The sequence below is a fragment of the Lithobates pipiens genome, unplaced genomic scaffold (assembly GCF_037356315.1).
Source record: "Lithobates pipiens isolate NorthernLeopardFrog02 unplaced genomic scaffold, aLitPip1_a1.2 Scaffold_4, whole genome shotgun sequence".
Taxonomy (NCBI): Eukaryota; Metazoa; Chordata; class Amphibia; order Anura; family Ranidae; genus Lithobates; species Lithobates pipiens.
This window is the reverse complement of record NW_027507852.1, coordinates 1,071,603-1,279,369: the sequence shown is the minus strand read 5'-3', so window position 1 is coordinate 1,279,369 and position 207,767 is coordinate 1,071,603. Positions and strand designations below refer to the sequence as shown.

The window sequence follows — 207,767 nt, the reverse complement described above, 5'->3', positions numbered from 1 at the left end:
ATATAATCATAAACAGAAATATGACAAACAAATATATGTATATATCCCACTGTGTAAAACAGAGGTGGATGTGCAAAAGCAAGTTCAAACAGTATATATTTAGTCCAATGATACAATAATGAATCAATAAAGTGACTTTTGCTCACAAACAGTGTCCAGTGCCTTATCAGAACAATGCTGTTTATATCCTTTTAAGTGACAGTGGTGCCAGTGATCTTAGCCATGCTGGCAGTATAATTGCACTCACCAGATGACCTTACCCCCCCCCCCCCAGAGGTACTACGCATTCACAGTATAAGCCACTGTGTAGCACTCTGGAACCAGCTGGGCAATCTATGAATCACTACTGGCGTTCCACCGAGTTGTCACATAAAGAAGGGAGGAGTGCCCATAGCGTGACACTGCTTTTACATTATTTGTAGGTAAAGTGTAAAAATATACTCACAATTTGATTAAAATGAACATGCACAAAGTAAAAATGGAGCAGGTGCCGGATAAACAAACAATCGTGGCCCTGACCTGAAGTGATGCAAAGACATACTATAACTCCACCCTACACGTTTTGTCGCTCAAGACGTCATCTGGAATGCATAGTTCAGAGTATGTTTAGAGTGTAATGCAGATTGCAGTGGTCATGACTGAGTCCTTAGCACAGAGTGCAGAGCTTTAGAAGTATGTAACTTTCAGCACAAGGGTCAGGAGAAAGCGTAACATACTACTGTCGTGACCTCTGTACACTACCCTGCACACTACTGACCCCTGTACACTGCCTTGAACACTACTGACTCCTGTACACTTCCCTACCTACTACTGACCTCTGTACACTGCCCTACATACTAGTGACTTCTGTACACTGCCCTACCTACTACTGACCTCTGTATACTGCTCTACATCCTATTGAACTCTGTACACTGCTCTGCATCCTACTGAACTCTGCACACTGCCCTGCACACTACTAAACCCTTTACACTGTCCTACATACTACTGACCCCTGTACACTGCCCTTCATACTACCAACCTCTGTATACTGCCCTACCTACTACTGACCTTTGTACACTACTCTACATCCTACTGAATGCTGTACACTGCCTTACATACTACTGACCTACCTACTAGTGACCTCTGTACACTGCCCTTCATACTAATGGCATCTGTACACTGCCCTTCATACTACCACCCCTGTATATTCAGGGCTGGCACTAGCATAAGGCGGGTGCCAGGAGAGGGGGGTGTCAAAGCCAGGGGCTCAGTCCCCAATAGATGATTATTCTAGAACCGGCAGCCGGCCCTGCTCGCACCTGTACTCAGCACACTGCAAGTTGCCCACAGCAGCCTTAACTGAGTGCTGTTAATGTCACCCGCTCAAGTCCTGGCTCTACCTCCATCACTCCTCCTTTGCCAGATGCAGGGCAGAGATCCCTCGGCTAGAAGACGCCGCCACCTCTCCCTTCCGCCGTCAAGGCTGGATCCTGGAAAAAAAATCCCTCCTCCCACCTGGGCGGTAGTGGAGAGAAGGTCACAAACACCTCCAGTTCAGCAGTACAGAGACTATCGCTGCTGAACTGGAGGACATGTGAGATGAAGGGAGCCTGGGGAGGAGCCAGGAGCCGAGGAGACCAGGGGGAGAAGCCTGGAGCCGAGGAGACAAGGGGAGGAGCCTGGAGCTGAGGAGACCGGGGGGAGCCTGGAGCTGAGGAGACAAGGGGGAGGAGCCTGAAACTAAGGAGACCAGGGGAGGAGCCTGGGGCTGAGGAGACCCGGGGGTGCCACTGCCAGCAGAGGACCCAGGAGGATTGCAAGTGGTGCTGGTACCAGCACAGATGAAGATTTATTTCTCCTATCTCTTTGGAAGGTATGGCAAGCAAGCTGCTTCTAGCTTGATGAATTCAGAGTTTAGCTGGCTGTCATTATTGTATCAGCCCTGCCCTTGTGCCATGCCCCGCAGTTTCTTACCATTCTGTGCGCCATGCCCGCAGCTTCTGACCATTCTGTGCGCCATGCCCACAGCCTCTGACCATTCTGTGTGCCATGCCCGCGGCCTCTGACCATTCTGTGTGCTATGCCCGCAGCCTCTGACCATTCTGTGCACCATGCCCGCAGCCTCTGACCATTCTGTGCGCCATGCCCGCAGTCTCTGACCATTCTGTGTGGTCATGAGAACGGTTGGTGGGGGGGGCACCAAAATGCACCTTTGCCTAAGTAGACAAAAATACTTGAACCGGGCCTGTGTACACTGCCCTACCTACTACTGACCTCTGTACACTGACCTACCTACTACTGACCCTTGCCCACTGACCTATATCTTACTGCCCACCGTACACTGGCCTACATCTTACTGCCCACCATACAATGGTCTACATCTTACTGCCCACCGTACACTGCCCTACATCTTACTTCCCACCGTACACTGGCCTACATCCTAAGGCTAGGTTCACACTTGAGCAAGCTTCTGTTTGCGTGGGCATGGCAACACCTTTTTAAAAATGGAACTGCTTTGGCGCAATGGGATGCCTTTGATTCCCGCACCCACAACCACCCTCTACAGTGTAAACCTAGCCTAATGCCCATAAATTTGCCTACGCTCTTGTGCAATACAAGCCACTATGAGTAGTTTCTCTGCTACTTTTTCTGCCAGAGTGTCTGGCATTTTGTCTGCTCCTAGTCTGCATGTGCCCTTAAGGTAGGCTACGTCTGTTTTTTTACATTGATATTTGTGTTATTATATTTTACAAACTTTTCTTACTTTTTATTGGGAAGTGGAAAAAATAGCACCAGTCCCATAGTGTTATTTTATTGATAACTTTATTTTAACATATTGATCTAAATGATCTGGTTCCCAAGCAGGCGGCTTCTTCAACCCAGTAGATCTCCACGGTCTCCTTGGCTTGTTGTATAATGTAACAAAATTAAAAATTGAAGCGCCACACCACTGCTAAGAGGCCCAGATATAACTTTTTTGCTATGTTTTTGATTGTATCCCTGACATTTATTGGAAAAAGTTGTATCTTGCAGTGATGTGGGGCTTCATTTTAATTTTTGTTACATTAATTTTTAGTTAGGCCTTGCTAGTTAATTGCTTTTTTAAAAAACACCCAGGTGATTCTTGTTGCTTAGGAAGATCTTTACCTCCCAAAGATTGCCTATAGTACCATTGCCTTAGAGTAAACAGTTTATCACAGTCATATATAGTGATGGCCGAACAGTTCACCCGGCGGTCGTTTCGCGGAGAATTTCGGCTGTTCGCGGTCCGCCCGTTCGGCGGACTATTGGCGCCGTTCGCCCGGCAGACTTACGCGTTTACTGTGTAAAAGAACTTTGACCTATGATGACACATCCATCATGGGGTACAGGACAGCCAATTGAGACATTACAGCACATGGACACTTGGACATTCCCCCTAACCTATAAATACACCCGATCCGGTGGCCATTTTACATTCTTTCTTCTGTCACTATAGGGAGAGGTTGTTGTGTGGAGCAGGGAGAGATTACAGTGACCCAAATCGCTAGCTATTTGGTACACAAAAGTTCTTTTCAGGACTGGTATAGGTGTTAGGTGTAGTTCAGGATAGGCAGTGCTGTGCTAGTGATTGTTGCAGCAGTCTGAGTGTCTTTTGTCAGTTTAGAGAAAGGGACAGGACGGTGTGTGCTGCAGGGAGAGTGAGTTTAATCATTAGCTGTTACTATCAGGTCCACAAAAGTGCTATTCCAGTAACCAGTTATTGTTCCAGCAGCCTCTGTTTTGTCAGTTTATATAGGGACAGGCAGGAAGCAGTGTGTCAGGCAGTGAGGGTCAGTTTAATCAGTAGCTGTTACTATTATTTCCACAAAGGTTCTTTTCAGGACTTTTATCAGTGGTATGGTAATAGGCTTGTACACGTATAATATTCTTTCTTCCAAATATAGAAAGAATATTATACTTGACTGCTGCCCTTCTGCTGCAGTCTGCTAATCATTCACAACTCACTTGGTCCACAAAGCTCTTTATCAGGACTGGTAACTTGGTCTGTCTAGGGTGCTACAGTACATAGGGTTGAGTGAGGTACAGTCTGCTATTCTATAAGGACTGGTATCGGTCCACAATACATAGGGTTGAGGTGCACTACTGCTGACCGCTGCCCTATACTGCAGCAGTCCTTCATCGGTATAGGGACTGACGTACAGTCTGCTAATCACTCACACACAACCTACTTGGTCCACAAAGCTCTTTATCAGGACTGGTAACTTGGTCTGTCTAGGGTGCTACAGTACATAGGATTGAGTGAGGTACAGTCTGCTATTCTATAAGGACTGGTATCGGTCCACAATACATAGGGTTGAGGTGCACTACTGCTGACCGCTGCCCTATACTGCAGCAGTCCTTCATCTGTATAGGGACTGACGTACAGTCTGCTAATCACTCACACACAACCTACTTGGTCCACAAAGCTCTTTATCAGGACTGGTAACTTGGTCTGTCTTGGGTGCTACAGTACATAGGGTTGAGTGAGGTACAGTCTGCTATTCTATAAGGACTGGTATCGGTCCACAATACATAGGGTTGAGGTGCACTACTGCTGACCGCTGCCCTATACTGCAGCAGTCCTTCATCGGTATAGGGACTGAGAGTTTTGTCACAGCGTCATTTAAAAAATGACAGGCAGAGGAAGAGGCAGGCCCTTCTGCAGGGGTGGTATACAGGGGTGGGTCATATTTCTACTGGGGCTGCTTATTATGAGGGGCTCACACCATCCCTGTGCTATGCTGACATCCTCCTGGGGCTGCTTATTATGAGGTGCTCCCACCATCCCTGTGCTATGCTCATTATGAGGGGCTCCCACCATCCCTGTGCTGTGCTGACTTCCTCCTGGGGCTGTACCTCTGCTGTGCATATTTTGAGGTGCTCCCACCATCCCTGTGCTGTGCTGACTTACTCCTGGGGCTGCTTATTATGAGGGGCTCCCACCATCCCTGTGCTATGCTGACATCCTCCTGGGGCTGCTTATTATGAGGGGCTCCCACCATCCCTGTGCTATGCTCATTATGAGGGGCTCCCACCATCCCTGTGCTATGCTGACTTCCTCCTGGGGCTGCTTACGGTGCAGGTGTCAGTGCTGTATATCACGGTGCTGATGTCAGTGCTCTCTGTCACGGTGCTGCTGTCAGTGCTGTATATCACGGTGCTGGTGTGAGTGCTTTATGTCACGGTGCTGATGTCAGTGCTTTCTATCACGGTGCTGCTGTCAGTGCGGTATATCACAGTGCTGGTGTGAGTGCTTTATGTCACGGTGCTGATGTCAGTGCTCTCTATCACGGTGCTGCTGTCAGTGCTGTATATCACGGTGCTGGTGTGAGTGCTTTATGTCATGGTGCTGATGTCAGTGCTCTCTATCACGGTGCTGCTGTCAGTGCTTTATATCATGGTGCTGGTGTGAGTGCTTTATGTCACGCTGCTGATGTCAGTGCTCTCTATCACGGTGCTGCTGTCAGTGCTGTATATCACGGTGCTGGTGTGAGTGCTTTATGTCACGCTGCTGATGTCAGTGCTCTCTATCACGGTGCTGTTGTCAGATCGCTCTATCAGGGTGCAGGTGTCATTGCTGTATGTCACGCTGCTGATGTCAGTGCTCTGTATCACGGTGCTGCTGTCAGATGACTCTATCACGGTGCAGGTGTCATTGCTGTATGTCACGCTGCTGGTGATCATCTCCTGCACCCTCTTCTTTGCCTACCCTGGTCCCTGACCTTCCCTCTCCTCCATTGCCTTCATGCTCTCCACAGTCCTGAATTGTCACAACAATTTCCCATATAAAAAAAGAATGCTTGTAGTTGTCGATCCCAGATTCACCTCATACATGTGTTATGTCATTGGCCATGTGGTGGGACTATGTTTGCACAGCTATTAATTATTTTGTGGCTGCAAATTTGACCTATAGGTTTGCGAAGTTCGCCTCCCATTGAAGTCAATGGGGCCCGCCGTGAACGTTCCGGTTCGAGAACTATCGGCCGTGTTCGCGGTCCGCGTTCACGCAACGTCCCGTCGGAAGTTCGTCCATCACTAGTCATATACAGTATATACAGTGGGGAGTACAAGTATTTGATACACTAACGATTTTGCAGGTTTTCCTACGTACAAAGCATGTTGAGGTCTGTAATTGTTATCACAGGTACTCTTCAAATGTGAGAGACCGAATCTAAAACAAAAATCCAGAAAATCACATTTTATGATTTTTAAGTAATTAATTTGCATTGTATTGCATGACATAAGTATTTGATACATCAGAAAAGCAGAACCTAATATTTGGTACAGAAACCTTTGTTTGCAAATACAGAGATCATACATATCCTGTAGTTCTGACCAGGTTTGCACACACTACAGGAGGGATTTTGGCCCACTCCTCCATACAGACCTTCTCCAGATCCTTCAGGTTTCAGGGCTGTCCCTGGGCAATACATACTTTTAGCTCCCTCCAAAGATTTTCTATTGGGTTCAGGTCTGGAGACTTGCTAGGCCACTCCAGGACTTTGAGATGCTTCTTACAGAGCCACACCTTAGTTGCCCTGGCTGTGTGTTTTGGTTCGTTGTCATGCTGAAAAACCCAGACATAACTCATCTTCATTGCTCTTACTGAGGGAAGGAGGTTGTTGGCCAAGATCTCGTGATACATGGCCCCATCCATCCTCCCCTCAATATGGTGCAGTCGTCCTGTCCCATTTGCAGAAAAGCAGCCCCAAAGAATGATGTTTCCACTCCATGCTTCACGGTTGGGATGGTGTTCTTGGGGTTGTACTCATCCTTCTTCTTCCTCCAAACACAGCGAATGGAATTTAGACCAAAAAGCTCTATTTTTGTCTCATCAGACCACATGATCTTCTCTCATTCCTCCTCTGGATCATCCAGATGGTCATTGACAAACTTCAGACGGGCCTGGACATGCGCTGGCTTGAGCAGGGGGACCTTGCGTACGATTCATGATTTTAATCCATGATGGCGTAGTGTAATACTAATAGTTTTCTTTGAGACTGTGGTCCCAGCTCTCTTCAGGTCATTGACCAGGTCCTGCCATGTAGTTCTGGGCTGTTCCCTTACCTTCCTCATGATCATTGATGCCCCATGAGGTGAGATCTTGCATGGACCCCCAGACCGAGGGAGATTGACCGTCATCTTGAACTCCTTCCATTTTCTAATTGCACCAATAGTTGTTGCCTTTTCACCAAGCTGCTTGCCTATTGTCCTATAGCCCATCCCAGCCTTGTGCAGGTCTACAATTTTATCCCTGATGTCCTTACACAGCTCTCTGGTCTTGGCCATTGTGGAGGGGTTGGAATCTGTTTGAATGTGTGGACAGGTGTCTTTTATACAGATAACGAGTTCAACAGGTGCAGTTAATACAGGTAATGAGTGGAGAACAGGAGGGCTTCTTAAAGAAAAAATAACAGGTCTGTGAGAGCCAGAATTCTTACTGGTTGGTAGGTGATCAAATAGTTATGTCAATAAATAAAATGCAAATTAATTAAAAAAAAAAAAAATTCAATGTGATTTTCTGGATTTTTGTTTTAGATTCCGTCTCTCACAGTTGAAGAGTACCTATGATAAAAAATTACAGACCTCTACATGCTTTGTAAGTAGGAAAACCTAAAAATCTGCAGTGTATCAAATACCTGTTCTACCCCTGTATAATGATGTGCAGTAACCTCTAGCAAACGGTCAGTGAGCCTGTACCAATCAACAAGTGTGGGCCAGTTTTTAATGTTTGCCCAATCAATATTAAAGGGGTTGTAAAGGTTCATTTTTTATTTTCTAAATAGGTTCCTTTAAGCTAGTGCATTGTTGGTTCACTTACCTTTTCCTTCGATTTTCCTTCTAAATGTTTTTTTTCTTTGTTTTCTTTGTCTGGATTTCAGTAAGCTGTTCAGTAAGCTGTTCTGGCTGACTAAATACCACTCAGATGATGGTGTGAAGTTTACTGAGGATAAACAGGAAGTGAGAAATTCAGACAAAGAAAAAAAAATTTAGAAGGGAAATCGAAGGAAAAGGTAAGTGAACCAACAATGCACTAGCTTAAAGGAACCTATTTAGGAAATAAAAAACAAAGCTTTACAACCCCTTTAAAGACAGCCCTGCACTGACTAAATAATATACACTTATGGGAAATTTGCTGTAACAATTTTGAAAATGTCTGTTACACTCGCCACATTACCCAGAAGACAGGAATGTAAAGAGTTTAAAATAGTGTAGCCCTCATAACTTTTAAATATTATTTTAATAAAAGAAAAGAAATTGGCATGAGAAAAATGTTATAGAAAAATATAAAAAAAAAAAAAACAGAAAAAGTAAAATAAATGGGATTAAAAGTGAAAAGTACTTGCAAAGTTTGCATGATCTTTGGTTTCATGCAGAATAAGTCAAATCAGAGATACTGGCTCTTACGAATGACTTTTGTCTTCAAAGTTGAATAGGAGACAAGAGCTGCTATCTTGAAATTGCTGCAGCTTTTTTTTGTCCCTTCAGAGGTTTTCAGTGAGTCAATTTCCACCCAAAGGAAAGAGCTGAGCGTTGTGATGTAGAAGTACTGGAGTGTTAGATTATACCTTAGCTGACACTCCCTTAAAGTCACTTTTCAAACTGTATCATTATTTTCAGACGATGTGGTTTTATAATGTGACATTGAAGCTTTAGGGCCCCTTCACACCAGAACTTGGTGCAGGAAACCAAAATGCATTACAGTTGTGATCTGCAGCAGGTGTAAATATTAAGTTAATAACACCTCAAACACAGGTCACAAACACAGTAGACAGGAACACACAACTCATTCCTGTGTGAAATGGCTCTTAAAGTGGAACTAAAATCTAATATTAAAAAACTGCGAGCTAGGCTCTTTATTGCAATGTATCTTCTGCGATAGAATAAACATAACTGCCTGCTCACAGTCTTCTTTGGCATGTACACTGAGTTACACAAGCACAGCTCAGTGTACATTACAGCACAGATCCTTTGTGCCGTAATGACTGAGCTCCTGCATTAGTCAATGATGACAGGCACAGCCCGATACCAGAAAGAAGCCAGGTAGAAGATACAGGCAAGGGATGTCAGAACGTTTAAGGAAAAGTAAGTATTACAGACTGGTTTTACTTTAAATCTTTACGATTTGATGCAGAATTGCTAATTTTGGAGAAATGGGAATGCCTCTGTGTGCAACATGACTCCTGTTTTTTTCCCACTCAGTTTGGGGTCATCAGACCTCATAATTGATACAACCAACATTCTTAATTCTCGTCTGAAAATTACTAGGTAAAAGAGATCAACACACACTGAAAATTAAAAAAAAAAATGGTATTGAACCATTCTCAATTTTCCATATTGCAAATATCAAGGATAGAAGTGAATGAATAATTTCACGTATTGGGTTAATCTCAGGGTTTGGTCAAATTACTTATAAATTAAATAAAAATTATTTTACCCTGCACATAACAGTAATGTAAGTCTGTCAGAATGACAATAGTATTAAACTGTTCAATTGAACGGCTCCTATAGGTTGACTGCAGGTCCTTACAGTTTTGGTTCTTAGGGCCCAAGGAGCCCAAACTCCTGAGGTCATACAGGCATACTTTCTATGTTTGTAATGCCTGCTTGTCTGAAGAATACAAAGCAGGTACACTGCAAACCTACTTCATTATCCAGCACAATGTGAATGCAATGCAAAGAACCTGCACTCAGGCCTGTATTCACAACTCCTTAGGCAAGTTTCTCAGCAAATACCCCCCCCCCCCCAGCTTTAGCATAACTAGGACCTTGTTGACTTCCTAGTAATTGTCAGCTGGGCTGCCTGAGAGGGAAGAAGTACTCCAGGCTGGGAACTCCTCCTCCTGAAAAAGAACAGGGCTGCCTCAGGCTCCAAACCATTTATGCACACCCCCAACCACCTCTCCAGGGATTGGCTGGAACCACAAAAATATTCAGGCTGCCTATTTTACCCTCCCAACCCACTGCATTTTGGAAGCCTGCAGAAGACAGGGGGAAGCAATCAAACCTGCAGGCTGCAGAGCCCAGAACATCCCAAAGCAATCACAAGCTGCTCAACTGATCAAAGGAAAGCCACAAGTACTAAATTTACCTAAACTAGCTAACAAACTATCTAGGAGGGTGCTACAGTGCTATCAAAGATTTTATGATTAGCATGGGTGTGGGACCAGAGAGCGCTCTTTTCAGCACTCATCCTAAGACCTCAGATTCCCATCATTATATTATATTTTTGAACACAACAAACACTGGCATCTTCATAACCTTTCCCACAATCACATAGCCTCTTCACCACCCTCCTTCAAGCCACAAAACCTCCTCACCAACCCTCATTCTCCTCTTAATTCTCATACACCCCATACCTGTTTGCACATACAGAAGACTTAATATTGTACCTATGGGGTGAGAAAACACTTCATGTAATTTAGCTTCATGATATTTCTTGTATGTGTATATACCCAACTGTGTCAACTATAGATATTGGTGTGTTCACTTCTCTACACTAATGAGCTATCTTCCATCCTGAAAATGTCAGCACAGTAAAGAGCAGATTTAACAGTACTGCATGTATCCAGTCAGCGCCTATCACACTGTAATGAGCCCCTAAGCTAATTGGAGCAAATCAGGAGTGGTTTCGACCCTTGTGTATACTGGAAACAGTTTTCCCCTATCTATAAAAAGTTAGATGTTTTTGAGAGTATGGCAAGTTTGGAAAGATCCTGGAATGCCTGTTTTTTTCTGGTAATTTCTGAATGCCAGAGACTGTGAGATATATAGTAATTTCTGTTGACATAGAGGTTGGCACCAGTTCTTTAGACCTAACCTAACTTTAACATTTAATAATAATTATTTAGAGTCATAGTGAAAGAGACACCAAGTTAACAAAACCAGTCATACATTTCCTGGACACCCCTGGGTTTCCTGTGTTAGTCTATTATATTTTTTTTTACCTACCTAACAACAGCTAACTATGCACATACCTTTGTCACAGTCTTCCTTTGGTTCTTCCACGTTGTTTACCTGCTCTTTGTTTTCTCATGGTGGGTTATTTTGGATCTATCATTATCTAGGTGAAAGAGGATGATGACAAGCATAATTGTAATACAATTTGGTAAGTAATTATACATTTTTAGTTAAGCCATTTCTCCATGATGTTTAAAAGGGGTTGTTTGGTGTGTTAAAGGTTTTTTGGTGAGTTAGGTTAATTGTTAATTCCATATTTTGGTTTTCTGTGGATGCTCTATCAACGCCTTATTCTTTTACTCTAGCAGCATGATTCATTGCTCTGGCTACCCATTGCTGCAGTTATGATGTTTTTTCTACTTTTTTATTCACTTTAGATCATGAAGCAAAAAGCATGGTGTGTGACACCCTGCCACTTTGCATTATCATAGACAAGGCAGGGGTTAGGGAATTCAAGCAGTGACATATCACCAGTGAGTTAGGAAAAAAAACTACAAAAATCGGTGGGTGATTCAACCCACTGGTGATAATCAAATCAAATAATTTCTGCATGGTAATGCGTATTAGGCATATTAGAGGAGGAGTGTTGACAGGCTGAAAAAAAAATAACAAGACTAAAGATGTGTTGTTGAGAGTAGCTTAAGGCCCTTTTCACACTGAGGCGGGAGCAGCATCGGCAGTAAAGCGGTGCTAAAAATAGCGCCGCTTTACCGTCGTTTAAGCTGCAGTATTCAGCTGCTAGCTAGGTGGTTTTAACCCCCGCTAGTAGCCAAAAAAGGGTTAAAACCGCCTGCAAAGCTTTGCCGGCGGTATAGCCACGCTGCCCCATTGATTTCAAAGGGTAGGAACGGTTTAGGAGTGGTGAATACACTGTTCCAAAGATGCTGCTAGCAGGACTTTTTTTTACCGCTCCAGTGTGATAGCCTTCCGGCTTTCACACTGGAGTGAAAGGGGCCAGATTTTTTCAGGCGCTAACAAGCGCTATTTTTAGCACTGTAGCGGCTGAAAAACGCCCCAGTGTGAAAGGGGCCTTAAAGCAGAAAAAGCACAAAATACATCTAAATGCATCTAAACACATATACATTTTCATAAACACTAGGTGTGTTTAGCGTTTGAACATAAATGCATTTAAATGGCCAGAATAACATAACATTTTGGCCAATAGAATGAATTAATGCTCAAACACTAGATACACTTAAAAGGGGCTAAACTAGTGAGTAATATGTGGCTTTTGCTTAGCCTTTTCCTGCCAGCAGTTCTGGCGTTCAGAGGTGTTTTTACAGATGCCCTGTGTGCATGAGGACTATAACTGTATATTATTGGATCAAATTAGTATGTTTCATAAGCCCTTGCACACACGGTCGGACATTCCAACGGAAAATGTCCGATCGGACCGTGTTGTCGGATAATCCGACTGTGTGTGGGCTCTATCGGACTGTTTCCGTCAGAATATCTGATGGACAAAGTTTTAGAGCTGGGCTATAAATCTTTCTGAAAACATGATCCAATCGGACTTTGTCCAATTGTGTGTAGAGAATTCCGATCGGACAAAGTGCCACGCATGCTCTGATCAAATTCCTAGACCAAAGCTATTGGCTACTAGCCTGAACGTAGTCCCGTCGTAATGAAATAACGTCATCACGTTACGTACGCTCGGATTTTCCGACAACTTTGTCCGACCGTGTGTGTGCAACACAAGTTTCGGACAAAATCCGATGGATTTTGTTGTTGGAATGTCCGACCGTGTGTACTAGGGCTAACAGTAGCTTCTTCGGGTCCTGGTTTCAAATAAAAGAGCCTCTCTTTTTGATTTTATTAACCTTTCTCAGTAATAAGGAAGCAGAAAATTCTGCAGACAATAGCTTTATGTCTGTTCTATACTGGCTGTACATTTTCTCCTCCTACAACCCTTGCTGGTTCTACTCTATAACGTTTATCTTCTTATTTCAGGGCTGATTTTCTTTGTCCCATGCTCCTTGGCAACAGGTAAATATTTTATTATACCTGGCAAATTTAAAGTTATCTGTTCTATAAATTTAGTTACGTACTATGTGCATTCTACTAAAAGGTGGGAAAAATGGCCTATATATATATATATATATATATATATATATATATATATATATATATACCGTATATATATATATATATATATACATATATATATACACACCAAAATGCCAGTGGCAAGCACACCATCTCAACTCCACAGTGAACAATACATTAAAGTTCATCAAATTACACACTTTAGGACAGGGTAGTGTGATCAGGATCCCAGTGCTGCAAGCAACCTACAGTATCTCACAAAAGTGAGCACACCCCTCTCATTTTTGTAAATATTTTATTCTATCTTCTCATGTGACAACACTGAAGAAATTACACTTTGTACAATGTAAAGTAGTGAGTGTACAGCTTGTATAACAGTGTGAATTTGCTGTCCCCTCAAAATAACTCAACACACTGAACAAAAGTGAGTACACCCCTAAGTGAAAATGTCCATATTGGGCATAATTTGCCATTTTCTGTCACGTGACTCGTTAGTGTTACAAGGTCTCAGGTGTGAATGGGGAGCAGGTGTGTTAAATTTGGTGTTATCACTCTCATTCTCTCATACTGGTCACTGGAATTTCGACATAGCACCTCATGGCAAAGAACTCTCTAAGGATCTGAAAAAAAAAATTGTTTCTCTACATAAAGACGGCCTAGGCTATAAGAAGATTGCCAAGACCCTGAAACTGAGCTGCAGCATGGTGGCCAAGACCATACAGCAGTTTAACAGGACGAGTTTCACTCAGAACCGGCCTCGCCATGGTCGACCAAAGAAGTTGCGTGCACGTGCTCAGCGTCATATCCAGAGGTTGTCTTTGGGAAATAGACATATGAGTTCTGCCAGCATTGCTGCAGAGGTTGAATGGGTGGGGAGTCAGTCTGTCAGTGCTCAAACCATACACTGCATGGCTGTCGTCCCAGAAGGAAGCCTCTTCTAAAGATGATGCACAAGAAAGCCCACAAACAGTTTTGCTAAAGACAAGCAGACTGAGGACATGGATTACTGGAACCATGACCTGTGGTCTGATGAGGCCAAGACAAACTTATTTGGTTCAGATGGTGTCAAGCGTGTGTGGCGGCAACCAGGTGAAGAGTACAAAGACAAATACTGAGAATGGGGAGGACTGTGCAGACTGAGGATGGTGGGGGACTTTGCTGACTGAGGATTGGGGGTACTGTGCAGACTGAGGAGGGGGGTCTGTGAAGGCTGACGATGGGGGGGGCTGTGAAGACTGAGAATGGGGGGTTGTAAAGACTGAGGATGGGGGGCTGGGAAGACTGAGGATGGGGGGCTGTGAAGACTGAGCATGGGGGAACTGTGAAGACTGAGCATGGGGGAACTGTGAAGACTGAGGATGGGGAGGACTGTGCAGACTGAGGATGGAGGGGGGGGGACTGTGCAGACTGAGGATGGGGAGGACTGTGCAGACTGAGGAAGGGTGGGGGGGCTGTGCAGACTGAGGATGGGGAGGACTGTGCAGACTGAGGATGGGGGGGGGACTGTGCAGACTGAGGATGGGGGAGGGACTGTGCAGACTGAGGATGGGGAGGACTGTGCAGACTGAGGATGGGGAGGACTGTGCAGACTGATGATGGGGTGGGGGACTGTGCAGACTGAGGATGGGGGAGGGACTGTGCAGACTGAGGATGGGGAGGAGTGTGCAGACTGAGGATGGGGAGGAGTGTGCAGACTGAGGATGGGGGGGCTGTGCAGACTGAGGATGGTGGGGGATTGTGCAGGCTGAGAATGGGGGCACTGTGAAGACTGATAAATAATAAACAAATAACAAAAATCATTATAATTTCCCATAAAACTGACCTTGCCAGGTTGCAAAATCATATGCATTTATTACTATTTAATTTTAGTAAAGGTGAACTTAGCCTTTAAAAACCTAATTCACTGTTGAATCCAGTCAAGGGTGGCACTAGGTTGGGTCTGCCTGGATCACACACATTGCTTTGTTAAACTGTATCAATCCACCTTAGATCAATACAAACTTGCAAAACAATGTGAGTGGGCAGGCACTTGCTTTGCAGGGATACAGCAGCTCAGAGCTGCAGGCCCTGATGATCTTCTTCTCATTCTGGCTGCACAGGCTCTCTCAGGGAGGTGGAGTAATATTCTCTGAGGCACAGAACCCTCCTTGCTCTGCACATCTCTAACACAGCAGAGGAGGAGGGGGACAGGAGATGCGCACAGTTACTGTAGTCTGGCAGCAGCTTGTACACATGAATTCTGGAGAGTGAGGAGGCTCACATTCTTCTAGAATTCCCCAATTTACAGAGCTGAATTGAGGTAAATGGTTCCTCCTCCTGCAACTTAGAATTTTTGTTTGATCAGCAATGATTTCAATTTCATACCACAGGCAGTACTCTTCATAGTTTCCACAGTGTGGCCTCAACAACCAAGGGGGTTGTCAGAGAATGTATTACTGCTGTTGGATGCTGAGCATTACATGTACACTATACACCCCTGAACTCTGCACTTTGTACTTCTGAAGTGTGCATTCTGTACACAGCACTCTCCTGAACTCTGCATTCTGTATGCAGTGCACCCCTGAAATCTGCACTTTGTGCATAACACATTCTGGAACTCTGCACTCTATATGTAGCACACTTCTAAACCCTACATTCTGTATGCAGCACACTGCTGAGCTCTGCATCTGTCCACAGTGCATTTCTGATCTCTGCACGCTATACATTTCACACCCCTGAACTCTGCACTTTGTGTGTAATGCACTCCTGAAGCTTCAGTTCTGTACGTATCTCTCTCCTGATCTCTGCACTTTGTGTGTAATGCACTCTTGCACTCTGTACGTAACACACGCCTGAACTCTGCACTTGTGTGTAACGTACTCCTGAACTCTGCACTCAGTATGTAGCACACCCCTGAACACTGCACTCTGTATGTAATGCACTTCTGAACTCTGCACTCTGTACATAGCACACTCCTAAACCCTGCAATCTGTACATAGTGCACCCCTGAACTCCGCACTTTGTACATATCGCACCCCTAAACCCTGCACTCTGTGCGTAACTCACTCCTGAACCCTGCACTCTGTACAAAGTGCTCTCCTAAACTCTGCACTCTGTATGTAGCATACTTTTTAACCTGCACTCTGTATGTCATAGTGCACTTCTGAACCCTGCATTCTGTATGCAGCACACTCCTGAACTCTGCACCCTGTATGCAGCACACTCCTGAACTCTGCACTCTGTACATAGTGCACTCCTGAACCCTGCATTCTGTGAGCAGTGCACTCCTGAACTCTGCATCCTCTACATAGCACACTCCTGAACCCTGCACTCTGTACATAGTCATATAAAAACATTGCAGCGCTAGGAGATGAGATGACCAATAAGTGATTAGAAACGTCAGTCATATGAGCCTATAAATGATCACCAAAATATTTTTTGTTTAAATAAATGATAAATATCAATCACACTACCCAGACAGTCAGTACAAAGGCATGCAGTTAAAATATGTAAACTGTAGAAGGATGTCCATAAAAGCAAATGAGATAGAAAAAAAGTCCTCATCTGTGTTCCTATCCCCAGACGACGTTCTTTTTGATGAAACGCATAGGGTGAAGCCTACAATGGTGATGTCATCACGTGATTCTTTTCTGATTGGTCAATGTATGGGAGAGCCCTGAGGGAACAATTGTCTGTCCATTTAGATTGTACTACATGCTGTTCTTATCCAGATTCCTTGTAAATGCAATCATTTGTTTTGCCAATAAATCGGTCATTTATATATTGCACTATGAAAGCGGTTTGTTTGTTTTTATCTCTGAGTTACACTGGAGCAGTGTAAGTGAGGAGAGCCTATATGGTTTGATGGAGACCTATTTCCTCGTGCCCTGCTTGACCACCTAAAATTCAGTGGTCATTTATGTCTGGTAAGCAGTTTGTGCAAACTCACATTGAGTGTGGAGCACAATTCTCTCTGGTTTATATTACACCTATCTTCTCTTCACTTGTCTTGTGCCTGTCACATGGAACAAGGATGAGGACTTCATTCCATCGCATTTGCTTTTATGGACATTCTTCTACAGTCTACATATTTTAACTGCATGCCATATTTTAACTGCCCTCCTGAGGCCTGTATTTTGTACGCAGTGCATGCCTGAACTATGCATTCGGTATGTAGCGCACCCTTGAACTTGGCACTTTGTGCATTACACACTCATAAGGTCTGCACTCTTTAGGCAGCACACTCCTGAACTCTGCATTCTATACGCAGTGTGTACCCTGGGGTGTCAGCAGATTCTTCAGGGAGTCCGAGGAGGAGTATTCTATCCAAATGAGCCATTGGACCTTAAATTTATTGAAAGTATCATTTTCAAGGGCCAGCATCTCCTCCATACGCATTATGTCATTGCCTTTAGAGACCCATAGGGCAAGGGGGGGGTTGGTGGTGGATTTCCAAAATAGGGGAATAATTTGTCTGGCAGCTGACAGGAAGAAGCGCAGTAAGGTGCGTTTCTGGGAGGTTATAGAGCCAGGTAGCATAGACAGCAATGTTATTTCTGGGGAAGGTTGTAGAGGTTGATCGTAGAGGCTGCTGCAAATAGAGAAGACCTGTGACTATAGAAGCTGAATAGACTAACACTCCCATCATATATGCAAGTAGCTTCCATCTGCCGATCTGCACCTCCAACACGAAGGGGGCATGGATGGGAAGATTTTGTGGAGAGACTGAGGGTCCCTGTACCATCGAGATAAGAGCTTGAAGTTTTTCTCCTGCGTGTAACAGGACGTTGAAGATTTTTTAATGCGTGAAATAGTATGATTTCTGCCAATCAACTGAGGTGAGTTCCTTTCCCAGATCCATGGACCACTTCCTGGTATAAGAGGGGGATTGGTCATGTAATAATGCATGTTGTAATGTATACATGGTAGAGAGTAAGTGTTTTGGGGTTTTGGAAAGAGAGCACAGCTGTTCGTATCCTTTGAGGGGTCTATATATTTGGGAGGAGGAAAAGAGGTTAGAACAAAAGGAGGTTATGCGAAGGGCTGTGAGCCAGTTGCCATGAGTATCCGGCACCACTGGTTTACCTGAGGCGTGGTCTACAAATGAACTTGCCACAGGACAGGCGGAGTGGGAATAGGGGCCTATTGTGTTAGAACCCTCCCCTTGGGGTACTGCATGGTGGTCGAATAAGGATGTGAGGGGTGAGGTATCTGAGGACAACAATGATTACATGAATTTTTTATACCATAGGTGTAGGGCCGCAGTGGTCAGTGGGGAAGTTGAAGAGAGTAAATGTAGGTGTTGTCCGTGTCCCCAGAGTAGAGCTCGGAGGTCATAAGTGGATAGGTCTTGTTCTACCATGGTGGACGCTTTGGTGAAGGGGCGAGGGAACCATTCCAGAATCCTGGACAGTAGCGCCGCTCTATGGTATAGTTCAAAGTCAGGGAGGTCTACCCCGCCCTGGGTTTTTGGATATGTAAGTAAAGTATATCTAATGTGGAACATGCCTTGGTGCCATAAGAATCGTATGGACATAGAGCTTTGTGAGGTAAAAAAGCGTTGGGGACGGTAATAGGTACGGTTTGAAATATGTAAAGTAGTTTGGCTAGAGTGTCCATTTTCAGGGTATTTATGCGCCCAAACCATGGTAATGGGGACAAGTTCCAAGCGTCTAGTTCCTTCTGGAGTCTAGTTAACAGGGGGAGATAGTTTAGGGCATATAGCTCTGACAGGTCAGAGGGAATCATTATCCCCAGGTAGGAGATGCTCTTGGGGCTCCATTGAAATGGGAAGTTAGCCTGTACCTGGGCAGGAGTTGTTCATGACAGGGATACATTAAGGGCTACTGTCTTGGACATATTCAATTTGAAGTCACTAAATTTCCCAAACCTACGAAATTCTAGCATCAGCAAGGGCAGGGACGTGTGTGGCTGTTGTACATAGACCAGAAGGTCATCCGCGTACAGAGATATTTTATGGTCAGAGGAGGGTGTCTGTATCCCCACTATAGATGTGTTATGTCTAATTGCTTGGGCCAGGTGTTCTATCACCAACACAAAGAGTAACGGTTATAGGGGGCCGCCCTGGTGAGTGCCATTGGATATCTGGAATGGTGCGGAGGGAGAGCCATTGACCAGGACCGATGTAGAGGGATTGGAATAAAGTGTCATGACTTTGGACACAAAGGTAGGTTCAAGGCCTATCTGTTCGAGGGAGAGACGTAAGAAATCCCATTTGACTCGGTGAAAGGCCTTCTCCGCATCGAACGATAGCAGGCAGGCCTTTAGATTATGCCTTTGCACGTAGGAAATAAGATGTATAGTTTTTTGTGGTATTGTCCGTGGCTTCACGGCCGGGGACAAAGCCCACCAGGTCCTTATGGATAATTGAGGGTAGGAGGGGGGAGAGGCAGTTTGCCAGGACCTTAGCGTAGAGTTTGATGTTGAGGTTGAGGAGCGATATTGGCTGGTAGCTACCACATTGCGAGGGGTCCTTATCCGGTTTTGGGGTGACTGAGATATTAGCGGATAATACGGTTTTGGAAGGTGGATGGGAATCATCTATAGAGTTAAATGCAGTGGACATCAATGGGGTTAGGAGTTGGGCAAATGACTTGTAAAATCTAGGGGATAACCCGTCAGGGCCCAGGCATTTACCAGATTTCAAGTCTTTAATAGCGGTGAGAAATTCCGCTATCGTTAGGGGTTATCTATGTCGGTTGCCTGTGGTAGGGCAGTCTCTAATATGTAGTACCGCATATCCGAAAGGTGTGAGTTATCCCTACTGGTTGTCATGGTCGGTGGGTGTAGGTTGTAGAGGTCGGAGTAATAGCATTTAAAGGCATCCGAGATACCTCGTGGGTTACTTATCTTTTGCTGGTCTGTGGTGCAGATGTGTTTGATCGGTCGACGTTGGGGACAAGGGTGCAAGACCCTTGCCAGGTGTTGTCCGCATTTGTTAGCTAAAGCATAGTGTCGGTTGCGGCCCCAGTCTCTGGCAATGAGGGAGTTTGTGTCCAAAAGACTAAGCAATTCTCTGCGCACATTAGGTCGACGTATGTTTCTGGGTCTGGGTCACGTTTATGCGATAGTTCAAGTGTTTTTATAGTTGTCAGTAGTTGTGAGATGTCTGCCGTTCTAGCTTTTTTGAGGCGGGAGCCATGTTGAGTCGAGCAGGAATTGGGAGATTAAGAAATAGTCGATGCGGCTGTAGGAGTTGTGTGCTACGGAATAACAGCTGTTAGTCTCTTTCGAATGGGTGTTGCACTCGCCACACATCTACCAGTTGTGCAGAGTGTAGGAGTGTTTTTATGTGTGCGAGAGCAGTGTGGGACATGGTGGACTTACCCGAGGAAGAGTCCATGGCTGGAGAAACGGACACATTGAGGTCGCCACCTAGGATAAAACAGGGACCACCAAAGGAAAGCAACTTGCTCACAACTTTAGATAGGAAGTTTGCCTGGTCCTGGTTTGGTCCATATACATTAGCCACTGTCAAAATAGAAGAGTTAGATTTTAGTTTGAGAAACAAATAACGTCCTAGCGGATCAATAAGGGAATCTGAGGCCGCGTACACACGCAGGGACTGTTCGCTGAAACTGTCCGCTGAAACCAAGTTTCAGCGGACAGTCCGCTCGTGTGTGGGCTTTCAGCGGACAGTTTCAGCGAACAGTCCGCTGAACAAGGTTTTTCGGAAATTCCGAAAAACTGTCCACTGAAACCTTGTTTCAGCGGACAGTCCCCGCGTGTGTAGGCTTGTTCGTCAAACAAAGTTGCGCGCATGCTCAGAAAGGATTTTCACGCCGAAAGTTATAATGCAGTGTATAGGACGTCGTATTTTTCGTCCCGTCGTACAAGCCGTTCACGTCATCGCGCACGGTTTCAGCAAACTGTTCGTCCGTCGTGTGTGGCCATGTCCGTCCATGCTAATTTTGAGCGGACTGTTTGCCGAAACTGTTTGACGGACAAAGTGGGGCGAACAGTCCCCGCGTGTGTACGCGGCCTAAGACTTCTGGGTGAAACGATTTGTGGAAGGCTATAGACACTCCCTTGGACTTCGCCTGTGGATTTGTACTGTGGTACCACTGGTGGTAATGGGGGTTTTTAAGAGTCGGGACAGCTGAGCTCCTAAAATGTGTTTCCTGCAAGAGTAGGATTTTAGTTTTGGCTTTGTGAAAGTGGTACAGCACCTGGCTTAGTTTTTTTAGGGGTATTGAGGCCTCTGCAGTTAAAAGACGTTAGAGTTATGTGATCAAGTGGCGGCATGGTCATAACAAAAGGGGAGGATATTAAATCTTACCTGTATCAGTGCAGAGACCTGCCCAGACCAGACATAAGGGAGGGAGGGGAAGTAGGGAACAGAGTGAGGGAGGAGAGAAGAATGGAAGAGGGGGAAGAAACTGAAAAAAACCATCAAGCCACTGGGTGGCAACATTGAGTAACCAAGTAAGCGTTGTAACATATCTAGGGTTCTAGAACAAACTAATGAGAACATAGTGCATTATTAGGCACTATCGGTCCTAATGGGGGTAACTGCACACAACACACTTCTCAGCCCTTCACTCTGTACATAGTGCACTCCTGAACCAGTCACTTGATGCATAGCGCACTCCTGAATTCTGCACCCTGTCTGGAATGCACTCCTGGAATTTAACAATGCCCCTATAGGACCCTCCCATTGGTAGTGCAATTTGGCCAAAACCACCATTTGATCTCCCCCTCGAATGAGAGAGCTGTTTGCATTGTAGAGGGGGTGTGGTGGAGTTCCTGTCCCTGTTCTTTGAGAAAAAAAACCTGACCACCAGTATACAGCATCAACAGTATACAGGGGCACACTGACCACCAGCATGCAATGCCACTGGCAATGAGGTACACAGAGTATACAGAGGGCATACTGATCACCATTGTACACAGGGTACACTAACCACCAATGTAAGGGGGCGCGCTGAATATTGACTACCAATATAACAGGTCACACTGAGAAAGTAGAAACTAATGTTGTACATAGTCTTGACCCCCACATTCTATACGCTATATAGTGCTGACCTCTTCACTCTGTTTGCTATCTTTTACGTTGTACAAGGAAGGGCACACTGATTGCTGTGTTGCTGGGGGTCTATTGTTGTGCAATGTTGGGGGTTAATTATTGTGTGTGGTTGGAGGTACTGTGCTATGCTCAAGATTTATTATTGTGTACTTTTGAAGGTTTATTAAGGTGTTATGCCAGGTGTTTATTTTTGTGTTGTGCTAGGGGTTTATTACTGTGCAATGCTGGTGGCTAATTGTTGTGGCATACTGATTATTGTGTTGAGTTTATTTATTGTGCAATTCTGAGGGTTAATTGTTGTGCACTGTGGGGGTTAATTGTCATGCAGTGTTTGGGGTTAATTGTTCTGCATTGTTGGGGGTTAATTAATGTGCAATGTTGAGGGTTAAGTATTGAATTATGCCCTGGATAATTACTGTACTGTGTTAGAAGTAAATTACTGTGTCGTGCTGAGGGTTAAGTATTATATAGTAACCGGTCCTCCTGTACTTGGCCCACCCCTATCGGCTTCACAGGGGCCCCGGGCAGCTTTATTATTCATCTAAATATACAATACAGCAGTTTAAAACAGATCATCAGATCAAGCCAAGTTCCTAGGCTTGCAAGGGGTTAAATTACATTTTCCTGGGCCCCATCAGCCTAACAGAAAGGCCCAGAAGGCAGGAGCAGAGAGTGGACTAATTTGACATTTTCGGGGCGCAGGGATATAAAGCCGGTGCTCTGTCCTGATTAGGCGTGTTCGCAACCCGCACGTGCAGAGCCCGCCAGGAAGTCAGCACTGCACAGCGCTAATCACAGACAGTGAGACATTTACCCTATCTGCGGCTGCAGAAATCAAGAAATGTCTCACTGCCTGTGATTAGCGCTGTGCAGTGCTGACTTCCTGGCGGGCTCTACACATGCAGGTTGCGAACACCTTAGTCCTGATGTTAAAATGAAAGTACCGGCCATCCACTCACTGCCTTTACCTGGCGGAGTGATCTACTTGCCTCCTTTAGTAAGTGCTGAGGTCCTGAGGAAGGACTCAGAGGTTGCAAACGCCTGGTGCGAGGTGACAGAGAAGGGATGTCTCTGAGGGCACAGTACAGGGATCTCAATGCACAGGCAGACAGCACAACTGAACTTCAAAAATCTTCTGTATTGAATGTACCGACAGATACAACACCTGTAAACTACTAGTATTACAAGTAGCAAGTCAGTGCAGACAGCCATGGGACAGACAGTTATACAGCACTTGCTGTGATATGATCATCATCATATTGTTAATAAGCACAGTGACATGCTTAGTCTAGGTCTTGTTTACTTTTGTGTTTGTGGGGCAGTAAAACTGTGTACATGAGCTGCATTTCTCCCTTATGCTGCAAAGCACTGCCACCATCATAGGTAGTACTGTATACAGTTTTACTGCTCTGCAAACACAAGAATAAACAACCTAAAAGTAAGTGTCTCACTGTGTGTGTGAATCTGACAAGCTGTCAGATGGAAACAATTCAGCAGCAGAGCAGCCTCCAGATCACATTCACTCAACCCCCTTAGTGTCGTCCCCCACACCAAACGCACACACTTCTCAGTGTGTGGCTTGACGCACCTATCAATGGACCCACTCAGGACTGCCATAGCAGGTAATGCCAAGTTGAAGGGAGGGAGATCAGCAAACATCTGTTTTCTAATCTCCCCTTTCTGTCTGAAGCGGTCTGCACGCCATTAGCTTCCGTGGAGGTCATTTGAGACATCAGGGTCTTTTAGACCTCTGATATCTCATGAACCACTTAAGGACTGGAAGGATTTGCCACCTTAATGACCAGAGCACTTTTTGCAATTTGTCACTGCCCCGTTTTAAATGGTAATTGCGCGGTCATGCAATGCTGTACACAAACAAAATTTGAGTCCCTTTTTTCCCATAAATAGAGCTTACTTTTAGGTGGTATTTGATCACCTCTGGGATTTTTATTTTTTTGCGATATAAATGGAAAAAAGATCAAAAATTTTGAAAAAATTATTATATTTTCTACTTTTTGTTATTAAAAAAATCCAATAAACTCAATTTTAGTCATACTTTTTTGTCCAAAATGTTTTCAGCCACATGTCTTGGGTAAAAAAAAATGTAATAAGCGTATAGTTATTGGTTTGCGCAAAAGTTATAGCGTCTACAAACTATGGTACATTTTCTGGAATGTACACAGATTTTAGTTTATGACTACCTATCTCATTTCTTGAAGTGCTAAAATGACAGGGCAATACAAACCACCCCCCATTGACCCCCTTTTGTAAAGTAAACACCCCAAGGAAATTGCTGGCATAGGCATGTTGAGCCCATTGGATATTTAATTGGATTTTATTTAGTATTTTAGTTTTTCAAAAAATGACAAACAAAATGTACACAAAGTTGTCACTGAAATGATATATTGCTCAAACATGCCATGGGTATATGTGGTATTACTCCCCAAAATACATTCTGCTGCTTCTTCTGAGTCCAGGGATACCATATGTGTGAGACTTTTTGGGAGCCTAGCCGTGTACAGGACCCCGAAACCCTGGATTTCTGGATTTCTAAGGGTGTAAAATGGTGATTTTACTCCTCACTAACTATCACAGTTTCAGAGGTCATGAGATGCCAAGATAGCACAACCCCCCACAAGTGACCCCATTTTGGTATTTGCTGAGAGGCACGTTGAGTATTTTGCAGATCTTGCTTTTCGTCACAAAGTTTTGAAAAAAAAAAATATTACTTTCTTAATTTTAAAAAACAAATGAGAGCTGCAAAATACTAACCATACCTCTTAGCAAATACCTTTCCAAAATTGGGTCATTCGTGGGGGTTTTGTGCTATCTTGACATTTCAGGGCCTGCGAAACTGTGATAGGTAGTGAGACGTAAACTCACCATATTACGCCTTTAGAAAGCCTGAAGGCAGTGATTGGTTTTCGTGGTCCTGTACGCAGCAAGGCTCCCAAAAAATCTCACACATGTGGTATCCCTGTACTCAGGAGAAGCAGCAGAATGTATCTTGGGGTGGAATTTCATATATACCCATGCCATGTTTGATATACCCATGCCATGTTTTGTGTAAACACAGAGATCCCGGGTCTCTGGGTGGAGATGTGACAGATCGTCTGTTCATACAGGGAATGAACAGCGATCTGTTATCTCTCCTAGTCAGTCCCCTCCCCCTTTCAGTTAGAACACACATTAGGGAACACAGTTAACGTCTTGATTGCCCCCTAGTGTTAATCCCTTCACAGCCAGTGAAATTTTTACAATAATCAATGCATTTTTATAGCATTGATCGCTGTAATTATGGCAATGGTCCCAAAAATGTGTCAAAATTGTCTGATGTGTCCACCATATTGTCCGAGTCACAATAAAAATCGCAGTTTGCCAACATTACTAGTAAAAAAGAAAAAATAAGAATAAAAATGCTATAAAATATCCCCTATTTTGTAGACACTATAACTTTTGTGCAAACCAATCAATATATGCTTATTGTGATTGTTTTTTACCAAAAAATATGTAGAAGAATAGTGATGGCTGAACGGTTCGCCCGGCGGTCGTTTCGCTGCGAATTTCGGCTGTTCGCGGTCCGCCCGATTCCGTGTTTTCTGTGTAAAAGAACTTTGACCTATGATGACACATCCATCATGGGGTACAGGACAGCCAATTGAGACATTACAGCACATGGACACTTGGACATTCCCCCTAACTTATAAATACACCCGATCCGGCGGCCATTTTACATTCTTACTTCTGTCACTATAGGGAGAGGTTGCTGTGTGGAGCAGAGAGACATTGCAGTGACCCAAATCGCTAGCTATTTGGTACACAAAAGTTCTTTTCAGGACTGGTATAGGTGTTAGGTGTAGTTCAGGATATAGGTTTGAGGCAGTGCTGTGCTAGTGATTGTTGCAGCAGCCTGAGTGTCTTTTGTCAGTTTAGAGAAAGGGACAGGACGGTGTGTGCTGCAGGGACAGTCAGTTTAGTCATTAGCTGTTACTATCAGGTCCACAAAAGTGCTATTCCAGTTATTGTTCCAGCAGCGTCTGTTGTGTCAGTTTATATAGGGACAGGCAGGAAGCTGTGTGTGAGGCAGTGAGGGTCAGTTTAATCAGTAGCTGTTACTATATTAGGTCCACAAAGGTTCTTTTCAGGACTGGTATCAGTGGTATGGTAATAGGCTTGTACACGTATAATATTCTTTCTTCCAAATATAGAAAGAATATTATACTTGACTGCTGCCCTTCTGCTGCAGTCTGCTAATCAGTCACAACCTACTTGTTCCACAAAGGTCATTATAAGGACTGGTAACCTGGTGTAGGGTGCTACAGTACATAGGGTTGAGTGAGGTACAGTCTGCTATTCCGTAAGGACTGGTATAGGTCCACAATACATAGGGTTGAGGTGCACAACTGCTGACTGCTGCCCTATACTGCAGCAGTCCTTCATCAGTATAGGGACTGGCGTACAGTCTGCTAATCAGTCACACACAACCTACTTGTTCCAAAAAGGTCCTTATAAGGACTGGTAACCTGGTGTAGGGTGCTACAGTACATAGGGTTGAGTGAGGTACAGTCTGCTATTCTATAAAGACTGGTATAGGTCCACAATACATAGGGTTGAGGTGCACTACTGCTGACCGCTGCCCTATACTGCAGCAGTCCTTCATCAGTATAGGGACTGACGTACAGTCTGCTAATCAGTCACACACAACCTACTTGTTTCACAAAGGTCCTTATAAGGACTGGTAACCTGGTGTAGGGTGCTACAGTACATAAGGTTGAGTGAGGTACAGTCTGCTATTCTATAAGGACTGGTATAGGTCCACAATACATAGGGTTGAGGTGCACTACTGCTGACTGCTGCCCTATACTGCAGCAGTCCTTCATCAGTATAGGGACTGACGTACAGTCTGCTAATCAGTCACACACAACCTACTTGTTCCACAAAGGTCCTTATAAGGACTGGTAACCTGGTGTAGGGTGCTACAGTACATAGGGTTGAGTGAGGTACAGTCTGCTATTCTGTAAGGACTGGTATAGGTCCACAATACATAGGGTTGAGGTGCACTACTGCTGACTGCTGCCCTATACTGCAGCAGTCCTTCATCAGTATAGGGACTGACGTACAGTCTGCTAATCAGTCACACAAAACCTACTTGTTCCATAAAGGTCCTTATAAGGACTGGTAACTTGGTCTAGGGTGCTACAGTACATAGGGATGAGTGAGGTACAGTCTGCTAATCCATAAGGACTGGTATAGGTCCACAATACATAGGGTTGAGATGCACTACTGCTGACCGCTGCCCTATCCTGCAGCAGTCCTTCATCAGTATAGGGACTGACGTACAGTCTGCTAATCAGTCACACACAACCTACTTGTTCCACAAAGGTCCTTATAAGGACTGGTAACCTGGTGTAGGGTGCTATAGAACATAGGGTTGAGTGAGGTACAGTCTGCTATTCTATAAGGACTGGTAAAGGTCCACAATACATAGGGTTGAGGTGCACTACTTCTGACCGCTGCCCTATACTGCAGCAGTCCTTTATCAGTATAGGGACTGACGTACAGTCTGCTAATCAGTCACAACCTACTTGTTCCACAAAGGTCCTTATAAGGACTGGTAAGGTATAGGGTACTACAGTACATAGGGTTGAGTGAGGTACAGTCTGCTATTCCATAAGGACTGGTATAGGTCCACAATACATAGGGTTGAGGTGCACTACTGCTGACCACTGCCCTATACTGCAGCAGTCCTTCATCAGTATAGGGACTGAGAGTTTTGTCACAGGGTCATTTAAAAAATGACAGGCAGAGGAAGAGGCAGGCCCTTCCGCAGGGGTGGTAGGGGTAGGGCAGGAGCAACAGGCTTGAGCCAAAGTGGGAAGTTGCAGAAGGTGCGTTCAATTACTTTAAAGGATGCACCAGATTTGGTTGAGTGGCTCACTCAGCCTTACTCTTCTGCATCCTCCTCATCCTCTCGATCTGCACCCTCTTCTTCACTCTCTGCTATGTGCACCCCCAAAGACACTACCACCAACAACACCACCACCACCACATACCTTCCGCTTGAGTCACAGGATATATTTTCCGATCCATATCAAGACATTTCTGATGCGCAGCCACTCTTGGTATTGGATCAGGAAGAGGAGGTAGCAACAACCGCTACTCAGCAGTCTGACGACAGTACTCAGATCAGCCCAAGGAGGAGGTTGGTCCCCGGTGTTGCTGCCTACTCCGAGATCTCTACTTATAGCGGTGGGGAAGGTGACGTCGATGATGACGTGTCTAGTGATGTCACATGTGTGCCCACAAGAGAGGAAGAGGAGGGGAGTTCAGAGGGAGATATGGACCAGCAGATAGGGAGGAGAAGCAGGAATAACTTACATTGCACAGGAGGGACAAAGCAGACTGCTAATGTATCAGGAGCGAGTCATTGACCATGTACGGTCACATCTGGCGCTCCCAGGACACCGGCACATGGCAGTGTGGGCTTTTTTTAACGTGTCCGCTGCTGACAATAGCGTTGCCATCTGCAATCTTTGAAGTCAACGCATTAGTCGCGGTAAGCCCAACACTCACCTAGGGACAACCACCTTAAGAAGGCACATGAGCAGCCATCACCGAGCCCAGTGGGAGCAACGGAACACACAAAGCCACACTCCAGGCTCTCACCGTCCAGCCTCGTCTTCTACTTCTCCTTCTCCTCTCTCCTCACAATTGTCCTCCACTCCACCTTCCATCACGCCAAGCTCACGTTTTTCTGCAAAAAGGCAGGCTTCCGTGGGCCTAATGTTCGAGCGTAAAAAAATGATGACGCCGGATAACCCTCTTGCCCAACGGTTGACGGCTGGCTTGTCAGAACTCGGAGGCCTTTCGCAAATTTGTGGCCATTGGAACACCACAATGGAAGGTCCCAGGAAGGAAGTATTTCTCACAGAAGGGCATCCCAGAGCTATATGGCCATGTTCAGCGGCAAGTGAATGTATCTCTGGCACACAGTGTCGGTGCCAAGATACATCTGACCACAGACACGTGGTCTAGCAAACACGGGCAGGGAAGGTATATCACTTTTACTGCCCACTGGGTGAACCTTCTGACGGCCATCAAGCATGTAACCCGTGGCACCCGTGTAGATTTGGTTTTACCGCCACGGATTGCATGCAGGCCTGGCTCTTCTTCTCCTCCTCCTCCTACTCCATCCTCCTCAGCTGACTCCTCCTTTCCCGCTGCTAGCGTCTCTTCCGCTGCGCCACCCAAGCTCCCCAGAACCTATTCGACATGCCAGGTGAGACGTTGCCATGCCGTGCTGCGTCTGTTGTGCCTGGAAGCCAAGAGCCACACTGGCCCGGCAGTCCTTTCAGCTTTGCGTTCACAGGCAGATCAGTGGCTAACACCGCTCAATTCGACAGATGGTAAAGTGGTGTGTGACAACGGTGCCAATCTGCTTAGCGCATTGAAACAGGGCAAAATCACGCACGTGCCATTCATGGCACACGTCTTAAACTTGGTCGTGCAGCGATTTAGTTGTCAAATACCCTGGGGTCCAGGACATCTTGCGGCAGGCAAGGAAAATCTCGACCCATTTCAGAAGATCTTACACGGCCATGGCTCGCCTTGCTGACAATCAGCGGAGACACAATCTGCCGGTCAGACGTCTTATTTGCGATTGCCCGACGTGATGGAACTCAACCTTCTATATGCTTGATAGGCTGCTCTAACAGAAACGTGCAGTTAACGTCTACCTGTATGAACTCTGCGGCAGAAAAGGTTCTGGGGAGCTGGGTTTTTTTTCACCGCGCCAGTGGCTACTCTATCTGAGACAAGTCAACAACAGGAGTCTGAAGAGGAGTCAGAGGAGGATGGTGCCGGGGCGGATGAAGAGGAGCAAGAAGAGCATGCTTTAAACCTTTCTGGGACCCCTGTTGTTGTGCGTGGATGGGGAGAGGAGAATGAAGAGGACGACATTATCCTGGATGATGAGCAGGAGCCAGGTCACCACACCGCTTCCACTTTAGTGCAAATGGGGGCCTTCATGCTCCAGTGTTTTAATAGGGACCCCCATATAATAAGCATAAGGGTCAAGGACCAGTACTGGGTGGCAACGTACTTAGACCCCGGTACAAACACAAAATGGCGGAAATGCTACTGCCGTCACAGAGGGCTGTCAGAATGCAGCACTTCCAGGCCTTGCTTCGAGAAATGCTGCATTCTGCTTTTGCGTACGCTGGCAGAGGAGAAATTCCCACTCCCAGAGAAGGAGTTGTGGGTACCAATCCAACAGCGCCTGCAAGAAGAGGCCGGTTTGAAGATGTGTTGGTGACTTCGGATATGAGGTCATTCTTTCAGCCGACCCATCGACAGGTGTCATCCAGATCCAGCATCAGGGAACGCCTAGACCGTCAGGTGTCCGACTACATCGGGTTAACGGCCGATGTGGACGTTCTGAGGAGTGATGAACCCCTGGACTACTGGGTGGGCAGGCTTGACCTCTGGCCAGAGCTTGCCCAATTTGCAATCGAACTGTTGGCTTGCCCCTCGTCCAGTGTCCTGTCCGAAAGGACGTTCAGCGCAGCAGGGGGGATCGTGACAGATAAGCGTACTCGCCTAGCTCACGACAGTGTTAACTACCTCTCATTTCTAAAAATGAATGAGGCATGGATCTCGGAGGAATTCAACACATGTGACCAGTAGACCATGTATATGTCTATAGACAATTTTTTAAATCGAGCACACAGACCTTCTTTCTTCATTTGGCTCACTTCCTTGTCCAAAAAAAGCACACTGTACTATATGCCCATACCCTCCTCTTTGAAGAGGTTGAGCGGTGTCATATTTCTACTGGGGCTGCTTATTATGAGGGGCTCCCACCATCCCTGTGCTGTGCTGACTTCCTCCTGGGGCTGTACCTCTGCTGTGCATATTACGAGGGGCTCCCACCATCCCTGTGCTATGCTTATTATGAGGGGCTCCCACCATCCCTGTGCTGTGCTGACTTCCTCCTGGGGCTGCTTATTATGAGGGGCTCCCACCATCCCTGTGCTGTGCTGACTTCCTCCTGGGGCTGTACCTCTGCTGTGCATATTATGAGGGGCTCCCACCATCCCTGTGCTATGCTTATTATGAGGGGCTCCCACCATCCATGTGCTGTGCTGACTTCCTCCTGGGGCTGCTTATTATGAGGGGCTCCCACCATCCCTGTGCTGTTGTGACTTCCTCCTGGGGCTGCTTATTATGAGGGGCTCCCACAATCCCTGTGCTATGCTGACATCCTCCTGGGGCTGCTTATTATGAGGGGCTCCCACCATCCCTGTGCTGTGCTGACTTCCTCCTGGGGCTGTACCTCTGCTGTGCATATTATGAGGGGCTCCCACCATCCCTGTGCTATGCTCATTATGAGGGGCTCCCACCATCCCTGTGCTATGCTCATTATGAGGGGCTCCCACCATCCCTGTGCTATGCTCATTATGAGGGGCTCCCACCATCCCTGTGCTATGCTGACTTTCTCCTGGGGCTGCTTACGGTGCTGGTGTCAGTGCTGTATATCACGGTGCTGATGTCAGTACTCTCTATCACGGTGCTGCTGTCAGTGCTGTATATCACGGTGCTGGTGTTAGTGCTTTATGTCACGCTGCTGATGTCAGTGCTCTCTATCATGGTGCTGGTGTCAGATGACTCTATCACGGTGCAGGTGTGATTGCTGTATGTCACGCTGCTGATGTCAGTGCTCTCTATCACGGTGCTGCTGTCAGTGCTGTATATCACGGTGCTGGTGTTAGTGCTTTATGTCACACTGCTGATGTCAGTGCTCTCTATCATGGTGCTGGTGTCAGATGACTCTATCACGGTGCATGTGTCATTGCTGTATGTCACGCTGGTGATGTCAGTGCTCTCTATCACGGTGCTGCTGTCAGTGCTGTATATCACGGTGCTGGTGTTAGTGCTTTATGTCACGCTGCTGATGTCAGTGCTCTCTATCACGGTGCTGTTGTCAGATGACTCTATCACAGTGCAGGTGTCATTGCTGTATGTCACGCTGCTGATGTCAGTGCTCTCTATCACGGTGCTGCTGTCAGTGCTGTATATCACGGTGCTGGTGTTAGTGCTTTATGTCACGCTGCTGATGTCAGTGCTCTCTATCATGGTGCTGTTGTCAGATCACTCTATCACGGTGCAGGTGTCATTGCTGTATGTCACGCTGCTGATGTCAGTGCTCTCTATCACGGTGCTGGTGTCAGATGACTCTATCACAGTGCGGGTGTCATTGCTGTATATCACGCTGCTGGTGATCATCTCCTGCACCCTCTTCTTTGCCTACCCTGACCTTCCCTCTCCTCCATTGCCTTCATGCACTCTACAGTCCTGAATTGTCACAACAATTTCCCATATAAAAAAAGAATGCTTGTAGTTGTTGATCCCAGATTCACCTCATACATGTGTTATGTCATTGGCCATGTGGTGGGACTATGTTTGCACAGCTATTAATTATTTTGTGGCTGCAAATTTGACCTGTAGGTTTGCAAAGTTCACCTCCCATGGAAGTCAATGGGGCCCGCCGCGAACATTCCAGTTCGCGAACTATCGGCCGCGTTCGCGAAACGTCCCGTCGGAAGTTCGTCCATCACTATAGAAGAATACATATTGGCCTAAACTGACAAAAAAAATGCTTTTTAAAAAAAAATGGGGATATATATTTATTATGGCAAAAAGTACAAAATATTGTGTTTTTCTTTTTTCAAGAGATGATCAAATACCACCAAAAGAAAGCACTATTTGTGGGGAAAAAAAGGACGTCAATTTTGTTTACGTACAACGTCGCACGACCGTGCAATTTTCAGTTAAAACTACGCAGTGCCGAATCGCAAAAAGTGCTCTGGACAGGAAGGGGTAAAATCTTCTGGGGCTGAAGCTGTTAAAAGCCTTTACAGGTTACCACGTTAGATTTACAGAGGAGGCCTACGCTAAAATGACTGCCCTCGATCTGACATTTGTGGTGATACCTCACATGCATGGTGCAATTGCTATTGACATACAACACGAGACCAACGCTTGCGTTCACCTTTGCACGCGAGCATAGGGGGACAGGGGTGCTTTATTTATTTAATTATTTACTTTGCTTTTTTATTTTATTTTTACACTGTTCCTTTCATTTTTTTTCTTTTTTTATAATTTTTATTGTTATCACAGGGAATGTAAATATCCCCTATGATAGCAATAGGTAGTGACAGGTACTCTTTTTTAAACATTTGGGGGTCTATTAGACTCTAGATCTCTCTTCTGCCCTCAAAGCATCTGATCACACCAAGATTGGTGTGATAAGATGCTTTCCAAATGGCGCTGTTTATATGAGGCAAAACCGAAGTCATGAAATGCTCGTCACTTCCAGTATCTTAGTCCATAGAGATGATTAGGGCCATTCTGGTCTCCGATCAGCTCTATGGTCAGCTGGGGGAACCACCGGCTGCATTTTTGGGTTACCCGGTGGGACAGGAGAGCCCAAGAAAACCATGTACAACAGCAGGAGGGGGGATGTTCCCTCCCACTGCTTATAAAAGCAGTCTAGTGGCTAATTAGCTACTAGGATTGCTTTTACATGAAAAGCAGACTCCCGGCTGAAAAATTATGAGGATGATACCTAAACCTGAAGACATTATATTGGTATAACCACTCAAAGTCCAGCAACATAACAGTACATCGCTGGTCCTTGTTGGCCATATACAGTGCTGTGAAAAAGTATTGCCCCCCTTCCTGATTTTTAAAATTTTTGTACATATTTCTCACACTTGACTCCGATCATCAAATACATTTTATTATTAGACAAAGATAACACGAGTAAATACAAAATGCAGTTTTTTTTTTTTTTTTGTAAAATCTTTTTTATTGAGTTTTTCAATAGCATAGAAAATTGCCCACACCTGGGCCAACAGTACCCACGCAGGGGCAAACTCTCCACTACGGCTACAACCGCAGCAGGGCATAACAGGTAACACAACATGATCGGTCTGCCTCTGAGGCAACAACAGGCCTCAACCAGGCAGACCGATAAAAAAACAAAACTAAACGTATCTAAGCCCCCATGGAGGGGAGGGTTAGCAGCAGGAGAATCCGTGCTCAAAAGCAAAAGTACACAATGTCAAAGCATAGACGTACAAGTAATACCTGGGTCAGTCTATTACCATATCAGGACCTTAATGGTTAGTTACTGCATCAGTCGCCGTAGTGCTATCAGCTAACCAACAAGTCCACACCTTTTCAAATTTTTTTGGGCATCCCCTACCCTCGTAGGTGGCTCTATAAAGGGGCAAACTAGCATTCACTAGACCCTTCCAGAACGTGACAGAGGGGGGAGATGATTTCTTCCAATTCATCGTGATGGCCTTACGTGCATAGTATAGTAGTAAGGATATGAGTAGTTTCCTAGCTCTGTGGATTATCAACTGCTCCACCAGCCCCAGCAGACAACATTTAGGATCAAAAGGAATACTAATCTTAGTAATGTTAGCTATCACCTGGAGAACTTCCTTCCAGTAATGCCCAATTGCTGGACAAGCCCAGAAAATGTGAAAAAACTCCCCTGGCTGATACGAGCATCTCCAGCACGCCGGGGAATGTGTCGGCGACATCTGGTGCAGTCTATGGGGTGTGTAGTGCGCTCTGTGTATAATTTTATACTGAACAAGTTTGTCCCTGGCCGAGACCAGTGGAGAGAACGGGAACACCCAGATTTCCCCCCAATCATCATCGTCCAGTTCCGGTATGTCCCCCACCCACTTCCTGCGTAGGGAGGACAGTTCGGGGATGGCAGCAACCAACAGGGACCTATAAATCTGAGAAGTGGGTTTCTCCAAATCCTTCACCCGAAGGGTGGACTCAAGCTCCGAGTATTCCATTATGACTGGTTGACCTAAGAACTGACATCTATGAGCATGGGCGATCTGGAGATACCTGAAATGAGCCCGTGCAGGCACGTTAAACTTCGTACACAACACATGAAAGGGAGCAAGCTCCCCATTGGTGATAACATGCTCCAGAGTCAGTATTTTGTATCTGGCCCAGGCCTGAGGATCCGGGATAGTGGTGAACTGTGGTAGGTTGGGATTCAGCCACAGGGGGGTGTGAGGAGACCAGGTGTTCGGCGGGGACTCTCTCAGCGCCTCCCCCACCCTCCATGCCCTCATAGTGGTGCGCATGGAAGGGGTGAGGCAATGAGGTGTTTTGGGTCCCCTGAATACCAACCCTTTCAAGGCCTCCAGAGACCCCACTATAGCTGCCTCCAACACCGTAGCAGAGTTGGTCAGATCTGGCAGCAACCACCAGTGGACAGTCACAAGCTGAGTAGCCAAGAAGTATTTGTGGCAGTCCGGGAGAGCCAAGCCCCCATCGTCCACCGGCCTGGTCAGAGTGGTATACTTGAATCTAGGCGTTCCAGATCCCCAAATAAATGAAAGGAAGAGTTGTTTAAGTGAATTAAAGAAAGTTTTATTTAGCCATTGTGGGGAATTCCTAAATATGTACATTAGTTTGGGGAGGACTTTCATTTTTAGAAGGTTAATGCGCCCCATGAGGGAGAGGGGAAGATTACCCCATGCCCTTAGTTTGGATTTAATCCCTATCAGGACAGGTTCAAGATTAAGCCGGACAAAATCCTCGCTCTCCCTTGAAATAATGATACCTAAATAGGTGAACCTATCCACCCATTGAAGCGGGGTAGAGGGGGACGAGGAGGACCTGGCCCCCGCATCCACTGGGAAAAGCTGAGACTTATGCCAGTTAACCCTCAACCCGGTGAAGGCGGAAAAATCATCCATAATTCCGAGTGCTCCCCGCAAAGAGTCACCAGCATCGTTTAAAAAAAGCAGTAAATCATCCGCATAGAGTGCCACTCTCTCCTCCAGCCAGCCCACCCTAAGGCCACGGATGTCGGCCGAGCACCTGAGGGCCTCCGCAATAGGTTCCATTGCCAGGGCGAACAGGGATGGGGAGAGAGGGCATCCCTGCCTGGTGCCCCTCCGCAGGGGGAACTGAGGAGACAAGGAGCCATTCAGTTTAATGCATGCTAGAGGATCGGTGTACAATGTGCGTAACCAGGCAATAAACTTCAGTGGAAAACCCATTCTTCTGAGCACCTCCCACAGATACACCCACTCTACCGTGTCAAATGCCTTCTCCATATCAAGGGAGGCAATAGTCCTAGTGCCTTGATTAGTATGGGGGGCATGGATATTAGAAAATAGTCTACGGATGTTGATGTCTGTGGATCTACCCGGCATAAAGCCTGTTTGGTCCGGGTCAATCAAAGATTTAATCACCTTGTTGAGTCTGGTGGCCAGTATTTTGGTTAGTATTTTTAAGTCACAATTTAGGAGTGCTATTGGCCTGTAGGAGGCGCACAACCTGGGGTCCTTATTAGGTTTTGGGATGAGGACAACATGGGCCTCCCTCATAGAGGACGGCAGGGAACCCTATTGAAGGCACTCACGATACAGCTGAGCTAACCTAGGGGCAAGCAGTTCTACGTGTGCTCTGTAATATTCTATGGGTAGCCCATCTGGCCCCGGGGTCCTCTCAGCCGGGAAAGACCCGATGGCCATCGCCACCTCCTCTGGAGTGATCTCTGAGACAAGGAGTAGTCTCTCTGCATCAGAGAGCCACCCCAGGGCTAACGTGTCCAACCTGGCGATCATAGGAGTGGGATCAAAATCATCGGGGAGTGAGGAAGCATATAGGGAGGTGTAAAACCCTGTGAAGGTAAGTAGAATGTCCTCCGGAGAGGTAACCAACGCCCCATCAGCCGTGAGTATTTCTGAAATAACCACTAAAGACCTATCCTGCCGTGCTAACATCGCTAGTAGCTTACTGTTCTTATCCCCATGTTCAAAGTAATTCTGTCTACTATGCTGTATACCAAGCCTGGTAGTGTCCGAAACATGGAGATGTAATTCTCGCCGAAGCGATGAAAGGTGTTCAAAGTTAGATACCGTAGCTGAGGCTGAGTATTGCCTGAGAGCCTCTTCCACCTTGTGCTGAAGGTCAGAGACCTTATCCCCGAGTTCCGCCCTAACCGCCGCCACGGCCGAGATGTACTGACCCCTGCCGTGGGCTTTGGAAGCATCCCATGTTGTCTCCAGGGAGGCTGACTCCGCATTATGCACCCAATAGTCCCGCAAGAAGGGAGAAACCCTATTGTGTACTATGTCATTGTTGATCCAGTAGGGCTGTAACCTCCAGAGGGCTTTGCTCCTTGTCCTAGAGGTCCCAATGACAAGCTTAAGAGGGTGATGGTCAGATAGGCCAGAGGGAAGATAACTAGCCTCCCGGATACTAGCCAGGAGGGTATCATTGGCAAAAGCCAAATCAATGCGGGAGGACGTTTTAAATGTAGATGAGAAGCAGGAGTACGTTCGTTCTTGGGGATGCAACCACCTCCATTCCTCTTGGAATTCTGTTGCCTGGGCCCACACACCAAGACAAAATGCAGTTTTTAAATTATGGTTTCATTTATTAAGGCAAAAAATCTGTCCAAACCTACCTGGCTTTATGTGAAAATGTAATTGCCCCCTAAACCTAATAACTGGTTGTGCCACCCTTGGCGGCAACAACTGCAATCAAGCATTTGCGATAACTGGCAATGAGTCTTTCACATTGCTGTAGCGCAATTTTGGCCCACTCTTCTTTGCAGAATTGTTTTAATTCAGCCACATTGAAGGGTTTTCCAGCTTGAACAGCCTGTATAAGGTCATGATACAGCATCTCAATTTAATTTAAGTCCAGGCTTTGACAAACCCACTCCAAAACCTAAATTTTGCTTTGTTTGAACCATTTGGAGGTAGACTTGCTGTTGTGTTTTGGATCATTGTCCTTGAGGTCACAAACTGATGGCCAGACATTCTCCTTTAGGATTTTCTGGTAGAGCTCAGAATTCATGGTTCCATCAATTATGGTAAGTCATCCAGGTCCTGAAGCTGCAAAGCAGCCCCAGACCATCACACTACCACCACCATGTCTGAATGTTGGAATGATGTTCTTGTTGTGAAATGCTGTATTCGTTTTATGTCAGATGTAACGGGACGCACACCTTCCAAAAAGTATAATTTTTGTCTCATCAGTCCTCAAGTTAAGGATGTGAGCCAGACAGGGCACCTGTCAGAGGGCGGAGAGGAGGTTGGTGTCAATGTCGCAAACCACCATTCCTGGCTTAAGCTGGCAGGGTGTCAACCACCCCTCAGCCTGCCCCTGCAGGGCAGACAGAATCTCTGCCCCAGTGTGGCTCCTGTCCACCAAGCACAGCAGCACAAGCACCGCATGGCATCTTTTTGTCTGCATACTTGCATAGCCCCTTGAATGCCTACGGAGCACCGCTGGTTCCGAGGACAAAGCACAGGAAGAGGCCATGGAGGAAGAAGAAGAGCAGGGGGTGGAGGAGAGAGGTGTGTGAGAATCACCAGTAGTAACATTTTGGATGCGTGGTGGTAGAACAACCTCCATCACTACTGCACCTTGTCCTGCATCCTTCCCAGCTGCCAGAAGAGTCACCCAATGCGCCATGAAAGATAGGTAACGTCCCTGTCCATGCCTGCTGGACCATGAGTCAGCGGTAATATGCACCTTACTGCTGACATTACCTTGCACATGCCGGTAGAGAGCCGGAATCGCCTTCCATGAGAAAAAGTGGCATTTGGGAACCTGCCACTGAGGAACCGCACATTCCACAAACTCACGGAGGGGGGCAGAGTCTACCAACTGAAAAGGCAGCAGTTGAAGTCCTAGCAATTTAGCCAAGCTAGCATTCAACTGCTGGGCATGTGGATGGCTGAGAGTAAACTTCTTTTGATGGTGCAGCAGCTGGAGCAGGAAAATTTGCCTGGTACAATCGGAACGACAGTGTACCGATAGCAGATTGCCCGCAAGTACTTGGCTGTGACACACCTAATTCTACACCTTCATTCCACTCAGTACAGATTTCAGAGAGGACTGAAGGTATAGTGGGGTTGGAGATCCCAGCTGATGAGGAGCAAGGAGAGGTCCGCTTTGTTCTTTGGTGTGGGTCTTTGAGGTAAGCTTTCCAACAAGCTGCATGGCAGGTCAACATATGTCTGGTCAAGCATGTGGTGCCCAAGCGGCTGATGTTTTGGCCATGCTAGATACGCTTGAGACATATGTTGCAAATAGCAGTGGTGCGATCTGATGCAGCGGTGCAATCTCGTCTCAAAAAAGGCCCACACCAAGGAACTTTTGGAATAACCCGCAGAGGCAATGCCCTGCACATGCGGAGCTCTGCAGTGTGATGCAGTCGCTGTGCTGCCTTTAAGCTGGCCCCTGGAGGGCATCCTGCCTCATTGGAGATATGCTTCCTCCTCCTCCTCTCTCCTATCAGGCACCCACGTGGAGTCAGTGACCTCATCATCCCCTCCCTCCTCATCACTGGAGCAAACCTGACAGTATGCTGCAGCTGATGGAACATGACTGCCAGATTGCTGTCCTTCTTGGGCATCCCCTCTCTCTGGGCTCACGTTACTGCCTTCTTCTAGCTGGGTATCATCATCAGAGCCTTCAAAATGCTGGGCATCCTCATGGAGGGAGCATGTACCCAACACTGTGCTCAAACTGTTCGGGGAACTCCTCAGTAGGACATGGTGGGGCTAGGGAAGGAGTGACTGATGCCATTGAGCCGAGGGAAGAGGCTGCATTGGCAGCTGCTTTGTCAGTACCCTGAGCCTGGGTGAGAAAAGATGAGGAGGATGAGGACGGCTTGGTCATCCACTCTACCAAGTCTTCGGCATGTTGCAGCTCAACACGTTCAGCTGCTGAAAATGAGGACAAGGATGTTCCATGGCCACGTGCTGATGAGGATGCACCGTGTCCCTGACCAGCACTGTTGCCTCTTGCATCAGAGCCTGCTTGCCCTCTTTTATTGGCTCATAACTATCTGCCTCTCCTTGTTGGCCTTCCAGACATACTAATGGCCTGTAGGGAGATGTAGCTGCACAAAGCTGGGATGTATATACTGATATACTGCAGCTAGCAGAATCAACTGCCTGCCTGTAGTATTATTAGTATGATAACGCCAGCAATTGGGGTAGCTTTATGTGCACACTGTGCAGATTACACAGTACACCAATGGTAATTACTGCAGATGGCTGCCTGCAGTATAGGATCAGCAGAACACTAGCAATTGGGGTATCTTTAGGCGCACACTGTGCAGATGACACAATACACCGACTGTAATTACTGCAGATGGCTGCCTGTAGTATAGGATCAGAAAAACACCAGCAATTGGGGTAGCTTTATGTGCACACTGTGCAGATGACACAATACACCGACTGTAAATACTGCAGCTGCCTGCCTGTGGTATAGGATCAGAAGAACATCAGCAATTGGGGTAGCTTTATGTGCACACTGTGCAAATGACACAATACACCGACTGTAATTACTGCAGCTGCCTGCGGTATAGGATCAGCAGAACACCAGCAATTTGGGTAGCTTTAGGTGTACACTGTGCAGATGGCACAATACACTGACTGTAATTTCTACAGCTGCCCGTGGATAGGATCAGCAGAACACCAGCAATTGGGGTGGCTTTGGGTGTACACTTTGCAGATGGCACAATATACCGACTGTAATTGCTACAGCTGCCTTGATCAGCAGAACACCAGCAATTGGGGTAGCTTTAGGTGTACACGGTGTAGATGGCACAATACACCGACTGTAATTGCAACAGCTGCATGCGGATAGGATCAGCAGAACACCAGCAATTGGGGTGGTTTTAGGCGTACACTGTGCAGATGGCAAAATACATTGACTGTAATTGCTACAGCTGCCTGCGCATAGGATCAGCAGAACACCAGCAATTGGGGTAGCTTTAGGTGTACACGGTGCAGATGGCACAATACACCGACTGTAATTGCTACAGCTGCCTGCGGATAGGATCAGCAGAACACCAACAATTGGGGTGGCTTTAGGCGTACACTGTGCAGATGGCAAAATACATAGACTGTAATTGCTACAGCTGCCTGCGCATAGAATCAGCAGAACACCAGCAATTGGGGTAGCTTTAGGTGTACACGGTGCAGATGGCACAATACACCGACTGTAATTGCTACAGCTGCCTGCGGATAGGATCAGCAGAACACCAGCAATTGAGGTAGCTTTAGGTGTACATTATGCAGATGGCACAATACACCAACTGTAATTGCTACAGCTGCCTGCGGATAGGATCAGCAGAACACCAGCAATTGGGGTAGCTTTAGGCGCACACTGTGCAGATGACACAATACACCGACTGCAATTACTGCAGCTGCCTGCCTGTGGTATAGGATCAGAAGAACACCAGCAATTGGGGTAGCTTTATGTGCACACTGTGCAGATGACACAATATACCGACTGTAATTACTGCAGCTGCCTGCGGTATAGGATCAGCAGAACACCAGCAATTGGGGTAGCTTTAAGTGCACACTGTGCAGATGGCACAATACACCGACTGTAATGGCTACAGCTGCTTGCGGATAGGATCAGCAGAACACCAGCAATTGAGGTGGCTTTAGGTGTACACTGTGCAAATGACACAATATACCGACTGGATTTGCTACAGCTGCCTGTGGATAGGATCAGCAGAACACCAGCAATTGAGGTAGCTTTAGGTTTACACTGTGCAGATGGCACAATACACCGACTGTAATTGCTACAGCTACCTGCGGATAGGCAGAAAAGGAGGGGGTGTGATCCAACAGAATCGGATCACAAAGAGGTTACTATTGACAACAATAAATAGTTCAATTTTTAAATATTTTAAACAATTTGAATACGTTTAGGGTTGGTATAAATAGAAAAAAGTGCAGGTCATAAAAGGAAAACAACCCACAAGGTCAAGTTTAGCTTAAATAGCTATAGACAAATAAGACTCACAGGACGTACATAAAACATATACATAAAACCAACATATACCACAGGTCCGGACCTATTGCTGCAATCTAATGGAACCACCATCAATTACTGCACAAATGCCATGTAAATACTAAAGAAACAATCGTTCTATAGCCAAATCAGTCACTAGGTGGTTAGCAGAAGATTACAGCAAGCTGGGTGGGTGGGAGACGGTGATGAAATTGATGGCAATTAAATAGTTCATAGTCTCAGAATAGTATTATTGCTAGCAATATATATAAGCAAAGAAAAAAAGTCAACTTCAGCATGGAGAGAGGGTACAATGCCTATTCAGCCAACTTATTCCTTAAGCGCCAGCAAAAAATCTAACGAACATGAATCCAGTCTATATTGCAATTAAAGGATTAATCCATACATGCACGGCACCTTTTAGGGGATGTCAGCTGGTGTTATGTAGATTGTATTGCACTTAGTATCAGCACATCTATTAGGTAAGCCAGATAGCAGCCGAAATCCTTTTCCAGAGCATACCAGTAATATGGGGCTATAATGCACTGCAGCGATATCAGTCAAGGCAGTTTTTATGCAGTTTTAGGAAGTAATCCATACGTTACCGCTCACGCAGTGCTCTGCCCAGGTGCTCTCTCTATTAGTCCTTTGGGTCAATCTGTGTTCAGCGCTGTCCAGATCCAGCTGTCCCTGTCTTGTTTGCACCGCCTGTATGCTGCTGTTCTGAGTATATAGGGCCTGGGGGTCGCACGCCTTTCCTTTTTTTAATATGGGTACGGGGTTCCCCTTAATATCCATACAAGACCCAAAGGGGCTGGTAATGGGCATTTTTCTCAATGATTTTCATCCATATTGCCGGAATCAGATATTACATTAAAACCGCAAGCAGTTTTAAATTACTTTTTTTCAGTTAAATGTCAATTTGTGCAGGGACTGTTCTAAACACGGGAAACACGTGCCACTTCACAGGCATCCCACAGACACCCCCCAGGCACAATATTTAAAGGAATATTTAACTTTTTTTTTCACTTTAATCATCATTAAAATCAGTGCTCCTGAAAAAACTGCTGTTTTTAAAAAAAAAATTGGGATCGACCCATGTCCCCTGGGGCAGGAGCCAGGTCCCCAACGCCTTTTTAGGACAATATCTTGCATATTAGCCATTAAAATTAGCACTTTTTATTTCCCATAGACTTCAATGGGGTTCTAAAGTTCACACAAATTTTTGGTCCGTTCGAAAGTTCTGCTGCAAACCAAACCAGGGGTGTTCGGCTCATCCATAATCAGCACATCTATTAGGTAAGCCAGATAGCAGCTGAAATCCTTTTCCAGAGCATACCAGTAATATGGGGCTATAATGCACTGCAGCGATATCAGTCAAGGCAGTTTTTATGCAGTTTTAGGAAGTAATCCATACGTTACCCTCACGCAGTGCTCGGCCCAGGTGCTCTCTCTATTAGTTCTTTGAGTCAGTCTGTGTTCAGCGCTGTCCAGATCCAACTGAATATTGCTAAGTATCAATTTTCCACAGTGTTGCCAATACAATGTAAGTAAGCAGCTGATGTAAACTCAGGCCCAGCAGCCTCAGTATACCTCTCATAATGGCTGAATCATCCACTGCTACAATGAGACTTTGCTACATCCCAATCGCCGCTACCTCCTCGCTCAGCAAGGTGAGCGTCCTGCGTGAAGGTGTGACGTCAACGTGTTTCGCTGGCTCAGTTAGCGTAGCTTCTTCTCGGACGATCATTAGCACCCAGTCATACGTCCTTTTATCATTAGTATGCCGGTGTTTGTAATCAATGGAAATTCATTCACCAGAGAAATATTGTCCCGTTTCTTGAGTAATCCGTCTAGTAGACTAGCCACTATAGCGTATCTCTTAACAAATCTAAAATTAAGGGTTATTTTAGCAGCACACAGTGGTGACTTAACGGGGCTGTGGAGGATAAGTCACATACACAGAGAGACCGACATAGCACATAGACAGACCAACCCACATAAAAAACACAGTCAAACAAACCAATCATAGACAAACACCGACAGGCAAACCACATAATTCACATAATCAACAATCGGGGAAAGAGAATTTTTACACAAAATTAGTAAATGTATGTTTTTTTAAAAGAAAATTTTCAATCAATTACAAGAAAAAACAGGCTTATACTTCCCCCCGGGTGTATTATGTTTTAATAGGCAACAGTATGAGTAAAATAAACTTATAGCTAATAGCTCAAATGTCAGGGCTGACAACCGGGGGTCCTTTGGTATCAAGTTTTCCTGTTATTGTACCATTTTTTTTTTTTTTAATCTTTATTTAAATTTTTTCCATACAAAAAGTATAAAACATAGTATACATATACATATGCATCCTACTACCCCCCCCCCCCCCCCCCCCTATAGCCCTACTACCTCTTCATATTTCTTCGTTGATTTAAACAGTTTCCATTGCTTCCATTTCTTTCGAAATTTGTTATTGTACCATTTTAAGTGTTCACAATCAGAAATAGTAACTGGTTACGCTTCCAAGAAGACTTGTAAATTCATTTCTGTGTTTAACCCCATAGGGACGAGTGACCTCAGTCTATATACCCACCACTTCTCTTTCTGTAGTAAGACACGGTCAAAGTCACCCAGCCAGTGGGCAATTTAAGGGCATTTAACTGGGGACGAGTGACCTCAGTCTGCTCAGTATGCTTGCCTCCACCTGGGCCTATGGAAGGAGGAGGTGGTTTATCTCTCGTCGATGTACCGTGACCATGCCCTTCTGTGGTTGCGGTACATCGATGATGTCCTGATGATTTGGAGGGGCCCCCTTGTCACTTTACACCAATTCATGTGTGAGCTGAATGAGAATCAAAGCAACATACGGCTAACATTTGATCAAAAAACTCTGCCATTTCTTGATCTTTGTATCTCCCTAGATAAGGGCCTACTTAGTACATGCACCTTTTGAAAGGATACAGCAGCAAATACATTCCTGAATGCAACTAGCCATCATCCACACTGGATTCTGCGTATTAAGCAGAACTGCACTGATCCTGATAAATACAGACGTGAAAGTAAAGAGATGTATGCAAGATTTCACGAATGCGGCTATTCTCATAGGCAAATTAAAAAAGCCAAGAAAAAGGGAGCACAGCGAAAATGTGAGAGATTATTGGACAATACAGTGGCACCCGACACATCCTCACAGAAAACGAATGAAACAGTAAGGATTATAACTACCTTCAGCTCACAGTGGGATAAGGTCCGCTTAATATTGTAAAAGCATTGGGGTATCCTGACTAGTTCACCTGGTTTGTCCAAAATAGTTGGCGACTCCCCCAAGCTTGTGGCCCGATGAGCCAGGAGCTTGGGTGACACACTGATTCATTCAGAATTTGTAAAGGAACCTGATCAGACATGAATGTATGAGTATCCGTGTTCGAAGGGAATGTTCCCCTGCACAAGGTGCCAGATTTGTCCCTATGTCCATAGAACATCTAGCTTTATGTATGCTCTGGGCAGGGAAATATTTGAAATTTGTGATTTGATTAATTATTCTACCTCATGAGTAATCGATCTAATAACCCGTCCCTGTCCTAAAATATATGTAGGAAAAACAAAAAAGGTCATTAAGGATTGGTGAACACTTACGTGAGATTAATGTCAAAAGTAAGCCACCTGAGAATCCATTAGCTAAACATTTTGCTGCGTGTCATGGTGGGAACTCCATTGGCATGACAGTTAAAGGGATCTATGCCCTTAAATTGCCCACTAGGCGGGGTGACTTTGACCGTGTCTTACTACAGAAAGAGAAGGGGTGGGTATATAGACTGAGGTCACTCGTCCCTATGGGGTTAAACACAGAAATGAATTTACAAGTCTTCTTGCAAGCGTAACCAGTTACTATTTCTGATTGTGAACACTTAAAATGGTACAATAACAGGAAAACTTGATACCAAAGGAACCCCCGGTTGTCAGCCCTGACATTTAAGCTATTAGCTATAAGTTTATTTTACTCATACTGTTGCCTATTAAAACATAATACAACCGGGGGGGAAGTATAAGCCTGTTTTTTCTTGTAATTGATTGAAAAATTTCTTTTAAAAAAATGTACATTTACTAATTTCTTGTAAAAATTCTCTTTCCCCAATAGATGGTTATGTGAATTATGTGGTTTGCCTGTCGGTGTGTGTCTATGATTGGTTTGTTTGACTGTGTTTTTTATGTGGGTTGGTCTATCTATGTGCTATGTCGGTCTGTCTGTGTATGTGCCTTATCCTCCACAGCCCCATTAAGTCACCACTGTGTGCTGCTAAAATAACCCTTAATTTTAGATTTGTTAAGAGATACACTATAGTGGCTAGTATACTAGACGGATTACTCGGGACAATATTAAACGGGACAATATTTCTCTGGTGAATGAATTTACTTTGATTACAAACACCGGCATACTAATGATAAAAGGATGTGTGACTGGGTGCTAATGATCTTCTGAGAAGAAGCTATGCTAACTGAGCCAGCGAAACGCGTTGACGTCACACCTTCACGCAGACCGCTCACCTTGCTGAGCGAGGAGGTAGCGGCGATCGGGATGTAGCAAAGTCTCTTTGCAACATTGTAGCAGTGGATGATTCAGCCATTTTGAGAGGTGCACTGAGGCTGCTGGGACTGAGTTTACATCAGCTGCTTACTTAAATTGTATTGGCAACACTGCGGGAAAATTGATACTTAGCAATATTCAGCTGGATCTGGACCGCGTGAACACAGACTGACTTAAAGAACTAATAGAGAGAACACCTGGGCCGAGCACTGTGTGAGCAGTAGCGTATGGATTACTTGCTAAAACTGCATAAAAACTGCCTTGACTGATATCGCTGCAGTGAATTATAGCCCCATGTTACTGGTATGCTATGGATTTCAGCTGCTATCTGGCTTACCTAATAGATGTGCTAATACTAAGTGCAATACAATCTACATAACACCAGCTGACATCCCCTAAAAGGCACCGTGCATGTATGGATTAATCCTTTAATTGCAATATAGACTGGATTCATGTTCGTTAGATATTTTGCTGGTGCTTAAGGAATAAGTCGGCTGAATAGGAATTGCACCCTCTCTCAATGCTGAAGACTTTTTTCTTTGCTTATATATATTGCTAGCAATGATACTATTCTGAGACTATGAACTATTTAATTGCCATCAATTTCATCCCCGTCTCCCACCCTCACTGCTTGCTGTAATCTTCTGCTAACCACCTAGTGACTGATTGGGCTATAGAACGATTGTTTCTTTAGTTTTTACATGGAATTTGTGCATTAATTGATGGTGGATCCATTAGATTGCAGCAATAGGTCTGGACCTGTGTTATATGTTGGTTTTATGTATATGTTTTATGTACGTCCTGTGAGTCTTATTTGTCTATAGCTATTTAAGCTAAACTTGACCTTGTGGGTTGTTTTCCTTTTATGAACTGCAATTTTTTTCTATTTATACCAACTCTAAACTTATTAAAACTGTTTAAAATATTTAAAAATTGAACTATTTATTGTTGTCAATAGTAACCTCTTTGTGATCCGATTCTGTTGGATCACACCCCCTCCTTTTCTGTCTATATGCTATTTTGTTACGGCAACAACGCCCGACACGGCGAATTATTCAATATTAGTCATAGTGTGTGTCTTTATTAAATGGGCAATCTTGCATTTCCATCTTCCCCCTTCCCTAATTTTCCCTAATTTTTTATGCCTGCGTATAGGATCAGCAGAACACCAGCAATTGGGGTAGCTTTAGGTATACACTTTGCAGATGGTACAATAAACCAACTGTATTTGAAATGAAATCACACTGTCTCTCTGTCTCTCTCCGCCACCGCAGCACACTACACAAGGCCGCCATATAGATAAATATATAATAATATTGACCAACGTATAAATTACTTTGGTCCACAATAGATCTGTAGAGATCTTCTGTGAAAAACAGCGAATAAAAGTCAAGGGAAGTTAAATCCCCTGTTTGCACCTGAATTCCAGGTTGGCCAGTGAATTTGGGAAGTACGGGCACTGCAAGTGGTGGGCTGGGCTCCCAATTAGGATTGGAAAACACAGCAGGAAGGACACTATGGTCCTGTGTTCAAACTCATTGTGGCTGCGGGGCACTACTTGTGCTAGCCACGGCACCAGCTTGAACTGCACTTATGAGACTCACCACATCACCAAGTGTCACGGTAGTGCTGTTTTTTTTTATGAACAGGATGTACTAGGCCGTTGGTGCTTGACAGTTCGCCAGAAGGTTGAGCAGCACTAGTACTGGCTCTCTACTCCATATGAGAACCCAGCGTTTGTTGCACCACAGCAACAGTAGAATGGGGTCGGGTACACCTGACCTTAGCGGGGACCACTACTTTCTTCGGTAGATCTATCTGTCAGGGTGCCACTGCTCTCTGCTGACTCGTAAACTGAGCCTGAATCTGATAGCGAGGCTTCCCCTGCGCTCTCATCTGTCATGCTCAGCAACTGGTAGGCCTCTTCACTAGTGCACCTCTGTTTGGACATTTTGGCCACTAAATTTATAGGTACAACTAGTGCCTTCGGCGGCGAGATTGACACGTCACTGGCCCCATCACCTGGTATGGACTTAAAGGGGAAGCCCTACGCCGAAAAAATGGCATGGGGGTCCCCCCAAGGTCCATATAAGACCCTTATCCAAGCACGCAACCCGGCTGGCCAGGAAAGGGGTACCGTACCAGGCCGCATGCCCTCAACATGGGGGGGTGCTCATGTTGATAAAGACAAGGGCCTCTTCCCGACAACCCTGGCTGCTGTTCATCGGGGTCTGCGGGCGGGGGTCTTATCGGAATCCAGGAGCCCCCTTTAATAAGGGGGCCCCCAGATACTGGCCCCCGATCCTATGTGAATGAGTATGGGGTACAATGTACCCTTACCCATTCACCTGGTAAAAAAAAATGTAAAAAAAGACACCACACAAGGGTTTAAAATAATGTATTGCACAGCTCCGTGGGTCTTCTTCCGTCTTGGGGGGTCTTCTCGCCGGACTCCTCCGATATCTTCTGCTAGCTCTTTGACTAGCGGAGGAGCCCAGCTTTCTTCTTTGTCGCTGCCCGGGGGTCTTCTTCTGACTTCAGGGGTCTTGTCCCCCTCTTCGGGGGTCATGTCCCCCTCTTCGGTTCTTCTTGCCGGGCCACCGCTTTCTTCTTCCAGCTCTTTTACTAGCGGTGGCCTGGTCTTCTGTCACCGCCTTCTCTTCTTCTTCCTTGAGATGTTGACTCAATGCTGTCTCTGGCTGCAATGACAGGAACGTGTTGCTGGGACTGTGACATCATAAGGAGCGAGGACATCACCCCATTGTCCCTATATAAGTCCCTCTCATTGCGGCCAGAGACAGCTTTCGAGTCAACATCTCAAGGAAGAAGAAGAGAAGGTGGCGGCGACAGCGGCGACAGCGGCGACAGCGGTGACAGAAGACCGGGCCACCGCTAGTAAAGGAGCTGGAAGAAGAAAGCGAAGGCCCGGCAAGAAGAACCGAAGAGGGGGACAAGACCGCCGAAGTCGGAAGAAGAGGCGGCGGCGTCAGAAGACTGGGCCACCGCTAGTAAAAGAGCTGGAAGAAGAAAGCGGTAGCCCGGCAAGAAGAACTGAAGAGGGGGACAAGACCCCCGAAGAGGGGGACAAGACCCCCGAAGTCAGAAGAAGACCCCCGGGCGGTGACGAAGAAGGAAGCCGGGCTCCTCCGCTAGTAAAAGAGCTAGCAGAAGATAGCAGAGAAGTCCGACGAGAAGACCCCCCAAGACGGAAGAAGACCCCCGTAGCTGTACAATAAATTATTTTAAACCCTTGTGTGGTGTTCTTTTTTTTACTTTTTTTTTCACCAGGTGAATGGGTACATTGTACCCCATATTCATTCAAATAGGGTGGGGGGCCGGTATCCGGGGGCCCCCTTATTAAAGGGGGCTCTTGGATTCTGATAAGCCCCCCGCCCGCAGACCCCGACAACCAACGGCCATGGTTTTTAGGAAGAGGCCCTTGTCCTCATCAACATAGGGACAAGGTGATTTGGGGTGGGGGGCCGCAGGGCCCCTCTTCCCCAAAGCACCCCCCCATGTTGAGGGCATGCGGCCTGGTACGGCTCAGGAGGGGGGCACTCGCTCATCCCCACCCCCTTTCCTGACCTGCCGGGTTGCGTGCTCAGATAAGGGTTTTATATGGACCTGGGGGGGACTCTCACGCCGTTTTTGCGGTGTAGGGCTTCTGCTTTAAGTCCATACCAGGTGACGGGGCCAGCCACACGTCAATCTCGCCGCCGAAGGCGGTGACATTGACCTCCTGCGCTAGTCTCGTCTACCTGGAGCCGCGTTCAAAATTAACGGACTTTTCTCCGTGTGCTGGAAAGTCCGTACATTTCAAAAGTCCGGTGGACTAGCACACAGACGGCTGGATTGTCCGCCGGACTCGCAGTCCGGCCGCCAGAGCCCACACACGGGCGGATTGTCCGGCGGACTCTGGTCTGATCGTGTGTACGCGGCATTAACGTTTGCAGGGATCAGGTGTGACTCTTCTAATGCTGCAGTTATGTGTGCCGTGTTTTGTAAGTGACACTGAACTATTGATATTTAGACATGTGCAGAGTAAAATATTTCATTTCGGAATTTCGTTTTCGTCCGAAAACTTAATTTATTTAGTTACTCACAAAATTTGTTTTTATTTATTTCGTTTTTCGTTCAAAAATTGCATTTGTCTGAAAATCCACATGAATTACGATCGAATCTGTCTTTGAAGGCTTATGGTGTCTGTCGAATGTATAAAGAAGATTCGACGGAGCTAGTATATAGCATAATTTAGAACCCTATTAAAGTCTATGGGACTCCAACGTTCAAAATCTAAAGTGCTAATTGTAAAGACTAATTTGCAAGTTACTGTCCTAAAAAGTGTTTGGGGACCTGGGTCCTGCCCCAGGGGACATGTATCAATGCAAAAAAAAGTTTTAAAAACTGCCGTTTTTTCGGGAGCAGTGATTTTAATAATGATTAAAGTGAAACAATAAAAGTGTAATATTCCTTTAAATTTCGTAGGGGGGGGGGGGGTTGTCTATAGTATGCCTGTGAAGGGGCTCATGTTTCTGGTGCTTAGAACTGTCCCTGCACAAAGTGTCATTTATGCAGGAAAAAAAGTCCTTTAACCACTTCAGATCCGCGCAAATGACGGCATTAGCGCGGACCTACATTTCCGGGACTACGTCTATTGACGTCGTCCCGGTTACGAGCGGCCTGCGCGCCCCCTGAGGGGCGCGCGCGGCGCGCTCTGTGATCGGCGAGTCTATGAGACTCGCCTGATCACCGATCCGTGCAAGGGGTCGATCCCGACCCCTTATCACGTGATCAGCTGTCAGCCAATGACAGCTGATCATGTGATAGAACGGAGCCGGTAATCGGCTATTATTCCTCCTCGCGCTGACAGCGCGAGGAGAGAAAAAAAAAGCCGATCACCGGCGGCCGTGATCGGGACATCAGTCCCGATCACGGCCATCAATACAAGGGACCACCTGCCACCTGCCTGTGCCCACCTGCCTCCCGCAGTGCCATCCTGAAGTAAAATAAAAGCAAAAGTAAGTGCCCCCCGTCAGTGCCCCCCGTCAGTGCCCATAGTGCCCACAGTGCCACCCACAGTGCCACCCACAGTACCACCCCACAGTGCCACCCAATCTGCCTCAAAGGTGCTGCACCCCAGTGCCGCCCATCAGTGCCCAGCAGTGCCGCCCATCAGTGCCCAGCAGTGCCACCTATCAGAGCCACCTATCAGTGCCACCTATCAGTGCCCATCAGTCCCATCTATCTGTGGTACCTATCAGTGCCCATCCGTGCCACCCATCCGTGCCACTTATCCGTGCCACCCATCCGTGCCATCTTATCTGTGCCCATCTTTGCCCATCAGTGCCGCCTTATCTGTGCCCATCGGTGCCGCCTTATCTGCGCCTTAACTATGCCTATCAGTGCCCACCAGTGCAGCCTATCAGTGCCCACCAATGCAGCCCATCAGTGCCCACCAATGCAGCCCATCAGTGCCCACCAATGCAGCCTATCAGTGCCGCCTAATCAGCGCACTTCAATGAAGGAGAAAAATGACCCGTTTGCAAAATTTTATAACAAACTATTAAAACATGATTTTTTTTTTTTTTTTTTTGCATCTTTTTTTGTTTGTTTAGCAAAAAATAAAACTCCGAGCTGTAACTAAATACCACCAAAAGAAAGCTCTATTTGTGGGAAAAAAATGATAAAAATTTCATTTGGGTACAGTGTTGTATGACCGCGCAATTGTCATTCAAAGTGCATCAGCGCTGAAAGCTGAAAATTGGTCTGGGACTGAGGGGGGTTTAAGTGCCCAGTAAGCAAGTGGTTAAAATCACTCGCAGCTATTATGAATTGTCGGCTCCGTAATACAGAGAACACTCATTGAAAGTCATTGATAAAAAAAAAAAAAAAAAAAAAAGCGTGGGGGTCCCCCAAATTCAATTACCAGGCCCTTCAGGTCTGGTATGGATATTAAGGGGAACCCTGCTTCAAATTTAAGAAAAAATTTGATGTGGGGTTCCCCCTAAATATCCATAACCAGACCCTTCAAACCCGGGGTTCCCCGTGACGTATGGGTGACCCCGCCCCCCTCTGATGTAACGGAAACCTGCCTGTGTTACATCAGAGGGGTGCGGGGTCACCCATACGTCACAGGGAACCCCGGGTTTCCCCTTGCGTCAGAGGGGGGCGGGGTCAGGTGACGGGTGGCCCCGCCCTCCGTATATAAGAAACGTCAGGCCGCCGGAATCCCTGCAGTGTCTCCTCCGCGGAGACAGAAGAAGGATGGATTCGCTGCGCTGGATGAGATGAGCCATCGCTGGAGAGATGACCGTCCGTCGCTGGATAGCAAGAGTGGATTAGCACCGCTGGAATCTTTTTTTTATTTTTTTTTATTTTTAATAAAGGAATTTTTCAAAAGTGTGTTTGTCTTATTTAACTATTTTTTACACTTTCTTTGTGAAATGGTAGGGGTACTTTTGTACCCCCTTACCATTTCAAACAGGGGGGGGCGGGATCTGGGGGTCCCCTTGTTAAAGGGGGCTTCCAGATTCTGATAAGCCCCCCGCCCGCAGACCCGCACAACCACCGGCCAGGGTTGTGAGGATGAGGCCCTTGTCCTCATCAACATGGGGACAAGGTGCTTTGAGGGGTCACAGACCCCCAAAGCATCTTCCCAATGTTGAGGGCATGTGGCCTGGTATGGTTCAGGAGGGAGGGGGGGGCCGCTCTCTCGTCCCCCCCTCTTTTCTTGCAGCCTGCCAGGTTGCGTGCTCGGATAAAGGGTCTGGTATGGATTTTTAGGGGGACCCCCACGTCAATTTTTTTTTACATTTGACACGGGGTTCCCCTTAATATCCATACCAGACCTGAAGGGTCTGGTTATGGATATTTAGGGGGAACCCCACGTCAAATTTTTTCTTAAATTTGAGGCAGGGTTCCCCTTAATATCCATACCAGACCTGAAGGGCCTGGTAATTGAATTTGGGGGACCCCCACACTTTTTTATTTATTTATTTATTTATCAATGACTTTCAATGAGTGTTCTCTGTATTACGGAGCCGACAATTCATAATAGCTGCGAGTGATTTTAAAGGACTTTTTTTCCTGCATAAATGACACTTTGTGCAGGGGCAGTTCTAAGCACCAGAAACATGTGCCCCTTCACAGGCATACTATAGACAGTTAGACCCCCCCCCCCCCCCCCTACGAAATTTAAAGGAATATTATACTTTTATTGTTTCACTTTAATCATTATTAAAATCACTGCTCCCGAAAAAACGGCCGTTTTTAAAACTTTTTTTTGCATTGATACATGTCCCCTGGGGCAGGACCCGGGTCCCCAAACACTTTTTAGGACAGTAACTTGCAGAATCTTTTCTCTCTGTCAAATCTTTTTTCTCTGTCGAATATTTTCTCTATATAATCTTGGACTAATAGAGGTAAGGTTAGGCACATTCAACCACAGGTTCTATAGACACAGATTATTGTCAGAGTCACGTCGAATCTCCTATTCTATATCGAACTGTTGTAACAATGAAAACGAAAATAAAGCATTTATTTATGTCGGATCTTTCGTTTTTCGGATTCTGTGCTTTCGTTATCGTTTGTCAAAACTAAAATAGCTGAAATTCGGACGAAAATGCATTCGGACGAAAACGAATGCACATGTCTATTGATATTGCACCTGGGTGGGCTGGGGAGAAGGGCTAAATGCAGGTGCTAGCAGGTGTCTGGGCTAACACCGCATTTTTGGAAACACTATACTACTGGGGACACTAATATAGTTCTGATCAGATCATAGATATTGATCCGTTTAAACACTATATTAGTAAGGGAGGTGTATGGTGTGTGCGTGTGTGTTAGTGCTACCGGCACTAATCTGATGCTGCCTGGGATTGATGCTGACCCTAACTGACACTAAAACCTAACTGATGTTACCCATGACACTAATACGGTGATCAGAAATAATATCTGTACGCTATACTAGTGACACTGTAACAGGGGGATGAAAGTGTTAACTGGGGAGGCGATCAAGGGGTTAACACTTTATTAGGTAATATATGGCGGGTACCCTGGCGCTATAAAAAACTGACGATGACATGACACTAACTAGCTAACTAGCTTCACCCATGACACTGAATACAGTGATCAGAAAAGAGATCTGTACACTATACTAGTGACACTGGTGACAGGGGGTGAAAGGGCTAACTGGGGGGGGGGTGATCAGAGGGTTAATCAGGGGATGATCGGAGGTGAAAAGTGTGCCTATATGTACTGGCGTTAGTGTAGTATTGGTGTACTCACATTAAGATGTCTTCTTCTCTCTCACTGGACCTGGAGACTGATCGGTTCTGGAATGAATCCAATGGTCGCGGCAGTATGACGTGCATTCGATTCCTGCAGCGAGCCAACCTGCCGCAGTACAACTGCGGCAGCTGGTCCGTAACTAGTTAAAGGAAAGCTGTCACTAAAAAAAGCATCACATTGGGGACTTTGTCCCACATAAAAAAGTTTATCAAAAAATAAGTCTAAAACGTTAAAGTTACACCAAAGCACTTAAAAACCCCATACATGCACACATGTATAAATGTAAATGCACAAATTGAGGGTGCCTATGCACAAAATCATCAATTACATGTTACATGTCTCTGTGCACAATCCATTATTTATGGTGAAAGCTCTACACTATTAACCTGCAGTGGCTTCTAAAGCATTGCCTATGGAACGTACAGTGTATTGCAGTTTGCACGCAATTTTAACAATTGATATGTTGGTTATCTATTCACTTGGCACAATCTCATCTTTTATATTTTACTAAAATATATAATATTTTTGGGTTTTATGTAATCTTCAGGCCCAAAATGATTTCATAAAAACGTGCAAAAGGGCATAATAGACCTTAAAGTGATTCTAAAGTCAAAAGGTGTTTTACCTTAATGCTCCTCTCACAATCCAGCACTGTCCCAGCTACAACAGTGCTACGCTCTCTTCCTGACACTGTCAGTCAAATCAAGTGAGGAGAGAGCAGGGGTCATGGCCAAGCCACTGTGGACTCACACACAACCCAGCTTGAAGCAGGAGGGAACAGTGACAGCAGGGGACTCCTAAAGCGGAGGTAAGGGATCGATTTTTTTATTTTTTATTTATGAAATTTTTTTGCCTGCGCAATTAAGGCTGAAGAAATATCTATTAGGCCTTAAAGTCAGTTTCAGCATTCTCCTTAGCGGGGTTGAGCTCAAGTGTGTTTATCCTAGTCTGAATGCACCTGAGCTGTCCTGCCATAAGCGGTGAAGGTATTTCCTGCTCCACAGCCACCTCTTGTATGCATGTGGCTGCGGAAAGGGGAAAGCCTCAAACGCTTCTAATTAGTGATGGTTGAGGGGGAGGGCTGTCAGGTAGTCTGTATGGGGCCTCATGATTTCTAACAGCAGCCCTGTATGCCCTGGTTAATTACTGTGATTTGCTGGGGGTTCATTTCCATGTCCTATGATGGGTTAAATATGTGGAGTTCTGGGAGTTGATTATTTTGCTGTGCTGGGGGTTTATTGCTGAACTTGACACAAGCTGGGGGTTACCATTTCTGGCCCCAACTTGTGGCGGGGCTTAGGCATCCGTGTGTTTACTTGCTAATGCCTTAACATCAGATTGGGAGCTGCAGTCATGTAAATGTCAACATTAGGGCAGGTGTCCCATGCTTAGAAGAGAGCTACAATGACACTATTACCTCCTTGATCTCTGTGGTGTCTGTTACTTGATGACACGTGTACACTGCAGACACTCTCATGCATAGTGGACACCACTCCCAGGTGTACAGAATTTTAGGCCGGTACTGCTGAGCCTGTACCAGGCTCCACCAATCCATGTCATGTCTGGGCTCCATCAATCTAGCAGTTCATGTCACCTCTCTCCCAGTGACCCATCCAATGGTTGCTGTGGGATACAGGAAACACTCTCTCTCCTTCTCCAACCACTGCGCTTGGTTTAATTCTCCCGAGGTACCTCATACACACTCAATCTGTGACTCCCGGCTGGGTCTCTATTCACTTTAAGCTGCAGGTCCGATCCCAGAATGCAGGGAGCCAGTTGCTAGTGGACAAGCATGCCACCCCTTCATTACTAGAGGAACCATCACCCCTGCCAATCACCCCTTTCCTGGCTTGTATTAAACAATGATACAAACACTGTAGTCTTTAGCAACGATACATTAACTTCTCCTGGACAGTATTAGACCCATGTATTGCATCTTCCTCTAGCTCAATGCCCTTGGTGTGTTGCAAGCCCTGTACTTAAGATTCTCTGTGCATGCAGATTACAGACCAGGCAATTAGCAGTTACATCAACTTGCCAAGTTCTCTATGTGCCCCATAAAGTGACTGTACCTTAGGCATATTAAAAGTGTCCATTAAAGCAAATAATTCAAAGGAAGTAGCAAAGAGTCCAAGATCAGCAGCTACAAGACCAAGAGGGTCTTCAGGCTCCAGGCCTTTAACAAGAACCCCCTGATTGGGGGGGAGGGGGTTTGACCACTGTGGCAGAGGAACAGATACATTTTTGGTAGCATTCTATCAGGCAACTTTAGAGGCAGGACACAGGGCATTTCAGTGAGCCCTTTTTATGTGGATCTCCAGAAAATTGGTGGGAAAATCTAGTCAATCAATTTCTCAGCATAGTTTAAGATTTTATTCCCACAGTACAATAGTCTATATAAAAGTTGTAAACTGCAAGACATATACCATGAAGATAAAAATACATTCTAACCACACCCACTTGTTGGCCACACCCACATGTGCACGGGAGGCATCGCTCTTCCAGTGCCACATTAACACCCCATCCATACTTACAGCACCAGCACAACACCCCCAAAAACATTGTCTGGAGCTGCCCCTGAGTCCCGTCCCATGGGGTATCTACCACATTTGGGAATTCCAAATGCTGAAGGGACAGGGAGAGGCTGCAGTGCTAGAATAAGAGGAAGGAAGGAGACGCAGAATGTCAGAGAGGTGAGTGTAAGAGCTTTTCTATTATAGGGATCTTTAATGCAATATTTTATAAACTGACAAGCTTGCTTAAAGAAAATTTTAGAAAAAGTAAGGTAATCATAGAATAAAATGTATACAGATAAAATACACAAAGCAAAATCCTTATTCTCCAAAAACAATCTATACACATCCACTACTTAATGGTCCTGTAATATACAGTGCCTTGCGAAAGTATTCGGCCCCCTTGAACTTTTCAACCTTTTGCCACATTTCAGGCTTCAAACATAAAGATATCAAATTTTAATTTTTTGTGAAGAATCACCAACAAGTGGGACACAATTGTGAAGTGGAACGAAATCTATTGGATAATTTAAACTTTTTTAGCAAATAAAAAACTGAAAAGTGGTGCGTGCAAAATTATTCGGCCCCTTTTACTTTCAGTGCAGCAAACTCACTCCAGAAGTTCAGCGAGGATCTCTGAATGATCCAATGTTGTCCTAAATGACTGATGGTGATAAATAGAATCCACCTGTGTGTAATCAAGTCTCTGTATAAATGCACCTGCTCTGTGATAGTCTCAGGGTTCTGTTGAAAGCGCAGAGAGCATCATGAAGACCAAGGAACACACCAGGCAGGTCCGTAATACTGCTGTGGAGAAGTTTAAAGCCGGATTTGGATACAAAAAGATTTCCCAAGCTTTAAACATCCCAAGGAGCAATGTGCAAGTGATCATTTTGAAATGGAAGGAGTATCAGACCACTGCAAATCTACCAAGACCTGGCTGTCCCTCTAAACTTTCAGCTCAGACAAGGAGAAGATTGATCAGAGATGCAGCCAAGAGGCCCATGACCACTCTGGATGAACTGCAGAGAACTACAGCTGAGGTGGGAGAGTCTGTCCATAGGACAACAATCAGTCGTACACTGCACAAATCTGGCCTTTATGGAAGAGTGGCAAGAAGAAAGCCATTTCTCAAAGATATCCATAAAAAGTCTCGTCTAAAGTTTGCCACAAGCCACCTGGGAGACACACCAAACATGTGGAAGAAGGTGCTCTGGTCAGATGAAACCAAAATCGAACTTTTTGCCCGCAATGCAAAACGATATGTTTGGCGTAAAAGCAACACAGCTCATCACCCTCAACACACCACCCCCACTGTCAAACATGGTGGTGGCAGCATCATGGTTTGGGCCTGCTTTTCTTCAGCAGGGACAAGGAAGATGGTTAAAATTGAGGGGAAGATGGATGCTGCCAAATACAGGACCATTCTAGATGAAAGCCTGTTGGAGTCTGCAAAAGACCTGAAACTGGGACGGAGATTTATCTTCCAACAAGACAATGATCCCAAACATACAGAAAAATCTACAAAGGAATGGTTCACAAATAAACGTATCCAGGTGTTAGAATGGCCAAGTCAAAGTCCAGACCTGAATCCAATCGAGAATCTGTGGAAAGAGCTGAAAACTGCTGTTCACAAACGCTCTCTATCCAACCTCACTGAGCTCGAGCTGTTTTGCAAGGAAGAATGGGAAAGAATTTCAGTCTCTCGATGTGCAAAACTGATAGAGACATACCCCAAGCAACTTTCAGCTGTAATCGCAGCAAAAGGTGGCTCTACAAAGTATTAACGCAAGGAGGCCGAATAATTTTGCATGCCCCACTTTTCATTTTTTTATTAGTTAAAAAAGTTTAAAAAATCCAATAGATTTCGTTCCATTTCACAATTGTGTCCCACTTGTTGGTGATTCTTCACAAAAAATAAAAATGTTATATCTTTATTTTTGAAGCCTGAAATGTGGCAAAAGGTTGAAAAGTTCCAGGCGGCCAAATACTTTCGCAAGGCACTGTATGTAGTCATGCCCCCATAGGGGTTGCTGAATGTAGTGGTTCACCTGTCACCCTGCCCAGCCAGACATCCATCTTTCAGTCACTCAGAAACATACAGTAGACCAGTCCATAGCTTTGTTTTGTTTTTTATTTGAGGGGATTAAACTTGGATGTGAAATTGGGAATTATGGGATGCTCAGGAATATTCAGTGCAAACTTGCTTGGGACTTCTTTATACACTCCAGTATATACACTTCAACCTTCTCTCCAGCACAAACACTTGCTGCACACCATTTCTCCTTGAGCACTTCACTTGCTGCAGACTGTTACTCCACCAGCACTTCCCTTGCTGCAGATTGTTAGTCCTCCAGACTAGCTAGCACTGCATAAATAGGCCTAACACTACTTCAGCCAGGCCTCAATGAACCACCTTTTGTGGGCAGGGACCTTGGGCCCCTGTGGTGTAGTGTAGTTCAGGTTCTAGCTGCCCTTTATTCAGTTACAACTCCCAGATATCACTCTTCAGGCCCTGACAACCAGCCTGGCTGCATAGACCTCCTTCCACTGCCCTTCCCACAGTCCTCTCTTCTGGTTCTGCACCCATCTCAAACTGCAATCTCCCAGTCTCCAGTCCTCCTTAGTGTGCTCACTCACCAGCCCTCCCGACTGCGATCAATAGTCTTCCCTTAGAAGTGTTCTCCCCCGCTGTCTACTTGCTCTCTCATGTGCCTCTCTTTCCAGGATCTCGTCACTCCTCCTGGATGCACCCGAGGCCCAGCCAAGGGTCACCCCCCCCCAGACTGGGGAGCTCCTGTGGGCCCCGACAGCCACCACACTCTCTCACTCCAGCTCTTCCATCTGACAACTCCTCCCCAGCTGGGCTGACCCAAGGTATTTAAGGAGGCCTGCACCCTGCCAATCTTAGTTGGGGATTGGTCAAGGCACCCCAGAATACCCCAGGCAGCACGACCTCTCCTCTCCTCCTCTCCTTCTAGGACCTTCTAGAAAGAAAAAGGAGGGGACAGTGATGCTGCCTGTGAGTCACCAGCTGCTGCCCTGAGCCACTCCCAGCCCAGAATGAAAACAAACAGGCCTAGCCACCACCTGCCTAAATTTTCCTACTCTGCCAGAAAATCCTCACTCTAGCACCTCCCTAACTAGAGGGTGCTACATATATTTTTCGGGAAATCATTTCTTACTGTGTTTTTCTGCCTCCTCCACATCCTCCTTAAATTCCAGCACCTCTTTTTTTCTTCCTCACTTTGTTTGCAATAAGTAATGCATGTTATTGCAGCCATCGATATGGCCAGGACAATGGGTCGTGCTGCACAAACACAAGTATAAGGATCAGACACTACAGCTGAGGGATAACAGCAGGCTACTCTCAACCCTGTCAACGCACAAGACACCCTGGGAACAAGTTTTCAGAGAAACTTCCCTTTGTCAGCTATGTATGCATGATCCAACTTCCTGCCCATATTGGCTGCTGCACAGTCTTTATCCTGGACACATGGCAGGACTCTGATGCTGAGTTTTCTAATATGTGTGCCCTCTATAACCACACCTGTGAGTGCAATACTTATCATTTGTTTTATGTGTACTATTTTAATATCCATTTTAATATATAGATATCACTGTACCATGTAGCTCTTTTACACAATTGTTTACCCTCCTCAGTTACAGAATAACTCATTATCAACTACTCAATTATAAAACTAGGTGTGCCTCCGGGTGAAAAAGTATGGATCTGGAATATGATTGTTCACAAAATGTGTATGCCCTGGAAACAAATAACAAGAAACTTTTTTTTTGGCCATTTAGCACATACGTATTGTTAATTTGTTTCAAACTATTTACCAGTGCTTTTGAGGTTGTTAAAATGTTTGCACTTTTTTCACATTTTGCAAACTTGGCCAGTAGGTAAAATAATCTGAATTGAAGTATATCAAATAGTACGGCCTTTGCACAAAAATCCTAGTACTAATAAATAAAAAACCTGAATGAATCACACATCAACATAAACTGTTTAAACATGTGTTTACTGTAAAACAAAACAAGTCATTGCTTAGTCATGGAAAACAACTAGTATGTAGCGTGCAGATATAAAAACATACATATCATGGATGATAAAAGTGACCAAAAAAAAGAAATTTAAAATGCTTTATTTAAAAAATATTGGAGCCTTGGGTCAAATATTATGTACCTCCTAATTTATATGCTCCCCTTCTTACTCTGTGATAGTATAGATGCGGTTGATTACTTGTTGAGAACAGTAAATGTACAGTTGCAGATTTCCCCCTTCCATTAAATTCCCCCTTATTTATGTTAATATATTTTTGAGACAGAAATCCACATTGAAAGATGTACCAGCAAATTATTGCATGTAACATAATTGCTGGTAGCACCTGTAAACTGCATTGTTTGTTCTTCTACCCTGTATCCACATGTTTTAAATAATAGGCAATATTAGAGGTAGTTATGTCATAATGCTATGTCTTGCTAATTGGCTAACATGAAGGTGTTATTTGTATACAGTTTAATAAGGATATGCTGGCAGCCAATCTGTATACTAACTGTGTGTTAAATAGTTGTAATCTGTTCCTCTCTTTTTATCTTCTTCAAGCAGATATTGTTCAACTTGATGTATTACCAAACCATCAAATTTATGAGCTGGGAGAAGATGTCAGTTTTACTTGTTGCAGTGCTGATTCGATGAATAGCAAAGTATTTGAGTTCTACAAGGAAGGGTCAAAAATACATTCTACAGAACAAAGTACAAATTGTACCAACTTTGAGATTAAAATCAAGACAAAGCAAGATGCTGGCTCATTTCAGTGTCTATACCAGGAACTTGAAAATGGAACTAATATAGAGTCTAATATGAGCAGGTCCATCACTATTAATGTGGCAGGTAATATAACATATTAAATGACTTATATATCTAAAACCAAAAAAAAGATGGACAAACTATAATACAATAATGAAAACAACATGGTAAAAACGAAATACATTCTAGGATGTCAAACAAGGATATAAATTCAAAACATAGATGTAAAAAAAAAAAATTCTATTAATCATATAATACAAGTTTAAAAACATTCTATAAATTTGTTTATTATTTGAATTTATATCCCTGGTTGCCATCCTAGAAAGACCCAGGTTTTTACCTTGTAGTCATTTTTGTTGGAAAAGAACAACAGCATGTAATGTAATGTTGTTAATAAACAGACAATACTGTATGCATTATACCTATCTACGCAGCAGGTGGTGCTGTAGTAGTATAGTGTATAGTTTGTGTATTCTATAATATGAGAGAAAGTACCCTCTGTATCTAAGTATGCACTTGTTTGTGTTCTCTTCCTGTCTGTCCCCATGATGATAAAAGGCATGTCATGTATTTCTCCATGGAAGTAAAGAAAATTGCTGAAACAAGAAGCTTCCAACTCCTAATTATTCCATAACCTGCTAGCAATGTTTTGGTTTATGACTATGGGACTCTAGGTATTTTGCCCAGTGTAATTTTGCCTCTCTCCCCACTCTTTCTTATGAATCTATTGTTTCATTTAATAATATATAAAAGGATATATATATATATATATATATATATATATATATATATATATATATATATAAATATAAGTTTTCTTACATTTAGAAGTGAAACGTCATAAGAGGTAGCTGTTTCCAGAGCCAGATTAAAGAAGAGGATATATATGTATATGAGTGTTGTCACCAAAGGATGGTACTGTGAACAGCACAAAGAAGAACAGGGTCCTAGACAGAATTAATTTAAAAATAAAGTTCTTCAAGGATACGCTGAGATTTACTAAATCTGGAGCACTCAGAATCTGGTGCAGCTGTGAATGGTAGTCTGGACTGGGACAAGGGATGGGCAGGAGAGGAAGGGTTCAAAGAATAGATGCAGAATGATACACCCATTCTACAGCATGTATAAACAGTGGAGGAGGGGTGCAGTTTTGGATCTTTGCCATGTTCACTGGTTGACCCTGACTTGGTACTGATGGTAGCCAATCACCTTCTAACTTCAGCTTGTTCAAGTAGGCTTTGACAATAAAACCTGGAAGCTAATTGGTTTCTCTGCAGAGCTGCACCAAATTCTGCAGTCTCCAGTTTTAGTAACTAACCACCACTGTGAGCAAGCAGCCATTTTATTGCACAAGAGACTTGCAATGTCTTTTCTGCAATAAATCTTACCTGCCTGCCTGCTCACAGCTATCCCCAGACTGTAAGAGTATGCCAGCTCATCGTACAGCTCATCGTACAGTGGCCGGTGCAATCCTGTGTGCTGGGATGACTAGCGATTGTGCATGTGCAGGTTTGAGATCATACTGTGCCGGCTAATAAAGATGGTCAAAACCTAGCCCACGGGAAAAGATGCCAGCGCTGGGAAGGGAGCATTGGGAAGGTGAATATCCTTCCTTTAGTTTTGCTTTTAAACTGTAAATATATGGCCAAACCCAGCAGTACATGTGTGTGTACAGTTGTTAATGGAACTGTCCCTATTGGATAATTCCCCCTATATTCCTGTTCTGGCGGCAAATCAAAATTTTAGATTTACCTCATTATTTTGCCTGGTGACATTCACGATGAGGACAATTAGACAGGTAGAAAGTCTCCCTAAATGAGAAATATAAAATAAATTTAAAAAATCCTAACAGTGGTCCTTACTCCTCACCACTATTTCCAAAGTCAGAAATAATGTTTTGCTTTTAGTTACACGTTAGGGTGCCCTAGTCATGTTATTGTTGGGCAAGGCTCATCAAGAGTTACAGTTGGCAGACAAATGTAACAAGCTTCTTTGATTGATAATGTTTTTCCTCTGGTTAGCTAGATGTTTGCAGAGTGCCTCCCCATAGGCATAAACACAAACGGTTACATAATATAACTGTTCATAGCTGCCCCCCCTACAATCAGCACAAATGAAAACTCAAATGTGTTTCTTCAATGCTACGTTTGTGCTGTTTTGTGCTATAAAAATTGACATTTCTGCTGCTTTTATTTTATAAGATATTAGCAATATTTTTTTTTACAGACTATGACATCACTTAGCCCCCCCCCCCACAACAGCCAAATGACAAAAAACCTGGCTGGTTGGTTAGTGCTGCATTTGTGCTGGTTTGTGACGGTTAAAATTTCCGTTCTATCTTTTATCGTTTTTATATTATTAATGATTTATTAAAGGTCACCAAAGCTCACTTACCACCCTACAACACCCAAAAGGCACAAAACTGGTCTTTTTTATTTGTGCTGTTATGGTTTTTAAGTTATAAGTTTTTTTTTATTAACCCTTTCATGACTAAGCCTATTTTTGGCATTTGGTGTTTACAACTAAGGCCGCGTACACACGCGGGGACTGTTCGCTGAAACTTTGTTCGTCAAACAGTTGCCGCAACAGTCCGCTCAAAATTTGCATGAGCGGACTTGCCCACACACGAGCGGACTGTTTCAGCGAACTGTTTGGCAAACAGTTCGCTCAACTTTTGAAATGAACGGACTCGCCCACGTAAGGCGGAGGCAAGTCCGCCCATTTCGAGCGCGTGTACAGGTAGGCGGGGCCCGCGAAGGAGACGTCGCGGGCACCGCCGCCTGGAATGGACTTAAAGGGACACCCAACGCCGAAAAAAATCGGCGTGGGGGTTCCCCCAAAGTCCACAACAGACCCTTGTTCGAGCACGCTACCCGGCCGGCCAGGAAAGGAGGGGCGAGCGAGCGCGCCCCCCCCTGAGCCGTACCAGGCCGCGTGCCCTCAACATGGGGGGTGCCTTGGGGAAGGGGGGGCCGCGCGGCCCCCCCACCCCAAAGCACCTTGTCCCCATGTTGATGAGGACAAGGGCCTCTTCCCGACAACCCTGGCCGTTGGTTGTCGGGGTCTGTGGGCGGGGGGCTTATCGGAATCCGGGAGCCACCTTTAATAAGGGGGCCCCGGATACCGGCCCCCCACCCTATGTGAATGAGTATGGGGTACAATGTACCCCTACCCATTCACCTGTGAAAAAAAGTACAAAAAAAAAACACAACACAGGGTTAAAATATTTTATTGCACAGCTCCAGGGGTCTTCCGTCTTCGGGGGTCTTCTCCGGACTCCTCCGCTATCTTCTTGTAGCTCTTTTGCTAGCGGAGGAGTCCGGCTTTCTTCCTCCCCGCCGCCGGCCTCTTCTTCCGACTTCGGGGGTCTTGTCCCCCTCTTCGGTTCTTCTGCCGGGCCACCGCGCCTTCTTCTAGCTCTTTTAGAGGCGGTGGCCCGGTCTTCTGTCGCCGCCTTCCGTTCTTCTTCTTCTTCTTCTTCTTCTTCTTCTTCTCCAGGAGATGTTGACACGTCGCTCTCTCCAGCCGGAATGCCAGAGCCGCGCTGTGCTGCCACTTATATAGTGCCAATGGGGCGGTGTCACATGGTATATGTCACATGGGTTGGTCACATGGGTTGATGTCACATGGGGACTATGACATCGTAAGGGGGCGGGGTCACCATGTGACATCAACCCATGTGACCAACCCATGTGACATATACCATGTGACACCGCCCCATTGTCACTATATAAGTGGCAGCGCAGGGCGGCTCTGGCATTCCGGCCGGAGAGAGCGTCGTGTCAACATCTCCTGGAGAAGAAGAACAAGAAGAAGAAGAAGAACGGAAGGCGGCGACGGCGACAGCGGCGACAGAAGACCGGGCCACCGCCTGCAAAAGAGCTACAAGAAGGCGCGGTGGCCCGGCAGAAGAACCGAAGAGGGGGACAAGACCCCCGAAGTCGGGAGAAGAGGCCGGCGGCGGGGAGGAAGAAAGCCGGACTCCTCCGCTAGCAAAAGAGCTACACGAAGATAGCGGAGGAGTCCGGCGAGAAGACCCCCGAAGACGGAAGACCCCCAGAGCTGTGCAATAAAATATTTTTTCTCGTGTGTTGTGGTTTTTTTTTGGGTACTTTTATTTTACAGGTGAATGGGTAGGGGTACATTGTACCCCATACTCATTCACATAGGGTGGGGGGCCGGTATCCGGGGGCCCCCTTATTAAAGGGGGCTCCCGGATTCCGATAAGCCCCCCGCCCGCAGACCCCGACAACCAACGGCCAGGGTTGTCGGGAAGAGGCCCTTGTCCTCATCAACATGGGGACAAGGTGCTTTGGGGTGGGGGGGCCGCGCGGCCCCCCCTTCCCCAAGGCACCCCCCATGTTGAGGGCACGCGGCCTGGTACGGCTCAGGAGGGGGGGCGCGCTCGCTCGCCCCCCTTTCCTGGCCGGTCGGGTAGCGTGCTCGGACAAGGGTCTGTTGTGGACTTTGGGGGGACCCCCACGCCGATTTTTTTCGGCGTTGGGGTTCCCCTTTAAGTCCATTCCAGGCGGCGGAGCCCGCGACGTCTCCGTCGTGGGCCCCGCCTACCTTGACACGCGCTCGAAATGAGCAGACTTTCCTCCGAGCGGGAACAGTTTGCTCATTTCGAAAGTAGCCTACACACGGGCGGACTGTTCGCTCAAACAAAGTTTCAGCGGACAGTTTTTCGGAATTTCCGAAAGACTTTGTCCGTCAAACTGTCCGCTGAAACTGTCCGCTGAAAGCCCACACACGGGCGGACTGTCCGCTGAAACACTGTTCAGCGGACAAAGTTGAGCGAACAGTCCGCCCGTGTGTACGCGGCCTTAAAATCCATATTTTTTGCTAGAAAATTACTTGGAACCCTCAAACATTATATATATTTTTTTAGCAGAGACTCTAGAGAATAAAACGGCGATTGTTGCAATATTTTATGTCACACGGTATTTGCGCAGAGGTGTTTTAAACGCAACTTTTTTTTGAAAAGGGACACTTTCATGAATTAAAAAAAAACGAAACAGTAAAATTAGCCCAATTGCATAATGTGAAAGATAATGTTACGCCGAGTAAATAGATACCAAACATGTCACACTTTATAATCGCATGCACTCGTGGAATGACAACAAAGTACGGTACCTAAAAATCTCAATAGGCGATGCTTTAAAAATGTTTTACGGTTACCAGGTTAGCGTTACAGAGGAGTTCTAGTGCTAGAATTATTGCTCTCACTCTGACGATCGCGGCGATACCTCACATGTGTGATTTGAACACCGTTTACATATGCGGACGCGACTTCCATATGCGTTTTCTTTGCTTCGCGAGCTCGCGGGGACGGCGGGCGCTTTAAAAAAATGTTTTTTTATTTATTTATCTAATTTATTTTTAAATTAATAAATTGTTCTTAAAAAAAAATTTGATCACTTTTATTGCTGTCACAAGGAATGTAAACATCCCTTGTGACAGTAATAGGTGGTGACAGGTACTCTTTATGGAGGGATCGGGGGTCTAAAAGACCCCCCACCCCTCCTTTACACTGTATTCAGATCGCCAAAAACTGGACTGGATTACGGCATCATTCCAGTTCCTCCCCAGCAGCCGGAGGCATCCAATCGTGAATCGGTGCTCCCGATCGAGTGGGAGCAACGGTAACAGCGGCCGAAGGGGGGGCGTCCCCTCCTGCTCCTCCAGCATAACAGCCGAGCGGCTTTTAGCCGCTTCGGTTGTTATGGCTGGATAGCCAATCGGCCGCTGTAAAAAAAAAGTACCAGGATGATGCCTGCAGGTGCGGGCATTATCCCGGTATACCCCCCGGAAGCCGAGTACGCAGATCTGCGTACGCTCGGTGGGAAGGGGTTAAACTCAACCCACTTTGCCCCCCTACAATCAGCACAAATAAAAAAAGTGCTGCGTTTGTGCTGTTTTGTGCCGTAAAAAATGTACATATGTGCTGCTTTTATTTCTAAGATATTAGCAATTGTTTTTTCCAGACTATCACCTCACCCATCCCCCCTAAAACAGCCAAATGTCATGAAACAAAAACGATAAAAGATAGAACAGAGATTTAAATGGCATAAACCAGCACAAACACAGCACTAACCATCCAGCCCAGTTTTGTGTCATTTGGCTGATGTAGGGAGGCTGGGTGATGTCAGAGTCTGGAAAAAACAATTGCTAATATTGTAAAAATAAAAGCAGCACAAATGTAAATTTTAACACACCTGAGTTTTTATTTGCAAAGTGGGTGGGGTTTGATTTAAAAAGAAACTGTTCTAACTAAAAAACCATAACAGCACAAATAAAAATTTTAGCAGCACAAACGTAGCACTAACCAACAAGACCAGTTTCGTATATCTTTTGGGTGTTATAGGGGGCTGAGTGACCTTTGGAGACCTTTAACCACTTCACACAAAACTACATACCCATTCGTCGGTACTTTGACACTAAATACCAGGGTTATGGCAGCAGCTAGCTGCCATAACCCCAGTATTTTTGGGAATGCTGTGGATAAAAGTGGTCTCCGGTGGATTCACTACGAGATCACTTTTATCAGCTGCGGGAGAGGTGCCAACCCCCCCCCCCTCCCGCTGCACTCCAGTCATCTAGCAGTAGTGATGGAGACGATCGCGTCCTTTGCCGTGGATGCCTGGCTGCCAACTGAAGAGCAGATGACCCCCTGCTCAGCTCCATAGCATGGGAGGACGGAAGAGCTCTTAAAGAAGACTTTTTTTTTTCAAGTAACATTTTTATTTATTTTTTTCATTGCATTTTAGTGTAAATATGAGATCTGAGGTCTTTTTGACCCCAGATCTCATATTTAAAAGGTCCTGTTGTGCTTTTTCAATATTACATGGGATGTTTACATTCCTTGTATAGGAAAAAAAGTGACCCAATTTTTATTTTATTTTTAAAAGACAGTGTCAAAATAAATAATGAAAAGTAGGGGCGTGGCTTAGCGGTGCAAGTGAATGGCTGCTTGACCTCGCTGCTCCGCAGGAAACCTGGCTCTAGCGACCACCCAGCTACCCAAAACAGGGTCACAATTGTTCCCCCTCACTCCTGAAGCACACCAGCACCATCCAACCATGATGTCCAAATGGAGGAAGGAGTTCAAATCTCCTCAGAAGCTCAAAGCGTTCTTCTCCCCTCCTGGCCTGAACAGCAGACAAGATAGCGCCGGCGGGACCACTCTCGCAGGAACAGCATCAAACTCCGCATTATACCAGAATCAGTTCAACCACCTGACCTGACAAAGTTCCTACAGTTCTTAATGTCCACACTAATCCCTGATCTGACTAATCACGATCTGGAGATTGACAGAGCACATCGACTCCCTAAACCTCCCCATCTGCCACCATCCGCACCCAGAGATGTTCTAGCTCACATCCATTTTTTCACAGTCAAGGACCGAATTATGTGCACAGCAAACCCTTCACAACCACAAAATCCCCTACAAATGGGGATTCCCCACCAAACTACTCATCACTCATCAAAGCAAGACCCATGCCATGAGAACCCTCTCTAAAGGCCTCCAACTCCTGAAAGATTGGTGCATTATCCCAGGGGACACCCCGGATTCCAGTGACCAGACTACCTCTCAAATGGAAACTGTAGGAATCTACCAATAAGTCTGAATCTGTCTCCAAGACCCTGTCTCTCATAAGCCAGAAATGCTGGGTACCTGCAGTACCACTCATTCGTAACTGCGTGCCTGGACTTTTGTTTGTAGACTCACCACAAACCAAGGTAGTCTACCTGCCCTCGTACATGTACATTTTCTGCAGTAGTTACTGCCCATTGGGCTCCAAAGTTCCCTCCTTTGGAGCTCTTTCTTTTTACTCACCTCATAGCCGACCCTAGTACCATCTTCACATCGGATATAATTTTCCTACCCACTCATCTACATCCATAAACACTCTTGCACAGTACTATCCACCTCGACATGGCTTTCAAAATTATCTCAATAAATGTGAGGGGCCTGAAAACCCCCCAGAAAAGATCAGCACTTCTCAAAGAAGCCAACATGCAAAAAGCGCATATTGTTCTAATGCAGGAAACACACTTTGCCACTGCCAAAACCCCCCAGTTCAAACTAAAGAACTATAGCCAGATCTTTCTAGCCTCAAGCCCAAAGAAAAAAATGGAGTCATGATTGCCACGGGACTCTTTACACTTAAACCTACACCAAACCCTTGCGGATCCAGCCAATCGCTGGGGAAGTGATAAGTATTTGGAACAACCTTTCCATTATTAGTTCCCTAGGTTCCTTGAGGTGGATTGCTAAATTCTATGTCCTCTAGGCTTAGGTCTACTATGCCACAAGCTGAGAGACTTCCAAGAGGCAACTAAAGGACGCTAGCCTAGTAAAGGAAGTGCAGTCTTGTAAATGAACTGGAGCATCCACAATGTCATCTGTTTTACTCTCTGGTGGTCAATAGCTGTCCCACACAGGGTCAAAAGCACACATCCATATCTCAGAGTGATTGGATGCATGTGTCTACCTGTGTCCTAGCATTGTAATACTCTCTGATTTATATGGTAGCCTTTATCTGTCCATTTAAGTTCAGTTGTCCCTCTGAGGCTTCCAGCGATCTAAAAAGGTAGCAGTTCTTACTGATGTCAGCAGTCACTTTTAACTAGGTGCTGGCAAGGACAATTGGCCCAAGTGCTATTACGGGGAAAGTAGACAGTCCCAGAAACAAGCCAGAATTTACACATTAAATATGGAAAGGCCTCCAGCAAGGGAACCTTCCGGGGAACGTAAGGGGCAGCAGAGGGGGTGAGCTATCCAGCAAAGCTTTTAGTCCAGTTTTAAAGTACTCTGTGGTATGAATGCAAAAGCTATCTTACAAAATTAGTAAACACATATTTACATAGTTACATAGTAGGTGAGGTTGAAAAAAGACACAAGTCCATCAATTCCAGCCTATGTGTGTGACTATATGTCAGTATTACATTGTATATCCCTGTATGTTGTGGTTGTTCAGGTGCTTATCTAAATCTATATCTATATTATCTATATCTAGCTTATCTATATTTTTGAAATTATCGATGCCCCCCGCTGAGACCACCGCTAGTGGAAGGGAATTCCACATTCTTGTATTAATTAAATACATAAGAAATGTCCTTAAAATGTAATTGTATGGAATATATAACCTTCTTATTGCAGAGACCCCAGAGGCACCCTCTATTAGACTGACACCTTCATACTCTGTGTATACTAAAGAGGAATCTTTTACTTTGACCTGCTCACCACCAATTGGTATATTGGCAAAAGGAATACAGATTTACCAGGAAAAGAAGAAAATTCACGAAGGGGATCCATTGCACAGTGATTATACAATATCCGCGTCCTCGGAAAATGCTGCTGGGAAATATGCATGTAAATATTGTGTGGAAATAAATGGACGGAACATCAGCTCATCAGAGAGTGACTATGTGACAGTCATTGTAACAGGTGGGAAATTATTAACACAACTTGAATTAAACAAGGCTTGTTTCAAATATGGTTTCATATTTATACAGATGAGGTAGAATAGAAATGTGGTAAAGTTGAAGTCTAATTATATGGATTCAAGGTTTGTTTCTACTTCATGAGATTAGTGATAGGGAAAGATGAAAGTAAATCTATGGTCACAGCATACACTTTTATTTTATATCATCATCATTGTAATGGCATTATAAAGAATAGTAATATTTGACAATCCAATAGAAGCTTACTTGAAAAATCTCCTTTCATGTTGTGAGTGCTGCTGCTCTGCTGGCCGTCTCTTTCCACAGCTTGCTGACTTCTAAAGCAAGTGATCAGCCGATCGCTGGTGCCATCCATGTCTCCTGCAGACCTGTCAATGTTTCTGTTTGCCTGTACATCGTACGGGTAAGCAGATACAATCTGAAGGTAAGACTCAATAAACAACCACAGCACTCCACATCGCCATGGTAGTTTATTGAAAACTTCAAGCTGACGGCCGCAAAGGAAATCGGACTTGTAGTTTTGTCTTTCATATAGAACTGTGAATGAGTGATGCGGCTGGGTGTGCTTGGTCACTTTCATTAAAATTGTTTCAGCTAGCAGGGAGAAAAGATCACTGCTAGCTATCAGAGCGGGGGCCGATATGTGCGCTTCACCTCTGCACCAGATTCTGTGTGCTCCAGTTTTAGTAAAGCTCTGCCAATGAGTCAACACAATGACAATACAGTGCAGTTAGCTCAGATACCTATTAACTACTTCTAGCCCAGGTCAATTCTGACATTTCTTAACTACGTGTAAAAATTATAATTTTTTTGCTCAAAAATTGTTCAGAACCCCCATACATATTCATATATATATATATATATATATATATATATATATATATATATATATATATATATATATATTAATCAATTAACAGGTGAAGTAAACAGCACTCGGCAGGTCTTAATGTGCAATGCAATTAAACTATCCCGCTGGTTATATGTAGAAAAAAGGTAAAGGATTGCTGCACAAAAATGTATTATTCAAAGAAGATCCATCATAAAAGTTCCATCATGGAACTGGATCTTCTTTGAATAATATTTGCGCAGTGATTTTTCAAACACAATTATTTTTGGAAAAGATACACTTTAAAGCGGTTGTATACTAATTTTTTTTACTTTTACCTACAGGAAAGCCCATAAGGCGGCTTACCTGTAGGTAAAAAAAATATCTCCTAAACCTGTACGGTTTAGGAGATATTCCCCTCGGTATGCGCCGCTGACTGCAGCGAAGCATGCGCACAAGGGGATTCTCGGCTGAAAGTCCGGCTGTGGCCGGACTCGGCCGGGATGAAATCTCCTGCGCGCATGCGCGGGAGTGACGATATCGTGGCTCCAGCCACTCACAGCGCCAGAGCCGCGATACCTGGAAGAAACGCCAAGGGAGCATGTCAGCTCCCTCGGCGTGGATCGGGCCAGATGTCGGGGCCTCGTTCTAAGGTAAGTATTTCATAATGAGCTAGTATGCGGTGCATACTAGCTCATTATGCCTTTTGCTTTGCAGGTGGTAAAAAAAAAAAAAAACATTAGCGTAAACCCGCTAATGTTTTTATTTAATTTTTTTACCACCTGCAAAGCAAAAGGCATAATGAGCTAGTATGCACCGCATACTAGCTCATTATGAAATACTTACCTTAGAACGAGGCCCCGACATCTGGCCCGATCCACGCCGAGGGAGCTGACATGCTCCCTTGGCGTTTCTTCCGGGTATCACGGCTCCGGCGCTGTGAGTGGCCGGAGCCACGATATCGTCACTCCCGCGCATGCGCTTTAATGGATTTTAATGCACAATATATAATTATTCATAATCTCATGAATAGTTAACGTTGCTCTGTAACACAATATTCTATATTAAGCTAAGAATCGTTTTTCTATGCTCTTCACAGACAAGATGTAATTTTTGATCAGAATAAATTGTCTTTATAATAATGATTTTATTGGATCTTACACTCACTATGCAGTGCTAGGTGCTGGCAAGGACAATTGGCATGCCCAAGTGCTGTTACGGGGGACAGTAGACAGTCCAACCCAGAGCCAAGCCAGAATTTACACACTGATTATGGAAAGGCCTCCAGCAGGGGAACCTTCCCGGGAACATAAGGGGCAGCAGAGGGGGCGAGCTATCCAGCAAAACCTTTAGTCCAATTTTAAAGAAGAACTTGAAAAATGTATATAAACTAAATATAAACTGATGATGTGAAAACAATTGCAGTTGCTATACACAAAGTGCTAATCACTTGAAAACCATAAAATATATAAATACAGCGCCCGCAAACATATGTGAGAAAAAATTAAATATAAGGTGAACCAACATAAAGTCCAAGAACAAATCAGGGAAAGTGCTCTAATCCAAAGTGAATAAAAACTTCAGGTGCACAACACCCCCTTGAGAGTCAAGCATGGAACAGATCGTATGAAACCAACAGTCCTTGATGATGCCCTGTGGGAGGGCGAAACGTTGACGATGTTTCCGGGAACACTGACGTCAGTTCCGGTCGTTTGGAACGCACAGTTGGAGCGCATGCTACTAATGATGGTTTCATACGATCTGTTCCATGCTCGATGCTTGTTAATCCCTTAGTTTTGTAAGTACCCACCTTTTGTTTAAATAAATCGGTTTTTGATGGTACTTCACTATTAGTTCCCTCTTTCTTTACTTCTGGGTACATGTCTAATAGGCTAAAACTCTTCATTGAGGAACCCTGAATCTGCTGACATGGCTTTCTGCATACCATCATAAAGACATCTATACCAAGCTGGAATTGACCCTCCAGACTGAAAATCTTGGGGTCATGTGGAACTGGTGAGTGGGGACTCTCAAGGGGGTGTTGTGCATCTGAAGTTTTTATTCACTTTGGATTGGAACACTTTCAGTGATTTGTTTTTGGACTTTATGTTGGTTCACCTTATATTTAATTTTTTCTCACATATGTTTGCGAGCTCTGTATTTATCTATTTTACAATTTTAAAGTACTCTGTGGTATGAATGCAAAAACTATCTTCTAAAATGAGTAAACTAGATGAATTAAATACATAACAAATGCCCTTAAAATTAAATTGTATGCAATCTTTAACCTTCTTATTGTAGAGATCCCAGAGGCACCCTCTATTAGACTGACACCTTCATACACTGTGTATACTAAAGAGGAATCTTTTACTTTGACCTGCTCACCACCAATTGGTATATCGGCAAAAGGAATACAGATTTACCAGGAAAAGAAGAAAATTCATGAAGGGGATCCATTGCACAGTGATTATACAATATCTGCGTCCTCGGAAAATGCTGCTGGGAAATATACATGTAAATATTGTGTGGAAATAAATGGACGGAACATCAGCTCATCAGAGAGTGACTATGTGACAGTCATTGTAACAGGTGGGAAAGTATTAAAGCGTTTGTTAATCCGAAAAAAAACATATTGATCATGTTTCTTTAACCACTTCAGCCCCGGAAGGATTTACCCCCTTTTTGGCCAAGCCCTTTTTTGTGATATGGCACCACATTGCTTTTCCCCACAAATAGAGCTTTCTTTTGATGGTATTTGATCACCTCTGCGGTTTTTAGTTTTTGCGCTATAAACAAAAAAAGAGCGAACATTTTGAAAAAAAAGCACCGTTTTTTACTTTTTGCTATAATAAATATCCCCCCATAAAAATATGAAAAAAATAATTTCTTCCTCAGTTTAGGCTGATATGTATTCTTCTACATATTTTTGGGGGAAAAAATTGCAATAAGTGTATATTGTTATCGTGTCTACAAAATAGGGGATAGATTTATGGCATTTTTATTATAATTTTTTAAATTAGTAATGGCGGTGATCTGCGATTTATCGCGACTGCGACATTGCGGCGACAGATCAGACACTTTTGACACATTTTGGGACCATTGGCATTTAAACAGCGATCAGTGCTATAAAAATGCAATGATCACTGTGTAAATGTCACTGGCAGTGAAGGGGTTAAACACTAGGGGGCGATCAAGGGGTTAAGTGTGTTCCCTGGGCGTGTTCTAACTGTAGGGGGGGTGGGTTCACTAGAAAATGACTCTGGGAGCAGTAGATCCCTGTCATTTTGCTGGGCAGAACAGGGAAATGCTTTGCTTACATAGGCATCTCCCTGTTCTGCCTCTCCGTGTCATGATCGTGGGCCCCCGGCAGACATCGTGTCCGCGGGACCCACGGGCACGCTCTCGCAGTGCGCGGCAGGAGGGCATGCTAGCCGCTGATGACGCAGCGACGTACGGTTACTTTTTTTGCGCCCCCTGTCACTTTGCTGACGTATATCACCTTGAGATGGTCACCAAGTGGTTAAAGCATGTTATACAGCAAAGTACTTGTGCTGTGTAATTTGACCCATTGTAATACCTGTATTACCTGGTTGATCCTGCCAGTTTCTGCCCTCCCCTATGTAAACTGACCACGATGTGTAGCCCTGAAACTGTGGTCAGTTTACGTGTCTCTGTCATCCTAAACCTGCTATCTGCAGCTCTCCTCTCTGCTCCTATGTACTCCTCCCCCCTCCCCTCTCTGCCTGTCAGCTCCATGCATGAGCCGCCCCTCCCTCCCCTTCTATCACTGTCTTGAAGAGCTCGCATTTTTTTTTTAACAGAAACGTTTTTTTATTTTCTTACGAGCAGCTCACATTTTACTGCTCCCAATCACTGCCAGCTCCTCTGGTAGGATTACATGATATGCCATTTTCTAAAATTCTTATAAATACAGTTTTTCTTATCCCCAATCAGCAATCATGTGACCGCCCGGCGCTGTCTTTCTCCGCTGTATGTATAAGACCCCTTTCACACCAGGGCGTTTTGCAGGCGCTATAGCGTTAGAAATAGCACCTGCAATCTGCCCTAAAAAAGCTGCACCATTGTCTGTAGTGTGAAAGCCCGAGGGCTTTCACACTACAGCGGTGCGCTGGCAGGACGTCAGGGAAAAGTCCTGCCAGCAGCTTCTTTGGAGCGGTGAAGGAGCGGTGTGTTTACCGCTCCTCCACCGCTGCTCCCCATTGAAATCAATGGGGCAGCACTGTAATACGGCTGGCAAAACGCCGCTATTGCGGCATATTGCTGGCGTTTTTAACCCTTTCTCGGCCGCTAGCGGGGGTAAAAGTGCCCCGCTAGCGGCCGAAATTCGCCCCAAATCCGGCGGTAAAACGCCGCTAAAAATAGCGCAGTTTTTCCGTCAACGCTATGGGAGGTGTGGTGTGAAAGGGGTCTTACAGAGGGAGGGGCTGAGCTCCCCCTCTGACGTCTGCTGGCCAGTCACGTGACCGCCCAGCGCTGTCTTCCTCCGATGTTTGTATTACAGAGGGAGGTCACATGACCGCCGGCAAACGTCAGAGCGAGAGCTCAGCCCCTCCCTCTGGAATACATGCAGTGGAGAAAGACAGCGCCGGACGGTCACATGACCGAAAAATGGTAAATTGTATATGCATTATGTAATCCTAGCAGAGGGGCTGGCAGTGGCTATGTGCACTGCCTTAACAACCCCTTTAACACAACTTGAATTATGGTCAACACAACCAACTATGGTTTCATATTTATACAGATGTGGTAGAATAGTGATGTGGTACAGTGCAAGTCTAATTATATTGATTTAGGGTTTGTTTCTACTTCACAATTTTACTGATAGGCAAAGATTAACCACTTGCCTACTGGCACATTTACCCCCTTCCTGCCCAGGCCAATTTTCGGCTTTCAGCACTGTCATGCAATGCTGTACCCAAACAAAATTTTTATATTTTTTTCACACAAATAGATCTTTCTTTTGGTGGCATTTAATCACCACTAGGTTTTTTTTTTTTTGCTAAACAAACAAAAAAATTGCAAAAATTTTGAAAAAAAAATAAGAATTTTTCATAGTTTGTTTTGCAAATAGGTAATTTTTCTTCTTTACTGATCTGTGTTGATAAGGTGGCACTGAAAGGTGGCACTGATGAGGCGGCACTGATGAGGAGGCAGGGCCGATCCTGGGTGGGTGCGGGGGTGCACCACGCCCCAGCGCTGCAAGCTTCTGCAGAGGAGGGGCACTGAAGCTGTAGAACTCACTTGACTTGCCGGCCGCCTCTGCTGCATGTTGCACTGGTTGCTAGAATCACCTACCTCCCGGCGTCTACCAGTGACGTCAGAGGCCGTGGCCATCCCAGCATTCAGAGCGTGCCGCGGCCATCCCAGCATTCAAATCGTGCCACGGCCATCCTAGCGTTCAGAGCGTGCCACCTCCGTGGCTAGTAAACTAGCTCCACCCACCTCTGCCATGTTTTCAGACAGTGTGGCTCAGAGTGAGGGGAGCAGAGAACATCTTAAGAGATCTGTCTGAGCCTGCCTTGCTGTAAGTGACTGAGCTCACCTGAGCAGCTGCCCACCTGCACTGCACCAGCATAGCACCTGCCGCTGCCTGACACTGTGTTCTGCAGGCTCGAAACTGACCCTCGGCCTCACCCTGTAAGTAAGTAAGTCCATGTGCTCATAAAACGCAGCCACTGTGCCCCATCAAACGCAGCCACTGTGCCCCATCAAATGCTGCCACTGTGCCCATCAAACGCAGCCCCTGTGCCCCATCAAATGCTGCCACTGTTCCCATCAAATAGTACCACATCAAATGCTGTCACTGTGCCCATCAAATAGTGTCACATCAAATGCTGTTGCTGTGTCCATCAAATAGTGCCACATCAAATGCTGCCACTGTGCCCATCAAATAGTGCCACATCAAATGATGTCACTGTGCCCATCAAATAGTACCACATCAAATGCTGTCACTGTGCCCATCAAATAGTGCAACTATGACCCCCCCGCCAAAGGGCAGGAGTTAGTAAGGTGACCATGCCCATGTGGGGGTTCCAGAAATATTTCTGCACCTAGGCACCTGTGACCCTAGGATCGGCCCTGTGAGGAGGAGGCACTGGTAGGCGGCATCAGCCAAGTCCGAAAGACTATATATATATCTTCGCATACACTTTTATTTTATATCATCAGCATTGTAATAGCACTAAAAAGAATAGTTATACTTGACAATCCAATAGAAGCTTACTTGAAGAATCTCCTTTCATGTTGTGATTGCTGCTGCTCTTCTGGTCGTCTCTTTTCACAACTTCTTGGATTCTAAAGCATTGCATCAGTAATTAGCAGATCGCTGGTGCCATGCAGGTCTCCCGCAGACCTGTCAGTGTATCTGTTTGCCTTCTACATCGTATGGGTAAGCAGCACCATGGTAGTTCATTGAAAAAGCCGACAGCTGCAAAGGATGTTGGCCTCTGTAGTTTTCCTTTCACATAGGAGTGTGAATGAGTGATGCTGCCAGGTGGGCGGAGCCCCGCTTGGCTGCTTTCTTTCAAATTGTGACAGCTTGCGGGGGCAAAAGATGGGGGGCTGGTCTGTTCGTAACATGTTACATTCTGAATATGGGTGTAACATGTGACGTATTACAAAAATGTGAACTTATCCTTTAAGCTTTGGCAATAAACCCTGGAAACTGATGGTGGGTGGTGGGTGTTGCAATTTTTTTGGTCACCGGGTATTTGCGCAGCTATTTTTCAAACACAATTATTTTGGAAAAAAACACGATATATAACCATTTTTGGGGGGGGGGGGGGAATCTATAAATCTATATAGGAGAATTATTTCAGAATATTCTATCTTAAATTAAAGCTAACAATTGTTCTTTTATGGTCTTCACGGACAAGATGTAATTTTCAAACGAAAAAAAATATCTATATAATAATGCTTTTATCGAATCTTATGCCGCATACACACGACCGGACTTTCCTGGAGACTAGGTCCGAAGGACTTTCCGAACATACGGACTTAGCCACACATGAACGGACTAAGTCAGTTCGAAAGTCCATTCATTTGAACACGATGATGTAAATGAGTCTAAACAAGGAAGTTCAATAGCCAGTAGCCAGTAGCTGCTCTTGCATCGTATTTGATCAATTGGACTAGCACACAGACAAATGGTTTTCCCAATTTATAGTCCATCAGAATTGAGTCCATTGGATAGATTTGAAACATGTTCTATCTCTAGATCCGTCGGATTTATTATTTTTTCCTTAACGATCGGACTAGCCCACACACGATTGGATTGTCTGACAGACTGATCCCGCCGGACCTAGTCTGCCGGAAAGTCCGGTCTTGTGTATGCGGCATTACACTCACTATGCAGTGCTAGGTGCTGGCAAGGACAATTGGCATGCCGAAGTGCTGTTACGGGGCACAGTAGACAGTCCAACCCAGAGCCAAGCCAGAATTTACACACTGATTATGGAAAGGCTTCCAGCAGGGGAACTTTGCAGGAAACGTAAGGGGCAGCAGAGGGGGGGAGCAATCCAACAAACCAATCCAGTTTTAAAGTATTCTGTGGTATGAATGCAAAAACTATCTTATAAAATGAGTAAACTAGATGAATAAATATAATCTCCTTAGAATTAAATTGTATGAAATCTTTAACCTTCTTATTTTAGAGACCCCACAGGCACCCTCTATTAGACTGACACCTTCATACACTGTGTATACTAAAGAGGAATCTTTTACTTTGACCTGCTCACCACCAATTGGTATATCAGTAAAAGGAATACAGATTTACCAGGAAAAGAAGAAAATTCATCAAGGGGATCCATTGCACAGTGATTATACAATATCTGCGTCTTCAGAAAATGCTTATGGGAAATATGCATGTAAATATTGGGTGGAAATAAATGGACGGAACATCAGCTCATCAGAGAGTGACTATGTGACAGTCAGTGTAACAGGTGGGAAATTATGAACACATCTTGATTTAAACAATGCTTGTTTCAAACATGGTTTCATACTTATACAGATGTGGTAGAATAGGGATGTGGTACAGTGGAAGTCTAATTATATGGATTCAAGGTTTCTACTTCATTATCTTACCTGTAGCTCTGGGATTTTTGCCATGTAATGCTATATAATAATGTAATGCTATTAGATTAGTATTTTGCTCCCTCGAGTGGCCAGAACATTTATGCTTCTTGTGACTTTGTCTGTTTACACATCAGAACATGCTGTAAAGCATATACGGGAAGTGACTTAAAGTTTTATCTGGTAAAGACTTACTTACCACAGTGCCTCACTTGCCTACCCATGAGGCCAAGTGGAAGAACTGCATGCTGAGTAGGGAATAAAAAGGCCCAGCGTGGCCATGCTAGCTCTTTTTGTCCTGGGACGTGTGACCTGCCTGCAGGGACCTGTGGGGCAGTGTCCCGCGGCCTGTACGGCACGGAACAAAGTAGATGCCACTGGAGAAGTGTTGGACACCGAGTGCTGGAACAGTGTGTGACTGGGTTGGAGGATCCAGGAGGCCTGGAGGAGCCTGACAAGAACCATCATTCATCTGACGGCACAGTACCTTTGTCTGGGCCTGGTGTGGTAAGAGGGCTGTTGCCCAAAATTTATATAAAGCAATTAACACTCTATAGACTAGTTTCACAGTGTTGATGAGACCTACAGTTCCACAGAATAGTCTCATTTAAATAGACTGTGTTCAACCAGACCTTAAAGGCTGTACTCCACTAGTTACTGACAGACAGTCTGAGTGCATTCTTACGGAAAGAAGTTATAGGCGTGTTGTATAACTGAAGTTGCTGTTATCTACTACTTTATGTTACTTTATCATCTGCTAACTTCTGGAATACAAATACTGCAGTATATTAGCTAGCTGAAGAAAGAAGACAAGAGACTATACCACTCACTGTAAGGCCGCGTACACACGGGCGGGCTGTTCGCCCAACTTTGTCCGTCCAACAGTTTCAGCAAACAGTCCGCTCAAAATTAGCATGGACGGACATGCCCACACACGACGAACGAACAGTTTGCTGAAACCGTGCGCGATGACGTGAACGGCACATACGACGGGACGAAAAATACGACGTCCTATACACTGCATTATAGCTTTCGGCGTGAAAATCCTTTCTGAGCATGCGCGCAACTTTGTTTGACGAACAAGCCTACACACGAGCGGGCTGTTCGCTGAAACAAGGTTTCAGCGGACAGTTTTTCGGAAATTCCGAAAAACCTTGTCCGTCCAACTGTCCGCTGAAACTGTCCGCTGAAAGCCCACACACGAGCGGACTGTCCGCCCAAACACTGTTCAGCGGACAAAGTTGGGCGAACAGTCCGCCCGTGTGTACGCGGCCTTAGGCCTTGTGTTTCTGCTACATGCAAAGGACTGCATTAAAAAGCAGGAGGAGCTCTTGAGCAATTATACTGTTTTGTACGGTTGTAATAACATTGCATAGTGGGCTGCGGGTTTAGTTTGTCTGCACGGCCGTACTGGAAGTGGGAAGGTGCCCAGTGTCAAGGTCTTATCACCCTGAGCATTAGTCCCACTTGGAGGTGCCCACTGGAGTCATTTAAATAATCCTGGGGTGATTATTATTCACATACACGTAGTTCATTATTGTGTTAAAGAGGAAGTAAACCCTGATGAGTTTACTTCCTCTTTCATTCCCTGCAAAGGCAAAGCATAATGGACTACTATGCATCGCATAGTAGTCCATTATGTGCCACGTACCTGACACAGGAGCCAGCGAAGTCACCGCTGTCCCCTGTAGTCCGGCGCATCCATCTTCTTGGTGGGGTCTCGCATCTCTGTAGCTGTCATTCGGCGAAGCCACGATGACGTCACCCCCGCGCATGCGCACGGGAGCCGACACGTGTGGCAGCTCCGTAGTTGAAAATGCCGCGCTCAGTGCGCCTGGGTGCAGCTGTCTATGGCGCATGCGCCGTAGACAGCAGTGCCTGTCTTCGGGTGAATATCTCCTAAACCGTATAGGTTTAGGAGATATTTCTTGGACCTACAGGTAAGCCTTGATCTAGGCTTACCTGTAGGTCAAAGTGTGTTGTAAGGGTTTACAACCACTTTAAGTCTGTATACCAACATTGTTATTATCACTACTGTTTTAAACCAGCTTTCAGTAAACGTACAGTCTGGTTAAGGTATAATTGGTGTGAGGCTTGTTTATTCTCATAGCAGGTGGAGCAACGGATACCCAGGTAATAATAGAGGTACAATATATGTATATTGCTATTGTTGGGTTGTTCCTGGTTATTGGGTTTACACACCAACTCTGTTACACAGCTGTGTCAAGTGGGTTGAACCAATTCATTGGGGGTGGAAAAGCAGAGTACAGGCCCAATCAATTACCAGCAGCTCCTTAAGGGGTCAGTGCTAAATACCTATAGGCAAAGATTAAAGGACATCTATGGTCACGGTATACACTTTCATTTTAGAACATCAACATTGTAATAGCACTACAAAGAATAGTTATATTTGACAATCCAATAGAAGCTTACTTGAAAAATCAATTGGCGACAAGTGCTGTTACGAGGACAGTAGACAGTCCAACCCAGAGCCAAGCCAGAATTTACATACTGATTATGAAAAGGCCTCCAGCAGGGGAACCTTCCCCCTGGGAACATAAGGGGCAGCAGAGGGGGCAAGTTATCCAGCAAACCAATTCAGTTTTCAAGTAATGTGTGTCAGGAATGCAAAAACTATCTTAGAAAATTAGTAAACTATATTAATTAAATACATAAGAAATGTCCTTAAAATTAAACTGTATGAAAGAAATATTTAACCTTCTTATTGCAGAGACCCCAGAGGCACCCTCTATTAGACTGACACCTTCATACACTGTGTATACTAAAGAGGAATCTTTTACTTTGACATGCTCACCACCAATTGGTATATCAGCAAAAGGAATAGAGATTTACCAGGAAAAGAAGAAAATTCATGAAGGGGATCCATTGCACAGTGATTATACAATATCTGCACCCTTGGAAAATGCTTCTGGGAAATATACATGTAAATATTGGGTGGAAATAAATGGACGGAACATCAGCTCATCACAGAGTGACTATGTGACAGTCAGTGTAACAGGTGGGAAATTAACACAACTTGAATTAAACAAGGTTTGTTTCAAATATGGTTTAATATTTATACAGATGTGATAGAATAGGGATGTGGTACAGTGGAAGTCTAATATATGGATTCAAGGTTTGTTTCTACTTTACAATTTTACTGATAGGCAAAGATTAACCACTTGCCTGCTGGGCACTTTTACCCCCTTCCTGCACAGCCCAATTTTCAGCTTTCAGCGCTATCGCACTTTGAATGACAATTGCGCTGTCATGCAACACTGTCCCCAACAACATTTTTTTATTTTTTTTTCACACAAATAGAGCTTTTTATGGTGGTATTTAATCACCACTGAGTTTTTTTATTTTTTACTAAACAAACAAAAAAAAGAGGAAAATTTGGGAAAAAAAAAATAAATTTTCATAGTTTGTTATAAAATTTTGCAAACAGGAACTTTAATTAAATTGTATGAAATCTTTAACCTTATTGCAGAGACTCCAGTGGCACCCTCTATTAGACTGACACCTTCATACACTGTGTATACTAAAGAGGAATCTTTTACTTTGACATGCTCACCACCATTTGGTATATCAGTAAAAGGAATACAGATTTACCAGGAAAAGAAGAAAATTCATGAAGAGGATCTATTGCCCAGTGATTATACAATATCTGCATCTTCGGAAAATGCTTCTGGGAAATATACATGTAAATATTTGGTGGAAATAAATGGACGGAACATCAGCTCATCAGAGAGTGACTATGTGACAGTCATTGTAACAGGTGGGAAATTATTAACACAACTTGAATTAAAAAAAGGTTTGTTTCTAATATGGTTTAGACAGTGATTATACAATATCTGCGTCCTTGGAAAACACTTCTGGGAAATATGCATGTAAATATTGGGTGGAAATAAATGGACGGAACATCAGCTCATCAGAGAGTGACTATGTGACAATCAGTATAACAGGTGGGAAATTATTAAGACAGCTTGAATTAAACAAGGCTTGTTTTGAACATGGTTTCATATTTATCAGTCAGTGGCAGCCGCTCCATTAGGGGCGCCCCCTATCCATGAGTCCGGCCTCCTAATCTACATGTGGGTCTGCCGGACGCATGGATTACAATGTTTGTTTGCTTTTTTAAGCACATGATTAAAGCCAGAGGCTTTAATAGGCTTCAAAAAGCATGAGCTTGGGGTGCAGAGCACTGTACCCTGAGCCCACCTAGTTGTGTGACAATGAATATTCCCTATTGTCACACTGATTCTCCTACCGGTCAATTAGGAAGCAGGTCTTGAAAACTGTTTCCTGAATGGCCAAAAGCAGAAGCGATCATATTGGCCTAGGAGGAAAGGGGAAGAGGAGGGAGGAGGCGCAGGAGAGGGCCGTTGTGATGCCGAAGAGGAGACACAGGAGAAGCCGTCACCCATCCCCTGGAGGGAAGCGCTGCCTGTGCCATAGATGGGGTAAGTGCGGGGCCGACCGACTGACCGGATAGGGGGGTGGCAAACACAGTCATCCTCCTCCGGTCAGTCGGTTGGCCCCAGCACTTACCCCATCTATGGCATGCATAGGGCTTCCCTCCAGCCGCCACACAACTTTAATAAACAGGGTTTGTTTCTAATATGGTTTAATATTTATACAGATGTGGTAGAATAGGGATGTGGTACAGGTGAAGTCTAATTATATGGATTCAAGGTTTGTTTCTACTACTAAATAGAGCTTTCTTTGGTGGCATTTAATCACCACTGGGTTTTTTATTTTTTTTGCTAAACGAACAAAAATAGGATAAAAATTATGAATAAAAAAAATAGGCACTGATGAGGCTGTACTGATAGGTGCCACTGATGGGCACTGATAAGTGGCACTGATAGGTGGCACTGATGAGCACTGATAGGCAGCATTGAAGGGAACTGATGAGGTGGCACTAATAGGCACTAAGGGGGCATGGGTGGGCACTGATTAGGCTGTACTGATAGGTGCCACTGATGGGCACTGATAGGCAGCACTGATGGCCACTGATAAGTGGCACTGATGGGCACTAATAGGCAGCACTGACAGGTGACACTGATGATGAGGCACTAATTGGCAGCACTGATAAGCACTGATAGGTGGCACTGGTAGGCACTGATTGCTAGCACTGGTATGCATTGATTGTTAGCATTGGTGGGCACTGATTAGCAGCACTGGTGGGCACTGTTGGAACTGATGTCCCTGTAACAGAAGCCAGTTATCGGCTTTCTTCTTCTCCCCTCACGGAGAGAAAAGCTGATAACCGACTTGTGTTTACATCTTGTGATCAGCTGTCATTGGCTGACAACTGATCATGTTGTAAAGGTTCGCTCTGATTGGCCCTTTACCCCGATCTGGGATCAGCCACATCCAAAGGACTCAGTGATGAAAGAGCGTGCCACCCACGCAGGAGGCCCATGTACACCCTCCTGGCATTGTAAGCCTGTATTGTAGCCGTCTTTTGGCTATAGCACGGGCAGGAAGTGGTTAAAGGAAATCTATGGTCAAGCTTACTTGAAAAATCTCCTTTCATGTTGTGAGTGCTGCTGCTCTGCTGGCCATCTCTTTCCACAACTTCTTGGATTCTAAAGTATTGCACTAGTGATCAGCAGATCGCTGGTGCCATGCAGGTCTACTGCAGAACTGGGCCGCGTTTTTTGAATTTTGGGACAGCGAGTGGGGGGGGGAGAAAATCCCCATTAGCTGTCAGCTAGCGGGAGGGGATCCCCGTTATCTGACAGAGCGGGGGCAGCGAGGATGGTCTGTTCGTAACATGTTACACCCTGAATATGGGTATAACATATTACGAAAGGTGAACTTATCCTTTAAGCTTTGGCAATAAACCATGGAAATTGATTGGTTATAATGCACAGCTGCACCAGACTCTATGTGCTCCAGTTTTAGTAAATCACTCCCAATGAGTCAGCACAAAGACAATACAGTGCAGTTAGCTCAGATACCCTTTAACTACTCCTAGCCCACGCCAATTTTGACATTTCTTTCCAACATGTAAAAATCATAATTTGCTAGGAAATTACTCAGAACCCCCAAATATTATATATATGTTTTTTTCAGCAGAGGCCCAAAAAAATAAAATAAGGGAGGCTGTTGCAATATTTTATGTCACAGGGTATTTGCACAGCGATTTTTCGAACACAATTATTTTAGAAAAAATACACTTTAATGAATTGTAATGCAAAAAACACAATATATAACCCATTTTTTGTAAAATCTATATAGGAGAATTATTTATAATCTTATGAACAGTAATTAACGTAGCTCTGTAACACAATATTCTATATTAATTATACGTCTTAAATTAATGCTAATAATTGTTCTTCAATGGCCTTCACAGACAATATGTCATTTTTGAGCAGAATAAAAAAATAATATTGTCTTTATAATAATGCTTTATCAGCCCTTACACTTACTATGCAGTGCTAGGTGCTGGCAAGGACAATTGGCATGCCCAAGTGCTGTTATGGGGGGGCAGTAGACAGTCCAACCCAGAGCCAAGCCAGAATTTACACACTGATTATGGAAAGGCCTCCAGCAGGGGAACCTTTCCAGGAACATAAGGAGCAGCAGAGGGGGCGATCTACCCAGCAATCCAATCCAGTTTTAAAGTACTCTGTGGTATAAATGCAAAAACTATCTTATAAAATTAGTAAACTATATTAATTAAATACAAAAGAAATGTCCTTAAAATTAAACTGTATGAAATCTTTAACCTTCTTATTGCAGAGACCCCAGAGGCACCCTCTATTAGACTGACACCTTCATACACTGTGTATACTAAAGACGAATCTTTTACTTTGACCTGTTCACCACCAATTGGTAAATCAGCAAAAGGAATACAGATTTACCAGGAAAAGAAGAAAATTCATGAAGAGGATCCATTGCCCAGTGATTATAAAATATCAGCGTCCTCGGAAAATGCTTCTGGGAAATATGCATGTAAATATTGGGTGGAAATAAATGGACGGAACATCAGCTCATCACAGAGTGACTATGTGACAGTCATTGTAACAGGTGGGAAATTAACACAACTTGAATTAAACAAGGTTTGTTTCAAATATGGTTTAATATTTATACAGATGTGATAGAATAGGGATGTGGTACAGTGGAAGTCTAATATATGGATTTAAGGTTTGTTTCTACTTTACAATTTTACTGATAGGCAAAGATTAACCACTTGCCTGCTGGGCACTTTTACCCCCTTCCTGCACAGCCCAATTTTCAGCTTTCAGCGCTATCGCACTTTGAATGACAATTGCGCTGTCATGCAACACTGTCCCCAACAACATTTTTTAATTTTTTTTTCACACAAATAGAGCTTTTTATGGTGGTATTTAATCACCACTGAGTTTTTTTATTTTTTACTAAACAAACAAAAAAAAGAGGAAAATTTGGGAAAAAAAAAAGAAATGTTCATAGTTTGTTATAAAATTTTGCAAACAGGAACTTTAATTAAATTGTATGAAACCTTTAACCTTATTGCAGAGACTCCAGTGGCACCCTCTATTAGACTGACACCTTCATACACTGTGTATACTAAAGAGGAATCTTTTACTTTGACCTGCTCACCACCAATTGGTATATCAGCAAAAGGAATAGAGATTTACCAGGAAAAGAAGAAAATTCATGAAGGGGATCCATTGCACAGTGATTATACAATATCTGCGCCCTTGGAAAATGCTTCTGGGAAATATACATGTAAATATTGGGTGGAAATAAATGGACGGAACATCAGCTCATCACAGAGTGACTATGTGACAGTCAGTGTAACAGGTGGGAAATTAACACAACTTGAATTAAACAAGGTTTGTTTCAAATATGGTTTAATATTTATACAGATGTGATAGAATAGGGATGTGGTACAGTGGAAGTCTAATATATGGATTCAAGGTTTGTTTCTACTTTACAATTTTACTGATAGGCAAAGATTAACCACTTGCCTGCTCTGCACTTTTACCCCCTTCCTGCACAGCCCAATTTTCAGCTTTCAGCGCTATCGCACTTTGAATGACAATTGCGCTGTCATGCAACACTGTCCCCAACAACATTTTTTTATTTTTTTTTTCACACAAATAGAGCTTTTTATGGTGGTATTTAATCACCACTGAGTTTTTTTATTTTTTACTAAACAAACAAAAAAAAGAGGAAAATTTGGGAAAAAAAAAAGAAATGTTCATAGTTTGTTATAAAATTTTGCAAACAGGAACTTTAATTAAATTGTATGAAATCTTTAACCTTATTGCAGAGACTCCAGTGGCACCCTCTATTAGACTGACACCTTCATACACTGTGTATACTAAAGAGGAATCTTTTACTTTGACATGCTCACCACCAATTGGTATATCAGTAAAAGGAATACAGATTTACCAGGAAAAGAAGAAAATTCATGAAGAGGATCCATTGCCCAGTGATTATACAATATCTGCATCTTCGGAAAATGCTTCTGGGAAATATACATGTAAATATTGGGTGGAAATAAATGGACGGAACATCAGCTCATCAGAGAGTGACTATGTGACAGTCATTGTAACAGGTGGGAAATTATTAACACAACTTGAATTAAAAAAAGGTTTGTTTCTAATATGGTTTAATATTTAAACAGATATGGTAGGGATGTGGTACAGCGGTAGTCTAATTATATGAATTGAAGGTTTGTTATTACATCATGATTTTACTGATAGGCAAAGATTAGGGGAAATCTATGGTCACAGCATACATTTTTATTTAACATCAGCATTGTAATAGCAAAGAGTTATTGTGACAGACCTAGCCGGACACAGGCTTTTTGAGAGGACTGAATGCGAGCCTCTTGCCGACTGATTATGGGCCCTGGATTTTAAGGGGCACAGGGTGAATGAGAACCCCACTATAATCTGTGCTAGTCAGATTCAATGCTGTATATATGTATATATAATGTGTGTTATCTCATGCTGTTGGGACACACTGTCAGATGCTAATGTCATGAACTCCAGCCACCTGTCTGTTGGCTTGTATAATGTAAATGAGTCTAGTCTGGCTTGTAATAGTATTCCACACATTGTTGTTTGGGCTAATTAACCCTGTGTTGATGTTTATGGTAATGTTTATTGAATTGTTTGTGAGTTAGGAGGCGAAAAAAGTCTTATCCCTCAGTCAACTAGTCTGGGTGAGTGTTGATTTAGATAATTAGCTCAGGTTAATTCTGTTTCTGGCTACAGTTGTATTGTTAGAATAAATGATTAGGAGGGGGGACTTCCCCTTCTATTGTATTATAAATACTTGTCATTTTGGTCCTAATAAAGGAGTCCATGTTGAGCAGCTAAGCAAGTGTTGTCTTGTTTTGTGCTTGTGAGCGGTTGGAATATCTGATATCTATATTCAGACTTAGGAAGCGGTATACTGACGGAAGCACTCCATCAGAGTGTGGGATCAGTTTCCGTCACAGTTATATTTGACAATCCAATAGAAGCTTACTTGAAAAATCCCCTTTCATGTTGTGATTGCTGCCTGCCTGCTGCCCCTCTCTTTCCACGGCTTCCGGGATCTCCTGCATGCTTTCAAGCTCTGCTTTTTACTTAAATTTTTTAAGGACTATATATATCCCATGGTACCTTGCTGCCTGCAAGCAATGATTCCTGTACTGACTCTACCTCCTAAAACAACTCCTCTCAGCACCTTTGTAGTTCAGAAGGCAGGCTCTGTGAAATCTGTGACACAGCAGTGCCTACCCACAGGGCATAGTGAATACATGTCACAGAATTCAAGGAAGTAAACGTGTAAGTATCTTCACAAAGTGTTTTAAACATTCAAGATCAATAGGAGTAGGCTAGAATATTCAGGGTGTAAATGAATATATGATTTTACATTTTGACCATAGATACCCTTTAACCACTTCCGGACTGCCCACCGTCGTTATACGTCGGTACTTTGAAGGAGGATATCGTTGTTATGGCATAACCCCAGTATATTCTTCTTCAACAGGCGGTCCGCTTCACGATTCAGATTCGACACGAGATCACTTTTATCGGCAGTGGCAGAGGCGATCGCGTCTATCCCCTGCCTGGGTATGGAGACGAGTGAGGGGAAGATGGCCCCCACTCATCTCCATATTAGTGCAGGGCAGACGTAACGTCAAAACGTCACCCATAGCTCTTAAAGGGACAATTTTTTTTCATTTTTTTAAATGACAAAATTTATTTTTGATGTTTTTTGACAAAATTTAATTTTTTTATTTTTTATTGCATTTTAATGTAAATATGAGATCTGAGATCTTTTTGACCCCAGATCTCATATTTAAGAGGTCCTGTCATGCTTTTTTCTATTACGGGGAAGTGACACAAATATTATTTTTTTTAAACCGTGTAAAAATGTAAAAAAAGTAAAATAAATAAGAACAAAAATAATTTTCAGTGCGCCCCTTCCCAACTCGCTCACGTGCATACGTAAGTAGCACCCGCATATGAAAACGGTGTTCAAACCACACATGTGAGGTATTGCTGCGATTGGTAGAGCGAGGGCAATAATTCTAGCCCTAGACCTCCTTTGTAACTTGAAACATGCAACCTGTAGAATTTTTTTAATCATCACCTATGGAGTTTTTTAAGAGTAATAGTTTGTCGCCATTCTGCGAGCGGGCGCAATTTTGAAGAATGACATGTTGGGTATCAATAAAAAGCAATTGGGCTAACTTTACTGTTGTCTTATTTTTTAATTAATTAAATGTGGCCATCAGGAAGAGACAGGAGCCGGCGTGGAACACACGTGAAGCCAGCGTGACATCATGAGTCATACGATGACTTCTGGGAGCACTTCCAGGGGAGGGCTTCAACCGAGGAGAGAAGAACTTGATAGGCTACACACTCGGAGTCACTGCTCCTTCAAAGGGCCTTGAAGGAGCAGTGACTCCGAGTGTGTAGTCTATCAAGTTCCACGCCAGCCCCAGTCTCTTCCTGATGGCCACAGGACATCTCTAGGGCCGAGGTACATCTCTGCAGCACCCCCAGACAGAGTACCACTGGACCCTGAATTGAGGATCACAGCACGGACCATTTTTTTAATGCAGATGAGCCCATTTAAGTTTTGTTTCCAGTGGGACCTTTTATTGTGTCATTAAAAGTACTCTTTAATACTGCACTTAGGCAGCGCTTCCTTTTTCTACCTTCTGGGGCGTAGATGGAGACTAAAGTATATTGTACATTGTTGATAGTACAAAGTAGGATGATGTAACGTCCTTTCGGATCTGTAATGCATTTATGGAATTGAAAGGAAATAGTGTTCCTGATGGCTATTAAAACGCCTCTTTGTTTCTTAGAATAGCAGGCTTGATATGTGTGTGATAGTGGTGAATATGTAGAGCTAAACCAACATAAATAAACAGTGCAAACTTGTGAGTGAGATTAATCATACAAAAAATAAGTGAGAAAAGTCCACATAGAGGTAAATGAAACACCAAATGTCCATCTAGACACGTAGGTGAATACACAGGATGTCACACAGTCCCGAGAGTCATCAAACTGTAAGCGTCTTCAAAATAAACAACAAGGTTCATATATGCTTACCAGAGATGTTGGACTCGACTATCATAAGACAACGATTCAATCGAGCATGAATGCACCCATGGGACAGGTCCACGATGACTGTATATCCAAAATATATCAGGGAATTCCTGGTTTGGCCTTACTCCAACTTCACACGGTAGACCATGGATATAATGGATACTGCAGGCGGTACCAGGACAGGAACTCCAGTGATGGCAAATGAATGACCAAAACCAACCCTAATAAGGGTGCTGGAACCAAATGGTGAAGCTCAGCAGCACTTGCATCGATACACATAAAAAAGAAAAAAAGGGGAGGCTTCGATAGTGCAGGTCAAAAGACAGCTTTTAATAGGTAAAAACCAATGTACAAAAAACATATAAAAAGTATAAAAACAATCATGTGATAAAAGCAATATGGGGAATAGAGTACCTCGTCCAACGCATTTCGTTCAATACAGACTCCTACTGGGGCATCGGCCTCAGTCCTCAAGTACCACCGACAAAATAGCTGTCCAAAATACCAAGCCATGGACTCTGATTTAAATCACCTGTGCAAGATGAAGGAAAACCTGCAAGATCCATCCGGACATTTGTAATCTCACTCTTAATTAAACTTTCCATCCTTTCAAACATTGCCATCATCTCGATCTTTGTGGGCATTTGAGCTATACTTCGCTGTTCTTCCCCTTCCCCCTCGTTAGTTTCCATCTCTCTCTCTGTTTGTGTATCTTCTCTTGTTTTATATCCTTGGGCTCCTTTTAACTGAGCCATTTCCTTTTTTGAGTTTTTGGTTGGCAAGGATGTTTTTTTTTCTACATCTGGGCTTTTTTGGTTACCCTCTTTAGTTGTCAAATATTTTTGTATTGAACTAGCAGTTACACTAGTATTTAAACTCTCCCTCTGGGTTTTAGGTTCTGTTGTTTTATGTGATCTTCCCCTCATCATGTATCTTGTTCATTTATCTTGTTTGACAAATTACTTGTCCTGTATAGAGGGGAGTACCTCTCGGTTCCAATCTTTGCTTCTATTGATTTGAAAGGAGGGGTAAGGGGAGAGAAGAATATCCTGCTGTTTCACCTCTCAGGCTCCCTAGTTTAGATGGGATACTTCTCTTCACTTTTGCTTTAAGAATTGAAAATTCTGCGACTTGGTGGATTTTTTTTTTTTTTTTTTTTTTTTACTTATTTTACTAGGGCACCTGTAAAGATCCTGTAAAGGACCTATAAAAAACGTACCATTCGTCCCTTTTTTCCGGTCTCTATATAGCGTAAGAGGGGCGGGAGGACACGCAGAGAGAGAGGAAAAAAAAGGGGGAATGTCCTTATACTTTTGCAGCTCTATTTCAGCTTGACCCAATTGTCTAATCAGCTGCTATCCACCACAGAATGGAAAGTTACTCTCCAGTAGATATCGCTCCGAGCTTATCGCATAGTTAAATCGCAGAGTTCATCACTTAATTCACAGCTTAGTTCGTAACATAGTTCATAACCTTTCAAATCAGTACTAAGCTGTATCAATACATAGTCCTTAAGTGAACTAAAAACTCAATACTAGTTTCAGCTGTCAGTTTAGTAATTCCAGCATTTAATCAGTTGAGCCGCTCCTAGGGTTATTAGGCAGTCATTGACATTTAAATAGGTCCTCTCGTTAGTACAGTTCATGCAAACCGTTAAATTCCATAGATCTCATGGGTTCATAGTTTTCAAACAAAATCATTGCTCCATCAAGACCTCTCTTATGTCTCCAGTCACTTAACCCTCTCAGGCCCCCTAGTTTAGATGGAATTGAAAATTCTGCGACTTGGTGGATTTTTTATTTTTTTTTTGTATTTTATTTTGCTGGGGCACCTATAAAAATCCTATAAAGAACCTATGAAAAACGTACCATTCGTCCCTCTTTTCCGGTCTCTGTATAGCGTAAGAGAGGCGGGAGGATACGAGAGAAAAAAAAAGAAAACCGCAGAGGAGGGGAAGAAAAAAAAGGAATGTCCTTATACTTTTGCAGCTCTATATTAGCTTAACCCAATTATCTAATCAGCTGCTATCCACCACAGGAAGGAAAGTTACTCTCCAGTAGATATCGCTCTGAGCTTATCGCATAGTTAAATCACAGAGTTCATCACTTAATTTGCAGCTTAGTTCATAACATAGTTCATAACCTTTTCAGTCAGTACTAAGCTGTATCAATACTTAGTACTTAAGTAAACTTAAAACTCAGTACTAGTTTCAACTATCAGTTTAGTAGTTCCAGTACTTCCAGCATTTAATCAATTGAGCCACTCCTAGGGTTATTAGGCAGTCATTGACATTTAAACAGGTCCTCTCATTAGTACAGTTCATACAAACATTTGAATTCCGTAGCTCTCATAGATCCATAGGTTTCAAAAAGAATCATTGCTCCATCAAGACCTCTCTTATGTCTCCAGTCTAATTTTTAGCCAGCCCCAGCTGCCATTTGCTGCGGAGAGTAGAAGAGGCTGAGGAGAGAACTGAGAAACAAACACAAGAAATCGCAGAATTAAAATCGCAAGTGAAAGCACTGCAAATAAACCAAAGAAATACCTTTTATAAAATGGAAGCACAGGAAAATCAAAATAGACGCCAAAATCAAATATAAGGAAAATATTTAACCCCCTACCAGGACGAGAAGAGGACGAGGAGTTAAAGATCGATAGAGTACATAGAATCAGAAAGCCTCTAGGAATGAAGGAGGAAACCCCACGAGATGTCATTGTTAAATTCCATCGGTATACTGACAAGGAGAAAATATGGAGGAACCTCAGAGAGAGATACCCGTTGCAATACGAGCAAACAACTTTCCAAGTATTTGCGGACTTGTCCAGTTAAACATTATCCAGAAGAAGACAATTAAAACCATTACTAGAATATTTAAGACAAGCTAATATTAAATATAGTTGGGGGTTCCCTGCAGGATTGATAGTACATAGGGACGGAAAGACGGTTAGATTGAAATTTCTGGAAGAAGTACCAGACTTTTGTACAGAGTTACAGATTCCAACCATTAGTATACCTAAGCGATCGGAAAGCGAAGAAAGACTAATTGAAGAGGGAATAGGGCAGAGAGCTTAATGTGGGGGGGGGGGTAGGGGGAGAGGGGGAGGGGGGGCTGGTGTAATTTATTACAAAAGAAACGAGATGGGAGAGGTAAAGTAAATAAAAGTTAATGTGGGTATGGGTGGAAACGGGAAGAGCCTCCCTGGACTATCTGCTCCCTCCTCTCCCCCCCCCCTATGTCTACCGGGCCTTCATGGCCGGGGGGAGTGGAGGGACACGGAATGCCGGGCTTGGAGCTTCACCCCAAGGGGTGAGGTACATATTCCAGGATGGGGATATATTCTGGATATAGGTACAATGACCAAAGAGGGGTCTGGGAGGGTTGGGAGGAGGTTGGGAGGGGGGGTGGGAGGGGTGGGGGGAGAAAGAAGACCCGACAGCAAAGAACCTCGCTAAATGAGAAAAGAAAAAAAACCAGCCTGACTAAAATCTATGTCTATAGTTAATTGTTTGTCATATAACGTTAGGGGGCTAAATGAATCAGCAAAGCGGTTTAAAATTTTGAAAGAAATAGAACAATATGAAGCGGGTATAGTGTTCTTACAGGAAACCCATCTATCATACGAAAGCAAGATTAGAATATATTCCCCTAGGTTCCCGGTGTGGTTTTATGGAGATTCTTACTCAAGGAACTCAAAAGGGGTAGCTATCGGTATAGGACGGGATGTATACTATAAAATAGAAGAAAGCTTAGTCGACCCGGAGGGTAGATTCCTCTTTCTGAAGGGGAAACTATGGGGAGTAGACTATACCCTTGCTAACATATACTGCCCAAATAGAAGTCCAACGGTTTTTCTGAAAGGAATATTGGAGAAATTATGGGATTTTAAAAGAGGAAGAGTAATTATAGCTGGAGATATGAACTTTTGTATGAATCCGCAAATGGATAGTTCATCCCGTGTGCAGGGGATTGGGAAGGAGCAGAGGAGAATAATAAAACACAGGCTATATCAGTATCAGCTTATGGATGCGTGGAGAACTATGCACCCAAGGATACGAGACTACTCGTTCTATTCCCCTGTACACGGGACGTACACAAGGATCGACTACTGGTTAGTGGAACATAGGGTTCTGGACGAGGTGATATCCACAGATATAGGAATTAGAACATTGTCTGATCATTCTCCAATATGCCTGAAGATCAAAATCCCAGGATTTCAGAAATCTCCTTTTTCCTGGAAATTGAATAGGGAATTGTTGGACGAGAAGGGAGAGGAAATAATTAGAAAGGAATTGGAGTTTTTTTTTTTACCACTAATTTAAATGAAGAGAATATGGAAAATATTATTTGGGAGACACATAAAGCTTATATAAGAGGGATATATATTTCACTAGGTACAAATAGGAAGAGAGAAGGTATTAAAAAGAGTAGGGAGTTGAGGGAGGAAATCCATGGATTAGAGCAAGAACATAAAAAGGCAAATGGCCGGGAAAGTGGACAGGTAGTGGACCTATTACATAAACTGGCTATGAAAAGAGAAGAACTTGGGGAATTAATGGAACAGGAAATGAGGACGATATATAATAGGATTACTAAAGAGAGATATTATAGCGGCATTAAAAATAGTAAGATCTTAGCAAAGATATTGAGGAAAAAAAGATCGAAGAATTATATAGAGAAAATATTAAATAAAGAGGGAGAGTCGGTCTATAAAACTAAGGAAATAGCAGAAGTTTTTAGAGAATATTATGGGCAGTTATATTCCGTGAGAAAAAAAAGAGACAGAAAAACAAGAGATGAAGAGAAGGGGAAAAATCAAAGACTATATATTTCAAGCAAATATCCCTAAAATACCGGGGGAATTGGCGCAGGAATTGGAGAATCCAATCTCAGTCCAAGAAGTAATACAGGCAATAAAAGAGACCAAAGGAGGAAAGAGTCCAGGGCCTGATGGCTATATAATAGAATATCTAAAAAAGTTTGGAGACATACTAGCCCCAATTTTATGTGCATATTATAATGGACTAGGTACAAAATATGGACTGAGCGAGGAGGCCTCCACTGCGACAATCTCCACGATATTGAAAGAGGGAAAAGAGAATACAATATGCTCAAACTATAGACCGATCTCACTACTCAATACGGACGTTAAATTGTTCGCAAAAATATTGGCCGCTAGAATAAAGAAGTTAATGCCTAGCTTAGTCCATGCAGATCAGGTGGGATTCATTGAGGGGGCGAGAAGGAAAAGATAATGGAGTAAGGTCAATATTACTGCTTCAGAGGATGAAGGAGAGTAGAATCCCCAGTCTACTCCTATCAATAGATGCTGAGAAAGTTTTTGATCGAGTAGACTGGGGATTCATGATGGGTACCCTAAGGGGAATGGGGTTTGGACCCAAAATTTTGAAGTGGATAAAGGCACTATATAACAGCCCCAAGGCAGTGGTAAGAGTTAATGGGGTACTATCAACAGCCTTCAGAATGAACAATGGGACTAGACAGGGGTGTCCGCTGTCCCCCCTATTGTTCGTTCTGGCATTGGAGCCACTCCTGGAGACGATAAGGAGAAACCCAGATATAAAGGGGGTTGAGATAGAGGGGGAAATACATAAGACAGCCGCATTCGCGGATGATATTCTGTTTTATGTATCTAGCCCACGAATCTCCATGCCAAACTTGTTAAAGGCTTTACAGGAGTACGGGGAATTATCTAACTTTAAAATTAACCCAAGCAAGTCAGAAATCTTAAACGTAAATATAAATTCGAGAGAAGAACTTGACATTAAGAGAGAATTCCCATTTCTATGGCAAAAAGAAATTAAATATTTAGGGATTAAACTGACTGCATCAATAGAAAAAATATATCAAATAAACTATATCCCCCTTCTAGAAGAATTGAGAGAAGAAATAAGGAGAATGAGAACAAAGCCCCTGTCATGGTTAGGAAGAATTAATGCCTTAAAAATGATTATTCAACCTAAAATCCTTTATAAATTTCAGCTATTACCAATATATATCCCCCCTCTATATTTTAAAATGATAAATTCTTTAATTTCTAAATTTATCTGGAACAACAAGAAACCTAGAACCCCACTGAAGACTTTGCAAAAGGGAAAAGATGAGGGGGGTCTGAATGTCCCAGATTTTAGAAAATATTACGAAGCAGCAGTGTTAACACGGGTGGTGGAATGGGCAAAATTAGAAAGTAAAAAAAGATGGGGAAAAATAGAACACAGTTTATCAGGCACAAATCTAGGTAGAGAAATCTGGACTCCTTTAAAATATAGATCACTAGGGAAGACAACACCTTTGGTCACAAAAAATGTGTTTAGAGTATGGGAGGGAATACACAAACATAACAAGTGGAAATATAATTCCCCTTTAATTTATTTAACCACTACAGATCCGCGCTATTGCCAAATGACGGCATTAGCGCGGACCTAGATTTCCAGGACTACGTCTATTGACGTCGTCCTGGTTACGAGCGGCCTGCGCGCCCCCTGAGGGGCGCGCGCGGCGCGCTCTGTGATCGGCGAGTCCGTGAGACTCGCCTGATCACCGATCCGTGTAAGGGGTCGATCCCGACCCCTTATCACGTGATCAGCTGTCAGCCAATGACAGCTGATCATGTGATAGAACGGAGCCGGTAATCGGCTATTATTCCTCCTCGCGCTGACAGCGCGAGGAGAGAAAAAAAAAGCCGATCACCGGCGGCCGTGATCGGGACATCAGTCCCGATCACGGCCATCAATACAAGGTCCCACCTGCCAGTTGCCTGTGCCCACCTGCCTCCCGCAGTGCCATCCTGAAGTAAAATAAAAGAGAAAGTAAGTGCCCCCCGTCAGTGCCCCCTGTCAGTGCCCATAGTGCCCACAGTGCCACCCACAGTGCCACCCACAGTGCCACCCACAGTGCCACCCACAGTGCCACCCCACAGTGCCACCCACAGTGCCACCCAATCTGCCTCAAAGGTGCTGCACCCCAGTGCCGCCCATCAGTGCCCAGCAGTGCCGCCCATCAGTGCCCAGCAGTGCCGCCCATCAGTGCCCAGCAGTGCCACCTATCAGAGCCACCTATCAGTGCCACCTATCAGTGCCCATCAGTCCCATCTATCTGTGGTACCTATCAGTGCCCATCCGTGCCACCCATCCGTGCCACTTATCCGTGCCACCCATCCGTGCCATCTTATCTGTGCCCATCTTTGCCCATCAGTGCCGCCTTATCTGTGCCCATCGGTGCCGCCTTATCTGTGCCTATTAGTGCCGCCTTAACTATGCCTATCAGTGCCCACCAGTGCAGCCCATCAGTGCCCACCAATGCAGCCCATCAGTGCCCACCAATGCAGCCCATCAGTGCCCACCAATGCAGCCATCAGTGCCGCCTAATCAGCGCACTTCAATGAAGGAGAAAAATGACCCGTTTGCAAAATTTTATAACAAACTATTAAAACATGATTTTTTTTTTTTTTTTTTTTGCATCTTTTTTTGTTTGTTTAGCAAAAAATAAAACTCCGAGCTGTAACTAAATACCACCAAAAGAAAGCTCTATTTGTGGGAAAAAAATGATAGAAATTTCATTTGGGTACAGTGTTGTATGCCCGCGCAATTGTCACTCAAAGTGCATCAGCGCTGAAAGCTGAAAATTGGTCTGGGACTGAGGGGGGTTTAAGTGCCCAGTAAGCAAGTGGTTAAAAGATAATGATTTTTTTGCACATGGTAAAAGTACAATAGGAGGGAAATGGATAAAACAAGATAATATGCAATTACGACACATAATTAAAGAGGGGAAATTGAAAACACTAGCAATATTACAGAAAGAAAATGATTGGATGGATTTGAATGAGTGGCGATACCTGCAGCTAAGGCCGCGTACACACGGGCGGACTGTTCGCCCAACTTTGTCCGCTGAACAGTGTTTCAGCGGACAGTCCGCTCGTGTGTGGGCTTCAGCGGACAGTTTCAGCGGACAGTCTGACGAACAAAGTTTTTCGGAATTTCCGTAAGACAGTCCGCTGAAACTTGGTTTCAGCGGACAGTCCGCTCGTGTGTAGGCTTGTTCGACAAACTAAGTTTCGCGCATGCTCAGAAAGGATTTACACGGCGAAGGTTGCATTGCAGTGTATTGGACGTCGAATTTCTCGTCCCGTCGTACGTGCCATTCACGTCATCGCGCACGCTTTCAGCGGACTGTTCGTTTATCGTGTGTGGTCAAGTCCGTTCATGCAAATTTTGAGCGGACTGTTTGTCGGATTGTTTGACGAACAAAGTTGGGCGAACAGTCTGCCCGTGTGTACGCGGCCTTAGACATTTCGTCTCAAGACTACCACAACCGCTTAGAGATGGAGAAAATTTGACTGCCTTGGAGCGGATATGTGAGGGGAAAACCCCAAGGGCAGGTATTGCCCAGTTTTATAAGGTCTTGAGACGGGAATGTGAAGCGGAGGTACCAACTTTCATTAAAAAATGGGAAGAAGAGATAGGAGCACGGGGTGAAAACCAAAATATAGAAAAAATATTGAAGATGGTGCACAGATCCACGGAAAATAGTAAGATGATAGAAACAAATTATAAAATTTTAGTAAGAGGGTATAGGACCCCAGATATAATGGCAAAGTACCAGGAGGGACAATCTGGGAAATGTTGGAGGAATTGTGGACAAACGGGAAGTTTGGCCCATATATGGTGGGACTGTCCCAAGATTAAAGAATATTGGAGAGAAATAATAAGATATATAGAAGTAATAGCTAAAATACAGTTACCTGAGAACCCATGGTTATGCCTATTCCATGCAGTAGATACCCCAATTAAGGAGTATAGGAATTCCCTTACAAGCTCATTAATAAACGGGGCAAAAAGTCTGATTCTGAAAAAATGGAAAGAAATACCTGGGCTTTATTCTGAAACCCCGGTGTTTAAGTAGAAATCAGTGATTACCTGGGCTTTATTCTGAAACCCAGGTGTTTAAGTAGAAATCAGTGATTCCGTCATCTTTAAAGCCTTGCTGAACTTTCCCCTCCCGGTCTGATTTCAATTTACATCTTTAGAACCTATATGGTAGGTCAAACAGTAACCTCACCACTCTTCTCACTGCCTTCCTCTATGGCAACCATCACTTCTTCACTCATCCAACATAGTGTGTGCTGGGTTTAATTAATTTAAAGTTTGTTGCTATGCGGTATTTCACATCCCCTCACGGTTGCTTTTCACCTTTGAATTATTCACGGTGTTGTCTATTGGGCAGTAACACTTTATTACTGAGCACTTGCATATTTCTTCAGAGCACGCCTACCTTGTCCTACATGCTTTACCCATCACTACCATTTGGTGGGCTCCGGTTTATCTCCCCCTCTCTTCCTTGTTGTCTTCCCCTTGTCCCTATTTCTTCTCTCTCCCCCTCCACTGCCCCCTTCCCCTAACTCTTTTCCCTTTCTCCCTTTTTCCCTGTCCTCCTTCTTTCTTTTTCTTTCTTTTTAAATGTTTTTGTGTGGGTCAAGACATGTACGCAGCTGGAAAGAAATGTAAGCGCAGGACATACATGATGGGGTGGAAGTAACTACCAGACTGGAATAGGTAGAGGGGGTGGAAGTTAGGCCAGAGGGCAGGCAGGTGGGTGTGGCAAGAGGGGAGGGTAGGGTTAGAAGGATTGGTGTGCCTGGGATGGTGTGGCACAGAGTTATACCAGAAATCCATAGTTTTTCAGGTCTGGACCAACCACCAGACATTTTGATCCTACACATGGGGGGCAATGATTTGGGACTATGTCCCATGCGGCAGGTCATCAAGGATATCCAGTGGGATTTCCTTTGATTGAGGTCCTCTTTTCCTGACATGATTATTGTGTGGTTAGACATTGTGGCCCGCACATCATGGAGAGGGGCCCGGTCGATTGAAAAATGTTAAAAGGCCCATATAAAGGTAAATGAGGTGGGCAGGTTCATTGTCAGTAATGGTGGGCTGATTGTCAGGCACTTAGAGCTTAGGGGTTGATACATGGAGGTACCTGAGAGAGGATGGTGTGCATCTCAATGCATTTGGGATTAACCTATGGGCTTTGGGCTTGCAGGATGGTATCCAGAGGGTGTTTCTTGTGTGGCAGTGGGCACAAGTATAAGGTGTCACACTTGTGCAGCTGTGGCGGTTGGGTCCTTGACGATTGGTATACAACATGAGGTATTTGAGAAAACAGTGGGACTCATCTCAGGTATGGAGTCCTCCCGGTTGGTCTAGTTCAGTCTAGTCTACCGGATAGTAAGGTGTTAGGGGTCTGTGGTCAGTTAGCAGGTACTCGAGGTGGTATTTGGTGGCTGGGGACAGAACCTAACTTAGAGGTACCAGAGATTCCAAAGTGGGGGCGATGGGGTCGCCAGGGACCGGCAACAAGTTATTTGGATTGGAGCTGGAGTATTTAATAATGTTTATATTCTGTTTTGGTTTTTGACTTAATAAAGCCCGAACTGGTCATTTAAATCCAATACAGTGTCAGTGTCCTTATTTAGTGATAAGTGGGAGTGGTAAGTACAATTTTGAGTTGGGGTAGTAAGTAATCTGAACTACCCTAGTCAAGACATGTACGCAGCTGGAAAGAAATGTAAGCGCAGGACATACATGATGGGGTGGTAGTAACTACCATACTGGAATAGGTTAAGTCAGGTGCTGGTCAGATAAAAATAATTTGCTCTTACCGGATTGGAGGAGTCACAGGGAGATGGGGGGAGCCGTGTGATAGTAGGGTGGGGGATGAGCAGAGGCACATCAGTGTGTCAGTGAATCCACAGTGACTCTGAAGGGGACACCTGATGTAGAGGGGGACTCTGATGGGGACACCTGATGTATGTAGGGACTCTGATGAGGACACCTGATGTATAGGGGGATGCTGATGGGGACACCTGTTGTAAAGGGGCACCCTTATTGGGACACCTGATGTATAGGTGGACTCTGATGGGCACACCTGATGTATACGGGGACTCTGATGGGCACACCTGATGTATAGGTGGACTCTGATAGGGACCCCTGATGTATAGGGGGACCCTGATGGGCACACCTGATGTATAGGGGGACTCTGATGTGGACATCTAATGTATAGGGGGACCCTGATTGGGACACCTAATGTAAAGAGGGACTCTGATGAGGACACCTGATGTCAAGGGGATACTTATGGGGACACCTGTTGTAAAGGGGGACTCTGATTGGGGCACCTGATGTAAAAGGGGACTCTGATGAGGACACCTTCTGTTTTATTACAGTACTGCATTATTAACTGTTTAATTTTTCAGTTTGTTTGAAGCCCCCAAAAAATTTTGAGCACCAGCCGCCACTGAATGACACATTGCTGAATTAACTGTAGTGATCTTTGGGCTCTTGAATAATTATTATCTTGACTAACACCTTCTGTTGTTGTTCTTTCAGATGTACCTGTTGCTCCAGTTCTAATGCTGGTGCCAAACTACCAGTTGTATGTAACAGGAGAGACTCTTCAAATGTTATGCATGGCGGATTCTAGTGCTGAATACAATTTTAATATACATAAGAATGATCAACTTCTTATGAAGTCTACTGTCCCCAAGAAGGTATACCCTTATTCAATACTAAGTCTAAACCATGGTGACGGTGGAAACTACACTTGTACGTACCATAGAAACATACGGGGTCGAATGTTAGAGTCATTTACAAGCCAGCCTCTTAATGTGCATGTGATTGGTAAGTTTCTCTTCATCATTTTTTTATGTTGCATAAGGCTCACGTTTTAGTTCAAGAAACGTATTGCTTTATGCTAAAGCAAGATGCGTCTGCACTTTAAGTGCATCAATTTACACTACTGATGCATACAGAATATGGATAATATGCATTCAAGAAGTGAGAAAAAATGTCCGTAATAACTAGTATAGGCTGCTCACAACTGATTATCAAAGTCACTGAATCATTGTTCTGATCCATGACAGTGCTATTATCTTTATGGACTTTTAATACGTAGTTAGGAATAAAAAAAGAATTCCAGTTAAATTGTCATTCAACTAAAACTTATATTTCTGCTGGTAGAATTAAATCTACAAATGGTTCATTATGTCTGTCAGTGATTCCACTTGTGATTAAATATGGAGGTGCTCCTCTATCCACACAACACTGGATTTTTTAAAGTAGATTTAAACCCTAAGCAATGGCATTTAGTTTGCTAATACACCACCGGTATTATAAATGGCTCCCTCCTCCTTTTCTTTCACTTGAATTTTATTAGAAATTATAAGAAAAATGGACGCTTAAAGTGCAAATAGATTAAGCGATAACAGAAACAGATTCAAAAGGAGTTTTTTTTTCCTCTGCAAGCCTTTCTCCTTCTTTACTGTTGTTAAAATACTTTTTTTCATCTTTTTCATCACTTGTTGCATCTCTGCTCCTCTGATTTCCTTTAGGCACTTCCGGTATACATGTATGCACTACAATTATTGCTTCATGGCATTTTTGAGGCTAGTTATCCAATAGAGAACCATGCCTGCTGCCTAATGTGTTGAAGCTGACACTTTGGGGTTAATTTACTAATACCGGAGAGTGCGAAATATGGTGCAGCTCTGCACAGAAACCAATCAGCTTCCAGGTTTTTTTTGCCAAAGCGTAATTGAACAAGCTGAAGTTACAAGCTGATTGGCCACCATGCACAGCTGCACCAGATTTTGCATTCTCCTGTTATAGTAAATTATTTTTTTCTCAATCCAAGCCAGTGTGATAGGGTGACAATGTACGTGCATAAATAAAGCAATGTCACACTGTAACAGAATGTGCCTAACAAGGACTTTTATGGCAGGTTTAGCACTTATTATTGTAATACAAACTTCAGAATTTAAAATATTGAAAATTACTTTTGGAATTGCATTAACATGTTAACACATATATGACATTTTAGTGATTGGGTTTACAAATACTTCCATTTATCTTATATTACTGGGAATGTGACAGAAGGAGCAGTTTTAGCTCCTGTACACACGGTCGGAGATTTCGACAACCAAATCCGTCGGATTTTGTCCGTTGGATTTTGTCAGTCAGATCTTGTCCGAAACTGTTGCATACACACGGTCGGACTAAGTTGTTGAAAAATCCGATCATTCAGAACGTGATGACGTAATTTCGTTACGATGGGACTACGTTCAGGCTAGTAGCCAATAGCTTTGATGTAGGAATTTGATCTGAGCATGCGTGGCACTTGGTCCAAACAAAATTCTCTACACATGATCGGAGTATGTCCGATCTAACCAGTTGGTCGGGAAATATTTCCAACATGTTGGAAAATTTAGTCCGACGGATATTCAGACGGAATCAGTCCGATGCATACCACACATAGTCGGATTATCTGACGACACGGTCCGATAGGACACATTCCGACGGATTCTCCGACCGTGTGTACAAGGGCTTAGAGAGAGGAAAGAGCCAAGTGCTATGATGTGAAAGTCTCACCACTGATGATCCCCAGAAATATAAGAAGCTAAATGGTGATTCAGTCTACAAAATTCTGCTTATAGAAATATCATTTTTTGGAGAACTATTATTTTATAAATAGACTACTAAGTTACCTAGAAAAAGGAGATTTCTTCTATTTCTCTGGATTTCAAGAAAAGTTTATGCATGTGGTTTGCGGTACTCACTGATCAATTTCATACTCTACTGCATAATGGTTCTCACTTGTTTCTCATATTTATTTCTCTTTTTAGACCCACTGCCAGCTCCAAACCTCACTTTGGGGCACTCGGTCGAAAAGGTCAAAGATGGCTTCCAGGTGACACTCAACTGTTCTGCACCAGACTCTAACCTAATAAAGACCTTCTACTTTATAAAGACATCTGATAAATACTCTGAGAAAAATGTGACAGATTATTCAGCCTCTCTAAAGTGGGAACTGGGGCACATCAGCCATGTTACCGTCTACTGTGAATATGAAGAGGAGATCCAAGAGAGAAACATTAAGTCTAGAAGAAGTCAAACTCTTACTATACCCCTTGCAGGTAACATTCAAATCCATGTTTGCAGATCAGAAATGGTTCTCCTTTGCCAGTGTCCCCAAATATTATGGCTGGTTGGCAAATAAATAAAGAGGGCAATTATGGTTAGGTCCCTTAACCTCATGGACCCAAAAGCAGTTGTCATCTCTGTGACAGTTACACTGTGAGTTCCTACTGCTGCCACCAGAATGTGATCATTACAAAACCTCACGCTACACAATGTTCAAATTCGCAAGACGCAAGACAACAATCTACATACAGTGCAGCACACATACAGCTCAGTACACCAGTCAGTAAGTGCCTGAGAACTTGTGAATGTGTGAAGAGCAATACCTCATGGGAAATGTAGTCCTGGGCAGGAGAAGGAAGTGATTTAAATTGATTCTAAAGGTATAAGCTGATTTACCTTGCTATAGGGGCTTTATATTTTATTATATTATACTCCAGGTCTTCAGGGAGATCCGTGACATCACGGACGTCAACATCACTGGACTCCTCCCCCTTCCCCAAGGGCCTGAGTCTGCTAACGAAGGGAAGGGGGGGAGGAGTCGGGTGACGTTGAAGTTCTGATTGAATGTAACGTGTACGGGGAGGAGCTACGCATGTCACCTTCTGCTGCCCTACGGAACTAACACAATTGTCGGCTTTACATGCTGTGTTTTTATCATCTTTATGTGAGTAGTTTGTGCTTGAACACAAAAATGAAATCTTATATTTAAGCGGTGAGCACTTAGATCTTTTCTTTCTACCCATGACCTGGCGTACTCGCTGAGATCTAAGGAGACATGAGAGAAGTTTATGGTCTGTGTTAACCCTTTTGATACCCGCTTACATGACCACCTGTTTACACATGGGTCCATGCCATAAAGTGAGAGTGATTAGTTAGACCGGAGGTGGAGGGATTGTCGCGCTACTGTGGAAAAAAATGAGTTACATCAGTGTTACAGTTTGAATTTAAAACGTATTTGTGTGAACTGTGAAGTTAAGTCATGGATTGTGGAAACTAACTAGTGTTGGGTGATTGTATATAGTGTATACCACATTTACCACTGACTCATGCAGAGTTGCAATGCAAGGAGATCAGCTAAAAGTAGTTAAATCTGTATGTGTGTTTCAATTGATTGAAATTAGTCGATTAATCGATTAAAAAAAATAGATTAATCGAACACAAAAATTTAAATCAGTAACAGCCCTAATATATATATATATATATATATATATATATATATATATATATATATATATATATATATATACAGTATCTCACAAATGTGAAAGTGAGTACACCCCTCACATTTTTGTAAATATTTTATTATCTTTTCATGTGACAACACTGAAGAAATTACTTTTTGCTACAATGTAAAGTAGTGAGTGTACAGCTTGTATAACAGTGTAAATTTTCTGTCCCCTCAAAATGATTCAACACACAGCCATTAATGTCTAAACCACTGGCAACAAAAGTGAGTACACCCCTAAGTAAAAATGTCCAAATTTTGTCCAAAGTGCCAATATTTGATGTAGCCACCATTATTTTCCAGCGCTGCCTTAACCCTCTTGGGCATGGAGTTCACCAGAGTTTCACAGGTTGCCACTGGAGCCTTCTTCCACTCCTCCATAATGACATCATGGAGCTGGTGGATGTTAGAGACCTGGCTTAATATTGCAAAAGCTTCAAAATGATGATTGTGAGACAAATTTCTTAATTATGTCTGAGTCAGCTTAAATCAAACTGTGCTTTATTGTACAGACAAAAATAGAAAACACTTACAAAAATAGCACAAAATAAATGTGGCTTCAGATAAGTTCAAAAGATTTCAAGTATATTTCGTTTGTTTCAAAGATCTGAAAATAAAGTTCTTAGATAACATGTGCTTCTGGTCTTGGATTTTAAAGATGGCCGATTAACCATTTGTATGCTGAAGAAAGTCTGTATGATGTAGCAGGAGATGTGTGTAGATGGCAAAGAGACCTTTCTTCATGACGCCTTGTACTTTTGTCTAAGCACTGATAGCACTTCAACCTCTGCTGGTGGCACTCATACATCTATTTCCCAAAGACAACCTCTGGATATAATGCTGAGCATGTGCACTCAACTCCTTTGGTCAATCATGGCGAGGCCTGTTCTGAGTGGAACCTGTGCTGTTAAACTGCTGTATGGTTTGTGTTCTGCAGCTCAGTTTCAGGGTCTTGGCAATCTTCTTATGGCCTAGGCCATCTTTATGTAGAGCAACAATTCTTTTTTTCAGATCCTCATAGTTCTTTGCCATGAGGTGCCATGTTGTACTTCCAACGACCAGTATGAGAGAGTGAGAGCGATAACACCAAATTTAACACACCTGCTCCCCACTTACACATGAGAATTTGTAACAGTAATGAGTCACATGACATCAGGGAGGGAAAATGGCTAATTGGACCTAATTTGGACATTTTCACTTAGGGGTGTATTCACTTTTGTTGCCAGCGGTTTAGACATTAATGGCTGTGTGTTGAATTATTTTGAGGGGACAGCAAATTTACACTGTTATACAAGCTGTACACTCACTACTTTGTAGCAAAGTGTCATTTTGTCATTTTTTCAGTGTTGTCACATAAAAAGATTTAATAAAATATTTACAAAAATGTGAGGGGTGTACTCACTTTTGTTAGATACTGTGTGTGTATATATATATATATATATATATATATATATATATATATATATAAAACCTTCTATGATATATATGATAATAAATATACTCAGCAGTAGGATATACAGGGTATTTTAACTGGGAGTCAGGCATGAAGCTATATGAAGGGTGGAGGGGGTAATATAAATCTTTTATAGTAGTACTAAAAGCTGAGACTTTTTTGCATGGAAATAATCATTTTAAATATAATGCACAATGTTGGTAAACTTTTGCTTTAACCACTTGCTTACTGGGCACTTAAACACCCTTCCTGCCCAGACCAATATTCAGCTTTCGGTGCTCTCACATTTTGAATGACAATTACTCAGTCATGCAACACTGTACCCAAATGAATTTTTTGTCCTTTTTTTCCCACAAATAGAGCTTTCTTTTGGTGGTATTTGATCACCTCTGGGGTTTTTATTTTTTGCGCTATAAATGAAAAAAGCGCATATTTCTTTGTTTCTGTGACAGAATTATGCAAATTATTAATTTTTCTTCATAAATTTTGGCCACAATTTATACTGCTACATATCTTTCGTAAAAATAACTAAAATTAGTGGATATTATTTGGTCTTTGTGAAAGTTAGAGAGTCTACAAGCTGTGGTGCATATCGCACAAAATTGATCACATCTGATGTACTGGTGGCCTATCTCGCTTCTTGTGACCCGAACAAGTCAGGAAAGTACAAATACCCCCCAAATGACCCCTTTTTGGAAAGTAGACATTCCAAGGTATTTAGTAAGAGGCATAGTGAGCTTTTTGATGTTGTCATTTTTTTCCCACAATTCTTTGCAAAATTAAGATTTTTAATTTTTTTTATTTTTCTCCACAAAATTGTCATTGTAATAGGTTATTTCTCTCACATGGCATGTGTATACCACAAATGACACCCCCAAAAAAATTCTGCTACTCCTGAGTATTACAATACCACATGTGTGGGACTTTTTCACAGCCTGGCCACATAGAGAGGCCCAACATGCAGGGAGCGCCATCACGTGTTCTAGGAGCATAAATTACACATCTAACTTGTTGACTACTTATTACACTTTTGAAGCACCAGGACAATGACACGTGGCACTGATGACAGATGGCACTAATATGTGGCACTGATGACATGTGGCACTTATACGTGGCACTGATGACACGTGGCACTAATACGTGGCACTGAAGACACATGGCACTAATACGTGGCACTGATGACAGATGGCACTAATACGTGCCACCGATGACAGATGGCACTAATACATGGCACCGATGACGCGTGACACTGATGACAGATGGCACTGATAAGTGGCATTGATGACACGTGACACTGACAACAGATGGCACGTGACATTGACAGGTGGCACTGATGACAAATGGCACTGATACGTGGCACTGATGACAGATGGCACTAATACGTGGCACTGATGACAGATGGCACTATGTGGCACTGAGGACACGTGGCACTGATGACAGATGGCACTTATACGTGGCACTGATGACAGATGGCACTGGGGACAAATGGCACTGACAACAGGTGGCACTGGAGACGGGTGGCACTGGGGACAGGTAGCACTGGGGTGGATGGCACTGGGGCGGATGGCACTGGGGCAGGATGGCACTGGGGCAGGATGGCACTGGGGCAGGATGGCACTGGGGGAGGATGGCACTGGGGGAGGATGGCACTTTTTTTTTTACTTTTTTTTTAAATCAAATCAAATCAAAGTAGAACGGCTGTCCCCCGGGGGACACGGCAAACACAGAACTTCCCCGATGCGCGCCCGCAGCGGCGCGCATTGCGGAAGTAAACATTAGGACGTTCAGGGACGGCCACCCGGATGAAAGCGCCTGCTCTACGGCCGTCATTCGGCAATAGGGCGGGCGCGAGGTGGTTAAATGTAATTGTAATGCCTTATATTACCTCCAGTCTATCGGCCTCTATATTCTCTGAGTTCAGATGCTGATCTTCCCTTCTCAGAGCCCTTAACCTCTTCCTGTCCGCACTATAGTGGAAAGACAGTTACAGTGCAGGCCTCAATTGCCGGGAGGACATCCATGTATGTCCTCCCATGCATGAGCTGAATGCCCACTCCCTGCGAGGCACGTACATGCGTGCCGCGCACTCTGTGGTCATGAGACTCGGCTGATCACAGATCGGAGTGAGGGGTCAATGATAGCTAATCACATGATGTAAACAGAAGATCATAGTCGTCTTTTTTTTTCCCTCATGCTGTCAAAAAAAAAGCCAATTACTGGCTTCTGTCAGAGGGACATTGGTCCCGCACACGGAGAGCCACTGCAGCTAAGCAGTGTCCACCAGTGCCACCAGCCAGTGACCACTGGTGCCACCTACCTGTGCATATCAGTGCCACCAGTACCACCTATCAATGCCCACCAGTGCCACCTATTAGTGCTGCCAATCAATGACCATCAGTGCTTTATCATCAGTGCCACCTATCAGTGTTGTCTATCAGTTCCACCTACCAGTGCCCATCAGTGCTACCCATCAGTGCCACCTATCAATGCCCACCAGGGCCGCCTCATCAGTACCCATCAGTGCCACCGATCAGTGCCCATCAGAGCCACCTATCAGTGCCCATCAGTGCCTCCCATCAGTGCCACCTATCAATGCCCACCAGGGCCGCCTCATCAGTACCCATCAGTGCCACCGATCAGTGCCCATCAGGGCTGCCTTATCAGTTCCTATCAGTGCAGCCTATCAGTGCCCATCAGTGCAGCCTATCAGTGCTCATCAGTGCAGCCTCGTCAGAGCCCATTAATGAAGGAGAAAAATTACCTGTTTGCAAAATTTAATACAAATCTATGAAACCCAACCCAGCAGTAATTAAAAAACACCAAAAGAAAGCTCTATTTGTGTGAAAAAAATGATAAAAATGTAATTTGGGTACAGTGTTGCATGGCCATGCAATTGTCATTCAAAGTGTGACAGCACTGAAAGCCGAAAATTGTCTCTGAGGACACTGATATTACATAGTTACATAGTAGGTGAGGTTGAAAAAAGACACAAGTCCATCAAGTCCAACCTGTGTGTGTGTTTCTTTGTTAATATTACATTGTATATTCCTTTATGTTGTGGTCGTTTAGGTGCATATCTAATAGATGTAAGGGGGTTTACTTTCTTTACTTCACTGCTTGGCTCTAGCCTTAGATCTTGTAGACCTAGCAATGTCCCTGGTCCCCAGAAACACAAATAGAGGGAAAATCTTCCAATGGGGACACTAATTCTGGGGAGCTGAAGGGAAATCTCCGCAAGGGGACACAGGCGAAAAAAGATCTGACAGGCTTTCTAACCCTCCCTTACTCCAAAAGAAAAAAAAATTGCCTATAGTTCTACTTTAAATGATTGCAAAGCCTAGTACACATCGTCCAAATGTCAGTGTGATCTGCCAGTTCAATAGAAACTGGCCAATGTTTGGCCTGTGTATACTGCAGCCAGTCCATCGGAAGCCGTTCGGCCTTGACAAAAAATGGTATGCCGATCGACTCCTGATCAGGGCTCTCAGACAAAAACTATCAGTGTGTACCAGGCTTAAACGTTGCATTTATTTTTATTTTTTTAAAACAAACATGTCAAACTAACCTGTGCTGTACAATGGTTTTGCACAGCAGCTCTAACCCTCCTCTTCTGGGGTCTTCCCCTGGCGCTTTTGGCTCCTCCTGGTTGCAGAGTGTCCCTGTAGCAAGCTGTAAATAAATATATATATATATATATATATATATATATATATATATATATATATACAGTTGTGCTCATAAGTTACATACCCTGGCAGAATTTAGGATTTCTTGGCCATTTTTCAGAGAATATTTCACATTCACATTCTCTGAAAAATGGGCAAGAAATCATAAATTCTGCCAGTGTATGTAAACTTATGAGCACAACTGAACTTTCCATCCAAGTCTTAGCCCTTGTACACACAGTCGAACATTCCGACAACCAAATCCGTCAGATTTTGTCCGACGGATTTTGTTCGAAACTGTTGCATAACTGTCGGACAAAGTTGTCAGAAAATCCGATCGTACTTAACGTGATGACGTTATTTCGTTAGGACGGGACAACGTTCAGGCTAGTAGCCAATAGCTTTGGTCTAGGAATTTGATCTGAGCATGCGTGGCACTTTGTCCGATCGGAATTCTCTACACATGACCGGACAAAGTCCGATCGGATCATGTTGTCAGAAAATTTTATAGCCCAGCTGGAAAACTTGGTCCGTCGGATACTCCGACGGAAACAGTCCGATGGAGCCCACACACTGTCGGATTATCCGACAACACGGTCCTATCGGACATTGTCCATAGGAATGTCCAACCGTGTGTACAAGGGCTTAGTCCGTTGGGTTAAACATTGAGCTGGCCCACCCTTTGCAGCTATAACAGCGTCAACTCTTCTTGGAAGGGTGTCTACAAGGTTTAGGAGTGTGTCTATGGGAATGTTTGACCATTTTTCCAATAGCGCATTTGTGAGGTCAGGCACTGATGTTGGATGAGAAGGCCTGGCTCGCAGTCTCCTTTCTAATTCATCCCCAAGGTGTTCTATCAGGTTGAGGTCAGGCCAGTCAAGTTCCTCCACCCCAAACTCGCTCAACCATGTCTTTATGGATCTTGTTTGTGTACATTGTGTACATTCCTTGATACTGATATAAGTTTATGCACCAGAGTTTTATGTAACATTTTTTTGGCTGTTGGAAGAACTATATACAGAATTATTAAATCTGAGATCTAGCCATTCAACAAACTCTCTGAATAGTCAAAGTTGTACCTGTCCTGTGAGAATTAAAGTTATTACCTTCAAGTCATATAAGGACAATACTCAATACTATTGAATACAACTGGGTGGTTTATTATCCTATAGAAAAATATATAAAACCTATTGCTTTGAAGAAACTGCTCGGGTCTGGGAGCAGATTGAAGCTGCAACTCTATTTTCTATTTTTCAGGGCCCTCTTTGTTGTCACCTCCAGCGGTAGCGGGGATTATTGGAGTTGTATCACTTCTTCTTTGCTTAGCTTTGGTACTCCTATTCTATATGAAGTATAAGAGAAGTAAGTATGTTATCCCATACAAATTTATTTTTCTTTGTTGTATGAAGCTCTGCACATTTTACAGCAATAAATACAGTGGTCTGGGTATGTACAAATAGCAATAAAAGCAATACAAATATTATCGGTTATTATATATATTTTTTTTAAACAGGGTACAAAGGGTTTTCCTGGCCCACCTCACGTCAGCACTCAACAGGTTAACACCTCCTCCGGAGCCTCACATGACCACCTGTACCTAGCTGAATAAAAGACAGCCCCTCCCCCAACTAGGGTGTTCTTTTTTAGTCTGCTCCAGGCCACCTGTTAATTGCAGTTGATAAGTAATTTGTTTGCTGCATCCCCCCCTGCCGAACCTACCCCTCCATGTTCAGCCTCTCATGGAGTTGGAAGACCCTGAATGCCGAAGGTAAATCCTTCTAAAAACTGGTGCCTTTTTGTGCCAAGGCCATGGGCAAAATGATGCTTAAACAGCATTGATATTGTACAGGTGTGGTATTATAAGAGCTCTGCATGTCATTATTTCCTCTCCCTTGGTTTTTTTACCCTGTCTTTATATGCAGTGCACCACACTGCTCTCCTGGCTTTATTGTCAGTCTGAGAGCCGCTGTGAATGGTGTCAAAGGGAGCAGGGAGATGGGCAGCATGGGATGGGAACTGCCAGTCGCCATGCAATGCCGTAAATGGTCTTGGAGGTCTGCAGTTGGGAGAGCTTCTCTTCCTCTTTCTCTGAAGTCCTGCCAGGTAAAGGACTTCCCTCAAATTCTGACTGAGTCTCCTGTCTGTCTCTGGATGTGCTGTCCTGGCTCCCCTGCTATGCTGCGTAGCTCTGTGGGTTTGACAGTCTTATTGGTTTTTGTCTCGGGCTCTAACTGTGTCTGCCTTTGGAAATGCTGCCTGAAGCTCATCTGTTAAAGCTTTAAAGTAAGTGGAGAAAGGCAGATGGGTCTTAAAGAGACAGTGTACCTGTTTTTTGTTGAGAGGTAATATGCTTTTTTCCATATATTTTGTGCAAATATGAGCTTGCCAAATTAAGGTGTTTTGCATTATTTTAGGGGCAGAAATTCTGAATGCAAATGCTCCAATAAAGATAAGACCCGCCAACGATCATCTTATTCTGACCAGAATGATGACACCTAAGCCCTTGTACACACGGTCAGACATTCCGACGGAAAATGTCCGATCGGGCCGTGTTGTTGGATAATCCGACCGTGTGTGGGCTCCATTGGACTGTTTCCGTCTGAATATCCGACCGACAAAGTTTGAGAGCTGGGCTATAAAATTTTCCGACAACATGGTCCGATGGGACTTTGTCCTATCGTTTGTAGAGAATTCCGATCGGACAAAGTGCCACACATGCTCAGATCAAATTTCTAGACCAAAGCTATTGGCTACTAGGCTCAACGTAGTCCCGTCATAACGAAATAACTTCAACACGTTCTGAACGATCGGATTTTCCGACAACTTTGTCCAACCGTGTGTATGCAACACAAGTTTCGGACAAAATGTGACAGATTTTGTTGTCGGAATGTCTGACCGTGTGTACAAGGGCTAACAGGTTGTCACATTCATTAATGTGCAGTCAATACACTCTAAGCCCTTGCACACACGGTCGGACATTCCGACAACCAAATCCATCGGATTTTGTCCGTCGGATTTTGTCCGACGGATCTTGTCTGAAACTGTTGCATACACACGGTCCGATAAAGTTGTCGGAAAATCCGATCTTTCAGAACGTGATGACGTAATTTCGTTACGATGGGACTACGTTCAGGCTAGTAGCCACTAGCTTTGATGTAGGAATTTGATCTGGGCATGCGTGGCACTTTGTCCGATCGGAATTCTCTACACATGATCGGAGTATGTCCGATCCGAGCAGTTTGTCGGAAAATATTTCCGGCAAGTTGGAAAATGTGGTCCGACAGATATTCCGACGGAAACAGTCCGATGCATACCACACACAGTCGGAATATCCGACAAAACACTCCGATCGGACACATTCCGACGGAATCTCCGACCGTGTGTACAAGGGCTAAAAGGAGTTGATAGTGTAAGGTGATCTTGCGCATTGGTGATGAAAATAAACCTACATATAATGTGATTTAAAATAAATATACAGTAATCCAAAAATTTTGTAAAAGGGACAAAATATACAGTGGGTATCTAATGGTATGAAAATAAACATTCAAATAAGTCCAAGTCCATATAAAAATAGACTCATATAAAGGTCCACTTCTCAAAAATGTAATATCAAAACCAAACATCCTTCTATGCTGGATATCCAATGGCTATCCAATGGAAAATGAGCTCCCAGAACTCTCACCTCAATTCTGCAAACAACAATCATCCATACCAGGCCTCTATCCTTTTATCTATTCATCCTTCAATTGGCGTCCTCATCCAGAAATAGTGCACCAGGTGAATTCCAGCATTGAACAAGCCTTGTCTGGCCCTGTAAGCTCAAATGGTGACCAAAATCGCCACAGGAGGAGAGGAAGGAAAAGGATTGGCTCCAATAGTGTAGTATGTTAAATATTAATAGATTTATTAAATTCAAATAGTTGGACTCTTACATAATAAACAACATAAAAAATGCAAAATATGGCATTCTGAGCGCCTTCTCACTTCACTTCCGGTATCCGATCTACGTCCACTTCCAGCTACTCTTTACGTGTTACGTCATCACGTGACTTTATCAGGGGAACAGGATTGGCTGTTGTGGACTTCCTTTTAAAATGACCGAGCGGAAGTGCTCGGGCGGCCGTTTTCTCATAGCTCGCTGTCAGCATGATAGTACTGCTACAAAAGGTAATGATATAAAGCTAAAAAATGCATAACCACTTAATCTATAAAATGCGGTAAACAAAAAGTAGTGTAAGGCCGATCATGTCTAGTGATTGTAATGGTGTATTGATAACGTAATACAACTGGAAACCAAGATGCAGCCATTTTGTGGTGATCCGTAATGTAAACAAAAACACTGCAGTTTAAATGATGGTGAATATCTACAAAGCGTGTTTGGTGACCATGTTAGTACACCTGGAATTGTTAGCGCAAATGCACCAATCCTAAGCAGGCGTCATAGGAAAGGAATAATAATACCGCAAAATAAAAAGATATCACAATAAAATTTACAATTGTGTGCATTATAATAATAACGCCATTGTGAAGATAATTAACCAAGGCTATAACTGTATATAACCAACCAATAGGTGGCCAATAGAACAATAACAACAGAAAGCAATAAAAACGATAAAATCTACTAATTGATTAAAAGTAACATATCGCAATATAAACTGGAGTCACATAGAGACCATTATAAGTAAACCGCGATATGAATATTGACAATAAGATTTGAATGGTAGTATATATACAAAACAATGGTGGCGGCCATTTTGGTACACCCAAAACAGCTAACACGTATCCGCCATACTGCAGCTGACTCCATAAATAAAAATCATTATACTTCATTATACTTCCGCAAAACCAACAGGTATAAATATAGGGTAATGTAAATACAAAATGAATAATATAAAAAAAATCTGTAAAAAGTAAATAAATAAACCCTAAATTACACAGGTCTCCTACCTATTAGGTGTAAAAATAGTAAATATACATAAAAAACGGGCAGATTGCACACTCCCATAATCTCTTAGTCGCATACCGGAAATTAAATAAAAGAGGGCATCAACAGTAATAGATAAACATAAGGTAAAAAATATGATTAATAAAAATATGATTAATAAAAAATAAAACGTATTATTCAAAAAAAAATGTAATTGCTCAGAAAACAGTTTAAATTGAATTCTACATTTAAACCTTCAGGCGTAAGGGTCCTCATAGTGTGTATCCATCGTGACTCTTTTTGACTGATAGTCCTAATCTTATGGCTACCTCTCCAAGCTCTATTATATCTCTCAATGCCCCAGAATTGTAACTCTCTTGGATCCCTATTGTGTACAGCTGCAAAATGTCTTGATATGCTGTGTTTCGGAAAACCACTAATAATGTTCTGCACATGTTCCTGCACTCTAGTTTTCAATGCCATTTTTGTCCTACCAACATATTGTAAATTACAATGACATTGCAGAACGTAGACCACTCCCTGTGTATGGCAGCCAATGAAGTCTTTGATCTCATACGACTGTCCAGTGATAGTGGCTACAAATTCCTGTTTTTTGCTTTGAAACTTTGCTTTGAGACAAGGGTAACAATTCCTGCATGGAAAAAATCCTTTCCCAGTAAAGAATGTGTAGCCGGTTTTGAGGGGAGATTCAACTACTGATTTAACAATAATGTCTATTAGAGTGGGCGCCCTTTTGTAAATAATGTTTGGTTTATCCGGCAAAATACTTCCCAAATCCCTATCATTCTTTAGAATATGCTAATGGCGTTGAATCAATCTCTCCACTTCTTTATGTTGGACACTATAATCCAGTATCAGACAAGGAGCTTCTTGTGAATGTGTTTCTTTAGGTTTATTCTGCAACATGCCTCTTCTATACATATCCTGAACATGTATCTATTTTCTAATCCAAGTATCATTATACCCCTTTGCTTTAAATCTTGCTCCAATCAACTCAGCCTGTATCTTGTAATCAGCTTCTTTAGTACAATTTCTTTTAATACGAATAAGTTGTCCCTTGGGGATATTATATAGCCAAGGTTTAAAATGACAGCTATCTAACGAAAGATAGCTGTTAGCATCCACATTTTCAAAATGTATTTTTGTGATAACCTTATCCTATTCCAAAGTAATATTTAAATCCAAGAAATCAACAGATTTATCATCAATCTTTCAAACCAGGCTAATATTCTTATCATTCTGATTCAATTTCAGTAGAAAACTCTCCAAAGAGTCCTGGCTGCCATTCCACACAATAATTAAATCATCAATAAATCTCTTATAGAGAGTGAGCTCCGCAGGTGTATCCTTATATACAGCTTCTTCTTCGTGCGCCATGAGGGCGTTGGCTACATTGGGCAGAAACTTTGCTTCCATTACAATACCAATAGCTTGTTTATAATACACTTGATTATGCCAAAAATAATTATACTTTAGACAAAAATCCAAGGATTTAATTAAAAACTTCCTCTGTTTACATTCAAGTGTACTATGTATCCTAAGAAGCCATTTTGTTGCTGCATATGCCTCATGATGCTTTACAATAGTGTACAATGAAGACACATCTTCAGTGGCTAAGAGGGTTCTACCCTCTAATACAGGTACCGTGTCCAATAACTGAAGGACATGTTTAGTGTCCTTCAGATATGCAGATGTATTCTGTACTGCCGGTTGGATAAAGTGATCAATGTATTGACTCAGTCTTGCCATCAATGAGTCTATCCCAGCGACTATGGGTCTGCTTGGTGGATGTTCTCTATTTTTATGGATTTTCGGGATCATATAAATCACTGGAATTCTACATGCCTCTGGTATAAGATATTTGGACTCTTTCATATTTAGTATTTCTTTCTTCATCCCTAAATTCACAAGAAGTTCTAACTCCTTCTTGTATTTGTGGGTGGGGTTACCCAATAACTTAACATAAGTCTCCTCATCTTGTAGCTGTCTATCCAATTCTTGTAGGTAATTGCTCATTAGATTGAATTACGACTGCCCCTCCCTTGTCAGCTGGCCGTATCACTATGTCCTTACGTTCAGTTAATGATTTAATTCCCTTTTTGATGTGTATTGGGTCTGATATCTTCTTGAGTTTTAGAGATTCCAGATCTTCTAAAACCAGTTTCTTAAAGACCTCTATATGCTGATTGTTAGTCACTTGAGGATTGAACACAGAGTTGTTCCGTAGTATACTAAGTTGTATTGCTGTCAGATCCTCAGACAGTGTATTATGAGACTTGAAGGGATTGTTCATAATATACTTTTTGATATTAATTTTTCTTATATATTTTTGTATCCTTATATATTGAATTTGTTAAAATTTCTTACTGGGGCTTGCTTGAGTCCTTTATCCAATACTGCTAACTCTTCTGTGGTGATAGACTTCCCACTTAAGTTAACAATTCCTTCTCCAACTATTCTCTTTTGCACTTGGGCTCTTTCCCGCTCTGCAGCCTCTCTTCTTTCTGGGCTGTCTATTGTTCTGTCCTCTTGTGGACGCCTCCTGGGTGAGCGGTATGGTTCCTGAGGTTGCCTCCTGGGAGAGTGGTCTCTCCTCTCCCTGTCTAAAAAAGATCTCTGTGTATTGTAGTCTCCCTGGTTTTGATAATTGGGTTGATCATAATAATATTGATCCTGATAATTCCTTCTATACCATCTTTGTTGATATTCCTGTTGATATGGGTGTACTCTATTATCCCTCTGGTTCTGCTGCCAATTGTTATAGGTTTTTTTCAAATGTTTTTTAAAAGGTTTCTTCCACTTTTTTTAGGGGTCTGTTGTCTGTATTGTCCATCGTTGTGTTGGTCATATCGCGGTCTCGGGGTTTCATAGTTCGAATTCCTATCTTTCCATCTGGGTCCCCCCGCTGGATAACGATCAGTAGGATCCTGAATCCTGACTTCTTTCTCTGGTGTTGAATAAGTGAAGGCAGGCTGAATTGGTTGAACTTTGCTTTGCCACTTAAAGACCTGATCCGTCTTGTAATCCGCCAGATCCCGTTGATACTTCTTTATTTTTCGCTGCTGTACTTCCAAGTCCTTAGCTATTAAATCCTTATTTAATTGAGTTGCCAATTTTTTTAAATCTGCAGAATCTTTATGGGGTTCTAATTTGGATTTAATTTCTTCAATTTGTTGTTCTATAATTTGGGTATTTCTTTGTTTCCTTTTCAATAAAAACCTTAGACCATCTAAACTGCGACTATTAAAGAATTCAAACCATTCCTCCATAGATTCCTTATCAACTAGACAATCATTGGGGGGAATATCCCAACGTAGTCTCCTAGGGACCATATTCTTCCTTATATAACATTCAAAAGTATTAGTATCCCACCACAAATTAACTTTCTTCTCCATATGTTGCCCCAATTTCCTGACCAAACTCTGCAAATCTGTGTTGTGTGTTTTATTAAGTGGGTCAAAAATCTCATCCAAATTAACATTCCTGTTTTCAATAAAAGTGAATACATCCATGGTGATAGCAAAGGTGAGTGAATGTGAATGTAAAAAAATATATATATAAGGGAAGCCTTCGCCCTACCAAAAAAATGTTTCCAAGCAACTCAACTAAATAGAGAAAGAATATTGGTAAACAAATATATAAAAATAGTGAAAAAAGGGTGTAAATTAAATCCACCTGCTGCAAAAACTAAAAGTGTTCACATAACAGAGCAAAGAATAGATAGTGTAAGGTGATCTTGCGCATTGGTGATGAAAATAAATCGACATATAATGTGATTTAAAATAAATATACAGTGATCCAAAAATTTAGTAAAAGGGACAAAATATACGGTGGGTATCTAATGGTGTCAAAATAAACATTCATATACAAATAGGCTCATATAAAGGTCCACTTCTCAATAATGTAATATCAAAACCCAACTTCCTTCTATAGTGGATACCCAATGGAAACTGAGCTCCCAGAACTCTCTCCTCAATTCTGCAAACAACAAGCATCGACACCAGGCCTCTATCCTTTTATCCATTCATCCTTCAAAATGGTGTCCTCATCCAGCAATAGTGCACCAGGTGAATTCCAGTATTGAACAAGCCGTGTCTGGCCCTGTAAGCTCAAATGGTGACCAAAATCACCACAGGAGGAGAGGAAGGAAAACAATTGCCTCACTTCACTTCCGGTATCCGGTCTACATCCACTTCCGGCCACTCCCTACGCATTACATCATCACGTGACTTCATCAGGGAAACCGGATTGGCTGTTGTGGACTTCCTTTTAAAACGACAGAGCGGAAGTGCTACTTAATCTATATAATGCAGTAAACAAAAAGTAGCGTAAGGCCGATCATGTCTAGTGATTGCAATGGTGTATTGATTGTCTTTGCCTTTTTAGAACTTTGCTGCCTTTAGAGATCCCATGGATGAGAAAGTGGACTTGTTCACACCAGATGCAGTCCAGTGCATTTTTATTCTGCATCCAGAATGCATGGATAGTGTCTAACTTTCATTGCAATTACCTACCTGTACAGCGCCAATGCACTGTACAAAGCCAGTGACTAGATGCTTCTTCCAAATGTCAATATATATATATATATATGGCCTTGAGGGAAATCCGTGTTCCCTCTATGGAACTTGGGCTTGAATCTAAGAGCACCTGTTGCTCCAATAGGTTTCATTTCCATTGAAGTACCTCACGGTAAAACTAGTTCTCCTGAAAAAAAAAAAAAATAGTTCTAGTTCTAGTTCTCCTGACAGCAACTACTCAGACAGAAGGATGTTGATGATTGCTTTCCTGCAAGGGCCCTTTGGTGTCATTGTTTTCTGTTCTTTTTTACCGAAGATAGGAATACCACATCTCCAAAGTTTCACACAAGAGTCACTGTGCGCACAGCAGGAGAGACTTCAGTTTTCTTACACATGTTCGAGTTATTAACAGTGTACTTGGTCAAAAGAGGAAAGTGTACAATCTTTTCATTTAGCCATCAGGCCCTCAAGAGTCATCCACTCTTGGGTTACAAGGGTGATTAGACTGGCATGCAGGAAGTATTGATCTGAAACAATTGCAGGCCTGTTTGACTAGAGGGGTGGCAGCCTTTGGGGCAGTTATGAAAAAATATATGGTTAAAGACCCACGCTGTGGATATAAAAGGTGTGTAATAGGGCTGCTGCTGTTGTAGTGCAAGGTAAATACCCCAAAAAAGTGACAAAAGAATTTAAACTCAGCGCTGCACCTATAAACTACTAATATGCATGTATACAAGTATCAACATGTGTAACATAATAGCATATATAACAAATTAAAGTGCTCAGTAACAATATGGTACAGATAAAGTGCAATCAATGAAGTTCATCCTATTGGTGACACATTGGAATATATTTCTGGTGACTTCCTCTGCCAATATAGTGCAGATAAAGTGCAATCAACAAAGTTAATTAAATGTGAGATACAGGGTTGATGACACGGAGTGTATTTCTGGTGACTTCCTGTGCTCCCCTCCTGGGTCCCCACTCACCAGATAAAGATGACAAATAAGCCTGTGTATCAAGATGATATCTCCCGTCCACCGAGTAGGTTGGTGTATCGTGCCTTTAGGGAATAGAGCCTCCTTTCCCCCACCACATAGTCAGGGTCCTTTACACGATCAATGAGCATTTTAGCAAAGTTTGGACAAATGAAGGAAAGGGGACATATAGTGTAATACTGCGAGATTTTATTGAAAAAGGTTTAAAATCATTACACTTACATCAAAATCTTAAAAACGTTCAGAAAGTGCCACCTTGGCATCCAAACAGCCTTCACAGAGTTGGGGGCGGGGCTGTCTTTTATTTAGCTAGGTACAGGTGGTCATGTGGGGCTCCGGAAGAGGTGTTAACCTGTTGTGTGCTGACATGAGGATGGGCTAGGAAAGGAAAATTAAGGTAAGTATTTGATAACAATTTTCCGATTTCTTTGTATCATGGCCTATCCAAAGATCTTCTAGTAGGTCAAAATCAAGATAATCATGTTTCCATTTTCAAATCATAACTTATTATGTTTTTCATTGTAGAATACAAGGAAAAAAGATTTCACTTCAGGTACGTGAGATGTGCTAAATTAAGAAACAGTGGGCACTTGGCGCATGCGATAATGAAAATGTCATATCACTATTGCTCGTATGTGGTATTTAGCGCAAATACTAAAAACGCTCATGACATACCGCAAAAAAAGGCATTAAAGAAAATGTACAGAAATAAATAAATGCACTAGATAAATACTGGTCCAAGCTTGCGATAACTATGATATGATCCTGGGTTTGAGGTAAGTGATTGGTTTTAAAAAAATAGGCAGGGAAGTACAAGTTGGAGCAGGTGTCAGCTAGATTCTAGTTGTCTCTGGAGGCTGGTAGACGACATAGCACAGAGGATGGAGCCCTTTGAATCCAGTCTTCTGGAATTTAAAGTAATGCAGAAGAGAAAAAGAAGATCTCAAGTGGTCCTTTTAAAGGAAATTGCTAGATAAATTCACAGATGCTGATACCCTGAAAAAGTATTGCTTATCCAAGGCACTAATTATGGAGCTGTATACCCAACTCATATGGTACCTTGAGCCCTCAACCCAGAGTTGGCTGCCACTTTTACAATTACACAAGTGAGATGATGTGATAACTTACTGTCAGAAACCATGAAATCAGACCCTTCAGGTCTGGTATGGATATTAAGAGGAACCCCGCGCCAAAATGTAAAAAAAAAATGGTGCGGGGGCCCCCCTCAAAATCCATACCAGACCCTGAAGGTATGGATTTTAAGGGGAACCTCACGCCAAAAAGTTAAAAAACAAATGGCGTGGGGTTCACCAAAAATCCACCCGGTGACCCCGGTCCCCATTGATGCTCAGGGACTTCCCTATGGCTTTCCCCATGTTGTCAAAGGGGGCGGGTCATCCGTTTACGTAAACGGGGTGACCCCACCCACCTCTGACATCACAGAGAAAGCCATAGGGAAGTTCCCATGCGTCAGAGGGGGCAAGGTCACCAGGTGGCCCCGCCCTCTGTTATATAAGAAGTGTCAGAAGAACAGAAGCGTTGCACGGTGGAAGACTCCCATTATTTATATATATAACTTTTCAACCTTTTGCCACATTTCAGGCTTCAAACATAAAGATATAATTTTTTTATTTTTTGTGAAGAATCACCAACAAGTGGGACACAATTGTGAAGTGGAACGAAATCTATTGGATAATTTAAACTTTTTTAGCAAATAAAAAACTGAAAAGTGGTGCGTGCAAAATTATTCGGCCCCTTTACTTTCAGTGCAGCAAACTCACTCCAGAAGTTCAGCGAGGATCTCTGAATGATCCAATGTTGTCCTAAATGACTGATGGTGATAAATAGAATCCACCTGTGTGTAATCAAGTCTCTGTATAAATGCACCTGCTCTGTGATAGTCTCAGGGTTCTGTTGAAAGCGCAGAGAGCATCATGAAGACCAAGAAACACACCAGGCAGATCTGTAATACTGTTGTGGAGAAGTTTAAAGCCGGATTTGGATACAAAAAGATTTCCCAAGCTTTAAACATCCCAAGGAGCACTGTGAAAGTGATCATTTTGAAATGGAAGGAGTATCAGACCACTACAAATCTACCAAGACTTGGCTGTCCCTCTAAACTTTCAGCTCAGACAAGGAGAAGACTGATCAGAGATGCAGCCAAGAGGCCCATGATCACTCTGGATGAACTGCAGAGAACTACAGCTGAGGTGGGAGAGTCTGTCCATAGGACAACAATCAGTCATACACTGCAAAAATCTGGCCTTTATGGAAGAGTGGCAAGAAGAAAGCCATTTCTCAAAGATATCCATAAAAATTCTCGTCTAAAGTTTGCCACAAGCCACCTGGGAGACACACCAAACATGTGGAAGAAGGTGCTCTGGTCAGATGAAACCAAAATCTAACTTTTTGCCCACAATGCAAAACGATATGTTTGGCGTAAAAGCAACACAGCTCATCACCCTCAACACACCATCCCCAAACCTGTCAAACATGGTGGTGGCAGCATCATAGTTTGGGCCTGCTTTTCTTCAGCAGGGACAGGGAAGATGGTTACAATTGAGGGGAAGATGGATGCAGCCAAATACAGGACCATTCTGGATGAAAACCTGTTGGAGTCTGCAAAAGAGCTGAAACTGGGACGGAGATTTATCTTCCAACAAGACAATGATCCCAAACATACAGCAAAATCTACAAAGGAATGGTTCACAAATAAACATATCCAGGTGTTAGAATGGCCAAGTCAAAGTCCAGACCTGAATCCAATCGAGAATCTGTGGAAAGAGCTGAAAACTGCTGTTCACAAACGCTCTCCATCCAACCTCACTGAGCTCGAGCTGTTTTGCAAGGAAGAATGGGCAAGAATTTCAGTCTCTCGATGTGCAAAACTGATAGAGATATACCCCAAGCGACTTGCAGCTGTAATTGCAGCAAAAGGTGGCTCTACAAAGTATTAAAGCAAGGGGGCCGAATAATTTTTTTTTTAGTTAAAAAAGTTTCAAAAATCCAATAGATTCCGTTCCACTTCACAATTGTGTCCCACTTGTTGGTGATTCTTCACAAAAAATAAAATTTTTATATCTTTATGTTTGGAGCCTGAAATGTGGCAAAAGGTTGAAAAGTTTAAGGGGGCCGAATACGTTCGCAAGGCATTGTGTATATGTATATATATATATATAAATTATGTTTTTACAATGCTCTCTTTTTTTTGGGGGGGGGGTTGAGTGGACATGGACCATGTGTTTTTTTTTATCAGGGGGGGTGGGGTTGATTTCCCTGACATCTCCCCTTTGAGACAAGGAAAGGGACTGACTGAGGACACAGATTCCCCAGTCGCTTTCTTAGCAGCCTCAGCGGTGAAGATGAATGGACAGGAGACAGGGGCTCCTGTATATTCATAAACTGAGCATCGTAATACAGTTTATGATGCTCAGTTATGAATGGACAGAGTCAGTAATCACTGACTCTGTTCATTCAGAAAATGAAGGAGCCAGTAAATTACATATTTACTGGCTCCTTCCTCTGCTCTCCATTCTGACAGATGTGGGACAGGGGGGACCGGAGGATGGCATGGAGGACCTGGAGGAGGACACGGGGGACAGTCATGGGTGATCAGTGTGGCGGTGGGGACAGTTACAAGTAGGGATGAGCTGAACACCCCCCGGTTCGGTTCAGACCAGAGCTTTCGAACGGGCCGAAAATTCGTACAAATTTTAGAACCCCATTAAAGTCTATGGGACTCGAACGTTCTAAATGAAAAGTGCTAATTTTAATGGCTAATATACAAGATATTGTCCTAAAAAGGGTTTGGAGACCCGGCTCCTGCCCCAGGGGACATCAATCAATGCTAATTTCTTTTTAAAAAACTTTTTTTGGGAGCACTGATTTTAATGACGATTTAAGTGAAAAAAAGTGAAATATTCCTTTAAATATTGTGCCTGGGGGGTGTCTATAGTATGCCTGTGAAGTGGCATGTGTTTCCCGTGTTTAGAACAGTCCCTTCACAAAATTACATTTAAAGGAAAAAAAGTAATTTAAAACTGCTTGCGGTTTTAATGTCATGTCTGGTTCCGGCAATACGGGTGAAAATCATTGAGAAAAAAATGGCATGGGTAGCCCCCCCTGCCCATTACCAGCCCTTTTGGGTCTTGTACGGATATTAAGGGGAACCCCGTACCCAAATAAAAAAAAGGAAAGGAGTGGGGCCCTGGGCCCTATATACTCAGAAGAGCAGTATACAGGCGGTGCAAACAAGACAGGGACTGTGTAGGTTTGTTGTTTTAAGTAGAATCTGTTTGTAATTTTGAACTGGTACATTTTTAAAGTGTAGCTCCAGTCAAAAAATCTATTTTTAAGCTTTTTGGAAAACATAGGGAAGGGTTATCACCCCTGTTTTTTCATCTCCCTTCCTGTTGTCTCCTTCTGTTTGCAAGTAGGAGACGTTTGTAAGTTGGATGTTTGAAAGTAGGGGCCTGCCCTATATGCTCTGCAGAAATGTGGGCCTAAGGTGTTGGTGTTGCCACAACACTGTGAGCCCTCACAGTTACTCTCGGTGGGCGCAGGAAAGGGCCCTGCTGTGAAATATTATATCAAGAATTGTAATTACATGCCCCTGTTAAACAGGGGCTGAAAAATTGGGCCTTAGGCACTGGTGCACGTGCCACGACACTGCAACCTCTCCCAGATACTCTAGTTGGAGTGCAGGAATGAGCCCTGTTGCAAAGCATTGCATCGAAAATTGTAATTACATGCCCCTGTTAAACAGGGGCTGAAAAATTGGGCCTTAGCCACTGGTGGCGTCACCCAGAACCAAAAATGTTCTTCCAAGCTATCAGAAGGATCATTGAGGAGGAAGAGGATAGTCAGTCAACATAACAGGACAGTCACTCAGCATCAGCATAGGAAGTCTTGAAGGGATGTGACTAGAGCTGCAACTAACGATTAATTTGTCTGTCGACTAATCTATCGATTATTTTTTCGATTAGTCAACAACTATCCGATTTTTTTTTTATTTTTTTTTATGAATCTAGTGTGTTCTTTTTGTGATTAGATAATAATCCTTTGGATAACTTTACAAAAAAAATATACGTACAACTTCTAATATAATATTTCAACTTTTATTACATTTTTTCCAAAAAGTACTTCAATGTAGTAAAGTTTTTACAGTATAAAAAAGTGCCAAAAATAAAATGTAAACAACAATTTAGCATCAGGCACGTATAATGGCATTGCCATTAATTCAGAGCCAGAAGCATTAAAAAATGCCATATAAAAATGCTACAAAAGCACTGCTGCTCAACACTGTGTACAAAACACATGAAAGACATAATATACAAAAATAAAGTGCCCAAAAATAAAAGGTAACGCTTTAGGGCATGAGGCATGAAAATGCCATAAAAATTCTGCCTAACACTTTGCAAAAGATGCATTCAGAAGCATTGTGTGTTAACCTTACTACTCAATCACACATAATGCCTTCAGAATGCATCTTTTGCAAAGTGTTAGGCAGAATTTATATGGCATTATGCCTCTTGACCTAAAGTGTTGTTGTTTAACAGCACAAAAATGCTGGTCAACATACAATAACACTATGTAATTGTAATCATTATTGATTGAATACATAGTGTTATTGTAGAGTGCTGATTGAGCAGTATTTATGTGGTGTGTTACTTTAATTGTACTTTTTACTGTAATTTTACTGTAATGTAAAACATACCTGAGGAGGTAACATAGTTTTCAAGAAGGAGGCGGAGCCATAACCACAAAAGCACTGCTGCTCTGAGTCTGAACTGCTCCTCAACACTGTGTGTGCAAAAACACAAGTGCCAAAAAATACAAGATAACGCTTTAGGGCATGAGGCATGAAAATGCCATATAAATTCTGCCTAACACTTTGCAAAAGATGCATTCAGAAGGCATTGTGGAATGTGTGGTAACCTTACCTTACTACTCAACCACATATAATGCCTTCAGAATGCATCTTTTGCAAAGTGTTAGGCAGAATTTATATGGCATTATGCCTCTTGACCTAAAGAGTTGTTGTTTAACACCACGAAAATGCTGGTCAACATACAATAACACTATGTAATTGTAATCATTGATTGAGTAAAAAAAGGGGGAAAATTAAGGGCAGGGGGGCATTGGGACTTTATATGAAACACACTTACTCGGGTAGGATGAGACATTGAATATAATAAAGAAAAATATTGTATAATAACAGCAATGGGCATAATGCAATAATTGGTATATATTTAATAAAATTACAAAGATATGAAACAAAATAAATAGACACTTCATAGTTACCATGCCTTTTACCATGGGTTCTATTTGGCTGAGCCATTGAATTATTATAATATGTTTATTATGTTTGTTATTATGGGTATATTTTTGATACGATCTATAATCATGTTGTACATAGCTTACTATATTATGAATTTTATTATAATATTTGTATTAATCATGTTTACGTATCTTACTGTTATTAATTATATTACAATATGATGCATTAATGTCTATTTGTTTTGTATCATAACTTTGTAATTTTATTAAATATATACCAATTATTGCATTATGCCCATTGCTGTTATTATACAATATTTTTCTTTATTATATTCAATGTCTCATCCTACCCGAGTAAGTGTGTTTCATATAAAGTCCCAATGCCTCCCTGCCCTTAATTTTCCCCCTTTTTTTACTGAATGTAAATAGGGATGGAGACCTGTGTGCTGGATGGCCATGGTCTCATATAAAGTCCCACCTGCTTTTTTCTATTTCAATCATTGATTGAATGCATAGTGTTATTGTAGAGTGCTGATTGAGCAGTATTTTGTGGTGTGTTACTTTAATTGTAATATAAAACATACCTGAGGAGGTAACATCGTTTTCAAGAAGGAGCCATATCCAACAAAAACACTGCTGCTCTGAGTCTGAAGTCTGAACTGCTGCTCAACACTGTGTGTGCAAAAACACAAGTTCCCAAAAATAAAACGTAACGCTTTAGGGCATGAGGCATGAAAATGTCATATAAATTCTGCCTAACACTTTGCAAAAGATGAATTCAGAAGGCATTGTGCTGTGTGGTAACCTTACTACTCAACCACACATAATGCCTTCAGAATGCATCTTTTGCAAAGTGTTAGGCAGAATTTATATGGCATTATGCCTCTTAACCTAAAGTGTTGTTGTTTAACACCACAAAAATGTTGGTCAACATACAATAACACTATGTAATTGTAATCATTATTACTTACATAGTGTTATTGTAGTCGATTGAGCAGTATTTTTGTGGTGTGTAATTGTAATGTAAAACATACCTGAGAAGGTAACAGTTTTCAAGGAAGGGAGCAAGGAGGAACCAAGCCCACCAAAAGCACTGCTCAACACTGTGGTTGTGCAAAAATAGGGCCAATACAGATGGGGTTGATGTTGTAGGCACAGACAAGTAATTCTTTGCCAGCATGGCCAAGATGGGAAACATCTTTTAATTTTCCTTCCACCATTTCAGCGGATTATCTTCCTTTGGAATAGCCTGCTCACTGAAATACATGTGTATCTCATTCCGCACAACTTCACTGTGGGTTTCTTGATCTTAGATGTAACCAGTGTCATCCTCGCCATTACTGTGGTCGTCATCTGAATCTGAAGAACCGAGCAAAGTCTCTAACAGAGACACTTGCCTCTTCTCAGAAAATGTCATGTCTGCACTGGCTGACCATTGTTCCTCACATAAATGTTGCGTTTGCTCTTCCTCATATGTTCTTTTCACTGCAAGAGCAAGAGCTTGGACCTTGAGGTGAACTTTTAAACTGTCCTCTGCTGGCAGGAATTTTAGTTTACGGAATCTGGGGTCCAGGGCTGCTGCAATAAGACATATATTTTCTCCACCATCATCTCTGAATTTAATGTCCCGCTACCATCTTGATGTCATCTCCTGTGCAGCAACACTTTGGAAAGCCTTGACTGCTGCTGTCTCGCAAATTGTACTCTGTATGGATTTCTGGAGGCCCTCTACCAGAGGAGGTAGAGCGGAAACAGTCACATAGGACTCTCCACTCAAGAAAACAGTAGCACACTCAAATGGCTTCAGGACTTGTTCCACTTCCTCAAGTAAGCTCCACTGATCATGTTTTAAATCCAGGAAGCGCTTCCCTCATGGCGTGACATCAGGATCGGAAAGAGTTGCAGTCACAGGCCACCTCTGTTCAAGCAGACGGCTGATCATGTGTAAAGTACTGTTCCATCTTACGGATATATCATTTATTAGTGCATGCACAGGGGTACCCATTTGTTGCTGCTTTGCTTTAAGCTTTGTAGTGGCCAGCTCACTTTTTTTTAAATGTTCCACAAGGCACTTTACAGCCCTCAGGGTCTTGCTGATCTGGGGATCCCTCAGGGCATGGTTGACAACTAAATGCAATGTATGACCAGCACACCTGAGAGAAAAGATGCCATGCTTTTCTTCCAAAATACGCAGAGCAGCGACAACATTTGCAGCGTTATCATGGACAACGACATTTACATTGGCCATGGATATCTCAAACTTTTCAGCTGCTTTTTCCACCCAGTTAGCAATGTTTACAGCTGTGTACTGTGGTGAGAGCTATTTTTGATTTCACATCTTTGAGTGACGCTTTCAATCTTTCAAAATTCTCCTCATATTTCTTCTCCATCAGCTTAGTGAAATGGGACCTGGAGGCAAGCGTGTGTCCTGGGTAAAACGTGTTGATCATCTCACAAACTCCTTGACCGGGTAGGGTAGTAAATGTCTGCAATTAAATAAATTAATATTATATTGTTGCTGCTCTGTGTATTGGAAGAAAAGCATGGCATCTCTTCTCTCAGGTCATACATTGCAGGAAGTTGTCAAATTCAATGTCATTGTCAACCATGCCCTGAGGGATCCCCAGATCAGCAAGACACTGAGGGCTGCAGTGCAAAAAGTGCCTTGTGAATGTGAAACATTAAAAAAAAACATGAGATGGCCACTACAAAAAAGAAATTAGCAAAGCAGCACAGCAACAAATATGTACCCCCTGAGCATGCACTAATAATGATGTATCTTACTTACTAGCAGTAGCAGCATGAGCATATATTAATAAATATTGACCACAAATTACTCCCATTGTCTCCCAAAACTAACAAAATACTAGTAAGTAGTACTTACAAAGATGGCTCGTCCGTTTGAGGCCGTAGTGCGCCAGGATGTTTTCTTCTGAGGTGCTCGTGCATCGCAGTAGTGCTGCCATGGTACACCATTCCAGTTTTGCAGAGGGAACAAAGGACCATTTTATCTGGCCTCTGTTTAAAGAATTCCCATACCTTTGAAAGTCGTGGTCTGGCTTTTCGTGCTGCACCAGAACTTTTTTCCCCATTCTCGGGAGCAGGGGGAGCAGGAGCATCAGCAGCAGCTGCCGCCGCCACCGCCATTACCGCCATTTACCCGCGAGATGACACTTGCTTGACGCGTCGACGGCTTTCACGCACGTCAATGTATTTTCGTAGTCGATTACGTTGACGCGTCGTGGCAGCTCTAGATGTGACATTTAAAAAAAATGATTCGGTTACATCAGCTTCAGGTGCTTGGTAGCTGGTGGTGATCCAAGACTGATTCATCTTTATGAAGATCAGTCGATCAACCGAGTCGGTGGACAGGCGCACCCTGTGATCTGTTACAAAGCCTCCAGCAGCACTGAAGGTGCGTTTCAAAAGAACGCTGGATGCAGGACAGGCCAGTAGCTCAATTGCATGCTGTGCAAGCTCTGGCCAGTGATCCATCCTCAAGACCCAGTAAGCCAGAGGATTTTCGGTGGGAAAGGTGTCCAAGTCTGACCTTGCCCCTAGGTATTCCTGCACCATGTAAATCAGATGGTGGCGATGGTTTCTGGGACTGATCATACCTTGGGGCTGTGGACTAAAAAATTGTCTGAACGCATCGGACAGACGGCTACCTTCTCCACCGCTACTTCTGTGACTGACCGAAGCCTCAGGAACACGTTGTCCAGGACCAGTAGTTTCTAACCTCCCAGTCTCTGGGAACGCGTTCCACAGACCTTTCTACAAGGCCTCCCGGAGATGTCTCATCCTCTGCTCCCTCTGCGATGGCAAGATAAGGACCGCAACCTTACCCTTGTACCGTGGATCAAGGAGAGTGGCCAGCCAGTAATGGTCCCTCTCCTTGATCCGGAGAATACGAGGATCCTTCCACAGGATTTGCAGGATCAGGGAGGCCATGCATCGTAGGTTAGCTGAGGCATTCGGTCCGGAGTCCTCTGAGTCACTAAGGACAACATGATCCGCAGCTACCTCCTCCCAGCCATGTACAAGTCCACGGGTTTCTTGGGTCTGTAAATCATCCCTAAAAGACTGCTACTGCTGATGCTGAGTGCCAGGCTTCACCTCCATGTTCATACAATCCTCCTCCTCCTCCTCTTCCTGTGTGATGGGTGGGACAGCAAGAACACTGTCTGGATAAAGGGGGCCTTGAGAGTTAAGGAAGTCCTACTCTTCCTGCCTCTGTTCTGCCTCAAGTGCCCTGTCCATTATTCCACGCAGCGTATGCTCCAACAGGTGGACAAGAGGTACAGTGTCACTGATGCATGCACTGTCACTGCTCACCATCCTTGTGGCCTCCTCAAATGGTGACAGGACAGTGCATGCATCCCTGATCATGCCCCACTGGCGTGGTGAAAAAAAACCCAGCTCCCCTGACCCTGTCCTGGTGCCGTAGTCACATGGGTACTCATTGATGGCCCTCTGCTGCCTGTGCAGCCACTGCAGCATGGCCAACATTGAGTTCTACCTGGTGGGCATGTCACACATAAGGCGGTTCTTGGGCAGGTTCAACTCCTTTTGGAGCTCAGTCAGCCGAGCATTGGCATTATATGATCGTCGGAAATGCACACAGACTTTCCTGGCCTGCCTCAGGACATCCTGTAAGCCCAGGTACCTGCCCAAGAACCGCTGCACCACCAGGTTAAGGACGTGAGCCACACAGGGCACATGGTTCAGTTGTCCCTGTCGGAGGGCGGAGAGGAGGTTGGTGCAATTGTTGCAAACCACCATTCCTGGCTTAAGTTGGTATGGCGTCAACCACCTCTCGGCCCCCTCTCAACCTCTAACACTATTGCACCTTGTCCTGCATCCTTCCCAGCTGCCAGAAGAGTGACCCAATCGGCCGTGAAAGATAGGTATCGTCCCTGTCAATGCCTGCTGGACCATGAGTCAACGGTAATATGCACCTTACCGCTGACCGCCCTGTCCAGCGAGGCATGGACATTGCCTTCCACATGCTGGTAGAGAGCCGGAATCGCCTTCCATGAGAAAAAGTGGCATTTGGGAACCTGCCACTGAGGAACCGCACATTGTGCAAACTCACTCTTGATTGGACAGATTGATAGAAGCGCAGGCATTGGCTCCCACTGCTGTCAACCGATGACATGGGCGGTGGTGGGGCTGAGTCATTCTGTGTCTATAGACGCAAATGCTGGACTCGGGAGCATGCCTGCGAGGTAAACCCCCGGGAGAGCGCTTCTCCCTGGGGTTTACCAATGCGAGGAGGAGCCACTGCCGGGGGATTCCAGAAGATGCAGTTCATGGCCACTATGTGCAAAATTAACTGCACAGTGGCGGTAAGTATGGAATGTTTGTTATTTTTTTTTTTTATTAAGGTTTAGTGTCACTTTAACTCTCATACTTTCCTTACTTTTCCATACTGTCTCATACTTTCCTTATTTTGCAGTTTGTACTGGAAGACACCAAAGAAGACTACCAAACAAGAGTAAGAGATGCTAAACACAGTGGTTTATGCCATTGTTAAAAAATGCTAAAAGTATTGTATTGTATGGCCACTGACTATATATAAAGTGTGTGTGTATGTGTATGTGTATATATATATGTGTGTGTGTGTGTGTATGTATATGTATATGTGTAAATATATATATATATATATATATATATATATATATATATATATATATATATATATATATATATATATATATATATATATATATATATATATATATATCTCAATATCATATTTTTTGTCATCCATTGCCTATCCCATGCTGTGCAGATACAAGATATGAAGAATGAGGATTGCTGATTTCTCATTTCCATAGAAGCCATATATTATGTGGACAACATTTCTCATTTCCATAGAAACCATATATTATGTGGACAACATGGAGGGCAGCTGATAACAGTAGGCACTAGATATGAAACTGTGGGAACTACTGATCCTTGGTCCTTATAGAAATATGTTACATGCATAGCATTTGGGGCAGCCAACACAAGTAGGCAATAGATATGATATGCAAGGATTCCTGATCTCTATAGAAGTATTGTATTTTATGTGCACAGCATGTGGGACAGCTAATAAAAGTAGACACTAGATAGTAAGCTGTAGGTGTTCCAATTCAAATGCATATTTAAGCATTGACATACAGTAAAGACCAAAAGTTTGGACACACCTTCTCATTCAAAGAGTTTTCTTTATTTTCATGACTATGAAAATTGTAGATTCACACTGAAGGCATCAAAACTATGAATTAACACATGTGGAATTATATACTGAACAAAAAAGTGTGAAAAAAATGAAAAGATTAGAGAACAGGTCAATGCCACACAGAGTTCTAGCAGCAGACACATCTCTAGAACAACTGTTAAGAGGAGACTGTGTGAATCAGGCCTTCATGGTAAAATAGCTGCTAGGAAACCACTGCTGAGGACAGGCAACAAGCAGAGGAGACTTGTTTGGGCTAAAGAACACAAGGAATGGACATTAGACCAGTGGAAATCTGTGCTTTGGTCTGATGAGTCCAAGTTTGAGATCTTTGGTTCCAACCACCGTGTCTTTGTGCAACGCAGAAGAGGTGAACGGATGGACTCTACATGCCTGGTTCCCACAGTGAAGCATGGGGGAGGAGGTGTGATGGTGTGGGGGTGCTTTGCTGGTGACACTGTTGGGGATTTATTCAAAATTTAAGGCATATTGAACCAGCATGGCTACCACAGCATCTTGCAGTGGCATGCTATTCCATCCGGTTTGCGTTTAGTTGGACCATCATTTATTTTTCAACAGGACAATGACCCCAAACACACCTCCAAGCTGTGTAAGGGCTATTTGACCAAAAAGGAGAGTGATGGGGTCCACAGTCACCAGACCTGAACCCAATCGAGATGGTTTGGGGTGAGCTGGACCACAGAGTGAAGGCAAAAGGGCCAACAAGTGCTAAGCATCTCTGGGAACTCCTTCAAGACTGTTGGAAAGCCATTTCAGGTGACGACCTCTTGAAGCTCATCAACAGAATTCCAAGAGTGTGCGGAGCAGTAATCAAAGCAAAAGGTGGCTACTTTGAAGAATCTAGAATATAAGACATATTTTCAGTTGTTTCACACTTTTTTGTTCAGTATATAATTCCACATGTGTTAATTCATAGTTTTGATGCCTTCAGTGTGAATCTACAATTTTCATAGTCATGAAAATAAAGAAAACTCTTTGAATGAGAAGGTGTGTCCAAACTTTTGGTCTGTACTGTACCTCCATGGACCTAGTCTGTCCAGACAGTATGGTCACCTGCTGACTTGGCACCATCCACAGACAGTTCAATTCTTCAACAAGACACAAAGCTTGATTCCAACACAATTTTATTTAAGAAAAATGCAGTACAAAAGAATGTTTTTCCAATCTTTTAAAGCATGAACAGACAAGGACTCTCCTAATTCTTCCTCTGTGAAGAGCCAACACAGACAGAGGGAACATATGAGAAAGAAACAGGGAGGGTCTATCTAAGAATGAATTAACTAGCACTAAAAAGGAGAAGACAGAGGGAGATACCATATCACATAAGTAATTAAGTTGTAGTGGTCCTAAACTATCCCTAGATGTTAAAGTGGAGATTGACTTTTCCCATCAACATTGCTTATTTTTAATTCTTATGCTGCCAGCATTAGTAAATAAATAGGAAAGTATATCACATTTACTTGTGTTCATTTTTTTTACATTTCTTCATTTACTTCCTAGTTTCCAGGCATAGGCAAATGATGTTATACATCCCAGGAGTCTTCAGGAGGGGTGGAGTGGAGGAGGGGTCTGCTTGATGCATAAGGACAGGTGGATTCCAGGAAGTAAATGCTACATGATTAATTTTGGTTACTCAAGATGGCCATGGCCAAAAATGCTAAGGGGTGTTTTTCAAAGTGATTTCTCAACAAAATTAAGCATAGAGACATAGATGGATGCTTGGATGGCTTTAAATATTCCAAATAAATTAAATAGTGATTTTGGTTTGTGGTGCTCAGATGCAGTGAAGATTCGCTTTAACATACATCAGACCAATCGCAATTTTATATATAGTTTAATAAATCAACAATAAAAAATACACATAGGTAAGACAAAACACTCCTAACCTGAAATTTTTAGCTTTTGGATAACCCAATAAAATTCAGTAATGAATGGCTTGTCCTTGGGCGTAAAAACAAGAGACAGAGTACATGCAAAACACACACGTTTAAAAAACATCTAAAAAAACACATTATAGGTAGGACATAATGGTAGGGACTGTTGATTAATTTTCCTTATAGAAGTACTATATGGTATGTAGTATCTGTACTGTATGAATTGTGGAATAACAATGGGTAATGGTGATTGTTCTACATTCTTTATTTATTCATATTCAATCATCATCTGTATCATGTGTGGACTAAACATGGGTAATGGTGTATGTTCTACATTCTTTTTATTCATATTTAATCACCACTTACTCACTAAATGACTACTGCCCCTGAAACTGTGTGGCCATGTACATAAAATGAATACTATAATAACATAGAGAGGTCTTTCTGGTATGATCGAATGATAAGCCTCAGTACTATAGTAAGTAAAAATTGCATGGAAAAGCATTGAGCCAATAACAAGAGACTGGGTAATTCTGGAAGCATTCTATATCCCGACAATATATAGAACACCTCCAGAAGGTAAAAAAGAGGCAAAATTTTTTGTCAGCTATAGAAAATTATAGCTGGCAATAGACTGAAATGTAAAGGTAGGTTTTTAAATAAATTAGCTGGCAACGTGGCTTGCATATCAATAATAAATGTTATATAAATGTTTAACAAAAGCATGTTAAGGCACTTTCTATGTCTGACAATAGTCTCTTCCAATAGATGTTTTATTTAGCAGGCTAATTTCTGATTTTGAATACGTAAATTAACAGCGTTAGCAGAATATAAAACGTCAACGTGATAATGTGCTTGTAAATTATTGACCGTGACAATATTGACAAGTTCTATATATAATAAAGTGCTAAGTGCTCCAAATGCAAATTCTAGTGCTTCGTGGTTCAGGATAGGATTTTTCAAGTTCCACAATTTGGGTCTTGTGACCCCACTCGCCAGAGTTAATGTTAATATTCATGTGGATGGACCGAAGTAGATCATTCATAATGGGAAACTGAGATAAAAAAGCTGATAGTGAGGTACTGCTATTACTAAATCAAATACGCAATCAAACAAACGCCACACATGAGAAGACTCTGTAAAACAGGAAGCATAAAGTTCTGGGTTCGCCCCTTTATGGCGGGCGTTCCACAGATAGTGGCACAGATAGCGGAAGTTGCGTCACTGGTTAATGAAATCGGAAATATGTTGACGTGTTTTGCCCCTCCTTCAGGGCATCATCAAGTACATCTGCGAACCTGGAACTTACTGATGCCTGTTTTACAGAGTCGTCTCGTGAGTGCGTTTGTTTGCGCATTTGATTTAGTATTAGTAGTTCTTCACTATCGGCTTTTTTATCTCCGTTTCCCATTATGAATGATCTACTTCAGTCCATCCACATGAATATCTGCATGAAAGCTTCTCTGAGAGTCCAGTTTTCATACATCTGATCTTTTAGGTCACAGCCCTATTGACCCCTAGACTGCAAAGCTCAGAGTCCATTAACTCTGGTGAGTGGGGTCACAGGAGGGGAGTGTGACACTTGAAAAATCCTATCCTGAACCACGCAGCACTAGAATTTGCATTTGGAGCACTTAGCACTTTATTCATTATATATAGAACTTGTCAATATTGTCACCGTCAATAATTTACAAGCATATTATCACGTTGATGTTTTGTATTCTGCTAGCGCTGTTAATTTATGTATTCACTTTTTTAAGGTTCTAGCACCTTTTTAATAACTCTGCGGTTTATCATTTATTATTTGTTATTTACTATTCCATCTAGCGCGAGTTCTATTTAGTAATACATCATTTCTGATTTTGTCTTTTTAGCATTCTAAATAATGCCGAAAGCAAGGAAGGGGTCAACCAAGATCAGGAAAATTTAAGAGAAGGTGATTATAAGATATACCTGTGACCAGTGCTTGGACAAGGTCATCTAGAGCCCAGTGTGCACATGCCAAATTGCATCCCCCACAAGATGCATGAGCATTATGTGTCAGCAAAAATCCCCCCCCCCCCCCCAAAAAAATAACTGAGCACTAATCTGAATGCTTACCCCCAAGCATAAATTCCCCCTCCCAATAAAATCCTGCCCCTTGCTGAAATGCCATTCCCAGCAGATATCTCCCCCCCCCCCCCCCATCCAGCTCAAATTTTCTCATTCCCCATATGCCCCCAGCAAGAATCCCCCCCCCAAATAAAATTATAAAATTACCCCCTCCTAGTGCACACCCTCTACCTCTCAAATTTCCTCTCTGAGCACAAATTCTCCCCATTCCCCCATCCTAACACGAATCTCCCCCAAATGTCCCCTCCTAGCACAAATACCCCCAATCATCCCTGCTAGCACAACCCCCTCCCCCCCAAAAAAAAACCTCCTGGCAAAAATCAACTCCCCCTACCATATAAAAATGTTTAACCCCCCCAAAATTCCCCCTCCTAGCACAAATCTCCCCCCCCCCCCAAAAAAAATTCCCCCTCCTAGCACAAATCCCCCCCCCCAAATTCCCCCTCCTAGCACAAATCTTTTTTCACCATCCCCCCTCCCAACACAAATCCCCTCAAATCACTACTCCTAGCACACCTCCCCAAATTTCTCCTCCTTGGGCAGTTATTATCCCCTGCCACCTCCCAAATCCCCCCCAACCTCCTTGTGTACTCCCTCTCCCCCCATCTCACATGATACAACATTGCCCAGGGCAGCCTCCCCTCCTGCCCACCCCTTGTCCCAGCCCTGCCTGTGACAATTACACTCTCAACTTGCACCCTATGCATAGATTTTCCAGTACATAGACAACAATCATCCTTACTGATCATTACTGGAAGAGGATAACAGAACAGTTAACACATTACATATACACACAGTAGCTGCCACCATGCATTTTAATGGAAATATGCACCGTTCACAGCATCTGCTGTTGCAGTTCTGACCTTTTAAAAAAAGTTATTGTATTACTCATTGCCATGTTCAAACAGTAATGCAACAGAGTTTACGCTAGCTTTCTTCAAAGAGCCAAAAAGTTATTTCATGTCTGATTTGAGCATTCAGATATTCTGTTTTAAATACAACTTTAATGAAAGAAAAGAAAAAATTGAGGGAATATTTACAGAAAAATATTACAAAACAGTAAAATGAACAGAATTAAAAGAGAAAAATGCTTAGCAAATTTCACCATCTCTCCTGTACTGTACTACATGTGTGTGTATCTAAATGAGATGTAGCATATATTTAATCCCAAAGGGGCTATATTGATAACTGAGTCCACCATAAATTAGTTTGAGATGTACTGATGTATAGCACAGACCCCAGACCAATCTAGGAGTTTTGTCTCAGGTTCTATTCCCTATGGGGTACATGGCAACCAGGCACACAGCAGCTCCAGTCTCACAACTCAAGAAACAGGCAGTGCATGTCATTTTGTATTTTTAATGCTGGTTAACTTGGTTAGGGTGCAAGGTGAACCTGGGATAATCCAAATGCAGTGCACTCTCTGGCTATAACTGAACTCTTCAGGGTGAATCCCCTTTGTGGCTAGTGGCAGGTGAACACACAGCTCAGGACCTCCAATGCATAAGCAATCCTAAGCCAGCAACTTTGGAACAATGTTTCTAAGGGTTAACAAGGACAGTCACTAGGACCTCTCTCTTTCTTTCTCAGGCATTTACTCACTGTGTCCTGTGTACTTGGATGTCTTCCCTCATGTACCAGCTAGATTCTGTACTGTGAGCCTCCAGGTCCTCAGTGGATTTCCTCTAAACTGTTCCAGCAACTCTAGAAATGGCCCCCTCCGTTCTCCCTAAGCTGGGGCCCTGATGGCCTCCTGCAGACTTTAGCTAAGTGACCCAGAGGGCCTCAGCCCTCCAGGCTGGGTCTTCTCCATCAGGACAAGGACCCTACTGTTCCAAGCTTCAGCTTATTTATACACACCTCAGCTCCCTACTGATCATGCTTACTTCCAGGTATTGGCTGAGGCTGTATGAGTATGCAAGTCCAGGGTCTACTTTTTCCAAACCACTAAATTCTAGAACTTACTAGAAACCAGGAGGAACCAATTCAGCCTGCAACCAGAAGAACTCAGAACAGCCAAAATCAAAATTTGCCTTAATCCTACTACCAACCTTTACTAGTAGGGTGCTACAGATAATTAAACCTTGTAGAGGCTTGCTATCAGGGATGATGGCTGTCCACAATATATAGACCTTCTAATTTTAATACATGTCTCAATTTTATTTAAATATGTGTTATTTATTTGGCACCATAATAAATCCCACTGACTAAACCAAAAGTAAAATGTGCTTCTTATAAGGTATGTGGTGCCCATAATTATTCATTCATTTACCTCACTTCATATGTTATGTTGCCTTGTACAGTATACTGAACTTTAAGCAATTAAAGCCAAAGTCTACGCAAGATCATTTTCTTTTGATTTTGGTAGAGTGGTGAGGGTTGTGACATCTGTATTTTCACTGGATAGATTCCTTCTCACTTCCTGTACCAATGACACCCTGGGTACCATGATATGGCAGGGTATCAATAAGAAGAAATTAAGGGAAACTCCCCTCTTGAGTCAATCTAAACCAAAAATGATTTTGGCTGAAATAGGACATCAGGTCTCTGGGGATGCTGAGGAGAATGTAAGCATTATGCCGCTTACACACAATCTGAATTCTCATCGGAAAAAGCTCTGATGGTTTTCCCGTCAGAATTCCGCTCAAACTGTCTTGCCTACACACGGTCACACCAAATTCCGACTGCCAACAACGCGGTGATGTACAACACGTATGAAGGGACTAGAAAAAGGAAGTTCAATACTTAGTAGCCAATAGCTTCTATCTCGTAGTTGAATCTGAGCATGCGTGAGTTTTTGCATGTCGGAATTGCATACACACGATCGGAATTTCCGAAAGTTTTTCCATCGGGAAAATTGAGAACATACTATCAAATTTTTGCTGGCGGGAATTCGGCCAGCTAAATTCCGATGGAGCACACACGCAGTCACATTTTCCAATGAAAAGCTCTCATCGGTCTTTTGTTGGCCGAAATTCTGATCATGTGTACGTGGCATTAGGGTCATAAATGAGCTATTGGTCAGGTAGATGTTTCAACCTCTGCATTGCAGTGTAGCATTAGGCAGAACTGGGCATGGCATGGATATGAATATTGGTAACACTTGAAAGGCATAAGCAGGGGCGTAACTAGAAATCACAGGGACCCATAGCAAAATGTTGTATGCCCCCCCCCCCCACAAAAAAAAATGAACTAATGCCATTGAACAACAGACTACCACACCCATGTGGCACAGTACCCAGGCAACGGCTTATATTAATTTTTAACAACAAAGTATGCAGTATACTGTATGCAGCCCCTGAAGGGAAGACATAGCAGACCTCCATGCCTTCTAACCAATTTCTGTTCTGTTATATAAAACGAAATAGTTCAACTCACCATAATGCAAAATCAGTGGGATCCCTGAGCGTGTCACTTGCCATCATCTCCTGCCACCAGATGCAGATTGTCACTTGTCACATGTTGCGGAATGTCACCTGCCACGTAATGCGGATTGTCCACTTGCCACATCCCAGATTGTCACTTGCCACGTCACTTGCCACACATTATGGATTGTCACTTGCCACGTCCTGGATTGTCACTTGCCACACATTAAGCATTGTCACTTGTCACATCACCTGCCACACGTTGCGGCTTGTCCACTTGCCACGTCGCCTGCCACCAGATGCAGATTGTCACTTGTCACACGTTGCAGAATGTCACCTGCCACATCCTAGATTGCCATTTGCCACACATTACAGATTGTCACTTGCCACGTCCTAGATTGGCACTCGCCACACATTATGGATTGTCACTTGCCACGTCCTAGATTGTCACTTGCCACACATTATGGATTGTCACTTTCCACATCCCGGGTTGTCACTTCTCACGTCACCTGCCACACATTACGGATTGTCACTTGCCACGTCACCTGCCACACATTACGGATTGTCACTTGCCATGTCACCTGCCACACATTACGGATTGTCACTTGCCACGTCACGGATTTTCACTTACCACGTCACCTGCCACATGTTACGGATTGTCACTTGCCACATCCAGATTGTCACTTGCCACGTCACCTGCCACACATTACGGATTGTCACTTGCCATGTCCCAGGTTGTCACTTGCCACGTCACCTGCCATACATTACGGATTGTCACTTGCGATGTCTCAGGTTGTCACTTGCCACATCACCTGCCACACATTATGGATTGTCACTTGCCATGTCCCAGGTTGTCACTTGCCACGTCACCTGCCACACATTATGGATTGTCACTTGCCACGTCACGGATTTTCACTTGCCACGTCACCTGCCACACATTACGGATTGTCACTTGCCACATCACGGATTTTCACTTGCCACGTCACCTGCCACACGTTATGGATTGTCACTTGCCAAGTCCCGGGTTGTCACTTGCCACGTCGCCTGCCACACATTATGGATTGTCACTTGCTCTGTCATTTTCCTGCTGTGTCACAGAGTCAGGCAGCAGATTATCAGTCAGGCAGCAGAGAGATAATGTCATCTCTCTGCTTCCTTGCTGCCTGCACAGTGAGGGGGGAACTGCACTGCAGGGACGCAGGGGCGCCGGGCGGTGAGAGATGATGTCATCTCTATGCTCCCCCGCCCGTCAGCTCCCTGATTGGCCAGCCCGCTCACGCCCACGGACCGCCCACTCTCTCACCAGCGGACCACCCGCTCTCACCCGTGGAGCCGCCCGCTCTTGCCCGCGGACCACCCGCCCTCACCCGTGGAGCCGCCCACTCTCGCCCGCGGACCACCTGCGGAGCCGCGGACTGCCTGCTCTCACCCACGGAGCCGCCCGCTATCACCCGCGGCGCCTGTCCTCACCAGGCCCCACTTGACTGCGGGCCCTATAGCGCCTGCATGTGTTGCTATGGCGGTAGTTCCGCCACAGGGCGTAAGTCTTCTGTGCAACCGCCATGAATAAAATTACAAATTTATTTCAACGCTGTGTGCTGTGGGCTGGAAGGGTTTTTTTTTTCATTGTATTTTTATTTAGATCCATTTTCTTTTAGTATGGAAAAATGTTAGCAAAGAATTTTATTTTCAATACATGATATGCTATGTAGAAATAATATTTTACTTTTATTCCACCTGTAGTGTCAAGAAAATCAAAGCGTCTGTCAATTACCACAGCAAAGGTAAACTGTTTTGGCCACTAACAAGCTCCTTTCTTATTTTATGATAATACAATTTTAGGAATTGTACAAAGTACATGTCCCCTTGTTGGAAAGTTTGTATTTAATTGGCTGCATCGCTGATCAGTGTATTCTGACAGCATAGTAGTTCTACAATGGGATGATACCCCCATGCACCTTGAATGTGTGTACAGGGGGAATCCAAATTAGTTTCTTTCAATCATTCCGCGCTGATGAATTTATGATCAGCTTCGGTGACTAATCCCACCAATGCTTGTTCTTTTCTCATTTACAGGACAATTCAGAAGACATTGCTATGAACTTCTTTACATTTCAGACTGGGCAGAGTAAAAATCTGCCTGATGATGACCTCTCAACATTTCAGAGTCAGCCAGAACAGAGTGAAGATCTGTCTACTTCTGCCCTTGCTACATTTCACTGTCAGCCGAGACCTAGTGAAGATCTAGCAGCCGCCAACTGTGTCTGGAATTACTCTTACCTGTAGGAAAGTCTCATTGAACAAGGCTGAGGTGTTTATAGCACAAAAAAAAAGGGCTGAGCAGAATTTTATTATACAGGGCTGGTGAGCTGCGTTCTTTGCACAGCCGGAGACCCATTATCACACCTCCCATTCACATTTCTTTCTGTTATTATTGCATTCCATTAATATTTCTTTGAATACACTTTTGCTATTGTAGCACAAAAAAGTATAGTTTTATCCTATTATGTATTCACAACTATAGGAAATTAGACCACAAGATGCACTGTATGGTCAATACTGCACTATTCTCATATTCAAGAGCACATTAACTCCTATAATAGAGGAACTAATTAAATATACATATAACATCACTGGTAAATCAGCTCCTGCACATTTTTTTAATTTCTTAATAGTTTCCATGGGCATGCATTAGGCTTGTTTCGCACAGCCGGGTTGCATGCAGCCACCAGATTCCAGCGGCAAGAATCAGCAAAATTCTTGAGGCTGGAATGACCAGGGTATGTGAATAGCAGCCACCACTCAGCATATTAGTTTATCATATTATAGAATATATTAGTTTATACTATAATACATTTAGACGTGCTGTGCTAATCTACTGCATGAAATGACAAAAAAAAAATCCCAAAAATATAAATGACAAAAAGTGTTGAGTAATCAATTAAATATCCAATTTTCTGAAGCGTTTATGCAGGTGTTTTCAATCTCAGTATTATAAATCAGCCAAGTGACTCTCCAGAAATACAACTCCAGAAGATATATGATGGAACGCAATGGGGCGGAGCTATATACGACAATATTATTATTATTATACAAGATTTATATAGCGCCAACAGTTTACGATGCGCTTTACAACTTGAGGGAAGACAGTACAAATACAATACACTTTAATAAAGTAGGAACAGAGGTCCCTGCTCCTTAGCTCTTGTACACACGGTCGGGCATTCCGACAACAAAATCCATCAAATTTTGTCCGACGGATTTTGTCCGAAACTGATGTTGCATACACACGGTCAGACAAAGTTGTTGGAAAATCCGATCGTTCGTAACGTGATGACGTTATTTCGTTACGACGGAACTACCCACAGGCTACGTTCAGGCTAGTAGCCAATAGCTTTGGTCTATTTGATCTGAGCATGTGTAGCACTTTGTCGGATTGGAATTCTCTACAAACGATCGGACAAAGTCTGATCGGATCATGTTGTCGGAAAATGTTATAGCCCAGCTCTAAAACTTTGTTGGTCGGATATTCTGACGGAAACAGTCCGATGGAGCCCACACACGGTCGGATTATCCGACAACACGGTCCGATCGGACATTTTCCATCGGAATGTCCGACCGCGTGTACAAGGGCTTAGAGTTTACCATCTAAGAGGGAAGGTCAGGAGATACAAGAGGTAATAACTGTGGGGGATATGCTGATGGAGAAAATAAATGTACAGTTGTTAAGGAGAGGCCAGATAGACTTCTCTGAAGAGGTGAGTTTTCAGGGATTATCTGAAAGTAGACAAAGTAGGAGATAGTTGGACAGATTGGGGTATTCCAAAGGATGGGAGAGGCTCTGGAGAAGTCCTGAAAGCGAGCATGGGATCAGGTGAAAAGGGAGTTTGAGAGCAGGAAGTATTGGGAGGAGCGAAGAGAACGATTAGATTGGTATTTTGAGACTAGGTTAGTGATGTAGCTGGAGGCCAGGTTGTGGATGGCTTTGTAAGTTAACTTGAATTAAATCCGTTGGTTGAGTGGCAGCTAATGGAGGGATTGACATAGGGGTATAGCAGATGCTGAGCATTTGTGAGGTGGATGAGCCTGGCAGCAGCGTTCATGATGAACTGAAGTGGGGATAGCCTATTTAGAGGTAAGCCAATGAGGAGGGAGCTGTAGTAGTCATCACAATTGCGAAAGTGTCCCCGGGAGTGAGATTTGGCCAGTGCTTTTACAGTTCCCACTTATGTAAGCACAATTATTAATTCAATAAACCCTTATTATACTGGGTTTTTACACTATGTGGAGCATTTTGTTTTATGACCTGCTTGTAGGAGGATATGGATAGGAGGGAAACTGCTGAATGGTATTACATGCTGTTGCTTTTTGGAAATACGGTTCCTGAGCATTAAAGGGCTAGTATCACATCATGCAATACATGACTTCTCTAATTTGAGAGTCATGAATTTCTGGTAAGCCTTTCATCTTATCATAGTGTAAACACCCAGTATAAACAATTATTGAAATAAAAATTGTACTAAATAAGTAAGAACAATAACAGCGCTGTATAACAGTATCCCAAATGGCTAAATCTCACTCCCAGGGACACTTCGGGAATGCGAGATGACGTCATTGTGTTTTGCTCTGCCCTATGCGTTTCATCAAATATGATGTCTTCCAGAGTTGTATTTCTGGTAAGCCTTTCATCCTGTCTTGGAGGTGGTGGCGATTTCCTTGGAGGCTGATTCTCAATATTGCGATTGAAAACACCTGTATGCAATGCTTGAGGGGCTTGAAAATTCCCATAATTAGTGGACTCTTTTTGGCATTTATGTTTTTGGAATTTTTTAGTTTTTTTTGTAATTTCATGCAGTAGATTAGAGCACAATGTACTATATTTGTGTTTACTATGTCTAATTTCACATTGCATGCTAGCAGCTTATCTTCTTTATTTTTTTTCATTTGGTTATTGCACTAGTTCCACGAGTGTGGTTTCATTTGTTGTATGATACTGAGTTTAGCTATTTAAACAGTTTTTTAGATAAACATGTAAAAGAAATCAGTTTGTTTTGAAAATAATCTTATCAATATGTGTTAACATTGTAACAAACTATTTGAATGTACAGATTGTAGTTATATATATGCAGTGCTGCAGCCATATATGATCATTACCTGCTTTAGGCCCTTTTCCCTACTTTACAGTTCTGCACAATGGTTGTGCTTTATTGCTCTGTCTCTTGGGTCAAGCCTATAAATCAGCTGATTCATTTAGGGATTGTTCATACCAGGTGCAGTCAGGTATGTTTTCAAATGGATACTGAACACGGGCACAGTAAAATCAATGTTTTACAATCACCCTAGTTCACACCATTGTGTTCAGTTCCAGTACAGCAGCATGCATTTTTTGCACCAGAACACATGTGCATATGTGTAGCTGCACTGGAATGCACATACATATACATTTTCCAAATGAAAAAATGTTCTGTACCTCATTAAAAACACACTAGAAAGACATTAAAATGTGTTAAGAAGGAAAATTGAAAAAAAACAGCATTTTTGCTTGCACATGATTGGCTGATGGAAGTCAGCAGAGCTTCTGCTCATTTAGTAAGCTCTGGAGCAATTGCTCTTGCAGAGTGCAACTGCATTTTGCAAAGTGCACAGTCTGATTGCCTTTAGTAAATCAACCCCTATGTATTATTAAAGGGAGAGGAAGACTGGATTTAAAGGGGGGGTTAAAGTGGTATTACACACAAAAAAATTAAAATAAATATTAAAATTCTTAAAAAAAACAGTTAGGGAATTTTTTTTAACTCACCTCTAAATGCCTGTTGCTAGGGGGTCCCTTGTAGTCTGCCTCCTTCAGTGCCTGGGCTGGTGACATCACTTTCCCTCGGCGCAGGAAGGGCTCAGCTCTGCCCCCTCCCTCCTGTCAGTCATCTGGGTCACGTGACAGGTCCCAGATGACTGCCCGGCCAATCACGGCACACAACGCCACTCGTGCATGCGCAGTGGGTGCTGTGAAGCCCACAGTTGCAATGATATACCATGGTTAGTTTACAGGGGGAGGGCAGAAACTGTATTTCAGGTGATAAAGGGGGCTAAATTACACAGCACAAGCACTCTGCTGGTATTCATGCTTTAAAGGAACAGGATCCTTTTTTTTTTTTTTTTTAGGTTAACAAACGCTTTAAGTTCATAGATAATTTGTTTATTATGATTAATCAACTGGATCTTATATAATGAAAAGACATCTGGCAAAATGATAATGAAAGACATCTGGCACTTGATAATAAAATATAGATGTGGCCAAATAATTTGTCCTGAATTGGTTACCCATTGACATTTTTCCTTCCAAATACATCCACCCAGGGATCAGAGAGAGTGACTGAAATTGGTAAAAAGCAAATGAAGATTGGGAAACAATATACACAATTGTACACAAAGGGTCTCTGAATGTTTACGCACAAGAAAATGCTTATAAACTCATTACCAGATGGTATAGAACCCCTCTCAAACTCCATCATATTTATCCTTCTGTATCCTCACAATGCTGGCGATGTGGAAATGAACACGGCTCATTATTGCACATATGGTGGTCATGCAGCAAGATCCAACCTTTCTGGAAGAAAGTTCAAGCTTTAGGCTGGGTTCACACTGCTGCGGGGGGAGATCCGGATGTGATTCGCACCGCAAATCACATCCGATCTCCGTAGCGATGCGAGTTCAGCCATACAGATAGTATGGCTGAATTTGCATCGCTCCCGCAGCAAACTCGCACGGGACCCTTTTTTTGGTCCGCAACAGAATCGGATCGCATGGGGGTTCACACCATGCGATCCGATTCCTGTGCGAGTCGGCAGATCGCACTGCGATATGCGGACGGATCTGGGGGTGTCATTAACATATCATTGACACTCCCAGCCGTCCGCATAGGGCAGTGTGAACTGCCGGCGGGAGCAATGCGATGCGGGAAAACGCCGCGGATTTGCGGCGTTCCCGCATCGCAGCGGTGTGAACCCGGCCTTAATACAAACCATCACCACATACAAACTAGATTACACACCAGCACAATTTCTTTTACACTATCCTGCAAAACCAAAACGTACCTACCTGCACTCACTGACTATGCACATGATCATGGCAGCTAACATGTGTATCCCTAGAAAGTGGCGCTTATCTACCCCACCATCAATAAGAGATTGGTTAGAGCGCATCCAAAGAACTGCTGAAATGGAAGAATTGATCCATCAAGCAAGAGACACCCCTTCCAAATTTGTACAAACATGGTCATGCTGGCAACACTTTACCACCACACAAGAATATCACGCTTTGCTTACTGGATGAAGGATATCTACCTCATTATTTAAATGAATTTACCAAGTCATGATTGTGCTTTATACTTATAATTACCCCTTATTATTCTCCTTGAATCCTTTTCGCACCCCTACTAACCTTTTATATATGAATATATAGTCGCATTTCCTTACTTTAGGAAACACCTGTTGTATTATACACTGAGCTCCTTTGGGAGACTCCTACCATATCTACACCTGTCGATATCTGCCAACACTCCTGGATCTTACTCTCCTTCTAAGAAACCTTCTCTCCAACGATACTATCCCTCCCCCTCTCAGATAGACCTTTCAAACTCTTTATTATTTTTTATTTTATTTTTTTCTCTTCCTCCAACATATGATAACTTTGGATCCTTATGATCGGCACATAGTTTTGTTACAGATTCTGTTTATTTTATGTAATTACTTTCCAGTCCTAACTTCATACCTACACACTATTCCTTTGACCAACTTTTCATACACTTTGATCCTATACTATATTATAGTATCCGGTCACAGTGAGTTCCGATTTGGGGTGACTGGATACTGTTTTTTTTATTGTCTAACATACATGAATTACCCATGGTCACTGAAATAGTTGTAGTATCACCTTCCCCCTCCCACGAGGTTTCCCAATAAGCTCTATCATATATATATATATATATATATATATTTTTTTTTTTTTTCTCTTCTCTTCTCTCAGTTTATTTTGTTTTGTAACCCTTGATATTGAATGTCGCAGTTTAGCATAACGTTTACTTCAAAGCTAGACCTAATTATTTTGTTTTACAACTCCGTAGATTGCTGTTTGTAAAGATCTACGTTTTCCAATCTGCTTTCAATCTTTTGTTAATGTTAATATACTGTTATCAATATTGTATACCTGACAAAATCGAATAAAACGTTATTGAAAAAAAAAAAACAAATGAATGAGAAGCACATATTCCCAAATGACTGGATAATGGTATAGTTGCACATACAATGGAGGATGGAGTTCCCTGACTGGGACCAGGGCCGTCTTTAATATTGACTGGACCCTGGGCAAACATTTTCTTGGACCCCCTCTTCCATGCAATTTCACTCTCCACATGCTTTGAGACATACAATAAATGGCAGCTAGACTGAAAATCAGTTTCCTGAATCAGATCAGGTAGCGATTGGAATTGGTTTCCAGAGGTTACAATGTATCATAACCACTCACTTACTGACTGCTAGAGGTTACAGCACACATTATGGCTCACTGTTTATTTTCTATAGGTTGCAGCACATGACTTTTGCTTATTGATTAGTTGCTAGAGATTACTGTACATCAATATTGCTCACTGATTGATTGCTAGAGGTTGCTGGAAATCTATACCACTCACCAGTTGGTTGTTAGAGGTTACGGCACATTATTACTGCTCACTGATTGGTTCCTAGAGGTTTCTGCATATCTTTACTGCTCAATGATTGGTTGCAAGAGGGTAGTGCACAGCCTTACTGCTCACTGAATGGTTGCTAAAGGTTACAGAACATCATCTCCTCAATGCCTGTACATCCACCATGGACTGGGGAGGTGAGGAGACCCTTCAAAAGACAGAAAACTCTTAGGGATCCTAGGACTCCAGGGGTCAGTGACAATGCTGGGGGGTTGATGGAATCAGTGGCAGTGGTGGAGGGATGAGATTAGTTAGGAGGCAATACACTATGACAAATTCTGAATCATGTAGAGCAAACCGGGAAATGTTTGGCAAGTATATAGTGGGGGATTCTACCAATGTAATGGGGAATTTGCAATGACCACCAATGTGAGGGGGGATTTACATTGACCATCAATGTTAGGGGGAATTTGCACTTACCACCATGTAACAAGGGGATTTCACGCCACCCACCAAAGATTTGTACTGACCAATATAAGGTGACACTTCTACACAGACCACCAACGTTAGGGGGGATTTACACAGACCACCAATGTTAGGGGGGATTTACACGTCCACCAATGTTATGAAGAATTTACACTGACAACCAATGTAATGGGGGATTTTACATCAACAGCCAATAAAGGGAGGTTTCTACAATGGCCAGCAATGTAAGGGGGATTTACACTCACCACCAATTTAAAGGGGGCTTTTACATGGACCACCAATGTAAGGGAGGATTTAAAACTGACCACAAATGCAAGTTTGGATTTTATTAATGATTACCAATATAAAGAGGAGTTTCTACACTGGCCACCAATGTAATAGGGATTTACACTGACCACTAATGTAATAGGAGCATTCACAGTAACCACCAATGTAAAGAGGGATTTATACTGAGCACCAATGTAAGGGGGGCCTTCACACTGGCCACTAGTGTAAATGAAAGGATTCTACACCAAACCCCAATATAATGGGAAGAATTACACTTACCACCAATGTAATGTAGACATTTAGCCTGCGTTCACATTTGTGTGTTGGGAATGCATTCAAAATCACTTTCCTAACTCCACAGAAACATGCTGCCCCTTAGCAGATACACAGAAGTGCCATTAATTGTTAATGACACCCTAATGCATCGGCTGAGATGTGCGTATTCACAGGCACCAAAATTCAGGGTGCTGTGGTACCATGTTCTTTTGAAGAAGGGTTCCACCTCCAATTGGCTTACCTTTGCTGAACAGGCTGATGTTAGGCTTAATGACTATAGTTGTAGGCAGGACTTTCAAGCATGCTCCTTTACCTCCCCAGTGGGCAGCATTCAGCAGAAGTGATGGTAGATATGACCTCAGGGGGACATGATATACATATGAATGCCGGGGTCTGCAATTATTTATATATTAATGCTGCCACTATTTACATATCAATGCAGGTTATTTATATGGAAACACAGGGTCTGCAGGTGAGTCATCTGTACATGGCAACAGGGCAGAGCTGGGCAGCAGCAACAGAACTTCACACTGAGATATCGGGAGACAGCATGGGACTGAAACTTCAAGGAACAAGGCAATTCAAACTGGGATAGTTGGCAAGTATGAGGCAGCTGCTTTGGGCCCCACAACAATGATGGGGCACAGGGCAGCTTCCCCTTTTGCCCTGTCTTAAAAATGGTCCTGACTGGGACTACCCATGAAAATATAGTTAATCAACTGAATACCTTAGTTAATAAAGGAGAAGGTACCAAGACCACCAAGTGGTTTGTTTGAAAGTTACTGAGGCTTATCTGATATATGACATAAGACTGCAATGTGCCATATCAGAAAATGTTTGGATGTACTGAAGCTAAGGACTATTCAAAACCAACAGGCAATAATCTGAGATAATTTGGCTGTCATTTTACATTTACTGTATATACTATTTTGTCTCATCAACCCCATTTATATATTATCTGTTACGCAGATTTTTAAATAATATACTGTATATATACAAGGCAATTGCACGTAAGTTTTTGCCTGAGCTGTTGGTCAGGCTACTGTTTATTTTGTAGACTAATTAAATAAATTCATTAAAAAGCTAGTTTTAGCTCCATATATATTCCAAGCTGTCAATCTCTTGAGTTTAATCCTTGTACTTGGACATGCTGTAAACTTTAAGGGCATAAAAAATAATTGCCTTCTATGAAGCTATGTGTATCTTTTTTTTTCCTACATATTCACTGGGGTTGATTTATTAAAGGCAAACAGACTGTGCACTCTGTAAGTGGAGTTGCTCTCGCTTTCCCCTGAGCTTAGTGAATATGGTGACACTGCTGATTTCCATCATCGAATTATGGGCAAGCAAAACTGCTGTTTTTTTTTTTCCTTGCACCTGATTGGTTATTCTTTACAAAGGGAAGTTTTACCACATTCACAGCTTTTGGGAAAATGAGCGCAACTGCACTTGCAAAGTGCACAGTCTATTTGCCTTTAGTAAATAAACCCCATTATGTAGTAAAATATGAAAAGTATTTCTGTAAAATTATGGATACATAACCAATCACCATCAAACACCATCTTTACAGTGTTTGAAATGAACTACTTGCTTACTGGGCAACTAAACCCCCCTCCTGCCCAGACCAATTTTCAGCTTTTAGTGCTGTCATGCTTTGCACGGCCATACAACACTGTACCCAAATGAAATTTTTATCATTTTTTTTTCCCACAAATAGAGCTTTCTTTTAATGGTATTTGATCACCTCTGCGGTTTTTATTTTTTTGTTAAAAAAATGAAAAAAGACCGAAATAAAAAAAAACACACACAAAACCGTTTTACAGGTAATTTTACTCCTTCGTTGATGCCGCCGATGAGGCTAAACTGATGGGCACAGATAGGCTGCACTGATGGGCACTGATAGGCTGCACTGATGGGCACTGATAAGGCAACACTGATGGGCACTGATAAGGTGGAACCGATGGGCTCTAATAGATGGTACTGTTGGGCACTGATGAGGTGGCACTGGTGGCCACTGATAGGTGGGCACTGATGGGTGGTACTGATGGGCAGCACTGAAGGGCATTGATAGGTGGCACTGAGGGGCACTAATAGGTGGCACTGATAGCTGGCAGTGATGGGCAATGATGGGTGGCAGTGATGGGCACTGATAGGTGGCAGTGATGGGCACTGATCTGCACTGGTAGTTGACACTAATAGGAAGCATTGATGAGACACTGGCACCACTGGTGGGCATTGATAGGTGGCACTCATGGGCATTGATAGGTGGCACTGATTGCTGACACTTATGTACTGGTGGGCACTGATTCGTGGCACTATGGACACTGATTTGTGGCACTGACAGGCAGTAATGGTGGGCACATATGAGGCGGCTTCGCCTCTTCCTCTTCGGGACTGATGTCCCTTCAACAGAAGGCGGTGATCGGCTTTTTTTCTTCTGAGGCTGTCAGCATGAGAAGAAAAAAAATGTTTACCGATCTTCTGTTTACATCACATGATCAGCTGTCATTGGTTGACAGCTGATCACGTGGTAAGGGGCCGGGATCGCCCCCTTACTCCAATCTGTGATCACTCGAATCTCATTCAGGGGGGCATGGCGAGCGTGCAAAGGGGAGGACGTCTATTGATGGCCTCCCAGCAAAGTAGATCCATGCTGTAGCCATCATTCGGCTATAGAGCAGATCTGAAGAGGATGACGTATTACTGCCTCCCTGTACCTCCCTATTCTATTCTTTACCATTCTTACACACTCAGGGGGTGACTCAGTTCAAGCGGGCACTGCGCATGCACAGATTATTCTATAGATACTATTGGAAAAGCCACGTACTTGTAAGCCTGCAGATAGATTTTTTTTTCATTAGGACCTGTGAAGACTTGGCAATACATGCACAGTACTTGATAGCCTGTCTGCTCAGATAAGGTTGAGAGCACTTGCAAAATAATTAAAATGGATAAACCATTAATTTAAAAAAAAGTTAAAAAGTTAACAATGAGGATTGAGGAGCTTCTACTTGCTTATAAAAATAATATATATCCTTTATTACAGCAATTCATATATAAAAATCTCACATTTTATACTACACCTTACTCCACAGGACCAACATGTCATCAATGTACCCCCAGCCAGAGTGCCACTCACTGAGGTACATCAAGGACACTGTTCCTCCCATAAATTAGGATGTAAATATGCATAAGACAGGGCCCATGAAAAAAAAGTTGACAAAAAGTTGTCACTAAATGATATATTGCTCACACATGCCATAGTTATATGTGGAATTGCACCCCAAAATATATTCTGCTGCTTCTCCTGAGTACGAGGATACCACATATGTGGGACTTTTTGGGAGTCTAGCTGCGTACGGCACCCCGAAAACCAATCACTGCCTTCAGGGTTTCTAAGGGTGCAAATATTTGATTTCACTCCTCACTACCTATCACAGTTTCGAAGGCCATAAAATGCCAAAATAACACAAAATTCCCCCAAATGACCCCATTTTGGAAAGTAGACACCCCATGCTATTTACTGAGAGGCATGTTGAGTCCATGAAATATTTTATATTTTGCCACAAGTTGCAGGAATTTTACAATTTTTTTTTTTTTTTGCACAAAGTTGTCACTAAATGATATATTGCTCACACATGCTATGGGCATAAGTCAAATTACACCCCAAAATAAATTCTGCTGCTTCTCCCGAGTACGGGGAGACCACATGTGGGGGACTTTTTGGGAGCCTAGCCACGTACGGGACCCCAAAAACCAAGCACTGCCTTCCGGATTTAAATATAAAATGCTACCAAAAAAACTGTTAGCGATCGCAGGGATCAGGCCTGACTCTGTGATCGCTGCAGTTATGTGTTTAGTGTTTTGTAAGTGACAGTGATCGATCGATACTGCACTTGGGTGGGCTAGGCAGAGGGGCAAAACGCAGGTGCTAGCAGGTATCTGGGCTGATCCCGCTAACAATGCGTTTTTTTGGAACCCTAAACTGCTGGGGATGCTAGTATAGATCTGATCAGATCAGATATTGATCAGATATTGATCTGTTCAGATTCTATACCACTACGGGAGGTTTATGCTTTGCGTGTGGGTGTTAGCGGTACTGGCACTAACCTAGCGCTGCCTGGGGCGACGCAGACCCTGACCCTAAAACCTAATTGATATCACCCGCCGGGTAATAAATGGTGGATGCCCTGATGATATAAAAAGCAAACTAACCAGGGTCACCCGTAACACTTATACGGTGATCACTGGTGAAAGGGTTAACTAGGGGCAATCAGGGGGTTCAAATTTTTATTAGGTAGTATATGGGGGTCCCTGGCGCTATATAAAAACCTGACGGGGAACCTAAATAACTAACTGGCTAACCAGCGTCACCAGTGACACTTATACTGTGATCGCTGGTGAAAGGGTTAACTAGGGGCAATCTGGGGGTTAAAACCATTATTGGGTAGTATATGGGGGTACCTAACGCTATAAAAACCTGGCGGTGAACCTAAAAAAATAACTAGCTACCTAACGACACTAGTGACACTAATGCAGCGATCAGAAAAACGATCGCTTAGTGACACTGGCAAAAGGGGGTGAAAGGGTTAACTAGGGGCAATCAGGGGGTTAAAACCATTATTGGGTAGTATATCGGGGTACCTAGCGCTATAAAAACCTGGCGGTGAACCTAAAAAAATAACTAGCTACCTAGCGGCACTAGTGACACTAATGCAGCGATCAGAAAAACGATCGCTTAGTGACACTGGCAAAAGGGGGTGAAAGGGTTAACTAGGGGCAATCAGGGGGTTAAAACCATTATTGGGTAGTATATTGGGGTACCTAGCGCTATAAAAACCTGGCGATGAACCTAAAAAAAAACTAGCTACCTAGCGACACTAATGCAGCGATCAGAAAAATGATCGCTTAGTGACACTGGCAAAAGGGGGTGAAAGTGTTAACTAGGGGCAATCAGGGGGTTAAAACCATTATTGGGTAGTATATCGGGGTACCTAGTGCTATAAAAACCTGGCGGTGAACCTAAAAAAATAACTAGCTACCTAGCGGCACTAGTGACACTAATGCAGCGATCAGAAAAACGATCGCTTAGTGATACTGGCAAAAGGGGGTGAAAGGGTTAACTAGGGGCAATCAGGGGGTTAAAACCATTATTGGGTAGTATATCGGGGTACCTAGCGCTATAAAAACCTGGCGGTGAACCTAAAAAAATAACTAGCTACCTAGCGACACTAGCGACACTAATGCAGTGATCAGAAAATTGATCGCTTAGTGACACTGGCAAAAGGGGGTGAAAGGGTTAACTAGGGGCAATCAGGGGGTTAAAACCATTATTGGGTAGTATATCGGGGTACCTAGCGATTTAAAAACCTGGCGGTGAACCTTTGGCTTTGTGTGCCTGTGTGTGCCTACATGTCAGTGTATTGTTGGTGCACACTTACTTTGTCTTCTCCTCGTAGTCCGGTCAAAAAGATCGCCCTGAGGAGAATGACATCACTTCCTCCCTGCCTGTGTATACAATACACAGTGGGAGGAAGCTTCTCATTCGCCAGGAGCGATCAAAAGGGGATGGCCAGAAACCAACGGCCATCCCCTCATCTCGGATCGCTCCTGAAGCGAACCGGACCGCCGTATCCAGCGGGAGGGGGTCCGATCGGACCCCCCACCCGCTGGAAGGCAGGCACGTATTTGTACGTGCTTGTGCCTGCCGGTGCCATTGTAATGACGTACAATGGCAATACGGCGGTCCTTCAGTGGTTAAAGAAACTTTGAAAAACTTGTTTCCAGGGGTTAGGCAGTGCTATCTTAAGTATTGTTTTCTGAGTCCACAGTGGAGTGTATTTCCGCCCTTACATTGAGCACTTCCTGTACCGTTAACCAAACCTCCTTCTCAATCCGTTTCTATGGCAACCCTGCATCCCTGCTCATAGCTGACTTGCTTTATTTCATAGTGTTTACTTGTGCCGATTGTCTAATGTTTGCCTCTGTCAGTCTTATCAGCTTCAACAGTAGCAGTAATGGCCAGGTTTACACTGCATGTGATGTCACATGGTCACATGGTGTGTAGGAGGGAGCTCTGAATGATACTGCAGCCTCCTGGGATTTCAGTGGTGTGCCGTAGGAAGTCCTGATAACAGATAGATAAGCACATAGAGAGTGTGCCGTAAATCATGGGAGATCTGGGCATGCTCAGTGACATCATTCTAAAGAACAAAAAGGATTACAACAATACTAAGCAACTAAGGAGATATCTACAAGCAGTGTTCATTAGGGGTTTTTTTATGCTGATTTACATAGGACAAAGTTGTGGGGGAGAGTTTATAACCACTTTAACTTTTTCTTTATTGGTGGTCTGTCTATTTTGCAAGTGTATAGTAAGTTAACAGTAAGTATATAGTAACTTAAGAGAATTGACAGATCGTACTCTTACAGTTTTATAATTTTGTTATGAAAGGTTGAAAGGTTGAGAGCACTGCTTGGCTGAATCAAGTTGCCCATTAAACTAAGGTTAGTAAAAGGATGTATAGGCAGAATGGCAAGGCGGTGAGAGGCAGGTAAGACTAATTTTTTAAAGACACAGAATCTTTTAACCACTTTCCTACTAGGCACTTAAACCCCCCTCCTGCCCAGACCAATTTTCAGCTTTCTTGGCTCTCACACTTTGAATGACAATTACTCAGTCATGTAATACTGTACTCAAATGATTTGTCCTTTTTTTTTCATACAAATAGAGCTTTCTTTTGGTGGTATTTGACCACCCCTGGGTCTATAAATGAAAAAAGACTGAAAATTTTGAAAAAAAAATATTTTTTTCTTTGTTTCTGTGATAAAATTTTGCAAATTATACATTTTTCTTAATAAATTTTGCCCACAATATATACTGCTACATATCTTTGGTAAAAATAACCCAAATTAGTGGATATTATTTGGTCTTCGTGAAAGTTAGAGAGTCTACAAGCTGTGGTGCAAATCATAAAAAATTTATCACACCTGATGTACTGATGGCCTATCTCATTTCTTGCGACCCTAACAAGCCAGGAAAGTACAAATACCCCCCAAATGACCCCTTTTTTGAAAGTAGACATTCCAAAGTATTTAGTAAGAGGCATGGTGAGCTTTTTGATGTTGTAATTTTTTCAAAATGAAGATTTTTGTTTTCACACAAAATTGTCATTGTAATAGGTTATTTCTCTCACATGGCATGTGTATACCACAAATGACACCCCAAAATACATTCTGCTACTCCTCCTGAGTATTACGATGGCACATGTGTGGGACTTTTCCTCAGCCTGGCCACATAGAGAGGTCCAACATGCAGGGAGCACCATCACGTGTTCAAGAAGCATCAATTACACATCTTTCATTGTTGACTACCTATTACACTTTTAAAGGCCCTGGAGCACCAGGACAAGGACACATGACACTGATGAGGCACTGATGACAGATGGCACTGATATGGTGCACTGACGACACGTGACACTGATGACAGATGGCACTAATATGTGGCACTGATGACAGATGGCACTAATATGTGACACTGATGAGAGATGGCACCAATGACACATGACACTGATAACAGATGGCAGGTAGCACTGGGGGCAGGTGGCACTGGAGACAGGTGGCACTGGGGACAGATGGCACTGACAGTTGGCACTGGGGACAGATGGCACTGGGGACAGATGGCACTGATGGGTGGCACTGGAGACAGTTGACGATGATGGGTGGCACTGGGGACATTTGGCGCAGATAGGTGGCACTGGGGACAGGTGGCACTGGGAACAGATGGCACTGTAGGCACTTTGTTGTGAGATTTTTCACTCACCGCTGCAGCCATTCGCTCTCCCTCCTCACACGCTGTCTCTGTGTGAGGAGGGAGAGCCAGCGATGAGAGATGTTCTCATATGTTTACATACGAGATCATTTCACATTGGAAGCTCCGATCACATGCTAAATGGCCGCTGTGATTGGCCATTTAGCACGATCTGTGATTGGCTGCGTCCAAGGGACACAGCCAACACAGAATTTTCCTGATGCACGCCCGCGGCAGCGTGCATTAGGGAAGTAAACAGGAGGACGTCCAGGGATGCCCTCCTGGCAATTGCCATCCACGCTGTAGATGTCTTTTGTCTATAGCGCGGGCGCGAAGTGATTAAAAATGCTGGCAACTCCATGCATTAAAGTGTTTGTTACCTCAAAATATTTCAGATATGCGCCTGCTGTACCATGTACTTGTATGAAAAAGTATCCTGTTCTCTTTGTATTGCTTCCTTTATGTGAAATCCCTGATGTTCCTACCAGTCCCTCTGTTTTCCTATTTAAAAAAAAATGAGAAGACTAAGCAGAACACACTGTGGTCAGTTCTCTACTTGCGCTGGGAACTCAGCTGGCTCTCCTCCAATGATTACACTTGACACGCCCCCACTGCACAGCTATTCACTGGGAAGATCATGTAGCAAAAATGTAGGTAGTAGGACTTTAAATACCCCTCCAGTGAACACAAAAATACAGTAATAAAAAAAATACGAAATTTTATTTCTACCAATAAAATATATAAAAAATAAATTTTGTATAGCTGCTTGTGTATTGAATAACAACAATTATCATCTACTGCAAACATTCATGACTTTGGTCGAGATATAGAAATAAGATCGACGCATTTCACAGAATTTCTCACTTCTTCAGGACCTCCTATCTCTTCCATCATCTTCTTACATCAATTTATTTGAGGGAAACATTTCCTAACTCCAAAAACTAGATAGCACTATAGTATCATAGGGAATATTTTGGGGACCCCCAGGCCATCAGAACTAATGTTGCATTAGAAGATTTCTCCTCTATTACTTTTCTGGGGACAACACAAAATGAAGGATTTTCTTTACTTTCACTTTCAATGATAATGGTAAACAGGGCAAATAGAGAGGATGAATCTTTCTAACGGGGCACAGACAGCAATAAAAACTGACAGTGGTGCTAATCCATCTTCATTCTATCCAAAACAAAACAAAAAGTTTTGCCTTCAGGTATACTTTAACTCTCCTGGCGGTAATCCCGAGTGTGTCTCGGGGTTAAATTTCAGTACCATTAGCGGTAACCCTGAGCCACACTCGGGATTGCATTGCAGAATCCTGGTCCAGGTAACTTACCTTGTCCCCAATAAAATATGAGGGGGACATTTTAAGACTTTGTATGGTTCACATATACATGTGCCTCCATCCCTGGTTCAGGTACACAAGAAAAGGGAGATTGGGATTTTAGATGAGGCAATTGACTAGTGGAGGTTAGGTTGTAAAAGCATTTAATTTGCATGAATGGATATACAAGTACATAACAATTCTACAAGAATATGTAAAAAATAATTACATTTATATACACATGCACCCAGTGCATGATCATCAAGATAACATGATTGCATGCATATTGGCTTCACGGAATGGAGTATAAAATGAATTGATAAGTAAATGTTCATATATATATATATATATATATATATATATATATATATATATATATATATATATATATATATATATATATATATATATATATATATAGACATGTCATCATCACAACACATTGCAATGTTATAAACGTATGGAAATAGTGTAAGCAGCATGAGATGTAGATAGTAGGTCTGGATAGGTTCCTATTGGCAGGCATATGACTGCATACTAGATTTCCAACGCATTTCGTGTATAGCACACTTCCTCAGGGGCGGATGCTCAAAAGTATCTACAAAATATAGGATATAATTAGTCTAATATGGCACCAAAAGTAACAGGAACAGGCAAAATTGCCAATCCTGAATACTTCCATGAAATTAAGTATATTGATGTAAAGTAAGTATGGAACCAGGGCCAGAAAGATTTGTCTTTCCCGGGAGCTGAGGTACTCAAATGTCGCGCATCAGCAGGGCACACACCCAGGGTCCCCAGAACACAGATCCCCAATCTTCATGGTGTATGAAAGTGAGGAAAAGTAAGAATATTCAACGATTCTGTGTTAAATAAAAATAATAATAATATCCATGAATAAGGTAGTATACAAATAGGTTGAGTTGAAAATAAATAGTAAGATAAGACCACGGTGACAGTGAATCCATGTGCAAGTGAGGTTTTAAGTGGTGAACCACGAACCAAGGAGACAAGAATAAGGAAAAAAGTATACTGAAAACACCATGACCAGTTCCAAGGCATCAAGACACAATAGGTAAGAGATGACTAATTGAAAAAGGCATTGTGAAAGGATAACATGGTAAGTACCTGGGGTGTGGGCATAAGAGGAAGAAGTTCCTGTGAAGTGCAGCCTATCCAACTGTGTGGTAGGGAGAACTGTGTCTGGGGAGGTGCTATATATACGGCCACCGATCCGGGCGGTAATCACCTTGTCCCCAGGATCCTGTAATGTTCCCCTGCCAGATCATCTGCCCGATGCTCTGTGTTCCGGGCTCCGTTCCCTGCAAGCATCGTGACGCATGGGGGTGGAGCCCGGCGGCAAATTCAAAAAGGGTGTAAAATACATAACACATACAGCACACTGTAATCTGTAAGATTGCATTACTGTATCAATTACTGTATCAAATAATTTCACCTCCCTTTTGTCCAGTGCCCTGCATGCACTTTCAAATTATATATACCGTTCTTTCTGCCTAGAAACTTGAGATTGTCCATGGCAACCAAAAAGTGTCCTTCTACATCAAAAGTGGTTTTAGACCAGCTACAAAGCAACAATAGTAAATTAGAACACTTGCAAAATTGAGCGATAGTGAATTGTGAGGAAATTCATTTTATTATTATTATTATATTATTTTTTATAATTATTTATAGTTATTTATTATATTATAATTTATGATTTTGTGTTTCAAACTTTATCATACCCGGGATGTCTACTAGACTCTTGTTTGGACATATTTAAGTGAGTTATTCCTAAGAATTACAGGCCTACAATACAATACACCACATTTCCACGCAAAACATTGTACCGCTTTGAGACGTACAAATCTGTCATAATCATTCCGCCAGGGAGGTTAACACACTTACTGCTTGTTGTGGTGTGCTTTGTTAAAAAAGAATTGTGCGTGTACCTTTTTTAGTGCATTTTAGCTCATTAGACAATCCATTCAAATAAATTGGCTGCCTTAACCAATGATATAAATTGGCCCGTAAGAGGAAAAAAGCCTGAATAAAAAAATGAACGCAGCCAGCACATCCAAGGATTAGCAAGCTTTATTTTGCTTTAAGACATAGTTTAAACTCCTAATATAAAGTCATATATGTAAATAATTAAAATACCTGTCATAGCCAAGTGCCTCTTGCAATTTATGCCTTTTCTGCCTCCATTTTTTTTTGAATTGGGAATTGACAAATATAGCTTATTACTATATTGGAAATAATAATATATTGGAAATAATATCTGACAGGTAATCCAATATCTAACAATGTGTGCAAATGTCTTCAGTGGGTGTGGTTGGATAATGATTGCTATTGCCTCATATTTTCACTCCCACTTTTGTTTTATATAAAAGTGCTTTTAAACCCTTATACCCACTGAGGTGACTAGCCTCAGGTGATAAATAGCGAAAAAAAAAATATTCCTACATATAATGTACCAGTTTACCTGCAGCCTTCTGTCCTCAGCAGCCTCCTAAGGCATACAGTTTACACAGTAGTTCTGAGATCAAGAGGGCAGTGGGTGGTGATCTGATGCCACACACTGCACAGCATAGAGCAGGGAGCTGAGTGTAATCTGAGACCAGAGAGGAAACAATGGACACACGCCCCTCTACACAGTCCCATAGGGAAACATGCACAGTTAACTACATATTGTGTGCTGGGGGGGGGGGGGGGGGCTGTTTTCTAGGGTCCTATGGTGTTAAGTTAGACTGTCAGAAGTCTCTCATGCAGATAGCAGAGAAAGAAGAGATCAGACAGAAACCACACTTAGTGCTATAGATTGAGGCAAGTAGAAACTAGAGAAGGATATGCATTGTTCATTTTTTGCTTCAGACGTTTACAACCACTTTAAACCAACTAACCTGATCCATGATTATGTTGATCACAGCTCCCACTTTGAAAGAATTAGTAAATGTGTGCTACTTTTTAAGATCCTTGTCTGCATTCACCTTTTTTTGTCTGTCTTTTAGAAGCCCCCTAAGTTTCCTATTTACTGCACTAGAGCTGAAGACATAGAAAATAGGGACGATTGCTACACCAAAGCTATTAAGAGCAAATGTAAACTGATAAGGAAGAAAAACTTTTAGACTGACCTCACATATGGAATAGCCTAAAAGTAAAAGAATACTCTGATAAACCATAACGATATGCATTGGACAAAAAAGAGCCCCAAAACTAAATGCAGCTAGATAGAGAATCTTTCTGATTCTTTCTTGTTGTTCTTTGGGAACCGAGGGAGAGTTCTTCAAGGCACGGCAGATGAAGTGGCCAAGGAGGCAAAGCAAACTCAATGGTGAAAAGTTAAATATAAATGAGAGCATTAAGTCAAGAACAGCCCATTCTGTTGCTAATCTGAAATACGGAAAGCATTTGCTTGTATTGGTATCGGTCAACACTTGTTCAGTAACTGAAATGGTTGTCACTATGGACCACAGGGTAAAGCTGACTGATCCACATACCCAAATGGAGGAAAGTCTTTTATATTTCAGAGGTTGCTTCACGGCCATATACCGAACAAGAAACATCCAAACAAGAAATACAGCAGCAGTTCTTTGTACAATCTTGGGGATAAGACGAAGAACATGGCAGACTAAGGAGCCAACTGTAAAGATGTTCAAAAGATAACTCACTCCAAATGGTAGAACCAGACATTCTAATATTGCAGCACCCAGAAGATTGACCGCATAGAAAGGCAGACCCAGTAACCTTCTGACCTCTGGCCATATTGCCCATAGTACCATAACGCTGAGTATTAGACCCAACAATGTATTTCCAATATAGATACAGGAGAGAAGAATTGCATATTCTGCTGAAGTAGAGCTGCATGAAGATACATTTCCATAAGAAACACCTTGTATGGAGATGTTCAGGTTATAAATTACACTCGTGGCCATCCTAAATAAAAGCACCTGCAAAAAAAAAGATGACATCAAATTAAAGTGTGCAGTATTAGACTATAACCTGCCAAATGCTGCAGTTTAGTACATACGATTTATTGCATTTAATGTACAACTGAAGGCAAAGGGAGGGTTATAACCCCTAACAGTCTTTGTTGCCATCTGTGTCCCATTGGGGAAATTTCCTTTCACTTCCTGTCCCATAGCCACAACAAGGTAGTGAGAGGAACATGAGGGAATCCCTGGTTGTCACTAGAGTCACCAGAACTAGTATCCCCACTGAAAGATTTCCCCTCTGTTCCTGGTGACAACGCTATTTTTTTGAGATTTTATATCGCTTTCACTCTCAATGGTAATGATAAACAGGACAAATAGAGGGGGTGAATCTCCCTACCATGGGGACAGTCAGCAATAAAAATTGCCAGGTGTTCTAATCCTTGTGCACTCTAAAAATGCCAGTTGCGTGGCAAGTCACTGACTGAGCAAGTATGCTACAAATATACCTCATAGGGGTTGGTTTACTTTCACACGGGGGTAGGGTTGCCACCTGTCCAGGATTCACCCGGACAGTTCGGGTTTTGAATCATGTGTTCGGGTTTCAGTCCACCTGAAACCCGGACACATTATTCAGACCAGGCTGTGGCTGAGTGATTTGGCCACAGCCACTGTGTGCCAAGGCGCACTCTGTGCATTATATTACTACTCTCCTTGGGCACCCAAATGTATCCCAGGTCTTTAATAATCCTATAGTGTTTACAGCAAAAAAGAAATTAAAAAATTCCCTGTGTTGCAAAAGTGTTCGGGTTTGGCTTGAAGAAAAGGTGGCAACCTTAGGGTGGGGCTGCTTACATATATACAGGTGTGTGTGTGTGGGGGGTGCTGACATATATACAGGTGTGTGTGTGGGGGGTGCTGACATATATACAGGTGTGAGAGGGGCTGACAAATATATAGGTGTGTGTGGGGGGGGGGGGGGGGTCTGACATATATACAGGTGTGTGGGGGGGGCGCTGACATATATACAGGTGTGTGGGGGGTCTGACATATATACAGGTGTGTGGGGGGGCGCTGACATATATACAGGTGTGTGGGGGGGTCTGACATATATACAGGTGTGTGGGGGGGGGGGGGGGGCGCTGACATATATACAGGTGTGTGGGGGGGTCTGACATATATACAGGTGTGGGGGGGCGCTGACATATATACAGGTGTGTGTGGGGGACGGGGGCCCCTGTGTGTTCACCGTAAAGCACCGCACATTTAAGCAGGGTTTTAGTGGCTCTTTTGCTGCGCTTTTTGGCCGCTAGCGAGGAGCTTTTAACCCCAAAGAAGGGGTTAAAAAATCCCACGTTGCAGCGCTTCCGAAACGCTTTTCAGGTGCTTCAGAAGCACTTACCATTCATTGCAATGGGCAAGGGCGTTTTGGTAGCGCTGCATACAGAGCTTGCAAACCACCCCAAAGATGCTGCCTGCAGGAATTTTTCTAACGTCCCGCAAGCACACCACCCGGGTGTGAAAGCACTCATTATAATGAATGGGAGACAGATTTCAGGTGCTTTACAGGCGCTATTTCCAGATCTAAAATGCCTGAAAACTGCCGCAGTGTGAAAGGGGTCTAAAGGAAAAATTGCACTCTGCAAGTGCAGCTGCTCCAGAGCTTAGTAAATGAGGTAAGTCTTAGCTTTGCAAAGAATTAGCAAACTCGAGCAAGAACAAAAAACTGCATTTTTGCTTGCACATGATTTGGATGATGGAAGTTAGCAGAGCTTCCCCTCATTTACTAAGCTCTGGAACAACTGCTCTTGCAGAATGCAACTGCACTTTGCAAAGTGGAGTCTATTGCCCTTTTTGAAAAACCACCCCATGGGGTCAGACCTTCTGATCTCTGTGCTTATGTTGGGTTAGTGACTCAATAGGAGACGGAGGATAAGAATGACAGGCAACTAGCATTTTTAATAGGAGAGCTCAGTAATAGCAACCTATATATTTCTATCAGTATAGGTTTCTGTTTGGTGTGGCATTACTGTACACAAGATATGCATACAACAGCCTTAAAGAGGAAGTAAACTTCCTTTGATGACATTTACCTATAGGAAAGCCTATAATAAAGCTTAACTATAGGTATTGTAAATATCTCCTAAACATGTACCTTTTAGGAGATATTTACATTACATGTAGCCAGTGACATCATGAAGGAAGAGCCACGGGTGCCGTTCTTTCCGAGCCCTGTGCCATCAATGGCGGCACCCGTGCACATGCGCGGGAGTGACATCGTTGCGGATCCGGTCACTCACAGCGCTGGAGCCCACGAACCCAAAAGTAACTCCAGGAAAGATGTCAGCTGTCTCAGCAGGGTGCGGGCGCCGCTAGAAGGCTTAGTTCTAAGGTAAGTATTTCATAATGAGCTAGTATGCGATACATGCTAGCTCATTATGCCGTTGTCTTACAGGTTTTTTTTTTTTTTTTTTTTAGTTTACAACATCTTTAACTACATCAACAATAGCTCAGATATGTATAAATGAGTAGTTGGTACTTTCTCCTGGTCCATATGCTAACTGTAATGCACCATTAAAAGCTATGAATTTACTTCATTAGATAGGGATGTACTTTGGGATATAGAGAATTTATTTTTTATTTTTACTACTGCTATCTTGTTAGGAAAGAACTTCTTTAAAAGCAAAAACTTCCATAATAAACATACAATGACTCTCCTCTTACTGTTATGGATACAAAGCAGCCACTACACGCACGCACACACCTGTGCTATTTCAATGTAGAAGAAAATAGTGTTAAAGAAAGTGGAAAATGACTGGTAGAATCAATAAGTAATAAAACAATGTTACAAAGGGGGACTTAATGCTAGGGACAGTCTGCAATTGTCATATTTTATTTTGGCTCTCACTTTAACCACTTGCTGCCCAGGCAAATTCTGACATTTCTCATATACTTGTAAAATTTGCGTTTTTGTTTTTTTCACGAATATTACTAATAACCCCCAAACATTATAAAAAGGGGGTTGCACTACCCTGGAGGACATGTACCAATGCAAAAAAATAAAAAAATAAAGTTTTTAAAAATTCCCAGAGCAGTTATTTTTTTCTTCCTCTTTTTAAGGAAAAAAGAATTTTAAATTGAATTGCCGGTAAATGACGTCTCCTTCCTGGCTACTGTTTTTTGGTTTTTTTTGTAATCAAAGTTTTATGGAAATTTTTTCATACTGTATGCTGTGTAACCTATGATATTACTGATATACCTTATGATTGCTGGCTACTGTTTTTAAAAATGAATCAGTGTTAATTTGCACTGCCTGATCTGCAAATTTATATAGACTTCAACAAACTGAAAAGCCTTACTAAGTTGCCTAAAATCCTGGAGGTAAGACACAGGGGCGGACTGACAACTCCTGGGGCCCCGGGCAATAGGAGATTATGGGGCCCCCAGGCAATCAGAGATTATGGGGCCACACAGTATACACACACAGTATACAATCACACAGTATACACATACATGTACACACAGTATATGCAGACATGTTTCTATTGGCTGAGAAGGTACTGGAGAGGTGGGGCAGCTATAATCTCAGGATTTTTAGACCAAAAGGATGTCGGTAAAGGGCATTTCAGAGACAGATGTAAAAAAAACACAGATTTTTACATACTGTCCCTGGTTTTATGAGGCTGGCAACCCTGATGGGGCCCCCTAGTGGCCCAGGGCCCTCGGGCAGTGCCCGAGTGGCCAAATGGTCAGTCCGCCCCTGGTAAGACATGCTGCTTCTGAATAGTATGATCCAATAAGCAGTGCTCACTGCTATTTATTTATTGCAGTACATGTGAAATGTTAGTTTGCTTAAATGTATGTGCTCTGTTTTTTTTTTTTTTTTACTTAAAACATATCAATGTAATTTCAAAAGTCATTTTAATATATTTCAATCTGTAGCTTAAATTAAAATCATACCTGGTGATCTTGCCATGAAGGTCCTCATGCAGTCACGTCCTGTTATAGTATAACAATGCTCCGTCCCTGTCTCCAAATTGTTCTTTGCGTTGTCACAATGTCACAGGGACTTCCAATGGAAAGGACAAGCGACTGTTTTCACTTTGCATGCATGGTCTACTGTCACTATCAGGAAACCAGCCCTGAGAATCATCACGAAACCATCACTGGAGTACATGTAGACAGTGAGTGGCTACAAAGAGGATGTGGGAGATCATATTAAAAAAAAAAAAAAGACAATTATATATGATATATTGTTTTAACAAACTGTCATTAGGGTTTACATTTAATTTAATGCTATCTAGAATCCTTACAGTTTACCCAACACTTTAACCTGGCCCTTGTTGCTTAACCCCTAAGCTTACTGGTAGCCATACACACTTCAATTTTTATTATTCCATTAATGTGCGGTTCGATCAAAGGGATTGGATCTGTACACAATTGAATAGGCAAAACTTCCAGGCCAATCAATTTAGGCCAGATCTGATCAAACGGAGTCCATCACCCAGGGAGGAACACTATTGATCGTTTTGTAATGGTTGACAGCACTGACATGCTTTGGTCAAGAATTCAATTGTATTTCAGTCAGGTTATGAGATTGCATCACATGTTTGCAATCATATCTTCAAAACATCGCTTGAAATCCATTCCTTTTGTTTGGCCTATCGATTAAATGGGTTGTACACTATAGATTGATTATCTCTATCGAGTGAGATTGATCAGAAAAGTATTTTAAATCATTTATTGAAGCATGTATGGACACCATAAGGGTTTCCATACACTTTGCACAACCTTTGTAAAATCGACTTTAGACTTTGCAAAATTAAAGTGGAAGATCAGTCAAACACTACCTATACTTAAATGTACGCCCACCTACATTCTAAGCCTGTTCTAACTATCCTGTAAAGGAAAGATGTGCATACTTACCTATGCTGAGGGTGTTCTGGTCCAGTCACATGATAGCCAATAACTGCTGTAGATCCTGGGCGATGATCTCACCTATAGGCTAACTATGGGGCATCTGTTGTTGGCTGTCCCTCCTCTACACTGAAGCCAGAGCTGGGACCCATTCATGTAACTGGACCAGTGTGCCCTCAGAATAGGTAAGTATAGGTATCTTTTCTTTCACAGGGTAGATAGAATAGGCTTAGAATGGGGGGTGCGAGTAGATTTAAAGTGGTTGTAAAAGCTGAAGGATTTTTACTAGGGTTGTCCCGATACCGATACTAGTATCAGTATTGGGACCGATACCAAGCATTTGTGCGATTACTTGTACTCGTATAAATGCTCCCGTGCCTAATGCGAAACCTGCTAGAGGTGGCACAACTAGAAGTCAGCAGGCGGAGTCAGCGGGCAGAGTGAGTCTTCAAGCATTGGAACTAGGTAAGCTGGCAGGGTACAGGGAGCAGCCGCATTATCCATCGGGATCGGTGATTGGAGCTGTCACATTCAGTAATGGAAGTGACGCTCCATGTCGTTGTCAGCAGTTGAACATCCCGATGCCCATCTTGGTACACCCTGCACTCGGCTGCAGTAAGCCAGCAGCGGACATCTTGTTACATCCAACCCACATAGTTCAGGCTGGGTGTTAACAAAATGTCTGCTGTTGCTTTTATCCAGCTGAGTGCAAAGAGTACTAAGATAAGAGTCGCAGGCAGCATACCATTCCTTTCTTCTCATGTCATTTATTGCTGGCTGCATTTCAGTGCCTGCCTATCAGTGCCCATAAATGCCAACTACCAGTGCCCAATGCCCATAAGTGCCGCCTACCAGTGGCAGTCATCAGTGCCAGCCACCTGTCAGTGCCATCCATCAGTGCCAGCCATCAGTCAGTGCCCATCAGTCTGTTCCATCAATCAGTGTCCATCCATTAGTGCCCAGCCAATCTGTATTGTGCTTTGAAAACTGTCACGTGACATAAAAATAAAGTATTGGTAATCGATATCAGCAAGTATTGGAAAAAAAGTATCGGTACTTGTACTCAGCCTTAAAAAAGTGGTATCAGGACCCACTATTTTTTTTTCCTTCATGCATATGCATGAAAGCAAATAATCTTCCATGTGCTGCTCCCCCTACAGTCCCCCAATACTAACCTGAGCCCCCTCTCGATCCAGCGATGTGCATGGGAGCCTCAACTGTCTCGGCTCCCTTTCTCCTCATTGGCTGAGACAGCAGTGGGAGCCATGGCTTGCAAGGCTGTCAATCATGGCCAGTGACCCAATGAGGAGAGAGTGAGTGAGTCTTAGGCTGGGTTCACACATTGGATGTGGGTTTCCACGCATCCAATTCCCATAGCAGGAGATTGTGATCGGCTCTCAATGAAGTCGGTTCACACATCTCCGCAGCAGCTCTGGTGGAAATTGCACAGGAGTCCTGTACGTCTTTTGGTCCATTTCAGGTCTGAATTCCGCCAGAAATTTGGGCTGAAATCGGACCTATAACAGTGAATGGAGATGCACCAGATTCCTGCTGTGAGCCGCTGCGATCTCCAGTGTGAACCCAACCTTATGGACACATAGAGCAGGGCTCAGGAACGAACACGCACCTGTGCCCCCAAAGCAAGCGGCTTGCTATTGGGGGCAATGGTCAGGGGGAGGAGCTAAGAGCACTGAGGGGGGACCTAATAAGAAGAGGATCAGGGCTGCTCCGTGCAAACCCATTTCACAGAGCAGGTAAGTATAACATGTTTTTAATTTTAAAAAAAACCCTTAACCACTTCCGGACCGCCGCACGCTGATGTACGTTCCTACTTTGGGGAAGGATATCGTTATGGCAGCAGCTAGCTGCCATAACCCCAGTATCCCCACGTTCGGCCAGCGGTCTGGTACAAGATAAAAGTGGTCTCTGCGGTGGATTCGCTGCAAGATCACTTTTATCTATGGCGGGAGAGGGGCGCCCCCTCCCGCCGCGATCCGTGCCCTCTGCCGCTTACCGGAGCCGTCGGCAGCGGTGGAGGAGATCACTTCTGTCTCCTGGGTGCACGTGGAGACGAGTGAGGGGAATATGGCCCCCACCCATCTCCATGACACTGCAGGGCGAAAGCAACGTCATAATGTCACTTCTGACCATAGCTCTTAAAGGGGCATTTTTTTTTAACCGCTTCCCGACCGGCACACGCTGATGTACGTCAGCAGAATGGCACGGACAGGCAAATGGGAGTACAGGTACATCCCTTTAAATTTGCCACCGTGTCATCGCGTACACGCACCGGGACCTCCGTGAATCTGATTACGGGTCCTGTGGATTTGATCGCTGCGCCACAGTTAGAAACACTCCATAGGGCTCACTTAACCCCTACACTGCCACATAGTGGTTAACCCCTTCACTGCCAGTGTCATTTACACATTTGTATAGCACTGATTGCTGTATAAATGACAATGGTCCCAAGAATTTATCAAAAATGTCCGATGTGTCCACCATAATGTCGCAGTCAGTTTTTTTATATATTTTTGGGGGATATTTATTATAGCAAAATGTAAAAAATAATGCTTTTTTTCAAAATTGACGCTCTTTTTTTGTTTATAGTGCAAAAAATCAAAACCGCAGAGGTGATCAAATACCACCAAAAGAAAGCTCTATTTGTGGGGAAAAAAGGACATCAATTTTGTTTGGGACCCACCGCCGACCGCACAATTGTCAATTAAAGCGGTGCACTGCCGAATCGCAAAAAGTGGTCTGGTCCTTGGCCAGCAAAATGGTTCGGGGCTTAAGTGGTTAAATGACAATTTTTTTATTTTATTGCAGTTTAGTGTAAATATGAGCTCTGAGGTCTTTTTGACCTCAGATCTCATATTTAAGAGGTCCTGTCCTGCTTTTTTTCTATTACAAGGGATGTTTACATTCCTTCTTGTAATAGGAATAAAATTGACAGATTTAAAAAAAAAAAACAATGTAAAAATAAAAAGTAAAAGGTAATATAAATAAGAAAAAAATAAATAAAATTAGTAGTAGTGCCCGCATATGAAAACGGTGTTCAAACCACACATGTGAGGTATCGCCGCGATCGGTAGAGTGAGAGCAATAATTCTAGCCCTAGACCTCCTCTGTAGTGCAAAACATGCAACCGGTAGAATTTTTTAAATGTCGCCTATGGAGATTTCTAAGGGTAAAACTTTGTTGATATAATGGAAGATCCCTTGAAGAGTCCAAAATGCTGTCACAACTTTTTCGGCAATATCAAAGTAGAATAAAGAGGTAAAATGGTATGCAGTATCCTTACCTGCTCTACAATACTCTGATCTAGCCTTAAATATGACAGATTCTCCTTATAATAAAACTAGCCTCAGGTTATTCAATGTCCCTGCTGTCCTCACTTACCTTCCTCTATAAGATAAGACAAGGCACAGTACCTGAACCCACAGATCATGTAGCCTCATGTATACATGGAAATATGTAGCCTCTGCTCAGTCTCTGGTTTAGGTAGGAAACTTCTGTCTGCAGTCTCAGAATTATTTGGTTTTATTTTACATCGCCACTTCCTCCAGCAGAAAGAAGAAATACGTGAAAAGTTATTGTCATACTATCTTTAAAAACACCCCCCCCCCCCCCCACCTAAACAAGTACGCTATATGCATCTTTTATTGCATTTGCAGACGTTTTCAGGCTGCCTCTGTGCTGCCTGTGGCCCAGCTCCTACTCTACTCTTTTGAGAATTAACATCACCCCATTGGGGAGTACATGGCAAAAAAATGGAGGATTGAGAAATGTTGGCTGGTGGTTGGTGTTAGGGTTACCACCTTTTCTTCAAGGTAAACCCGAACACTTCAGCAGGGCTTGGAATTTTTTTTTGGAGCATACACTATGAGATTGTAAAATACCTGGGACACCTCTTTGTGCCCTAGGGGAGTAGTAATGCGGCACGCACAGCGGTGAACAGTGGGCTTAGCCAATTGCATATAGTGCAGGTGTGTGTAATGTACAATATAGTGTATATAGTGCAGGAGTGTGTAATGTACAATATAGTGTATATAGTGCAGGAGTGTGTAATGTACAATATAGTGTATATAGTGCAGGCGTGTGTAATGTACAATATAGTGTATATAGTGCAGGCATGTGTAATGTACAATACAGTGTATATAGTGCAGGCGTGTGTAATGTACAATATAGTGTATATAGTGCAGGTGTATGTAATGTACAATATAGTGTATATAGTGCAGGCGTGTGTAATGTACAATACTATGTATGTAGTGCAGGCGTGTGTAATGTACAATATAGTGTATATAGTGCATGCGTGTGTAATTTACAATACAGTGTATATAGTGCAGGCGTGTGTAATGTACAATATAGTGTATATAGTGCAGGCGTGTGTAATGTACAATATAGTGTATATAGTGCAGGTGTATGTAATGTACAATATAGTGTATATAGTGCAGGCGTGTGTAATGTACAATACTATGTATGTAGTGCAGGCGTGTGTAATGTACAATATAGTGTATAGTGCATGCGTGTGTAATTTACAATACAGTGTATATAGTGCAGGCGTGTGTAATGTACAATATAGTGTATATAGTGCAGGCGTGTGTAATGTACAATATAGTGTATATAGTGCAGGCGTGTGTAATGTACAATATAGTGTATATAGTGCAGGTGTGTGTAATGTACAATATAGTGTATATAGTGCAGGCATGTGTAATGTACAATATAGTGTATATAGTGCATGCGTGTGTAATGTACAATATAGTATATGTAGTGCAGGCATGTGTAATGTACAATATAGTGTATGTAGTGCAGGCGTGTGTAATGTACAATACAGTGTATATAGTGCAGGCGTGTGTAATGTACAATATAGTGTATATAGTGCAGGTGTGTGTAATGTACAATATAGTGTATGTAGTGCAGGTGTGTGTAATGTACAATATAGTGTATATAGTGCAGGAGTGTGTAATGTACAATATAGTGTATATAGTGCAGGTGTGTGTAATGTACAATATAGTGTATATAGTGCAGGAGTGTGTAATGTACAATACTATGTATGTAGTGCAGGCGTGTGTAATGTACAATATAGTGTATATAGTGCAGGCATGTGTAATGTACAATATAGTGTATATAGTGCAGGCGTGTGTAATGTACAATATAGTGTATATAGTGCAGGCGTGTGTAATGTACAATATAGTGTATATAGTGCATGCGTGTGTAATGTACAATATAGTGTATGTAGTGCAGGCATGTTTAATGTACAATATAGTGTATATAGTGCAGGCGTGTGTAATTTACAATATAGTGTATGTAGTGCAGGCGTGTGTAATGTACAATATAGTGTATATAGTGCAGGAGTGTGTAATGTACAATACAGTGTATATAGTGCAGGCGTGTGTAATGTACAATATAGTGTATATAGTGCAGGTGTGTGTAATGTACAATATAGTGTATGTAGTGCAGGCATGTGTAATGTACAATATAGTGTATATAGTGCAGGCGTGTGTAATGTACAATATAGTGTATGTAGTTTAGGTGTGTGTAATGTACAATACAGTGTATATAGTGCAGGCATGTGTAATGTACAATATAGTGTATATAGTGCAGGCGTGTGTAATGTACAATACAGTGTATATAGTGCAGGCGTGTGTAATGTACAATATAGTGTATGTAGTGCAGGCATGTGTAATGTACAATACAGTGTATATAGTGCAGGCGTGTGTAATGTACAATATAGTGTATATAGTGCAGGAGTGTGTAATGTACAATATAGTGTATATAGTGCAGGAGTGTGTAATGTACACTATAGTGTATATAGTGCAGGAGTGTGTAATGTACAATATAGTGCAGTGATGGCGAACCTTGGCACCCCAGATGTTTTGGAACTACATTTCCCATGATGCTCATGCACTCTGCAGTGTAGCTGGGCATCATGGGAAATGTAGTTCCAAAACATCTGGGGTGCCAAGGTTCGCCATCACTGATATAGTGTATATAGTTCAGGTCTGTGTAATGTACAACAATATAGTGTATATAGTGCAGGAGTGTGTAATGTACAATATAGCATCAGTATACTGATCTTCCTAGGGAAGAGCTGGGCAGGTTGGCATGTCAGCGGGAGGTGGAGAAACAGCACTGCACTAATATTTTCCTAGCAAAAAGCTGGGCAGGGAGCATATTAGTAGGAAGCACAGAAATAGCAGTACACAAATTTGTTTAGTGAAGAGGTGTGGGGAGGGGGGCTTTAGCAGGAGGCAGTGAAATAGGGGTACGCTGGTCTTCCCAGTGAGGAGCTGGGCAGGAGATGAATGTCAGCAGGGAGCAGAGAAACAGCAGTACACTGATCTTCCCAGTGGAAAGCTATGCTAGAGATTATGTTAGCAGGTGGCAGAGAAACAGCAGCACAGTGATCTTCCTAGCAAAGAGCTGGGCAGGGGGGCATGTAAGCACGAGGCAAAGAACCTGTAGTACACTGATTTTCTCAGTGAATAGCAGGGGGTGTCAACAGGAGGCAGAGAAGCAGTAGTACACCTTTCTCCAGGCAAGAGCTGGACATGGGGCTTTGCAAAGCAGCAAACTGACCACATGGGGTTGGATGTGCTTCCATGCGTAGCATGGTCAGTTTGAAATAGGAAAGCAAGGATTGCCAGATATTTCTTATAAATGAAGCAATGCATAGAGAACAGGATAATTTTAATACAATTATATGATAGAACAGACACATGAAATATGAAGTGTTGGGGAAACATACACTTTAAATGATTTGCAAACCATAAACATCTTCAAAAATGTAAGTCCATTATCTAAGTGGTGGGGGAACCTCAATTGAACAGTTGCAAACAGTCTCTTGCCAACTTAATGGTGGGGTCGGGGATGGCAACAGGCTTACCTTTACTATCTACAGAAGTGACCCTGTATACAATGTCCTTTTTCTCAGGTTTGCAGCGCACAACCTTTTTGGCCCGCTGTTGTATCTGCTGTCATTAGCCGTATTAGCTACTATTATGTCATTATGTGAAGAAATAGTGCAGCACTGATTATGAGAAAAAATATATAGGACAGTGTACATATACACATATACAGATAAAACACAGTGCACATATATAGTAGATCATGATGATAAACCAAATGTAATATTGCAAATATGCTAATAATGACACATATAAGATATAAGTGCAAGAATAATGTTCAAAAATAAATGAATCACTAATGATTGAAGCAAAACCGTGAAAGCGAGCCAAACAATATATGAATAAAAATATCCAAAACGTGATTTGAAGTGGTTGAAAAATGAACTGAGCATCAATGTGGTATATAGCAACAAAACATGCCAGATCTTGTTGGTATGTGATCCACCGCCAGAGAGTCAAAAGATTTAACGGAGAGATTGAATCCAAGTAGGTATACACCCAATGGGTCAATCAAGATTGTGGGGCAATATACCCAGAGAAAGCTGCCACGGCAGGCTCGACCTCCAGCCAGAAGACCAACTTGGACAATGAACCTAATGGGGTGGGTATTAGACAGGAAATAAAATGCATAGTTTCACCAATATAATATATTTGCAGAGAGAAAAGGAAAGTAGGCACGTAGCATAATTCCATTTTGAAATCGGAAAATATTTATTTATAAAAAAAAATAAAAAAAGGAAATACCCTCACATTTTAGATAAAAAAAAGCGCTTGAAATAGAAAGCAGTGACTTCCATTGGATGCAGAGCATCCCATTATTATGTCATTAACATTATGTAATTAATATTATTAACATTATTGTATGTCATTACTATTGTGCCATTAGCTACTATTGTAGATTTCATTCATGAATTGGGTACAGTATGGGGGTTATTTACTAAAGGAAACTCTACTTTGCACTGAAAGTGCACTTGGAAGTAAAGTCGTTGTAGATCCGAGGGGGACATGCAAGGAAATTAAAAAACAGTATTTTAGCTTGCACATGATTGGATGATAAAATCAGCAGAGCTTCCCCTCATTTCAGATCTACCCCTTAGATTTAGAGTGACTGCACTTCTAAGTGCACTTGCAGTGCAAAGTGGATTTGCCTTTTGTAAATAACCCCCTATGTGTTTATATGTCTTTATAGGACATTCCTAAAGGCATATAAAATGTGTGTACTGACTTTAAATGGTGTCATTTACACTATGTGTTTACCTGTGTTTAGGTATATTTGGGTTATATGCATTTAGAGCAGGCATGTCCAAAGTCCGGCCCGCGGGCCAATCGCGGCCCGCGGTCTGGTTTTGAACGGCCCGCCTGGTTGTTTAAACACATATATCTTTTGTGGCCCCCAGCGATCTCCCAGCGCCGGGGCCACAAAAGATATATAGTCCGGATGCCTCGGAGGGAGGAGGCGGGACGAGTGCTGTGCACACAGGAGGAGAATTTCCTGTTTACACGGCAGCTGTAATAGGAAGTCCCGTCTCTGCCATTGAATGACTGTGCTGTCCATCAAAGGAGGCGGGACTTTCTCTTAAAGAGGCCGTTGTGTAAACAGGAGATTCTCCTGTAAGATGTCTTTGGCGCTCGTCCTGCCCTCCATGGCTGCACTGATGGTAATGGTAGCTGCATTCCTGGCAATGGTGAGTGAATTCCTAGCAATGGTGGCGGCATTCCTGGCAATGGTGGGTGAAATTCCTGGCAATGGTGGGTGAAATTCCTGGCAAAGGTGGCAGCATTCCCGGCAATGGTGGCAGCATTCCCGGCAATGGTGAGTGAATTTCTGGCATTGGTGGGTGCATTCCTGGCAATGGTGGGTGCATTCCTGGCAATGGTGCCTGCATTCCTGGCAATGGTGAGTGAATTCCTAGCAATGGCGGGTGAATCCCTGGCAATGGTGGCTGCATTCCCGGCAATGGTGGCTGCATTCCCGGCAATGGTGGGTGAAATACCTGGCAATGGTGGCTGCATTCCCGGCAATGGTGGCTGCATTCCCGGCAATGGTGGCTGCATTCCCGGCAATGGTGGCTGCATTCCCGGCAATGGTGGCTGCATTCCCGGCAATGGTGGCTGCATTCCCGGCAATGGTGGCTGCATTCCCGGCAATGGTGGCAGCATTCCCGGCAATGGTGGCAGCATTCCCGGCAATGGTGGCAGCATTCCCGGCAATGGTGGCTGCATTCCTGGCAATGGTGGCTGCATTCCCGGCAATGGTGGCAGCATTCCTGGCAATGGTGGGTGAAATACCTGGCAATGGTGGCTGCATTCCTGGCAATGGTGGCTGCATTCCTGGCAATGGTGGCTGCATTCCTGGCAATGGTGGCAGCATTCCCGGCAATGGTGAGTGCATTCCTGGCAATGGTGGCTGCATTCCCGGCAATGGCGAGTGAATTCCTGGCAATGGCGGGTGAATCCCTGGCAATGGTGGCTGCATCCCTGGCAATGGTGGCTGCATTCCTGGCAATGGTGGCTGCATTCCTGGCAATGGTGGCTGCATTCCCGGCAATGGTGGCTGCATTCCCGGCAATGGTGGCTGCATTCCCGGCAATGGTGGCTGCATTCCCGGCAATGGTGGCTGTATTCCCGGCAATGGTGGCTGCATTCCCGGCAATGGTGGGTGAATCCCTGGCAATGGTGGCTGCATTCCTGGCAATGGTGGCTGCATTCCCTGGCAATGGTGGCTGCATTCCCTGGCAATGGTGAGTGAATTCCCTGGCAATGGTGAGTGAATTCCCTGGCAATACAGGAGTATTTCCTGTTTACACAGCGTCCTGTGTAAAAGGAAGTCCCATCTCCTGCGCTGCCATTCATATCCATGTGGGGGCTGCATTCATGTCAGTGTGGGGGCTGCATTCATGGCAATGTGTGGACTGCATTCATGGCAATATGGAGGGGGCTGCATTCATGGCAATACGGTGGGGGCTGCATTCATGTAAGTGTGGGGGCTGCATTCATGGCAATATGGAGGGGGCTGCATTCGTGGCAATACGGTGGGAAATGCATTCATGGCAATACGGTGGGGGCTGCATTTGTGTCAGTGTGGGGGCTGCATTCATGGCAATATGGAGGGGGCTGCATTTGTGGCAATACGGTGGGGACTGCATTCATGGCAATACAATGGGGGCTGCATTCATGGCAATACAGAGGGGGCTGCATTCATAGCAATACAGTGGGGACTGCATTCATGACAATACAGTGGGGACTGCATTCATGACAATACAGTGGGGGCTGCATTCATGGCAATAGGGAGGGGGCTGCATTCATGGCAATATGGTGGGGGCTGCATTCATGGCAATACAGGGGGGGCTGCATTCATGGCAATACGGTGGGGGCTCCATTCATGGCAATATGGTGGGGGCTCCATTCATGGCAATATGGTGGGGGCTGCATTCATGGCAATACGGTGGGGTCTGCATTCATGGCAATACGGTGGGGGCTGCATTCATGGCAATATGGTGGGGGCTGCATTCATGTCAGTGTGTGAGCTCCATTCATGTCAGTGTGGGGGCTGCATTCATGGTAATACAGTGGGGGCTGCATTCATGGTAATGGAGCGGGGTCTGCAGGCACTATTTAGGCTGCATTGATGGGCACTGACCCTTATTTTGCTTCACAGTTCTTTATTTAAAATGTAAGATTTTTTTAATTTTTTAAAACTCCTTTTTAAAGTTAAAGTGTGTGGTATAAGCCGATTAAATACGGTATATCCAAATAACACACCCGAGCTCATCTATTCACCACACACAGCACAAAGGCAAGAGAATTCTTGTTGGGCCGTGTATTAGTGCTCAGATGAACACACTTAGCCCTTGTACACACAAGATTCCGAAGGAATGTGTCTGATCGGACCGTTTTGTCGGATATTCTGACTGTGTGTGGTCTCCATCGGACTGTTTCCGTCGGAGTATCCGACGGACCAAGTTTTCCAAGTTGTTGGTAAAATTTTCAGACATACTCCGATAATGTGTACAGAATTCCGATCGGACAAAGTGCGACGCATGCTCAGATCAAATTCCTACATCAAAGCTATTGGCTACTAGCCTGAACTTAGTCCCTTTGTAACGAAATAACGTCATCACGTTCTGAACGATCGGATTTTCCGACAACTTCGTCCAACCGTGTGTATACAACAGTTTCGGACAAAATCCGTCGGACAAAATCCGACGGACAAAATCCGTCTGACAAAATCCAACGGATTTGGTTGTCGGAATGTCCCACCGTGTGTACAAGCGCTTAGACCGAATTTTAATGGTTTAAAGAATGTCAGGCGAAATGGTCGGCCCTCAAGCATGTTCACTTCATCAAATCTGGCCCTCTTTGAAAAAAGTTTGGACACCTCTGCTCTAAACGCATTTAACCATTCATACATAGAAATACAGGAGAACCTTACTCTTCTGCATAAAAAAAAAAAAAACAATGTTTGTAAATTACATTTAGCCCATTATTACCCATTAGTGAATCCTAATAAATTTATATTAACTTCTTCCATTAACTTTTTTTGCTGAATTCCTGCTAGATTCATTCTTTACCATTTGTTTACCAACACAGAGCTCTGGGTTGTGATTGTACACAGCAGATCAGCAGGGGGGCATGCATCAGGTATGGACATAAAGGTACATCGCTTTGCCTGTGCGGGCCGCCTGTCCACAGTACATTGTGGCCGGGAGCTCTGCAAGTGGTTAAATGAGAAGAAGAAAAGGTTTACAACCAATTTAAATCACCCATCCATGCTGAACTGCACAGATGGATGAATCTGCAGTGCCAGCTATTTTATTGTGAGAGCCGGCACCCACAGGTGTGAAAATACCTGAGCAGTGCCACTGTCTGATTGGATGCACTCCACTGATCACAGATACAATGCAATGCAGGCACCTGTGGGGGGGGGGGGGAATGCACATTTGCTTTCATGAAAAACCTGTGCATGTGTGTATTTTTTTTTTTAACGTGAACTTAGCCTTTAACTCTCACTCAAATTTTCTCAGTCTCTTCACATAGAGTTACCTCTGTCTCTTGAGACACTTTCACTCAACTGAGCATGCTCCCCCCAATGGAGACTACAAGTGGCTGGCTAGGCTGACGTACGTTACCCAAATATGTTCCACGGTAGTCACCATCAGGAAACCCACCCTGAGAAAAGATACTTTACATTTACCTTATAACTGAATTTCAGTTCAAAGTCTTTTGCAACAACTGTGCAAACTTTGACTCCCACGCCGCACAAAACAAGAAGTGGGGGGTTAAAGGTATGTCAACTGTTTCATGACTGAAGATTCAAAGTCTTTTTAAACCACATTAGCCTGAGAAAATAAGGCTTAAGAAACAATTTGCCATTTCTGATGTAATGGTTGTGGTCTTCCTGTTCTGCTATTGTCACTAACTTTATTCTAGGTTAAAAGAATTTTTGATCACGACAGCAATCAGTATTAAATCCACAGTAACTAGCCCCTATGAACATTTTATTTATTTTGTAAAGAAAACATAAAGTGTATTTCCACTTTTGCAGTCAAACACCTACTTTATTTTTGTTACATGTCCCTATTGACAAAGCATCATTTATAAAAATATTTAAAATTTTCAGCTTAACCTTTTTAGGTGTTTTATTCTGGACCCTCCTGCAAGGAAAAATCTAGGTACCTCCGTTTATGAGCCACCTATAATTCTACTTCCTCCTCTCCTCTTCCTTCCTCTGCCGGGATCCCCCAAGGTTCTGTTCTTGGACCTCTCCTATTTTCAATCTACTCCTCCTCTTTGGGTCAGCTGTTAGACTCCCATGGATTCCAATATAACGTATACACTGATGACACCCAAATCTATCTCTCCACCCCTCAGCTCACTCCATCAGTCTCCTCACGCATCACTAACTTACTAACAGACATATCTGTATGGATGTCACACCACTTCCTCAAAGTAAACCAAAACTGTCCAAAACTGAGCTCATAATATTTCCTCGCCCATGTACCTCTTCCCCTGACTTCTCTGTCAAGAGCAATGGCACAACCATCCACCCATCCCCACATCCCAGGGTGCTAGATGTTATCCAGGATTCTGAACTCTCCTTCTGGTCCCACATCCAATCCATTTCCAAAGATTGCCACCTCGACCTCCGCAACATCTCCAAACGATGTCCCTTTCTAACCAATGAAACTACAAAGCTCTTGATTCACGCCCTGGTTATCTCTCGCCTCAACTACTGCAACTCCCTCCTCATTAACTTACCTTTAAATAGGCTATCCCCCTTCAGTCCATCATGAATGCTGCTGCCAGACTCATCCACCTTACAAATAACTCAGTGTCTGCTACCCCTCTCTGCCAATCCCTGCATTGGCTGCCACTTATCCAAGAACTAAATTCAAAATACTAAACCATCCACAATTCGGCCCCCAGCTACACCACTAACCTAGTCTCAAAATACCAACCAAATCCTCCTCTTCATTCCCCCCAAGACCTCCTGCTCCCTACCTACTCCATCACCTCCTCCCATACTCGCCTCCAGGACTTCTCTTGAGCCTCTCCAATCCTCTGGAATTCCCTACCCCAATCTGTCAGACGATCTCCAAATCTATCTACTTTTAGGCAAAACGCATCTCTTCAGAGAAGCCTATCCTGCCTCCACGTAAGAACTGTACTTTAATTTTCTTCATTAGATCATCCCCCACAGTTTTTTACCCTTTTGTATCACTTGACCCTCCCTCCTAGATTGTAAGCTCTAACAAGCAGGGTCTTCTGATTCCTCCTGTATTGTATTATGTTGTAATTGTACTGTCTGCCTTAACATTGTAAAGTGCTGTGCAAACTGTTGGCTCTATAAATCCTGTATAATAATAATAATGAGCCCGGATAACAATAAATTGTGGTGCAAGTTTGAAAATGACTTGCTAAGTTATTTCTAGACTTGCCAGGCTTCGCAAGTTTGTTACACAATTGCAGCAAGTCCACATTGTATGACTCCAGATCAACTTTTTTTGCAAATATTTTGCAAGTCTGCTGCAAATTCTGGTTCAGTTATGTTGTGCAATAGAAGATTTTCCCTTCTGCAGATTCTTGGTTATCAACCACCAATTGAGGCTCCAGCGTACCCTTGGAGACAGACACATTGGGAAATCTAGAGCTTGGACCTTCTTGTTCCAAGCCGATGGGATGCTGTTTTGCAGCAGCCTCGAATGAAACTGAGCCTAAATAATGAAGCCACCATCTTTCCCAACAACCTCATGCAACCTTGAATAGAAGGATTCTTCTTTGCCTTGACTGCCTGAATCAGTTCCTTTATGACACTGATCTTCACCTGGAGCAAAAATACCCTTTTCTGGGCTGTATCTATGATCAGACCCAAGTATTATAATTTACCTGATGGTTTTAAGGAGGATTTCTTAGGTTGAGAGTCTAATCTAGGTATTCCAGGAAGTTGACTGTGGTGACCATACTCTAAGCGGGCTACCGACTGGTCTATCAAGAGCAGATCGTCTAGGTAAGCTATAATTGTTATACCTTGGGCCCTTAATCTGGCTAGAGGAGGATTCAGGACCTTTGTAAACACTTGAGGTGCAGTAGCTAGACCGAAAGGCAGAGCTACAAACTGAAAATGAAGATTTTCTACCTCGAAACATAGATATTTCTGGTGAGAGGGAAAAATAGGCATTGTAGGATGGAGACTACTTGTTGGATGGAGACTACTGATCGGATTGACTCCATGCGAAAAGAGCAGATATTCAGAAACTGGTTTAGATCTTTGAGATCTAGAATGAGTCTGACATCTCCATTTGGTTTTGGCACCATGAAAAGCTTTGAATAAAACCCCAATCCCTGCTCTTCCATGGGGACCACTGAGATCACTTTTTGAGGCAAAAGATGGTCTAATGCTTGAAAGAGAGACTTCTTTTTCTCTCGATCCCTGGAAACCTTTGATCTAAGAAAACGAGGAGGCAGGAATTTTTGGAACTCTAGTTTGTACCCTAAAGTTTGTGTAGCATAGGTGTATATATAAATGCTATAAAACATCAATTGACTAAGATGGATTGCCTGGCTTCAACTATAGAATGAGCCAGAGACTCAATAGAAGCAAAGATGCAATATCAAGGTATATTTTAAAGATGGTAACCTGAAAAGGCAACTAGGGAATCAATCATAATTGTATGAAGTATTTACAAGGAGCCATTCGTGTGGAATGACTGTAGGTTCAGGAGTGTATAGGATCCTGTCTTGATCCACATGCAGCCTAAGGTTATTTATAGGGCTTCCTGAATTCCACTTGAAGGCTGCAGGTGCCGAACACTCCCCCCACCTCCAACTGAGGAAACCCTCAGAGGGTAGGGGAGGCCAACTGTCTGCAGCAAATTCCCAAAGATATCAATGCATCAAATGGGATTTCAAAAAGTCCTAACATATCAAAATGTCAAATGGATTCCAATTGTTTATTATCAATATATGTCTCCTTTATGAAGATTTTATCAAATTTACCACATTAGATGCCAAACAGATTCCATATGTTTATTAGGTATTAAGATGTTTCTATATTGTTATAGTAATTCATTTGTATTAATTTAATGGAGTGTGTATACGTTATTCTGACAATAGTATGGTGTTGTGTGAAAGGAAAAAAGGGATATAATAGGTATGAGTTGAGTGGATGTATTGTGTGAAGCTGGAGGGGAAGAAAACAATGGAGTGAGTGCAAGGTGAAATGGACAATGAGACAAGGGCATGTGAAAGCGTGAATAGTGATCTGAGAAGTGAAGGAGTGCTGAAACCTACAAAATGTGAAATAGAAAAAGTGAATGACATGCTGAAAAATGAAAAATAAAAAATGAAACATGGGGGAAAAAAATACTAAATATATCTCTTTATAGCAAACCTATCCCCTGAAGAAGACCACATGGGTCGAAACGCGTCGGTGCATCATCACAACAGACCAATGATATGTGATGCTGTAACTCTGTGTTTGCTTTCTGTCAATGTGAAATGTGTTTGTTATCCCCTCACCAGATTATATTGTATCTCACGGCAACATGATATTGATCCTACATGTTTCCAATAAAATAATTTTATATAATCCATTTCTGAATTGCCTGCATAGCTGTTTTAAAGCCCCCTGGGGAACCCTTTCTATGCTACACAAATTGTTTTTGGGGTGTGCAGCTGCTGTACCTCTCCTGTATGTGTCGTCCCTTTCTTTTGTACCCAAGAGTTATTGAGGAAGTCACCCATCTGTCTCGACACTTTTCCTGCTAGACCCTTGAGAACTGCAGAAGTCTTCCCCCCACTTGAGTGGGGCGTCCCTTCATAAGGAGGCTTTAGTATTTTGTCTTGTACGTTTCTTCCCCAGGACTTCTTTTGTCTCTGGGGTTGACCCTGAGGTTTACCTCTTGAACTTGATGGTGGAGGCCGTCGTGACTGCCTGGAGGCAGATGCCCCTGGAGAAGGAGCTTGTTTAAATGAAATATGTTTACTCCTCTTCTTAACTAGTAAAAGGGTACTTTTTCCACTAGAAATTTTTTGGATGTATTTATGAAAATCATGCCCGAACAGCCGTTCCCTGTGAAAAAGAAAACCAACCAGGAGCTTCTTGCATGGTGCTTCGGCTGACCAATTTTTCAACCATAAAAATTTACATATGCACCAGACCATGTGTAAGGCGTGAGCCCTGGAGAATAGAATCCCTCATAGCATCTATTGCAAAGCATAAAGCCCCTGGAAGCTCGCCTAAATCCTGGGCTTGCTGATCAGGAATAACCTTGAGCACCTGTTTAAACTGGTTTCTCAAGGATTGACATACACCAATTGCTGCCAGTACAGACTGGGTCACTGAACCTGCCAGAGAAAAGGTTCTTTTTAATAGGAATTCCAACTTCATATCTGTTGGATCCCTAAGCATTTGAGCATTGTCTACCGGACAAGTCAAACTTTTATTCACAGAGGATATAGCAGCATCAATTGCTGGTATCCCCCACTTCTTAGTGAATTTTTCCTCCATAGGATAAAGTGTTGCAAACTTTTTAGGAGGGGAAAAAATGCTTGGGTGATCCTACTCAGAATACATAAGCTTTTCCAGCAATGGATGGACAGGAAAGCCCAGGAATGGGCACAGCTTGAGGAGGCTTTAGCGAACCCAAACAAAAAGTGGGCTTATCAACCGACTCAGTTAGGGTTAGCATAAATGTGTAACAGACCATTTCAGTAAGAGATTGCACCATCGATCTTTCAGATTGTGCAGCTGATCTTTCCGCATTTGACCCCTCAAAAGAGGAGTCACCAGCCTCTTCACGGTCCCCTGAGAGAAATTCGTCTTCTACCACCCCCAGTTCCTCAGTTTGAGGGTCCTGGGTAATGGAAGGGGACCTGTCATGATTTGTCCCACATTGGGATGCGATTAAAGCCGCTAACCTTTCTTCCAAGCCTGTCATGGCTGAGGAAAAAAACTTGTTCAGCAATACAGGGGCTGCAGTTTTGGAAACAGTTGCAACATTTTACAGCCCTGATGGCTCATTCTGACCAGCCACCTCAGATCTCTCAGGGGAGGATGACATTGTAGAGATGAGTTCAGGCTTTTTTGAGCTTGAGGAAGTCCCTTTTGAGCCCTTTTTTGGAGTGATTCTACCTCCCCTTCTGACCATAGCCCGATGCACAAATGCAGACCAGAAGAAATTGCACCCACTGATTGAGCAGGTAGTCCAGCAACTGCCGCTACTACTAGCGCTCAGCCTTCTCTATACAGTCCCCAGTAGTGACTTTTAGGCATGACAACATTTACTTTTAAAGGAGAAAATTCATAAGAAAATGTAATTCCTTAGAAATCTCCACTTACCTTTCCCGCCGCAGGGATTCTGTGGTAAAACCAACAGACCCAATCTTCACCCTCATGGTGGGCTCCGTTAAAAAACTTTCTGGAACTTGGGCCCATTTTTATTGGGGGATTCACACTCCTGGACCCATAAAACACCCCGCCAGGAAAACGTTATGGCTGAAAAAACCAAAGCACTGGATCCCAGGTCCAGCTCTCTAAAAAGAGAAACAATACGGGCTAAACCTTGTTCCTTCCACCACGAGGCCCTGGTACCATTCAGTTCGGCCTAAAAAGACACTGTGAATGGATCCAGTTGCATAGCCTGCCCCAGCAAGGAATATTCCAGTTGAGCTCAGCATAGCAAATCTTTACTCGTGACCAACACCTAAGACACTGGTGAAAAAACGAATGTACTCCCAGTAGTGGGAGGAGTTATATAGGGAATGGACTTCCTGTCTTAGGGTGTGCCAGTGTCTATCACCTGAAGGTGGCCCATAACCACATAGTAACTACTATGGCTCTGTGTACCATGATGTACGATAAAGAAAATAGCGCATGTAAAGCACATGAAAAATGCCTCATCTGCAGTCCCAGTGTGAGAGCCTGGGTGCTTTCACACTGGGGTGGTGCGTTTGCAGGACGTTAGAAAAAGCAGCATCTTTGGGGGGGTTGTGAGCACTGTATATACTGCTCCTCCACCACCCCTGCAGGCACTTCAGCAGTGGTGCTACATGGTCGCTTTTAACCCTTTTTAACCCCTTCTAGGGGGTTAAAAGCTCCCCGCACCTGCCCACATAGTGGTGCTTTACCGGTACCGCCCTCACCACCCCAGTGTGAAAGGGCTCTTAAGAAACATATAGTGAGGTTTTCTCAAATCTGACTGCAATAGTGTAATTACGCTTTAAGAGATAGAGATAAGATTTATTGTCATTGTAAAACAAATCACAATGAAATTCCATTTCTACTTCACACATTATTCATACCCCATTTAAGGCCCCATGGACACTGGCAGTTTGTCCCCAGTGATTAGGTGCAGCTGGAAAGTGCATCCAGAGCAACAGGTGAAGAAGTGCTGCAATCCTCACTGGATTATATGGCTCGGGCAGGGGTGCTCATGCTGAACAGGCTTCTATCCACCTCCAAAGCTGAACACATGCAAGGATAAGCCAGAACTCCAGTATAACAGCATAAACAGACTTCCTTAAATGCAAGATGATAAAATACAGCTGAAAAAACAACCAGCATGTTTCAACCATTAGGCCTTAATCATGACTATTGCAAAAAGGTCTCATACACTTAAATAGTGAAACAATAATCACATAATCATACTCAGGTCACATGACCTTAAAAACAAACTACTAACACAAACATGAAAAAAAAACTTAAAAACATAAAAGCAAATTTAGTATATTTGACTATTTGTATGTCATGCCTTCCAGCAAATGCTTCTTATGCTCTTTTGGTAATTGTTCAATATGCTAATGATAAGTAAAGTAAATTTTAATATCGCCATCTAGTGGCTCTTTAGTATACTTATAGTTCTATAGATTAATTACTGTAGGTAGGCAGATTGTTTCTTAAAAGCCACCATAGCTTCCCATCATTCTAGTGGACTATACCATGAGGCCTGTTTCGTCACACATGGCGACCCATCACATTTGACTACCCACTGGACTGCGCATGCGCGACATCGCCATTTCGCGGATCATATATATACAGATACTCCACATCAGAAACATAGGAGCACAAATAAATAACTGAAAAATATAGAATATTATTGTTAATGCTATAAATATCTCCAATGTTTCAAGCACTTTAGGAAGATGCATGGAGAAGACATATGTTAATTTTCATCTTGTGATATAGATAGATTTCAGCCAGCAGCCAGGTGTGAGGATAGATATCGCAGGTTATTGGTACATAAATTGCAGACCCACATCCCACATGGACCCAACCATATTTGGGATGTGGATCTGCATTTGAGATAATTATATTACATTTCTCCCATTCCACATGCACCATATCACCTTCTGGCTTGCAATTTTGTCTCCATATTCTTTATATATTTTGCAGTTATTTATTTGTGCTCCCATGTTTCTGATGTGGAAGATCTGTATATACATCTAGTGATATATACTACATTTGCTATGATGTTTTTATATATTTTTCATATTTGTTGCTAGTAGTTTGTTTGTTTGTTTGGAAAGGTATGTAACTTGATTGTGTCACTATTTATGTATATGAGTCCTTGTTGCAATAGCCATGATTAAGGCCTAACGGCTGAAACGTGTTGGTTGTTTTTTGGCTGTATTTTATCTTCTTACATTAAAGGAAGTCCATTTATGCTGTTAAACTGGAGTATTGGCTTTTCCTTGCATGTATTCAGATGCAGCATCCAGCCCCATAGCTAGAGCATGTTAAACTCTTTGAGGGGTCGAAAGTTGCTGCATACAGATAGGGCTGGATGGTGCACCAAGTGCTACAAAAGTTTTGGGCAGTATGAATGAATGCCCAGAACTCAAGATGCCTGTGTTCCGGACATTCATCCTGGGTGCATAATGCCTTAAACCTTAGTACCACTCATTGCATTCTCCAGCCTTGTCCAAGCCACAGCAACTTATGCGGACCTGGGAAGGTCACCTGTACCTTCCGCCTTCACCTCATCTCTGGAGCTTCATGCATCAAGGCCAAATGCCTAGTATGCATGGGGCCTCAAAAATAGCTTTATAAATTAAACAAGTAAGTTTTCAGCACCCAAATAAATATGTAGTTAATGCTTGTCAGCGTGCCCAATGCCCAGTTACATAATTTCCAATAGACAGTGTTTGCAATGCACAAATAAACTCTTCAGCTCATTTAGTATAGGTGTTGAGAATCTTCTCTCAAATTAATGTGTAAACATTCACTTCAATTGTCCCATGAGAAACAAATGCCTGTTCACTTTGATTGTGCGCAGATGCTTTTCACATGATATTTTCAATGAAGATTCTTAAGGCAGTAGTAAACTGCACCAAAAAATTGGGCCTGAGCAGTTTAACTTATAAAGTGCTATTATGCACCACCTACTGACACATTATGACAGACTTACCTGAAAATGAAGCTCTCCAGCAGAGCACTGTCACTGCTTTAGCCGCTTCCATCTTCACCTGGTCTTTCTTCCAGGTTTGTGAACTTTGGCCATATGAATGGCGAGCCGCAATAACATCACTCCTGCTCATGCGCGTAGGAGTCACGGTCGTGGCACAGAGTCCTGAATGGACGGCACCGTCCATTCAAAGCCCAGTGTGAATACATCAGTGACGTCACCAGATGCTGCTAAAATAGGTAAGTAGGTAGGTATGGTTGAATAAAGACAATAGTCCATTCGGTCCAACCTGTGTTGGTGTACGTGTGGCAGTGTCGATAATCCCTGTGTATTGTGTTCACTAAGATACATGTCCAAGAGTCATTTAAATATATCAATACTCACCGCTGATACCACCAATAGTAGAAGAGAGTTCCAGCAGCTTTATGTTAAACCATTTCTCCTCCAATCTCATTGTGTATCCCCGTGTCCTCTTATACTCCGTGAGACTAAATGGTTTCTTTCCTATGATGGGATCACCATTAAGGTATTTGTAAATTGCTATCATATTCCCTTTCGATCGTCTCTTCTCCAGCGAGAATACGTTTAGTGCTTGTTGTCGTTCCTTGTAGTTGAGGTCCTCCAATCCCCTTATTAATTTCGTTGCCCTTGTTTGGACTCTCTCCAGCTCCAGCACATCCCTTCTGAGGCCTGGTGACCAGAACTGGACATTGCATGCTATTGCTCAGTAGTGATGAACGAACTTCTGATGGGACGTTTCGCAAACGCGATCCACGAACGTGCCCAAAAGTTTTCGAACTGCAAGGTTCGCGGTGGACCCCATTCACTTTAATGGTAGGCGAACCTTAAAAACCTGCAGGTCATATTTTCAGCAACAAAATACTTACTAGCTGTGCACACATAGTCCCACAACATGGACACTGACATATCAGAAGTATTAAGTGAATCTGGGATCGACAACGACAAGCATTCTTTTTTTATCTATGAAATTTTGTCAATTCAGGAGCGCATGAAGGCCATGGAGGAGAGGCAAGGTCAGGCCAGGCTATGAAAGGGGTGCAGGAGATTATCAGTGCCACAGTCAGGGCAGCGCAGTCCTGTGCCAGTGTCCCAGTGTGCCAATCTGTGCTTAAGCCCCTTCATCTGCCCAGCCCTTACCCACACCTATGCAGGGCTCCACTGTAGTGGTCCAGAGGTGCCAGTCCATTGCTGATCCTCAGCCATGGTACTGGCACTGCCTGCTGATTGGCTTCTCCCCTGCTATCTCCCTCACTGTCTGAAACCAGCACTGTGATAGAGACTGAGCATTGATACCAGCACCGAGATAGAGAGCACTGACACCAGCACCATTATAGAGAGCATTGACACCACACCAGCACTGAAATAGAGAGCACTAACACCACACCAGCACCGTGATAGAGAGCACTGACACCAGCACCGAGATAGAGAGCACTGACACCAGCACCGTGATAGAGAGCACTGACACCACACCAGCACCGTGATAGAGAGCACAGACACCAGCACCGAGATAGAGATCACTGACACCACACCAGCACCGTGATAGAGAGCACTGACACCAGCACAGAGATAGAGAGCATTGACACCAGCACCGAGATAGAGAGCACTGACACCAGCACCGAGATAGAGAACACTGACACCACACCAGCACCAAGATAGAGAGCACTGGCACCAGCACCGAGATAGAGAGCACTGACACCAGCACCGAGATAGAGAGCACTGACACCACACCAGCACCTTGATAGAAAGCACTGACACCAGCACCGAGATAGAGAGCACTGACACCACACCAGCACCGTGATAGAGAGCACTGACACCAGCACTGTGATAGAGAGCACTGACACCAGCACCGAGATAGAGAGCATTGACACCAGCACCGAGATAGAGAGCACTGACACCACACAAGCACCGTTATAGAGAGCACTGACACCAGCACCGTGATAGAGAGCACTGACACCACACCAGCACCATGATAGAGAGCACTGACACCAGCACCGAGATAGAGAGCACTGACACCACACCAGCACCATGATAGAGAGCACTGACACCAGCACCGAGATAGAGAGCACTGACACCACACCAGCACCGTGATAGAGAGCACTGACACCAGCACCGAGATAGAGAGCACTGACACCAGCACCGAGATAGAGAGCACTGATACCAGCACAGTGATAGAGAGCACTGACACCACACCAGCACCAAGATAGAGAGCACTGACACCACACCAGCACCGTGATAGAGAGCACTGACACCAGCACCGAGATAGAGAGCATTGACACCAGCACCGAGATAGAGAGCACTGACACCACACCAGCACCGTGATAGAGAGCACTGACACCAGCACAGAGATAGAGAGCACTGACACCACACCAGCACTGTGATAAATAGCACTGACACCAGCACTGAGATAGAGAGCACTGACACCAGCACCGTGATAGAGAGCACTGACACCACACCGGCACCATGATAGAGAGCACTGACACCAGCACCGAGATAGAGAGCACTGACACCACACCAGCACCGTGATAGAGAGCACTGACACCAGCACCGAGATAGAGAGCACTGACACCACACCAGCACCATGATAGAGAGCACTGACACCACACCAGCGCCGTGATAGAGAGGACTGACACCAGCACCGTGATAGAGAACACTGACACCACACCAGCAGGGTGATAGAGAGCACTGACACCAGCACTGTGATAGAGAGCACTGACCCCACACCAGCACTGAGATAGAGGGCACTGACACCACACCAGCACCAAGATAGAGAGCACTGACACCACACCAGCACCATGATAGAGAGCACTGACACCAGCACCGAGATAGAGAGCACTGACACCACACCAGCACCGTGATAGAGAGCACTGACACCAGCACCAAGATAGAGAGCACTGACACCAGCACCGAGATAGAGAGCACTGATACCAGCACCGTGATAGAGAGCACTGACACCACACCAGCACTGAGTTAGAGAGCACTGACACCACACCAGCACCGAGATAGAGAGAACTGACACCACACCAGCACCGAGATAGAGAGCACTGACACCACACCAGCACCATGATAGAGATCACTGACACCAGCACTGAGATAGAGAGCACTGATACCACACCAGCACCATGATAGAGAGCACTGACACCAGCACTGATACCAGCAACTTGCTGCGGGACCCAAAAATATGACACCACTCAACCTCTTCAAACAGGAGGGTATGGGCATATAGTACAGTGTGCTTTTTGTGTACAAGAGAGCCAAAGGTAGAAAAGGGGTCAGTGTGCTAGATTATATAAATCATTTATAGAGTTATGCATATACATGGTCTGCTGGTCACATGTGTTGAATTCCTCCGAGATTCATGCCTCATTCATTTTTATAAATGTGAGGTAGTCAACACTGTCGTGAACTAGGCGAGTGCGCTTATCGGTCACGATCCCCCCTGCTGCGCTGAACGTCCTTTCGGACAGGACACTGGACGAGGGGCAAGCCAACAGTTCCATTGCAAGTTGTGCAAGCTCTGGCCAGAGGTCAAGCCTGCCAACCCAGTAGTCCAGGGGTTAATCACTCCTCAGAGCATCCACATCGGCCGTTAACCCGATGTAGTCAGACACCTGTCGGTCCAGGCCAGTGATGGCGAAACCTTGGCACCCCAGATGTTTTGGAACTACATTTCCCATGATGCTTAACTACACAGCAGAGTGCATGAGCATCATGGGAAATGTAGTGCCAAGGTTTGCCATCACTGGTCTAGGCGTTCCCTGATGCTGGATCCGGATGACACCTGTCGATGGGTCGGCTGAAAGAATGATCTCATATCAGAAGTGACCAACACATATTCAAACCATCCTCTTCTTGCAGGCGCTGTTGGATTGGTACCCGTAACTCTTTCTCTGGGAGTGGGAATTCCTCTGCCAGCGCACGCAAAAGCAGAATGCAGCACTTCTCTAAGCAAGGCCTGGAAGTGCTCCATTCTGATAGCCCTCTGTTATGGTGGTAACATTTCTACCATTTTGTGTTTGTACCGGGGGTCTAAGTACGTTGCCACCCAGTACTTGTCCTTGACCTTTATGCTATTTATACGAGGGTCCCTGTTAAAACACTGGAGCATGAAGGCCCCCATTTGCCCTAAACTGGAAGCGGTGTGGAGGCCTGGCTCCTGCTCATCATCCAGGATAATGTCATCCTCCTCGTTCCCCTCTCCCCATCCATGGACAACAACAAGGATCCCAGAAAGGTTTAAAGCATGCTCTTCTTGCTCCTCCTCATCTGCCCCAGCACCATCCTCCTCTGACTCCTCTTCAGACTCCTGTTGTTGACTTGTCTCAGATAGAGTAGCCCCCCCTGGGAATTCATCCAGCATTGCAACTTCTTCATCTTCCTGCTCCTGCTCCTCCATGGCTTGATCAATGACACGACGCAATGCACACGCCATAAAGAAGGCATAAGGTACGATGTCACTGATGATGCTATGGCTGCGACTGACCAGTTTGGTGATCTCATCAAATGGCCGCAGAAGTCTGCATGCATTGTGCATGAGCAGCCGCTGGCGCGGTGAAAAAAAAACAAGCTCCCCAGAACCTGTTCTGCCACAGAGTTCGTACAGGTAGTCGTTAAATGCACATTTCTGCTGGAGCAGCCTATCAAGCATATAGAAGGTTGAGTTCCATCGCGTCGGGCAATCGCAAATAAGATGTCTGACTGGCAGATTGTGTCACCGCTGAATGTCAGCAAGGCGAGCCATGGCCGCGTAAGATCTTCTGAAATGGGCTGAGATTTTCCTTGCCTGCTGCAAGATGTCCTGGACCCCAGGGTATTTGACAACGAATCGCTGCACGACCAAGTTTAAGACGTGTGCCATGCATGGCATGTGTGTAATTTTGTCTGTATCAATGCGCTTAGCAGATTGGCACCATTGTCACACACCACTTTACCAACTGTCAAATTGAGCGGTGTTAGCCACTGATCTGCCTTTGAACGCAAAGCTGAAAGGAGTGCAGGGCCAGTGTGGCTCTTGGCTTCCAGGCACAAAAGACGCAGCACAGCATGGCAAGGTCTCACCTAGCATGTCAAATAGGTTCTGGAGATCTTGGGCGGCGCAGCAGAAGAGACACTAGCAATGGAAAAGGAGGAGTCAGCCGAGGAGGAGAGGGAGGATGGAGTGGGAGGAGGAGAAGAGCCAGGCCTGCATGCAATCCGTGGCGGTAAAACCATATCTACACGGGTGCCACGGGTTACATGCTTGATGGCCGTCAGAAGGTTGACTCAGTGGGCAGTAAAAGTGATATACCTTCCCTGCCCGTGTTTGCTAGATAACGTGTCTGTGGTCCGATGTATCTTGACACAGACACTGTGTGCCAGAGATACATTCACTTGCCACTGAGCATGGCCATATAGCTCTGGGATGCCCTTCTGTGAGAAATACTTCCTTCCTGGGACTTTCCATTGTGGTGTTCCAATGGCCACAAATTTTCAAAAGGCCTCCGAGTCCACCAGTTTATATGGCAGTAGATGTCGGGCTAACAGTTCTGACAAGCCAGTGGTCAACCGTTGGGCAAGAGGGTTATCCAGCGTCATCATTTTTTTACGCTCGAACATTTGGCCCACGGAAGCCTGCCTTTTTCCAGAAATACGTGAGGACGGCATGATGGAAGGTGGAGTGGAGGACAATTGTGAGGAGAGAGGAGGCTGGACAGTGAGAGCCTGGAGTGTGGCTTTGTGGGTTCCGTTGCTCCCACTGGGCTTGGTGATGGCAGCTCATGTCTCAGCTTCTTAAGGCGGTCGTCCCTAGGTGAGTGTTGGGCTTACCGCGACTTATGCGTTGACTGCAAAGGCTGCAGATGGCAACACTATTGTCAGCAGCGGACACAATGCCCACACTGCGGAGCCATGTGCCGGCGTCCTGGGAGCGCCAGATGTGACCGTGCATGGTTGATGCTTCGCTACTGATACATTAGCAGTCTGGTTTGTCCCTCCTGTGCAATGTAAGTTCTACCTGCTTCTCCTCCCTATCTGCTGGTCCATATCTCCCTCTGAACTCCCCTCCTCTTCCTCTCTTGTGGGCACCCACGTGACATCACTAGACACATCCTCATCAACGTCCCCTTCCCCACCGCTATAATTAGAGATCTCGGAGTAGGCAGCAACACTGGGGACCAACCTCCTTGGGCTGATCTGGGTACTGTCGTCAGACTGCTGAGTGGTGGTTGTTGCTACCTCCTCTTCCTGATCCAATGCCAATCATGGCTGCGCATCGGCAATGTCTTGTGATGGATCAGAAAAGAATTCATGTGACTCAAGTGGAGGGTATATGGTGGTGGTGGTGTTGGTGGTAGTGTCTTTGGGGCTGCACACAGCAGAGAGCTAAGAAGAGGGTGCAGATCGAGAGGATGAGGAGGGTGCAGAAGAGTAAGGCTGAGTAAGCCACTCAACCAAGTCTGGTGCGTCCTTTGACGTAATCGAACGGACCTTCTGCAATTTGCCACTTTGGCTCAAGCCTGTTGCTCCTGCCCTACCCCTACTACCCCTGCGGAAGGGCCTGCCTCTTCCTCTGCCTGTCATTTTTTAAATGACCCTGGGACAAAAGTCTCTAGAGAAGTGCAGTATATGTGGAACAAGGTATATAACCCCCCGCTTCAATCTGTCGTTTTTGGGGGCCACTGGTCTATCACATCCAGTTGTAATACTTTTTTCTAATTGAGTTTGTCACTCTTTGTAGTTTCGCTGCAGAAACGCTTAGCAGTCACAATGCTGCACATTGGAAAAGCACTATACTATGCTTTCTATATTTGAAAGTATTTTATACGTGCATTACACCCCTATATACTGCACACCAAATAGTACACCTATACCAGTCCTTAAAAGGACCTTTGTGGACCTAATAGTAGCTAGCTAGTAGCTAGTGAATTGCAGACTGTCCCTGCTCCAAATACCAAACTGTCCCTCCGTAACAACAGCTGCAGAACTGGTCAGCAGCACTGCTTGCAGTCAGTGCACTATAATATGCTTTCTATATTTGAAAGAAAGTATATTATAAGTGTATTACAACCCTATATACTGTACACCTATACCAGTCCTTAAAAGGACTTTTGTGGACCTAATAGCAATAGCTAGTGATTTGACTGACTGTCCCTGCTCAACACAGCATCCTTTCCCTACACTGACAAAAGACAGAATGTAAAATGGCCGCCAGATCAGGTCTATTTATAAGGTAGGGGGTATGTCCATGTGCTGAAATGTCTCAATTGGCTGTCCTGTACCCCATTATGGATGTGTCATGGGTCAAAGTTCTTCACAGTGTAAATGAACATGTCCGCCACGAACAGCGCCAGAAGTCCGCCGGTTTGGTGAATCGCAAACTAGCAAAGTTCGCCACGAACTGACCGCCGGGCGAACCGCAAGGCCATCTCTATTGCTCAGTCTGTCATCTACTAGGACCCCAAGATCTTTCTCCATCCTTAATTCTCCCAGAGGTTCTCCCCCTGGTGAGTAGTTTGCATTTGTGTTTTTAGCCCCCAAGTTCACGTCTTACAGTAAAACTCCTATCTACTGGGCTTGAAGTTATTGCCCTGCTTATTTTTGTGTCGTCTGCAAAAACTGAGATTGAGCTATGTATCCAATCCTCTATATATCGTTTATGAACAAATTAAACAAGAATTGGTCCCAAGAGAGAGCCTCAGGGTACCCCACTTACCACTCCAGACCAGTCTGAGTACAAGTTGTTTGTCACTACCCTTTGGATGCACCGCTGTAACCAGTTTTCTATTCAAGAACAAACCTTATGGTTCATGCCTGCAGACCTCAGTTTGTAGATTAAGCATTTATGGGGAACTGTATTGAATGCTTTTGCAAAATCCAGATACACCACACCCACAGGCCACCCCTATCTAGATGGCAGCTTACCTATTAGTAGAATGTTAACAGATTGCTCTGGCAAGAATGACCATTTGTAAATCCATGCTAATTTCTACTAATGATACTGTTATCTTGAGCAAATTCTTGGATATAGTCCCTAATAATCCCTGCCAATAATTTACCTACTATTGATGTTAGGCTGACTGGCCTGTAGTTTCCAGGGAAATGTTTTTGCCCTTTTTTGAATATTGGTACCACATTGGCTTTTCTCCAATCAGCTGGTACCAATCCTGTCAGTATGCTGTCCACAAATATTAGGAATAATGGTCTGGCTATAATCTGACTGAGTTTTTGAGGACTCTGGGGTGTAAGCCATCTGGTCCCGGTGATTTATTTGTGTTAAAGTTGTTGTAAATTCTCAAAAAAAAAACAACCTGCAAGAAAAAGGCCTAATGAGCTAGTATGCATTGCATACATGCGCATGGGAGCCGCCGGTCATGGCACAGCTACTGAAGAAACGGCACAAGCGAACTGTTTCTTCAGTGCACATATGCCCATGACATCGGCACATGCAGATACAGTGAATATCTCCTAAACGGTGCCAGTTTAGAAGATATTCACAGTACTAGTACTAGTAAACCTTATTATAGATGTAGCACCCTGATGTTTTGGCAGCATTGCTATTAAAATTATTTGCCAAGCGATACTTGCCTTGGCCAATTGTTAGGAGGTCAATTGATTTTGCCCTAATTCTGGAATTGCTGCACTTCTCTCTTCTGTCACTAGATGGCAGGGTATCTGGTGACATTAGATAAGACAAGGGCATTGCAAGGACAGGTTGGGAATAAATGGGGTGTCTCAGCCAATGGACAGGGATTTTCTTGGGTTCCTTGTCCGACTGGAAGAGCTTATTTATTTTGGTGGAGTTAGGTGATCTGGGTTCTGTGCCACCTGGGCGGCTGTTTGGGTGGACGTGTGTTGTATTGCCCCAGGCTGCTAGGCCAGAAACCTAAGGCCTATCCCAGGGGAAATCTGGCTGCTAGGCTGTCTGAGGGCTTATCCAGAAGCAGGAAAGCAGTGTAGGGTTAAGACTGCGGCCAGGGAACCAGTCATGGTCGGAGGTAGAAGGAAAGCTATTGCCACTAAGGGACCATCCACCTTGCTACCGGATACCATTGGGAGTAAGTTGAGGCCAGTACCAGAGCAGACTTCTCTCCAGCCAGGGACGGTGAAGAAGTGCCAAATCAGAGACCCAGCAGGACAGCAGGGGTGACGCTTGTGGAGTGCCAAGCCAGGGATCTAGCGTGTCAGCAGGGGTGAATCTTGAAGAATATCTGTGAGTGCCAAGCCAGGGACCCAGCAGTGAAGCAGGGGCGACTCTTGAAGAAGTGTCAGAAACCATGAAATTAGGCTGAGACAGAAGTACATTTAAATCACACTTGTTTAATAATAAATGGAAAAAGAACAAACATAGTCAAAACATAGCCAAACAGTAACCGGAACAGAAAGTCAGCCAAGCCAGAAGTCAGAGATCAATGTAGTGGAACAGAAAGCAGGATCTGAAGCCAGAAGGGATGTCAGCACATCAAGTCTTGAACAAGATCGCAGGCAATATTTCTGTGATGTTGACCAAGGCGAAGGCAGAGCTCCTCTGGGCTGAACAGCTTAAGTAGACAGGACTAATGAGCGGGATATCATCAACAGCTGAGTAACTGTGGAGAGATAAAGCTGACAATTAGCCGACAGTTGAGTGGTCAGCTCAGTGAAGGAAGGGCTGAACCCAGCCCTGACAGTACCCCCCTCCTCAATACCCCTTCCCCTCGGAGGACCACCAGGCTTGAGGGGAAAACATCTATGGAAATCACAGAGGAGGACAGGGGCATGTACATCTGAGGATGAGACACAAGAGTGTTCCTCCAGACCGTACCCCTTCCAATGCACCAGGTACTGTATGCGCCCATGAAACCTACGGGTGTCAGCAATGGACTGTACTTCATACTCCTCATGGTTCTCAACCTGTACAGGGTGAGGACGTGGCACTGAGGTGGTAAAGAGGTTGTAGACCAAAGGATTTAATAAGGAGATACGAAATAAATTTGAAATACACATATTAGAAGGAAAGGCCCAATAAACCAAGATGTGAACTTCAGTGAGGGAACAAGAAGTCGGAGGTTGCGAGATGACAGCCAGACTCTGTCCAACCTGGTAGGAAGGCACAGGCAGTAGTCTGTACCTATCATTAGCATGTCGCAAAGCCTCCTGGACTTCTGCCCAAGTGGAACAAAAACCATGGAGATGATCCTCTAATGCAGGAATATTCTGCGGAACAAACAAGTCAGGCAACATTGAAGGTTGGAAACCATAATTCGGCATAAAACGGGGACAATCGGGAAGAAGAATTCAAGTCACTGTTGTGAGCAAACTCTGCCCACGGTAATAGGTCTGACCAGTTGTTATGATGGTCATATAGCAACGTAGGAATTGCTCCAAGGACTGATTGTCTCTTTCTGCGGCCCCATTAGTCTGCGGGTGATACGCAAGGGAGAAAGAAAGCTAAATTCCCAACTGTGCACAAAAGGCTCGCCAGACACAAACTGACTACCCCTGTCCGAGACAATCACCTTGCGTAGCCCATGTAAGTGAAAGATCTCCCAAGCAAAAATGGAAGCCAGTTCCTCAGAAGTGGGCAACTTCTTAAGTGGAATACAATGACACATCTTTGAGAACCAGTCAACCACCATAAGGACAACCGTGTTGCCCTTTGAGTTGGGTAACTCCACAATGAAATCCATAGACAGGTGGATCCAGGGCCTCTCTCCATTGGGTATGGGTTGTAGGAGGGCCGCTGGAAGGTGTCGTGGAGTCTTAAGCCGCGTACACACGTGGCGGACTGTCTGGCCAACTTAGTCCGTCAGACAATCCAACGGACAGTCCGTCATACTTTCGAATGAACGGACTTGCCCACACACGGCACTTTTTGAGCGGACTAATACGGCGGACTAAGTCCGCCATACTATCCGCCCTACTTTTGAAATGAACGGACTCGCCCACACACGCGGAGGAAAGTCCGCTCATTTCGAGCGCGTCTCCAGGTAGGCGGGGCCCGCGAAGGAGACGTCGCTGACCCCGCCGCCTGGTATGGACTTAAAGGGGAACCCCAACGCCGGAAAAAAAACGGCGTGGGGGTCCCCCCCAAGTCCACAACAGACCCTTGTCCGAGCACGGTACCCGGCCGGCCAGGAAAGGGGGGCGAGCGAGCGCCCCCCCTTCTGAGCCGTACCAGGCCCCCCCACCCCAAAGCACCTTGTCCCCATGTTGATGAGGACAAGGGCCTCTTCCCGACAACCCTGGCCGTTGGTTGTCGGGGTCTGCGGGCGGGGGGCTTATCGGAATCCGGGAGCCCCCTTTAATAAGGGGGCCCCTGGATACCGGCCCCCCACACTATGTGAATGAGTATGGGGTACAATGTACCCCTACCCATTCACCTGTGAAAAAAAGTACAAAAAAACACAACACAGGGTTAAAATATTTTATTGCACAGCTCCGGGGGTCTTCCGTCTTCGGGGGTCTTCTCGCCGGACTCCTCCGCTATCTTCTTGTAGCTCTTTTGCTAGCGGAGGAGTCCGGCTTTCTTCCTCGCCGCCGGCCTCTTCTCCCGACTTCGGGGGTCTTGTCCCCCTCTTCGGTTCTTCTGCCGGGCCACCGCGCCTTCTTATAGCTCTTTTACAGGCGGTGGCCCGGTCTTCTGTCGCCGCCATCGCCGCCGCCTTCCGTTCTTCTTCTTCTTCTTCTTCGCCCCCCTTTCCTGGCCGGCCGGGTAGCGTGCTCGGACAGGGGTCTGTTGTGGACTTGGGGGGGACCCCCACGCCGATTTTTTTCGGCGTTGGGGTTCCCCTTTAAGTCCATACCAGGCGGCGGGGCCAGCGACGTCTCCATCGCGGGCCCCGCCTACCTGGATACCCGCTCGAAATGAGCGGACTTTTCTCCGGGCGGGAAAAGTCCGCTCATTTCAAAAGTACGGCGGACTGGCATACACACGGGCGGATTGTCCGCCGAAATGCGAGTCCAGCGGACAGTATTTCCAACATTCCGAAATACTTAGTCCGCCAGACTGCACGCTGAAAAAGTCCGCTGAAGCCCACACACGAGCAAACTGTCCGCTGAAATGTGTTTCGGCGGACTAAGTAGGCCAGACAGTCCGCCCGTGTGTACGCGGCTTTACTCTCAGCACACACAAAACAAGCAGCTAGGAAGGCACTTACCTGAGCACGTAGACTAGACCACCAGAATTGTTGGGAAATGTCCCAAAAGAGTTGATTCTTCCTAGGGTGGCCAGCAGCCTTAGGAGAATGGTAAGTCTGGAGCGCAACAGTACGGAGACAAGGTTTCTCAGGAGGAGCATGGACCTGAGCAGCAAGAATATTTTCACCCAAATGAGAAGTGAGACTGGTGTGAACCGCAAACAGAATACGATCAGGAGGAATCACAGGAACCTAAACCGACTCCAACTTGGAAGTGAAGGAAAGTTGTTGGGACAAGGCATCAGCCCTTACATTCTTAGTACAGGGTAAGAATGAGACAATGTAATTGAAACTTGACAAGAAAAGAGCACATCGTGCCCTTCTAGGAGAGAGGTGTTTAGCCTCAGACAAGAATGTGAAATTCTTATGGTTAGTAAGAATGAGAACCTTCAAGGTACCTTCGAGGAGATGTTTTCATTCTTTCAGGACTAAAATGATCGCCAACAGCTCTCTGTCACCAATCTCATAATTGCACTCCGCAGGTGACAATTTCTTGGAAAAGTAGCCACAAGGATGCATAGCTCTCTCATGGGTAGGACGTTGAGGAAGAAGGGCGCCAACACCAGACTCAGAAGCATCAACCTCAGGGATAAAAGGTAACTTAGGATCAGGATGTGCCAACACAGGAGCAGAAACAAAGGCAGCCTTGAGACTCTCAATGGCCTTAATGGACTCCGGAGACCAACTCTGTGGGTTACTGTCCTTACTGGTCATATCAGTCAGGGGCTTGACCAGAGATGAGAAGTTATGAATAAACTTACGATAATAGTTGGCAAAGCCCAGAAAACGCCGCAGAGGACATAAACCCATGGGTCAGGGCCACTGTAAAACTGCCCAAAGTTTCTCTCGGTCCATCAAAAAAACAGCAGTAGAATTTAACCCGTTCACGAGGGAACTCGCACTTCACCAGTTTACAATAGAGATTGTTCTCTCTTATGCCACGTACACACGAGCGGAATGTCCGACAGAAAAAGTCAGACGGAAGCTTTTCATTGTATATTCCAATCGTGCGTGTGCCTCATCTGACTTTTTTTTTAAAGATAATTCTGATGGACCTAGAAATAGAACATGTTTTAAATATTTCCGACGGAACCAATTCCTATCGGGAAAACCGCTCATCTGTATGCTGTTCTGACAGACCAAAAACGATGCATGCTCTGAAGCAAGTACGAGACGGAAGCGCTCGGTGTGGTAAAACTAGCATTCGTATTGGAGCTAGCACATTCCTCACGCTGCTAATTCTGTGATCTTTTAATGCAGTGCATTCTTTTCTTCTTTAGAATGCTGGAAGAATGAAGTTGTTTTGCTGCTCATATTCACACAGAGTTCTCACAAACTTGTTTCTTCATTATTTATCCTCATCTCATGACTAATATTCTATTTTTTATAAGCCCGATCTCCATAATAATGTTTACAATTATTTTTTATACTCATCCTTTATCATTTTTGACTTCATCAAGATTTATTTTACGATTACTTAAAAATTATTTTCTAGTGATCTTCATATAAATAGATTTTTTGGAGTGTCAAGTTACCACAATAACATTATTATCTTACATTTTTTATTAACCTCAAGGAGGTTGGTGTCCCTTGTTAATTTGACATTGTCTTTTTGAAATGTACCTGCCTACTCACAAACAAACTGTCCTTTTTTAATAAAACACATAGGAAAGTATTTTATGAAAATAAAATATCCATTTATTCTGGGTAACAAAATAAAGAGGGGGTCAATGCTGGACAAACTTTTGGAATTTGCAAAGCCTTTTGGCCCCCATGGCACACATCAACAAGTTTGGGGAAAAGAGAATTGGTAGCTTGAGGAGTCCATATAATAGGGAGCACAATCTGGTCCAGGACTCCCAGAGATCAGAACCAGCAGCAGATGACATATCTGTCCCCAGTTTGTGGTACTACAACAGCGTGCGTCTTCTGACAGACCAGACGGAACCCAGGCCATCACTTTCTTCTCTTCCCTGCAGACTTCCCTGCAGCCTTCCTTGGAGGCTGTGGCTCTGGTGGTGGACTTGTGGCATGAGGAGGAGGAGGAGGAGGATGGGCACGCTCACATATGTGGCTGTTCTCAGTCAGCTGTCCCCTCCACCCCATCTGAAGGGCATCAGAAAAAAATCCCTCACAGAAGAGGCATTGGCCCTTCCCCAATTCCAGCAACCTGGTGGCTAGATAGCAGCCATAGGCCTCTTCAGTGTTGGGGGGGCTCCTGAGGAAATGGCTGGCTTCCCTAATGAGGCCCAGTGCTGCCTCCTCCGTCATTGTCCCCTTCCTGAGCCTTTTAGTGGTAAGGCAGAGGGGAGGCACCTGGGATTGGGTGAGGCTCCCACTGGGCACAGCCACCTCCTGGCTGACACTGGGCATGGCCTCCTCCTGGCTGACACTGGGCACGGCCTCCTTCTGGCTGCCACTGGGCATGGCCTCCTGGCTGACACTGGGCACGGCCTCCTCTTGGCTGAGGCTTGGCACAGCCTCCTCCTGGCTGATGCTTTCCAGACCCTCCTCCTGAGCTCATCCTGTGTATAAAAAAGGGACATGGTTGTAGTTTTTGCTTCATCAATCACACACAATTTTCAGCTCATGACTTTCAAATTGAATGTTAATAAATAGAAAAGACTATCATTCTGACCCCAGCATTTTTCAAGCTGGTCCCAAACATTTTTGGTCACTACTGTCTAGTGATATGTTTACATCATTTTTTTGGATAAAATCATTGATTTGTAATCAATTATAACATCTAGTTAGCATCATTAATATTAGGACAATAAATATGTAAAGAAATAATATACCTGGCTCCAACTGGGCACATCCACTTCTTCCAGGATGGCCCAGGTTGTTCCTCATCAGCCTCTGCTGGGGTTGAGGGAATGGTGGAGGGAAGACTGCAGGGAAGGGTCGAAAGAGATTCCCTGGCTTCAGTCTGGTCATCCAGAAACCGCAGTTTGTTGAAGTACCACAGCCTGGGGACATAAACATTCTCTGTTGATGCTCCTGATCGGAGTGATTTCTAGATCTTATTATGCTCCTTCTTATACATGTTCCTCAAGATCCTAATTTTATTTTCCAAAAACGTCATGTTTGCTTCAGGGACCCGAGTCTTCACAAATTCCAGCAGTTTCTCCAGAGATGTCCTCCTAGGTTGTTTATTATAATATAAGCTGTGTTTCACCTCCCACAAATTCCTTATCTCCCTGTATGTGTCTATGAAACTGCCTATGAATTCTTGGTCCTTAAACTGATTCATCTTTGCTGTAAGAAAATACACAAGACAAAAACACTAATGTCAGCCTGAACTCTCATTATCTTATCCCAATATAGGCCTCAATCTTAAAGCAGTATAGGCCACTGTGATGGACCAAGTTCAAATTTGACCTTTGTTTAGCACACTCGGCACTTCCGTTCATTTGTCCTCCACACACACATCGTACATACGACACATGCATGCTAGCTTTATATACACTGCGCATGCGTGAAACTCCACTCACGTTGCCCGCCCCTGACGTTCTTTTTCACAAATATTCCCCGCCCCTTCTTTCTTCGGTGCGCAGTATAGAAGAATAAAGAAGGTGCTTCAAAAAAGTAAGTACTTGCCGTGTGTTTCTATTATGATTATTAACTTGCATGCTGCTCCATGTGCTTTTCTTTACTGTTGTAGTTTTAAATAGCTACTTTCATGTTCGTGGACACAGTAATCGTTCATAGGAAACATCGTTCGCAGGAAACATCATTTGTTTGCAAATAAATATAATGTATTTAGCTGATACAGGGTTTTAGCTACATTTTGATTATGCTAATTTGTCTTATTAAAAGAAGTTTAGAACATTGTTGTCTAAATGCCTTTGAAACTTGAATGAATTGCAATCTTTATTCAGTAGAATGTAAGGAGAGGACACTCAGCAGCTGTTTGCACATCTGCACTCAGAAGCACTAGTGTGGGACACCAGAGCATATTTTTTAGGGTAACCCACACAGGTGCTCCATTGGATACTCAGGGTGTCTCCATCTGTGAAACTTGGCCAAAAAAGGTAAGTATTCCAGCTTGATTAAAAGGGAATAAATCATGTCTTCAACTTGGATCTCTGCCCAAACAGACAGTTGTACACCACTTCCAAACAAAGTTTCATATTCCTATTTCTGGACTCAAATATCTGTGTGTTTTATTCTCATAGGGGAGAAAAGACTCAGACACCACTCAGGAAACGAGGGACCCCCCACATTGCCAACAAGATTGGCAAATCAGCCCAAGCCCCCCCGAGGATCTGGAGGAAGGAAAGGAGGAGGAAGTGGGCGAGATGGGCACCCCAACAGGTGAGTGTCTGACACGCCAGCTTCAGGTAAGCGCAATATTTCA

At 43.6% G+C, this 207,767-nt stretch overlaps 2 protein-coding genes across 3 annotated transcripts; one reads left to right on the top strand and one right to left on the bottom strand.

Moving 5' to 3' along the window:
* Positions 1-10,963: 10,963 nt before the first annotated feature.
* LOC143956683 (immunoglobulin superfamily member 1-like) lies at positions 10,964-145,774 on the top strand. 2 transcript variants are annotated; one of them, XM_077466877.1, is made up of 19 exons: positions 10,964-11,110; positions 12,913-12,948; positions 61,917-62,201; positions 71,284-71,571; positions 74,719-75,006; positions 80,091-80,378; positions 83,240-83,527; positions 83,999-84,286; positions 87,262-87,549; positions 88,021-88,308; positions 88,781-89,068; positions 103,477-103,767; positions 105,768-106,058; positions 113,666-113,770; positions 123,394-123,421; positions 134,606-134,644; positions 139,140-139,201; positions 144,486-144,526; positions 144,819-145,774. In XM_077466877.1, exons 1-19 carry the CDS (start codon positions 11,080-11,082, stop codon positions 145,026-145,028), a joined length of 3,723 nt encoding a protein of 1,240 aa, XP_077323003.1. In that variant the 5' UTR covers positions 10,964-11,079; the 3' UTR covers positions 145,029-145,774. The 2 variants fall into 2 exon arrangements, with proteins under 2 accessions (XP_077323003.1, XP_077323002.1); XM_077466876.1 differs by having other exon boundaries at positions 61,914-62,201.
* A 16,249-nt stretch (positions 145,775-162,023) lies between these two features.
* On the bottom strand, positions 162,024-169,691 carry LOC143956682 (G-protein coupled receptor 4-like). Its single transcript, XM_077466875.1, has 2 exons — positions 169,469-169,691; positions 162,024-165,526 (listed from the first exon to the last, which is right to left on the bottom strand). Exon 2 carries the CDS (start codon positions 165,509-165,511, stop codon positions 164,537-164,539), a length of 975 nt encoding a protein of 324 aa, XP_077323001.1. The 5' UTR covers positions 165,512-165,526; positions 169,469-169,691; the 3' UTR covers positions 162,024-164,536.
* Positions 169,692-207,767: the final 38,076 nt, after the last annotated feature.

Excerpts from the sequence above, each read along its gene's own strand:
- LOC143956683 (XM_077466876.1), top strand. The coding sequence starts at position 11,080 with ATGATGACAAGCATAATTGTAATACAATTTG. Across the intron at positions 71,572-74,718 it reads TGTGACAGTCATTGTAACAG|AGATCCCAGAGGCACCCTCT; the intron begins GTGGGAAATTAT and ends TTCTTATTGTAG. Across the intron at positions 144,527-144,818 it reads TGTCAATTACCACAGCAAAG|GACAATTCAGAAGACATTGC; the intron begins GTAAACTGTTTT and ends TCTCATTTACAG.
- LOC143956682 (XM_077466875.1), bottom strand. The coding sequence starts at position 165,511 with ATGGCCACGAGTGTAATTTATAACCTGAACATCTCCATACAAGGTGTT.